We start from the raw sequence: 268292 nt of genomic DNA on the forward strand, positions 1-268292 counted from the left end.
AAAAAAACAATAGTAAAATAAAAAAAAGAAATTACAAAAACAAAAAAAAAATATAGACTACTTAATTTAAACAATTTAATTTAGGTATTTACCACCCACTGGAGCCCCGAGCACATGCACTTGTGCTTGAACCCAGTGCCCCAGAAGGGGACTATCCACCTTGTGGCTGAGCACGTTCAGGATGGTGTTGGCGCTCCCACGCGTACGAAACATTAGCGAAGCAATGCGTCGCCGCAGCACCGTGTGAAAACCGTCTGTGTGCGCATGCGCAAACATTGCAGAGGCACTACAATAGCGTGGGAGCCCCACCAGCACCCTGAACGCGTTGTTGTACTGTACCCGGAGAGCGTTGATGGCCCGCTGAGAGTAGCTGACCCACAGATTGCAGGTGTAGAGAGTTTGGCAGAACGCTTTAAACAAAGTGATTTTTACGTCTACACTACCTACACCGCGCAAATCTGCGTGCCAACATATTACAGCGGACCGCCATCGCCCTCCTTTCTCTCTCAATGTCCCTATCATCTCTTAAATCCTCGGTGACAACATGGCCGAGGTACCTAAACTCATACACTCTGCGAAGAGGTACAGCATTAAGCAGCACGGGAGCCACATACTCTAGTTTACGACCCCTGGCTTTAAATACCAGGAGCTCGCTTTTCTTAACATTATACAGGAGGCCGTGCACCTTCGCATACTCCTCACACACACCTAACAGCTTCCTAAGCGCGGCTATTGATGGGCTGAGCAACACCATATCATCTGCATAACTAATACTGTTGATGCAGTGACCATCAATCGAGCATCCTACTCCAATTCCGCTCAGCTCATCAATCAGCCCGTTCATGTACAAATTGAAGAGTGAAGGAGATGTTAACCCCCCCTGTCTCACCCCACACTCCAACCTATACTCGTCAGAAAATTCACCAAGCCATTTGACCCGATTAGTTTGATGTTCATACCAATATTTAAAAATATTAATCAGCTCACCTGGCATGCCAGTACTGCTCAATTTACGCCAGAGAATATCATACCTAACCAGGTCAAATGCCTTGGAGAGATCGAGGAAGGCTGCATACACGGGCGTGCTCCTATCTGTATAATACCTGACGGTCTGCTTGAGAGACATAATCGCACATTCTGTCGAAAGCCCTGGTCTAAAACCGAACTGTGCATCATTTAAATTTAGATGTTCTTTAAGCTGTCTCTCAAGCAGGCCATCAAGTATCTTAGCTGATGTTGTAGCTAATGATATCGGGCGGTAGTTACACTTGTCTGAGTTATCTCCAGTCTTATTTTTAATTATAGGCACTACCACCGTCTTCATCAATTCACTTGGCAGGTAAGAATGCCTAATACATAGCGTAAACAGCAGTCCCAAAAGCCTCGGGAGGTGTGGCCCCGCATGCCGAAAATGTTCGACGCTGAGGCCGTCATGTCCAGGCGACTTTCCTCGAGTCATGCCTTTTATTATTATAGAAACTTGTTTCGCTGTGACACGCTCAGGCACCGCAGACACGACGACCTCCGCATCCCTAGTCTGATCGCCTTTAAGCGGGGAGTCCACTTGAAAGTGACACCGAAACAAGTCAGCAATCGCTTTTGGTTCATTGACGCCGTCAACGCTCACAGGAACGCCAGGCCTTGGATTTAACTTTTTTGTTTGTTGCCAAAATCCTTTAAAATCTTTATTTTTGTGTTTGGTGGCCAAAATATTCATTTTTATCAATTCTTGATTTTTCTGACAATAGTGTAATTTGCTTTTAAAAGTTTTCCTTGATTCGGACATTTCTTTATAAATATTACCACTGCTAGGGCGACCAAAAGATACCCAGGTTAAAAATTTCTGCCTAGCTTCCCTGTGAGCGTCACGAACATACTTGTTCCAACCTACAATATGTCGAGCACGGTGCCGTCCGCCCCTGCCCCCATAGCTATTAACAGCAGCCTCCTGTAACGCTTTTACTATATCCCCATAAAGAGTGTCCATCGCTAACAAGTGGTCCTTGTCACTATTACTACACATACTATCACAACACTGGTGGAATTCATGAGGAAGGCCAAATTCTCTTAATTTATCATTACAAAATTTAGTATAGCTCTCTATTTGGCTTAAATCTCTGTCTCCCCATACAACTTTATTTGTTTTACTCAGCTGTGGCTTAATTATTCGACTTACTGATTTTAAGTTGCACTGAATATAATAATAATTTTAAGTCCATGGGAACCAAATAATTTATACTAATACAATAAAGAGGAACGATTTTTCAGTTTGTTTTTAAAGGTTTCGAAACAACTGAACTGATTTCACAAATTCTTTGACTGTTGGAAAACCACTTCACAGTATAATTATACTTAATTCATTTCTTTTTAACTTGAAGTTTCACTCAAACCGACATTGAGAAACTGATACAAAAAAAAAAACAGAATTTATAGATAGGTACTCTAGATTGAAAACTACACAAATATTTTCAAGCAGAAAATCTAAGAAAAACATAAACCTTTCGAAGAAAAAACTTGGCTTTCAACTCACTTTCAATTTCACTTATTTTACGGGTAATTTGTTTTCGAACTCCAAGTTGGCTCGCTTACAGCAACATTTCTGATTTAAATGTTTCGATTCTATTTGAATAACAAATCGATTACTGAACAGCTGATTCTATATCTTAAAGATTTTTGTAATGGATTAAAGTGCTGGTAGTTTAGTAGCTATCCTAAATAACGCATTAAATTAAAGTCACTAGGAATTTGTTTAAACTTACTGACAAAAAATACTTTCATGACTATATGCTGTTTCCAAGTATTTCTTTACTTACTTTTCTCAATCTGAAGGTTATCACATTATTTTTCATAGTCTATCGTTTAATGACTGAGTAAAGGCGACGACAAAATTTTGTGAAGACCTGGTCTTTAAAGTCAGAAATGGGCGATTTCTTCATCCGATCCGAGCTTACGTGTCTTCTGTGTTCTGCAGTGGGATAATAATAGAGGTGTGATTTTACGATGACTCTTAAGGTACATTTATAATGCTAGCTGCCAACTGCCCTTGCCGCGATTGGATAAAAACAATCGACATCTGGGTCGCTACTGCCGCTTCGATCCTAAACGGTTTCATGTAACTAAATACAAACCAGTGGTTCAACTGCTGCCGATTTCATGCAGTCGCAGCATGTGCGGTTGGCAGTTGCAGTAAACAGTTGTCATTCAAAACGTACCTTTAATACTTACATCGCGACATAATGTAACTTTCTGAATTTGCAACATGTAAACCAACTAATATGACATAACTAATTACAAAGAAAATCCCCGAAAAAATATTCATGAACCGGTCGACAATCTAGTAACACTTAATCCCAACTCGCTAACAAGATAAACTTTACAAAGCCTTGCAAAAATATTTGGTCGCAAAAATATATTCCGTGTAAAGGAATTAACAAAAAATACGCTCAGTAGTTTGTAGGCTACCGAATCTAGTATTCAGTGCAATATAAAAGATTCTTTTGTGCACCGAAAAACTGGGTCATCCTATTCCTCCATTACACTGTCCTGCATGAAATGGGGATAGGTATTAAAATATTTTTTTAATGAGATTAGTTTGCTATTTTTATAGGGGTTTTTTCTACAGTGATAAAATTTTCAATGCATAAGCTTTGTTTGCAATAAAGGAATAACTAAGTGACTTATTTGGTTAAATATTCTGTTTTACATATTTTAACTGTCTTGTGATAGTGAAGTTAGCAAATTGTATGTAAAGACCTCTGAAGATATTAGAAAGGATTTGTTTAAATTACTGTTTCAGAATAAATTGGAAACTTGTGGATTTTTTAGATTAGTATACCAACTTGTGAATGTGATGAAAAAAGGGGAAAACATAGAAAAATATTTTTTAATTGCCCGTTGTTCACCGCTGGACGAAGGCTACCCCAAGAGAGGAGGTTTGTCCAAACTCACTTCATGTATGCAGGTGCGCCGTTTTTTTACAGCGAATAAAGAAATCGTATCTTAGGAAATTATTATTTACCACTCGAAGTACGACCCCGAATATTAACGAGAACCTAAAACAAAATATAACTCGCTGGGTCATTATTTCTGCCGTCCACTGTATGTCACCCATGTTGACCATCCGTTTGGTGTTGCACAGTTTCCAATTAGAGCGGCGGCTTTGTGTCCAGCTTGATTGTCACCCTACATTCATGAATGGGTTACTACGTCCAGTTAGATCCAGTTTGTACCAGTGAATTGACTGCCCAGAAACTGTGACGTGACGAATAAATGTGGGTTGATGAAGTTGGGGGATAATTACTCTTCAATTTATGATCGGTGTACTGGTTATCAGATGTATAGGGTTAGACTGGAAGACGACCCCATTAAAGTGGGGAAAAGTCTAGGCAGATGATTATGAATTTACTATGGCTACTTAAGTTGTAAAAGTTATACATGACGTCACGTCTGTATCCCACTTCCTAATAATATTATAATTGTGCAAGTTTGTGGGAATGTATGGATGTATGTTTATTATTCTTTTGCGCAAAAACGATAGCACCGATTTTGTTGAAATTTGGTATGTATGATACCCTGCATTAGTACATAGGCTACTTTTTATCAACACACCACGACATAAAGGATTTTCATACGGATCTCACTAAATAGAGAGAATTAGAGAGAATAGAAAGAATGGTTTAGGCATATATATGAATTGTAAGTCTTTGCTAATAATAATAAATGACAAAAGTTTTTTTACTTCTTTAATATTTTTTCACAAGGAAAACGTCTGGATCAAATGAGATGTTTGGTGATAATAAATTTGTGATTATACCCTAGTAGACTAAGTTATTATCATGAAATACGTCTGTAGAATTTCGGCTTCCAGTTCTAATGTGTTAGTTTTTAAGCTCTCGGTTGCCATCCGCCGTACCGTTACGAGTATATGTTTTTTGTCAACTAGATAAGAAAAGCCAATGTAGTCTTTCTGTATTCATTAAAATTACCTTTTTTATTTGTGAGTGCAATTCAACAGATAACGCATCCTTAATAGTACAAATAGGACGTTACTACTGCATCTGTCTGCTATGCTATAAATAGGGTGAACTGGTTCCGACATAATTTGAAACCGACATTGTATGAAACCCCTGGGAATTATAATAATCCTTAAACTACAACATTATTTGCTGAGTTAAGATAAATATTATTTGCAACCGCCTAAATGAAGGTGGCCAAAAATACGATCCTTTTTCTTCGTCTAAACTTAGCATTATTATGTAAACATAACACCCATATGATAAGACTAAGGCCATAAACCCAGCAGGCTCCCGTGATTACAGCGATGCATGGATGATGACGTCATCCGGCCGTCACCGTCTAATGACGCCATAGCAATCTACATACATTATACTGTAAGCTTACCGTGTTAGCTAAGTTATGTTTAAGAAAAGTAATTAAAAATACGCATGCAGTATTTATTTGTTTATTTTTTCAATGTTCTAGGTTCACAATTAGGAGTAAAAGCAAGTGTCACTGCATCTGTCTGCTATGCTTAGGTATTAGAAAAACGGCTGCATCGATTCAGCCAAAATTGGTCACAGAAATTGTATTGAAAATATATAATGGAAATTTTCGATGCCGTGTACTTTTTGTCCAACTTGACTAAACTACTGCAAGGTGAGTTTAAAATTTAGATGGACACTAACTAAATCATGGAATTTTTCAATTAATTATGTAAACATAATCCCCATAAGCCCAGCAGGCCGTGATTACAGCGATGCATGGATGATGACATCATCAGGTCGACACTGTCTAATGACGCCATAATAATCTACATACATTATACTGTGAGCTTACCATGTTGGCTAAGTTACACATTACACAAGTTTGTAATTGGTTATTAAAGTATTAGTAGAAGTTATGTAGTTAGGTAATTATGACTTTCAGTACATTTTTTTGTGTTGGGATAAGTTCAGTAACTTAATAAGCCATAACCTAATAATAGTGTCCATAATTTAGGATAAACCTGCGATATGGCTTCAGCTTAATTCCTCATTACAATTTGGCATACTGCTTTCTTAAAATTACAATCGGTAAAATGGCATTGTATCGGTCTGTTATACTTACTATAAGACGGCTGCATCGATTCAGCTGAAACACAGACATTGTATTGAAACTTAGTTTGATCATAACATTTTCTGTTTAGCATACTGTTTTTATACAACTTGACTAACTTATCATAATGTTAATAAAGCCCCTATAAGACTAAGGCCATAAACCCAGCATACTCCCGTGATAACAGCGATACATGGATGATGACCGTCTAATGACGCCATAGTAATCTGCATACATTATACTGTGAGCTTACCGGTTAAGTTTGTAATTGGTTGTAGTAGAAATTAGGTATTTTACTAATCATGCACTTCTTTGCGTAGTATGTAGAGCTATAACTATTGGAACTGACAACTGTTTACGTTGATTTTTTTATTGTAAAAAAGGGGAATTAAAATCATTATAACAGATTTTTTACTGAATAACATTAGAGCCCTGCCTCATTAGGACGCCAATGGTGACGTCGCCGGCTATGTATCCAAGCAGTTAGTATTGAAATGTATGGAACCTAACTCACTTGGCGACGGTTTGGCAACGTCGTCAAATTGGAGGCGTGGCCACGAGCTACAGTTCCCTACGTGGCTTCTGGCTACCGTAGCAGCTTAGCGACGTGGCCCCAGTTGCCACTATAATGTACACGGTAAAGCGCACCTCCTTCACACAGTCGCCAATGTGGTCGCCAGTCAGCGTGCAATTTCTTCAGCGACGACGTAAACAATTGACTGTCGAGACGCGATGGCCACTCGACTTGGCAACATTTGGATGCCAGAAGTAGCCAGACCTGTGCCGCTGGAGACGTCGCCATGGCGTCCTAGTGAGGCAGAGCTCTTAGTGAACTAAGAAGCTCTAGAGGCAGAGCTTTCTTAAAACTGTTTGATGGCATCCCAATTATAAATTTTGACATCGACTGCTTTTAAAATAGAAATTGAAGACAGGGAAGGTCAAGATTGGAGTAGATGGCTGTAGGTATACACTGAATTCAGTTCGGCTTTAGTACCCGAGTTGACACTATTTATTAAAACACCTATGCTTTGTACCATGTTTTTACAAAATAAAGTATCTTTAATGATTTGTGAAGTATATGACGATTAACAAGGATGTAGGATTATTCGAAGGCGTTAACCTGGTCCTTGAAAACGAAGGGAAATTCATTGTATAATTATTTACAGTCTTACATGTTTAAAGAATCTGACATAACCCACTTTTCCATTCATAATGAAAGAAGTTATGTAAATTACAAAACCGGAACTATAACATACAACCCCTATTTTAAAAGTATAACAGGATCTTATCTCTACCTTATTACAAACAAAATCCTTTCATCTGCACACTTTATTCGCAAAAACCAAAAACTAAACAACAATTTAGCGAATACGATCATAAATTGTAAGCTCGTTTCATAGCAAAAATTCAGCGCAAACCCGAGCTAAGCTCAAGCTGCTGGTGGAAATTCATTCCGCTGTGAACGCTTGACCGCGCCGCCTAGATAACATGTTGTTACAGCGGGGTGCTGCGTTTAGTGCGGGCGAGTGGGCTAGTAGAGTGGGCTAGTAGAGTTGGCTAGTATGGCGGGCTAGTAGAGTGGGCTAGTCGAGTGGGCTTGTAGAGTGGTAGAGTAATGATTATTCGCAATCATTAATTACACTTTTGTTAGAAGCAGCATAATCATCGGCTTTGTGTCATCAAAGTTGTCACAAAAGGGCTTCAGCGTGTTGGTTTCAGTAACATGTTCGCAAACCCGAGCTAAGCTCAAGCTGCTGGTGGAAATTCATTCCGCTGTGAACGCTTGACCGCGCCGCCTAGATAACATGTTGTTACAGCGGGGTGCTGCGTTTAGTGCAGGCAAGTGGGCGAGTTTAGTGGGATAGAAGAGTGGGCTAGTGGAGTGGTAGAGTAATGATAAATTATGAAACCAGCATAATTGTCGGCTTTGTGTCATTAAAGTTGTCACAAAATAGCTGCGTTTCGTGGTCTGGCAGATTGGTTATCTGGGAGACATACATCGATTCTCAATCACAATAAAAACATCAAGTTCTTCTTCCTGGCCAGTCGATGACAATCGGGCTTAAATATAGGCCCAGATTTGACCATGACAGTATAGCCAGTTGCGGCAAGTAGGTCTTTCGTTGTGCATGTTGCGGTACATTGGGCATTTCAGAAAGCAAAATTCAATAATGATGAGGTTTATCTGACCACAGATGATGATGGTTGAAGTCTAAATGAAACTAAAAAGATACTGCTCCGATAAATTGACCGAGTTAAAGTAATTTCAAAGAAATTAAAATGCCCAGAAAGATGGGGATTTCATTTCTATTTTGGGGGACCATTTGAAAACGCTGCACATTTTCACTGAAAACCCTCAGTTACAACTCTAGAACTCGAATAGTAAGTCTTACCAAAAACTTCCTTATTCAAGTAAACTACCCAACACAAACGAGGCACGGGCGCAGGCCATATCATTGGGAATATCGGTCGACCCGCATGGCAGCGCCGAGCGATACCAAGCCCAATTCTGTTACCGAAATTACTACGAATTGGTACATACGCTCCTATTTTATTGGACTTGTTAAGTGACGCTAAATTTTAGCCTTTTGCTGGTTTATTTTTGGCCTAAATGTGTGTATTTTGGTGGTTTTATGACGAGATCTTGGTGGGATAGTGGTGTTAATGATATTCATATTTGGTATCAAATTGTGCAAGATATTGTAAATTCAGATGATGTCAATTGAGATGACTGAATTGTTAAATTGGACTGGATCGCGGAGGTCACTTTTACATCTTTGGCAGTCGTTATGGGTACTAATAATTCAGAAAGTCTGACCAGACTTAAGAATCGATCTATGAATGGGTTTGAAAATAGGCTTAGGCTCTAGGTTAGGCTGGACCCGACCCCGGGATGTTTGAGAAAAGGCTTAGCAGATGATATTAAAACTTGATGAATATTGTGTGTAATACTATCCAGTAAGGGAAATACTTTATGAACGCATGCAATTACTGCATGAACGATATACATTATACACCAATGAACGTATATTTTGGTACAAAAAGTAAATTGCCTGATTGTTGGCAATTTGTACCAATAATTACGTATATCCTCTATTTTTTACACTTTCTGTTTAAAGAAGAAGAATCCAGGGACCAAAACTAGTTCATAAATAACCTAAATGCATACATTACAAGCATTTTCTTGAGCATAAAAGTCTTTTATTCTTATAAAAGCTTTAGAGGGTAGAATAGGTTCGCTCGCCAGTTAGTAATTCCCTTTGTCTCAAAGAGATTGTCTGGGAATATCTAATTAATGTAGTTTATTCTTTATTATATTTATTCTGGTTTTTAATAATAGTCGGAATGATTGCAAAGGTGTTATTTGATGTTTATGGAATTTATACAGGAATGAATTTTATCCAGTGCGCAAACTTTGTCAAGTTATAGTTAAATAAGTTTTATAGATACGTATATTTTTATTTTGTCGTGTTTTAGTACAAAAAAGAAAAGTTATTGATATCGAAAAATGTTTATTTTGTAACCGATTGTACGGTCACAGCCGTCATAGTAGGCACGGCGGCAACGCGAAACCGGTTTACTGACGCGAGCGCTGCTCCAAGCGCGTAAGAATAGTTGGTATCCATATTTTGCTGATTTTAGGGCGGAAAAAAGAATTTTTTTTTTTTTTTTTTAACTGATGATGCAGATATTTATGTTCGGTTAATGATTCTGGACCACCAGTTTTTTTTTTTGTGCACTGCTTAAAATTTATTCCTGTATAAGATAGTGAGAGATAAGATAGAAGAGACTTGGACCCGGTTTCTCTGGTTATCGATATAGTGTCAGTTAGTTATCTGATAGTGATGCTATCTGCCAGATAAAGCTGCTGATAGTTTCCGCCAGAAATTGCCATTCGAGGCCTGTGGAAGATCTCGTGGCTAAGTCAAAGCCGCGGGGGTCGATCGATCATAAGGTAAAGCAGCGCTTGAAGCGGTCGGTCCTAGAATGGGTGACTGTCGTATCACAATGAGTTCTTCCATGTTTCAGAAAGCACGATAAACTGTAGGTCCCGGTTGTCATTCGAACATCTTCGGTAGTCTTTACGGGTTAGCGTCAGGAGCGCCGTCACAATTCTCCGATCCTCTCGAAATACATATAGAGAGTTGCTACCTAATTGCTACCAGCTACCATTAGTTGCTACCAATTGCTACCCTCGTGGTTTTGAAGATATTCAGCATCCAAAGGTGACAGCCATTCTGATATCAGGATGGCTGTCACTTTTCCCAGTGTGAAGAAACGGCGCAAAAGTATTGAGTTTTTTTTTCACCCAGAGTTGCTACCTAATTGCTACCCTCCAGAATAAAATTTTGGGCCACAAAGATTTCCTGGATAAAAAGATATTAAAAAAATGAGTTTTTACGCCCTGCCAAATTAAATTAGCAAGCTGTCAGTTAATACAAATGAGTACTTTTGACGTAGGCGCTATCTATTATAATCCGACAGCTGATATAAATGCGGCCGAAAAGTGAACTAAAGCAAGCCGCCATCTTTGAACATCATTTTTGATTAGGTGTATTTATAAATGTTACCTGTTAAATGAAATTTCCCGAAATGCATGAAAAAAGTATTTATTATAATTACCTCAGCCTTCGATTGTTAACACGAAAACATCCAGTAAGGCCAGTCGTGTAAAAATCATACCCAACTCTACGTAAAACATGAACTGATTTGGTCACAGTAAAACAATATTGATTTTATTAAAAAATATTTTTATTTCAGTCACTGACTTAAAATAGACTCTTTTGCAAAAAAAGCGGGCACCTATGCGAAATCTTAGTTTTAAGGACTAAAAAATTTTCAAAACACCGACGAACATTCTGCCAGCGATTAGTCCAAAACAAGGTTTACCATTTTTTTAGCAATTTTAAAATATTCAAATTTAGAATACACTCTCACGCATGCTTGGCTAACCTTTTTGATGCTAGAAACATACTACAATCATTAAAACCCTTTGAAACACACATAAAGTCCTTAAAACTAAGATATCGCATAGGTGCCCGCTTTTTTTGCAAAAGAGTGTATATCATACCCTGACATGATTTAATAAATTTTGAATTATTTCGTGTTAACAATCGAAGGCTGAGGTAATTATAATAAATACTTTTTCATGCATTTCGGGAAATTTCATTTAACAGGTAACATTTATAAATACACCTAATCAAAAATGATGTTCAAAGATGGCGGCTTGCTTTAGTTCACTTTTCGGCCGCATTTATATCTGCTGTCGGATTATAATAGATAGCGCCTACGTCAAAAGTACTCATTTGTATTAACTAACTGCTTGCTAATTTAATTTGGCAGGGCGTAAAAACTCATTTTTTAAATATCTTTTTATCCAGGGAATCGTTGTGGCCCAAAATTTAATTCCGGAGGGTAGCAATTAGGTAGCAACTCTGGGTGAAAAAAAAACTCAATACTTTTGCGCCGTTTCTTCACACTGGGAAAAGTGACAGCCATCCTGATATCAGAATGGCTGTCACCTTTGGATGCTGAATATCTTCAAAACCACGAGGGTAGCAATTGGTAGCAACTAATGGTAGCTGGTAGCAATTAGGTAGCAACTCTCTATATGTATTTCGAGAGGATCGGAGAATTGTGACGGCGGTCCTGACGCTAACCTTTACGGGTAGTTAAAAGCCAGAAAGTCTGACAATAAGTCTTATCAAACGAGAATAAGGTTGCTTGGGTGACTATGTTGAGGGGGTCAGAAAGGCATTCGTTCCTTGCAAAACACTGGTACTCAGCTGCATCAGATTAGACTGGAAGTCGACCCCATCATAGTCGGGAAATAGGCAAATAATGATGACCACTTTTTGCCCCACATACTCAAAGAAACCTTAGAACACCCCCTACTTATCCCCGTAAATACGTCATTCGCTGTGCCACTGAGTCGTATAAGACACACGTATTAGGTCGGACCGTAATGCCTCAGATGCGGCGAAACGCAGCTGCCCGCAATTTGCATGTATATATATGTATGTCACTTTTCTTTGTAATTTTATAACTAAGAACCTATATTATTTATTTATTATTTAACATACACACTATCAATACAGTATTACCCAATACAATAGTGGTATACAGCTCTCCTATCCAAACCAAATGTTTAGGCTTTGTCCGGACTATTTGGTAGATGGTTTATGTGAAGTTTTATGCAGTAGTTCCTACGGAACGCGGGTGAAACCACGGGAAAACTGCTAGTAATTCAGAGATAGATCTGCCTCGAAACACAAAAGCCATTATTATTAAGTGCAAATCACTGTAGGCAACAAAAAAACACATTCCTTTTTTCAAAATGATTTTTACTTGCACCACGTTTGGCCCCAAACTAGGGCTCATAAAAAGACTCGAAATTACATTCTTGTGTCATCTTTATGTTCCTAAGCTAATTAAATTACAAAAGAAAACATATTAATCAGGTGACAGTGTCTTAGTGCCCTTTCACACACATTTATTTACCTCAAAAATTAGCCTTAAATTATCAAAAAAACTGTCACAAATCTACTATACTTATCTCCTAAATACGTCCTACAACGTACACGTATTAGGTCGGCTCGTAATAGCTGCTCAGATGCGGCGAAACGCAGCTGCCCGCAATTTGCATGTATATAGGATTCCACTATGTATTGGGTAAGTGGTGTGTAATTTTAACGGAATTGAACGCAAGGCTTTGGAATGTAATTTAGGTTTGTATGTCTGTATGTATATGGGTTTTGAGGAAGAAATCATTATGGGATTATATCCATTTTGGCTCCGAATAATGAGAGATCAGGCATGGCAAGGCAGAGCATGGCTTGTTTCCGAAGTATTATTGAGTACATGTTTGCATTTATGTAAGTTTATTTCCTTTCAGTTCATCACCTTTTTGTTTTGATGTGGAATAATTTCTATTTGACATTTGACACTATAAGAAAAAATATATTTATGCAAAAAATCGGTGTTTACTTTTGAGTTTATGCAAAACAGGATAAGTTACTTTGAAGTAATTTAACAGGACGTACAAAATTGAGAAACGGCCAATTTTAACCACGACAATGAAGTATCTGAGGTGAAACTGTGGTTAACACCATGTTTGGCAGCCAATTTATCAAATATTATCATGAAACTACTACCAAAATGATCCTTTATATCCTCTCACAAAATTATCAAACCATTCTCCATACAGGATTACTCAAAAAATATTTCACAACGACTCATATTTTCAAACACAGACATACAATAAATTAAACCCCAAAACTAGACCAGCTTTGAACACCAAAAAACAGAAGCTTAAAAACATCACAAAAGGCTGAAATACATTATCCAAAACATAGCGAACATAACTCAAAAAAGGCGCATTAAAATTACTGAAAAAACGCACTCATATCAACAAATTTCGCCAACTAAACAACATCAGAAACAGCTTTTCATATCCCGGATTTTAAAACATGGTCTCACGGAATAAGGAAAGATGAACGGAGGTACCATAATGTAGGTAGGTCAAGCGCCTTCTTCTAGGTCAAACACGACAAAAATGAAGGTAACGAGTGAACTTATGAAGCGTTTGGCTTCTTTGGGACATCTATCAAAAATTTTTGGAGTTACAAAAAATGGTTGGGTCCAGAGAAGGCGTATAACAGTAATAACGTTCCTCGTCCCCCGCTCACCCGCGTTTTGGCGCGCTACATTCTAAGGAGATTTTGCATTATGGCAGAAAAACAATGTTGAAAGATTCTTCTAACCTAGAGACAGACATGTGTTGCTGGGGAGTTTGTTTCGCCACTTCTTCCCAGCAAAAACACATAAGAACTGGTGAAGGGTGGGCGTTTTGGGGGCTGTCTTTTGTAATATCTGACGTTTGCTCTTTTGCAGCCAAGTTTGAATAAATGATTTAATATTTTATTTGTGGCGCCTCCGCTAGTCATTTTATTCTCCATGCGTGGTCCTTTGAGCATGGGGATGCAAAAAGTGTTGAAAAAACTTAACAAATTAATTCGGGTAGGAATCGCCGGCCGTGACAGTCGGTGGCAAACAATATGAGCGGTGCACGGCGCATATGAATTTCAGTTTAGTCTGATGAGCGTTTGAATTGGGCAGTTGACTCGCTTGAGGTAATGGTGAATTAAAGGCAGGATTAGTTTGGTTTAGAAGTACAATGGAAGATTACGAAGATGAAACTCAACATAAAGTAAGTTTGTGGTGTTGAAAGTAACATTTTACTGTATAAACTTATTTTTGTAAAAATAATATTTTTACAATTATTGTCATAGCACGTCATTACGCTAAACCGACGCATTCGAGAATTATTCGCATTATTTCGTTGTGTCGTTCTTAATGCATAACAAGCATTCTTTAATTTGACCGCAACAGAACCAAACTTGGAATCAAATCAAATCACTTGATGCTTCCTTTACATAAATTTCCAAAAAAAAAGGAATTAGTGAGCCAACGATATTTAGGTACTAGTACAAATAACAAATCGACGCTAGCGCGAGTGGTGGCCTGTCGTATTGAGAGCAGTTGTGGGTTTGCGGGGACCAACATCACATGTGATTTTCAACTCAGGTTCAGTGCGCGTTTGATGGGGGAGTGCACTTGCTTAGGAAAGTTGAGTGTTTATGTGAAGTAATTGAGTGAATGGAGGTGTATTTAGGTATGAACAATGAGTTAAGAGCTACCTGATTTGTCAGTAAACCTATGTTTTAACATGGGATAGTAATCGTTTAAATCAACTAAAAAAATCTCGCCACTCTAGAATAAAAAGGTTATCCCTTTTTGTCACAAAATCTCGATTCAATTTAATTAAGTAAATACAACAACATTGAAAGAAAAAAATACATTGCTAGTTTGAACGCGTTAAACGCAGGACCGGAACAACTGGACCGATTTGTAATCTTTTTTATAGCGTTAGATAGCCTATTTTTTGAGAAATCCATTCGTTCAGATGCGCTAAATAGTTCTCATGAAATAAAAATAAATCCGGTGGCTTATAAAGTAATTTATTCCAGTCGAGTGACTCATTCCATCTAAACGCACCTTCACAGCATCAAATTTAGGACTCACTAGCTATCTACGGCGATGTTTCACGGATTGTCCTATGAAAATCAGTGCTCTACTCGAGTCTAGGTATGTTGTAGGCCTTAATAGGCCAGTTCGCTATGAAAAGAATTCCTGATGAAGGCTTTAGGAATTTAATAGAATCGGAGTAGAATTGAATAGAAGTAGGTCGGAATTTGAGATCTGTCTCTGTATGCTGTGATTTGAATTCGATTCTGTATTGTTTTTTTTTGTGACCCAATTGACAACTGACGTACGGTTGAATTTAAAGGTGGGTTGGTATTTGAGGGAACTGCGTCCCGTATTATCGGTAGCTTAACGCTAGAATAGACAATATACGATACAAAATTCAAACATTCACACCTGACCGATAATGCGTTAGTGTGTCGATCATACATTTACGATACGCTCGACGTTTTTTGTGTCTGATGTGAATCTTCCCTAAAATGTCTTGCTTGGGAAACCGATTGGAAAATACGCTAGTGTGAAAAGGCTATGTTAAGTTATCTGTAGTTTATACAAATATAAAAAGGTTTTTTTAGTTCATTGCTTTGTTTGTGCCTTTTATAAAGTCTTCAAAACTACTGGGCCTATTTTAAAAACTCTTTTGGGAAGCTAGACTATTTCCGAGTAACATAGGCTACATTTAATCAAAGTGTGGGAAGAAGTTTTTCCGGGGATGCGGTAGCAGCCACGGGAAAAGCAGCAAGTAAGGTATACAGTACCTAACTTTCAGCCATTTTCTGCTTGATTTTAATTTATGAATGTATAAATATAGCCTATCAACTTAAGAAATTATTACCGACAGCTATTACAAAAGCTCTTGTAAAAAGCCAAGATAATAATGCGGTCGTTAAACACGATTTCTTTTGATAAATACTTGAGTAATTTACTTTGGGAGCGGAAAATTTAAATTGGTTTTTAACCCTTGTTTGTTCAAACCTTCTGTAATTAAGGTGGAGGCTTACGGTTCCGAATTAAGTAATGTGACACTTAGTAGGGGATTAAGATACATATTTTTATTTAAATTTATTTGTTAAAGGATAATTGCCTTGATTTAGGGTTTAATAAAATGTGTTTTCAGGTCTTTATGTTTGCATTAAAATATGTTTAAATGTCATTGTTAAATGGCATGGGTACCTCTATTAATTTTCATTTATTAAAGAGAGAATGAGACATTGTTTGGTTTATATATCGAGCTGTCAATAAGAATAGCTGAAGTGTTAAGGTACATTTTGGAAGTGAGCTGCCAACTGCAACTACCGACCGCAAGTGAAATCGGTCGATATCTGAGGGCGACTGCACGTGCTGCTGCTGCTAATGCTCAATTCAAAATGATTTTATGTAAATACATACAAACGGTACCATCGGCAGTTGCAGTCAGCACCTCGCTTTAAAAACGTACCTTTAGAATTACTTTTACTACACATAAAAAAACAGAGGAGAGACTTTCATAGTGTCCTAAAAAATATTTGGGATACATAGACAGACATAACACAACTATAAAGATTCTTGTCAGAACTACGGAACCATAAAATAAAAATAAGTATTTTTATAATAACCCTCACCACCACTTCTCATAAACCAGTCACTCGATAAACAGAATCGATATTTTTTTATATAGGGTGACCACGCGACCACAATTAAACCGGACTTGGTGCAGCTGCAACAATTGCAAGAGCTCGGTGAGTGTTGGCGCTAACCCAAAGTGTGGTTACCGTGTCGATGTTCATAGTAAGGCACCTTGTGTGTTTAAATTGTTTTTAGTTTTGGCTGTTTGAAAGGAAAATTTAGAAGAAGACTGTTTTTTTCTGGTCTAAGATATAGTGATCCTGAGATGATTTTTACGATCTACAATTTTGTACGGTTTTCTGAATAATAGTTTAATGTTTGAATACTATAGCTGTCATTGAACATCCTTGGCAGTCGTTACGGGTAGTCAGAAGCCAGTAAGTCTGACACCAGTCTAACCAAGGGGTATTGGGTTGCCCGGGTAACCGGGTTGAGGGGTTCAGATAGGGAAGTCGCTCCTTCTAAAGCACTAGTACTCAGCTACATCCGGTTAGACTGGAAGCTGACCCCAACATAGTTTGGGAAAAAGGCTCGGAGAAAGAGGAAGAAAAGTTTGGATACTATAGCTCCTTGTGTCCGCCACTAAGCAATGCATTCTACTTAAATTAGTAACGCAAAAGCTTTGTATGTGACGATGTTTGTTCCCTTTTCACACAAAATCTACTGTATCGATTTTGTTTAAACTGGATTATGTATAAAAACAACATAATTTAATCAATATGCTGAAAGCGGTACCACCTTGATGTTTGTGAAAACGTTGGCAGAAGCTAGTTTATCAATACAGCATTTTTCTTTCTTTAGGTACTCATCATCCTCCGAGCCTTATTCCCAATCATGTTGGGGTCGGCTTCCAGTCTAACCGGATTCAGCTGAGTACCAGTGCTTTACAAGGAGCGACTGCTTATCTGACCTCCTCAACCCAGTTACCCTGGCAACCCGATACCCTTTGGTTAGACTGGTGTCAGACTTACTGGCTTCTGACTACCCGTAACGACTGCCAAGGATGTTCAATGACAGCCGGGACCTACAGTTCAACGTGCCATCCGAATCCGTGCATTTTTTCTTTACTATCGACAGTATTTCAGTCTGAACAGGGGTAAAGACGAGTGTAATTGAAATTGCAAATGCCAAATGTTAAGTTTGTGGTTTTTGAAGACACGGCTGCATTATCATTAAAAGCTCGAAAGAGTTGTATAATTCAAAGTTATTGAAGAATTTATTTCAGTATTTACGATCTTATAAAATAAAGAGTTATTTTTATATCTTTTATGTACAGATTTAAAGAAATAAGTAACAATGTTGTTTAATTTACAGTTTTTCATGTAAATACTCGTGGTTAGTTATATGGTCAAGATTTATTTATTTATTACATTTTACAGAAGGCTTACAGACTAACAAAAGAAAAGAATGATATATAACTATGGTATTATCAAATAGCTATTTACAAGCCTCCACACATATAAAAAAAAGAAAAAGAAAACCATTGCTAGAAAAGAAATTAATTACATATGTTACATAATATGTAACTTATTATTACTACTTAAAAATGCACTTAATTTCCTTCACTATGCCAATTACAGGGAATAATAATTTAATAATCCTATTTATGCTACAAAGAATTTTTGTGCCATTAGGCGTCGCAGTGTCACCACACTGGTACAGAACAAGTCGATGTCAAGGTCACTCGAGAGTCTATTGAAACTCCGTGCGCTCCTTATTGAAAAAACATTTCTAACATAATTCGTCAATGTGAAAGGTACACTTAATATAGGTCGCTGACGTAATCCCATTAGGTTCGTGCCTATATTTCCTTTATATTTCTTTTTTTTGAGGGCACAAGTGTAAACTATGTATGTATTTTTGTGTATAATATCAAATTATTTAAAAAAATAACTCCACGACATGCAACGTTGGGAGAGGTATTTACTGATAGCTCCGCAAGACATAACATACTATTTTTGTGATTATTGTTAATCATCATCCATCATTCTCCGCGCCTTTTTCCCAACTATGTTGGGGTCGGCTTCCAGTCTAACCGGATTCAGCTGGGTACTAGTGCTTTACAAGAAGCGACTGCCTGGGTCGAGGAGGTCAGATACCTCCTCAACCTAGTTACCCGGGCAACCCAATGCCAATTAGTTAGACTGGTGTCAGACTTACTTGCTTTTGACTAGCCGTAACGACTGTCAAGGATGTTCAATGACACCCGGGACCTACAGTTTAACGTGCCATCCGAAACACAGTCGTTGGTGTCTAAGATATACTTAGAAAGTACATACAAACTTAGAAAAGTTGCATTGGTACTTGCCTGACCTGGAATCGAATCGCCCTCATACTTGAGAGGTTGGTTCTTTAAATCTTTTCCCATTAGGCCACCACGACTTTTTTTGTTAATATGATATCTAAAAACTACCTTATCTGCTTATTGTCTATGTGCATAATTAACCTGGTAACTTACGAAGATACAAATACATTTTTATCCCGTTTGTTTTTTATTCAGTAAAAGTAGTATGCGTGGCAGGGAAAAATGAGATCTGTCAGAGATATCATTGTAGCCAGCATCCGTTCATTTCATTTCAATGTACACTTCATAAATATAGTACATATGTACATTCTACGTAGAATAAAATTGGATAAAACGATACAAATATGTATTATACCCAGGCTCATACAAGACTAGTTTACTGTAAAAAAGTATTTTATGTGTGCCACCCACAATCTACAATAAAGTTCCTAATTATGTTAGAGAGCTACTCTTGAAACTATTAAAAAAAAAACTTAGCGAACTGTTGATAAGTAAATGTTATTATTAAGAGATTTTAAATGTAGAAAGATCTATTTAACACCCGCGATTTTATAGTATAGTTAAGTTTACAGTAAAGTTTCATAATTCTAAGTAGCAGTTGGCAGAATGTACGATTGATGAACACCTTATTTAAATACCCAAATTCTTCGCAAATTTTCTATTTCTAAACAGTTTTATACATATTTATACATGAATGAAGTCTACTTCTATAAGAATATTCAATTTAACTTTACATAAACAAACGTATATCTTAAAATGGCTTTGTAAATCGTTCACTTTCATCTACTGAACCTGAGAAACGATTCCTTTGTACTATGTAGACCTTAATGAACTTCCGTCTGGTAAGACAAACGATTTTCCTCAAAGTTGAGGGGATCACATACTACCACGTCCCATAGTCCCATTTAATATGCAGCACTAAGGCATTTTGTTAAAAGTCATCATCATCGACCTATCCTTATCCACTTCTCACTGAGGGTTCGCTCTATGTAATTCATTATATTTTTTGTAATCATAATTAATTAAACTTTGTTTGTAAACTAATCAAACATACTGCAACAGCAAAGGTTGTCAAGGTTCGATTCCTAGTTCAGACTGAAGATATTAACAAAGCAGCCTGAAGTCTAGAAATTGGTATTAGCACACCGTGGCATCGGCCAGTATTTAAATGTCGGTAATACTTGTGATCTCTCTCCGGTGGTGTCGGATTGCCGTCCCATCGGGCTATGTGAGTGAAGGAATAGTGAGTGCACCTGTGTCTGCGCAAGTGCTCGTGCACTATAATATGTCCTGCGCAGCTGGCTGATATTCTTAGAGAGAGCAACCGCCTTAGTTAGAATCTGTTCGGGTGCAATTATGACATCCAGACGGATTTATCGATTACTTTAAAAATGCCAACCTCTCTAGCTCAAAGTAAAATATGCTTTTATATGTTTAGTGGTAATGTGAGACCCACCAATCGAAGAAGTAATTAAGACGTAACCTGAGACTTAACGCTAACTTAGCACGTAACTGCAGCGATCATTTAGTTATAATTCAGTTATAGTTTAACAGGTTTAAACTCATTGATAACTAGTTCAGTTTATCTCGAGTTTGGAGTTCTATTAGTGGGATCTTGATCGAGTTAGCGGTTGGTTTAAGTGATTTTGGGTAGGCAAATGTGTGCATCGTATATAAATTACAATTTATTTAATTAATTAAAAGTGAATAATGAAAATTATGATAATGAATCTGAATTAATGAAAACAATCAAAGCGAAGTTTGTATTTTCTTCGTCATATTTTCTGAGATACCAAATCAGTAGTTAATATTTTTTACCCCACTGTCAAAAAAGGCTATGTTTTTTTACGATTTTTTTATTTTTGAAGATATAATGAGACAGTGTCAAGTTACAAAGAAAATCTTAAGATTTTGATTTGGAAGACTAAGTTAATGCCATGTATTAAAAGTAGAATAACCTTCCCACTCAGAGACATTTAATGATTACTTAAGTCACTCCTTAGTGACGGAATGTCATACAAATTCTTCACTAAGGAATGGCTTAAGTAACCATTAAATGTCTCTGAGTGGGGAGGTAAGTCTTCTAGAAAGTTCTTTCTTTAACACTAAATAATTAACTAAATGTTAAACAAAATAACTTTCTTCAAATTAATACTGAATACCACTATTATATACGTGCTACGAATCAGAGCGTAACCAATCGACACTGCTACGCCGTAGCCGTGACGTCAGCGCTACGCCGTAGACACAACGTAGTCATTCATATTTCATGCTTCCTTGGTTACTAGACTGGTCTGTTATTTACGAGTTTAGTATTAGCTTTTCTAGGGTTCACTAATATAAATATCTTTTTTTAAGGCAAAATAACTTATTGCTACTGTTTTTGGTAATATGTAGATTTCGATTTGTTTCAAATATCTGTTTGATTTTTTGAGTATTTTGATTCTCACAGTTTCAGAAATATTGCCATTTGGTTACTGTAAATGACGTTTTAGTTTTTCCAGGACGTGTGGAACATTACCGATCTGCTACACTAATTTAGTGAATCTGGTTTCATTGCCATTTACGGCTTTGACCAATTCCCCACTACATATTAACTGAATTTTAGATCCAAGAAATAGATACACAGCTACCATTCAATACAGACAAATTACACAAAGTTGAAGACCAAATCGATTTGTAACGATCCGCGGAAGTGTCGAATCGAGTACTCGATTCCAAATCGTATTAATCGCCTTATTCACAGATGAGGAAACATGAGCGGAGATGCCATAACACAGATAGGTCAGGCGCCTTGTTGTAGGTCAAATACGTACGGTGGGCATGACCAAAATGGTCAGTTATGAGTGAATTAACCAGGAAGATTCTTTGAGACATATGTCGTAAATTTTTTGTATTACAAAAAAATATCGGGTCCAAAGAAGGCGGCTAAGAGCGAAGACAGTAACATTCCTCGTCCCCCGCACACCGGCATTTTGGCGCGCTATTTTCTTAGGAGATTTTCCGTTATGGCACCTCCGCTAGTCATTATGTCCTCCATGGCCTTATCGCAATGGAATCGATTACTTCTGTTGAGTGTAACGTAAATTGAATAAGTTTAGACAAGATGACAGCGTGATTTGATGGTTGGCGCCATTTCATGTTTACTTACTCAGATTGGAAAGTTTTTAGTAGCAAGAAGTTTTTTTTTTAGGGTCCCGTATACGGCTACGGGACAACGGGATTATTCGAAAGAATTACCGCGGCCATGGTACACAAAAGGCTTAAGAAGAAACATGGTAGATTTCAGTCAATAAGAGTCTGATACTCCCTCGCGCTTTACCCACAGCGAGTCATTTGATGATTTCCCACAAAAAGGGGGTTTCGTGTCCAATGTGGCGAGTAGGACCTAAATAAGAAGACTTCGCTCGTTGTCATCTGTCACCTAGTTAAATCTCATGAACCGTGATAGCAAGACAGTAAAAAAATCTAGGGATGATGTATTATTGTTGCCGCTGGAACAAACTATACAAAAAATAAGTATGTATGATATAAATACATTAGGGGGCTCTCATACACCAAACGTGTTCTTTAAGTCGTTTTATACATAATAATATACGGAATCCTTCATGCGCGAGAGTAACTCGATCTTGACCGGTTTTTTTGTTTTTTTCCATCTTGGTCCTTGGAGACGCAAATGGACTTCATACTTAAGCTAAGTAAGTATTGCTTAAGTAAAGAAATTGGGATTTTGGCAATAGTAGTATTTGCATAAATCAATTTGCGATTGGTTAAGACGAAAACAATTTTTTTTTTTGAAAGCGTAGGGTATTCTTCCTTACTTTGATTTTAAAGATAGTTAGTAGTTTTACGTTAAAAAGTACCCCATATATTCCTTTCTAACTCTAGTAGACCCTATTTACTATCAAACATTTAAATACATAGCTTCCGTAGTTTTGGCGTGAAAGTTGGACAGACAGACATATTTTACTTTCATATATATTTAAAAAACCGGCCAAGTGCAAGTCGGACTCACGCACGAAGGGTTCCGTACCATTATTTATAAAACGGACTAAAAAATCACGTTTGTTGTATAAAATATTTATTTAATTCTAGTCTTCAGTATTGTTGTTATAGCGGCAACAAATATACACCATTTGTGAAAATTTCAGCTCACAAACTATCACGATTCATGAGATACAGCCTGGTGACAGACGGACGGACAGAGGAGCGAAAACAATAGGGTTTTTACCCTTTGGGTACGGAACCCTAAAAAAGTTTTTTAGTAATAGTTTCTTTTTTCTTATATTTGTTTTTAAAGTTTGTTGTAATCTTTTGTAAATGTTTAAATATTTCTGTAAATAAATTAAATACTATGTTATAATTTCTTCACCTCCATAATTCCCTATAGCCAGCACTCTGCCACTAAGCCACAGGTCGCCTCTGAATCACGGAGCTCATAATGACCTATTTCCTAGCCTGTGCGTCTTCATGTGGAAACATATCCTTTATTATTCTCAATATGAGTTATTTTCGTATTTAATATATTTTAATGAGCTTGTCATTTTCCAAAAGTGAAATAATTTTTGGGTGTAAGCAAACAAAAACTGTTCGCTTCTGCCAACGGTTTCACCCGCATCCCGTGGGAACTTCTGCAGGAACCCGGATAAAAAGTAGCCTATAGCCTACCTCGATAAATGAGCTATCTATCACTGAAAGAATTTTTCAAATCAGTCTAGTAGTTCCCGAGATTAGCTCGTTCAAGCAAACAAACACAAACAAACTTTTTAGCTTTATAATATTAGTATAGATATAACTGTTTAGAAGCATTTATTTTTCTACCAGAAAAATCTAAAGCCACAGGTCGCCTCTGAATCACGGAGCTCATAATGACCTATTTCCTAGCCTGTGCGGCTTCATGCGGAAACATATCCTTCATTATTCTCAATATGACCTAGAATCGTTTCCTTCAATATGCCATTGGGAATACGCTATTTTTGGCACCGATTTTCTAAATTGTTGAATTTTGTAGCTAGAGAGTTTGGACTATTGAATTGGGAAAATGGTTTTTGAATTGAAAATTTGTTTTTATCTTAGAAACTGTTTTGGTAGGTACTCTTCTTAAATTCACATAAAAAAATAGTGGCATACATAAAACCCTGTTTCCCGTGGATTCACGAGTGATTTGGGAAGAACTTTCTACCGTATCCTAACAAAATATAGCCTATGTCACTCCGGAATAGTCTAGCTTCCTAATAATGAAAGAATTAGAAGTGACATTTTTGTATTGTCAGTGAATCTTTTTCCTTTTTTTTCTCTACTTTATTTTGATATTGCATGTCCGACTTGGATAGACTGTTGAGCTAATCTATTGTATTTAATAAACATCAATGGCCTTACTACAAAAACTTAAACCCCTGTTTCACACTTGTCTAAAAAAAATTTGACTGCAAAATGAACCATATGTCAACGTCATAATTTGTCATTTTTTTAGACAAGGCATAAACTGACGTTTAAAAGTTTTTGTGGTAAGACGGCAATAGTTTAGTGGTTTAGTGTACAAACAGATATTTCCTGTTTATTACATTACTAAAGATGTTCTTAGTATGTATTTAACGTCAGTTTAATTCGACAAACACATTAAACAAAGAACAATTCCGCAATTCACTTTATAACCTTTGAACGGTTGTCAAAAAACACTCACTTATCAAAAGACGACCTCGATGGCGCAATGGTCACCATGCCGGACTGCCGAACCTGAGGTCCCGGGTTCGATTCCCGGTTCGGTCGACATGTGTGTGATGAGCATGTTTGTTGGCCGTGGTCTGGGTGTTACAATATGTATATATGTAGCTATATGTAGTTTATCAGTTGTGTTAGCACCCATAACACAAGTTAATTAATAACTTACCATGGGGCTAACCGACCGTGTGTGAAAATGTGTCCAGACATATATATATATATTATATATATATTAAAAGGAAAAATATCAGAAGTGCCTTTTATACCTCACAATGGTCTGACCTTCAGAATACCGTTTAAGAACATTTTCCTTTTATACGGAACCAAAACAAAAATTATGTACAACAGAACATAACAAACCAATGACCTTATTTCTGAACGAGAAGAAAACAATTATGGTAAGTCCTACGTGAGTTGAGAAGCTGTGCTATTAATATTATTGACAGTTATAACAGGCCATGTGAAATTCATAGTGCAAGTGGTCCGATTTGTGGTTTGTGATCCGATTTTATCGCTGTTTTTAGCTTATGACCATCCGGCCACTCCCAATTCGCCACCACTGAGAGACACACTGCAGACTAAACAGCCAGCTGACAGTTGACTCGATGGTTGGCTTTTTTTTAACTACTGATTAATTCTTCTTCTTTCGTGACGATGTCATATAGTGAATCTACACTTTGTCATGCACAGCGATCGTAAGTTTCAGGGCACAGTGGACATGCGATGAGGAACATGGTCTGCACAGCACTACTGATTATACTGATTAATGAGCCCAAAACAAACTAGCGGTCGACTAAAAGTTTGTGTGCGGTTTCGGACCTTGCCTAGCACATTTACCTTTAACTGTCAACCACAAAATAAATAACAATTAACATTAACAATATCGCATCGCATCACCACATCGCCCCCCTGGGACAAAAGGTCAGAAGGAAATCGCGCGTTAAACAGAGGTTTTCGAGTGCTACCGGAAAATCGTGCAAAAACGCCCGGGTTATAATATAATATGGCATTATTTTTCCTTCCATTGGTCGGACAATACGGATCATAAAGTTTTATCGCGAGAGGCTGATTGCACAGTTAGATCAAACTTTGTTTAAACGTTAGTTAGAAACGTGTTTTGTTGGTTCTGTATTACGAAAATGGGAACAAATGATAAATTATAGAAGTTTTTAACTGTTGTGGCTGCAATGTATTTTGTGTTTTGATTCTAGCTCATTTAAATATAATTGTTTGAATTTAAGCTCACTTAATAACATTGAAAATTATACATTTAAAATGGGCACTAATTAATCCATTTATTTTATAGCACATGTTTTATATTTTTAAATATTAAATAGAGAAAATCATATGAAAAGTGAAAAATAATACTATGAGCCTTATGATTATTTTCCAACTCAAATGATAAGTTATCTGAAGCGAAAAATCACTAAAGTTTTTGTCCACGTCACTGTTAACTATTGTGAAACAAAAGACTGCATTGTACATTTGAATGACTGTCATTCTAACGAATTTTCAGAAAAAGATATGACATTTCCGGTGGCTTCAAAGGGGTTTTTATGCTTTTATATACGGGCACCTTTAATAGTACCAACACAGTATCATAGTATCATAGTTAGTTGGCGCTATATAACTTCATAATTCATTATACTGTCAGCGTTACTTAACTGAAGTTAGCTACAATTTCACAATTCTCAATAACAATAATTATTTATTTTCAGGCTACATTGTCCCATGAATATCTCAAAGACAAAAAATAGTCATCTATTAGCATATTATAATTTGTTAATACACAACACTACGCTCGTGTGAGGTGTCAAATGGCAATAGCATGAACCGTGTAATAACCATCGCCTGTCAAATCTTAGTTTACCTTCCCATAACCGATCCTCAGTTAACGGTACAATCGAGCATTGTTCGTTCCTTTTCTCGGATTAGCGACAGAAGCACTTAAGATTTTATTTTTCGTCGTCTCTTACGTCGTAAAACTTGTACGTGGCTCCTATATTCGGGAGAGACTGAAAATACATGCAAAATTTTCACTTATAATACCACAAGAGCTTCAAAATTATCGGGTATTTTCCGATAGGTTCGTTGCAAACAAATGAAGGAGTCAAGTTTTTCAGGTTAAAAAATAACGAGCGCGAAGCGCGAGTGATTTTTCCTGAAAAACTTGACGACTTTATTTGTTAGCAGGGAACCTTGAGGGAAATGCCAGATAATTATGAAGCTCGTGTGGTATTCGGGAGATTATTTTTCCGTCCCAAATGTCGGCCACAACCTGTCAGTTTGACGTAGCAACGACCAGAGAAAATATTCAAAAAATTTTCAGTATAATACCATGTAGGTTGTACCACGTGACGTCGAATGGTGCAATTCTATTGGTCGATATTTGGGTCGGAAAAATAATCAGATGAATTACGAATATTTTGTGGTAGAAAATGCCACTTAACGTAGGTATTTGAAATTGTAAAGAGATAAAATTAACGGAGCCTGAAGTTGATGTTATTATCGCTTATGAATTACATTTTGCCTGAAAAGTTGTACAATACCAATAAATGAGTTGTTATAAATATCAGGTATTTGTTCTTCAATCTATTTTGGAGAAAATATAATAATTATAGCTTCTAAAAGCTCATATACGCCACAATTACCTACTACACTAATATTATAATGGTGAAGGCTTTGTGTGTATATTCAGGTATGTATATTTGTTACTTCCTTACGGAATCGGCGGAACGTAATTGATTGTAACTTGACAATAATATGGCTTTATCGGAATAATACGAAAAGTAGCTCCTACAAAAAGCATGAGAAACAGTTTCTGCATTGTAGTACAAATTAAAAACAGAATAATAAAAACTGACCCATTTCTCCGCAATTACCAAAAACTGGTCCTTATTCCCAACTCCTAACGCTTATTACTTGCATATATTACTTGATAAAATCTCATATTGGCAGCTTAAAGTCGAACACTGTAGCGAAAAGCAATCACGACCGTATTACCAAACAGTTCTAAAGCTAAGTTTAGACTATGACAATATATCGGGTGTGTCGTTCATAATCACATTAAATGAAATGCGTTAATATACTGGTTAATGTCCATTAACACAAAGAAAAAAGAAAAATACGTAAAAATAAAAAAAAATGAATTTTTCAAGCAAAGTAAATAGAATAAAAATGTGAGAAAATTAGAACACCATATAAAAGTCAGTCATTACAAATAACTGTAATTCTCCCTTGAAAACTGACAGCTGTCAACTGATCAAAACATTCGATACTCCTAACTTTATCTCTGCTTTACACATGATGTTGTAAATTATAAAAACGAAAAATGACTCCTGTGGTTAAACCACTGAATGGATTAGGTTATTTTTTTTACAATTCGCCATAGAATATCATAAAGTATATGCGATAGAATTTAATGTGATTGTGAACGACACACCCGATATATGTAGTTTATATAGTACAGATAGGGTGACTAGAATATTTGTTAGAAGCAATGATGACTTTTTGATGTTTACCAGTAATAAACACTAGAAATTATAGATGTGAGGAGGTTGGCTATTCTATCACGCGAAAATTACTAAACAGATTTTGATGAAACTTTGCAATAATATAAACTTATAAGTCCTAGTAATACTGACATGTGTAGGTCACGTTACAAAGGGACATCACAGGAAAAGCTATAATACGAATCTGTACTAATATTATAAAACTTGTTTACAGTTTGTTTCTCGGAAACTACTGAACTGATTTGAAAAATATTTTTGTGTTACATAACCTATTTATTGAGGAAAGCTACGAGCTATTTTCCCACTAAATCTGGATGAAACTGCAGGAAACAGATAGAAAGTAACTAGCTGTTGCCCGCGACTTCGTCTGCGTGAGCAATATAGAATTTCCAATTTCGTTTATCTAATCATTCATTGCTCAACCCCCGTAGGTGATAGCGTGATAATGTATAGCCTATGTGTTGAACCGGCCCCCAGGTAATAGTCATGCAAAATTTGATTTAAATCCATGCAGTACTTTTTGAGTTTATCCGGGACAAACATACAGATAAACAGACATACAGACAAAAATTCTAAAAACTACATATTTGGGTTCAGAATCGATTATGGATCACCCCCCAAGTATTCTTTTTCAAAAATATTCAATGTACAGTTTTGACTTTCCTATCATTTTATTATATGTATAGATTTTACATTATAAAAATAATATAATAATAAAGCTACATTAAGTATGTATAATATAGTTTATTTGATGCAAACGTACCTTAATATCGTACGACGCAATTTATGTTATAGTTCGATAGCAATTTTCGAACTGATTTAACTTGAGCAAACAATGCACGTGATTCTGTATCTAGTGGCTTACTTCGGATCTGACTTCGAGTTCGATTCTAACAAGTTAGACTTCTATTTGCATTTTTAGGGAGGTGCATTTTTATTCTGTAAACTTTAAATTTATTATTCAAGCTTACTCTAGAGAACCAGTTTTTTTTTTATTAGTTATATCACCATTTTCCCGCTTTGTAATTTCCCAACTATGTTGGGGTCGGCTTCCAGTCTCACCGGATGTAGCTGAGTACCTGTGCTTTACAAGGAGCGACTGCCCTATCTGACCCTCTCAACCCCATTACCCGGGCAACCCAATACCCTTTGGTTAGACTGGTATCAGGCTTACTGGCTTCTGACTACCCGTTACTGCCAAGGATGTTCAAGACATCCGGGACCTACTGTTTAACGTGCCATTCGAAACACAGTCATTGTTGTCTAAGATATACTTAGAAGTACATAACAACCTTAGAAAAGTTGCATTGGTACTTGCCTGACTTGGAATTGAACCCGCGCCCTCATACTCGTTAGGTTGATTCTTTGCCCACTAGGCCACTACGAGTCACAAAGACTTCGTATTTGTTGTACTAGAGTTTAATTCGATGCAGTTAAAGCGTAGTAAATACAAAACGGTATTCCCCATTGCAGCTGTTTCTGCGAATATTCTAGGAACAGTTCTTTCTTAGTAGTCCAAATTGTCGTTTGGAGTTTTCATATTCATGATTATTTCTCAGAATTGCATATCATTTTGTAACTGTCTTACAGTAACACGGACTACTTTAAAGACCTGAGTAATATTGTTATTTTACTCGCTATTTAAATGGTTAAGTTAAAGGTTCATAGCTTAAGGACAGTTAAAGAGAGTTATTTTACTTATAAATCGGTGAGGACTTCTCACATAACGCATATTTTTAAAGGTCACGGAGTGGTCATTGCATAACAGAACCCTTAATGACTTGTTGATAAATCGTAAATAAATAATATTTAAGAAATTATTATTCCTTCATGCTTTATCAACAATTATAACAAGTTTAATGAACTAGCTGCAACCAGTTAGATTGAAAGCCGACCCAAATATAGTTGGGGAAAGGCTAGGCAGATGATGATATGAACTATGACCTAAAGGCCTCCAATGCATTAGCTAACGGTGAAAATAATATTTTTTTCCCTTATTATCCTTTGTTAACACTTTTTAGGGTTCCGTACCCAAAGGATAAAACGGGACCCTACTGTTTTCGCTCCTCTGTCCGTCCGTCCGTCTGTCACCAGGCCAGGTCTGTCTCATGAACCGTGATGATGTATTTTTGTTGCCGCTATAACATCAAATACTGAAAACAAGAATTGAATAAATATTTTGGGGGGCTCCCATACAACAAACGTGATTTTTTTGTCCGTTTTTAAATAATGGTGCGCGAGTCCGACTCGCACTTGGCCGGTTTTTTATATCAATTTAAGTAAATTAAAGTACTTTCCGCTTCAATGAATGTTAAACCTAATTCTCGCAAGTATGAGTAAAACGACAAGGGCGTAGAAGCCAGCACGAGGTCGCCAGCAATTTGTGAACCAATCTAAGCTGACGTGAAACAATGCAATCGATGCGCCAGCGAGAAGGAATCCGGTTTGTTCCCCGTATGGTACTATCCTTATTGTACCTGGATACTTTTTAATCTATACTTAATATGCTCATCATCATCTCCCAAGCCTTTTCCCAACAATGCTGTGATCGACTTCCAGATTAACCGGATGCAGCTGAGTAAAAGTGTTTTACAAGGAGCGACTGCCTATCTGACCTCCTCAACCTAGTTATCCGGGCAACCCAATAACCTGAAAAAGTTATGTTTGTTGTATATGATTAATGTAAGAATACTTTTAAGTTACAATGACAAATTATCCCAATTCTCGCAAGTATGAGTAAAACGAAAAGGGCGTAGAAGCCAGCACGAGGTCGCCAGCAATTTGTGAACTAATCTAAGCTGACGTGAAACAATGCAATCGATGCGCCAGCGAGAAGGAATCCGGTTTGTTCCCCATATGGTACTATCCTTATTGTACCTGGATACTTTTTAATCTATACTTAATATGCTCATCATCATCTCCCAAGCCTTTTCCCAACAATGTTGGGGTCGGCTTCTAGTCTAACCGGATGCGGCTGGGTACCAACATGGGTATGTTTTATCCGGGTACGGTACGTGAAGAAGTGGCCGGGACGCGGATGAAACCATGTGTAACAGCCAATATATTATTTTCTTAAATAAGCTTGTCTGTCTGTTTGTAGCTGAATTGAAACTGATAACTTTTTTGCTGGATCTCTGAGGAAAAGAATAAGGTAGTTTTTACCCCGACAATTTTATGGATAAAAATAGCAAACGAGATTTTTAAAAGAACATATTTAATATACTTAGAATAGGAAGTGTCTCTACTATAATTAAAAATACTCTCTCCGATGGATGTCATCCTTGCAGGCAATAAGCGTTACGAGGAAGAATTTAATTGATTTCGCATAAAACTTGTATCTCAAAGCTATTGAAAAATACTTCGAAAGCTGACAAAAGGTGTTCATAAAATAATACGAGCTTTTTCATTTTAAAGCGTTCAATTACACGTTATGATATTTTATATATAAGATATATCTTTTTATTTGTCACTATTTTATCTCTATACTGTAATGTATGTAAAAATACTCATTTACTCGCACATATTATTAAAATTTAGGTTAATTATTTACAGCTTTGACATAAAATAACGTATGTACTTGAAAATGAACGTGGGACCAAACGCTTGGTCATAACGGGAACACACCAAGTAATTCCCAGCTAGATAGCTATTCGATTGTACAAATACCTTTAGAAGGATTTGTCAAATGTTTGATCAAATAGTTGTCGAAGGAATCTTCGGAGGTTGTTTGGCAAACATTTGAAGCCAAGCTGTTAAAGTTTGATGGGAAAGTTCTGAACGATGCTTTAGGTATGTTCGGATACATTTAGTGATGTTTTGAGTTTGTTAAAAGTGTGAGTAGCGTTGGTTTGTTTTTTTGAAGTGTAATGGACTAGCCTCTCAAGTACGCTGGTAGTGGTAGTATGCTGGTTTGACTCCAGGTCAAGCAAGTAGCAATGTAACATTTCTAAAGTCAGATTAATATGTAATATTTTCTAAGAATGTATTGGACACCAGTAATGACCCAGATAATGTGAGAGCAAAACATATTCAGGGAATCTAAACTTTAAAGTCTGAAATTGCAATTTTTGTCTTACCTAGGGCTATTGGGCAGATAGGCAGTCGCTGCTTATATCGTAAAACACAGATACTCAGCTGCATCCGGTTAGACTGGAAGCCGATGGTTATCTTGACCAATATTTTAACCGTTCGTTCTTTAACACATGTTTTTGACAAAACAAAAGATATGCAATTGAAAGAAAGGTACCGTCAATCACCATACAAGATAGATTGATAGTCGAGTGTTGATCAATCAATATCTACAAGGCTTTAGGCTTTTCAGACTTTGATTGATTACGGGTTTCCCCGATAACCTGGAATTTATTTTTAGTTCCAAACGTGGAATTATTAGTGTTACCTACTGAAATTATAACGCACTTTTCTTGGAGAATGAAAATTTTTGTACCTGTTTGGTGGATCCCGACTGTCACTTGAACATCTTTGGCGCAGTCGTTACGGGTAATCATAAGCAAAAAAGTCTGACAACCAGTCTTACCAAGGGGTATTAGGTTGCCCAGGTAACTGGGTTGTGGAGGTCAGATAGGGAGTCGCTCCATGTAAAGCACTGGTTCTCAACGGCACTCGGTTAAACTGGAAGCCGACCCCAACATAGTTGGGAATACATAGTTGGCTAGACAGATGATGATGATGCCAAGCTACAAACATGAATAATATACGATTTTTCAATCAACATAAAGTGCTTCATTTCTATTTACAGCTGTAATCCAGTACGATCCCTCATATATCAAATTGCATAAAACCTTTTTTGCACAAATAAACCATTTTTCATATGTTGAGTGCTGATGTACAAAAAACTTGCTATCGGGTTACGGACAGTAATTTAGGTCACATTTTTAATCCTAAAAAAGAATTTTTTAAAAGCTTGAAATTGTGGACTTAAAACCTGCATTCTAAATCTTATCGCTACCGCTTACCGTGTCAGTTAGTACGTGGAAATTAGCTATCTCTACTGAATTACATGTACCACTCAATGTTGCGGGTAGACTCAGAATATGTATAGATGTAGAGCGCTTTTGAAATATTATTATCGAATTACAAGAAAAATATATTTGTTGTGATTTATTTGTTATCTAAAAGTAAATTATTATCAAATGATCAGTTTTCTTAAATTCTCATTATTCATATAATTCTCTTTTTCAGGTACCCTGTACAGCCTGCATAATCTTGGTGTGAGTATTTATTATATGTCAATGATGCTTCTGAAACCAACTTCATACTTATTACGAGCACTAAAAGCTTTTATTTTGAATTTTTAAGTTCGTTCTTTCCACAACAAACGACAAAAAAGCATTACTCATACACTTAAACCGTCTACAAATTTCCAGCCCATTATTTACCAAAAACAAACACCAACGTCTTATACATACTTTAACTACAAAACTCATTTTGCCAAGTAAACAGACTTGGCGCAATTTTCGTGTATGCATTTCGAGCTTAGGACCATTATTTGTTAAGGCAGGGCTTCTCAAACTTTTTGGAGTCACGGACCGCTTCCACAATTTAAATAAAACCACGGACTCCTGCCAAAAAAATATTTTTGGATCTGAACTTTTGTAGCTTTGCCTATCAACTACTACAATGTTTCTCGTCGATTTTACTACATACACAATTTCATAATATGTTATACATATAGTCTACAAACTGACATACTGCAGACCCCTAATACACATGCACCCTAAGGGGTTCGTTCACACTTTGAGAAACCTTGTCTTAAGGCATGGTTCCGAGGGAATGTATCCTTTCAACCCCCAATTTAAGGGTGGGTAGTGGACTAAGGTTGTGTCAAGTGGTTGTTATAGTAATTAAATGGGCTCGTGGCTTGGTTAAGGGTGGTTAGTTGGGCCTGGTAATGTTGGGTGGAGTTGCATTTTTGGTATGTTTCCTTATCTTTGCAATTGCCTCCAATTACCTCAGAAGGTTTCTACTCAAGAAAAAATTGCATTGTAAAATAAATTAAGGCAGTAATGTTCTATATTATGTACATCAGAATTACGCACAGGCTCCTTTTGATCCGGGTGTTGGAGGTTCCTTCAGTAGAAGAAGCGGATGATAACGGATAAGCGGATAAATTATTGCATTAAACATATTTACACAAGATTAAACTACATACAATATACACATAATTATTTATAAGTTTAACCTTTCTTCTTGAACTTAAACTGTATCATCACAAAAATAAACCTACACTAACCTAGAAAACTGGAAACAAATCCAATATACTCCACTACTCCATAAGTTCGCAATAGTATCCGAAAAGAAAACTATTTGCGCACAACATACGCGACCTACATATGGACGCTGCATGGAGTACTAAATGACTGTCGGAGATGTCATAACGGGAGTCAGCAAACCCCAGCGGGGCCCACCAGGGCTAAAGCTTGCCGGCTGCGGAATTGTGAGTTAAGAGAAGTACCAAGTAAAAGAGTTACCGCTGCCCTGGTACATAAAGGGCTTAAGAAGGAACGTGGTGGTTGAAGTCAGTAAGGGTCTGACACACTTCCTCATGCTGCACCCACAGCGAGAGGAGTCATTTATTGATGTCATCAAAATAGGACGTCATAATGGAAAATCTCCTAAGAAAGTAGCGTCTTCAAAATACGGGTTCTCAGGTGACGAGGAACGTTACTGCCTCCATCTTCATACACCTTCTTTGAAACCCGCGCATTTTTTTTAACAAAAATCTTCGAGATGTATCTCAAGGAACCCGAAGACTTAGTTAGTCAACTCGTACCTGATCGTTTTTATCAGGTTACACACGCATGTATTTGACCTATAAGTAGACACCGGACCTACCTGCCTTATGGCATCTCCGCTTATTCCTTCATCCGTGGGACGATGCAATATACGCAAATGAGTTACTAGAACACTGCGATGTGGGAGTCCATTTATTAGTTTTGTTGTATTATGTACTGTAGTGTGAAACGATTTAAATTTAACTGGCGTTACTAAAACGACTATGGAGCGGAATTAGTGAATTCGTCATGATTTTGTAAGTAGCGAAAGATTTTGACAGCAGCTCAGATAAACATGTCTGGAACTAATACAATAATACCCCTAGGTATAATTCAGTAACAATTTTTATAAATATGTGGTAAGAAGTGGTACCTACATAATTATAAACAGCTTTTAGTCAGTCTTTCGTGTAGAGATTTAATATCTCTATCTATCTATCTCTATCTATCTATCTGCCTAGGTATACCTTGCGTTACTATGGATTTTTTTACAGTTTTATACATTTTATTTCTATAATTGAATTAAGACTAATTGCATTCACCGAAATCCGGCAATCCTACACCCTTTCTCTATCGAAACTTACCCTTTCTCTTCCTCTAACAATATGCCCCCAATTCAAACGCCGCTAAAACAGGCACAAACTACAGAAAGTACACTAAATCAGTCCAATCCATTACTTCTGTGAAATATTTCAAACATTCCTTTACTAACCTGTACTTTCAGCAAGTTACGCCTGAGGGCGAACTTAGGTTCCCCCCGGACCTTGGAGGTCAAACAGCAATCGTCGTAAAATCAGAACCTCTGAGGAATAGACGGAACTGAGTAACTTTGTGATACAGATCTGGCCGTAAATAACTAAGATTGCTGAATACTGTTACCTGGGTTCTGGTAGAATAGTATAGTACCAACCTACGAATATAATTATGTAGTAGGTTATGAAGCTTACAAATTACACATTATCTATAATGTTCCGTGGCGAGGGTAACGTTGTGTTCTCAAAAACTAAAGAAGAGAAACTGCTCTGGAATGGCCAAATGAATGGAGACAGTATGGTCCATCATGGTCATGGACCATACCGGTCATGGACAGTCCGCATATATCCACTGCCCACCACCTTTTTCAAACTATGGTCGTTCAAGGACATAAAATGAATTAATAGTTTAAAAGATACTGGTAAAACATCATCTTATAAATGCATACTAATCGTGTTCAAAGTTCATTACAAGACTTTTCTAACAAGTTCAAACATAGCTTTAATACGATGTTCCATGATGAAGTTCCAGTTCATACCTTCCGATTCTATTATTAGAACCGTTCGACAGCACCATATTATATTATTGTCATCAGAACTAAATACAGCTGCAAGTTTAAATGACTATTATACACTTGAAAGATGGTTAAATTAGTTATTTTAGATTCCATTACGTTGTTGTTACATTTAGGCCAACCTAATAAAAACAAGTTAACTATTACAACCAGTCGTTGCAGAAAGGAGCTGCTTCTAAAACGAGTATATCTGAATAGGAATACTTTCATTATTGACCATTCTCATCTAGCATACACGAAAATAGCACATCACAAAATTTTTACTCCAACTAGATTATCTGCACCTGAGAGTAGGAAAATAAGGTTGAAAATACATCAATCCAATCCATTTATTTCACTGAAATATTCCAAGCGTTCCCTGCCTCACTGGCCCACTTTCACCGGGTTATTCCCCAGAGACAAAGAGAAAACTTTTATGAGAACAAACTTTTAAAATAATAAGCCTTTGAATCAAAAGTATCAGCAATATTGCTTCCATCATTTTTGGCGAATATAAGTCTTTGTGATAACGTAGTACGAATCTTCTTTGAATAAATTGGAATTCCATCATCATCATCATTATTATTATCCTCCTGCTCTTATCCCAAACTTATTCGTTTTCGGAGCAGCCTATTTTCTTTTTCCATATTCTTCTATCAGCTGTCATCTCACAAGTAACATGATTTCTAACAATATCGGTTACCACCTGATCCATCCATCGATTCTTTGATCATCCACTTCCACTATATAAGTCCACGTTCATGCCCAAAACTATCCTCACAACATGACTTTATTCCTCCTCATCACACGCCCATATCATGACATTCATCATCACCATCATCATGAGCCTTTTATCCTCTCACTGGGCAAAGGCCTCCTCTCACATATAGAAGGATTGAGCGTCAATTATCACGCTCGGCAATGCAGGTTGATGATTTCAGATTTTATAGTCCAGGTACTCTCGAGATGTTTTCCTTCATCCTTAATCAGTGATTGTTGTCTAAGATTTAATTAGAAAGTACATAAAAGCTTAGAAAAGTTAAAAAAGTACTTAAATGGCCTTACCTGATATCGAACCCACACTCATGCTCAGAGGTTGATGTTTTACCCACCGGGCCACCACGTTTAAATTGGAGTTCATAAAGAGTTTTTTTTTGGGAATGTTCAGGTTTTACGCAGTTTGCAAATTACTCAAAATGTGACGAGGATTAAGGATTATTTGGGTAACCCTTATTAAAATTCAAGAGGATCCTTCCACTTCTTTTGTTTTGAACGTGACATAGAGAATGTAAACAGGGTATTTTTTAAGTTACTTGTTTTTTATTACCTACTGTTTAAACTTTTTTTTTACAGTGACTAAAGCACCCACGGCTTTATGTATTACCTGCTATAAACCTTCTATTTACGGTATTACCTACGGCGAAAATCTTGAAAATCAATTTTGTAGAAATCAGATGCAAAATGACCAGGTTCAAAACGTATGCAAAGTTTGAATTTCAAAGGACCAAAATGCAAAGTATGACCACGTGACCCAAAGTTCTTTGATGTGCACGAAAAAAATCAGGTCACATCAGCAAATGGTAAAAGTCGTTAAAATGCGCATAAAATGCATTTCATTCTGGGCATTTACATACATTTTTGTAGTCGGGTTAAAACTTGGACCAGATTTAAAGGCGGTTTTTGGTCCTTTTGCTGTGTTACCAAATGTAATGTAACAACTTCCTTGGCAGTGTTCAAATCTCTGACATTATCTCAACAATACACGGAATGTTTTGTATAAACTTTGCAGCGCTTTTAGTACATTTAACGCGTATAATACAATATTGATAGCATTAAAATTCCCTGCGTTTTCTTTGGAACAGCCATTCGTACACAAATTACCGTGCATGTCCATATGAAGATATCGTTATATTGCCGAAATGTATCGCAAAATCATTCATGCAGTCACCAAACTTCGTTATCATTCGAAAATGATCCTTGCATCCTTGGAATAAGGATGGTGTGAAATCTCATTTGTGAATTTTGGCGAGTAAGTGTGATTTTGCAGTGGCTTGACAGGGATATTTCCCTTCAGTACGTTGCCGGACGCAGAACAGTGCAGACGTTTGTCGCGCTTCGCTGTCGCCGCGAAATAAAGTTCGATATTTAAAAAGTTTCGCTCGCGATGTCAAGCATATTGGATTTTTCGTGAAACTTTCGTGTGTTGACGTTGATTAGTTGCCTTTTTTGTTGGTTTGACTATGAAACTGTGGAAAATGTGATTCTGCCCACCGGATTTTCAGGTAAAGCTTTGACTAAGAGGATTTGAGGATTTGCTTGTTAAATGAATTTTCATAAAGCTGTTAAAATTTTTATTCGCGCTTAAAGTACATTTCTAAAAATGTACCTTAACTTTAATGTACTCGTGGTCTGCTGTAGCAAAACCGAGATTAACCTTATGTAGACTTGACTTAAAATTGTTTTATTTTTGAAGATATTTTTAATTTTCGAATAACTAATTATTTTTCCAAAGAGTACCTTAGTTTCTTATCAATTATGTTTAGCCGTTGCTATACATATAAAATTGCTAAGAAAAATGTATAAAAATATTACAATATTCTTGAGTAAATTGGCGCCCAGCAGGGATCATTATAAGTTAATTCAGAGTCCCAGTTGGGCGCCAATTTACTGGAGATTATTACTTATAGTGATTTTGTTAAAGAAAAGCTTTAATTAACCACAGTTATAATATTCTAGTATTTTCTACAACGATTTATATATACAATTACACACTTAAATTAGATGTTTTTGTGAAAATATGGATATGAAAATAGTTTCAAAATTTAATTTGATTTTGAAGTGTTTCGAACTGAGATTTTCTTGGAATAGATAAGGTTATACATAGATAATATATTAGACTTTCTGAATACGGTTTTAATGTGGTTAGAGATCGACGTATTCCAACTTACAAGCGGCTCGCTTAAAACGTAAAACATTAAAGTTACGTCATTAATGATGAGTTTTGATTGTAATAACAAAAAGTAATAAAAATTGTTATTTAAATTCTTCTAAAACTTTAACAAGCTTATAAGGTATTATGTTTTCCTTACTTTACAGATATTATTTTGGTTGACAGCAAGATAAACACGAAATCTTTTTATACGAATTTCTAAAACAATTATTAAAATCTTCCAGTTCATTACCATTTCAAATGTAACTTTTTCACAATAAACAAATTATCATTGAGAGTCGTAACAAGTTTGGTTAAAGCTTTTTCTGTTGTTGTTATTTATTTCCTACAGTTATACATCTTTTGCATATTGACTTATATCAAACTCATCATAAAGCTTTGGTTATCTTAGGAACTTCTGATCCAATTTGAAAAACACATACAGAATTATACAGGGTGTGTCGTACCTAATCACATTAAATCCTATCACATATACTTTATGATATTCTATGGCGAATTGTAATAAAAATAACCTAATCCATTCAGTGGTTTAGCCACAGGAGTCATTTTTCGTTTTCATAATTTACAACATCATGTGTAAAGCAGAGATAAAGTTAGGAGTATCGGCTGTTTTGATCAGTTGACAGCTGTCAGTTTTCAAGGGAGAATTTCAGTTGTTTGTAATGACTGACATGTATATGGTGTTCTAATTTTCGCACATTTTTATTCTATTTACTTTGTTCGAAAAAAATATTTTTTTATTTTTGTTTATTTTTATTTTTCCTTTGTGTTAATCGAAATATATTAACCAGTATATTAACGCATTTCATTTAATGTGATTATGAACGATACACCCGATATAGCCCATTTAAAGCTTTAGAGGTATTTTATCTAGATGCATGCAGTAGTTTTTACGGACACAGGTGAAACTGCTGGTATAAGCTAGTATATTAAAACTCATTACCTTTTCTCATAGACTTAAATTTTCAAAATAAAACAAACTTCATCACCGACATCTGTCGTAACATCCTAAATACGTTAGCCTCAGCTTTCAGTCCGACTGAGCGGTTGACTGTAAGCCTCAACAGAGGTAGATATTGTCGGCCGAACGCTGCAAACCAATTAATTGGTATATCAGTACCAATAGCTATCCCTGCTGACCTAGTTACGATAGTTTAGTTTTATTTGGGGATTCTGAATTGTTGATGGTTTGTAGATTTGTAACTAGTTTCCAGCCAGATTAGTCTTCTCTTCTTCTTCATTCTGCCTAGTCGACAGTAAACAACTTTATTGGATGCCCAGTATTTCGGCAAATGATTGCTTGAAATAAGCTACTTGGTTGTATCTTCATCATCTAGTTAAAGTGTTTTAATACGGGCCGACTACCCAACCTATCATACCCAGTTACCTAAACCACTCATGGAAAGACTTGTTTTCTGGAAGATGTCGAAATGATAAGTGGAACCGACAGTTTAAAATCCCTTCAGAAATTAGAAGAAACTCATTATGTGTAAAAGATCACCCATTCACCTACTGACCATGTCAATCGTAGCTTAACTTTATAATTGATCAACCCATGCGACCGCTACTTAGCCACGAAAATCGAATTATTTCCTCTGAGAGAATTTCAAGGTCAAAAAGTAATCTTTATTTGTCTTATTCCCCTGTGTAACACTGTGTTAATTATTCAAAATGAAAGGAAGGAAGCTTCAAATAACGACATGTTTATTCCCTGAACGAAATTGATGCAGAAAGTATTCAGTGTCAAAGAAACTTCAAGGTCGAAGAAACCTCAAATTGTAGCTTTTTGGAACCATGTGTAAATCTTTTGGGGCTTCAAGTTAAATATGGTCCTTTGTTTTACAATCTCTTGGGATTCTCCACAGAATTTTAAGATACGAATGGTATACTTAAAGCTATGTGAATTATAGGTATAAATATATGGACCAATACATAGAGAGAAAATGGTAGTTTACTCTATCAAATTACATTTATATCGAGTTGACTTTGTAACAGTCTAATACTGATCCAAAATACCTATCTTTCTGAAGTTATTACCAAAACAAATATAAGTGAAATTGTAATGATAAGAAATAGAATGGAAACCAATTTCACTATGCCGTGAACTTGTAAGACCGTTTCCGGGTATTTTTGTTAAAAAACCTTGTAAAACTCGACCGCAATGTCAAGGTCAATATAATTGCTTGTAAAATGAATATCATACTTATTCCTTCCTTACAAGGTTATTATTAATATAATTCCACAAACAACAGTCCCTGTTTGATGTGCATATATGTATATTTATTTCATATTATATACAGCTTTTTAGTCTACATCGTTAAATGAGTTACGTAATTTCGTATCAATAAATTCATTCTCTTCAAATTACTAGGGAGTAAACAAATTATTTTGCTCTTAATTTAATTGGTTACTTTAACGACCTTTGATGGAAACCCCAAAATCAATTTTAGATTCCAAGGCCAAAGTCTAGACATTTTGTTATAAAATTATCATAAAATGGAATGACGAGGAGAGACTTCCAAAGAATATGCTTAATTTGTAATCATGGGTGTTCTGTTAGTGATCTTAGAATATAATAACAAATTCACGTCAAATTACACATATATTTGGACACCTATTTATTTCTAATTTATTGGAATACTTTATGAATTGGCACGACAAGATAAAAATACATAATTCGTCACCTCGGTTGCGGAACTGGTCGAAAAAGTTAGAGCAACCCTGGTTCGAAAACGGCTCCAAAAAGAGAAAAGGTAAGTTTTAGTCAGTAAGACTAACACTCCCTCTTACTGCACTCACATGGTTAGGAACTGCATGCGTCTAATGATTTCCCGCCCATCCGTGTATTCACCTATTTCAAGTGCAATACCTTTTATCTGGCCACCCTTGAAAAACTCTCTGTCATACTTATAATTATCCAAATAGCTACATTAATTATTAGGACAAAAATCTCTTACCTAAAAGACTAAAGTTTTCGTTGTTTTAAAGCGTGAATAAACGAAAACTTTCAGTTTACTTAAAATATTTAACAGCTATATAATGAATGTAATTAGGTCATCTGTCGATTAAATACAGTCAAATGATTTAGAACTTTGTTATTAGAGATTTAAGGTCGAGGATTGTGTAACTAAAAATAAGTATTTTAAAAGTAAATAAATCTAAGAATACAAGTGAAATCAATGACAACAGTTAGTTATTCGCGTCACAAGGGTTTAAAAGAAATCCTTTCATTTCATAACCTTTACGCCCACTAAGAGTTTTTATCGTATTTACAAAGAAATATCACGTGTTTTCAAAGTGACTCTTTTAAGCTTTGTAAGAATCTCTTTATTGTAGGTGGGTGTAGGGACCTAAAATGTAACAAATCGTGGCTACGCCGGCCGTAAGGATAATCAGCTAAGCTAGACTCTATTTCAGTGTATGGATGGGTTAACTAGGACCATTGTTTACCGTATCGAGAACCATTCCTTAGAGTTTTATAAAGCTGTCAGTCTTGCGTCTGATCTTTCCCAACGCTTGTCGTCCCATCAGATTATGAGAGTGAGGTAAAGAATGCATTTTTCTCTGATAATTGTAATTGACCTAGTCATTTAATAGTACATATTTGGTTTTCTTGTTTTTGACGACCGTTAACTAAGGTAAATTCTATGGTAAATCGGGGTTCTGATTTAGATAATTATATATGTAGGATCAGGAGAGCCGAGCGGTATACCATCAGGGTTTGAGGTCCCCATTTTATTGGGATAGACAAGACTTTATAACAAAATAATAATGTTTAATTACACAAAATAATAATCCACACAGTATACACAGTTTAAAACAATAAATTAGGTAGACCACGAACAGACTTTACGGTCACAGTTCGTACAGCGGCGTAAGCCACCCACATACAAAGTATGTTTCTAAATAATATGGCGAAACGAACAGACCCTAGACTAGGGTCACAGTCCGTACAGCGGCGTAAGCCACCCAAGTACAAAGTGTATCGTATGCCAATACAGCTATGTGAATATACAGCGAGGCTGTACCAAGGAAACCGACAGTTTTGTCGGGAGCAGGAGCTCTATAATGAGTCTAATCCGAAGATAGACTGATTTCGTCATCAAATGCATGTCCTTTTATAGGACGTTCGAACAATGACCCCTCTCCACAACAACTCTGTCCAAAGCGCGCGAAAGCGCGCCATGTGTTTTCTTGATACAAAGTTATTAAAATTTAGCTTAATCTAACTAGATTCTTACAAGACTTTTACATTACAAAGTTGTTAAAATATCCAAGAATGATTATTGTAATTAGACAATCGCATTTAAACGTGAAAATAATCAAAATAACATGTTATTGTTGTTATTGACAAAATCCATATCCACATAAGTAGTCAAAAATTTAATTCACATGTACACTGAGTACTTAATAAATCTAGTTTTGATTTATTAGACAATAAATTGGCAAGATTACTTAATAATAATCGATAATAAAAGAATCAAAACTTTCATTTGGATATTAACTTTGATCATACACCAGGGCGCGAGCCATTTTGAATCTATAGTTGTACATTGTTGTTTTTTTTGTTTGGATACTGACAACGGTGATTGACATTGACATCTATCTGTCACATTTTTGTTCGGATATTCACAGTGGTAATTGATCTATCTCCGACATATATATAAAATGAAAATATGTGCAAAAGTCACTATGGATGATATAAAATATCTCGATTCTTTTAGGTTTACTAAATGGCAAGTTACCGCAAAAGTTATTTTCTTTATCAGCGATTGAAAGAAAATATATTTGGAAAACACATAGTTCCTATACAATCGAATAAAATAAAATACTATGGAAGGGTATTCCCTAGGGCGGGTCTCGATAATATTCCTTTTCCCTTGAATAAAATCTTATTGACAATATATTTCAAAAATAAAGATAAAGGCACCATATTTCCTAGAGCTTTTATTACTATATATATTTCCAAGAATCGGCAATCAATCTTTATAACTATAAATTACAACACAATAGTATTATTGGTTCGAAAGGATCAGCTGTGACAGATGGATAGACATTTAAACGAATTCCTGCCTCATTTGTTCCCAGTTTTGTTCTTTAAAGAAAATATGAGATACATTTTCATGCATTAAAATACACACAGTCTCAACTACGAAGGCAGGAAAGAAGACCAGACATGCCATAAGGCAGGTAGGTCAGGTGCCTTCTTCTAGGTCATATGACATCCTCCTAGCCATTTATCGGCTACTTCGGCTGTTCTCATGTAAGGAGATTAGCCAACTGCGCAGGACATATTATAGTGCTTAAGCATTTGCGCACACACAGGTGCAGTCACTATTTCTTCACTCTCATAGCCCGATGGACGGCAATCCTACACGACCGGAGAGAGATCAGGCACAGGACCGACATTTACGTACGTGTCAAATAACATTCGGTGCGTGTGACTCCGTTATGAGTGAACTAATGAGGCATTTGAGTACCATGACATATATCTGCCAAAGATTTTGGGTTTTCAAAAATAGGAGGGTTCTCAAGAAGGAGTATGAGGGCGTAGTCCCCGCGAACACCCTCATTTTGGTGACGCTACTCTTCGATTTTCCATTATAACATCTCCACTCGTCATTTTGGTTTCCATGGTTACAACAAACAATAGAGCCTTCCCCATAAAACCGAAATTAGCTTCAATGATAATAAAATTTAATTAAATTAAAATATGAAGCAATAAAATTTAATGGCGGCTTTAAACAGCTGTAACTTTGATGGGGACTAGTAAAATGGGGGATGTTATTTAGTTTTATTGTACCCCAAAGGTTTATTAGGGGTACGAGTTAAATATCAAGTTTGCGCATAAATACATTTTGTTTATTAAGATATTCCCTAGTTACTCATTCTATAAATAAGTTTTCCTATAATACTGGCAAAAAAAGTTGGTAGTTTTTTTCTCATACAACCTTTTTTGGTTGTATGAGATTTTTTTGATTTTTTTGTTGTAACACAAAGTTTTGCAGTGTACAAAATATATGTAACAGTGTGATAAAGTTTTACTCGTGTCTGGTGTAGTTTTTTGAATAGAACAGAAACAATTTTGATGTTGAAAATTAGGATCTGTGCTCCTTTGAGTTTGAGTTTATGTATAACGATATGACTTTTGAAACAGAAGTTAGCACATACTTTGTGATATCAAGTATTTTGTCTTCTTCTATATTACTCTGTCGTCAAAGCCTAAACATGTTCACTGCTGGACTACTGCCTTCCCAAAGTGGGGAAATTTGCCCATACTCACCTAGCTGGGAATGCGTGTATGTAAACACAGTGTGGGATATATTTTAGCTTCAGAGATGATGCTGCCCATCTCCGAACAAGACTTTTAATATAACACTAATTGATGCTGAATGATAGTCATACCATATACACATTAAACCTTTCGAAAAAAAAATGGATTTGGGTGCTTTGCAACCATTTTGCACAGTAAAAAAAACGAGTAAAAAAATCGATACCTACCTTTTGAAATCGATTAAAAACACTAACACACATAAGCATAAACTTCTTCAAAATATACAATAAAACCCCCCTTTATTCCCAAGCGTACTAAGAAAACCTATCTAATACAATCGCTACATTTACCACCGCATTCTAAATTCTATTGTGATTGAATTCACATCGCATTACATTGCGCGCTTAGTTCGTACGTGCCAGACTGAAACTCGTATTAAACGAGTGATGGACGCTTATAGCAGCGATAGAATCGAGGTACAGTCGTAAACACATATAAGGTACAATGTTTTAATGTTAAACAGTACGGAGAAAAGATTTTCTGAAGCTTTTTAGCTTTGCTTTTGGAGAAAAACACTTTTTTGTGTTTGGTGTTTTGTGAAAGTGATTTTCGATTTCCATTATTGATTTTAGATAATGGAAGGTTACTGTTTGCCATTGAAATATTATTCCTTAAAAGAAATTAAGGTACTTCTCGTTCATGTAGTTAGATACGAGGGCTGCCTTTTAAGTTGTGTCGTTTGAAATAAGTATAGATAATCCAATAGGTTATTACCGTTTATTATTTTTTTAAGAATACTTAGCGATATTTAATGCACTTTTGCATGCATTCAAATCAGTTTTTAAATATTTATTCCATTCCAAAGTGGGGGTAGTCAAAACGGCCGATTTGTATACGTCAACAGCTTCTTCAGGTGTGCTGAAAGGTAGTCCACGAAGAATTTTCTTAATTTTGGTTAATGTATTAAAATCATTAGTGCTTAAGTTACAGCTGTAAGGTGGATGATCCAATATTACAACATTTTGGGAACTCAAAAACATCGGTGTTTGGCGGGCGGTGCGCGAACTTGCATTGTCATGGTGCAGTATCATTCGAAGTCTTGGATAGTTTTTTCTAAATTCGGTGATGACTTTTGGCAAACAAACAATGGTATACGAGTCAGCGGTAACCATGTCGCGATATTTTAGTACAATAGTGGCGACACGATCACCCTTTGCCAAAAACGAGACAACCATTTTTTTTTTAAGTGCTTTGCGAGCGTACGACTTTGGTCGGTTTTGGCTCGTCTTGGAAGACCTAGACAGCTGACTGCTGCTTAGAATCCGGATCATAAGCGTATATCCAGGACTTGTTATCACTAACTATATCATAGACCTGCTTTGACTCTCCTCGGTCGAATCGCTGCAGAGTTTGACGTCACCAACTTACTAGGGCTGTTTCTTGGTCGTCGCTAAGAAAATGTGGTATCCATGGAGAGATCATCTATCTTACGCCAAGTTCTTCGTGTAGGATATTTTTGACTGTGGTCCCTGAAATGCCCACGGATGCCTCTATTTCACCATATGCTACATGTCCGTCTGCGAGGATTAGCTGCCGCACAGCCTCGATATAAACTTGCATCATGGCGGTTTTTGGATGACCTTCACGAGGCTTGTCACTGAAGCTAGAGTGCCCAGGTTGAAATTCTAAATATCAGCGTTCTGCGGTCCTAAGGAATGGTGCTACATCACTAAATACAGAATTAATCTCTTTCTAGTACTGAAGTCGCGACAATCCCCTTTTAAAGTTGTAGAAAATTATCGCACTCAAATTTTCCTTACACATTTCCATTTTTGCAACCGACCTGTCACCTTTGAATGGACGATACAATAAAACTATTCGACCTATTTAAAAACATTCTTTTGTTTTCGAATTCTAAATTCAAAAAGATTCAAATAGCATATATATATATTTTTAAAAATCGCGGGAGGTTACCAAACGACAGAACTTAAAAGGCAGCCTTACGTAGTATTATGTGTATAGAGTTTTTCTACTGATCGGCAAAAAGTTTTGATTGCAGCTTTTATAAAATAATTCTCCTTTTGAAAAATATGTGCCATCAAGTATTTATTGTCTGTCCCTAATTTGCCCTTTGTTATAATCTACTTTAGTTGTTAGGATTGCCAAAAATATCCTACTAATATTATAAACGCGAAAGTTTGTATGTATGGATGTATGGATGTTTGTTACTCTTTCACGCAAAAACTACTGAATGGATTTTAATGAAACTTTACAATAATATAGCTTATACATCAGAATAACACATAGGCTACAATTTGTAAACATATTGTTCAAAATACTAAACCTGCGCAGATGAAGTCGCGGGCACCAGCTAGTATTAATATATTCCTTTTAACTTAAATTCCAATATGCACACACAAGTAGGTCAACAGAACATTTAGAACACTACTTCATTGGAACAGACGTGAATGGGGCGATCTGTCCCAGCTATAACACATTACACGTTTAAATCCTTTTATCGTGAATGGGATTGCTGCACCGTTTTCCTTAAAGCCGGTTGAAGCTGAAAATATTATTGTTTTATGTATTAAAAATGTTTTATGTAATATGTGGATCTTTATATAACTTTTCTCTTGAGGCAAATACTTAAAGTTGATTAAGCAATCGGTTGGTTAAAAACTGTACTTTACTAAAGTAAGCCTTCTTTGACAACCTCGCTTTAATAATATAATCAATCATTTTAAATAACAAAAGTCCCAAATAATATGCCTTGGGAGCCACACTGGAGGTTTAATTTTATAAACAGCTGTTTAAATTAATCATTTTGTTGACAAAAATTTGTTACCAAACAATTTAATTTAATAAATAATAAAAAAGCACGTCCATCAGGTCTTAGGTATCCAAATAAAAAAATCTAACTTCATTAAAATCCCTACTTGCCTACAAATATTATAAATGCGGAAGTAGCTCTGTCTTTCTGTCTGTCTATTACGCGGTCACGTCTAAACCACTGAACTGATTTGAATAAAATTTTGTACAGAGATAGAGTTGACCTTAAGAAAGAACATAGGATAGTTTTTATCCGACAGGGTCCATAATTGTGACATAAATTACCTATAGAACAACAACTGTAAACATTATGGTATGCGTTAAAGAATTGAGTATTGAGTATATCCCGGACTTTTGAAGAATTCTCTTGGAAACGCAGTATAACCGAACGCTACGCGGGCGAAGCCGTGGGCGGCAGCTAGTAAATAATACAAAAGCACGTCCGTCAGGTGATAAGGTATCCAAATAAAAAAAAGATTTATAAATCTAATTTCATTAAAATACATTATATCGATGTTTTAGTGTTTTCAGCAATCTAGCAAACAAACCCTTAAGCATTGCTTATGTATAATAGTGTAAATGCAGAAATAGGAAAATTGCTAGAGAATTTTCCAGAAAAAGTAACTTGCAGTAGAAAAATCTTATATTATTATTTACAAAGAGGAGGCTAAGTGCTTTCGAAATAGTCTAGAATTAAATGTTCCGTTTAAAGTCTAGAAATGTGACGTTTAAATAAGTTTTCTAGTCTAATGTGAGTAAGCTACTTACATATCTTAGTAAATGATATACATAGTATGGTTTTGTTTCTCTGAGAAAAAACCTAGGTGACAATACTGTATTTAAATACTTGTGCAGTTTTCTGAAGCTAGTCCCTAATAACCATGAAAGATTGGTTTTCTGTCAGTTCTATTGTTTAAAAGTAAGAGGATTTATATGCCACAAGGTAACTGTTCTTATAGAAAAATCAGGTAGTTTACCAGGAATATAACAGGACTGAAACACACCAAATGTTCATGTATGTATTCAAATGGACAATACGAAAAAAGAGATAAAATATAGTAGTTACATATTTACCAAATTGGCCACTTCTAAAATCTTCCGAAGAAACTTCAAAGAGCATACACAAATTCCCAAAAACCACAACCCGATCACAAAGCTCAAATTCCCTTGCCAAATTTCGACACCACACATCACATCATCCACATAAAATCTAAAACCGTGCATGCAATTTTGACCCGAATTCCACCCTCCATACTCCATAGTTGATAAGGGAACGATCGAGACTCATTTGCATAGATGAAGTCCTTAATTAGCAGAATAAGGGGCTCAAGACGACATCCAGCGTCGGTTTCAGATTAAAGCCTGTAAAATCTACAATTCAAATACAGCAGTGGAATTCAAATGAAGAGAATTTAGAATAACTTCGCTTTGGTGTAAGTAGTAGGCAAAAGGTCTGGGATTTTGCTGTTGAGTTCTGAATAACTGGTATGTCAATTACTCTATTGAAGTTTGAATTTTAGCATAATAATGCTTAAAGCAATCTCTGCTACCTAAAGGTTTTTATCTAAAACACTTCAAGTCCAGATTTCGAAATATGTGTGTGACATAATGTTGCCTATCCCCTTAATTGCTCTTAATTATTTCCTGATAGGAAACAAGTATCGACAAAGAGACAGACATACACATAGGTTAGGGAGATGTTGTTAGATAGAAATGGAATAAATGAATTAACGAAAAAAATATGATTCTTACTACGGATGAATTTTTGAATAAGTCCAATAAACCAAATATAACAGGTACCTCAACAATATTTAGGTATACAAACACTGTTTTCGTTATCAATAATGAAAACTGAGTACACAGTATACCTACGTAGTACCGACAATACAAACCAAAGCGAAGGTACTGCGGTTGTCTAGGTACGAATCCGTTGTTGGATCTCGAACATTTAACCCAAAAGATACCGCAAGACGCTTGTATTCCATCTTCACGGCAGTCGGAGAAGTTCTAGCATAAGCTACCTATATAAATATAGGTACTATTAGATCGACTGTTACACCATATTGAATTGTTTATGTCATTATGTACATTCATGCCTGTATTTGTTAACGTATTTGAGAAGCAAATTACTTTCTACTCTCCCAATATGACATAGGTAGCTTACAAAGACCAGAATCTTATTTAAGTTACAACGTCATGACATATCCTTGCTTCGATTAACTTTTTGGAGTCTTTTTCTTGACTTCCAAGTAGCGTTTTTTCTTCATCATTTTATTCATTGTTTTAAATATCACATTTTCAACTTTTTTGCTTCATTCACAGGTTTACTCAGCCTAATACGCAAGCGAAAATATTACCAAACAACTAAGTCACGATTACATCCAAAATCCATCTTCACCAAGTCCTATTCAAATCTAAAGTAAAATTCAATACAAATCACCACTTTTGTCTTTCAATCTGAGTAACCGCAAGTCGATAAGAACATCTACTTAGACGAAACTCTTAATTAGCAGGCTAACAGCCACCGTTTGGGATCCAACGTCGGTTTTAGATTAAGGCCTGTAAAATCTCCAATTCAAATGCTGCCATGGAATTCAAATGACAAAGCCCTTACTAAGTGTTCTTCGAATTGGTTTGGAGAATTTTGGGGATTTTGTATGAGAGTGGAAATAAAAATTGGTGGTGGTAGAAAGGCAACTAGATTCCTAAAAAATGGGGATATTTGGTTGTACATATCTTTACATTGAAATTTTTCGGATCCACTCGTAGAAACTACATTGATGTTGCTGGTAATGATTTTATCTTTTAGGTAAAGTAAAATAGTGGTCAAACGCGAGCTTTTGATAAGAAAAAATAATGCACAAAAATCATTGTTGTCAGTTTTCTGACTTTCTTATGTCGTTATCTCTTTAATAAGATTTTTGGTCAAAAATATGGTTTTCTACTTAAGGGTTCACCCTTCCTGTATAAACCAAATTATTATAATTTCAAGGTCACATTGAAACCCTGCATGATGCATTCGAATTTCACAATAGCTTCACCAGTCACGTATCTAATGCACAATTTGGGATTGTGGGGTATTTGCCTAAGATTAGCATATTCCGGAGTTCGGCTGGCCCAGTGCCAAGGTCCGGCTTAGCTCAATCTTAGCTGTCCATACTATTTGGAACTATCCACCGCTTGAAGCTTAGTGTTCTCTTTTATTGGTCTGTTTTGTCTGTTGAATGTGCTCGTATTCTTCTTTGATGAGGTATTGTAAAATTTGGAAGAAGGGATGCTACATTTTCAAGTTCTGGGTCACAGTTTTCCCTCCAATGTATGTACGTAACTGGGGAGAGATCAGGCACACGGTCGTACTACCGACTTTCAGACTCCAGGCTACTTCGAAAGTTTACATTATTACATAGGGGTTAAATTTTGTGGGTTGCATAGAAAATTTTACAACCCGGTACAACCCGGGAATGGAACCCAAGATTTGTGTACAGCAGACTAGACCGTGCAAATTTTCTAATTACCTACTTATGTTACTGAAAGATTGCTTGTTCAAACGCATTTATGATAGAGAAGACAAAAGACAGTGGTGTAAATATATGCCTCAAGACATAGAATCAATTGTTTACCATTACTATAATCATTGATAATAAAGACAAACTTTATCATCAAGAAATCACCAGTCGTGAAAGTACTGATACCTGGAACACTAGATCCTGTTATCTTTGAGTAGAATCGTAAAACTTAGTCTGGCACCTCGTGAAAGATTAGGTGCGGATAAAGGTATTCACCGTACGTAAATATCTAGAGCTATCACTACGTTCCTGTAATTTGAACTCTATTTCGCACACCTTAAGGTCTTTTTTATGTTCATTTAATATCTTCGACAGAAATAAACACGATTCTTTCAGTTTTTATTTAGCAAAATAGTTTACAATCAAACAAATAAAACTTAATACTCAAGAAACTCGTAATCGTTTTTATGTTGCCATTTTAACTTCGAAACACGTTGCCTTTAAGATGTTTTAACGGCAATTCGTAAAAGTGTTCATTGAAACAGCCATTGATTTGGAATACAAGGCCATCAAACTTTGGACGACAAGAATGACCTAGAGTAAAAGCGGTCCCGTGAAGGGATGTTGGTATGACGGTTGACTAAGCGGAATAGTGACAAAACAAATGAGAATCTTCAGAAGAAGAACATTAAGATGCGTTGTTGAATGCTTACTGCCGACTGCACTTACAGCGTACAATTCGGTACTAATAATACCTGAAAGTGACTGCACATGCTGCTGCCGCTTCAATGCCATATAGTTTCATATAAGCACATAGATACAAACCAGTCAGATAGGCAGTCCCTCCTTGTAAAGCAATCAGTTGCATCTAGTTAGACTGGAAGCCAACCCCAGCATGGTTGGGAAACGGCTCGGAAGATGATGACAAACCAGTAGCGCAGCTGCAGCCGATTTCATGGAGTCGCAACCCGTACGGTTGGCGGTTGCAGTCGGCATTTGGCTTTCAAAACGCACCTTTAGAGTCATAAAATAATTCTTAGACGACATTGAAATCGAAAATACATTCATTGATACTTTACTATCAGCTGATGTATTTACAACCTCAATATCTAGACACCCATTAAGCCTCGTTAAGCCATTAGCCACACCAATAAAGCAGTTTAACGCGAAAAGCCTTCGAGAACAGTTAGTAGCCCCACAAATTTAGCCAGAGTAACGTTGGCGGTTGAATTTTAAGTGAGCCCCCTCGAATCCGTTCACCGTCTTGCTTCCAAAATTTATTTCTGGTTTTTGCATCAACCACTCGTTTGTAATCGGTTAGAAGATACCCAGTATTTATTGGGAACGTTTTTGTGTGAGTAGGTTAAATTTCTAGAATTTTCGACGGTAACTTAAGGTCTTAAAGTTTGGGGACTGTTATGCTAATTTTATGTGGTTTTTGGCTTTGTTGTGATTTAGTGAGTGTGAATTGTAATGTGCTTTCTGTTTTGCGGTCTTGTAAAGTTTCTCATCTAAACTAACATAATAAAGAGGAAAAGACTTTTTTGTTTGTAGCTCTGAAACTACTGAACCGATTTCAAAAATTATTTCATTGTTGGAAAGCTAAATCAAATCGTTTAATCGTGTTCATGACGCATGTAGGACACAAACAGAAGCGAAATACATTAAAAAAAAAAAAAAAAAAAAAAAAAACATAAAAAAGAGACAGGGTCGCGGCGCTGATTTTCTGCGGTGGCCAACCTTCCCGAGTAACATAAGCTATATTTAGACAGTCGTTACCACGGGACGCGGGTGAAACCGCGGGAAAACGGCTAGTGATAATATATGTCAAAGTCAAATGCTCGTGCACAATAATATGTCTTGTTGGCTGATCTCCTTACATGAAAACAGCCGCTTTGGCCGATAATCGGCTAGGAGGACATCATATGTCAAAGTATAAATACTTTGAAGAACTTTATTTTAGTCAGAGGTATTTTGATCTGTTCCGGTTTACTGCTAGATTTTGGACTAAAACTATTTCATACGTAAACAAAGCTGGATAGTTTCATGTGCACTAGTACCTATTCTACTTGAAACTGGGTCACAGGAACGTGGATTTTATTGGAGACAATAATGAGTGACGACTGAAGCTCTCTGCAAAATCTCTTTGAAAAGATTTTGGGTTTTGCTGGTGAAATCTTGCATCGTTTTTAGGGTTCCGTACCTAAAGGGTAAAACGGAACCCTATTATTTTTGCTCAGCTGTCTGTCTGTCCGTCCGTCGGTCATCAGGCTGTATCTCATGAACCGTGATGGTTAGAGAGTTGAAATTTTCACAGATGATATATTTCAGTATCAGTATAACAACACGATTTTTTTTTATTTGTGACGTTGTTAAACTATTGTTTTCGAAAGAATTCTTGCGGCCCCATCTCTCTTAAGGTTAACGAAAATACAGAACGATAAAAAATACATAGGAGAGGAAAACACATAGGTTTTTGAGAAGTTACAGCCGTGCATGGGAACTTCGGTTCTTGGAATGAGCTAAAACCCCTTTAAGAGATTTTAGGTTGTTGGTTTTATAACGTAGTGCCTTGGACGTAAAGCTGGTGACCCCGACTGTACCTAGTAGCAAAGATGGAATTTGATTCGCTCCATAGGTATTTTTAGATAATCTGCTTCCTTTAACATAAAATTACGAAGAACGGTTATATCTTCTTTTCTATTTACACAGTCTATCTGTATCTCTTTTTTATTCTAACTCTCCCATAACAGGCCTGCTGGAAGAAAGATGTATTATGAAATAAAGTGTGCTTTTGTACTATTTGTTCTATTTTTCTTGTTGTCTGTATTGTGTACACAAACTGTTAAATATATAAATAAGAACACGAGAACTCAATCAAGAAGGTTTTTGAGGATATCCCACCACAAAAAGAGCTTAAATTGGTCTCAAAAACAGGCCCCATAATTTTCCTCGTACAAAAATTAGTATGCAACCTTATCTCCTTCATGGAACAAAGCATTTTCCCATACAGTCCCAGAGTGGCGATTAAACCAATAAAAATACGATTTAAATGTTCTACTAAGATTTAAAGTTAATGTTCCGCCGATAATGTTATTATACCCTCAAGGAATCTTTATTGCTTTCTGTGAACAACGCTTTCTGATTTTATCTTACTGTTTTAGCCTACGCGCAAACTGTAGACGAAATAGTTGGCCGACTGTTGGCACGGTGGTTGTTTTTTTTACCAAATCGTTGATTCAATCAAAGTGTTCATTCGATACTCCTTACTTTATCTCTGCTATACACATGGTGTTGTAAATTATGAAAACGTATATTACTCCTGTGGCTACACCACTGAATGGATTAGTTTCTTTTTTACAATTTATCATAGTATATGTGATAGGATTTAATGTGATTAGGTACGACACACCCGATATATAGTGTGTACTGTACATAGGTATTTGTTTGAAATGAAATTGCGTATCAATGTTTTTAGTCGGTCTGATACCTGCAATATACCTGATCGTTGTTATATCGTGAGAACTTCTATTCAACTTCATACTGATTTACGAGCCCAAACCAACTATCGGCCGACTAAAAGTTTGTAGTGTGCGCCTACTTTTATGGTCAAAAGGGATTTCAAAGGGGCTACATGTATTTTGACACAGAAGATTTGCTTTAATTGTATTAATTAATTACTGAGTTAATTGCCTCGTTATTCTAATGGACATGAATAGGCGTGATTTGAGACGGTCTCATTTAGTGGTTGGCTTAAAAATTATCGGGTTTTCCAATGTGGAATTTTCCGGTAAGTGACACGAGGCTAGAGTGTCCAATTGAAGGCAATATAGTTGTCCCTTAATGCCTCTTGTAATATTCCTCTAAATCTCATTAACATCCTTGGCAGTCGCTACGGGTAGTCAAAAGCCAGTAAGTCCAACAGCACTCTTACCAGGGGTAACGGGTTGCCCGGGTAACTGGGTTGAGGAGGTCAGATAGGCAGTCGCTCCTTGTAAAGCACTGGTACTCAGCTGTATCCGGTGAGACTTGAAGCTGATCCAAAATATGTAGTTGCGAAAAGGCTCGGGAGATGATGATGATTCCACAAGCAAAAAATCTAAAATGCAAAAATCCGTCTTTTCATAGATATTGCTTAAATTGTTAAGTCTTAAGTTGACTCAAATTCGCTGCACTCTAGTGTAACCCTCGTGTAAGCATGGCCGTTATTCTTATTTACAGAACACACAAGACAGTCAAGATTTATTACTACCGAAAACATTCCCAAGAAAATCATTAAATCCCGTAATAAGAAGCTGAGCATTTTCTAATTTATAGCAGGTTAGCTACCGTTTCCAATATTCGATCTATCTGTTGATTTCCCTACAAGAGATAGAATTTTTACATTCTGTTACAGCCTTTTTTCGTCCCACTGCTGGACACAGGCCTCCTCTCACACAGAGAAGGATTGAGCGTTAATCACCACGCTTGCTCTGCGGATGGAATGCGGATTGGTGATTTCCCTTTACCTTTTTATACGCCATTGGTGTCTAAGGTATACTTAGAAAGTAAATACAAACTGAGGAAAGTTGCATTGGTACTTGCCTGACCTGGAATTGAACCATTACACTCATACATGAGAGGTTGGTGCTTTACCCACTAGGCCACCTTGATTTTGACATTAGCCCCATACAATTAAAGTAAAATTCCTAGCTCTAACAATAGATGGATTGAATTTTGGGATTGGCCACAAGGCATCGATTTGTGCCAAGTTTTTATTATTCAAACAGTTTGAGGATAAATAATACTTTGGGAGTCAATAAAAGAACTTATCTTTACCTTTTTATTATTTCTTTTCTTTACCTTTTATTTATTTTTCGTAGCCATGAATGGCTGGTTGTTCTTGTGATTATTATTCTTTTGTTTTCGTATTGCTCAGTGTTTTTGATTTAAGGTAGAATTTAACTTTGACGTATTTTATTTGAGTGCTTTCGAAGCTCTGTTTTTGAGTGATCGTTTTATGAGTTTGAGTATTCATTTAAATGTTTACGCTTTAAAATATTTCTAATCTAGCTTTTCATTAGTCGTTAGGTATAAATTGATTTGATAAATTAATGTGTATTTTTGATGCATTTAAGAACTAAAAAAAACCCATTCAACTTTTTTAATGATTATTTTAATTAAATGGAAGCTTAGCTGCCACCTTGTCATCATTATCATCCCACTGACAATTATCTCAAGTTTAATTAGGGGTCAGCTCAACATGTCTTCCTAATTCTAACTTTTCTTTCTGACATAACATTCTGTCCAGCCGTCTTTCTCACAACGCATCCATTGTTTCTTGACTCTAATGACGGAAAAGCATAAATAATTCTGGGTCTAAAGATCTTTTTAGTAGCTGTCTATTTCAGGTAATATATTTTCATTGTAAGGAACCTCCTATAGATTCGATCAATTAAATTGCACAATATAATGACCGTATATGAAGTTCATATTGAACAAGCCAGCCCTCTGGTCACCTGGGGCTGCGGGATTGTTCGAAAGAGTTACCGCGGCCCTGGTACATAAAAGGCCTACGACGGAACACGATGGGTTCTTAGTCAGTAAGAGTCTGACACTTCTAACCGCTGCTAACACACATCGGGAGGGGTCATTTGATGATTTTTGCCATCGTTCAAAAAAAAACCTCTAGTCACGTGAAATCGCGTCGACAAGCCTTTTCGCTATGTACTTAAAGAGTGACCGTGAACTCGGGCCCCATGGTCCAAGCGTTAAATTAATTTCACTGAAGTTTTAATCAGTGCCATTGTTATTTTCAAGTTGTAACTGGCATTTAAAACTTTGCGGAATTTGTTTTGATGAAAATGTTTTCTAGAAGTCTTTAGAACTCCTTTGAAAATGTTGTTCCAAAGGTCAAAATGTCAAATTGTTTTTGAGATTAGATTTCTGTTAGTTGATGTAGATGTGGTGTATTTTCTATTTAAGAGGATTATTTAATCCCCATTGTATGACGCCACATACGTAAGAAATAAGTTGGTTAGTGTTAATCAACCATGTGTAAGTTAAATGTAATATTATAAATGCGAAAGTAACTCTGTCTGTCTGTTACGCTTTCACGTCTAAACCACTGAACTTAATAAAACTTGGTACAGAGTTGACCTTGAGAAAGAACACAGGATAGTTTTTATCCCGGACTTTTGAAGAGGTCTCTTGGAAACGCGATGTAACCGAACTTGACGCGGGCGAGGCCGCGGGCGGCAGCTAGTATATATAAATAGTTTTGCTTATTTCTATCTCTTGATACGAATTCCACATGTCTATAAAACTTTCGAATTGCTTGCTCTTACAGTGTCATATCTTTCTCCGGCCACTGTTCAATTAAATACTTCAGTATACGGAACCACCAACATCACGAAAACCTTACCCATCTTACCTATTACACGAAGGATCTCCAAAAAAGGTCTCGGCTCAGGTGTATATAAAAGAAGTTTCGTTTCACTTAAAGCGTCAGTACGTTGCGTGGGTGAGCATCGATCTAAGAAAGGCCTAGAAACTTCCACGTGTGATGTTTATTTTAGAACTAGCTAGTGGACCCACCTGTAGGAACTACTGTGTGTACTCGGATAAAAAGGTAGCCTAAACGCCTTGTTATGTCAGTTACCTTGCCAATGAAAGTTCCGTATAAATTGGTCCGTATAAATTTCAGAAATTGGCCATTCCATGAGATGGATGGAAAAAATAATGTAAAAATTTATTTTTGACATATCAAAATAATTATAGATAAAAGTGTACACTGTCCGCTACTTATAGTCGATTGATGTTTGGAACGTGCAAAAATAACTAATAATCCTCTTTGCACGAGAAATATGTCGAAGAATTGTTTGTTTGTAGGAAAACGTATAAAAAGGTGTGGTTTTGGTAAGATAGCGAAGAGTTTAGGTGACATATTACAAGTCTCGTGGTTTTTTATTTACAAAATCATTTTTATAATAAGGCAAAGCGTATTTAAAGGTCAAATAGGCATTGTTTTTTAAGATAATACTAGGCATTAATCTAGTTAGACTGGAAACCAGCTCTAACCTTTTTGCAAAAGACTAGATCAAGATTTTGTTGGTAAAGAAAAATACATTAACAATTTTAATAAAAGTAAGGCGTAAACAACGCCTGAAGCCAAAGCTAGTGTTTCTTTTAATATAAAATGAAGTAAAATTATAACGACCTTTAATTAAAAATAATTAATAGCAAAACACAAAAAGCTACAAGAGTCAAATTATTACTAAATCTGAAAATATCGAGTTATTTTATTAAGTAAGGTTGAAATAAAATTTTAAAAGTTGTTGCTATCTATCATTTTCCAGTTTTTTCGAGATCTAGCGGTATGTTGCTGATTCATGTGTATCTCGTGAGAAACTCTTCTGGAATCTGGATAAAAACTATCTGAAGCAATTAAGTATGTATACTTTCAGCTCTATATACTAACAAATAACATTAGAGTACCTATCTGTTTGTAATATTAATTTAACCGCTATGTACTAAGGGAAAGTAGAACAACATTTTTTCATATTTTTCCTCTGTGTGCTAATCTCTGAAATGGCTGGACAATTTAAACAGAACTTTTCCTGGCAGAAGGCTAATATATAAAGAAGTAACTAAAGCTAATTTTTATCCAAATGAAGCAAGTAGGTACCTAGATTGTAAATGATTGACAAGAGATTTAGTGACTAGGTATAATGTTTTTTTATATTAATTGATTTCTTAAATAACTTGGCAAAATTACATTGTATTATGTTTGAGTTCAGCCTTAATATTTATGCTTAGTATTCAAATAAGCATTTCCATTTGTCACCAAATCACGCACCAGTTGCCATAAGTTTGTTCGTGATTACAATTTGGGACTTTTGACAAATCTCTCTGGTACATATAAAAGCAAATTATAAAAAGTCGTAATCGGAAACATGGAAATTTGTCTTCCTCTACAGTTTGTGGGAAAAAGAAATATTTTGTTGGAATTCTTTTTAGGATACTGTTTTTGTTTTTGCAAAGTTAGTTTATTTCTGGTTCAAGAAAGTTTTGTAGGTTTTTTCCTTATATAATATTTATAGCTTACCTTTCACCTACGCTAGCTTTATGATTTATAATAAGAAACAGACACAATAAGGAAACATTTTAAATTGAATATTTAAAATGTAAAGCTGCTTGCATGCTTTCGCCAACCCCATCGGACTTTCTCCCTGCATTCGTCTAAAAAGTCTACAGTCTATCGTCGTTCCTCTATTGAATGAATGACGACAAAAACACTAAAAAACAAAAAAAAAAACAAACTAATCTCAGGTGCATCGGCCTAGAAGTCGGTGTCTAATGGATGTTACTAAGTTAATTTCAGCCACCGACTTTTAGGCCGATGCACCTAAAATTAGTTTTTTTTTTTGTTTTTCAGTGTTTTTGGAAGTTGGTTTAATTTTTTGTGAAAAAGTTTTTTATTTACAGCTTTTGAGTGATACGAATAGTTGTCACTATCCATATAAGAGGAAAATTCTCATCAATACAAAGAATATAAGCCCAAATACGAGGTATTTTACATATTCAGTTGTCGAGTTCCCTCGACCTTCTCTCGTCTCCTTCATCAGGTCAGCTCCAAACCTCCAGTGTTGCAAACATCTCGTCAATACAAATAATATAAGCCCAAACACGAGGTAGTTTACATATTCAGTTGTCGAGTTCCCTCAACCTTCTCTGGTCTCCATCATCAGGTCAGCTCCAAACTTTCACTACTGAATAGTGCTTTCAGGCATACACCTGAGTGTCAAGTTTTTACCCTATGTATCCCTACAATTTTCGAAGGATTTCTCAGGGTTTTCATCATCAGATCCTAACCTGATGACTATGGGACTAACTGGCAGCCATTCCGCGTCGAACAAAAAAAGAATCACGTAAATCGGTTTATAAACCTCGGAGTAATCGATGTACATACATAGAAAAAAAAAAAAAACATACCGGCCGAATTGAGAACCTCCTCCTTTTTGGGAAGTCGGTTAATGATAAAATAATTTTTCAAATCAGGTCCAATAGTTGCTATGATTAGCACGTTCAAGCAAACTCTTCAGGTTAGTTAAGATAACTCTACATAATATAACTATTTTGTCCTTTTACATAAGAAAAATAATATATAACGTTACCATTATTTAGACTTGACCTATTCCTATACCTATTCATTGCGTTCCAAAGATTATTTTAACAAGTTTTTCGAAAGGTGATCAATCAAGCAGAAAACCCATTATATTGTAGCACGCACAAAATATTCAGAGAATTCTATTATACCTTGTAGAAAAGTTAATATAAACTCATATTGGGGACCGTTACCACTAGGGCTCAAGTTCACTGACTATCTAAACGTCAGATTTCTTAAAGCAACTGTTTACTGGGAATTTTTGCGTTCAGTTTTCATAGATAAAGTTGTTTAAGAAAAACTGACGTTTGTATTGTAGGTCAACTTAGGCCTAAGAGTCTCCGCACATAGCAAACTAAAGTATTGGTTGACAATTCATTTTAAGATAATCTTGAAACCAATCAGCGTTTTTGGACGGCTTTATACCGACCTGATGCCTGATCGTTGTAATGTGCGCACTCCCATTTATCTCTATACTGATTTATAAGCCTGATCAATCTATCGGCCGACTATTGGCGGCGATCAAAATATCGTCGTGCGTAAGCCAAAATATGTCGGCCGTAAGTTGGCCCGATGGTTGGTTGAAAGTTTATTTTAAAGGTGATTAGTGAATTTAATTTAAATTTTTGGTCGATATTTCACTAGCTAATCGTTGTTATACGAAAGAAATAAATGATTGAACTCCCAAAATGAAAAATTAATGTATAGTAATTAGACGGCTGTTTTTGTTGCTGTCTAAATATTAATACCTACTTAATTTGACGTTATTTTTCATGTGTAGTTAATTAGCCAATAGCAGGCTCAAGTCTATTTAGTTTTATTTCATTAGTAAAATAAATATGGACACATTTTTCAGTTCGGTAATTCACTCACCTCTATAAATATATTCCATAAAAATAAACGGTAACGTTAGCAAAAAAATCTGAACTATAGCTTACAAGCCAGCTTCCACTCGCGGTTTTGCCTTCATTCTGTAGGAGCTCAATTCTCGCACAGAGATAAAAAGGACCTATCGGCTTTCTTCAATAAGTTGGCCATCTACCACTGAAATATTTTAAAATCGGTACAATTGTTCCTGAGCACGTTCAAACAAAAACAAACAAACTCTTAAGCTTTATAATATTAATATACCTTTTATAATAAACCTGAAGTTTAACTTAGAAGCTTGTGTCGCAAAGCAAATCTCCGCTTAATTAGCTGACCAACATCCGCGTCAAGGTGGGTAAAGTAGGGTAACGAGTTTGTGAAACTTTTACATGCATTTGTAGGTCTTTTGTTGAATTCATCTGGTTGGGTAAAATTTTAGGTGTAGAGAGGGTTTTGTTTTGTATTTTACCAGAAGTTTTGGACACCTCTGAACCTGGATAAAAATTAGCTTATACGTCTTTCCTGACTAAATAGGCTATGTAACACTAAAAGTATTTTCCAATTCGGACTTCCTAAGATAAGTGCGTTGAATCTAACAAACTGTTCACCTTTTTATTACAGGTGCCTATATTATTTCCTATCACCAATGATACTTATCATCATCATCATCAAATCAACCGGACCGGTTGTGATGTAGAAGTTCATAAGCAGAAAGTCTTGTAAGAAAACAACTATGTGACCCATCATCCATCCTCCGAGCCTTTTCCCAATCATGTTGGGGTCGGCTTCCAGTCTAACCGGATTCAGCTGAGTACCAGTGCTTTACAAGAAGCGACTGCATATCTGACCTCCTCAACCCAGTTACCCGGGCAACCCGATACCCCTTGGTTAGACTGGTGTCAGACTTACTGGCTTCTGACTACCCGTAACGACTGCCAAGGATGTTCAATGACAGCCGGGACCTACAGTTTAACGTGCCATCCGAAACACAGTCAGTGGTGTCTAAGATATACTTAGAAAGTACATACAAATTTAGAAAAGTTGCATTGGTACTTGCCTGACCTGGGATCGAACCCGCGCCCTCATACTTGAGAGGTTGGTCCTTTACCCACTAGGCCACCACGACTTTTTATGTCCCTTACTACATTTTAACTATGTGACCCCTTATCTACATTTTTATTTTTTGCGTATGGGAATTATGGTGTAGATATTAGACATATGATTTTTTTTTTTTGATGACATAATTATTTCAGCTACAGCTACTTGAGCTTTATCTGAATAATTAAAAATTCCCCTTTACTGTGGTTGCGTTCTCATATTCTAACTCCAACCAACTTATGCTATCCTAGTACATGTCATGTTACCTACACATAACGATAAAGTTTTACGTCGCCTAATTAAGCGAGTAACATCGTCGCTTACGTCGTTACTTAGATCATGTAAACATCTGGAGACGCCATCAGCACAAACTATATATGCGAAAAAAGACACGCAGGAAGTAAAAATGAGCAAAGATGCCATAAGGCAACTTCTTCAAAGCCAAGTCCGTACGGTGGGCAAGATCAAATGCTCCATTATGAGTGAACTAACGAGGCGTTCGTGTTCCATAACACATCTGTTAAAAATCGGTCTCGATAGATTCATGGTTTGGTTTCACAAAAAATGGGCGGGTTCCAAAGAAGAAAATGAAAATGAAAATGAAATCTTTATTTGTAAACATAGGCTTAAGAGGACGTGCCTAGTAACGTTCCTCGTCCCCCTCACAGTCGCATGTGGGTGACTAATCCTAGTTTTTTTAAGAGGTTTTCCGTTGACATCTCCGTCGTCATTTTGTTCTCTTTTTGACACATACGAGTATAAACGGAGCTTTCTTACCTTCGTAAATAGTGGTAAATATTAAAGCACGACCATTTCGTCTCCAGTTGGTAACATTCTCTAAGTGTCGTTACCATATAAACTAGTACATACTTCGATAAAGTTATAAGACCCTGTCTATTTACTTGAAATATGTTACACAACTTAATGTTTGGTAGAAACCTAATTAAGCTTTAAGATGAGACGGAGGTTGATCAAAGCAGTCCAATTTCACTGACAACATAAACGACAGTTTTCTTAAAGAATTGTTTACCATAATATTTTTAAATATGGACGTTCATATTTTAGACACCAGTGACTGTGTTTCGGATGGCACGTTAAACTATAGGTCTCGCGGCTGTCGTATAACATCCTTGGCAGTCGTTACGGGTAGTCCACCAACCAAGGGGTATAAGTAGGGGGGTCAGATAGGGCAGTCACTCCTTGTAAAGCACTGGTACTCAGCTACATCCGGTTAGACTGGAAGCCAACCCCAACATAGTTGGGAAAAGGCTCGGAGGATGATATTTTCAATGAACTTGGGTCTAAACAGATAGATATTTTTTGTAGTTTAGCCAGTTCCACCTTATTTGAAACTATATTCATCATTATCATCTGTTCAGATCGTAATAGGCTGAATTACTCTTTAGTCTGATCTTAACCAACATTAAAAAGTCTGAACAGAGTTTCTGCTAGCATGAACACGTTTATCTCCGGAACTATAGGACTGATTTGAGAAAATATCTCAGTGGTACATATCCCATTTGACGAGGAAAGCTATAGGCTATAGTTTTTGTCTAGCTACATACGCTGAGAAGTAGTGGTGGAAGTGGAAGCTACTGTTCTATAAAATAATCTGTCACGTAACAAAATAGTGTAGTAAGTAGTTCCATCCCAGCATAACACTTGAAACTAACACTCCCATCAAACATTTTACCGTCACCTGCGAATCTCAACAAACTGTAAACTTTCTTAATTAGACTAGTAACAATATTTACGTCAACGCTGGACTGAACTCGGCTAATGAGTTCACGAGTTTCTCAGATTTCGTGCAAAGGACTTGACGTAGGAGATACAAGTAGGTATGTAGATTTTAGAAACTGATTAAAGTGTAAGATGGGAAGATGAAAGTATTTATTCTTGAAAAACTTTTAAAGCAATTTTTATGGGAGCCGAAAATATTTTGATGCTTTTTATAGCATTGCAATGCGCTATTTATTGCAAGTAGGTATAAAAAAGACTTATGGCCATTGCAATGTCAACTTTTTCTTCAAACATAAGCACTAACTTAAGCAAAGTAGGTAATTTTGAATGATATTTTTAATATCTAATACGGTATACGATTCTTCAGACAGAATTGTGTTGCTGGGGAGTTTGTTCTGTGGTGGAACAAACTCCCCAGCAACACAATTCTTCTTCTTCCCAGCAAAAACACATAGGAAGTGGTGAAGGGCGGGCGTTTTGGGGGCTGTATTTTGTAGGTAAATTTGACGTTCAAAAAGTGCTGATTTGCAGCCTACTTTGAATAAATGACTTTTGACTTGGATTCATTATATACACATCCAAAATATCCATAAGTTATGTTTAATTCTTTCTGTCGCAGCAATTTACGTGAATATAATAGTACAGTGAAAATATAATGTTGTTTGAGCAGCTATTAAAACACAAATTACATAACGTTACACGTCAAACTACTAAGCTAAACCAGTTCAAACAAAGAAACAAAATAAAATAAATCTAAACCAAATTCAATTTCGCAGAAATAAAGAATACTTACGCACTAAAACAAAAAACCCATTAAAATTCAAACTTTAAAGACCAAAACGCTTAAAACAAACTTCTTCAAACTCCGCATAAACTGATGGCACTGGTTTCAGGTAATATTCTGAGCCAAGAAACTTTCAGTACACCTGCTGAAGTTCAGTAGTTTTGTTAACCAACAAAAACTTATTTACCTTTAGATGTCGTGGTTAAACCGACCTTTAGAAATGTTGGTCTTTATGGTCAGTTTTTGTGGTTCCGTAGTTGTGAGAGTTTTAAATAAATAGGTACTAATAAAAACTCTTTGTAGAAATAGCTTGTCTGTTATTTTAGAGGTACTAGTTGTGAAAATTATTGATTGCTGATTTAACAAAACACGTCAAACAAGTCGTGGTGGTCTAGTTGTATATAAGCACTTCCCTGCTAAATACGTATGTACATATATACAAGAGATGGGATTAATTATATCTACAGTAAAACTTGCGTCGAGCTAGTAGCTTTCGAGTTATTATTTTTAAGTTTTACGTTGCGTTGGAGAACAATGATTTACAAATGGTGAAAGAGAAAATCGTGATGAACCTGGATTTAGGCAAAACTGGTGTCTTACAGTGGGGCTAAAGAAAAGGCTGGTGATGATATAAATAGATTCATTGTAACGCGAATTAATAGACTGATCGGGCTAAAACTGGTGTGGAGATTAATGATAATGCGCATATTACAACCAACAACACCGTACATACAACGGTATCCGACCGGTGTCAGACTAATAAAAAAGTTTGAAGAGACTCACAATTACCTTCAAAATAAACTGTCAGCCGACCATCGGTCGACCGTTTAGTCTACAGTGTGTGAGGGCTCTACTAGTAAATAAATCCTACCAAATATAATTAGTCCCACCGATCCCTTGATGATTACCTAAAACCATACAACACATCCTTGCTAAGAGTCTTAATTAATGACGATGTAAAATTAACACCCACTGATGTAATAGAACACTGTATTATCAAGTTTCTGAATAGCAGGTTTTACTGATTAGAATTTCCAAATTAGTTCTTCTACTGTGGGTGGGCCTTAAAAAGGAAGCGGATGACCTATGCTTGTGTTTTAAATGTACAATTGTACATGCACATTGTATGCGACAACTCGGGAGCGGTCTATAGTGACCGAGCTTGTAAAAGGCAAATCTTTGAATTCTATGGCTGATTTGGTTTTGTTTTAGTTATAGTGTTTTTTTTACTAGTATAGTTTTTTATATGTATTATAAATATCTGATGATGATGATGATGTCCTAGCCGATTATCGGCTACGGCGGCTGTTCTCATGTAAGGAGATTAGCCAACTGCGCAGGACATATTATAGTGCACAAGCATTTGCGCAGACACAGGTGCACTCCCTATTCCTTCACTCTCATAGCCCGATGGGACGGCAATCCGACACGACCGGAAAGAGATCAGGCGCAGGACCGACATTTTCGTGCTCTCCGATGCACGGGTGAATCAATCACCAACTTCCAGGCTTCGGGCTGCTTTGTGAAAGTCTTCTAAAACCCACATAGCGATTTCGGCCCGACTCGGGAATCGAACCCGAGACCTCGTGCTCAGCAGCCACACTTGCGACAACTAGACCAACGAGGCAGTTATATCTATGCAAATATCCATGTAAATATCCATGTAAATAAAAATCTATTACGCGAGCGGTAGAATTATGGCTGATTGTTTGATTGAATACAAAATATTCCCTACTTTTCAATCACTCCTGTATTAGAAAGCACGTTAAATTGGTGGGAAAAACCTGTCACTTGAACACCTACGGGAGTTATTACGGGTAGTCAGAGCTAGGAAGTCTGAACAGCAGTATTACCGACGTGGATCGGGTCAAAAATAACTGGCTGATTAGATCAAATAACGTTACTGTTACAGCCTTTTTATCGTCCCACTGCTGGACACAGGGCTCCTCTCACGCGGAGAAAGTTTGAGCACTAATACAGCAGCAAATAATATTGACAATTAACCTAATGAACATTAATTACACCATGATAAATGGTCGTAAGACTGGATGCAAACCTAAACATAGTTTTGTAAAAAGGGTAGACAGATGATGAGTTTTTACTCATACGAATAGTTACCTAAAAAGAAACCATAACACGGCTAACCAAACAAATAAATCCAAAATAACCAGCTGTAGACACCAAACTATTAGTCGCAGATGCGAGAGATGGCACAGAGTTGGCTAATTAAGGAACTTTGATCCGAATATCGTGAACGCCTAACTCTCAACTTGTAACTATGCAAATGAATACCGTGCGCCGTATAGTTTGTGGCTACGATTTATTATTGTGAAGTTTTGAGTTTTGTGTGGTTTTCGTTTTGAAAGCTAACTAGCGTAAGCTATAGACAAAAATTGATGTGCATTGTTTGCAGTTTTTTTTTTTTATTTAGAAGAAAATTGTGGGTATCCTGAAAAGTCCTATAGAGTAAGTAGGTATTCAGAATCATTTAAATACATAGATATATTCGTTTGTAATATAGATCGGTGCCGGGGACAGCACATAAACCTACCTCAATATGTACATACGAGTAAGTTTGTGTGTTCAGGTGGAATTTTACAACTCATTTTTTTTCAATAGATTTTCAACCTTTTCTTAATAGTAGAAGGTTAATTTTCAATTGGTTTTGACAGGTTCGGATAGGTTGACGTGCTGGTGTCTATACTAGGCAGGTGACTAATATTATGTCACACAAATATATTTTCTTAAAACACAGTATTTCTTCTAAATAGAGTATAAAATGGGCTGTAAAAAATCTAATGTTTTTGTTTTGTTCAATATATGTAGACAGATATTTATATACATGTAAAAGTAAAAAAAGGTAAGGAAAAAAGTAGAGAGCAGGGACAGCACTTGTATCTCTGCTTTATTGATCTGGAAAAAGCCTTTGACTGCGTCCCTCGCGAGGCCCTCTGGAAGGTACTGAGAAAGTTGGGGTGTACAGAGAAGTTCATAAGACTCCTGCGACTCCTGCACGATGACATGCAATGTTGTGTAGCGGTTGAAGATGACCAATCGAGCTTCTTCTCCGTCACCTGTGGAGTGAAGCAAGGTTGTGTCCTGGCTCCCACATTATTTGCATTATATTTCGCAGTTGTAGTCCGGGAAGTATTGAATTCTTCTCCTGAAGGAGTTCGTATTCGTTATCGGACTGACGGCAAACTTTTCAACCTGAATAGACTCAAGGCGACCACAAAGGTGTCCTATGCACATATACAGGACATTATGTATGCAGATGACCTCTGTTTCGTGGCTGAATCCCCTGAAGTCCTGCAACAGCTAGTCACGAACCTTCACAAGCAGTGCTGTACATTTGGTCTAAAAATCAGCATCAAAAAGACAGAAGTAATGTCTTCAGACAATCACGGACGTCAAGAACTGACCATTATGCTTGGTGAAGATGTCCTGAAGCAGGTCGATAAATTTCGATATTTGGGGAGCACTATAACAGCAAAGTGCGACCTTGACGCCGAAATCAATAGCAGAATTGGTGCTGCAGCCGCTGCTTTCGGCAAATTCGACAAGAAGGTCTTCAGCTCCCATGACCTAAAGATATCCACAAAGGTTTCTGTGTATATGGCAGTTGTGTTGCCTTGTATACTCTACTCAGCGGAAACATGGACACCGTACCGACGCCACATCAAGCAACTAGACCGCTTCCACCTCAAATGTCTGCGCAAAATATTAAATATCCGTTGGTTTGATCGTGTGCGTAACACAGAAGTGTTGAGGAAAGCCAATGTAGGTGGCATTGAAGCATACCTCATGAGGAGACAGCTTCGTTGGTGCGGGCATGTACTGCGCATGCCGGATACTAGAGTGGCCAAGCGCATCCTCTACTCCGAGTTGCAGGAGGGCAAGCGGAAACGTGGCGGACAGCTGCTGCGATACAAGGATGTGCTGAAGCGTCACATTAAAAGCTGTTCCATTGACCCGTCTCAGTGGGAGAATCTGGCATCCAACCGCAGAGACTGGAGAAGCCGCGTTAAAGCCAAAGTCTTTGACTTTGAAGCACGCCGACTTTCTGAGTTGGATGCCAAACGAGATGAGTTGAAAGCTCGACCACCTGTAGCTATCAACTACAACTTTGTGGCTGGTACCCTGACATGTCCGCAATGTGCGCGGACTTTCACGCACAAAATTGGATACTCCAGCCACATGAGAGCACACGCACGCCATTAGGGTCGAAGTGGTCGCCGTTGCCGAAATCGGCGTGGAAGATTATTATTATTATTTAAATGTATGTCTCTTCCAGACCTCGGGACTATAGAGTCCCGGATTTTTGGGAGGCGAACGTGGGGCCGAAGCCAACACGCTGAAGCCCTTTTGAGACAACTTTAATGAAATGGTGACACAAAACCGACGATTATCCCTGTATACACTATAGAAATGTACCCAAGGACAATCCCCGGTTCTGTGCTAAACTATTGCTAACTATGGATGAAAACTACTTAGGCTATTGTGATGGGATGCTAATGGACTAGGAATGGTGAAACTACGGGAACTATGGCACCTGCCGATGACAATGTATTAAATACATGTTAAAATGGCAGGTGGAGACTCGCCAACTCACTTACTGGGCCCCCGGGAATCAGTCACTGAAAAGCAACAAGAGGGCAACAGGGACATGAGTGGCTGAGAAGGGTGAGGATACCTCGGCGGACTTTAAACGCAGATCACGCGCTCCCTGTGGGTCCAGCATCACCGGCCCACTCGCCACTTACCACGAGGCACCTGCCCTCCGAGCAGGACTAACCTTGCTCTAGCGACTCCACTCTGACCGGCCGATGAAGGCAAGCCAATATTATTACATGTAAAAGTAGGTATATAAACTAGGTCAGCAAGTCTACATAATTAGGCCACAGTTACATAACTGTATCCCAAATAAAAGTTAGTAGTAAACACTTGAGCCACTCAAGCAACTTGTCTACTTACTTCGAACTTAGTTCTAACTTAACACATTCTCTATACATGAACGAGAACTTAGATATCACTTCAAGTCTAATTAATAAAGTTTTATTCGATGTTAAGAATTTGTAACTTGTTAGGTACAAGTTTGGAAAACCTAAAATGACATGTTATAAGTGAGGTTCATAATATAATATTAACAGCTTTTATAGTCTTTAAACTGCATCACATATTGCGCAGTCATCATCTGCCTAGCCTTTTCAAAACTATGTTGGGATGGGCTCCCAGTGACGTTGGATGTAGCTGAGTTCTAGTTTCTACATGTCATACATGTGTAAGTGTGTCTACATGATTGTTTTTCTATCTGATCTACACTCTCCAGTTACCCAGGCAACCCGACATTCTTAGATAAGACTGGCTCTCAGATTTTGTGGTTTTTTACTAGCTGTAACGCCTATCCAATGGTACTTATGATGGCATTCTAAACCACAAATATTCTGCATAGTAAATACGCATCTCATATTAAGTTTTACAATTATTTTTTTATATGAAGAAGATGTCAACGGACATAAATCATATTTCCCAAAATTTAAAAAATGATGGCGATCCAAAATCACTGACCCAAAAATACAGGCGACGACGCTATCTGAAACTACTCTACAAAAAAACAGTTGACAACGCGATATTTTCGAGAAAAACAATTTCAATCACATTTCACCGAAAAGCATTTTCGTCGAAATATTTCGATAAATCCAATCACACATGGGAACATCGTTAACACATTTTTGCGTGACAAAAAAAGTCATCAGCGAAAAAAAGGGTGAAAAAATAATGTTCAGAGTTCCGTACATATTCAGATTACTAACCCGTACACTGAAGATTAAACAGTTGGCCGACAGTCGTCCAAACTCTTTTAATTAAAGACATTCTTGATTCCAATCATCGGTCTGAAGGCCTATTCAGACCTAAGTGGTATTCGCTACCGTCTGCGGCAGAGAAAACCCTGTGGGTATGCGGTAATATTACTGTTCAGACCTAAGCGGTATTCGCTACCACCTGCGGCAGAGAAAACCCAGTGGGTATGCGATAATATTACTATTCATGCTCGGGATGCATGCCGCTGCTCCCGCGCGGTATGTACTTCTACCCACAGCGGCAGCGAATATCGCTCAGGTTTGAATAGGCCTTGATACCGGCTAAATACCTGATCCTTGTAATGTGCGTACTACCATTCATCTTCATACTGATTTATGAGCCCAAAAACACTGTCGGGCGACTAAAAGATTGCAGTGTGCTCTTAACATAATACGAACATGGTTTCGCGTAACCCTTTGGGGATAGTGCGTATTAATTTTCCTAAGTACAGCGATAATGTGTCCCGAAGTCGTAGAATATGTATGTCATTAATACTCAGGGGATGGGATCGCTTCAGAAATATTTTTCTTTAGAAAATGTTGTATTGTTTCGTTGATATAGAGATTGCAAATACAAATGTTGTAAATTCTGACTATGCACTACCATTCGGGAAAATATCGCTTTTTTATTTTAGATAATTTTGCTAAAAAGAGTCTAATTCTATATTGCGGCTTGTCTTTATAGAGCTAGAAGTTGTTTGTACAATTTTATTTTAGGTTTTGCACTAAGGATAGACTGTTAGAAATATATAAAAAAATATAAAAGAACACACCTATACAAGATACCTTTTACTAATTAATTTAACACCGATACTATCTGAAGTAATGCACGGCTTCCTGTAATCAAATATAATTAAAGACATCATTGTGAAGTATTTACTCATGCTCACGCTGGTGAGTAGGTATATACCTATTTGATTTAAGTCACAATGTTTTACTCGGAGGGTAAGATATTATAACCGAAAGTTATTACATACTTTGTTTAAGCAAAACAAATTATTTATACAAACCAACCCAATAACAAAATCATCTACATAAAAATCCATTTGGCTACCAACTACTCTAGAAGCGCAAGTCGTGGCAAGCTAACACTAAGCTAAAGTGGTAGAACCAAGTGGGTCGTATCTAACGCTAATCGCTATCCATTGACAACACGGAGTAAGCAAAGAGCGGAGATACCATAAAGCAGGTAGGTCAGGTGCCTTCTTCTAGGTCAAATTCATACGGTGGCCATCACCAAAACGATCAGTTACCAGTGAACTAAGGTTTGGGTTCTGTCAACGACTTTTGGTATTACAACAAATTCTCAGGTCCAAAGAAGTCGTATAAGTGCAAAACAGTAACGTTCTTCATACCCCGCACAACCGCATTTTGGTGAGCTATTTTAAGAAGCGATGTAATGTGTGGTGCCGGTAACAGAAAAACCGTGGAAACCGTCTGTCATGGTATGAGCATGTGATGCGGAGGAATGAGCGTCATGCCGTGACGAAGGTTTTGAGTATGAATGTGGACGGATATGGGGGAAGAGGACGACCAAAGAAACATATAAATACGGTAAGAAAGAATGTTACTTGCGAGATGACGGCAGATAGAAGAGTAAGGAAGGAGAAAACATGCTGCGCCGACCAAGTATGATATAGGTGATTATGATGATGACTTTGAAGCGATGTTTCTGGTACCTCTGCTAGTAATTTAGTACTCCATGTGGCAAGCCAGTGTAGAAACAAGCGCGCCGCTTCTAGTGCTAATCGGTATCCGTTGACAACGTTATTGATGAGAGGGCAATTAATCATGATCACTTGTCCAAAGGGGTGCAGTTTCACTTATCGCCCTGTTTGGTTTTTACGAGTAATTTTGTTGCTTTTTTTTTGCTCTGGGAGTTGGTTTCTGTTGTTAGGTGTAGGTTTGTGTAAATGTGTAGCGGAGAAATCCTAACTAATGTTAGGTGTAAACGAGTAACGTAACTGAACTGATTTGGATGGAATTTTGCATTAGAATAATTTGATCTGAACTTTTCGAATGGTTAATTAATAAGGTTGTAGCGTATTCCTTACAAAGTTTATGAAGCTAAAATGGGACAGGTAAATAGTATAAAAACTAGATAAAGGTGTTATGCAAACCGGCAGATGTTCATTATATATTCTTTAAAGGCGAATGGCAGGCTTGTATGGGACTTTCGTACCGCTAATAAAATTTCGTTTTTTGGGATATTTTTTGTTTTAATTGATGGGTAATATGATAGACAAGCCCTTTGTAAATTCTTAGATTTTTAGAACTTGGGAAGCAAAAGTTATGACCAGTTTTGTTTTTTAAGGTTATGTACTACAGTGTACCCATGTAGGTTGTTTTACCTAGCTACATAAACATATTGAACATTGTTATGGTAATAAAATAAATGTTCTACCTAGCTTGTCTCTTAATCAACAGCAAATAACTGAACAGATACAGACTGAAAGATTTTCGTTACCTGTCAATAAAATAATTGCCAATACAAAAAAATATTGATGTTGAAAATAATTTATTTGATTAAATTGTTAATTATTAAGAGAGTATGCAATAATTATTTATTTTAAGATATAATATGTAATTGGTTAATAATATTTACTGTTATTTCTATTTTTGAATAATTATATTTATCATTTCGAGCCTCGAATTACTTGAATCTTTTATTTGGTATAATTAATTAATCCGGAGTTCTAAAAATACTACACTAACATGAAAATAAATGGCTTAGTAGCCTTAATAATTGGTATAAATTCTATAACTGAACAACAAAAAAAAATAATTATGCGGTACGAATCTGCCGTTCGCCTTTAAATATTTTTAAACATAAATTGTATTTTTTAACCAACGATGTTTCAAAAGCGCTGAAGATATTATAAAGTTCCTGGATTTATGAAAACAATATTTAAGCCTGCAGACACGTTAACTTAAAACAAAAGAGAAAACTACATGAACAAATTCTTGGAACCAGTTATTAAATAAAATAAGATCGCCGAACAACCTTCTTACATAAATATGATAAAGAGGTAGGTAACAATGAATAATATATGATACACATACATTATATACACTTTGGTGTAGATCATCTTTATAATATTCTTGAAGTAAATATTAGCTGTCTTTTTCGGTTTCTACCGCTTAAAGGTAGTTTTGAACTATGGAATGGTCTCTATGTGCCCCAGAAAGCAGTTGATGCTGATCAGAATTATAACATTTTCAGCAGTCGTCACGGGTAGTCAGAAACCGGAAATTTTGACAACCATAGTTTTATTTAAAGAGCATAGTTTTATGTGCTATCAAGCATTACAATACCCGCACTATGCAGACTTTTTAGTCGGCCAACAGTTTGATCGGGTGCTTGAAAGTATGGAAATGAATGGTAGTACTCACATAACATCTTGTTTTTTCCGTGTAGTTTCCAATCTAAAACACAGCAAAATAAAAGTCACACCCAAAAACACACAGTCTAAAACTCATCTCAATAACATACTCTCCCAGTCATAGCTTCGCTTCACATAAAGACAAAAATTCATAGCAACATGAAAGTATAAGTATGACATCGTAAAATCAACCCGACTTGACTCGCCTTATATCATCTAGTTTTATTATATATCATAAAAGATATCAAACTATAACATGAGAGCATTTGAGATGGTTGCGGCGAAGGACACGAGGAAACGAGTACCTATTTCAAATTCAGAGGATATGGTGTTTTATATTAAAAAGTGTTTTTGAAAGTATCTACAAGGGGTGACATTAGAATGATTATAAATTCTAGCAACTAATACAGGTCATTCAAGTTCATACTATTTGTTACAGATATTACATCTAAAACCTTTAGGTTTAGAATTCATTCATTTAATACTTTACATGATACTAGCAACCCGCCCCGGCTTCGCACGGCTGCTGAATGTTATTATACATACATATAAATCTTCAGTCACTCTATCTATTGAAAAAAACCGCATCAAAATCCGTTGCATAGTTTTAAAGATTTCAGCATATATAGAGGTATATAGGGACAGAGAAAGCGACTTTATTTTAAATACTACGCAGTGAAGCGGATAGGTAAATAATATAAATTTTCTTTTTATCTTAAACCAAACCTCGTTTACACCGTTGAACAAGTAATGCGGGCACCAATTATTCAGATTACAAGTTAAAACTTTGTTTATTTACCTTATTACCGCATCGTTTTAATGAACATGCACTGATTATAAACATACATGATAACTCAATTCAAGCGTTTATCTTTTAAACCAATAAAGCAGAAAAATAAACAAACCATGTGGAATTCAGTGAAAAATCCATATTACACAAACAAGATACCCCAAAAATGTTAAGTGTTTACCGCCCGTTAAAATGATCCCAATTGGATTTTGTAAAATTAATAATTCAATAAACCAACATTTCATCATTCGAACCTCCAAACTTTGTGAATATAATATACATTTTTCTTTCAGAACACGAAACGTACAAAAGAATAACAATAAAACTTTCAGATAAGAAACTGGTCCGAAACATGAACCTTGTGACACCCCTACTAAAATTTCCAAAACTATTCATATTTTTGCAACTCGCAAAAGTTATTCGACTTTGTAATAGATATTCGGATGGAACCCTAAAAACTTAGACGGGGAGAGTTACCACTGAAATGCTGTATCCCACCATCCAATATAAGAAGATCTCTCAAACGCATAAGATGAAACGAGAAATGTTGAGACAGAAATGAAACGAAAGGGTCTAGTTGACTGGTCACATCCGCTCTTGAAACTTATATCTAGACGTAATGTTTTATTTGACGCAACAGCGGGTTGAGACATAAAACTAAGGAATTGGGTTGCTTGGTACGAGCGTAAAAGTACCAGACTTAGGACCACGTATGACGTAATCCTTGTGAAAAATCGTATAGAAAATTATATTTGTTCTCCTAAATCTGTCGGCTAGAATTTTGTTTTATGTTTGGTAATAATATTTGGGGTGAAAATTTTACTAGATAGGTAGGTTGATGAAAGAGCTCGTAATTAAACGTGCTACATGATTAAACTCTGTAATTAATTATTGCTTGTCGCTCAATATTGACGCTTCGGTAATCCGTCACTAATTATTTTGCCTTAGAACGGAATTTCTACTTGCGTGAGTGGCTAAATTACTACGTTTGTAACTTTGTATTTATCTAAGGCTCAGATTTAATGAAATTGCAATGCAAGCAATTTTAGAAAGATAAGAGTGGTACAATTATGTAGATATATATTCACAAAAGTATGTACGTAAGTATAATTATCAGTTATCTTGTTCCCGTAGTATAAGCTCTGCTTGGTTTGATACAATTTTATAATGAATATATAAGGAAAATACACATACAGTAAATAAATTACGTACAGATAAAGATGTAAACATACTGAAAACATATTTGGCATTACCGAGAAAATTATGATCTTAATTACACATACTTTCTAAAAGAAAGTATCCAATCATTAAATAAAGTGGCGGAAACATTTTTATTACATGTTTTTCCTTTTTATCATCCTATAATCACCAAAGTCCCAACACGTTTCCTTTTGTGTCAAAGTACGTCAGCCTCCTGATCAAAAAATTTTTAAGCCGAGAGAATTTCCTAGAATTTTTTTCCATCAGAGTAAAAAGTCCTGTTGCCATTAACTCAAGTTATATCAAGTGTTCTGCCAAGTTAGCGTGATGTCTTGCAAAAGCGACCCTTAAGTGCGTGTTAAGCATTACTTTAGGAGCTAAGACGTCCTCAAACTTTTTCAAGTACAAGATTTTTCAATGTAACATTTGTTTACTTTGATATTCAACGTTATATTGGAAAAGTTAAGCTTTTAGGATTTCGTATGGAGGTTTTGCGTTTTTGAAATTTCTGTGTTCTGTGAGAATTTGCAAATCTTGAATGGTTGAGTGTCATTTGAAGGTATTTGGAGTCGGTAATACTTGCTGACGGGCCGTCATAAAGGAAAGATTTTTGTTGTTATCTGTTCCTCGTTTAAGCAAATTCTTGAAGAGGGGATTTGCAATATTTTCAGAAAAGAAGAGGGTTTATGTACTGAGAAATTACTCTAAGAAGGATCATTGAACTCATGTTATACATATGTAAACTAGGTTTAATATAAATACTATTAATCCTAAAAAAACTACCTTAGTAAGTTAAAAAAACTACTTTTAGGGTTCCGTACCTCGAAAGGAAAAAACGGAACCCTTATAGGATCACTTTGTTGTCCGTCTGTCTGTCTGTCTGTCTGTCAAGACCCTTTATCTTAAGAACGCGTGGACGTATCAAGCTGAAATTCACATGAAATACTCGGGTCTATTGTCCCTTTAGGCTGTGAAAATATCAAGCTTCTAAGCCAAGCCAATCAAAAGATACAACCGATTATGTCGATATTTTCAACAAATTCTCGACACTAGCAAAGGAATCAAAACCTACAGGGTACTTCCCGTAAACTCAGAATCTTGAAATTTGGCATGAAGCATTGTTATATAATGCAAATATAGGAAAAATTGCGAAAATCTCATTTTTTTTGTTATATAATATAATAAAAATATTTTAATAAAATGAAACTTACTACCTTATTTCTCATGAACGAATAAAGGTACCAAATTGAAATTTATACCAAATACCTAGGTCTATTGTCCCTTTAAGCAATGAAAAAATCAAACTTCTAAGTTAACGCGATCAAAAGATACAGCAGTTTTACCGACACCTTAGACGAATTTCCGTCACACGCTAGGGAATCAAAACCTACAAGGTACTTCCCGTGAACTCAGAATCTTAAAATTCGGCACGAAGCAACGTTATACAGATAAAGGAAAAATTGCGAAAATGATAAATTTGAAGTTACATAAAATATTAAAATATTATTTTTGCTCACATGACATTAAATATTTTTTTAATAATAATAAACTTACAACCTACCCTTTTTCACATGAACGCGTAGAGATATTAAAGTTTCGAATAAAAAGTGAAATTCATATCAAACACTTCTTAAATATAATGGCCTCTAAACTGTGAAAAATTTTAAATCATTCAAAGGTCATTGGGCACCTTAGTATGAAAACCATACCCACGGCGGATACGAACGAAATATAGCACAGTATAATGATAAAGGCTCTGATTTACTATGGCATTAGTCGCATCAATGTGAACCATGGGAATCTAGAGAAAATCAGGTGTAAACATCAAATATTTTCCTCATTTCAATGGGGAATTTAAACGACCACGTTTGACGGATTTGAGAAATCATTTCTTTGTAGTGAAAGAGTATACTCGCCGTTTATTTCCATTGTCATCAGGTCAGGATCTGATGATGGAAATCCTGAGAAATCGAGGGCAACTATCAGAAATTGTAGGCATGCATAGGATTAAAACTTGATTCTCAGATGTATGTCTGGTGATACTATCAAATAGTGAAGGTTTAGAGCTTATCTGATGATGGAGACGTGAGAAAGTCGAGAGAACTCGGTATGTTTTAGTTACGTCGTGTTTGGGCTTATATTATTCGTATTGACGAGAACTTTTCACAAAAGTTAAAAATAAAAACTTTTTACAAAAAAAAAAAACAACTTCTAAAACAACAAGAAAACTGTTTATATGCATCGGTCTAGATCTCGGTGGTTAAATAAATATATGCATCCTCTAGTCACCGACTTCTAGACCGATGCACCTAACATCTTTTTAATTTCTTTCTTGCTTTTGTTTTCTTGTTGCTTTTTTATATGTTTGAAGTTGGATTTGTTTGTAAAATGCTACAAAATAAAATAATGCCGACTTTATAAAACAAAGAAAGGGACAGAATTACACTTTTGTCAAGGCTCTAGAAACGTAAAGCCAGCAGCCCCGAATCCTACTCTCTAGAAGTCGTTGTTACAATTCGACAGCTACAAGTCGTCAGGCAGTTTCGAAAAAAACCTGAAACTGGGGCTCTTTAGGTGATTAATCCCTCAAAAATAAAAGATCCCATTCCTGCAATGGCTGCTTTAACCCAAGTTAGTAGTGAATTCTCATCACCTAAAATAAAATAAGCTCCAACACAAGGTTACGTTATAAATTGTAAAGGAGTTCCCATAACTATATCTGATCTTAGCTGTCGATCCCACAATGGCAGTCAAACCTATCTTTGTGGAAAGTCTTCGCCAACACGAATAAAATAAGCCCAAACACGTGGTAGTTGCAACATACCGTTCGGGAGTTCCCTTGACTCTCTGTAGTCTCCATAATCAAATCAGCTCCAAACCTTCACTGTTTACCAGTACCCTCAAAAATACACTCACATGTCTGGTTATGACTCGATGCGTGCCTACAATATTCAAGAGTTGCCCTCGATTTCTCAGGGTTTCCAGATCCTCATCAGATCCTGGTCATCCGGATTGGCACCTTCCTTCTTTATGAAATGTCTTTAACAATAAAAACTAGCATTGCAACCTGTACAATCCTCTGAAACTGCTTGTCTTTTATATTTTTCAAACGATCCTGGACATTCGTCTCCATGGAATTTTAATAAAATATTTATATTCAAAGAAACGTCATACCATTCTCCACGATTTAAAACTACTTTGATTCATGTCCGCCACTTTTTACAAAGCGGGTCAGATATGCCCCATGACCTTTAAGACATAATTAGTTATTTACTATAAAATGTTGTATATAAATAACTTCAATAAAATAACTTTTACAAGGTACTGGCCTACTATTTTAGTTATATTATAAAATAAAAAATATTAACTATTTTGACTCTCACAAAATTACCATAACTATGATTGTTCTAAACTGAACGGTTGGCGCGAAACTCACTTTTTATCTATACAGCATTTGTACGGAACCCTCGGTGCGCGAGTCCGACTCGCACTTGGCCGGTTTATTTTAAGGTAAAGTTACTATTTTTATTATGTAACTTGTAAAAACCGGTACAAAATATTTCAGTCCACAATAACATAAAAGTAACAAGAATCTTGCTTGCATAACATTTATACTTCAAGAAGCAAAGTAGCAAGAAAAGTTATTTTCAATGCAAAAAGAACATAAAACATTTCCGTAACTTATGAATATCCATCCATCTGGGAAGTTAGGAAAACAAGGATTCTGTAAAATTCTTAAAGTTCAGAATTCCAATATTTATATTCTGTTTTTTTTTTTTTCTGTATTGTTTTAATCTGAAAACAGAACATCTTGTTTTCTGTCTCTTAAAGTTTATATGAAGTGTACACATAATAAAGGTACATTTTGGAAGTGTGCTGCCGACTGCATGAAAACGGTCGATATTCAGATATCGGAGGAGATTCTGTCATTGAAAATCAGTAAGTACCATTAGGTATTCAGATATTAGGTAGTCAGAATCCAATAAGTACTATTCTAACTAGTGTTGCCCAAATGCAAGAACAAGACGAGACTTAGCCAGTCTTGGTCTTGGTCTTGCGCCAATACATCTGGTCTTGGTCTTGGTCTTGGTCTTGCGCTCCCAGTCTTGGTCTTGGTCTTGGTCTTGCAGCAAGAGTCTTGCAAGTCTTGCAATTACCTATTATTCTATTACTATTTATTAAAGTTTACTTTAAATCTTAGAAAAACGTATTAGAATTGGAACATTGTGAGCTTGAATTAACATAGCCATAGTAAAGATCAAGCAGATTAATAAATAACTGAAGATTTGATAAGAAATTCGAAAAATCAACTGACCTATATGTCGTTTTCCATGGAAGTAACTGTTTCTTAATAAACATTTATGATTTATAAGCTTACATTTGCTAAAACATGTAAAAAATGTAAGAAATATAATGACTAAATGTACAATAATAGTACCTAAGTAATTAGTTTAAAACCATATAAGTAATCAATATTATAATATATACTTACTAGAATTTATTTTATTTTTTTATTATGTTTTGAATTAATATGACATCTACTACCTATCCTTACCATTTTATCCTAATCATAATACTACTTGTGTGATCAGTATAATGTATTCATTTTCATTCTAAGCACTCTGAAACTTATTTATTCTTTGGAACACCTGTAGGTACTCTACTAGGAAATTATTTTGCATGAGTATACCTACGCCCTATGGCGGCAATCAAATAGTGTCAAATGTTATGATTTCGGCGTGGCGGCAACGATTGTTGTAGATTTCAAAAGAAGCCGCCGGCGCGTGTATCATAACCATGTACTTCCGAAAAGCGGCAAATTTCTTTGAGAAGTAAGTACAAAACCTTTGATGCCGCATTATCAAAGTGCCGATGGTTAAAACATAACTATGCATGCACTCAGTTTGATTTTAATAGATATTTTTTTATTCGCTATGTTTATGGTATTAGTCGTAATGCGCATAGGTTCAGTTTTTCATATTCTTTGATACAGTTTTTTGCGTCTCATAGAATTCCTAAGCGTACCTACCTATACACCGAACTGTTACACCTAACTACTCAGTGAAATAGCGCTAAGTCCTAGCTGCAAGACGCAAGAGTCTTGCAGGCTATGTCTTGTTCTTGCTCAAGTCTTGCACGGTCAGTCTTGGTCTTGGTCTTGCTAAAAATACGCGGTCTTGTTCTTGGTCTTGGTCTTGCAAAAACGCAAGAACGAGACCAAGACTGCAAGACCAAGACTGAATTTGGGCAACACTAATTCTAACCAAAGGGTAGGTATTGGTAACTGGGTTGAGGGGGTCAGATAGGGCAGTCACTAAAAACTAAAGCACTGGTACTCAGCTACATCCGGTTAGACTGGAAGCCGACCCCAATATAGTTGGGAAAAAGGCACGGAGGATGATTCAGATATCGGAAGGGTTGCCCTAAGAATCGACCGATTTCATGCACATGCTGCTTCGAACCCACACGATTTCATGCTAATACATACAAACCAGTACTGCAGGGGCGGCACCTATGCTTGGCAGCCGCAGTCGCCAGCTCGCTTCCAAAACGTACCTTAAAGCTCTGTTACTGTTTCAGCCTTTTTATCGTCTCACTGCTGGGCTGCGGCCTCCTTTCACATGGAGAAGGATTAAGCATTAATCACCACGCTTGCTTAATGCGGGTTGGTGATTTGAGTCCAGGTTTCCTCAGGATATTTTCCTTCACCTTTCTATCAGCCATTGGTGTCTAAGATATACTTAGAAAGTACATACAAACTTAGAAAAGTTGCATTGGTACTTGCCTGACCTAGAATCGAACCCACACCCTCATACGTGAGAGGTTGGTTCTTTAACCACTAGGCCACCAGGACCTTAAAGCTCTATTAATAACCGAATGTTTTATTACAGTATTTAAACGTTGTAAGTACCGATCAATTTTACAATAAACCCATATTTGAAACTTCAATATAATTGTATGATCGGCATATAAACTATTGTTTAGTCCTGGTAGCTTTGTATATTGACAAATTCACAGCTATTTCCGTTTTGCGTGTTATATTGTGTATCTGGTAATAAGTATTCACTGATACTAATTCGATTGATCGACTAAATTGTTTTTTTTTTTTTTAACACTGGGGCATTAGATTAAGGAAACAGAAAGAAATTATAGATATTAACAACTATCGGCATAATACCTAATATGTTGAAAAATAATCTTGAAATGCAGAGTACATAGTAATACAGGTGCTAAGTTACTATATTTACAGCATATCTCACCGCTCAATCGGTATGCAATTTTTAAACTATAGGCATTTTTATGAACAATACTCCTTGATAGAAAATATTTATATCCTGTTTTGTTTTTGTTTCAGAATCATCCGCTATGGTCGGGAAGGTGTTGATATTCTTCGCATCTGTCACAGCTTTCAATATAGGTGAGTACCTAATATTTATATACCTAGGAGAAAAATAAATATTTAGGAGAGCTACTTACAGGAAAATGTTTTGCCTCAAGTACCATTTCAAAAAAACATACTGGCTCTTAAGATCTGCGGAGCTACTTGTAAATATTGGGCTATCAAAAACCTCTTTTCAGTCTCCAATCTCTCCCAATGTCCAATTTCTCTAACGTCTACGTCTAAAAGAGTCTCAAAATCTAAATAAAAACATCATCATCATTAGCCGTTTCTATTGTCCTTTCACATACAGAGAAGAAATAAGCGTCAATCTCTTACTCAAGGTGGATCGACGCTTTCAGAGTTTAAAGTCCAGGTTTTTCTCGATATGTTTTCCTTCACCTTTACTCAGTCATTTGTATCCATGATACACGATAATAATGTTCTGAGATCCTGAAGTTTTCCTTCACCTTTATTTAGCCATTGGGGTCAACGATACTCCTAAAAAATCGATATAACAATATATGAAAAGCTTAAAAAAAAAAAACTAAATTAAAAACCAATCTGCAGTTTTAAACTTTCCCAACAATGCACAGGTAAACATAGACGTACGAGTATTGTTAATATATATTCATAAAATAATATTTCCATAGCCCGTACTGGAATGACAGCGTTTCAATTTTGCAAGCCAGTTCAAAGTTTTAATTATGCCGCGAAATTAATTTGGGATTAAGTTTGCCTCTCTCATTTGTTTGGTGCCTTTCATAAGGCTTCATTTTAAATGATTTTTCGTACATGACGTCATCCGCAAATACCCGTACAGAATGGGTTTTTGGTTGGTTCTCGTTTGTTTTATTCAATTCGGTTTTTGAGAGTTCGTTCTTTACCTTGGAGGTATTTGTTTTTTTTTCTGTTGATTATATGTTGGTTTTAAGTGGGATTTTATGGAATCATTTTCTTTTGTATGTCATCGAAAATTTTGATTGGGTTTTTCATGTATTAAAGTTATCGAGAGTTTTTACGTGTTGTTCGTGTGTTGTGTTTTTTTCACATTACAAACTTAAGTGTAATTTGTGAGTAAGCTATAGGAAACTGAATGTCAAAATAAGTTCCAAACCTCAATGTCTCCAAACTAAACATAGTTAACCCAACTTTCAAACAAAATGACAATAACAATGAAAACAGAAATACACAAAAAGCCAAAAACAATAAAATTCTCACTTACAAATCAATACAGACTAGACAAAACTTCAACCCCAGTAGCACCATTCAACACAAAACTATCATGAAAACGAACAAACTACCCGCAAATCATAACGAACTCAATTAGAGAGACAGTAAGACAAACTGTTTCTCCAAAGCGAGACAAAAAAAGAAAATATTACGGCTTCAGCTAAAGACACAAAGGCTTAACCGCTTGTCATCTTGCACAAAATGCAAAGCTGAGTTTACGTTCTGACACAAATTGTAGAAGAGGGATTAATTCTAGACGTAAATGTTTCATATTATGGTCTTTGCACTGGAATACTTTTTAACTGCTTGTGTGTCGCTAATTATAAAACAAAAGAAAATCAATTGTGTTTCGCGTATGTCTGGTCTGCGACACAACGGATTAATCTATGAAACAAGTTGATGTAAGGAAAAAACGTCATCATTGTCGATGGATGGATTGTGTAAAAGAAAATGGCAAAAAATAATGTAACTAAAGTTTGGAAGACGAAAACATGGTACACCGACCCCAAAAATTAAGGCATGGGCAGGAGGATGATGCTAATGATGAAACTAGTTTGGTAATGCATAGTAAATGTATACATACAGTTGTCCTGGTTATTGAAGACTTCTTGGCTTTATAATAAAAAGATTCAATTTGAGGACGGTTTAACTGCATTATTTTTATTTATCACAAAATGACTTTTGGTTACTTTTGGGTGGGACAAAAGTGTCTGTCACATACAAAATTAATTTTGTTAAAAAATACATAAGGACAATAGGCCCCTCAAGAGTATAGTTTCCTCAAGACCAAACTACAAGGAAAAAAAAACTGTGTAATTTTACTAAACATAAGATAAACCAAATAATCCTTTAGTTTTGAACCACTAGAGAAATAAAATTCCTCCATAGTCCTATAAAAATACACTATTGCATTAGGTTCCCCTGTAATAATAGTTGTATTTTGTGGTAAATAAATAAATAAATTCTTCATAGTAAGGTACCAACACACACAGAGTATACAGTGTAAACACTACTAGTCTAAACTAAGCTTTACAGTTAACTGAAAGAATCTTTTATAAAGGTTCCCTAAGTGATGAGCTGAGAACGCTCTTACATTAGATCTTTGCTACATCAAAGGCGTGGAAAAAGAAATTTTAAATGATATTTGCTACAAAGAGATTAATACTGACTTTTACTTGCTATTTTATTATAATAAGCAAGCGTTTTTAATAACTAATTTGTACCTGCTTTTAGTTTTAGAATCGTCACTGCTTAAAACTGGATACAATTTTTCCAAAATTTAGGGAGATTTTCCCATACTTTCTGAGCTGAGAAAAATATACCACACGATGCTCTCCAACGCATGCATGTGGGATATTTTTATAAGCTTTAGAGACATTAATATTGGTACTTGGTTTCATCCGGTTAGACTGGAAGCCGAGTACCCCAACCCCAACATCGTTGAGAAAAGTCTACGCAGACTGGATGTCAGACTTACTAGCTTCTGATGTTCAATGACATGTTGAAACTGCATGTAGAATTTCTATATCCTTAATGATTCGCTTTGGTAAACTAGATGTTGAAGTTACTGAAATCATTTTCGATCCTATAAATGTCATTATATAGCTATCAATTGATAGCAACGAAAACGCCACTAAATCCGTCATTATCAAAATATCAGAGGCGGAGTTAATAATATATTATCATGCTTTTCCAAAGGCGGGTCTACGCTAGACGAACCGAGCACGAGCGGAACACGAGCCGAACACAATTCGTCTAGTGTGGACCAACTTACAAGCCTTTAACGAGCGCGCTGCGAGCATTTCGTTCGTGCTCGGCTGCGTTCCGCCTGTTGTCGGTTTTTGACGAACACAAAGGGATTTGCTAACAGTGATCGTTGTAGGTTCGTTGTACGTCCACACTTGACGCCGCGAACGACGCTTGTGCTTCGCTCGTGCTCGGTTCGTCTTTCGTAGACCCGCCTCAAGAGCAGAAGGGGTCTGATAACTACTAAAGGTACTTAGTTATTAAAATAATTGCGAATATCGTAATTGATAATGTAATTAAATATAACCTATGGTATATAATAATGTACCAAATTATTATTTACTAAAATAAATAACCATAATTTTTCACTAGTGCCTACTTCCGACGGTCATATCTAACAGCTCTTTTACATTGTCTCATTTTAGTTGCGCGTAACAAAACCGAGCATAATATATGTAAATGCGACACATTCTGAGTATACGAACCGAGTGATGTCGCTCAGAAAAACTGAGCGGAAAATCCGCTAGTGTGTATTTGTGTGTTGTATTTACAGTAGTTTACTGTAAATATAAACAAAAGTACTTGAACAAATTTTAGTGGAATCTCACCATTAAAAGGAACTATGAGGATTCTAATACTTACATGAGGGCTTTGTTCGATTTTCAGAAACGGAACGCCCATTATCACACGTGTATATTTTCTAGGTTCCCAGAATCGCTACAAAGTATCACAGTATGTGCTCGAAAATAAATAACTTTATGGAAGTAAAATAATCCTTTATTTTTACACGTGATTTTAATTAAACATATATCATTATAATTAATGTACTTTGAGTTTTATTTATTTATGGGAAGCTTTTTGGGTTCCGTACCCAAAGGATACCCCATTACTAAGACTTCGATGTCCGTCTGTCAGTTGGTTATATCTCAAGAACCGGGATAGCTAGACAGTTGAAATTCACAGATGATGTATAATTGTTGCCGCTATAATAAAAAATACTGACATTTATAACATTTAAAAAATTAACAACAAAAAATATTTATCTTTTCATCATTACTTTACTCTTCTATCCCCCGCACTCAGAGACATTTAATGGTTACTTAAATTGCTTAGTGAGGGATTTTGACAATCCGTCACTAAGGAGTGACTCAAGTATTCATTAAATATCTCTGATTGCGTCCATATGACCCTATTTTAAACATACTTAAAAATAATAAGTTCTCAGTTTGACCTATATGCATGTATATTTCTTATATAAAATCATTCTACACAAGTAAACTACAGAACGACTATTTCTCAAAACAACATTCTTCACAAATTGAATTTGGTTTTCAATTTAGAAACGTCCAGACTACAATTGTAGCTGATTTGTAGCGAGTAAGACAAATTGTTGCCAATCTTATAGAAATATTGTTACAAAAAAATGTGTTTACTTCTTCCCTTTTTATACAAAATAAATGTCGATTTTCTAGTCTTTTTGTTAGCGTAGAAATTAATCTACAATCAGCTAAAAATAACTTTGAGAAATGTAATAATTTCTGTCTCTTTAACGACTGTTTAACTTATTAAGAACTCGTTGAATAATTATTATGAAAATACATACTAATTAATGACAGAAAACAGCGCAATTGGTGTTTGATAACTTCTTCATTTTAAAATTGTGAAAACTTTACTTAAATCAAGACGGAAAAAACAAAACACTTAACACACAGTTAGAATCACAAAGACATTCAAAAACTCCACAGAAAAAAAAATAAGAATCACCAATCTCAAAAATCAGAAGCGAAAACATCGAAAATCATCATCTGTCTAGCCTTTTCCCAACTAAGTTGGGATCGGCTTCCAGTACAACTGAATGCAACTGAGTACCAGCATTTTACAAGAAGCGACTGCCTATCTAATCTCGTCAATCCGTCACAAACAAACGTACCAAAAACTCATTAAAAAAAAAATACAATATTAAAAAACGCCAATCGTCACTCCCAAAGCCATAATTCACCAACAAAACAGAACAAATTGTTGCCAACATAATGACGGATAGAAACATCAAAATGAGAACGAAAGAAAAATTCAGTGTTTTTTTTTTTAAACACAAACCCCAAGCTTTGTTTACAGGCGTACTTATAAACGCATCGGGCTGAACAAATTTTAATGAGACCGCTAGATGGCTGTATTTTTTTCCGTTTTCCCACAATATTATTTTGTACTGAAGATTATTATTGCAATTTGGTGCAGTCCCCTTTGAGACAGAATGCGTAGAATTAATGACACTCTTATAAGTTTGGTTTGTCGGAAATGTAGCTTTATCTTTGGGTTTTAATTAATGGGTTTTAAGCTCCATTATCAGTATTTAAATAATACGAGGAATTTTCTTGTTGTCGGATAATGTATAAATGAAATTCTTGCAATCGAACGCCTGTAATTATCAGGAAAATTATCATTAAGCACACAAAGATGAACTCATATTATGTTTAAATGATAAGTGACGGAGAAAAGTCCTAGATAGTCCATATTGTGTCCTGATTATAAAATGGAATGTTAATAAACAATAGGGTATTGAGTATACGTGGACAGAAATGTACTATTGAAACTATTTTCGTGTATTTTCTTTTAGAATGAAAGAAATCGAGTCTGAGATATTCTATCAAGATTTATTTTCGGATTTTATTGTCGACTTAAGGAAAACAATACTTCGATACCTTATGAATTGTGTGTAATGCAAAAACTGACGACCCCAAACCAAAAATCCCGTTAACATCAAAAATTAACGATAGAATTTCGAGAATTTTCAAAAAACAGGACTAACTTCTCATATCAGAATGTAATTAATTTTGTATAAGTATACGTGCTTATTATATTATCTCATAGCAACATCTCTTTGTACGAACATAATGTAGTAATAATCTTTCCACAAATCCTTTTGAGGTCCCAAAATTTGTCTTTGATAAGTTTTGACTTTGTTACACGATTATCAAGTTACGGAGAAATTTCTGTTATATTAAACATAATATATAATATGTATTATTATGGAATTATGTGAAATACGTCGCGTTCTTGCTTTTAAGCTGTTTACTTGTGTTGAAAATTACAAGACTATTGGTTCTGTTCGTGGATTTGCTTGTGTTTTTAACGCTACAATATTAGTTTAAATCAGAATTTTAAGGCTGTCACATCCCCTATTTTTCCTTTAAGTATATTCAGAGAGTTGCTACCTAATTGTTACCAGCTGCTATTAGTTGCTACCGATTACTACACTTCTGTTTTTAAAAATAATCTTCTGCCACTCTGATGTGCATCAAAATTGACAAAGTTTGTAAGCCGACGACAACGGTTGAGAAATCGCTATAAATTTCAAAAAGTATTCACAATCTTAGATAGACAGTGGACATATGTAGGAATGTTTAACACGTTCATCAATCCAATTAAACTAATTGATTGTATTATTCCAATAATCCTTGTAGCTGTGCGTACATATAGCTTGTTCAGTTTATATAATATAGATCTGATTGAAACGCTCTGTCGATTATCAGTACCTAACTACGAGTGATTATGATGAGCAAAGCAATAGGAACTGAATCGTATTACATTAATTTAATAATCATTTATTTTTGAAATTACGTAGTCAACGATTATAAAGTAGCGGTTGCTTATAATTTTATCGGCGATGAGAAAGAACTACTTTCCGCATATGGATATAAATAACCCGATACTATGTATTCTTATGTAAGTATATTATAAGCAACATCACTGTATAATATCAACAACTTCCGTATCACTTTGTACAAAAACAGTGTACAATATTTGTGGTGTCTCCGTTCTTAATTGTCTATCTAAAAAACCTAAGCATTCCTTGGCAAGTTTTCACACACCTTGTTATAAACCTACTAAACGCAATGAATCAAGTATTTAATTTTCTATTAAAACTTGCCAAGTAACATTATTAAAAAGTAACTATTTTTAACTGAGGTATGTGTATGGAACTTGGTACTTATTCAGATCTCACTTCTTTTATAGGCGAAGGATTTCCATATTATCGAACTTGGCAGCCTTTCACATTTTTGTTTTGGGTGAGATTTCATTTATTTTTGTAAGGTTGTTTATTTTATTTTTTCTTATGATTAAGTTAGTTAAGGAAATGTCTCATTTATACTATCTTTCAGATTTTTGAATATGCACTATGCTTCTTACAAAGAAATAAACTAGATTAACTAAATGGACTAGATTTACCAACTGACTAACATGACATGTTATCATATATTATGTTCGTGGATCAAAGTTACACATTCGTTATTTTCGAAAGTGACTCACACTTGGCCATTTTCAGATTTTTACTTTGACTAAATACAAACCTTTGTAACGAATTTCAGATCGGTACGACCATTCGAAGATATATTATATAAATATAGATAAATTTAGTTCGTTTTAGTTCCTTAGGGGTATAAATTTACTCTGAGTATTTTACACCTTCATTATTTTGAAACCGACTCACACTTGACAATTTTCAGATTTTTCCCTTTACCTTGACATAAAGACCTACCTCCATGCCAAATTTCAAGTCAATACGACCATTGGAAGTGGTCTAGGTTTTTGATGAGTGAGTCAGTGAATCAGTGAATCAGTCAGTCAGTCAGTGAGTGTATAGTAAAAATAGCGATTTTCTGACGTCAATATCTCAAGACCTACAATAGGTATATTAATGAAATTTTGTATTTTAGATAAGTGAGGGGGTCTCAACAGATACTAGAAATTTGATATGCGTAAATAAAATAGGTTTTGAGTTACAGGGGGGTCGAATTTGGCCCGAAATGGTTCGTGTAATATAACCCACGGCCGGTGTGTCGCTTTTTTTGCTCGAACTTGGCGGACACACTGCCGTGTGTCTAGACCATTATGTTATGTAAGTATTTTCAAGGCAAAAAAAACACTTCATGTTGCTTAAGCTTCTTTATTTACTAGCATACGTCAAAAATTCAACACAAATAGGTAACCAATAGCAACCGGTAACATACGAGAGCCCGTTAGTTCCCAACTCCCTACACACAGGTGGTTCAAAAAAACGCGTTATTATATTTCCCACGGAGCAAGGAAAGATAGTGGAGGTGCCATAAGGAAGGTAGGTCAGGCACCTTCTTGTAGGTCAAGCAACGTACAGCGTGATCATTTACTAGAAATAACGATGCTTTCGGGTTCTTGATGATTGGTTTTGATTTATTCATCATCATCATCTTCCTGCTCCTAATACATTTTTTTTTATCTCTTCTTACATAGTCTCCTGTCTGTCGTCATCTCTTAAGTAACGTCCTCTCTAGCCGTGTCGACTTTTACATAATCTACATAATTGGCATGATTGATTGCTGCTTTTATTTTGAAAAAAAAATGGCAAATTTTAAAGAAGGCGTGTAAATTCGGAGCTAGTGAAGTTTAACGCCCCCCGAACACCCGCATTTTGGTGCGCTACTTTCTTAGGAGATTTTGCATCTCCGCCAATAATTTTATTCTCCATGATATTTCCTTCTTATAATAAATGCTAGTCATTTTTCACGTCAATTCCTTCATACGTTTCTTGAGCGAATGACGCTGATATATGTTCGCTATATATTTCAGTAACACCCTGTATTTGGGCATTAATCGAATACAAATAGAAGGGGATTGGTTCCGGAATTTCCAATTGGGTGTGTGATTAACGAGGTAATGCCTTATTCTGTTTGTATTCGGTTTTGGGAAGGTGAATGGAATTCTTTGGATATCTTTAAGACTGGGAATAATGCGGTATAGGTATTACTAACACATTACTAGTAGGTATATTGGGGTTTTATGTTAACGGTCTGTAATCTTCATCCTCCAGTCTTCCAGTCGACTTCCAGTCTAATAAGATGCAGCTGAGTACCAGTGTTTTATATGGCATATCTGATCTCCACAACCCAATTACTCAAGTAACTAGTAACTACTTCTTCTTCTTCTTCTTCTTCTAGTTGTGAACTGACTACCCGTAGCGACTTTCAAATGACAGCTGAAAGTCAACAATTGAACGTGCCTTAAGGAACTCTTCATGACAAGATGGACTTATCATGCCAAGTGTTGCTTCACCTTATGATCAATGTGTGTGTGTGACTGTTACTTACATACACTCGAAAAAAAACATCGTATGTCCTTCATATTCGGGCTATGAAACACTGAAATATATTTTCAAATCAGACCAGTAATTCTTAAGATTAGAGGATTCAAACAGATAGTACAGTTCCATAATATTATACACATACTAGATTATATTTATATAATCTGTGTCCTATATAGAATTAAGATCTAATTAAGCAACGTGAAGTGGCCGTACTTAGAACAATCTAACAGCTTGTTATGTGGACCAATTAAACACGTTGAAAGCACTGTTATTAATTATTTCGTCTAATTGCTAGTGAACGCATGATTCTGACAATTTCATGGTTACTGGTATTGAATACCTTAAGCTTATAATCAGGTAGATTATAATTGGTTAATTTAAATATATATAGATATACATACATGTATATTAATGTAGATAGATCCTACTAATATTATAAACGCGAAAGTTTGTATGTATGGATGTATGGATGTTTGTTACTCTTTCACGCAAAAACTACTGAATGGATTTTAATGAAACTTTACAATAATATAGCTTATACATCAGAATAACACATAGGCTACAATTTGTAAACATATTGTTCGAAATACTAAACCTGCGCAGACGAAGTCGCGGGCACCAGCTAGTATGATATATTAGGTACACCAATTTTGCATTTTTGATCTTAGAATTAATTATAGAAGGTGACATCGGTGGTCTTATCATTAAGAGCTATATAGCAAATGAGAGTAGGTTTGTCTAAATGCGGTAATATCAGGAAGAATTGGGCCGAATTGAAACATTCTTTTAGTGTTAGATTTATCGAGCCCATTTATCCTCAAAGTTTACAGACTTTTCATCCAGATGCGGCTAAGTAGTTAAGCATAATCATAAGTACCAATGCAAGTTTGTTTACTTAACGGAATTTCGTCACAAAATGGGTGAAGACGATTTCTTATTTAAGAAAGATAGATCTAATGGAAAGTCAAAACACTTTAATCCTAACTAATATTATAAATGTGAAAGTAACTCTGTCTGTCTGTCTGTCTGTCTGTCTGTTTGTCTGTCTGTCTGTCTGTCTGTCTTTTCTTCACGCCTAAACTACTGAACCGATTTGTGTGAAATTTGGTACAGACATAGTTTGGAACTTGAGAAAGGACATAGGATAGTTTTTATTTAAAAAAAAATATAAAAATAAAAAATAAAATTTATTCCGGACATATAGCGCCATGTAATGGTCAAACCAAAAATATGCCGGAAGTCACAAAAGCTAGTCGAATATAATTTAAGCAGCTTTGAGCGTGCCTAGTCCATATAGGTGAACAATCTGAATTTTTACAAGAACATCTTACAAATACAACTTGAGTGAACAGGGTTATTCGGGATATGCCACTAACCAACAAACTCACATTTACATTATAAAAACTACGAAGAACGATGAACCACCCCCAAAAAGCGCTCAAAGCGCAAAAAGGAATTCCATTAACATTAATAGTGTTTTTTGCTTTTAAGCGGCCAAAAATACATATTGACACTCCCAGCCATCGCATTAAAATATTCTCATGCAGTCTCTTATATAAGATAGCATACGAAACCATTTGAACTTTAAAAACCTTCCAAGTGCGAGTCGGCCTCAAGCACGAAGGGTTCCGTACCATTATTTAAAATCACGTTTGTTGTATGGGAGCCCTCCAAAATATTTATTTTATTCTAGTTTCCAGTATTTGTTGTTATAGCGGCAACAGAAATACATCATCTGTGAAAATTTCAACTCTCTAACTATCACGGTTCATGGGATACAGCCTGGTGATCAGACTAACGGACGGACGGACGGAGGAGCGAAAACAATAAGGTCCCGTTTTACCCTTTGGGTACGGAACCCTAAAAAGAACTGTTTTTTGTAGTGCAACTTGTTTTTATTACACATCGTAAAAGAATCTCTCAGAGCGAGTGATAAAAGCACAGTTTCAAAGATTAGAGAGAGTGGAGGTGGCGAAGTTTTGTTTTAAGTGTGATTAGTTTTAAGTTACTTATGCGGTAAATGGGATGAAATTAAGAAAAACAGTTAACTTTAGGTAAGTTCAATTTTACAATTAAGAAGATTTATTTTGATTTGAACTTCTTTAACTGCGACAGAAGTGTGTATTTTTTATCAAACTGAAAGCAGACATCAATTAATAGCTTTGTATGTTAGTTTTCATTTGTGATATAAAAAACGTCTCTAGAGTAAGACTTTCAGGTGCAGTATTTTTAAAATCAATATGAAAGCAGATATTTCTTGACAGATTTGTGTGTTCGTTTTATATGTGTCACATAAATCGTCAAAACAACCATTCGTAAATAGAATGTCCCACATTACAAGAAATACAAAAGCAAACGCCGCCAGCGATCCACTCGAAACCCACAATAAAGAATGCAAAGAATAATAAATAGGCAATTACCAGCTTGTCTTCACCAAACACGGTCTCCCTACATACACAAATTTAGCACTCGACTGCCTCAGAGAGTCTAGCACACGTAGGCAAAATACAGCGCAACCACTACTCTTTGTCCACCGATGACGTCACTTCATGCATTTTAATGAACACAGAGCAACGTCCGTATGCAAACAGACTGAATACGTTGCCCTACTGTTTTGTGCAAGAACTTTTTTTGCTCTGCGTATGAAGTTTTTTTTGGCTAGTGTGTAGAATTTGCTTAGGGGAGATTCACACTGTTACAAGATGTCAGTTGCCAAGTAATGAGACCTCTTAGTGTGGACTCATTTTATTTGAATGATGAGTACGCAGCCTTAAGTTGTCCTAGTTTTCTTTCGCTGTCGTAATAATTATGTACTTAGAATATATTTTTCTATTCGGATGTTGGGAGGTTTTTGAAGTTACCTAGTGCCTGTTAGGATAAGAGGGTACTTGAATATTGTGGAAGAAGACCTCTGAAGATGTTATTTGCGTCTAGCTTTTCCTTCGATAAAATAATCTTACTAAAAATGAGTATCTTTCTTGAAGATGATTCGTCGATTTTTTTATAGTCAAGTACTACACTTAAGTCTTCTATAACTCACGTGCTGAAGCAATACTTTTAAGTATATTCAAGTCCACAAAAGTAGGTATATAGTATACCTATAGCAATATATATTTTTTGTATATAACCAAGCCGTCTTTTTTGTATATAAAAGACGTGGTGGAATAGTGGCTGTAGACCTACCTCTCGAGTATGAGGGTGTGGGTTCGATTCCAGATCAGCCAATGCAACTTTTCTAAGTTTGTATCTACCTACTTTCTAAGTATACTTGGAGACCAATGACTGTGTTTCGGATGGCACGTTAAACTGTAGGTCCCGACTGTCATTGAACATCCTTGGCAGTCGTTACGGGTAGTCAGAAGCCAGTAAGTCTGACAACCAGTCTCACCAAGGGGTATTGGGTTGCCCGGGCAACTGGGTTGAGGAGGTAAGATAGGCAGTCGCTCCTTGTAAAACACTGGCACTCAGCTGCATCCGGTTAGACTGGAAGCCAACCCGAACATACTTGGGAAAAGGCTCGGGAGATGGAGATTTATATAACCAAGCAAAAATCAATCCAACAAAAGTTGTTCCAACTTTTCTGAACAACAATGACTCAAGTAACTAAGTAAGAGCCTATAATTCGGATTATACCAACTTTGCTTGTTACGACTTGTCGGTTTTGAGGTACCTAATGAAATACTCTTGGCCTTCGAGCGAGATTTCAGAAAACCTATTGTACGACTTTTTTGTTTGAGACTTCAAAAAGTTAGAGATGTAATGAAATATGATATCTGATTACTGAGTAGGTTTAAATTTTGACTGTTAATAGATAAAAGTAAATAAATATCAAGAAGGCAGTACGTACTGCCTGATACGGCGCGTATTGTGAGGAGGTTTCTGTCTCTGGGACCCAAACTACCGGTACCTTTTTTTTTTTTTTTTTTTTTATAAAGCCTTACCGCAGACTTGAGGGTCCGCGCTTTTATTTACATTTTTTTTTATTTAATTATAATTTTTTGCCGTCTTGGCCTCACAAACTTATGTCTAGTCTTAAGACTATGTGAGTCCACCGCGTATTTACGTTTTTATTTTAATATTTATATATATATGTATACAGAAATTTTTTTTATTACTTACACAATACTTAACACTATATTCATGGACTTTGGCAACTTAGTTAAACACGATTTTGGGACAGGAACGGATTGGGGATTGGTCTCATTTCCCGCTAGCGACTAGGGACTTTGCGAGTGCTAGTAGGGCTAACATGACAGTGGAGTCTCGATGTTGCATGGCCGTCTTGAGGTTGTATTCGACGACCGTTTTTATTGGCGCGTCCATCGCTCGCTTTATGAAACGGCCAGTGGCATCGTCGGCGTCATCTGTGTAGTAGACGCAGCTAGCCGTATGTCTCGACACTGCCACTACCGCGTGGGAGACGCTGTCATGAATTTGGAGCTTCCTGGACTTAGTGTTTATGATGACGACGCTGTCGTATGTCAGTCCCTGAGCCTCGTGAATGGTTAAGGTACGCGACCCTTCACCGGACCCGTATCCCTGGCTAATAAGAGAAGATTTCTCTTCTTGCGTATGAACCAAGAATAAAGTGTTCTGGGCGGTGGTCGGTATTTGCGCTCCCGTAAAACCCTTGAAGCTCAGGGAATGAACATGAGACAGCGACGTTTTAGAGGAGTATATACCTGAGTATATCTCGCTGAGTGCGAAGGCCACATCCATCGGGTTACGGTGGGTGCAGAGCAGCTCCTGTGTGATGCCAGCCACCAGATATGGACGGGTATACTTTAATGGAAAAAGGTTATCCCTGTCCAAATATGGTAGCTGATTCACGTCTCCGATGAGGACCACCTCGCTTGCACCAGACAACTTTGCTGCCATGACTATGGCCCCGAAGTGGTTCATGAGAGCTTCGTCTACCGTCAAGCGGTGACATTTCTCATTTGGCTTGAACCCGTTGGCTAAAATTGAGGCCATAGTGCGCACCTTTGTCTTCGCCCTATCGCCCAATTGGTGCGCAAGCTTTCCTCTTAGATCTTTGGCCGCTTCAGCTGTCGTGGTGGCTACGACGTCCCTCCTCTCGTCGAAGTGTTTCACCACCCAGGTAGTTTTGCCGCACCCCGGCACCCCATTTACCCATCTGATATTGGGTACCGCCCAAGGTTCCGTCGATGCTGAGGTGTCTGAGGTCCCAGAAACGGTCTGTGCCATTTCAAGGATACTATCCTCCAGCATGATTTTGGTACATTTGGCGGTAACCACTATCGGGTCATCGTGTGGCGTCTGGAATTTTATTTTGCCAGTTCGCTCCGTTGCTTCTTCGTCCAGGGCCACGAAACCGTTCTTTGCGCTGTAGGCAGCCATGTACGACCCCGTCATTTCCCCCGCAATGACTTGGGAGTTGGCGTTGTCGTACACCGCCGCCTCTGCTTCCTTGAGCAATACCCGGAGCAGACCCTCATTTTCTCGACGGAAGGTCAGCATGATCTTGTTGCAAGTTCTAAGGTTTACCTCCTTTGTGGCCCTTACAACTGCAACGTACTCCAGGAAAGCGCTTTTGACATGGTCCGTGGTGCCCAAACTCATCGCGAGGGTCGGTGGGCTGACCTGCCCCTTGTCTGCTCTTGTAGGCTTAGGCTTTGGTGACTCGGGCTCTTTGGGCTTTTTTCGGAAAAACCGCTCCACTGCTGATTCCTGTTTCGCTGTTGGTGATTTGCGACTGACCGATGGGAGCATGGCGCTCAGGAAAGAACCGATAGCTTTAAGGCGATTCCGCGCACGAGCGTGCTCCTCTTTGCTGGTGGTATTCCTTTGCTCCTTTGCGGCTTTTTCAGCAGCTATCTTTTGCTGGGCTCTTTCAGACCCGCTTTGCGCAGTTGGACTTTTTGTGGGGCTCGTCGCGCCGGCTGTAGGGTTTCCGGGGACTTTAAGGAAACTCAAGGTTTCCCCTCTGTCCTCGTATACTACCACCTCATGGTGTTGCGAGGCTTTCAAGCAGCCGAAGCGGTCTGCGACGTCACCCCTTTTCCATCCAACTGCCATCGCGTCGACGCTTATGGTGCGAGCCGTGGCTGGCGTTTCTTCTTCATCCTCTGCGATCTTTTGCAGCAGTGAGCACGCCTGAGTGAATGGAGTCTCCTCTCTCCACTCGAGTATTACGATCGTCTTGCAATTGGTGGCCTAGTGGGTAAAAGACCAACCTCTCAAGTATGAGGGCGCGGGTTCGATCCCAGGTCAGGCAAGTACCAATGCAACTTTTCTAAGTTTGTATGTACTTTCTAAGTATATCTTAGACACCATTGACTGTGTTTCGGATGGCACGTTAAACTGTAGGTCCCGGCTGTCATTAAACATCCTTGGCAGTCGTTACGGGTAGTCAGAAGCCAGTAAGTCTGACACCAGTCTAACCAAGGGGTATCGGGTTGCCCGGGTAACTCGGTTGAGGAGGTCAGATAGGCAGTCGCTTCTTGTAAAGCACTGGTACTCAGCTGAATCCGGTTAGACTGGAAGCCGACCCCAACATGATTGGGAAAAGGCTCGGAGGATGATGATGATATGTCAGTCCCATCACACCTTTAACATTGATAGATAGGTCTACATCATCATATAGGTGATTAATTGCACAGTCTTTATGTCTATCATTCACATCAGCACATCTTTCTTACCAATAAATGCGAAAGTAACTCTGTTTGTCGAACTTGTAAGCCAAAACCAGTGAACCGATTTAAAATGAAAATTGACACACAGACATTGTAGAGCCTGAGAATGGACTTAGATAGGAATAAGATATGCAATGCAATGCATGGAAATATTCCTTCAATAAACCTCTACTATACGGCGCAGAAACTTTTCAGTATTAAAAAAAAGCAAAACTAAAATACACCTATTATCTTCAACTTCCTGAAAAATTCAGCATAAAAATATCTCCTTTCATAAAATTCCTATGAAATTCTGTATAACGAGCAGCAGATAATACCTATGTATACTCTACGTTTTTTTGTTCCAAGTTAAGCATACGAGTAAATCCATGGAGAACTAAATGAATAGCGGAGATGTCATAACGCAAAATCTTTTAAGTAGCGCGCCAAAATGCGGGTGTTCGAAGCACGAGGAACGTTACTAGCTCCGCTCTTATACGCCTTTGGGAAACGCACATTATTTTCAAAATTAAATCACTAATGAATCAAGACAAGGAACCCGAAGCCTCGTTAGGTCTATTAGATAGTTTTGGTCACGCCTACCGTATGTAACTTGACCTACAACAAGGCGCCTGACCTACCTTCCTTACCGTATCTCCGCTCATATTTCCTTCCGCCGTGTGTAAATCCCACTCTATATTATATAATAGAATGGTATATTGTTTGTTTCCAGATGCGTTGCTTGTCCCCAACACACATGACTTGGCCAATGTTGACACACCGGCGACAAAGTACCACATCAACACGTAAGTACAAATTTCAACCCTATTTCTAATAGCACAAAGCATAAATTTGGATAGCAAATTCCAAAAGCCAAGCCTTAGCTTCTCGTTTTCTTTGCAACAAACTTTCAATGGAATTTAAACTTTATCTATCAAAGTTTAACGTACTATTTTGTATGTGTAAAAATATAGTGGCCTGTTTTCTCCTGTCTGGTTATCGAAATGCGAAATTGAAAGTTAGTGCTGTTATTTTAAAGTCTATTTTTGTTTGATGTTTGGACACAGTAGTTTTAATATTATAACGAGAATGTGAAGTGAAATAAAAAGTAATGGGGTTTCATGTGAACGGTTTTGTATGAATTTTAAAACACATCCGATATTTTTTCCGGACCGAGGTGAATTATTTCGACTCTGAAGGGAATTTAATTATAGGATTGAAATGCATAATGCATTTTTAATTTTCAGTTTCAATTGAATTGAGGATCAATTGGGTGAGATAATATTGTTATTCTTTGTTAAAATGTGAGTGAGAATTTTATTTGTAATCTTTCATGTTTTTGAGTTGCGTTTAATAAATCTATCTAAGGAGATTGATCGATAAGATTAAGCAATGTTTGGCGCGTTCACTCCGTAGATGTGTCACCATCTATGACACGATGAGTTTCTCCTTGTTTCGAATGGCACGTTAGATGAACATAAAATCTTTAGTAGTATACAGAGAAATAGAGGTACTTTTAAATCCTAACATTATTTTACTCAGAAACTAAAGTCTATTGTATAGACCATAGGAGGTTGATGGATTATACTTAGATTCTAAAAGTTCAATTTGAAAAGTAGTAAAGGAGACAAAGACATGGTAACAATGGAGGTTCGACACTCGTCTATGTAAAGATTTAAACTGGACGTAAGAGCAGCTAGGGAACGGTGCAGAGTAACGTACAGTTAGAAACGTAAGCGTTTGTTAGTGACGGTAATCGTAAGTGTGTAATCGTAAGTTCCGTAATCGATAGTGTGTAATCGTAATGGTGCAACTTGAATTTTTTTATTTCCTTTATTTCTTTTGGTAAAATGACTGATTTTTATTCCTCAGTTGTAAGTTTCACCCGCGTCATAGGGGTAATTTCTTCCCGCACCCCGAGTTATATTACTCAGGGATCATTTTGACCTCGACTTAGCTAATATCCTAAAATACTAAAATTTCAATTTAAAAAGTAATAAAGTATACAAAGACATGGTAACAATGAAGGTTCGACACTCGTCTATGTGAAGATTTAAACTGGACGTAAGAGCAGCTAGGGAACGGTGCAGAGTCACGTACAGATAGAAACGTAAGCGTTTGTTAGTGCCGATAATCGTAAGTTCACATGTAATCGCAAGTTTGTAATCGTAGTGGTATTCGTAAATGTTGTTTTTTTTTTATTTGCTTTATTTAGCTTAGTAAAATTATGACTGTGATATTTATATTGTACTACCCTTTTTTTCATATTTCCCGTACCGGTACAAAATTATAATGGATACTCAGGGATAGTTTAGCTTTCCAAAAGTGAAATATTTTTTCAAATCAGTTATTTAGTATCTTTTGAGTACAAAAAATAAACAAAAAAATGCCGTAATATTATATTGGTATAGATGACCATTAGATGACATTACACTTAACGACAAAATTCCTAATCCCACGTTAGATAAAGAACAAAAAAATCAAAAGCATGAAATAGCTCCGATTTAATGTGAATAAAGCTGGAATGAGCCAGCATCGATTTAAAACCGTTGCAACTCCCCAAAAACACATTCTAAAGTAAATATTGGACTATAAAATAAAATCCTTTACGCTCGAACGGTAACAGTTTTCTGCTCAACAGTACTATCCGTAAGCCGATTGGAAAAAGTTGCAAACTCAACTTTGCCTGTAATAGGATTTACCTAGCGTCTAGATCAAATATTGCGATTGCTTACTCTTTGTTAGACTTTAAGTTATATTGACGTGTTTGATAATTGTGTATTTGATGGGTTCTAACTGGGTATTAAGAAAATGTGAGCACAAAATTCCTTTTATTATTAGTATTTGAGACCTCTGTCTTTTGAACATCTTTGGAAGTCGTTACGAGAGTCAGAAGCCAGTAAGTCTGACAACCAGACTAACCTAGGATAATTGGGTTGCCCGAATAACTGGGTTGAGGAGGTCAGACAGGCAGTCGCTTCTTGTAAAACACTGGTACTCAGCTGCATCTGGTTAGACTGGAAGCCGAACCCAACATAATATGTATGTAGTTTTGAAAAGGCTAGGCAGATAACGATGCTCTTTGCTAGACTTTAAGATACGTTGACGAGTTTTAATTTGTAATTGTGTTTTTGGTGGGGTCTAATTGGGTATTTAAGAAAATGCTAACTCAGAGTCTTCAGTAATTTTTACTGTTTATAATAAGAACTTCGATGCTCTAAATCTATTTAGTGCTGGTAACATCGGAACTTTTTGACTGTGACTGTACTTATCGATATTGTTTCTAATAAAGAACTTTTTTGTTTGCAGATTAAACAGCTGGAGACTAGATCAGAATGGTAAGTCTTTTATTATAATTATAATAATTAATTACACAAGATTTCTTGTGATTAATGATTTGTACTATAAATCAGTAATGATTACCGTCTTTCGGTATTAGTTACCGCGGTTGTGTAGTGCGACTATTTTACGTTATAATAATGCCGGGACAAATATAAATAATGCCGGGACACCTTTTCACACACGGTCGATAAGCCCCATGGTAAGTTATTAATTAACTTGTGTTATGGGTGCTAACACAACTGATAGCTACATATATACATATTTATAAATACATATTGTAACACCAAGACCACAGCCAACAAGCATGCTCATCACACAAATGTCGACCGAACCAGGAATCGAACCCGGGACCTCAGGTTTGGCTGTCCGGCATGGTGACCATTGCGTCATCGAGTCGTCGTATTTTTGACCTAACCTATAAGTAGTATAATAAAGGAAACACAAAGTAAAACAATAAACGGTATTTAAAACACACCATAAAAATACCGCGGGCTAAAGCCAACATTTTAATGAAAACAAAAACTCCCAAAGATTCCTAGCATTTGTTAGAAAAACACGAGAAAAAAAACTTCGCGTTTCAACTTAAAACTAGAACAGACTTCAAGTACCGAACAAAGGCAAAAAAAACCGGCCAAGTGCGAGTCGGACTCGCACACGAAGGGTATCGTACCATTATTTAGAAAATTTGCAAAAAAATCACGTGTTGTATGGGAGCCCCCAAAATATTTATTTTATTCTAGTTTTCAGTATTTGTTGTTATAGCGGCAACAGAAATACATCATCTGTGAAAATATCAACTGTCTAACTATCACGGTGCATGAGATACAGCCTGATGACAGACGGACGGACGGTCAGAGGGGCGAAAACAATAGGGTCTCGTTTTACCCTTTGGGTACGGAACCCTAAAAAAAACTTCTCAAGTATTCATAAAACACCCTTTGTCAAAAATTTTTGAGGATCTCATTCACTTGGTGTTGAATAAGCGAGTTTTGAAAAACTAGCCTTGAATTACTACGAACCATTGTTTTCCTGAAAACTTTTGATACCTAGTAAATAACCTTTTTTGTTTTGCTTTTTTCGTGTCAACTCTTTGAATAAAGTTTGCAGGAATAGGCACAGATATTTTTTGTCAAAATTCAAGGTGGCTTGTAAATGTGAGATCACTTCTAAAATAGAACATTGTCCATGATAAACCTCCTTGGGCCATGATTTTGTTTTGTTTCTATTTAAAGACTATTTTCTCGCAATACCTATAGACCATGACTTATCTTCTGGTAGATAGGCAGTCGCCCCATGTAAAACCCTGGTAAACAGCTTCATCTGGTTAGTTAGACTCTAGCCTAGCTAGCTGACCCCAACATAGTAGGGAAAAGGCTAGCTAGACAAACGATGGCAGAATGCTGCAAGACTTCATAATTGCTGATACATTTGAATTTGCTTGCGTGCTTTTTCGAGCACTTCGTCGCTTATCAAGTAAAATGATTGTATTAATGTAAAAATATGATCTTGTATTACTTGATACTTAAACATCACACTTCGAAATAATTCTGGTCCGAGTATTCTGTGACCCAGTCTTTTCTCTTGGGTCACAAGAAAGGATTTCATGCTAAGAGCTTATGACGTATATCTTTTCTAAACTTTACGTCACAGAAACAACAAATTATGTCATCGTTTCAACCTAGGCACCATTTCTAAAAATCTAACTATCGAATTTTAGGCACGTTCGCTTTTTCTATCTGCAATGAAAACCATTTGCGACGGCTGTACGAATTCAGTCTAAAAATTCTATGTATTCTACTCTGAACTAGGAAACTATTGTGATATCTAGGTACCAGGAATTAGTTCTGTACAATTGCATCAGAATAGGTCTAGGAAATAATATAACACACTAACTATTGTGTCTAATCACTTGAAATACTACACCCCGTAGTTCTTCGCAAGAACAACTTAATTAATTTTGATGAAACTTTTTAGTGTTAAGTTTATATATTAAAATAATTGGTTAGTAGTTCTTTGATTTTGTGAGAAATCATAAAGCGTATTACACTTTCTGATACTGTTAAGAAAATTCCCGTAACCATTTACTTAAATCGCAAAACGATTAGAAAATCACACTCTGGTAAATGGGGCGATGAAATGATTCATAAAATGTCTTGTTATTGGGTTCCATCTAGCTTAACTTCTAAAAAAATCAAAGTTTGGTCATTTTTAACGATATTCTACTAACATGACTGACTTTTATACATAGAGATAGGAGACGGTGCATAGAAGATGCTTGAGAAGTTACATTATGTATGTTGAGTCAAAATATCAAAAACCATTCTTTCTACAAGTAGAGAAAACCACAGAAAACATCTACTAGGTAATAAAAAAAATACCTAGCCACAAAAATCTTTAAGAGATCAACATAAAACTCGAACAATTCCGACGTTGATGTAGCTTTAAATCCGCATTTGCATTTGCCGTCTCAAGTCTGAAGCCGGTTTGAACTGCATAAATCTGGTTAGATCCAACAGGAGTCGGATTTCGGCGGTCGTTACTGAATCAACGTGGAAATGATGAAGTTATGGAGTTTGGAGGTTGATTTGTTATTGTTTATGGATTGATATATTAACACTACGACGTTATGTAGGTTTATTATTTTACATTTACATTCTGCCATATTTTTAGGTCGTTTCAACTGAAGGGATTTTTTTTGTTGATTCACTTGACTGGTAATCTTTGTTCATCGACGAGAAAACACACATATCATTTAACTGAGAAATTTTATAAAGAGTCTATCCCTCATCCTTAAAATGTAAATCACTTTTGAAAGCGTCTCAAAAAGGTTATTTTCTGAAAACCAAAAACAAGAAAAAGCAATTGACTTTCAAATCGTCCAAAGAATAAGCAAGAAAGGCATTTGACGCCCATTATTGTATTTCTCATACGTTCAAAACACAATTTCACGCCCAATAAAAGCCGTTATGAACCAATATTCATTATGAAAATAAAAAATAACAACAAAAATAAAAAACTAGAGCACATAAAAAGCAACAGTGTGTGAAAAACACGGTTCACAAAATATTCAGCGCTGCAGAACAATCGATACAGTTTTATATATGAAATTACAAACACGGCTAAATCTCAAATTTATGTAGAACTGCATATATCTGGATTAAACCGCTTCGGACCGGATTTCGGCGCTCGCTACCGGCAGCGGGCCAATCAGAGGACGCTAATCTCAGTTAGTTAGGATAATCCCTGTGTTATAGTCGGATACACTTATCATTTAATCAAACAGTACTAACGCTAGGATTACAATTAATTAACATTCGTTTTAATTACTTTTTTTGCTAATTTGGGTTAAGTATGTACTTGGAATGGCGTACGAAATTTAAAAACAGCCGCTTGAGTAATTAATGATTTATTTTGTTATGCTTAAGGCTGGATGCCTAATTTTCCTTCGCATTTTTGAGTGTAAAAGAAAATAAAAGCTGTTATAATGTTCGTGATATTATCGTTATTCTTTTTAAATTGGTATTTTGTCTGTTATTTAGATGCTTACGTACTTAATTATTACAGTACGATGTAATTAGTGTATTTACTCTCCTACGCGGTTTTCCGCTCTGAAGATTCAATACTACATTTCATCCTGTCCTTGTCCCAATTATTGTTTGCGGTCAGGAGCATGTTTTCTTATTGCATACTCTTTCGTCTGCCGTCATCTCACAAGTAACGTTCTTTCCAGCCATGTCGACTTTCACACAATCCATCAAACGTTTCTTATGCTCATCACCTTCCTCTCAACATGACTCTCATTCCTCCGCTTCACATGCCCATACCATGACAGCCAGTTTCCATATAGCTTTTCTGTTTTAGGTGCTACTTTCAAACTTCCTGTTATGTAACTCATTCCTCACTTTATCCATTCGCCTAACACCTCTTTCATCACACCGATACTACATTTGCTGGTGCAATTTTTAAGTAGTATAAGGTACATACTACACATATGTATGAACTGACGGTCTTTGCACTGTGGTCTCAAAATGTCTGTGTTGGTCTGTATCACAGAAAGTCAAAGTGGATTTCTACTGTTCCGGAGTTACGAAATTAACCCAAAGGAGAGCAATGTTATTGAGAAATAAGGTTTGAATCTTTATGTCTTATCGGAACCAATTAAGTGATGTATACGCAATGAGCCGATGACGCTTGATAATGAACTATATATTTTAACCAACAAGAAAATGAGGTTGTGAGATTGACTTTAATGCATGTCTGAATGTTTGAGCGTGATTATATCACGTTTTTGATACGGTTTTCACCATAATATTTTTTAGACTTTTTATTGATAACTTTTTATTAAGGTAGCTAAGTGCTGACGGTGATTATTGAAGTTGGTTATTTATTTACTAAAAAAAAAAACATTGTTTTCTTACTTCTAATTATTCGATTGTTTTCAGTATTTTGTTGTACAAAATTATGTGCCAAACACCAACCTACACAAATTCCTCAAAACAAATGACCGTCGAAATATTTACCGTGCACTGTTCTACAACAGTACAATACGCCAAGCCGGCAATACGCCACTACGACAGTCCAGTACGCTGTCTAATTTCGTTTGCGTAGTAATTGTGCCTACGCATAAATTTAGAACGCACTGACGTTTACAGAACAAATTGGTGGCACTTATTTATGCTAGGTGTCTGCTTTAAGCCTCTGGTTTAGTGTTTGATAGGCAGAAAGTGTTTTAGAAGTACGCTGGCTAGTTGATTTTTGGTTTACAACCGAATAGCACGTACTTTTAGATTCCAGTATTAAAAGGTTAGCAATAAATTACACTGAAAGAATTATTATTAAAAAAACAAAATACCCGACTGCACACTAAAAAAAGAGTAAAACAAGCCCCACAATAATATTTAATTTATAAATATTGATGGAAAGCATCGCAGGCGGGGACCAACAGAGGCTTATTTATAGTCATTTCGGTTGTGCACCATTTAGCAGAATTTTCGTTGGTGGCGGTCAAGGTGGTCCCCGCCTGCGATGCTTTCCATCAATATTTATAAATTAAATATTATTGTGGGGCTTGTTTTACTCTTTTTTTAGTGTGCAGTCGGGTATTTTGTTTTTTTAATAATAATTCTTTTATTTATAACTTTTTAGCTGTTTTTATTTAACGAAAATGTTGTAGATGTAGAAGACTATGTATATGTAAGTACCATTTTAAATTATTTCGACGACATTTGGCTTTAGATTACGAGTGATGTTACTCCGCAACATAAATTTACCGCCAATCTGGACTGTTGGTAGTGAAGAAGAAAAAGAATTAGGTGAGTCATTACTGCTGAAGACCGTCAACGACGTGTGCCCTTATGCGTGTGCCCGCATTCGGGCTGTATACTCGAGCATATCCCCCTCCGCACCGCGCCGCGCGCCGCATGCCAGGCCACGCCCTATCTTTTTGCTTGCTAACGCATGAGTTGCTTTGCGTTGACGCAGAATTAACATGTTCCCGTGGGAATTTTGAGAAAAAACGTATCCTATATTAATTATTACTCCCGTGATTGAAATGAATCTAATGATACCGCATACATATTTTTTTAAAGGGAAATTTAGAAAAAATATCCCGTGGGACTTTTAGGATAAAATGTATCCTATGACACTCCCGTAATCAAGACAAATCTAACGATACCTCATACATCAAAATCCATCAAGCCGTTTAGGCTACAGGAGGTCACAAAGGAACAGACATACATACATACATACTTACATACACTCGAAAAACATTACCCTCCTTCTTTGGCAGTCGGGTAAAAAAAAACAAAATACCCGACTGCACACTAAAAAAAGAGTAAAACAAGCCCCACAATAATATTTAATTTATAAATATTGATGGAAAGCATCGCAGGCGGGGACCAACAGAGGCTTATTTATAGTCATTTCGGTTGTGCACCATTTAGCAGAATTTTCGTTGGTGGCGGTCAAGGTGGTCCCCGCCTGCGATGCTTTCCATCAATATTTATAAATTAAATATTATTGTGGGGCTTGTTTTACTCTTTTTTTAGTGTGCAGTCGGGTATTTTGTTTTTTTAATAATAATTCTTTTATTTATAACTTTTTAGCTGTTTTTATTTAACGAAAATGTTGTAGATGTAGAAGACTATGTATATGTAAGTACCATTTTAAATTATTTCGACGACATTTGGCTTTAGATTACGAGTGATGTTACTCCGCAACATAAATTTACCGCCAATCTGGACTGTTGGTAGTGAAGAAGAAAAAGAATTAGGTGAGTCATTACTGCTGAAGACCGTCAACGACGTGTGCCCTTATGCGTGTGCCCGCATTCGGGCTGTACACTCGAGCATATCCCCCTCCGCACCGCGCCGCGCCGCATGCCAGGCCACGCCCTATCTTTTTGCTTGCTAACGCATGAGTTGCTTTGCGTTGACGCAGAATTAACATGTTCCCGTGGGAATTTTGAGAAAAAACGTATCCTATATTAATTATTACTCCCGTGATTGAAATGAATCTAATGATACCGCATACATATTTTTTTAAAGGGAAATTTAGAAAAAATATCCCGTGGGACTTTTAGGATAAAATGTATCCTATGACACTCCCGTAATCAAGACAAATCTAACGATACCTCATACATCAAAATCCATCAAGCCGTTTAGGCTACAGGAGGTCACAAAGGAACAGACATACATACATACTTACATACACTCGAAAAACATTACCCTCCTTCTTTGGCAGTCGGGTAAAAACAGGTACTTCTTTGTGGAAACCTTTTGCTTAAGTATAAAATAAATATTGGACGCAGATCGTATCCAATTGGTTCTTTTGGAAATTAAACAGGACGTCCTATGGCTGAGATGATGATCATACTAGTTTGATTGCAATTTTTTATAAAGATTTTATTTAACTTAAGGATATAATAACGTTAATGGTATTTTCCCGGGTAACTTTTTTGTGGAGGTCAGATATTCCTTCAAGACAATACTACATAATTGGGAAAAGGTCAGGCAGATAATGAACGGCAAAAGCATGAATATGAGTTACCAGTAACATTCAACTATGATGTTTTCAATTTAGATACAGTTGTATCTGATCTTGTTGTATAGTCCTAAAAACAAAAGAACAATAAATCCCCCTAAATCAGCATAGCACATACATACCACAATCACGGAGCCAGTCACAAAACACAATCTAGAGCATAAAGTTCGGAACGCAACGCGGAACATCGTAAATATTTGATCCAGCGATCGTCAGCAGCGATGTTGTTGCAAATAGTTCGTTGGGAAACCATCCAGTGTGGACGGCACGTGTTAGAACGCGTATAGACTAGCGTGTTTTACGCGTAAAGCTTGCTGTTGGGAAGAAAATGCTAACTCATCATCATCTGCCTAGCCTTTTTCCAACTAGGTATGTAGGGGTCGGCTTTCAGTCTAATGGGATGTAGCTGAGTACCAGTATTTTACAAGGAGCGACTGCCTATCTGACCTCCTCAATCAAGTGACCCGGGCAACCCAATAGAGCTCGGTACGACTGGTTACCAGACTTTCTGGCTTCTGCCAAAGATGTTCAACTGAAAGCGATATTGATAGCCACGAACAATAGCTCCCACAATAAGTCAGCATAAAGACCACATACACAAAATCTAGAGCATAAAGTTCGGAACGCAACGCGGAACATCGTAAATATTTGATCCAGCGATCGTCAGCAGCGATGCTGTTGTAAATAGTTCGTTGGGAAACCATCCAGTGCGGAAGCTATGTGTTAGAACGGGTACAGAATAGCGTGTTTTAAGCTTACTTTTAAGTTAGTTTTGATCCACCAAAAGGTAGTTTGATATTCTGACAAAAGTCAGGTAGGCAGGGTTAAATAATTTGTCCGTTATCAGCTCCATAAACTGATGTCTACTAACCATATACTATAACCGAATCATTTTCAGTTGTCAAGTTGGCAATTTGACCAATGAGCGGCAAGAACACGGCTGACGTTTGACGTCTGTCGGTGTGGACCGTGTGTCGTACTTTTTATAAACAATAAATTGAAAACTACGTTATCAGCTTAAATACTTACTTTATTGTGAACATAGTGCAAAGCTTAGTGACATACATTGAAGTCGGCAGTAAGTTTAGTGCATAAGGGCTTCAATTAAGCAAAACTGTATAGCCAGTGACTAGGCGCATTTAATTTCTACCCTCTATTTAAAAAGTGTTGTTGACATCGGGGATATTCACGTCACTCCAAACTTGACATTGACAGGAGGAAGATATTCTCGGTATTGCTATCGATCGATATTGGGCCAGTGGCGCCATCTAGCGATCCTGCACTGAGTTATCGGAGACGCCATCTAGCGATTTTGCAAGGAACTCTCTGTCTACTATAATGCCGGGTATCCAGTGCGCAGCTTGCAAGCTCTTTGCATCGGCGATAGAGGGCGTCAAGTGTGGTAGTAGCAAGTGTCGGCGACTATACCACCGAGGATGCGTTAATTTTAAGCCAGACGTAGCTATCCCACCTTCCTGGCGCTGCCCTGAATGTAAAAAGAACCTGGTCAGGGATAACAGGGCAGATACTCCAATCAGAGGTTCGGCTGGCTCCGCGGGAGGTCCTGCAAGCCAAACTAGCTCAGTGGCCCGCACGACTGGTGAGTTGGATGCCAGCTGCTCTAGCCCAGCACCCGTGGTCTGCGAGCAACAACGCGCTAGCCCGTCGTCTGCTTCTACGCCGCTACATAGGAGCGCCTCCACAGCTGTCACTGCGGCACGGGAAATCTCTCCTGTCGTAGGCTCTGGTTTGGGTTTGCTCATGGATGAGTTGAGAGCGATGCGTGGGGAGATTCAAGAGTTTCGCAAGGAGATGGAGTTGGAGATGGCGCAGCTGGTATCTGCAATGAGTCACTGCAATGGGCGCATCGATGGCCTCGAGGCCAGAATAAGCGCTTTGGAACAACAGGCTGCTACGGGTCGTTCATCGGCAGATGAGGTCGTGGAAGAGTTGAGGCGCGAGCTGAACGATAGGGATCAGGACCTATTGGCAAATGATGTGGAGATAACTAATATACCGGAGGCTCCTTCTGATCACCCTATCCACATCGCTAAAGTTGTAGGCCTTAAGTTAGGGGTACAGTTGGAGGAGCGCGACATCATCAGCGCGGAGCGGGTCGGCGGCAAGCAGCTCAACGCCACTAGCTCTGCCGGGCCGGCGGTGACGCGGCCGCGTGCCATAGTCGTGCGCCTGGCGCGCCGCGAGCTGCGCGACGAGCTGCTGGCGAGCGCGCGCGTGCGGCGCGGGGCGACCACCGCCGACCTCGACCTGCCCGGCCCGCCACAGCGCTTCTTCATCAACGAGCGCCTCACGAAGACAAATCGCCGGTTGTTTCGGATGGCCCGAGATGCTGCTCGCCTCCACAATTGGAGATTTGTGTGGACCAAGCGCGGGCGCATACTTGCCAGGAGGAGTCCGGGTGATTCCACTCAAAGAATCCGCACTGATGAGGATATTGTTAAGTTTTTTGGACCTGTTAATAATGAAACAACTTGATTATTCTTCTTTTTTTATATTATTGTTTGTTTGTAACTATTTACCTTGTATCAGTGGAAGGGAAAATATGCGTCTAAACTATAAATATCGGGGGATTTACACGCTGGCTGGCACGCATGTTAAGTCGCAATCGACACTTATTTATACATATTACATTCTACACAGTATTACTACATACACGAACTATATACCAAATAATTACATAATCAATTATTTTTTATTTTATTTTTTCATGCTTCCCACATCAATCACAGTACCTTACACAATGTATTTGTCTACACTCATTACATACAACATCACACATTTTACACAAATAATATTCACATTATACACTTCAACTATTACATTATATACTACATTCTATAAATTACATTTACATCTTATACAACATTGTAACTTATTGACTACAAATGAATACAAGTAAACTTATTAGGTTTGGGCTATTGAATGCGGGCTCCCTGGGGACTAACCAGGACGAGTTTTTGGTCGCAATGGGCAATCATTCAGTGGACATAATGGCTGTCAACGAAACCTGGTTGCGCAAGGGTGAAGATGACCGGGCGCCTAGCGTACCTGGTTATAAACTCAAGCACATCCCGCGTCCATTGTCTATACGTGGGGGGCGAGGCGGAGGGGTCGCCTTCTACATCAGAAATGGAATACCTGCACGTGTCAGAGCCCACCCTGAACACCCTAATGTCGAACAGCTTTGGTTAACCCTTACCGTGAATAAAATCAAACTACTCATTGGCACTGCATATCGCCCACCATGGTTGGAACTGGAGACTTTCCTCGACGGACTGACATCAAGCATAGGTAGCCTGGCCCCCTTCGATAATCTAATACTGTTAGGGGACTTCAATGTCAACATGGTGGACGTTAACAACTCGAAATCCAGACAACTTGCAGATTTTGTCAGCTATCTCAACTTGACTCAAGTGGTCACAACTCCCACGCACTTTATAGGTAATAGTAGCTCGCTCATTGACGTAATCTGCACTGATGCTCCAATCCGCAATGTTGAGGTGAATCATATTAGTGAGCTTAGCCATCACGCATTTATCACCTGCGAGACGGTCTTCAAGAAACCTAAATGCCAACCTAGGTCAGTGGTATATCGCCCTCTCAAAGACATTCTGGAGGATTACTTCGACAGGGATTTAAAAAGTATACCTTGGTCTATGGTGGGTGACATGAATGATGTTGATTCAATGGTGCAAACATTCAACTCATTTGTTATCCAATTGTTCGACCTCCACGCTCCCATTAGATGTAAAACTTTTAGATCCCGTCCCACTCCATGGATCACTGATAACATCAGACTAATATCGAAACTGAGAGATGAGGCCAGGGACAAATTTCGTAAATCTAAGCTACCAGAACATAAGAGTAATTACCTAGACCTTAAGCATCTAGCCACCACGGCACTGGCTAATGAGAAGGCCGCTTATTTCGCTAGTAGTATTAATAATAACATCAGGGACCCTAAATTATTATGGCGCAATTTAAAAGCAGATGTTTTGCCTGACCACAAACAAAGACTTCTGCCGGAACACTTTGATAACCCTGACGAAATCAATGCGGCTTTCCTAGACGTTCCCGGTGATTGTAGTCATAATGATTCGCAGTCATCTTTCTTTGAGTCGCACAGGTTTAGCGATGCTACTTTCACTCTGACAACAACCAATTCCGAAGTAATCCTCAAGATAATTAGAAGCCTAGAGTCTAACGCACAGGGTGTCGATGGCATCAGTCTCGACATGATAAACCTCACTTTACCAACTACCTTGCAAGCCATCACAGACATCATAAATTGTTCAATAATCACACATACATTCCCTGAACTCTGGCGATGCGCTATTGTGCGACCGATCCCTAAAATTAACAGTCCAACCAACACAAAGGACCTAAGGCCAATCAGTATACTGCCCTGCCTATCAAAGATCTTGGAACGCGTAGTGCACTCGCAGGTCATTGAATACCTTGAAGCAAATAACATTCTTCCTGACCTACAATCGGGCTTTAGGCAGGGCAGAGGTACTGCAACGGCTTTGGCCGACGTAGTGGGGAATATTCTTGAGGCACGGGACAGGGGGGAGGGCACAATTTTGGCTCTGCTAGATTTCTCCCGCGCTTTTGATGCAATTAACACCACTCTACTTCTGTCAAAGTTAGCTTTTTATGGTTTTGATAAGAACACGGTAAAGTGGTTTAAAAGCTATCTTTCGGGCCGATCTCAATTTGTAGAGATGCAAAGAGAGGATGGGTCAAGAGTGTTATCCTCCCCCCTCAGCGTGTCCAGGGGCGTTCCCCAGGGATCGATTTTGGGGCCCTTGCTTTATATCCTATATAGCGCGGATATTGTAAAGTCTTTTGCCCATTGTAAATATCATATGTATGCTGACGACATCCAGCTGTATTTGTCGTTCAAGGTCAATGAAACATCTGAGGCAGTGCAGAAAATCAATGAGGATTTGCATAGGGTGGTTGTTTGGTCAGATTTGAATTCACTGGTCCTTAACCCGCTCAAATCGAAATTTATGGTTCTGGGCTCTAGAAACCAAGTACAAACTATTGAGTCAGCTAACCCTGAGATAGTGATCATGGGAGAGAAAATCGAGAGGGTTAAGCAAGCATGCAATCTGGGCCTAATTATGGACCCGGAGCTGCGATTTGAGGCACATATAACTAGAATGTTAGGAAATTGTTTCTATAGGCTAAAGGTATTATACGGAATACGGAAATATCTGAGCATTCCTTTGCGCAAACAACTTGTCGACAGCCTCATCCTATCAAAGTTAAACTATTGTGATGTAGTGTATGGACCATGCCTTCTCTCTAGAACCGAGCGCGTTATCCAACGTATACAAAATGCCTGTGTCCGCTTTTGTGTAAATATTCCACGTAGAAGTCATGTTACACCATACATAAATGAACTAAAACTATTAAAGATGGCTGCCAGGAGAAAGCTTCATTTAGCTAATTTGTTGTTTGGCACTGTTAGGACACAAACACCGGAATATCTTTTCAAAAAGCTGACCTGGAAACAAAGCCAGATAAAGCATGGTCTTCGCTCCATAGTGTGTCCGCTGACCGTTCCCATGCATCGCACTACGGCTTTCAGAGGATGCTTCAAGTTTGCAGCCACGCGCTGCTGGAATGATCTCCCTCCCCCACTTCGATGCCTGAAAACAAAACATACATTTAAAACAAAACTTAAAAAGCTACTGTTACATGAACAAATTAGCCTTAATTTGTAATATTGCTTCATACCTCAGGGGTCATGGCACACATGCTCTGGTTTGGGGATCACTTCCTGCAGTGTGGGCTGCTTTTGAATCATCCTCCTCGGCACGGTGGAGCATCTGCTTCGGTCAACCGTTCTTCTTCATCTCTCTGTCATTTGTCCCATATTGTCGTCTGTAATTTAATTCAATCCTTTAATTTTCTAATTACAATTTATATTTAATTCATCTATGTGCAATGCTCAATGGTAAGTCAATTTCTAAGTTAGTAATTAGGTATGTCTCAGTCCGACTTCAACTTATCAAATAATTAATATCTATATATATTTATAATTCCAGTAGTGACGTTCACAGGTATAAAAAATAAAATAATAATATCACTTACCGACGCCATCCTGGTAGCAGGAATACGATCGACCTACATACTCACATTTAATACATCCTTTACACAAATTCATGTTCGATTTTTCTTTTCTCAACACTATACACATTTATACACTCGTCTACATGATATCTACATGAGGCATTGCATAATAATTCTTGGTATGCCTCCGTCGCCATTACCTAATTCTCACACAAATTGTTTGTATATTGACTATTTGTGTTTGTGTAATGGTCGGCGGCATAGACCACAGATAAAATATAATTTTGCGAAGCGCGAGTGTCACTTCCAGTCGCATTCGTTCGGAATGCTGCGTAACTAGGTAGTTATTTTTCTCTATTTATATTTAGTTTGTTTTTATAGTAGTATTTTATATCCATAAATATATATAACACTTTTTATATTTTTTATATTTAGTTTAGCTTAAATGCACCGATTGACGTCACATGTTAGTGCTGGCCATCGCTGAAAACCAGCGCAGCGACTCTGTCTCGCATAGGGTCGCTGCATAATGCTGAGCGAGGGCCATTTCGCGTGCTTGTGACGCATATTCTTATTATTCTTGTGTTTTCTTTTTATTGATGTTTTTATTTTATTTTTGTGTTTTTTTTTTTTTTTTCATGATTATGTATGCTACTGTTTGTGTTCGATATGCGTCATGAACGCGAATAAATGCTTTGATTTGATTTGATGATTTGATTTGAACACAGCTGGTTATGGTTTGATTTTCGTAGAAACGATTGAATGGTGCTAATCACCCTTAAGAAATCAATAGGTATACGTTCAGCCATAGAGGTTCAAATGCTGAGATAATGATGATGATCATGCTCGATTTTGGACTTTATATCATCAACTTTACTCACTTATATCGGCTTGAGAGTATGCACTGAAATATACGCGACAAGTTTTATGAAGCGCGTGATACACGTTGATATATAACATCTAGCCTGGTGACCGAGGGATGGACGGACAGAAAAATAGCGAAGTTTTAGGGTCCCATTTACCCTTTGACTACGGAACCTAAAACGCAAGTTTGCAATCGACCTAACGTTTACACTAGAGGTGCGATATTGCATATTTCTGGCAAGGCAACCGGAATGAAACATTGTGCAACGAATGAGACATAGCTGCACTTGATGACATTTACTTACCAAAGTGAAATGCATTTTGGTAACGTGACATAAATGTAAGTTTTCATAGCATGTAGTACACTGTTAAGTGGGAGGAAAAGGCATGTGTTAGTAAAGAGAAAACGTAGGTTACCCAAAAAGGTTTTGGAATTAAAAAATTGCTGAAGGATATGGTTGAAACAAGGTTGAGTTTTGTTCAGTAATGGTTAATTTTCACTGTTTACTGCGCATGTGTGTAGATCTTTGCTACAGACAGTAGGTGAGTAACAATTTCATTGGAAGTTCGTTTCAATGCTCACTTGTTTTTGTGACTTTAGGGAATCTACAATGACCGTATGATTACCGAATTCTGATAGGTAGTCATTTTATATAAATAAGGGTGTTTCATTTTATCTTATGAATAAAATAACTTAAATCTTTATAAAATAAAATTGATAAGATGTCGCATTCAATCTATATATATAAAAATTAAACCCGCTTTCCGTTGTCACGACATAACATGAAAACGGCTTCACCGATTTGGCTGAAAATTAGAGGGGAGGTAACTTAGACCCGGGAGAAGGTTTTTGTCACCATCCGGCTACAGGACGCGGGTGAAACCGCGGGCGAAAGCTAGTTGTAAATAAAACCACCCATTTAATTTAAATTTTATTTTACTAATTCTTAGTCATAACAAGACCAGAATTCTAATCCTGGAACCAAAACCACTAAGACCTTCCTCTATCTTCCAGCAGAATTGGCAATACGCCACCTGGCGTGCACAGGGTGTTTATACTAGTTCCTCTACAGATTGTTCATTGTAATGGTTTGTGGAACACCCCTTATACAGCTGCGAACGTTGCGGAATGTTATGCAATGCTTGCATATGTTATAGAGGGTGTTCTTAGAAATTAAGTGGAGTTTGCAATTAAATTGTAATTAATGGACGCTGGGAATATTTGTTGAAGTTCATATAGGTATTATTGCTATAGGTAAACAATATAATGACAAATGAATGATTGTATTCTGCTTAGTATTACTATTGGACTTCATCATATTATCTCAGAAATCCTATTTTAGTTTTGGTCACAAAACACTTTCTTGTTATGAAAAAATGTCCACATTTTTAATATTTTTTCTAAAAAAAACTTCAAAATTCATCAAATTCAACTTCAAAATTTATCTTCAAACTATCTATCTGCATATGTTTCATTTAAATCGCCTAAGTAGCTTTCGTTTAAAAGCACGATATACAGGCTGACAGAGTTACATTCACATTGCTACTATTCTTATTGCTTATTATTCGTCACACTGTTCTCAAATGAAACAACCCAACATCCTCTAAGTTCGTCACGATAGCAATATAGTATGAGGTCTAATGGTTCCGTAGCGACAGGTATCCGTGTCAGTTTTCGCTCCACTAGCTTTGAGATATATACCGTTGTACCTGCTGAATCACACACAAATGTGCTAACGTTAGGTATTTGGCTGTAATATATTTTAGAGGATATAATTTGGATTTGTGTCTCATCGGCATTATTCGAAATTCAAATCTGAAATTGGTAAAAAATCATCATCCGCCGAGCCTTTTTTTCCAGACTATGTTGGGGTCGGCTTCCAGTCTAACCGAATGTAGCTGAGTACCAGTGCTTTACAAAGAGTGACTGCCCTATCTGACCTCCTCAACCCAGTTACCCGGGCAACCCAATACCCCATGGTTATACTGGTTAGACTTAATTGAAAAAAAAAAAATACAAAATATAAAAATAGCTAGTATGTTTCATGTTCTATGTTTTATGTCCTATTCGAGGGAATCACTTCCCGCAACCGGATAAAAAGCCAGTCTTTTTCAGACTGTAGACTATGTAAAATCAGTTCAGTACTTTTGGTGTGAAATTGCAACAGAGAGACAGAATTATTTTGGTCTTAATGATTTTAGTAGAGGCTTAAAAAAATATAGGTACAATACTGGTAATGGATCAGGTAGCGCATAAAACATATTTTCAGCTATAAACAAAAAACATATTTTATATACAACTATGTATGTATATAAAATATATTTAAGCCTGTCACTGTATAGCTGATGCCAAATGAACACGAGGCTTTACGTAATACGACAGCTTAACGTACTGAATAATTAATATTTACATAACATTAATTTATATAAAAATAATACAATTGGATCAGTCAATTTATAATAATGTAATTAAAAGTTCAAAAACACATCATATCGGTAATTTTAAAGTCAATCTCAGGATGTCTGGATGTCAGTTAGACGTAAACACAAAAACTACAGAACGTACTTATATGATGAATATTTACATCAAATGACTTATCTGAATGTTTTTTTTCCTTCAGATCGAAAAAAAAAACTGAATTCCGTAAAAGTTGCATTTGGCAGATATATAGAATGACATAAAACTCAAAGTCTAAAAAACAATTAAAAACCAAGTAACAAACAGTTTTTACACATAGTTTCTTTGGTCGTTCCCTTCCTTTATATTAATCCTCACTTATGCTCAGCACCTTTCTCATACATTATCACCATTTCTCCACATAATATGACTGCCAGTTATTTCCTTAAAAAATTCTCACCCACCCAAAAAAATCCTCAAACTAAGAAAACTTAATACCCAGCGAAGCATTTGTACAATGCAGCCATTAAGTAGCAGCCTGGGATTATTCTAAATCTGACTTGCAAGGCACTAAGCCCCGAATTTATTGTCTGAAAGCGACCTACCCGCAAACTGGTCTTATGTATTTCGGATTTTGTTTCTTGTTTTTTTGTCAAGAATTGTACAGTATTGGGAAAAGCTTTAGGTTATTTAAAGATCAGATTTATTGTATAGGTATATCAAAAATATAGCAAAATGTAAGTTCTAACTGAGTAAAGGTGAAAGAAAACATCTTGAGTAAACTTTTTTTTTTGATAGGAAATCATCAATTAATGACTCCCACTGTGGGTGCAGCGTGAGTGTCCGACTCTTACCGACTAAAACCCCCCAAATTCTTTCTTAAGCCCTTTTATGTACCAGGGCGGGGCGGTAACTCTTTCGAACAATCCCGCAGCCCCGACAGGATCAGGAAACCTGGACATTAAAGTCTGAAATCGCCTCCGCCTTGAGCAAGCGTGGTGATGACCGTTCATTCATTCTCGGTATATGAGAAGAGGCCGGTGCTCAGCAGTGGGACAGCAAAAAGAAAAAACCCTTTCGTAATTGTTGAAATCGTATCGACCACATATTTAAAACCCTAATTCATGTTGCTATCAAACGATATAACTCTGTTTTAACTTCATAAAATGAAAAATAATTGATCACCACCAAACTCTTACTACCATTCTTACTACCAAACAGCATCGTCATAATATTTCTCCTTCATGTATAAAATATATTTTTATGAGTGCAACACAAGTGCGACAATAAGACTTATGTTTCCTACTACATTATGAGGGCAAATAAACTTAATACACATCGCAAGTGGGTCGGCATGAAAGGAAATATACAGAAGGTTCAATGTACTATTATATAATTATCACCATCTGTCAGCGGATTCATCCGGAATTACTTAGCGCACCCAGATAAAAAACTGTGCTATCTAGCTAAGAATGTTTTTTGTAATCGATCCAATGTCCTGAGATTAGGGCTTTCAAGCAAACAAACTCATACCTCACACGTCTTATAATATCAGATTATTATGTTATCTACTATTTAAAACAGTATTAATTATTTAGATAGTTCAATTTATTACATGTAGTTTATTCTCAAGTTAAAAAAAAAACTGCTTGAAACTGTTTTTTCCCCTGTATATTTGTCCCACATAAGCAGTGGTGTTTATTCGTAAATTTGATGCCTCACATATGCACAGTTAATTATATAACGATTAATCTATTTGAGTTAGCGGCACAAAAAAATTTACGCAAACCATTGTGCGAGATGGTACTTCTACACAATCCATTTTATATTCAGTACGGAACTTCATATGACCTACAAACGGACGTCATAAACTTGTTTTTTGCTATTTTGTTGACAAATGAGAGGAAAAACTGGGTCTTATGAGTACCTCGGTATGTAGGGACGGACAAAAAGTAATTTTGCTTTATTTTTTACGGTTTTATTCAGCTTAATTTTGAGTAACTTCAAAGAGTAGCAAATTAAGGTCTAACCTTGACTTCTTGTTTGTAGGCATGAAAAAAAATGTGTGGGAATAAAGGGCTTGTCTTTTATTAGTACTAGGATTAGTGCCCCCAAGCAATGCAGACTAAACTGTATGCCGACGGTTGGCCCTATGGTTGGTTGATGACTTATTTAGAAGGTGATCGTGAATCCTATCAAACTTTTAAGTCTGTCTGATATCGGCCGGATATTTCAACATATATATGAAAGTATATAAATAAAATGTGAATCTAAATATAGAACATCTTTCATCCAAGTATAAAAAGTGGATGCCTAAGATAAAACTCATCGATCATTCACAAGATTATCCAAACAATCTCTTCACCTACATACATTAATACATATACAACAAACTTACATACAAAGAAACATACGTACTAAACCACAGATTAAGGAAAGAGGAGCGGAGATACCATACTGCAGGTAGGTCAGGCGCCTTCTTCTAGATTAAGCAAGTACGGTGGGCGTGACCAAAATGATCAGCTTGTAAAACTAACGAGGCGTTCGGATTCTTAGAAACATCCGTCAATGATTTATAGTATTACGTAAAATGGGTGGATCCAAAGAAGGTGTATATAGAGCGAAAACAGCAACGTTGCTCGTCCCCCGCACAACCGCATTTTGGCGCCAATGTAACTTTTCTAAGTTGAGTATATAATGTATTTGTCTATTTATATATTGGACAACAACGACTGTGTTTCGGATGGCACGTTAAACTGTAGGTCCCGGCTGTCATTGAACATCCTTGGCAGTCGTTACGGATCAGTCAGAAGCCAGTTAATCTAACTACAGTCTAACCAAGGGGTATTGGGTTGCCCGGGTAACTGGGTTGAGGAGGTCAGATAGGCAGTCGCTTCTTGTAAAGCACTGGTACTCAGCCGCATCCGGTTAGACTGGAAGCCGACCCCAACATAGTTGGGAAAAGGCTCGGGAGATGATGATGAGTTTCTTAGGAGATTTTCCGTTATGGCACCTCTGTTAGTCATTTTATTCTCCACGTCCTAAGCCTATATAACAGTTATATCCTACCTGCACAGCTGCAGCGCACAGATTTGCGAACTAAATCCGATTGCATTTGCCTAATTCCCTCTCTATACGTATATAGCGTTGTAGGTATTATAATATTAAATTGATGGCTCACGTTTGTATTGGGTTGAGAGATTTGTAGGTTTTTTCGCTGTGTAGTCACATTTGTATTATTTCTACAAGAGTTTATAAGTCTGTGTGTATGTTTGTTATTCTTCCAAATAAAAAGAAGTAAACTGAAAGAATTTCGATGAAAATTGCAAGTAGGAGAATAACATATGGGCTATTTGCGATTCGGGATTTTAATTGGGAAGTTTTTTTTTATTTATTTAAGTAATTGTTTATTTTATTTAACCAAACACTGTTTAATCACTTGAATAAGCCATTTGTATATTATATTTCATGATCTCTCTGCAAAATAAGGATCTGATAGAAGTTGCAGAGACGCCATATTTATTATTTGTGCCTGTAACTTAAAAAATTGAGCAAAAAATAAATAATTTTAAACAAAATGTAGTTTACATTTTCAGAAATCTACCTGTACCAAACCTTACTTTTTATTCTCATTTTTTTAATTAAAAAAATCGTTTCGTCTGAAAATCATTTTTCATAAAGTCTATCAGCTTAAAATATTTTTGTTGTCCTTTCAGCATACAAAAAAAATATCTATGAAATTCATTTAATTTAAGTGCCCAAAGCTTATCGTTCATACATTTATTTTATTTGCCGCATACTATTAATTGGGTTTCATTCGAATGATAAATTGGTAATGTTTTAATGTCCTTTTAGTTTATTAACAAATTATTTTTCATTGATTTTTCCATTCAATTATATTCAATTAACTGTTTATGTTTATTATTTATAAATCTATTAAAAAAAATGCCTTCTGAAATATATTTAAGACATCATCCTCCTCCGAGCCTTTTCCCAATCATGTTGGGGTCGGCTTCCAGTCTAACCGGATTCAACTGAGTACCAGTGCTTTACAAGAAGCGACTGCCTATCTGACCTCCTCAACCCAGTTACCCGGGCAACCCGATACCCCTTGGTTAGACTGGTGTCAGACTTACTGGCTTCTGACTACCCGTAACGACTGCCAAGGATGTTCAATGACAGCCGGGACCTACAGTTTAACGTGCCATCCGAAACAGAGTCCATGGTGTCTAAGATATACTTAGAAAGTACATACAAACTTAGAAAAGTTGCATTGGTACTTGCCTGACCTGGGATCGAACCCGCGCCCTCATACTTGAGAGGTTGGTCCTTTACCCACTAGGCCACCACGACTTTTAAATATATTTAAGACAATGTGACAATAAACTGCCCTGTGGGTTTAGGAGACTAAATCGCGACTGGTGCTCAAGGGATGCAGTTTGATTCCTAAGTCGCAACAAAATTCTTCTGTTGTTAGAAACAAGACTATAATTTAATATTACAAAGCTGAATAATTTTACCTATATTTTTTTTCCTTTAATGCTTTAGAATCTCAGAAGCCACTGTCGGTCTGATTTGTAAAAAATAACAGTGTAAATAGACTATTTATTGAACACAGGCTACTTTTTATCCGATTTTTGAAGTTATTCCGACGGGTATCAGGTGAAACCACTAGCTTCCGCTAGTTCATACATAAATTACCAGCCTTCCTTGAGTGAAGGCACACACAATGTTCTACGCGTGTTTATTACTATCCCAGTTCATTTAGCTAATTACTTTCATTAGGCAAGGCTCATTGTTGCTTCATGTTTTATTAAGAATTTGTTCCTAGTGCTGTAGAGAAGGATAAGGCTCTGTTTTGTGGAAAACTTGTAGCTTTACCTGAGAGTAATGTTTGTTTTTATATAGAGAGTATTTTATAGTAATTATAATCTAGTAATTAATTAATCAATACACCCATAATTTCAAAGATATAGAGGTTTGTGACAATGAGGTAAGTTATTGAAGTTTCATTCAAAGATTATCGTTTATTTTACAAAACTATATACGGGTATAAAATACTAATATAAAAAACTTGATAAGTGATTAACAAGTGTAAATTCAAAAGTCAACACAACTTTTTTTGGCACTCAAAATTAAAACATTATAAACTCAAAACTCCAAAATAAAATACAATACCATTCTCCCCACCAAAACTTGGTACATCTTAAACTTGCAGCATACCTCTAAAGGTAGAATTCCGTGGATCGCGACTGTCGCGGGCCTCGGCAGCGGTGCCATACATTTTCATAGGTTGACTATTGTCGCGCGCGGCCGACGACTGTCGTAGGCCGCGCGCGGCTGCGACAGCCGCGATCCACGGAATTCTACCTTAAGATCATAAACCGTCACTCCCATGGAGAACAAAATGACTAGCGGAGGTGCCATAACGGAAAATCTCCTAAGAAAGTAGCGCGCTAAAATGCGGGTGTGCGGGGGACGAGGAACGTTACTGTCTTCGCTCTTATATGCCTTCGTTGGACCGGATCATTTTTTGTAATACCAAATTGATACATGTCTCAAATAGATGGCTAATTAACAATCCTTTTTACTCTATAAAAGATATTTTTTTAAATATAAGTTTCCGAAATATAAATAGGTATCATGTGTGTTTCAACTAATTTGCATGTCATTATATTTTGACTGAATATCGAACACACTGAAATTTTGTAACACCTTATGAACCTACTGTATTCATGTGCAAATAAATACTTTGAGTTTGACAAAGCACCCGAATGCGTCGTTTGTTCACTCGTAACTGATTGTTTTGGTCATGCCCACCGTACAAATTTGACTTAAAAGAAGGCGCCTGACCTACCTGCATTATAGCATCTCCGCTCATCTTTCCTTACTCCGTGGTTACTTTGGCAAGACTTTGTCTTTTGTTGCACAACACATTGTGTTATCAGGCAGCTGTTTACACCAACTTCTCATTATCACAACTTGGTGACTGACATTCTTAGCGCAGTGTTTTGTTTAGATGGTGTAAGTTCTAAGATGGGGGACAGTTTGAAAATCTTGAATAATTAACTAGGTACATCCCGTAATATTTGTAAGGCGTGATTCCTATATTATAAAGGTGTTTTTTTTTTCTTGTTTTTGTATTTACTATTTTTAAAAAAGTCGTGGTAGCCTAGTGGGCAAAGAACCAACCTCTCGAGTATGAGAGCGCGGGTTCGATTCCAGGTCAGGCAAGTACCAATGCAACTTTTCTAAGTTTGTATGTACTTTCTAAGTATATCTTAGACACCACTGACTGTGTTTCGGATGGCACGTTAAACTGTAGGTCCCGGCTGTCATTGAACATCCTTGGCAGTCGTTACGGGTAGTCAGAAGCCAGTAAGTCTGACACCAGTCTAACCAAGGGGTATCGGGTTGCCCGGGTAACTGGGTTGAGGAGGTCAGATAGGCAGTCGCTTCTTGTAAAGCACTGGTACTCAGCTGAATCCGGTTAGACTGGTAGCCGACCCCAACATAGTTTGGGAAAAAGGCTCGGAGGATGGATGTATTTACTATTTTTGTACTTTAGTGTATGAAAATTTCCATCATGCAATTTCATTAAATACTTCAAATTGTATCATCATCATATCAGCCCTAGGAAATCCACTGCTGAACAGAAAAATAAATTAATGTAGATTTCCTTTGGACTGTATCTCTAGAACATTAAAACACCACTGTTTTTCTGCAAAATCTTAACCCTTCTGGCATTCGGATACAAACAAAATACACCTTTGTTTCTCACATAAACAAACATCCCAAAATAATTTTCCCGTTTATATCTAATTCACAACACGTAGAAACTATATCATTCACTATAACCTTGCACAGCTACAAGTCAAAAATAAACCAAAATATACCCTTTACCCCCACTAGTGGCCCCGCACCCGTAGTGTGTCGGGAGTCTTATAGAACACTCTGAAATCTAAGTAAAAGTCAGTTTTTAATATATTCTTACCATATTTTCAGTCAACTATATTGGGATCGGCTTCCAGTCTATATGCAGCTGAATGCCAGTACTTTACACGGAGTCACTGCCTATCGGACCTCTTCAATATATTTACCCATGCAACTCGACATCCCTTGGTAAGATTGGTTGTCAATCTCTCTTGCTTTAAACTACCCGCAACCACTGTATAAGATATTCAAATGACAACCACGACCACAAAACGTGGCTTTCTAACCAATTACCAATTCCTTACCCACAAAAACAAAACATAACCAAGCAATCAAACATACACTAACCACCAGAGACTCAAAGGTAAGCTAAACAATGAACTACTTACAAATATTAAGATGCTTTTACATGTATTGTGTACAAAACTAGAAAACCCGCGGGATCCTTTGCAAATCCCCTCTCAATCACAATCAGGAGGCTTGTTTTATTTACTGGGAAATAAACGTATATGTTATTCGCCATATGTAAAAGTCAGTGAGTGAAGTGTGGTCTAAGTTATAAGAAGTGAGTTGGAAGGGTTTAGTAAGGGAGATCTTCAGCAATGAGTGCAAATAATTTGGTTTCTGTAATATAAATGCGTTATAAATTCTGTCGCCCCTAGTACAAAGCCGTAAAAGGCAGATAGTTTGCTGAAAGTAAAATCGCGCCCTTAAAAAAGAACTCAGAGTCAACTTAACAGAAGTCATTTTACCATTTCCATCACAGTTTTAAACACATAGACAAAGAAAATTAGATAGATGAGTAAGAAGATCAATATTCTTGTAAGAATAGTAGAAACCTGCAGTGCACCAATAGGTGGAAGATTAACTAGTACACAGGGATTTAAAATATTTTCTAAATATTTGATAGCCTCCATGAATATGCATGGCTAGGCATGACTGAATGGAATTTGACAAAACTTGTCAGTACAACCGGTTAAAAATCAGAACAACAAGGGCTTCTTTTTATCAGGATTCGGGCATTAGTTTCTTAACAAATCAAGTAAAACCGCAGGCGAAAGACATAATATAACAAAGATGAGTAAAAACATTTTTTCATTAACTAAGATTACAAAGAATACTTGACTAGATTTTCCCCTATTCCTAGCTACATTTCCACAATAGGGCAACCCTACCGCTCTTCACGCGGGCCTCTAATACATAATTCAAGGGAAACGTCTACCGCCTAATGTATTAGAACCGTTGCTAAATATTTATATGCGATCCTACAATCTACTAATGAATTTTAGTGCACTGGAATAATTGCGGATCAAAACTAGACTTCATGATTTATTCAGAGCAATTTGTTGGAGTTATTCTGGCAAAGTGTTCTTGTATATTCTCTGTTTCTAAGTACAGTTTGGATGCCATCATCTGTCAAGCCTTTTCCAAGTATGTTGGGGTCGGCTTTCAATCTAACCGAATGCAGCTGAGTACCAGTGCTTTAGAAGGAGCAACTATCTGTCAACCCGGGCAACCCAATGTTCCTTGGTTAGACTGGTGTCAGACTTACTGGCTTCTGACTACCCGTAACGACTGCCAAGGATGTTCAATGACAGCCGGGACCAACAGTTTAACGTGCCATCCGAAACGAAGTCATTGGTGTCCAAGATATACTTACAAACAAACTAAGAAAAGTTGCATTGGTACTTACCTGACATGGAATCGAACCCACGCACTCGTACTTGAGAGGTTAGTTCTTTACCCGCGAGGCCACTTATAACTTTTTTCTAATGAAAATCATCAAATCCTCCAGCTGTGGAGCGTGAGGGAGTGTCAGACTCTTACTGACTAAAACTCACCATGTTCCTTTTGAAGCCTTATATGTACCAGGGCCACGGTAACTATCACGAACGGTCCCACAGTCCCGGCAGGCTTTGGTCTCTAGTGGATCCCACTGGGGTTTTCCAGCTAGTATGGGTAACCGTGATTTGAGCAGGAGTGAAGAATTGTGACCTTTGAAGGAGAGCCTTTTCTGTGATAACAAAAATAATAAAACTGTAGATCTTTTGTTTGTGTACTATTCTTTATTTTTCTTTAACCTACTACAATACTATAGGTAAAAACAGTTCACGTTTGGCAGTTTTGCAGCATAAGCCAATGTAAATAAAAAATAACATTTTACAAAATGGCCAATCTCTTTTTCATTAAACCTCACGATGTAATGAAAACTGACTCAAACAAGTTAGCAGTAAACTAGAAAATTAAATACAAGTAAAATTAAAAACTATCTCCACTATACTAAGGAATAAAATTAAGAATTTCCCTTTAAAATTATCTTCCAGACAACACGCTGCATCCCTAAAGTTTTACAAACATTTTCTTAAATAAATAACGTCTTCGTAGCGGCTACGAGGCTACGAGACTACGAAACTGCTACGACGCTACGCTTGCTACGTCGTAGGTCTTCGTAGCTAGCGCTCAAAATAGTGTTAGAAATGCATGAATATTTGAAAATATATTTAATATTCATATAAAATGAATTGAATGTCTGAATGATTGATCGTTTTTCAGATTTAGTTTTAGGATACACGTGTGAGAGATAAATCCTATCAATCATTTTGGAGGAGTTGGACTTCGTACGGGGTTTTCTTAGAAATTAATTTGTATTTTAATGTAATTTAACTTTCATTCAAAATATCCTCTTAGTTTTCACACAGAGAGGGCACGAGTGTCGATCATAAAGATGACTTGTTTTGGCAATTTCTGGAGACATCCAAAGTACTCTTTTCAAGGACACACATTATTAGTATCATTGTTTTAAAAAAAATATTTAGTTCTACGATATACAGTGAATAAGACAAAACTAAGGTATGCGTATAATATGAGCCTAAGGAAGGTCTACATGACGTGCGTCATGGTCAACGAATAGAAATTATTCTATTTACTTTTTTTGAAAAATGCATTTTTTTATTTCTACGTATTTTATGTTTTTCTTTGTGCTAATTGACATATATTAACCAGTATATTAATGAATTTAATTTAATGTGATTAGGTACGACATACCCCGTATGAGGAAGTATATAAGGGAGTTCATAAGAGGAGTACATAAGGGCAGTACATAATAAAGTATATAAGGAAGTAAAGGGGTGTACATAAAGGGAGTACATAATGGCAGTACATAATACAGTATAATAAAAGTTCTTAAGGTAAATACATAAGGGGTGTACATAAGCGGAGTACATAAGGGGAGTATATCAGGGGAATACATAAGGGGAGTACAAGAGGGGAATACATAACTAAGTATATAAGGAAGAAAATAAAGGGAGTACATAATAAAGTACATAAGGGCAGTACATAAAGAAGTACCTCTCAACTTCCTCCCTCAATGAAACGTGCAAAACCGTGGTTTTACAGTTCCTTGCAATAATATAATGAAGGGTAATATTTTCGTCTGTTGTAAGCCGGGATCACGTTCCGACATACCGACGTCAGACCCTTCTGACATGGGTACATGATGATATCCTGACAGATCTGGTGCTTGAGTTTCTAGGGAAAATAATTGGGGAGATTTTGTTTGTTGTAGTTCTGTAGTGATTTTGTTCTGTTCTGCTTTAAGATTTAGTTTTTTTTAAATAGTGTTAGATTAAGTAATATGGGTAAATAATTTGTCATTGTAATTGTTTGATTTATCGGCCTTTTTACTTGGACGACCGCAGTTGTCTTGTAAACAGAGCCAATTATTTTGATTAGTTTTGGTTATATTTACACTTGAATAATATTCTTATAGAGATTCGTTGTGAAAACACTTATGTTGACAGAAATCAAAGGTTCAGCGACCAAAGAACGATGGGTGGGTTTTGAGAAATATGATATAGCTACGGCATAGCTGAAGAAAAAGCCACTTCTGTCGTTAAGACGAAGTCAGAAGTAAGGAAGAAGATGAAAATTTTAATAAAGACAGATGGATGATGATAATGAAAAAGAGCAAATTAACACAAATCAGCAGTCCTTTTATTTAGTTTTTTTTTTTAATAATACATATTAGACTTACAAAAAATACCTTTCGCGAATAACACAAAAATAAAACAATATCCACCTCAAAAACAAGAAAACAAAACCCAACAAACAATTCATTCAACGAAACATTGTATTACACGAAAAAGAATTTTCCCGGAGAAAATTCCCGGGGGCATTAATCAGGCATACTTAGTCCCAATCCCGGGATAGCAATAAAACATATCGGTTTGTGGTATTGACAATATAATCGCGGTAATGCCGAAGCAATTCCGTAATTCCAATATATCTGTTTAGTTTGACAAACGGTTTAACCTGTCAGTTTGTGAGTGTTATGACAAGTGTCATATAGATTGTGACAAATATGATTGGGGATTATTGTTTTATGTTAGTCTTGTGTGTTAGCTTTTGCACATGGCTTGACTTATGTTTGTATAATACTTTATCTCATCTGTAGTAATAAAGTAAAGAGGAAACATTGTTTTTTTTATTTTATCCGGTTCACTTTGAATTTTTACTGTGTGAAATACTGTTGGTAAGTAGTTTACACAGTGAATGTGGATCGGAGTGGATCGGCTTCCAGTTTCATGTTGAATAGGACATCATCATCATCTTCGTGCCCTTATCCCGAATTTATTTGATGTCAGCGCAGCATGTGTTCTCCTTCCATATCTTCTATCTGCCGTCATCTCACGAGTAACATTCTTTGTAATCATATCGACTTTCACATAAGGACATATAACAATGAACATTTATTAGCAATTTTCCTGAGCTAGACTATTTAAAATCATCAACTATTTGCTAAATAGTTGTAGAATAGTCTAATATCCATTTAAACTTTATATTACAAACAGGGGTATTGTTGAAAAGCTTCTAACCCTATCCTCTTAACCTTTACGTGTAAATATTTCTATGTAAAGGTACTATTCTATTATCATTTATATATATATATTATTTATTATTTATTTTATTTATATATTATTTATTTGTAATTATTTTCTTTCTTTCTTTCTTTTTCTTTAACTAATTATATTAATATAAATTTGAGTTTGTTTGTAATGACAGTTGCAAATGCAGTACGATTACCTATTCGAGTTGAAACTTATGAAAAAGTCTCGAAATACGGGAGTATTTAGCCAACGATACCTTTTACTGCAGTTTCCCCACCTACAACAAAAGGTATTGCTGGAATTTGCCTACAGATGAGGCAGAACAGGGTGTTAGGCTTTTACTGACTTAAACATACCTTTGTTCCTTCTGGAGCCCTTGGTGTACCAGCACCACGGTAACTCTTTCGAACAATCCTGCAGCACCAAATACCCCGGGTCAGAATTTAAGGAAATCTTGATATTAGCGCTTTTCAGAAAAAAATCGTATGAGCCACACAAGAAGTAAACGAAAAAGACGTAATAAATAAACAAAAGTGGAAATAAAGAAAAAATCGGTTGAGGGCAAGTGTCTTAAAATTGAGTTGTAAAATTCCGCCCGAACACATAAACATACATACATTGCAAGTTAAATAAAAGCTCGTAAACATACATGTAATCATTATTATTAGAACGCGAGTGACACCACAGTAATAAGATAGTACTCCCCAAATTCAATACGAACTATTGTCAGCAAATACATGTACCTATATACTCTGTGACCTTTCGCTGAACTATTCACGAGGTCTAACGTGATAATATTACGGAGACAGATATCAGGCCTGATTGTCATTGAAACATCAATAAGTATCTCTGTCTTAGTTACAATGAGTTTCTGGAAACGAGGTATTCAGTGTTGTGACCTCATTAGATCATATTCAGTTTGTAGTCTATTCAGAATTGTGTATAATAGAAAATTGACGTGTCTGTCTGCCTTGTACTGGTAGATAGTTATTTGAAAATGACTTCATTATCATCCTCTTGCACGTACCTATCCCAACTTTATTTGAGAGAAATACTTGTGTATATGAATTTATAATAATCCAAATTAATCGCTATATTGTTGAAAATAATTCGTGAAGTAATTCGTATTCGTAATTATTTTTAAAATATGTCTTCGAGATACATAAGATGGAAAGAAAGGCATGCGGCAGCGGTAGTACCTATATAGATGTCTATTGTTAATTTTTTTTTATTGGTGCCACTTTGCATAGGAGCAAGCAAAAAAAAACCAATTCATTTCCTAGGTATTATGTCAGAACGCAACAAGTAGATAAAATCGCGAGCCAGAACCAGTTTGAAAACAAAAGTTCATGAAATATTTCTTCAAGGTCAAACTAAATGTAATTTTTCGAAGTTTCCCAAAAACATTTAGGCCTCATTTTCCTTTGAAGCTTTTTAAATCAAAAGATTGTTTGAACACAAAATAATAAAGTAATTCAATGAAACAGTTTTCTAATGTTTGAAGTTTCTTTGATGTTCGTGTTTATAGAAAATAATAAATAAATAAATAATGTCCGGACACTTTTCACACGCGGTCGGTTAGCCCCATGGTAAGTTATTAATTAACTTGTGTTATGGGTGCTAACACAACTGATAAACTACATATAGCTACATATATACATATTTATAAATACATATTGTAACACCCAGACCACGGCTAACAAGCATGCTCATCACACAATTGTCGACTCAACCGGGAATCGAACCCGGGACCTCAAGATCGACAGTCCGGCATGGCGACCATTGCGCCATCGAGGTCGAGGTCGAAAAAAGTTGTGTTTGTTGTATGTAAATTAAGTTTTGGCTTAGGTTGTGGTCTCGTTACTTAAGAACAGGAGTCTAGGTAGGTGTCGAACATTTGAAGACATTATAAAGTTCAGTTCTCGGTTTAAGAAAAAGGTCATTTACGGCCAGTTTCTTCATCAAAAGTTAAAGTTAAAGTTATGGCTAAAGTAAAAGTAACGGTCAAATTCGTTTTTTCAAGGCTAAAGTGACAGCAAAACTAATAGAAAAATTGAATTTAACCGTTACTTTTACTTTAGACATTACTTTAGCCATAACTTTAACTTTAACTTTTGATGAAGAAACTGGCCGTAAGTAACTAACAATTAAAATTATATGTACTAAATACCTGACCTCTCTCCGGTCGTGTCGGATTGCCGTCCCATCGGGCTATGAGAGTGAAGGAATAGTGAGTGCACCTGTGTCTGCGCAAATGCTCGTGCACTATAATATGTCCTGCGTGGCTAACCTCCTTACACGAGAACAGCCGCAGTAGCCGATAATCGGCTAGGAGGACATCATCATTCATTAATGTACTAAATGATATTAATAAAAAATCTTTTGTTTCAGGAACTTTTTCATCACACATTGAAGATGCTGTACTAAGTGCAATGCAACATATAGAGAAGTAAGTTCAATAACTTTAGTTTCATATTTTCGATTCCTATTCAAAAGCAGGTTCAAAATTATATAGTGCATAATTACTGTTGTGCAAAAGTAAAATAACACACACACACTATATTTCAAATTCATATCCTACGACATAATTTTATCATCACCTTACTTCAGCATCTGACACATCAAACATTAACGGCCAGTTTCTTCATCAAAAGTTAAAGTTAAAATAATGTCTAAAGTAAAAGTAACGGTCAAATTCGTTTTTTCAAGGCTAAAGTGACAGCAAAACTAATAGAAAAATTGAATTTAACCGTTACTTTTACTTTAGACATTACTTTAGCCATAACTTTAACTTTAACTTTTGATGAAGAAACTGGCCGTAAATATTGTGGTAAGCTAAGTAGTTACCACTTCGATCAAGCTACCACGATAAAGATAAAGATAAAGATAAAGATATTTATTATTGCAAATACGGGTTACAATGATGTTACATAAGGGTAAAAAGATCCGCCATATTTTACCAATTGGCATGCAATATAATATTAATAAATCAAAAATTATTGAACATAGGATTAAGAAGAAGAACAAGGAAAAATATAATTAGGAATAATAAAGTCTTTTTCATTTATGAAATCTAAAATATTATAATATACTTTGCTCGCTAAAAACTTATGCAGTACATTTTTAAAAAGTGGCAATGGCAGCGCTCTCCAGCTCTTTGGCAGTGTATTAAATATAGTTGGAGCCATACAGAACACACTCCTGCGCATAAGGGCTGTCCTTGCAGACTGAAGGCATATCCTTCCATTGTCTCGTCTGTTTCGGGGAATCAGTTCGTTTTGTAGCTTGAAACGACTGGGATTGCTTTTAACGAAGAGCGCCAGTTCTAAGATATAAAGACATGGCAAAGTAAGTATCTTATATTTTTCGAAGCAAGGAACGCAACTATCAGTAGGTTTGATTTTAAACATAGAACGTATGCATCTCTTTTGGGCCTTGAACACCATTTCCCGTTCTGTAGAGTTGCCCCAGAAAATGACTCCATAACGCAGATGGGACTCCGCTAGACCATAGTAGGCTGTCAACAATGCCTCAACACCTACTATAGACGACAAAGTGTGCAAGGCGTAAGCAGCTTTACTAAGTTTCTTGCATAAGATTTCGGTATGCGGTTTCCAATTCAGTTTTTTGTCTATGTGAAGCCCTAAAAATTTTATTGAATCTACTTCTGCTATTGGTTGGTCATGAAAATGTATATTTAAATTGCTCTTGGTGTTGATCCGTTGACTGAAGTGTATTAATTTAGTTTTAGCAAGGTTAATTTTTATGTTGTTCTCCTCTAGCCACTTAACTATTAAATGTATGGAATCATTAATTTCCTTTTCATATGTATCAGTATTTTTGCATGGAATCGTTATGGTGCTGTCATCGGCGAACAGTGTCATACTTTGTGGGATGTTTCTCGGAAGGTCATTTATATATAATAAAAATAAAAGAGGTCCTAATACACTCCCTTGTGGCACACCATACAAAACCTTGCGTTCAGTAGATTCAAAAACTGTTTCATGTTTACTTTTGTTGTTTATTTGATTTATATTAGTTATTTGAGTTCTGTTATTTAAGTAAGATTTAATGAGCTCATTGATATTGCCTCTAATTCCGTAATCTTCAAGCTTATTTATTAGTTTATCATGGTGTACATAGTCAAATGCTTGAGTCATGTCACAAAATACGCCGCAGATCGGTTTCCTTTTATCCATGTTACACGTTATATTATACAAAAAGTCGTAGATAGCCATATTAATCGTTTTACCAACTTGAAATCCTTTCTGTTCTTCACATATAATATAGTGTTTTTTAATAAATGAATTTAGTTCCTTATAAATGTACTTCTCAAAAATTTTAGATATTATGGGAATGAGTGATATAGGCCGATAGAATTCCATTAGCTCCTTGTCTTCTTTCTTAAATAGTGGCTTGACGATAGCAACTTTCAGAGCATCAGGATACACTCCAGCGCTAATACTGAGGTTAATTAAATGACTCAAGTGACAGCAGATTTCATCAGAAACATGTTTTATTATATGGGTTGCAATACCGTCATATCCCACACTACTCGTATTATTTAAGGACTTAATAATTCTTTTAATATCGTCTGGTATACTAGGAGTCATGAACATTGATTTGCTGCTGCTGCGGTCCAGAGTTCGCGTTTTGATAATACGATTGTTCATCAAATTTGGCTGTATTTTATCAATAAAATAATTATTAAAAGCTTCTGCAATAATTTTGGGATGAGATATAACGTTGTTACCTATTTTAATTCTACTTATATTAGATTTAGGTACATTATATTTATTACGGTTGATAATTTGCCACGCAGTTTTTGATTTATTTTTCGATGTGTTTATATTGTAATTATTTTGTGCTTTTTGTGTTAATTTAATAATTTTTTTGTACATTTTAGAATAATTTGTTAGTTTGGTTTTATTACTATTATTACGGTTATGTCTAAATTGCCATAGGAGTTCCCTTTTCTTTTTAGAGCATAATTTGATCCCTTTTGACAACCACTTAGTTTTTCTTATTGTATTTATTTTAATGATTTTCCATGGAAAGCAAAGATCATATAATAACTTGAAAATCTCAATAAAATTATTATAAGCTAGATTTGGGTCGTCAGTGTTATATATTTCAGAGAAGGTTAGATTTTTTAAGTGGTTTTTGAATTTTAATACATTCTCTGCACTATAGTCCCTTCTAGTTGCGTACCAATGCTTTATCCGACAAGTTTTTTGAACTGGACATTTAAATAACTGTGCCGTGTGATCCGACAATGCAAATTCAAATACCTCAGTCTTACAAGAGCTGACATTATGCGCAAAATTGTCAATGCATGACATGCTGGCCATGCGAGTTGGTTGTTTCAAAGCAAGTTTCAGATTGTAGCTCATTAATAGACATTCAAAGGTATTTGTTGTACTATTTTGCTTTAAGACATCTATGTTAAAATCTCCACAGATAACAATTTTCTTACTACGTATACTAAGAGTTTCCTGCAAGAGCCTTTCAAGTTTATCGAAACAATAATTTAAGTTATTTATGTTCGGTACTCTATATACACACACAATTATTATCTTATAATTAGTAAGCTCCACAGCGCAACATTCAAATATGCCGGGAGTTGATAGTTTTGTTATTTTTGGCAATTCTTTCCATTGTAGGCCATTCTTAACAAGAATACATGCACCTCCCCTTTTTTTATCATTTCTGCAATAGAAAGCCGCTAGGTTATAGTTAGGAATATACAATAAATGTTCATATCCTTCCATAATAAAGTGCTCAGTTATACACAAGATATCAATATTTGACCCTTTATTAGACAGCTCGTCTAAACATACTAGCAAGTCATCTGCTTTATTAATTAAACCTGCTATATTTTGATGTAGTATGTTAATGTAACTATTAGAGAAAAAACAATTCATTTTCATCGGTAACAATGCCTGGCATAGAATGGCCCAGATCTTCATCATAAGATACACAGGAAACTGGATTATCGTATTGAGTAAATTCATTAATCATTAAACTTAAATTATGGATAATATTAGCCATGCCTCGATTATTTACAGAACCGTTCCTTTTGGCAAACATGGAAATATCATAATCAAGATAAAAATTAGAATCAAACAGGTAGGCAAAATTGTATGTACACGCATCTAGATATATTAAACTATTAAATGTTTCTATTCTTGAATTAAACATTGCAGAGTATTCATTAAGCTTAAATGTAGGGGCACATAATATTATATTTGTATGCTGTAATTTTAACAGGGTTTCACGAATATTGATGGTCAATTCCACATAGTTACTGGTCTGACGAAAGTCTTCTTCTCCGATAAATATCACGCAGTAATCGTTAGTAGTATAGTCCTTTAGTTTAAGATCCAAGTTAAGGAGGAAATTCTTTATGCCAGAATTGGGTGTAAGATAGTGGCAGATTTCATAATTACAAAATTTTTCTTCTGAGATCTCTAATATTTTATTATTTTTATTGCTACTTAATATACACAGTTTACTTTTTCTAGTTTTTGCACATTTACTAGCTTCAGTAACTGAACTTTGCGTTGTTGGTAGGCTTTGCTTGTTAGTTATATTATTATCCGTTTGTGTTTCTATTTCTTTTAGATGATGCTTACTTTTCTTGCTTTTCTTTGGGGTTTTTTCTTTAGTCTTGGCTGGGCTACTGGCAATTGTTTTGTAAGTTTTATTTTTCTCTAGTAATTCTGTATAATTCTTCTTCAATGTACTATTTTCCGATAATAACATAATAATTGTCTTATCTGCGGTCTCTAGTTTAGTTTTGAGTATTTCTATCTCTTTCTTAAGTGCACATACTTCACTCTCGTCTTCATCTTCGGACAGTTCAGGCATAGAATTTATTCGACGTACAATCCATAGTTTGTGTCACTATATTGCTGCTATCATTTGATTCCGATTTACTACGAGGTGGTCTACGGATTGTGATATTCTCAAAAAAATTCATTGCTTGCCTTTAATACTATATTTTGAAATAAAAATAATCGCCCAAAAAAAAAAAAAGAAATAACACTTCGTGGGATGCGAACCTCTGTCGACAGTATGCGCGATAAGGCGTTAGCTACTCCGAGCTATCAACACTTTACAGCATTAAGCAAAAAACGTGACCTATTACGACTAATCTATCAACAGTGTTGTAGTTTTAGGTACTCTTTTTCATAGATGGCGCTGACTAATCAATAGTACCTAGCGCTTATGGATAGATGGAGTATGGTGTATGCTCAAATTATGCAAATCATTGTTTGTTTTTCAAAAATTTTAAATAACTTCTACGCGCTGAAAAATTACCTTCAAAATACCTTACTATCAAAAATCCTCCATCTACCTTGAAATCGACATACTAAATTATTCAAATTTATTTTAATCGTCGTGTTTAGAATATTTTTTACTTTATTTCGTTGCATTGTTTTGTTTTAATTTGTCTGTTACAATAATGCTAATTTTAATTGATTTTTGCAAAGTCTTTAAATAATTTCATATTGTTTTTTTTTTTGTATAATTATAATTTAATGCATGCTGTGATTTCCTATAATTAAGGAAACACAAGAAAAGTTAATATCTGTTCCTAAAACCTGTCTATAATGTGTATTTTCTTGTTTGAAATCCAAATAAATAAATAAATTCGTCCATAATGGTATATGGTCTCCTACTAATACTGAAAGAATTTTACTATAGTGCTAAATTCCACTACCACGCACCTACACCAGCTAATATATATTTAAAGTCTATCATAGTTCCCGCTAGTAGAACTCACGCTTCGGCACTTAGACGCCCTCAGATATTCCGTAAGGCGTATACCGTAAATGCATATTGACAATTCTGTCGCCAGCCTTGCAGCCAAATCTGTGAAGCACTCTATTTATTGAAGTTAAGGAGCTCAGTTATTTAGGGAATTCGATTTAAAGGCAAGTGGAGAAACAAAGGAAATATTTATCTTCTTTTGTTTTGAAGGTCATTTTGTCAGTAGTAAATTATCGTAGTGTGCTAGGATAAGACATGCGAACTCTCAGTCGCTCCGCCGTCTCCTTCTTGACCATGACTGCTTCGCAGAAGGGCAGAAGAAGGCGGCGGCATCCTATTCCCTGTCGCCCGGACCATGGCTTGAACCAGGGCCAGACGCGAGAGATCACCGCTGCCTATTGCCTCGACGAGGACACGGCGATGCCCTTCCCAGGCAGGACACCGTGTCCTCACAATTTCGGAGACATTAGGGTACAAACATGATTCAATAACTAATACCTTATCAAAAGGGTTAATGCACTACAAAATTACTTCTAAAACTTTATCAAAGCATCCAATATCCATACGACCTCTAGATATGAGTTTACGTACACACTAAAACCCTAATCAACACCTTACATGTTATCACGATGAACTAACTAAATCCCGACGCCTATTGAGACAGTTTTGAAAGACCCCCCTTTCAATAAAGAAAGACCCATGGAGAACAAAATGATGAGCGGAGATGTCATAACGCAATATCTCCTAAAAAAGCAGCGCGACAACATGCGGGTGTTCGGGGGACGAGGAATGTTACTAGCTCGACCCTTACACACCTTCTGCGACTCACCCATTATTTTCATAATTAAATGACCAATTCAAGACCCATTTTTGACAGATTGGTTTTGATATGACGCTGAACACTTAGTTCTAGTAACTGATTACACCCACTGGACCTACAAGAAGGCGCCTGACCTACTTTCCTGACATCTCCGCTATCTTTCCTTCTTCCGTGTAAAGACCTCTTTTCAATAAAGGGACCCCCTTAATTGATGAAGGGACAGTTCGTGATAGTGATCGCTTTTGTAAAGGTTGTTTTAGATCGAGGATTGAAAGCGTGTTGGCGATTAGTTGCCGAGCTGATAGTGGAATGGTCGCAAATAGGATGCTGTGAAGATAATTATGTGTTTGCTATAGTATGTAGGTATGTATGTGTGAAACTAAGGCCAAGCCAAACTTTATGTAGGATAAATACGAGGTAAGATTTTTTGTGGAACTTTCTGACTGACTTTTTGTTGAACGTATAAGCAATATTTTTTTACAGTGTGTTCTGTTTTCTCCTACAAAAAATCGGCTACGATTTATCGGACCTGAATATTAACAGAATTTCATAGACGCGAATTTCAGTTTGCTATTGAATTTTCATTCAGTCGAAACAAAGTTTGCAAACGATTTAATTATGCATAGTGTCAAGTCTTTATTCACAAATAAACCTTATGTTCTAGGCCGTTATTGACAGTATCAACGAGTCTCTGTTAGTGAGAAGGCAAACTGTTTTTGCTGTGTCAGTGACAGATTTTGATTGCTGAAGCACTGTTCTTTAGTGTTACATAGTCCAATTATCGAGGGAGGCTACTAGTAGTTCTCACGGGATGTGGGTGAAGCCGATGGTAGGACCAAGTCATAAAATATTTCTTAGAACAATACCACAATATCGATATATCTTCCACAATAAGTTCTCACTCAATATTCAAACTCCGACGAAAGTCAACAACACATACGGCGAATTCCTAAAACGATTATAGGGATCGATTTACAACGAATATTAGAACAAAACCACAATGTCGATATATAAGACACAATATCTCCCCATTCTCTAAAGTCCGACAAAAGTCAACAACACAACACGGTAAATTCCTAAAACGATTATAGGGATCGATTTAAAACGAATATTCGATAGAATCGAATGCTATCGAGCACGGCAGGACATGTTTACTGTCTCGATATGTTTACGTTTCGCTTCAGTGGGAGCCAAGTTATAAGATCGGTACAAGTTCTGTTTACAACGTTGTGTAACAATATTTTGATATTTAGGGTATGCTTCTCATCCGTGTTCTCATCTTAAAATCCCTCTTTTACGTTGATTTCAGGATTTGTATTGTCCCACAAGGCACAGATCTTTTCTCATATAGAGGAAGAATGAGCGATAAACACCACGCTTGCTCCAGAAGTATTGACGATTTTAAATTTCAAAGACCAGGTTAAAGATTTCCTAGAAAAAAATCTAAATTATAGGTAAACTGAATTACCAATGATATTGTTTTATTTGAAACATAAATCAGTTGATTTTTAGTAGAGTGTATTGGCGAAAAAGACGTACTTTAGTGGTATTTTTTGCTAATTAAGTTTAAAAAATATTTTTTAAAGATGTCTCTGAATCCAGATTTCGGATAACAAAAACATACTGATGTATTTATTTATACCTGCTGCAATGTTGACTTTCTAAGCTAAGGTTGTAAAACTAACACTTCTGACTTGCCAGGTATACTTACGAATAGATCAGCAAACAGCTTTCGAATGTTTTACAGATTACGCTACGGTGTAACACACAGCCAAAAAGTTTCATACTTTCAAAGAAGCCACATAAATTTTGTTCGTACCGTTTCGTAAAAGACAGTGTTTGTGTCCAATTCTAATATCTGTATTTCACATCGCCTTACAAGTTTGTGTTTTGTATACAAGACATTAGATACATATTGTCAGTAAACATAAAATATTATAGGTAAGTGTTTAAAATGTACATTTACCTTTTCTGCAGTATCGATATAATATGTTCCTGGAAAGGAGGAGAAAGTTTAAACCGATGAAATCTTTGCTGATATCATAAATGGAGAAAGTGGGTTTGTCTGTTATGCTTTCACGCTAAAACGTTTAAATCAAATGAGTTGAAATGCACAGGATAGATGGTGCCGCGGAAATGGACATGGATATTTTTTTACATAATCAGTTGTTTGTTATGTAATGAAATAAATCAAACTTAAAAAGAAATGCAGTTGCTTGGTGTCACAGAGTACAGTATGATGTGCACAGATACAAAGACAGAACGACAAATGTCATAGGGCGCGACATTCAAAAAACCAAACTCAAATAGAGCATTTTGTGTAGTTTATTAAGTGGTTTCCTCAACATGTGGTCCAAAATTGTATCCACATTAAACTAGTAAAAGATACAAGGTACTTAATATCCTACAGTATACCTACAACTGACTTTAATAACACACCACCACGCCTCTTTCCCAAGGGGAATAGTCAGAGATATAATTACAGAACACTCTCATTCGCCATATTTGTTCTAGTCCCGTGTAATCAGTGATCACGAAGGTACTGAATCCGGAGACTGGTCTTTTACTCAGGGGAAAACCTAGTTTTTTGGTGTATTTATTTTGTAAGACTTTAGAAAATTGTATACAGTCGAATACTGTACACAATTCTTACTCATATTGTAAATTGACGACCTCTGTGGCGCAAAGGTCACCAAGCCGGACTGCCGAACCTGAGGTCCCGGGTTCGATTCCCGGTTCGGTCGATATTTGTGTGATGAGCATGCTGGTTGGCCGTGGTCTGGGTGTTACTATATGTATTTATAAATATGTATATATGTAGCTATATGTAGTTTATCAGTTGTGTTAGCACCCATAACACAAGTTAATAAATAACTTACCATGGGGCTAACCGACCGTGTGTTAAAAGGTGTCGCGACATTATGTCGCGACATTAAATGTGATAGCAACTCCGTCTGTGTATTGGAGGCCTATTTTTATTCCATGAGAACTGAATCGAATTATATTACATTTGGTGCTCAGTTAGTCGAAACCATAAGACAAGTTATGCTACATTATACTCGATGAGGGCACAGCTAGTTTTGAAAATAAAAGTAGTGCCGCTGTGGCCTTGGAACACCAATGACAATTGATGGAACTAGAATAAGGTGAAGTGCTTGTTTGCCCAGAGCACACTCATTTTTTCCAATCCTTAAACTAGTGCAATGTAACACTAACACTAATACTTCAATACCTATAGTGAAAAGTTTGTATTGCGATGACAGTGTGTTGTAAAAAAAACAATCACCAATTAGTGGTTATTTTTTTAGGTATTTTTATTGTTTGTCCACGAAACAAAAAAAAAGTATTAGCTTTCAATTTTATTTGCGACACCCACCGCTCTCGTTTCATTTGAAATTCCTGAAAAACTATATTCGGATTTTCAATATAAATATAAGCTTTTCCGACTTGTTCTGAAAATGATTGAATTCAATATTATTTGTTACTAGCTGTTGCCCGCAACTTCGTCTGCGTGGGCAATATAGAATCGTCAAAATACTACTTATCCCGTAGGTGCATTCTTTCACGTGACAGTATAATTAGGATTAGCACTTAGCAGTCGCATAGATTCATTGATCAAGGTTGTGTTGTGGATGTGACCATTTATCTAAACAAAAGAAGTAAAGTTTGTGACGTTGTTCAGCCAATTTGGAAAATTATTACGTATGGTGCGTAAGTAATTTTCACAGGAAACAGCTATAATCTATGTCTACATGCTTTGAGTCTGACAAAGCTGTCATTTGTACATTTTCTGCAGCTGCTGCGACTAATCAGAAGCCAGAAAGTCTGTCAGTCTTACCATAATATGGATATCGTCTTGTGTAGTTGACTGGATTGTAGATAGGTAGTCGCTCCAAGCAAAATATCGGTACTAAAACAGATTCGGTGACTGGAAGCCAACACCAACATAGTTGGGGAATAGCTGGATGGATGATAAAATGAGTCATCATCATCAGCAGGCGCATAGGGTAGGATAGTTTCACTTACTCATGGTAAGGCTGACCACACATTAGGCGTGCGCGATCCTCGGGCGTGTGAGTAGCGCGGGCGTCGCTCACGCAACGCGCTCGCGACGCACGCGCGGCGCCCGCGCTACTCACACGCCCGAGGATCGCGCACGCCTAATGTGGGGGAGGCCTAAGCCGGGACTCCACCGAAATGTTTGCATTAGTTCACGAATAGGCAAAATGTACGTATCTGTGAGAGTCCACTTCATGTGTTCGTACTTGAAACCTGTAGTTTTGCCAAGATTTTCAGAATGTACGCTCGCAATTTGTCATTTCTTGGTGGAGCCAGCAAATCAAAAGAAACATAAGTGTTGTATACTGTGCGTCACTACCGCACACCGGGAAAATTTCGCTCTTGCGGAGGACGTTTATATACCATATTTTGTGTCACACGTAAACAGGACGACAGTAAGTATCCACCGAAACACTTTCAAAGATCTGATGAACGAACAAATCAGACCTGACTTGGTCACCTGGGGCCAATCAGAGCTCTATGAAGCGATAATACTCTTTGGCTCCTACTGTTATTGTGGTTTCTGAAAATTTATTCACCTCATTCAACGATGAATGTAATTCTGATGGTACTATTAAGAACACTTGCTTAGCGCAGAAGCTGACGTTGGCAGGTCAACTCTTTTGACTTCTCGAATAGGATACGATTGGTTTTTGTGCAATGCACACCTGCAATGCATTCTGGATTAGGAAAGGATATAGGTGGATAGGATTTGCAACAGAGAACAATTCTGTCTTTGTGATTAAATGACATCAAACGTAGTTTTATATAAAAGGTTTTTTTTAGGGTTTTTAGACTTGGCTCGGGTCTTACTGAGACTGTTCGTAATCGTGAACAGTGTATTTACGATCAGAAGTTGAAAGTAAGCATGTCTCTGGTATGCGGCGTGTAATTTGTACGTTTTCAGACGCATAAAGCATTTTACGTGTGTATGGTATTAAATAGAGAGAGCTCCCATTTCTTATCTGCACTTTGTATCTGGGCTTGTTTTTAAAGCTACAGAATCCTACATTACCTTCCTCACGCTTAGCAGCGCTTGCGAGAGATAGATCCTCATTTTTTCTAGGATTAAGTTTACATATTTTGCATCAGAAAAAATAATTAAGGTCTACTTAATACTACTCACTCAAAGTAATTTGTTTTAAGGTCACCACATTAGTGAAAGATAAGCTAAACTATGTTTATGAAAAAATCCTGATATGAACTCCATCTGTAACTTTAAATGATAATTAATTGTTCCACTAAAGTCATCATTTTTGACATAATGTTCAAAAAATAATTTAGATGGCACCGTTTTAAATTTGGCTGAGAACTATTAATTTTCTTTTCATCAAGGTAATAATTATAGTTGGATTTTGATGTGGCACGGCAAACTGACAAACACTATTGAAATGTCTATCGAAAAATTACACTATGTGTTAAAATATGGTGAATTACGGAAAATACACAACTCCATCTGTTGAAATAATAATCCTCTATAAAGAATGTATGGTAATATTGTCATTTACCACCTCGCTCCTTTGACAAATTGATGATGTATTTTATTTACCACAGATGGAGCTACTTTAACCTTGGCTAAACAAAATTTTCATTTTTTTTTTTCTTCCAAAGTTACTTATAAAGGTGTGATTTTCTGTGTAAAGATTAATAATAGGCCGATCAACTAATATAAGTACAACATTCAAATGTACAGTTTTAACAAATAGATTGCGTGTCGTAATATTTTACATCTTGAATTCACAAAATTAATCATATCTTTTGATAGAGTGAATCGATTTCGATGAAACAAAGACTAAGTAATACCCCAAGTTACGTAGAATTTTTGTATATAAGCATTGTCTGCATTTAATTCGTAGATGTTACGTGAATCCCGAACAAACAAACAGATAAACAGACAAACAGACAAACAGACAAACAGACAAACAGACAAAAATGACAAAAATGATGGAAATGGGTTCTGTTAGTTATCCTTTAACATGCTGGCTATTTTTTTTGTCAATTTCTTCAATGTACAAAAATTACTTTTCTACAGATTTATTATATGTATAGATATATTGATAAAAACTATTCTAATGGATTGGTAAGTTTTCAAGTCCCTTAAAACTAAATAGGTCATACTATAGGTTTCTTTCTACCATCATCAAATGGGAACTATTCCATGCACTAGATAAAAAGGGGACTATAACAGTAGTTGATAAAGAGGCTGTCTAGCCAAAAGACTTTTTTTTAATCAGTACAGTACTTCATGAGATTATCTCGTTCAAACGATCTCTACGTACAATATTTTTATTAGTATAGATATTTTCTATCTTCCATTGCTTATTGCGGAATTGCAACAACCTATCTATACATTGTTTTTCGATTAGAGATTGAAGTTTGATATTAGTTTCACAATTATGTCCAATTATTATTTCTATTATTAGACTAGCTGTTGCCCGCAACTTCGTCTGCGTGGGCAATATAGAATAGTCAAATTACTACTTATCCCGTAGGTGCGTTCTTTCACGTGACAGTATAATTAGGATTAGCACTTATAAGTCGCATAGATTCATTGATCAAGGTTGTGTTGTGGATGTGACCATTTATCTAAACAAAAGAAGTAAAGTTTGTGACGTTGTGAATATCTCTGGATCTAGTCAGCCAATTTGGAAAATTATTACGTATGGTGCGTAAGTAATTTTCACAGGAAACAGCTATAATCTATGTCTATATGCTTTGAGTCTGACAAAGCTGTCATTTGTACATTTTCTGCAGCTGCTGCGACTAATCAGAAGCCAGAAAGTCTGTCAGTCTTACCATGGATATCGTCTTGTGTAGTTGACTGGATTGAAGATAGGTAGATAGGTAGTCGCTCCAAGCAAAATATTGGTACTCAAACAGATTCGGTGACTGGAAGCCAACACCAACATAGTTGGGGAATAGCTGGATGGATGATAAAATGAGTCATCATCATCAGCAGGCGCATAGGGTAGGATAGTTTCACTACTGGGGAGAAACACTTGTATGACGGGGATTTTCTGTGCACTTACTCACTATGATAAGGCTGACCCCACATTAGGCGTGCGTGGTCCTCGGGCGTGTGAGTAGCGCGGGCGTCGCGAGCGCGCTGCGTGAACGTCGCGTTTTGCTGCCCTGCGGCCTGTGTGAAGAGTGCAAGCGACGCGCTCGCGGCGAGCACGCGGCGCTCGAGTTGCGTTCTTACCCCTTCGCCCGCTATCCCCGCCGCCCGCTAAACGCCTTAGCAGTTAAACGTCAAGGAGAGCGGCGCGTGCAAGCCGCGAGCGCGCTGCAAATGCCGCAGGGCAGCAAAACACGACGGTCACGCAACGCGCTCGCGACGCACGCGCGGCGCCCGCGCTACTCACACGCCCGAGGATCGCGCACGCCTAATGTGGTGGCCTAAGCCGGGACTCCACCGAAATGTTTGCATTAGTTCACGAATAGGCAAAATGTACGTATCTGTGCGAGTCCACTTCATGTGTTCGTACTTGAAACCTGCAGTTTTGCCAAGATTTTCAAAATGTACGCTCGCAATTTGCCATTTCTTGGTGGAGCCAGCAAATCAAAAGAAACATAAGTGTTGTATACTGTGCGTCACTACCGCACACCGGGAAAATGTCGCTATTGCGGAGGACGTTTATATACCATACTAGCTGTTGCCCGCAACTTCGTCTGCGTGGGCAATATAGAATCGTCAAAATACTACTTATCCCGTAGGTGCATTCTTTCACGTGACAGTATAATTAGGATTAGCACTTAGCAGTCGCATAGATTCATTGATCAAGGTTGTGTTGTGGATGTGACCATTTATCTAAACAAAAGAAGTAAAGTTTGTGACGTTGTTCAGCCAATTTGGAAAATTATTACGTATGGTGCGTAAGTAATTTTCACAGGAAACAGCTATAATCTATGTCTACATGCTTTGAGTCTGACAAAGCTGTCATTTGTACATTTTCTGCAGCTGCTGCGACTAATCAGAAGCCAGAAAGTCTGTCAGTCTTACCATAATATGGATATCGTCTTGTGTAGTTGACTGGATTGTAGATAGGTAGTCGCTCCAAGCAAAATATCGGTACTAAAACAGATTCGGTGACTGGAAGCCAACACCAACATAGTTGGGGAATAGCTGGATGGATGATAAAATGAGTCATCATCATCAGCAGGCGCATAGGGTAGGATAGTTTCACTTACTCATGGTAAGGCTGACCACACATTAGGCGTGCGCGATCCTCGGGCGTGTGAGTAGCGCGGGCGTCGCTCACGCAACGCGCTCGCGACGCACGCGCGGCGCCCGCGCTACTCACACGCCCGAGGATCGCGCACGCCTAATGTGGGGGAGGCCTAAGCCGGGACTCCACCGAAATGTTTGCATTAGTTCACGAATAGGCAAAATGTACGTATCTGTGAGAGTCCACTTCATGTGTTCGTACTTGAAACCTGTAGTTTTGCCAAGATTTTCAGAATGTACGCTCGCAATTTGTCATTTCTTGGTGGAGCCAGCAAATCAAAAGAAACATAAGTGTTGTATACTGTGCGTCACTACCGCACACCGGGAAAATTTCGCTCTTGCGGAGGACGTTTATATACCATATTTTGTGTCACACGTAAACAGGACGACAGTAAGTATCCACCGAAACACTTTCAAAGATCTGATGAACGAACAAATCAGACCTGACTTGGTCACCTGGGGCCAATCAGAGCTCTATGAAGCGATAATACTCTTTGGCTCCTACTGTTATTGTGGTTTCTGAAAATTTATTCACCTCATTCAACGATGAATGTAATTCTGATGGTACTATTAAGAACACTTGCTTAGCGCAGAAGCTGACGTTGGCAGGTCAACTCTTTTGACTTCTCGAATAGGATACGATTGGTTTTTGTGCAATGCACACCTGCAATGCATTCTGGATTAGGAAAGGATATAGGTGGATAGGATTTGCAACAGAGAACAATTCTGTCTTTGTGATTAAATGACATCAAACGTAGTTTTATATAAAAGGTTTTTTTTAGGGTTTTTAGACTTGGCTCGGGTCTTACTGAGACTGTTCGTAATCGTGAACAGTGTATTTACGATCAGAAGTTGAAAGTAAGCATGTCTCTGGTATGCGGCGTGTAATTTGTACGTTTTCAGACGCATAAAGCATTTTACGTGTGTATGGTATTAAATAGAGAGAGCTCCCATTTCTTATCTGCACTTTGTATCTGGGCTTGTTTTTAAAGCTACAGAATCCTACATTACCTTCCTCACGCTTAGCAGCGCTTGCGAGAGATAGATCCTCATTTTTTCTAGGATTAAGTTTACATATTTTGCATCAGAAAAAATAATTAAGGTCTACTTAATACTACTCACTCAAAGTAATTTGTTTTAAGGTCACCACATTAGTGAAAGATAAGCTAAACTATGTTTATGAAAAAATCCTGATATGAACTCCATCTGTAACTTTAAATGATAATTAATTGTTCCACTAAAGTCATCATTTTTGACATAATGTTCAAAAAATAATTTAGATGGCACCGTTTTAAATTTGGCTGAGAACTATTAATTTTCTTTTCATCAAGGTAATAATTATAGTTGGATTTTGATGTGGCACGGCAAACTGACAAACACTATTGAAATGTCTATCGAAAAATTACACTATGTGTTAAAATATGGTGAATTACGGAAAATACACAACTCCATCTGTTGAAATAATAATCCTCTATAAAGAATGTATGGTAATATTGTCATTTACCACCTCGCTCCTTTGACAAATTGATGATGTATTTTATTTACCACAGATGGAGCTACTTTAACCTTGGCTAAACAAAATTTTCATTTTTTTTTTTCTTCCAAAGTTACTTATAAAGGTGTGATTTTCTGTGTAAAGATTAATAATAGGCCGATCAACTAATATAAGTACAACATTCAAATGTACAGTTTTAACAAATAGATTGCGTGTCGTAATATTTTACATCTTGAATTCACAAAATTAATCATATCTTTTGATAGAGTGAATCGATTTCGATGAAACAAAGACTAAGTAATACCCCAAGTTACGTAGAATTTTTGTATATAAGCATTGTCTGCATTTAATTCGTAGATGTTACGTGAATCCCGAACAAACAAACAGATAAACAGACAAACAGACAAACAGACAAACAGACAAACAGACAAAAATGACAAAAATGATGGAAATGGGTTCTGTTAGTTATCCTTTAACATGCTGGCTATTTTTTTTGTCAATTTCTTCAATGTACAAAAATTACTTTTCTACAGATTTATTATTATTTATTTATTATTATTTTAAAATTGAGATTTATTGTGATGCGTGGGAGTGAAAAAGTAAATAGTGGTACGTGATTATGAGCTCGAGAAATATACATATATATCTCTTCATTATTTTGAATTTTTTTTTTACTGTTGGTGATGATAAACTAAAAACAAATGAAAGCAAACAAAACTACTTGAAGAAATGTGTACAGTTATTAAAGAAACATGTACAATACTTTACTATATACAAACTACTTAACATTTAAATGTTAAAATACAATAAAATAAATGAGTGTAAAATGCGAGTATGTACAAAAAAATATAATTCCTTATGAGACGTAGAAACAATTTTTAAGATCAATAAAAAACTCATATTATTTTCAAGATACATATAATTATTTATTTACAAATAACTTTTTACAATATCTTAATAATAAATATATATTATTATACTCACAAAACAGCAATAAAACGGATGCAAGGAGGCCATTACTATTCTATTACGACAGAAGATCATACAAACACTTTTGAATACCAATTTCAAATCAAGCAGCTCCTAAAACTTCAGTGCACTATAAACATTGCTTTTACGATCCCCACTAGTGGAAGAAAATAAAAAATAAACCGTCTTTTGTTTCTTGCAGATTCGAGTCCAGAGACCAGAGAAACAGCTCCTTGAGTAAGTACTAGTAGAGAATAAAATGACTAGCGGAGATGTCATAACGCAAAATCTCCTAAGAAAGGAGCGCGTTTCTAACTCCGCTCTTTCACGTGATTTATATGTAGAACCCCCCATTATTTTCAAAATAAAATCTCCGATCAATCAAGACCATGATTTGATTGGTTTTGTTTGACAAGGAACCAGAACGCTTCGTTAGTTCAAGAAACTGATCACGCCTTCCGTACGTTACTTTGACCTACAAGAAGGCCCCTGACCTTTTTTTTTACGACATCAAAAATCATCAAATGACCCCTCCCGCTGTGGGTTAGCAGCGGTGAGGGAGTGTCAGACTCTAACTGACTAAAAACCGTCGTGTTCCGTCGTAGGCCTTTTATGTACCAGGGTCGCGGTATCTTTTTTGGAACAATCCCGCAGCCCAAGGCCCTTGACCTACCTTCCTTATGGCATCTCCGCTATTTTTCAATCCTCCGTAGTAAGTGCTAGGCAATAGCTTCAAATATTCATATACACAAGAGTTTCAAGTTGCTTTTAGAACGATAAAATGAATTCTAGTGTCATATAAGCATTTCGAATAGCGTTTGTGCCTTTGAGTTTGAATATACTTGGAAAAGTATTGTCTTCAATGTATAATGCAGTGCCACTTTATTTGAGAACTTTAGATTTTTACGTGAAATGTCTGCCTATCTGACCTTCTCAAACCAGTTATATGGGCAACCTGGTGGCTCTTGGTATCGCTGGTTTTCGGAATTTCTGATTTTTAGTACCACTAACATTATGGCATCTGACAATAAGCATGATGAATGAAAAAAAAGTAATTAGTCCGTCTTTTAGGTAACAGAAAAAATTATGAGCACGTATTTTTTATTTTCTCTCACAAAGAAATAGCAACGAAGATATAACACGATTGAATTTTGGATTACGTCACTTCTGATTACAAATTTTACACACTCCCGATCTTTGTTGCATTATATTATAAAAAATATTTAATGTTTTTTTAAATAAAAATCATCATCCTCCGAGCCTTTTCCCAACCATGTTGGGGTCGGCTTCCAGTCTATCCGGATTCAGCTGAGTACCAGTGCTTTACAAGAAGCGACTGCCTATCTGACCTCCTCAACCCAGTTACCCGGGCAACCCGATACCCCTTGGTTAGACTGGTGTCAGACTTACTGGCTTCTGACTACCCGTAACGACTGCCAAGGATGTTCAATGACAGCCGGGACCTACAGTTTAACGTGCCATCCGAAACACAGTCCATGGTGTCTAAGCTATACTTAGAAAGTACATACAAACTTAGAAAAGTTGCATTGGTACTTGCCTGACCTGGGATCGAACCCGCGCCCTCATACTTGAGAGGTTGGTCCTTTACCCACTAGGCCACCACGACTTTTTTAAATAAAAATACGTGTCTAATATTTTTCACCAATCTTAGGTGGGAACTAATTAGAATTATTATTTCTTAACCCTGTTATCACGCCTTTTTCTTGTAGATAAAAGATAACATAGGATTTCAGACATATTTATCACTAGCTCAAAACCGATGAACCGAGAAATCCACACAAACAAACAAAACTCCCACATTAATAACAAAACAACATGATTAAACGTTAACACAGTTATCTTCCGAACATCGGAAAATCCTCTTATATCAAACCGAATTACACTTCAGAGGTTGTAAACTCCACTGGTCTGTTGTTCTTCAATTCTGTCGGTCGGCCATCTTGACGCGATCCAAAACCGATAGCCAGAAAGTAATTGTTTTCGAGATAAAGCAAACATCTTAGAATGTTCGAGAACTCAAGGAGTTGGGAACACTTTAGTGTTGTGTCCGTTTAGTTTTAGCTAAATTCGGTGTTGGTGGGTCTCACACTAGCGTAGGTTATATTTAGGTAAAGGAGTTTTTAAAAATTAAAAAAATATACATTATATAGATTGGCTTCCGAAAACACTACAAACCAAATAACAAGAATACTTCTAATGACTCTAAAAGTCGATGGACTCTATGGTTCGGTACAAGCCTGAAGCTCACAACACTGGATTTTAGAGAAATGGCAAAAACAAGCTATATCCCGACCGCTTGTAATGCAGTTGACAGTTGCTGTCAGTCAGTACAAACACGGATTTTTCCTTGAAAACTGCCAACTGCACAAAAGATTTGGTACAACTATAATTTTATGTTTTGATATGTGGAATCTAAAAGGGGTTTACCGGCGTTGCAGAGTTCAAAAAATTGCAAGGATTCAGGTGAGGTACACAGATGCATCGATTTGCCTCGTGGTAGTCTGTGATTCGTCTACTGCCCGTTTAGTTTTGCTAAATGCACTTTAGGTCCCAAACTTTAGTGCTGTCTGTCGATGTTTATTATTATTGTTGCCAGTTTACCGATAAACTTTTAGAAGATCGATTGTTCTAGCTATCTTTAGGGCCTCTTAAAATATGGACACTGTCTTACCTTTTTTTTTTAATTGTATTGGTAAACACTCTTTAAATTAGTGCCCAAGATACAGGCTTGATAAAAGTATAGTCCTGAAAAATTATTTATTATTTATCTTATATTCTTTACATTTAAAATGCCACTAATATTTTTTTTTACTATATTTAGTGCATCAAATACTTTTCAACAAGTTATTAAATTCTTACGCTTTTCCTTCCAATTTCAAATTCTTTTTAAAGAAACCAACATTTTCGAAAAATATAAAGCTGTACGAAAACAAGAAGATTTTCGCCACATAAATGAAAACTTCCAAGCAGACCGTTTATGAAGACAGAATAAAAATTAAACTGTTTCAAGACTCTGAGGAGCTCTCCGTGCTTATTGAATTAGTAAGAAACACGGATAAAACTTGGCTGAAACGGGAACGACATACAAGTAGAAAATTTTCAACAAGACATTATTTTTATTTTTCAGTTAAAGGATTTTTGAAGACTGAAAACATTAAGCGTAGAAGCACACTGCAAACTTTTAGTCGGCCGATAGTTGGTTTCGGCCCATAAATCAGTATGGATGGTGCGCACATACTAAAGATCAGGTATTTAGCTAGTATCAGATAGACTGAAATCCTTGATTGGAAAAAAGATTTTCTTAAAAAAAAATTGCCATCGATCGTCAACTGTCGCTCGAGTTTTTAGTCTGCAGTGTGAGGATACTGTAAAGCTTATGGCTCCCATTGTTTCAAAATGAAGAAATCCAGATAAATAATTACCCCCATAAATATCTCGTTCATCCAACTTGCATACACAAAACATTGTGTTCAGTACAAGTTCTCCGAGTCCCAATAAATTTTCATTTTCATCTAATAAACAGAACCCCCTTATCTTGTTATCGAACATTTTGTTAAACAACACAACAAGGGACGTCCAAATTCCCTAAATTTGCGAAATTCGAGACTCCCAACTTTTCTCACTGTATCCGAACAAATGAAAATTCGAGGAGGGTCCCAAAAACTTTACGGAACCCATTGTCACCTTTTGATACCTTTATCTTGATAGCGGAACAGAATCCGAGGAAATGATCAAAGGCCTTGAGGATAAAATTCTCAAAATACCTGCCCTTAAATGCCTTTGACATAAATCAGAGACACCTGTAAAAATTGTTCTCTTAAAGGTCGTTCATGGTTCGAAAAAATCTTTGGAATTTTGAAGCTCGATGAGTTAGCAAAAATTGGCGCAAAACTGTTAGTGGGTGTACAAGGGAATTTTTCGAATTTTCCAACCCTCTGAATTTCGTTCAAAACCTTAAAGTTTTTTCGTGGAATTTGTGCAGAAATTTTCTTGATTTTTAAATTGAAATTATGATGAGGAATTTTATGAATTAAGATGGTAATCTGCTTAAATATTACACTTTTAGTACCATTTATTTTATGTTGCATATTTTCAGAATGAATTTTCGAGCAACCTTCTTCCATCGGTATTCCTTTAACTCCTGTTTCAAGAATATTTTAAAGGATTTAATAATATCTGGGAATTTCTTTTAAAGTCAAAAGCAGACAGTTATGAGATTACTGGTATAATTTATCTGAATATTCCAGAAAAAAAATGGTAAACTGCTCGATATCTATATTTTCAAAGTACATTTAGACAGTACCTATGCTCACAAATAAATACATTGAATTGAATTGAACATTCCTAATAAATTGACAACAAGCAAAAAGTGTAAGGTTCAACCGCAAACTCATAACACGTCGCAAAACGCCCATTTTTGACATGTACACTTAGACTTTGTCCCATGAGAACAATTTATGCAGCGTGGCGATACAGAACTATACAAAAGTATGTTATTCAATTAAAAAATACAATAATAATCTAAAATATTGGTCGTCAATCCACACATATTTAGTAGGTACCTACAATTTCATTGTTTGTATTCAAAATATTATCACCTTATTATTCGTGTAGGATAGGCATCATTTATTAATAAGTAACAGATCGTAGGTACCCTAATATTTACAAACCCTGGTACAACCACTGCCTGGTGCAACCTGGTACACTGGAAAGCCTACCCAAACAGGCCACTAGACATCATCTCCCGAGCCTTTTCCTAACTATGTTGGGGTCGGCTTCCAGTCTAACCGGATGCAGCTGAGTACCAGTGCTTTACAAGGAGCGACTGCCTATCTGACCTCCTCAACCCAGTTACCCGAGCAACCCAATACCCCTTTGTTAAACTGGTGTCAGACTTACTGTCTTCTGACTACCCGTAACGACTGCCAAGGATGTTAAATGACAGCCGGGACCCACAGTTGAACGTGCCCTCCGAAACACAGTCATTGGTGTTCAAGATAAACTTAGAAAGAACATGTACTATTCACAGCTGCGCATCTTATAGCATCGCAAGATACCTCACCTAGGATAGCAAATAAAAGGATCATCCAAGAAAGTCTTTTGTTGTTCGTTCGCCATTTCGAAGTCAATTTGGTAGTTCAAACTTAGCTTATTTCCTATGGGAAATTTTCAGTACAATGTAGATACAGGTAAATTGATTCTGTGACACGGGACGGTATAGTATTATGTGACGGCTGACGTTGTTTTTTTTTATTATGTTTTTATCTATAAGATACTTTGTCTCTTCTGGGAATAGTTTTTAATATTTGAGTAAAGAGTTTGAGTGGTTAAGTTTGAACCTCGCACCGGGTTTTGTTGTTATAAACGTGCGTTTAAAATATGTCTGTCTATCTGCCTGTTAACTTTGAACCGATATTTTTTTTTTCGCTTTTTAATTTTCTTTTGAGAAATATAAAAGATTGTTTTATTCAATAGTTTTACAAAATGATCTTATTATAGGGAAACTAAGTATCAAAATATTCATCCGCATCGCTGTCAGCTGGGATCGTGCCCAAAAGGCTGGCTGCATTGCCACGCTGGATGGCAATGCATATCCTTTGACCGAAGTATAGGCCAGCCCTTTAGTCACGAGTGGACTCCACTAATCGCTTACTAATTTCTCGAAAGAGTCTGTGGGCACTTGGGCCCCATGGTCCCAGGGTTTCAACCCCAAACGGCTCAAAAATGCAATTGCCGGTGAGGTTTAAAAGATTTAAATATGTTTAAAAATAAATAGTTTCTTTACCGATTCCAAAAGATAGGGGTTCTCAGTTTAACCAGTACGTATGCATGTATGTGTGTGCGATTATCTCATGTTTGACTGAACCTATTTTAATGCTGTTTCCACAGCATGTATTTGTCAACATATCATAAATTATTTTACAGTAGAATGTGAGGTCATCATCTATACCTAAATAAAGTTATTTGAACTTACAGATTTATATCAAAAACACCTCAAACTGAAAACCCGTAGGTACCTCTAAAGTACTTATGAATGCTTTCTATAGAAGGTCTACCTATTTCTGTTTTCTGACCCTCCGTGAGATTAGGTGACCGCTGCCCAAAACTTTACTAATTAAGAGTACCCAACACCACTCAGTGTCTGTTAATTAACGTTACATACGTCCCTACAATATATTGTGAAACTTGTGTGGCCTTGTGTACATGGTTTTAGAGTTTTCGATAAATTAATTGCCTCTGAAGGTTGGGTAATGGCAAATATAGTGAAGATAGGTACTAATTATGTTTATGGGTCTTTGGAAACTTGTTAATTATATTAGTTTACATACTTCAAGACTACGTAAAAATATAACTTTAAACATTGTATACAAAAATAAAACTTTAAAATCATCATCAGCCTTTTTATCGTCCCACTGCTGGGCTGCGGCCTCCTCTCACACGGAGAAGGATTGAGCGTTAAACACCACGCTTGCTCAATGCTGGCTGATGATTTCAGTCTCTAGTCCAGGTTTCCTCGAGATGTTTTCCTTCACCTTTAATCAGTCATTGATGTCCAAGATATACTTAGAAAGTAAATACTAACTGGGAAATGTGGATTCGAACCCTTGCACTAATATTTAAGTACTTGGTGTTTTACCCACTTGGTTAAACATAAACATTGAAATAAATAAAATCAATAGCACAAGATAAAAGAATATTTAAAAGCAAAATAATAAAATAAATCCAAACCACGAGCTTCACCTGCGATATCAATTTTCATACATACAAAAAAGGATGGATAGCGGAAAATAAAAAAATAAAGTTGGTACCAGGTTGTATTGTTGAACAGTCAGAGTACAGCACACTGCAAACTTTTAGTCTGCCGATAGTTTGTGTAAAAAAAACACAACTCTTTCAGATTTAATGAATTTAAAGCTCCGTCGCCTTTTTAAAAATGTCTTCAATAATTGTAGTTCTGAAATAACACATTAAAGAAAAAATCTATCATGCAGAACTAAAACTTTGACAGCTTGTCACTGACATGATTTTCTTCATTGGCGAAGAGGATACATACATAGTTATTTGGACAATTTGTTTTTGCTTGACGCTTAATGGCACAAATTTGATAACCGTCGATCAACTATCGGCCGACTAAAAGTTGGCAGTCTACTGGTACGGTAATACGAGACTTTCGCCCCTATTACTGGTTCGTAACAAATTCAATAACGTCTTACGTTATGAATACTTATGGCGGGTTCCGTCCTCCAATTATTAAATCCCAACAAAACCTCGAGAGGAGAACTTATTTTCAGTCGAATCGTAATATAAAATCTTAGCATAAATATGGTAAGAGCGATTTCTCACTAGCGTATTTGTTTAAAGCAATCTTATTGAGCTGCTGGTTTAATCACCTAGCAAGCCCTGGTGTCAGACTTTTGTCAAATCTGACTGACGGCTTAACGTGGGATTGCAACAACGACTGTTACTGCAATAGTGCTACCGCCTACTGTTAGCATTTAGAGTATTTAAGAGCAATTACCAGTACATATTTGCGACATTACAAGTGACAAGAAACAATAATTATTGACTGCTACCAGCACAAACAATGACACCGGAAACCGTATTGAGTCTGCAAGATCGTTCGCGCGAGCGACCGAGGACAAATGGTCGTGAACATGGTGGGTTTTAGTCAGAGTCTGTCATTCCCTGACGCTGTGCGCACGGCGAGAGGAGTCATGTGATGATTCCTCAACAAAAAAAAACAGCCGTGACAGGGATTTTCCACACGAAATGTGTCGGGCGTTCACACTCGGCATCTGCGCAGCAAAAATCCGCTTGTGTAAAAGCGTTGTTACTTTAGGTTTATACGGATTAATGACTTCTGGGAAGATTATAGTTGGATACCGTATTTTGACGTTCACAATGTCTTATTGGAATTGAAACTAATGAGAATCTGCTTACTTTGGATTCCTGAACAAAGATCAGAAAAAATATACCTATATATTTTATTTGAGTTTTTCAGGCATTTACAGAGTTTTTTTGGGTAAAAGTCTACCCGATAAAAATAGGTATTTGTTCAATGGTCGTCAGTAAACTTTGAATGCCAAAATAAATTAAGATCGATTGCCAATTGTACAAAACTTTTGCACTCAAATCGATATAAAAGCATTTTCAAATGTTATTGGAGGAGTTTCCAAGAAAACTTAATAATGGGGTTTTAGTACTTGAATAATTTTGGAAATATTTAATAGCAAGGTATATTATTGAAAATTATATTTTTGAAAATTTAATGTACGTTCGTAAAAACATATCTAACTTTGTTTAAATGTCTGATGTCCATAGCATAAATACCAGGAATAAACATAATCTTGCTGTACACGCTACTCGCCTCCACAGAGTAAGCAACTCGTTCATGGGTCAATGTATACGCTTTTACAATAAACTACCCAAAGCGGTTCGTGATTTACCTATCAAGAAATTTAAAAATCATATAAAATCCAAACTTTTGAAAAAATGATATTACAAAATATCTGATTATTTAAATGATAAAGAAGCTTGGGAATGAGCTGCTCGCTTGGTGAGTGATATCTTTTTAAATGCCTGTGTATTGTTACTTTTGACATTTAAATATTATTATCATCAGATAACATGACATTCAGGGATCAGTCAGTTAGGAAATGCCGGCCTCAGTCGTGTAAAAGTGATGTAATGTGTCCAACTTGCTAAATAAACGATTTCATTTCATTATTAATGGAATTCTATACGTTAACAACCATTCAAAAGAACAATAAGCAGTCCGTTAAAGGTCATGGAACATATGAATGGCACGATACTAAGAATTTACACGGCAGCTAAGAACATAAAACATTTTATAACGTCAATATAAAAAGCCAACGGCAGGGTTACAGCGAGCTACCCCAGTAAGACCCACCAGGGCCAAAGCCTGCCTGGGCTGTTTGATTGTTCGAAAGAGTTACCGCGGCCCTGGTACATAAAGGGCTTCAGAAGGAACATGATCGATTTTACATGATGAAAGAACATGAGTAAGATACTGACACTCTCTCATGCTGCACTTACAACGGGAGGGGTCATTTGACCATTTCCCATAAAAAAGAGTAAAAAACAGCTGCGCCGTGCCGTTTCATTCGTGTATCTTAATTCCCAAAACATCTACTTACCTTATTTACAATTTACTGTATGTTAAATACAGTAATACAATCAAATTATTAGCGTCTTATGTAAAGCCGGGCTTAACCTTCATAGATTCACAGCCGTACCCCCGGGTATGTATTTGATTTTCAACAATATCTCCGGTATCTCTAAGTTTTGAGTAAACAGTACTTATAACTTTAATCCTGTAAGATCAGAATTAATTAATTTGAACTACTTAAGCTTCGTTGTAAACTAGGTGTTGCCCGCAGTTCCACTCGCGGCAGTTCTGCTTGTGTCTTGTAAAATAGATAATAGAGATAGTTTAAAAAACCGGCCAAGTGCAAGTCAGACTCGCGCACGAAGGGTTCCGTACCAGATCAGAAAAAATCACGTTTGTTGTATTGGAGCCCCCCAAAATATTAAATATTAATTTTATTCTAGCTTATTGTATTTTAATTTGTTGTTATAGCGGCAACAGAAATACATCATCTGTGAAAATTTCAACTCTCTAACTATCACGGTTCATGAGTGACAGGCGGACGGACGGACGGACAGAGAAAACAATAGGGTCCCGTTTTACCCTTTGGGTGCGGAGCCCTAAAAATGGACAAGATCTTTTTGTCGTAAATGGTTCAGATATTATATTTTAAAAGCATAGTTTAATTTTTTTCATATTCATATTGCAAAATCCGCTCAAAAATGATTTCCAAAAAAAAAAACAAAAATACAATACCAGATTTTCCGCAACAGAGCCTAGAAAAACACACAGTTTTTTAAAACAAACCTCAACTAAAACCGTGTTAGCTCATAAACTTTTATATTTTACTCCGAACACACAGAAAGTCTGTTCATTTGTTATTGAAAAAAACTTTTTAAATATGAACACGGAACAATACACTTTTGTACGAAAAACGCGACGAAACCTGGTTTTTCTGAAACACAATGGTACCACACAATATTCAGACGTGAATGGGATTGTCTACTTTTTTGAAAAGGCTGAAAATGGGTATATCAGGTGTCCGAAAAATTGGATGTCATAATGTAATAATCATCAGCCCAAGTAAATAAAAAGATGTAGGGTATGACATCTCCCATGGAATGAAATTAAACTTGATTTTTAACTGTTTCCTCTTAACGCAATCTTAGCAAACTTTCATATCATATCGTTTATTGCATTTCATAATGTATATTATTTTCTTAATAATATCATCGTCCTGCCTAGCTATTAGTGCTTTCCTGCATTAATATGTATTTCCTATTTATTCTTTTATTACTCACCAACACGCATGCTTATCTTGGTGAAGGCCTTTGTCCAGCAGTGGACCTTTCGATATTATTACTATAAAGTTTGGGAGAAAGTAGATTTAAAACCTGAGGGAACATGCTGGGTTCTATAAACAGGCATTATAAATGAAATAATATTTTTTTACATAAGCGGCACAGAATAAACGTCAAAAAAGTAGCATCCGTCTGAATGCAAAACGTATCGTAGGAACCAAGCAATAAAAGATTTCATTCTCTCAATCGTTTTCGGAGCTTCAGTTTTTCTAGACTCATTAGACATTCTAAAGCGCAGCTTAGTATTCATACCCCCAAAAACTGATCTCAGATTTATGAATGACCTTGAAATTCTTGCTCTCCCGTAAATCCTTTAATCCTTAACCTAAACTCGTGTAAGCGCAAACTATGTCAGTAAACCGACCTACATAAGCTGACTGTTAAACTTAGGCAATTATTAAGTCGCCAGAGTACTCAAACTTGTTATAACTGGCAATCCCAACAGATTTATTGGTGTGCCTTGATTATGTTTCGTTTTAATTGCTTTTGAGCGGTGTGAAGGATTTTGCTTTGTCTTTAATAGTCTAGTAAGCACATTAATAATCACCAAGTCTCTTTTTGACAATTAGGTAGAGGTTGTGAATACAGGATGGTTTGAAAGAGTTATCGGAGTACATAGAAAACTACTTAGACTCCTGAGCATGCTATTATTTTTTATTTAACCTTTTCCAAGAATCAAATATTTGCTCACAAACTAAGTATGATCAAAAGGTCATCTACCTAGAAAAGTCAATAAAAAACTAGATACCGCGAGATCAATATACCACACCTATTCATAGAACATCAAACACCATTCACAATTTCATAGAAATCACAAAAACCCATTCCAATTTCAATAGAGTCTGCTCTCGACACGCATGCTCATTATAAACGACAATACATAGACATTTTTTGTTCACTAATGATCGTCACACGTAGTCATTGTTCATAACTTTACCGTAACGAGGACCGCATTTTAGACTTTTATTATTGAAGGATATCTGGTGTGTTGAGTCAGCGATTCTTTGAAGATCCTTTTGGTGAATTAAAGGGTGTGCAGATTAAAGGGTTTTCTATGTTGTTAATACGGGTTTGATCGTATGGGATTTATGAGGTGAAGTGCGTGTGTCATGTTATACGTAGATGACTAGACTGGTTAAGAGAGTTCAGAAATCGCGCTTTACTTCATTACGGATGAGTACTATTGAATCAAAAAGTACAATTTTACCACTCGTATAGAACCCGTTATTTCTTATATTCTGTGTAAGTAACACAGCAATTACGATTTTGACAACATTTTGCTTATTTGAATGCCTACATATATCACAAACCTAATAAACCTGAGCTTTAAGTTAACCTTAAAATTATCATATTATACTATCGCAGTTTCCCAATTATTTACCCACAATAACCGAACATCAGCAACCAACAGCAAATAATTTCCATGCAAATAACTTTTTATAGAAAGGGAACTTAGCATTTCATTACACGGCTGTCATAGTCGTATTGAGCGTTTTTCAATTTCCGACCCATTTCCCTTCAGTTGTTCCAGTTAACGGCTATAGTTTGAAGTATAGCGTCTGTTATAATTGTACGTAGTTAGGTTTATTTTGAAGTCAATTTCTCGGTATTTTGAGATATCTTCTTTATTCTAAATAAAATCTTTTAATCGTGAGTGTCATCTATAAATATTATAGAGAGGATAACTTAATGTTTAAGTGTTCGTACCCCAATGGCTCCAAAGCTATATAACAGATATAAAAAATATTTCAGTATTTTGATGCTAGACTAAGCTTCAAAATACTGAAATATTTTTCCCCGAGTAAAAAAAGCAATATTTTAACCCAGTACGGGTAGTCGTTTTCAGGGAATCCGGGAGTTTTTCTTCTATAATTCTATGCTAATTTTATAAAGCGGTATATTTTTTTGTTGATTTGTTTGTACCTAGCACTACAACTACTGAATCTATTTTTCCACACTATGTGTGACATTACTATACATTACATTACCAGTAAGTCTGACACCAGTCTAACCAAGGGGTATCGGGTTGCCCGGGTAACTGGGTTGAGGAGGTCAGATAGGCAGTCGCTTCTTGTAAAGCACTGGTACTCAGCTGAATCCGGTTAGACTGGAAGCCGACCCCAACATGATTGGGAAAAAGGCTCGGAGGATGATGATGTGTGACATTACTATAGTTTCCACGGAATACGAGTGAATTCTCGGAAATAAACATGATAAAAACGTAACATAAAATTATCTCCGTTTTTAGGAGGTGCAATTAAAATCGCCTATATTGTACTGTAAGTACATTATTTTAATCCCAAATACAAAAATAACTAAGAAGTAAGATACATAATAAAAATAATTTTCAAGATAAAATTTTCCAGCTCATCTAGACCTTTTTACCAAAGTATGTAAACCTACCCATCATTTGTCTATCCATCTTTGTGTCCCTTAATCAGTAAAGACTCCTAATAATAGCGTATAGGGTTGTGACAAAGGCAAGTTAAATTGAGACCTCTAAGAAAAACGGGAACCCTCGTGTTTGCAGGGCTCTCCAGATGTAACGAGCCCATTACACTTTGGGACAAATTTAAGGAGGCAGGTGTTTTTTTTTGTTGAGTATTTATTTTTTAGATAGTTTTGGGATTTTTGGTAGAAAATTGTACGTTAGTTTGTTTCTGTATAATTGTATTTTTTTTTTAATTTTTGACTTGAAAAAAATTGGTCGTTATTTAATTTGTATTGTAACAAATCACGAGTTAGCTGATTTGATCGAGTAATAAATAAAAAAACCCTAACGGATAATGTAACATTTCACATATATGTAAGTATTACAAAAGTTGTTCTTATTCACATAAAATTCTTGAGTCTTCTAAAATTTTTCTTATATATTTTGATCAAAATATATGTCACAAGATTATTTGACAAAGGATTAGATAAAAAAAAAAACTGACCGCAATCACGTCATAATTGCTGGGTGGGGATTATAATTCCCTTGAGGCTGCTGATTGGAGACGGCGCACAGCTCGGCTTCAAGCCTTCAGAAAAGTAATGAAGATCCTGTAGAAGCTTTCATGTAACTAAGAATTGACCAGAAATTAATAAGAAATAGTGCAGTGTTAAAAAAATTCGGAAAATATATAGTAAATAACTTTTTTTCATATTGTATTTTGATTGTTCAAAAGTATATATAAAGATACCTATATACCCAATGAAGATTGACCTCAGTCATCATCCTCCGAGCCTTTTTTTCCAAATATGTTGAGGTCGGTTCCCAGTCTGACCGCATTCAATGGAGTACAGTATTTTACAAGGAGCGACTGTAAAAATATACTTTATATTAACCTCAGTATTATTAGTTAAAAACTCAGAAAGGTTAGAACCATACTTCTCGTTAAAGTTTTTAATACAAGTATACAAGCAATTTTGACGAAACACACAAACATAAATCTTAGTGAATTCTGTTTATTTTTCTTAACTAACCCTGTAAACACAGCCCTTAATTGCCTACACAATCCTAAACACAATAGAGCATGCAAAATTGATCAGCATCCTTAACAAACTCCATACATTTTCTAAAGACAAAACAAATAGGTGACCCGTTTTCTATGCACGCTATTGTACTAGCTTGTTAAGGTACAGTACGGTAAGTACAGTGACAATTTGCGAGATAAAAAATATTTTTTGTTTTCTTAATCAAAATTAGAAACTCATGCTACCTATTATATAGCCAAATAATTGATAGACAAAAACACAAGGTTTAAAATAAAATCATTTTTTTTTCATATCATAGCATACCAAAAAAATATTCCTTTTTTATTAATTGTAAATTTTTTTATACTTACATAGAAATAATTCCGAGTGAAATACTTTTTGTACAAAACCATACATTTCAATCATATTTTTTTTAAATAATTAAACAAAAAAATATATATATATTTATTATTGTGATTACAAAATTTGTTCGCCATTGAAGGCAAGACACACAGCTTTCTTTTTTGAATAAGCAAAAATATTTTATGCGAAAAAACAAATAGGCGACCCGTTTTCTATGCACGCTATTGTACTAGCTTGTTAAAGTACAGTTAGTAAAGTGACAATTTGCGAGAAATAGCGAATGGGCGGAATACTATAATAGAAAAAAAACAGTAAAAAATATATTTGATATTATCATTTACAATTTTATAGTTAGTTGCAGTTTATTTATTGTCCCACTGCTGGGCATAAACCTCCTCTCATACAAAGAAGGCTTGAGCGTTTTACAATTTTATAAATAGTGATTGATATTATTGTGAATAAAAATGTGAAACTGTCTAGTGATGCCTTTTAAAATACTCAATGAATCCCCAAATAGGTATTATTTTTGTCATGTTAAGGTAAGACGTAAATCCGAGTGTCAGTCATATATTTAAAAAAAACTATAAAAAAATAGGGCCCCGTTTTCTATGCACGCTATTGTACTAGCTTGTTAAGGTACAGTTGGTAAAGTGACAATTTGCGAGAAGTAGCGAATGGGCGGTCGTTTGGGACAAAGAGATGTAGCCATGCTTTAAGCAATATTGCTTTTTATTTTAGAACGAAACCTGCTTTAATGATGTCGTGTAAAAGTGCATTTTATGGTCTCATTTTTTTTATTAAAAAATGTTAGTGAAACTGTCTCATTATGTCTAACTAAAGTACTATAATAAATCTTTAAGTATTTTTTTTTCATCTCTTATAATTTCACTGCTTAATCGATTAAAATGAAATCTAATATATATTTCGAAAACCTAAGCTGTTTCTATTTCCATTCTCAATTATTCCGAATAAAAGCTTTTCTTCGGTTTCTGGATCAGTTTTTTTTCCTAATCCCAACTAACCCTTTTTTGTACCTAGAAACCATTTTTTAGAGACACCACTACTTCCGCACTTACTGCTAGGAGAATAAGATCGATTTTCTTATCTACATTACGAGGTAAGATTTTCAGAAAGAACCAACCACTTTTTCCTGTTTCTCCTTTGACATCAAATATTGATTATAACCGAGAATTCTAGTGCAAGATATTACTGACATCATCATCTCCCGAGCCTTTTCCCAACTAAGTTGGGGTCGGTTTCCGATCTAACCGGATGCAGCTGAGTACCAGTGTTTTACAAGGAGCGACTGTCTATCTGACCCAGTTACCCGGGCAACCCAACACCCCTAGGTAAGTCTGGTTGTCAGACTTACTGGCTTCTGACTACCAGTAACGACTGCCAAAGATGTTCAAATAACATCAAATATTGCATATAATATGAGGGAATATTACACTCAAAGACATTACTGACATACGCGACCAAATTTTAATTACACTCGCTTGCATAATTAACACAATAAAACCGGTCCAATCGAAGCGACCCTTCCTTACAAATATAGGTACGATATTAAATTTTACCTCAAAACGTTCTGACTGTCACACCGTAGTGTAATTTTGTTCGTAATGAAGAAAAGTTTTTTTGGTTGTTTCCTTTCAGTGAGTTTTTTTTGTTGCTTGAAAATAATTATTTAAGTTCAGATCCAGTAGTATCGCCATTTATTATGAGTATCTTATATCAACATGTACATAATTCAATGAATTACTTTATTTTTTTAAGTAGAGGGTAAATCCCGAAGAATAAATAAAATACATAACTTATGACTGTAAATCAATTTAAATTGATATTTTGGTGTCATATTAAACTAACCACAAAACGAACTAATCATCATCCTCCGAGCCTTTTTCCCAATTATGTTGAGGTCGGCTTCCAGTCTAACCGGATTTAACTGAGTACCAGTGACAGTTACAAGGAGCGACTGCTCTATCTGACCTCCGCAAATAGGCACTAATATATTCTCAAAAAAAGATAGAAACATTTCCATATCATCATTCTTACTCAAGTAAGTACGGTTCGATATTTGAAGCAATTCATAGAAAATTGGTGCCCCATCCCTAGGTCCACAGGAATATCATTCGTAGAAACAGAGAATAAATGACTAGCGGAGGTGCCATAACGGAAAATCTCCTAAGAAAGTAGCGCGCCACAATGCGGGTGTGCGGGGGACGAGGAACGTTACTGTCTTCGCCCTTATACGCCTTCCTTGGACCACCTATCATTTATTATAATACCAAAGATGTCTTAAGGAACCAAACGCCTTACTTCACTCGTAACTGATCGATTATGATATGCCCACCGTACGAATTTGACCGAGAAGAAGGCGCCTGACCTACTTGCATTATGGCATCTCCGCTCATTTAAATAAAACTACTTTTACGGATTTTATCGCGGTTATATTAATATTACGACGTTTCCGTGGACAGCATCCATGGTCACGGGCAGACTAAGATGTTGATCGTTTTGATATTTCAGTTATAAACAGTTACCCTACATTTTGTTGAATGTAATTGACAATCCGATTCATGGAAAACGAGCTCACTGTCAGATACAATAGGTTCTATGATGGATATATGTACGTTATAATATTAATATAACCGTGATAAACTTCGTATAATCATCATCTCCGCTCTTTCCTTACTCCGTGTTCGTAACTAAATTGGCCACAATATTGAAGCTCTCGATAGACTCTCGAACACCAATCGTGTCTTATATGACTCAGACATTCAGACTCGATTGAGAGGTTATCGATACTAAGAATCGAATGACAGTAGGTATGTAGTGGAAACTTAATTCGATTTCAGTCGGTTTTGTTTCAATTGAAGCTTATTTGATCTAAAATTGTGTGTAGTTTCAAAAAGATAATAATATGATAAGCCCATATTATATTTATACATTTTAGTGGAATATTATTTTAACGTTTTTAGCATCTTTTAATTTCACTTTTTCTAATTCTGACTTCCATCAAAATTGATTTATTTACTTGGATACCTACCTCTTACTACAAAAACTTAAACATCTGTTGAACACTTGTCTAAAAAAGTGTGGTTGCGAAACGGACTTTATTTCCATGATGAGACGCTTCAGGGACAGTCCCAACAGTATCCTTGCTACACTGGCAGACAAAATTGACGGACCGTTTATAAGACACTGGGCAAGTAGACATGTGCGTGCTGACGTCCATGTCAATAATTAATACATTTATAATTTGTGTTGTTTTTCTACTAACATTAGGATAAGGAATTACTAACACTTGTATGGATCTCTGGTCTGAAATAAATAATTCAATATTTATTATTATTATTTATTTGATTTTTGGAAGGCGAACGTGGGGCCGAAGCCAACACGCTGAAGCCCTTTTGAGACAACTTTAATGAAATGGTAACACAAAACCGACGATTATCCCTGTATACACTATAGAAATGTACCCAAGGACAATCCCCGGTTCTGTGCTAAACTATTGCTAACTATGGATGAAAACTACTTAGGCTATTGTGATGGGATGCTAATGGACTAGGAATGGGGAAACTACGGGAACTATGGCACCTGCCGATGACAATGTATTAAATACATGTTAAAATGGCAGGTGGAGACTCGCCAACTCACTTACTGGGCCCCCGGGAATCAGTCACTGAAAAGCAACAAGAGGGCAACAGGGACATGAGCGGCTGAGAAGGGTGAGGATTCCTCGGCGGACTTTAAACGCAGATCACGCGCTCCCTGTGGGTCCAGCATCACCGGCCCACTCGCCACTTACCACGAGGCACCTACCCTCCGAGCAGGACTAACCTTGCTCTAGCGACTCCACTCTGACCGGCCGATGAAGGCAAGCCAAGAGGCGGGAGACCTATCCCCCGTCATGCTTCACTCCGGCAAGCCGGAGATGGGGGACAGTATACTCTCCCTGGAGCACTCGGATATATATAGCCCCGCGGGGTCGCTACTCCCCGTCATCCGCCTCAGATGCCCTGCGGGGCTTATTATTATTATTATTTCAACGTCATAATCTGCCAATTTTTAGACAAGTGTTCAACAGACGTTTAAAAGTTTTTATAGTACCTAAGGCTATTATTGTTTTAAAAATATGCTAATCTCTAAAGCTAAGTTTCTAATTACATAAATAGAAAAGTATTCTTGTCGAAAATGTTTTCAGATATGTATATTTTAATTTTTTTATCATTTCTTTCAACAAATTTATATTACACTTCGGTGTAACAGTCAGCCTCATTCAAAGCAATTTGTTTATCTCGACCTGTTAAAATTCTCTATAGCCCATGACAAGGATCTTTAAATTTTATCGGCGCGACAAGGCGTTACATTTATCTCTAATAAATGTTTCGACTTACTAAGGTCTGTTATTATAAATACGATCCCAATATTCGATCTATCTCTTGATTTGCTTATAGAATTGTCAAAGTCAAAGGTTTTTATTTCATTTAAACCAATTACAACTGCTTAAACTGTAGGTCCCGGCTGTCACTGAACATCCTTGGCAGTCGTTACGGGTAGTCAGAAGCCATTAAGTCTGACACCAGTCTCACCAAGGGGTATCGGGTTGCCCGGGTTACTGGGTTGAGGAGGTCAGATAGGCAGTCGCTTCTTGTTAAGCACTGGTACTCAGCTGAATCCGGTTAGACTGGAAGCCGACCCCAAAATAGTTGGGAAGAAGGCTCGGAGGATGATGATGACAGCTGCTTAAGAAACGTCTTATGTAGAGAACCGGCAAGAAACTCCATAAACAATAAAAAATAAGTGTTTACAATATTATATGGATTGACTCTGAGAAAATTATACAATCCAAGTTGAACTAGGAAGTTATATGATATATACTGAGTTTACTTAGTAAATTAAACAAGTCATATAATGAAATTACATTAGCCCATACAAGTAATGTCATACCCCTATCTCTAGTAATCAAAACCATGGATAGATAAAATATTGAAACCTGTCGTTAGACGGTGTAAGTGCAGGCGATTGAGAGTAATAAAAATGAATTTCCCTCTCAAAGAGTCTTTTGGGATGTTCCTAATTGCATCTTGCAAAATGTATTTGCTGGGAAAAAAAAAAATTTAATGTACTGTTGAAGTGTCAAAGAATAATAGCTTTAAGAAGAGACAGGTATTTTTACTAGAAGAAACAAAAAATGCTAAGACTAGCGACCCGCTCCGGCTTCGTACGGGATAACCATATTTCCCCACTATTTAATATATAAACATTGATATAGAAACAATGCACATGAACCTTCCTCTTTAATCACTCTATTTAAAAAAACCGCATGAATATCGGTTGCGTAGTTTTCAAGATCTAAGCATACAAAGGGACAAAGGGATATAGGGACGTAGGGACAGGAAAAGCGATTTTTTATACTATGTAGTGATACCAACCCAGATCAAAATACACCTATTAAATACTAGCTTCTGCCAGCGGTTTCACCAGCATCCTGTGGGAACCTCTGCATGAACCGGATAAAAAGTAGCCTATAGCCTTCCTCGATAAATGGGCTATCTAACACAGAAATAATTGTTCAAATCGGACCAGTAGTTCCTGAGACTAGCTCGTTCAAACAAACAAACAAACTCTTCAGCTTTATAATATTAGTATAGATTAATGTAATAGTGAAAGCACGACACAGCAAAATTTATGCCAAAGCAGCAAAAACATCAAAGTAGCTAACCATACTCTAATTTACTAACACCATCCCATCAGTTATCTATAACCACATTAATCTCCCTACCACATCATTAACTTTCACATCAAACAAACTTCAATTTTGAATATAAAAATTGACATTAAAAAACCCGCGGCCATGTCTCCAATATTGTCGCATTGGAACTCCAAAAATGTCGTTCTGAAAATCAGTTTTAATTACGGGCCGCAACTGTCAGATGTCAGGTCGCGGAAGTTCGCGGGAAATTTCAATATTCAGGGCTGTGTTTGTCTCGGTAGTCGGTAGTTCTGCTGGATGGGGTCTTGTGGAAATTATTACTGTGGTTTCAATTCTTAGATAGATACTGGATAAAACTATAGGTCTTGTACAAGATTGGTACCTAGTTGTAACGGGTACGCAATAACCAGAAAGTTTAACAACCATTCTAACTATGGAGTACCAGGTTGCTCAAGTTACTGGGTTGAGGATATTAGCTGGGCATGGGCAGTCGTTCTATGTAAAAAACTAGTGCTCAGGTGCAACTGGTAGAAAGCCGACCCTAAAGAATTGGGAAAAGCTTAGGCAGATGAAGATAGTCCTGAAAGTTGCTGTAAACTTTAATGGCCTTACTACAAAAACTTTAAACCCTGTTTTACACTTGTCTAATAAAATTTTGGCTGCAAAATGAACCATATGTCAACGTCATAATTTGACATTTTTTTAGACAAGGCATAAACTGACGTTTAAAAGTTTTTGTGGTAAGACGGTAAATGTTGAAACAATTAAAACTACAAAATCTTGATCGTAATGGCTTAACTCGTTAAGGACAGAATATTTTTTTTGTGAAGTATGTACTTGTTTATTCAATGATAAAAATTAAGAAAGTCTAGTGATATACGGTATCAAACCTAGGCTAGGATAAAAAGCATCTTAAAAAATACTGCCTAAGTAAGTGATACAAAGAAGGGTCCCTGTTTTATATGCACGACACTTATTTTGCTAGCATCGATAAATAAGACAATCAAGTATTTTATGTAAGCAAAAACCGGCCCGAATTCCACATTGAGGGTTCCGTATCTAGCTCATCATTCCGTCCCTTTTTTGTAAGCAAAGTATATTGGTAGGCGACTGGCGAAAGACTTCAATGAAAGGATTTTTAGGGCTTGAAAATTAACTGAACTTTGTATTAGAAGAATAACCTTCGTTTTAGACCAAACGACCGTGCCATTTTTTTTAATTTAGTTTTTGAAATCTAAAATGCGTTTTCTTCTTTATGTGCCGTTAAAACTTCTTCTTAGTAACTCAATTACAATCTATTTTAAATAACAAAACACCTGTTCACAATAAAATGCCATAAGGTATAGTCGCAACTACGAAACAAAATAGCCTGTATACCAGAAATATACGAAATTCGTTAAACACGAGTATTTCAAAAGTATCTGTGCACTAGTATTCCTAAAGTCGCTGTACACCATCAATCCAAATGTCGCTGAACATCATTGTATCAAAAGTCACTATATATTTCCTTACCTACAGGATCTTTTTCACAAGATCCCCTCTATACCAAGAAAGTTAAAGTTCTATGGAATTTTATACAACGGTACCCTAAAATATATCTGAACAGAAGCTACATTTCTACCCGAAGCTGTAAAACCGTTTGTTTTGACAAAACAACCAGTCAACAGCTAGGAAGACATAAAACTCTTTACTGCCTCTTCCAGTTTTATTCAATATCTTGAACGCACTTCAGAACTGACTTCTATTGAAAGCCTTTAAAATCTTCGCGACATTAATTTTATGAATTAAACATTTTTCTAATTTATTTCCATCTTTTGAAAACCTCAGTCGGCTTAAGAAAAGCTTGTATAAGTTCGGAGAGCGATTTCTTAAGGAACATTCGCCTTCAATTCTGGAGAAGTTTCGACCGTTCGCGGTTCATGAAAATTAAGGGCTGACTTTCGAAGATTATGAAGTGAAAAGCTATTCAGATGACAATCTTTAATTTTCGGGGATATTTTCTGGTCCTAAGATTGAAGAATGTGTGCTTAACTTACTTATTCTGTCTTACTAGTCCATTAACTAACATTATTTAATGGTATATAACTCTGTATGTTTGTCACGCTTTCACGCCAACATTGACTCGATCAAAATAGGTACAAAGATGATATACATGGACCTTAGAAAGAAATAGATAGAATAAAAGGCCTACAACGGAACACGACGGTTTTTAGTCAGTAAGAGTCTGACACTCCCTCACCGCTGCTAACCCAAATCATCAAATAACCCCTAATTTGATGAGTTTTGATGTCGATAAAAAAAAAGTGGTGGGGTACAAATTATTACATTACATAAGGTCATCAGCTGATAATATTGACCGTGAACATTTTGAACATAATTAGTTTTCTAAAACTCAAACTTACGTTTAGATTTCCAAATACTTAGTTAGTTGTGATGGTGAATTGATAGTTATAAATGCTATATATTAGTCATTGGCCTCATTTCCTGGCTTACAATTATCATTATAACTGTAAAAACAATATAAAAGGCTTAAAAATACAATCCCAATTAAAATGCCATCCGCGTGTCTCAGCTACCGAATTCGGAAAAGTAGTCATTGCATATCAAAAACAAAAATAAAGTTGAATTTTCGTTAAAAGTTACAAAATTAATAATATTTCGTACGTTCGTTCTTGGTATTATTTTAACATGGAATCATTTTTCGTCGTCTTAGAATGAAAACCTCGGAAATGCATTTTTTCTCAATATTTTTTTATTGCACTTCTTGGAAGATAATCGTAAAAAATATCGAATACTAATCCTTATCCTGAAAATTTATCTCTTGCACTTACGAGGTTTTCACTCTAAGGCATCGTTTTGAGATAAAAATCGGGCCTGTCATTATTATTTTTAATACTCATTTTTTTCATAATATTGCGTCGTGGGGCTACATACCTTAAAAGTATACCTCTATTATGAAACTTTCTAAGTATTTTTGGTAGAATATTAAGCTCCAGAAATTGACCATGATCATGTGAAACACATAAATAGAGAACCAAATAGATACCAAAATTTCGCAAAAATAATCTACCTAAAATGGTCACCCATCCAAAACCCAACCTCACTTAGCTTAACTTCACACAAAGTAATTGCAAAGCCGCCACCATGAATTTCACACTACACTCCATGAAAAACAAATTGTTCACAACGCGAGTATATGAAGATTGGTTACAGCGCCATCTAGCGAGCGTTACAGGTGTACCGTTCCGTCTCGCGGTATGTCACACATTATCACTCACGCCGATGTTTGTAGGGTGGCTAGGAGTTTTGTATTTTAGGGATATTTTTAAGGTAGGATAATTTTATTTGTTAAACCCATTTTGAACATGCTGATATAACAGATAGTTTTTCAACCGTTTTCTCAAAAAGAAGGAGGTTCTTAATTTGCACGTTGTTGTTTTCTTAGTCCTTTTCGATGCACATCTGATTCAAAACAATGTTGGTATATCTAATCTATAAATTAAATTAAATAAAATTTTTAATCGATTTTAATTAAAGATCCTACTTATCGATTATATAAAATCAAAAAACTTACTTAGATTGTTGCTTGCGATTAACAATTATTTGCTTTGACTAAAAAAACATCAATCATGTTTTTATTTTATTTCTGTGAACAAACAAAAGCTCAAAATAAACACCAGTAATTTTCTCTCATAACTGCATAACCAAGTCTACACCAAGACATATGCACTATACGGCGGTGCACAAAAAGCACTTTGTCTGATTGCAACTTTGACATCTTCGATATGCCACTGAAACACCCTGTAGTTTGTAATGTGCGCGTGTGCACCTTTTATTGTTTTGTTTGTGGATTTGTAGTTGTGGGATGGGAATGAACAGAAATATCGATATACGCAGAATTTGCTAGATATTTGCGAGAGAAAAATCACAGAAAAATATATAACGAAGAATAGTTATATTTACCATACGTGAATAATCAATTATTGTCTAAAACGTTTCGATATATTTTAATTATTATTTTAGATATTTGGTATTTGGTTTGGCTATTTGGTAGGAATAAATAAGTATGATGTATGATTTTTATATACATATAACTTGACATAGCAATTATAATTTGTAAGACTAATTACTAATACTTACAGTCAAATGTAATTTACTTGTTCAAATAATTATAATTATTTTTAACCGTAACACGGTTAAAAATACGTAACCGTAATACGGTATAACGACATTATGTATAAGATTGTCAGTATCTACATAGCTGAATATGTTTTACTAAGAGTACGTTGCACTATAATCGAACTATGACCAGCTGTCTAATCGTCTCCCGTCGGTCAAAGCGGTGGTTTGACTTCTAGTTACGGTTTATTTATAGTTAAGTAAAAGATCAAAGCCATCACACATAATAATATGTTGAAACATAACACAACAAATTAGCCTACATTTACATTCAATCCCTCAAAATTCCGTCACCAACCCAAAGCAATTTTACACAAACAGATAATATCAAATTACAATTTCACGAGCATACATCGTCCGCCATATTGGATTTAGCGTGACGTCACACACTCCGTATAATGTCCGGAGTAATTACAAAATGTAATGTCGCCTCATTTGCGTAAATCGGTTGGAGCATTTAAGCTGTGAGTGACCTACATTTGGTCTAAGTTTGATACTTTTTGGCCGCGGTACGATCGCGATGGTAAGAATATAAATTAGTGATAATTATAGCCGGGCTTTTGTTTAATGAAGGCTTAGAATGCATGATGTACATTTTTATTACGTATGATGATGTTTATATTTCACTAGTTTCATTTGGGAAACCTAGCACTGAAATAATAAAATGGTTAAGTAGATGTTTAGATTTGCAATAAGCTAGGGACTAATTAAACAAACACTTCGGCTGTATAATATTGTTATTGAAATATTTGATATGAATAATGTCTAGGTAATTCATTATTATAATTAAAAATCAAATTACGTTATTAATGCAGAATCTTTCAAACATTTATGGTTCAGTCCTATGACATGAAATTACTATCATATACGGTAGCATATTCATTTATGACACTTAACGCGAATATAAGACATTTTAAATAATCAATGTAGTAGTTAATAATCATGCCCAAAGTAGTTTAATTTAAATATTTATTTATAAAAAAGTAAAATAATGCAAATTAATACAAACCTAACAAAGAAATAAAATTAATTCGTGACACATACTCAAAACATATAATATCATTTTAACACAAAACAAAACTTTCCCACACAATCTGAACGCATAGTCACACTACAAGGAGCACTTTGCTTGATTGCAACTTTGACCTCCCATCTTCGAAGCTACGAACTCTTAGTTTTTATAATACTGCATTATTACCTTAGAGAATGTTGCTGACTATCTAACTTATGTTTTTAGACGTTCTACAGGTTTCAAGATATTAGTTTCTATGTACTAAATCTTCCTAGTAGAGCATGAATGTGGATAGGTAATGGATATAATTGAAGTCGATATGGTTAGAAATAATATTACACGTGAGATAACTAAATTGGGATAATAGCTGGAGGATGACGATGATACAAAATATAATTGTCACTGTGTCTAAACCATTTTAGGTATCTCTATTATACCTGCCTAGTAGAGCATTAATGTAGATGTCGATAGGGCTAGAAATAATGTTACTTGCGAGATAACGACAGATAGAAGTATATGGAAGAAGAAAACATGCTGTGCCGATTACAAATAAAATTGGGATAGGATTAGGAGGATGATAATGATACTACAGCTAGTTGTCGTCAAACTTTTTGTCGTTACGGGAAGTCGTAGAGTTTATGGACTGACAAACAAAATATATTAAAAAAAAAAAAAAACGGAAAATATTATTCAATTCTAAATCCTAAAATTTTGATTACATCGTTATTTTTAATTTGTATTTTGCACTAAATACTGCGACACGCATATCCCAAAAAAATACATCTAATTATTTCATTCCTATCTGAACACTTGTACTCTTACGTTCCAATACAAAATTAACAAATCCTTAAGTTTCTCAGCCCACTTGTACAGCATAAACTTCAAAAAACTATCCACTCCAGTTTTCTCCAACAAAAAACCACGAGGAAAATCCTAGAAAATTTCGAGATTCTTCCAGTACTTTCTATCCAAGAAGCAAGTTTACGACAGCTGTGCCCATTCTGAGTATATACTGAAATATTCAGGCTGCTAAGTAGTCGCTGAAAATTTAACCGCACCCCGAAATTTTTCTTTGGTAAAATTAGGTGGTACCCATGGAGAACAAAATTACTAGCGGAGATGCCATAACGGTAAGTCGCCTGAGAAAGTAGCGCGACAAAATGTGTGTGTGCGGGGGACGAGGAACGTTACTGTTTTCGCCTTTATACGCCTTCTTTAGAACCGATCATTTTTGTAATGCCAAAAATCGTAGACAGATGTCTCAAAAAAACCCAAACGCCTCGTTAGTTCACACGTAACTGATCACTTCAGTCTTGCCTACCGTAGGTATTTTTTTTTTTTTTTTTTTTTTTTTTATCGACGTAAAATCATCAAATGACCCCTCCCGCTGTGGGTTAGCAGCGGTGAGGGAGTGTCAGACTCTTACTGACTAAAATCGTCGTGTTCCGTCATAGGCCTTTTATGTACCAGGGCCGCGGTATCTCTTTCGAACAACCCGCAGCCCCGGCAGGCCTTGGCCCTGCTGGGCCCCGCTGGGGTTGCTGACGTCTCTTTGAGGAGCGCGTGGAACAACGCGCGCCGTCGACACGGGTCTGTCGTCTAGGAAGACAGAGGGACGATGAGCCACCCGAACTCACCGCCCACAGACCCACGCCTACGGTGGCCGGGAGTCATCTCGCGACACCCGGCGCCCATGGTGTCTACCTGGTCCAGCGCGGCGGCCGGGATGAGAGGTGCGAACTCTCTGGCGTTCCGCCTCCTCCTTCTCGAGCATGACCGCTTCGCAGAAGGAGGCGACGGCATCCCATTCCCTCTCGCCCCGGACCATGGCCTGAACCAGGGCCGGACGCGAGAGGTCGCCGCCGCCCAAAGCCTCGACGAGGACCCGGCGGTGCCCCTCCCATGCGGGGCACACCTGGACTGTGTGGTCCACCGTGTCCTCGGGGCTGTCCGCACAATGGTGACACCCGGGCGCCTCCTCACGACCGATGCGGTGCAGGTACCTCCCGAAACAACCGTGTCCGGTGAGGACCTGCGTCATGCGGTACGTGAGGGCGCCGTGACTCCTCCCGAGCCACTCCTCAAAGAGGGGACTTACCGCCACGATGGTGGCGTGCCCTGCACTGGGTTGCGATAGTCGCTCCCTCCAGGCCACCATGAGATCGCGCCGGAGCTCCGCCCGCTGCGCGACAACTTGCCGCGGCAACGGGGTTTCTCCCCGGCGCTGAGCCTCCTCGCGCACCGTAGGTATTTGACCTAGAAGAAGGCGCCTGACCTACCTGCATTATGGCATCTCCGCTCATATTTCCTTGCTTACTCCGTGGTCTCGCCTTTGTGGGCCCATAATATATTTTTTTCTGTCTTAGAAAAAGGTGTTGTACTACCTTGCTTGTAAAATTTTCTCCGTGCTAATCTGTAAAAAGGTTCTGATATATTATGATGGTGATAATGTAGATGGAAGTGAGAAATATTTTTTCTTCACTGTACAGTTTTAGCGAGATTGGCTTAAGATACTGTCTGAAAATATTATTTTGAAAATTGGTAGTAAATATATAATCACTAGATGTACTTTAATTAAGTTTTGTAGCGATCATGGTATTGTAAAAATATTATAATATATTTACGGTCATAGTAATCGAGGCAGTTTGAATGTTAGCTGAAATGTGTTTTTTTTCTGTTATATCCCAAAAATTTTGGAATTCCGTATACGTACTATTTTGATGAACAACAAAAAAGTTCCGTGTATTGTTTTTTCATAAATTCTTGAAGGTTGCTGACTTGATTCATTAATCAGGTATACAGGCATCGTCAAAACACGAAAACACGTCTAGAGGGAAATTTAGATCTAATCATGTCATATTTCAGCGTTATAATAACAAAATTAGTTTTTTATTGTTTTATATAAAGCGGATGTATAAAATTAAGAATTATCTTTTTAATAAAAAAAAGATATTTTATTTAAGGATGGGGGAAATTGAAGTATCGATTATTTTTTTTTATTTTACCTAAGTTTACATGAATTTAAAAAGAGAAAGTAAATAATGTACAAAATAAGTAATGAAAAGCTAAGAAAGAAGGTATTACGTTTCTAATAAGGTTCAGAAATACTCATCCAATTCGGTCTCATATTTTTTAGATTCTAGTGAGAGTTCAAGACAGAAAATAGCTACATAATTTACTTAAACTATTTTTTAACACATAATAATCATACCTTTTACCATAGTCAAGCAAACTATCTCAAACCTTTTCTAGTTTATATTTTCCAAATTTTTCCATTAATATATCTCATGTCCTGTGCATAACCTCTCTCTCGTTGTAACCCCACAATAAGGAACGGGATGATGTCCCATTGAATTAAATTTACAACGCAACCTTAGACTGCTGATGGTATATTTGAAAGTTTATATTCACGGTAATGTTGTTTTTCTTAGGGTTGACAACAAAAAAAAAACAGTAATTATGTTTTACTTTATACTATGTAAAAAATATTTGAACGGGTTATTAGCGTCTTCCAAAGAAAACAAAGGCATTTAGTATTACACTAAAAATAACAAAAAACGTTTAAAATTACCTATCTGTATCCTTGGTTCAGATTTCACGAAACCATGAATACCTACATAACTCATAACTATGTGCTTAAAATTGAGGGCTTAAATTCTCCTCTCCTATTTGGAATTGCAACAGCACTGATCAAACTTTGGCTCCTTAGCCATCTCTGTTCACCTTCAGAAAAAATAACGAATCACGATGTATGTCACTTCCCATAAAAAAAACGTCAGCAAAACAAAAATCCGATAACCTCAATCAAACGTCGAAAACTGTCACCGAATTCACAAAGCGAAAATTATTGTTACTCACACCCTAACGCCTATTTACTATTTCCCCTCTCCCAGCCACTTTTCCACCGACAAAAAATAAAACAAAAAAAAATGTTGCCAGCCCTGAACACGCTACCGTATATTTGGGTAACAAACAACAGAGCTGTCGTCTCATATTTAGCTAGCAATATTTCTCCTACCCTTTGTGTACGGAACGAAATCTCGAAACAAAATTCACGTCAGACAGACTAAAACATCTTCTTACACAACACAGTGTAATTTCAACTTTATGTTGCAGGAAATAGAGTTAAAATTCTGTTAGGGATGTTCGTTAAAAATGGTGTGAGGGATATTAAACTTTATGTGGCAGAGATAGGAGTGGGTTTAGCGTGGTGTATAGTGCACGTAATGTGTTTACGGCAAATTGCAGTGGCCACTTGAAAGTTATAGCAAATCTGTCCGGAATTTGTCAGTGTTAATGCTCTTTGCTTTATTTCTATTCAGATCCACGTATTTATTTTAAAAGAAATTGTAGTTTTTAAGGCTTTAAAAAGTTCATTTACTGTTTAACGTGAAAGGCGATGCTTTTAAGTCGTTTGGAGCAATTATTTTCTTTTCATAAGTAGGTACCTACACTTTTCAGTTTTGTTCTTGTTTGGGGTGGTATTAGTCATTATTTGATGGCTTTGGCCAGTAGCTAATGAAATTGTTTCCTGTAGTATTCTTTAATATTAGGATAACTAAGTTAAAATAATCTAAAAAACGTATAGTTATCGGCACGGATATTGAGCCCTGACCTTCACCTGCGCAGAAGCGATTTACTGCCTTATTGCCTTATGCGTACGGTGCGCAAAGCGATCCCCACTCTTCCGCCGAGAGCTCAATATCCGTGCCGGTAACTATATGTTAGTTTTTATCCGGGTGCGGGAAGTAGGTCCATGGAGATGCGGGTTGTTGCGGGAATCAATAAATTAAACAAGAAATAGTAAAAGTATCTAAAAACATCAAACAATTTTAATCTGACACAACCAATTTCAAACAGATGGAAAAACCAGCACTATACCTGATAAATCCGAATACTTATCGCAAACAGCTATATTGACAGTTTACAAAGAAAGAATAGAACGGATGCCAATTAACCGGGGATTACGAACAAACAGTACAGAGAAATCCTTCTTAGTACGGATGAAAATAAAATCGTAATACAAGATAGAAAACACATAAGTCGTGGTGGCCTAGTGGGTAAAGAACCAACGTCTCAAGTATGAGTGTGGGTTTCATTCCAGGGCAAGAAAGTACCAATGCAACTTTTTAAAGTTTGTTTGTACTTTCTAAGTATATCTTCGACACCAATAATCGTGTTTAGGAGAGCACGATAAACTGTAGGTTCTGGCTGTAATAAAACATCTTTGGCAGTCGTTACGGGTGGTCAGAACCCAGTTAGTCTGACAACCAATCTAAACTATGGGTATTGAAGTTAAAAGATAACGCCTCGAAGAAACCTGGACTTGTAAATTCTGAAATCACCAACCCGCATTGAGCAAGCGTGGTGTTTAACGCTCAATCCTTCTCCGTGTGAGAGGAGGCCGCAGCCCAGCAGTGGGACGATAAAATTTCTGATGATGAGGATAATATAATACATACGGATAACTGAGAATAGCTTTTACACTTAAAGCCAGAGAATGCGGGTCAGTCACAAATTATTCATATCAACAAAACTATGAATATTATCTTTATGATGAATGTTCTAATAAAAACATGCTATCTGTGTATCCTAACTAATATTATAAATGTGGGTTTGTTTGTTACGCTTTCAATGGAATTTGATATGCAGATAAATTGAAATCTGGGCTGTGTTTTTATTTGTGTTGCTGAACCGAGTTTTAATAAAAAGTGATGAAAGTAATATTTTATCGTTATATATGTGTGGGAACGTCAGAAGGAGCCTCGCGGCGGTTCTGGCTGTCACCTTCCATCGTTTGCGTTGCAACTACCGGAATTCAAAAATAAAGGCACGCTTGTATAGTCCAATGTTCCATTATTTGGTTTCCTCGCCATTTTATTCACAATCGCACACAATCAGTAAGATGGAATGAGATTTCGAGCCAATAGGTTAGTATGTGCGCACTTCAGTTGGCACCTGTCACCAGAATGACCGCTGCCATTACTCGTCGTGACACTTACTACTCTATTCGGGGTTACCCGCTCATAATTTTAATGTTATAAACGCGCCGACATATGTATGTATACTAGCCAATCCACTCACGTACCGAAAACACTACTTCCTGAACATGGTTAGCCTTTTGACGCAACAGAACTGACCGTGTAAAACAAAGTTTATAAATAAAATTCACCCACATATACTCATAAAAAAAAACTGGGTCACCTAAAATCAGCGAACTTCAAAATTAAGCCCAAAAATAAATTAAAAGCCCACAGACATAAAGAAATTTGTCCAAAAAACTCCATCGAGATTCTAAATATTTATCAAACCGATACTTTACGAGATCTGTACACAAATAATGTTGCTTATTTATATCGGAATCCTGTCATTTGAGTAGATAAATAACATTATACGGCCCAGCGGAGCTGAAAATTGCTGTGTACACAACGTCCCCGGCGGTTTCATTTGCAAAATAATCTTTTCGGTGATATACGTTGCGTTGTATATAAATATGTTTATTTCTAAGAACTGAAAAAGATGGATTTTTTTTTTTGAAAGGGTATTCTCGTTATTTGTAATTTTCTGTGTGGGTTTTTTGAATAAAAATTCTGTTGTATTCGGTAATTAAAGTCCTCTGAATATACTCTTACTAAAATCCGAAAATAACTTAGCCTGTATCTCGGCAAGGCTTTCAGGCAAAAATATTGAACTTATAAATTAAAGGAACACATATAGTCTAGAGCCCGAAATAAAATAAGTTCCTTTTTCCCTTTTATAACGCTAAATGAGAACTAAATCGCAAACCAATATAGATAAAATTTTCAAATAAATGAATGGAACCCTACAAATTGGTGTCCTTTATCTACTTAAAGAAGTTAGAATATATCCCCCTGATTCACCGTATGTCGGCGAAAGTGCAAAAACAGTAGGATAAAATACTGACACAGATAAAGGTATTAAGTGCAAACGCGAATATAATTGGATGCAACAATTAACGGTTCCTCATTAATGAGATATCAACGAAGGGATCAACGGATCGAGTTCAATACAATTAAACATGCTTAATTACTTGAAGAGGCTTTATAGAATTTAATTAAACACATACTGGGAAGCAGGCAAACAACTGTAAAATCCGATTAACAAATATGTAAAACTAGATTTTGCCCGTGACTTCGTAATCCAGAAGGAGGTTCTATCATCATCCTCCGAGCCTTTTTCCCAACTATGTTGGGGTGGGCTTCCAGTCTAACCGGATTCAGCTGAGTACCAGTGCTTTACAAGAAGCGACTGCCTATCTGACCTCCTCAACCCAGTTACCCGGGCAACTCAATACCCCTTGGTTTGACTGGTGTCAGACTTACTGGCTTCTGACTACCCGTAACGACTGTCAAGGATGTTCAATAACAGCCGGGACCTACAATTTAACGTGCTATCCGAAACATCCCGAAGGAGGTTGAAGCTAGATAAAAAGTAGCAATGTACGTCTCTGAATACCTATTGTCTGTCTTCATGTCATAGCCATCAGCAGTTTTGGTGTGAAAGCGTGACAAACAAGCAGCTATTTGTGCAACTACAATTATATTAGTAAGGATCCTACCTCATAAAAAAAATTGGTATGTCTGAATTTGTATATTTGAGTTAACAAGACACTATCATTGTGTATTTATACATTTAAAAGTACCTGCAATTCACCCCTATGTAATTCTGTTAAAATCACACAAATCGATTCACTAAAGGCTTACTACCAAATCCCAATCAACGTGCTTATTACCGGTAAACTCGACAAATACGTGCCGTCAGCTGAAAACAACCTTTAGATTCTTGAAAATTCCATAAAACAATAAAGCTTAGCCTTCAATGGTTAACGAACCCCAACAAAATAGGGCTGCAACGAAAGCTGAAACGATAATTTACATCGATGATACAGCAATAGTGTTCACAATACAGGTTTTGAAAAGAAGGATCAGACCTCCCATACAGAGTTCCTTTTCACAATATTGGAGAGGGGACATCCCAACTTTATTATCCTTAATAACGCTGTAAATTATCTTATCTTACTTAAGTAAATGTGTAGGTATGTATTGTAGAGCGCGTTTCTAGGAGTATTACCGCAGACACAGGTGAACTCTCTATTCTTTCACTCTAACAACCCGATGGATTGGCAATCGGACATAACCGGAGATAGATTAGGCGCAAGACCGACATTTTTATTTACTTCACAAACTTTGACACTACATTTTTATTAAATTTACTTAGAACTGTCAAAGCGCTGGACCAGGAAAACAAGCCCGAGCCACCATGCACAGAAGTCGCACCATATAACTAACTAGCTTCCGTCCGCGGCTTCGCCCGCATAGAGTTCGGTTATATCGCGTTTCCAAGAGAATTCTTTAAAAGTCCGGGATAAAAACTATGCTATCTTCTTTCTCAAGATCAACTCTATCTCTGTACCAAATTTTATTAAAATCAGTTCAATGGTTTAGACGTGAAAGCGTAACAGACAGAGTTACTTTCGCATTTATACTATTAGTAGAGATATGTCAACGAAGGTCAACTGTATCTCTGTACCAAATTTTATTAAAATCAGTTCAATGTTTTAGATGTGAAAGCGTACACACAGACAGACAGACAGACAGAGTTACTTTCGCATTTATAACATTAGTAGGGATATAATATCAACGAAGCCGTGATAAAGTTATGGCCGCCGATGTCAAGTTGAGTAAGTTCTCATTTTCTCAATAGTTCAGTTGACGTGAACCTTTTGTTATTTTTGAAAGTGTGGCAATAACAACAACCGATGATTTATGAAGCATCTTTGTTTCAAGCCAACGCTGCTTGTCAATCAGTATTATTAACGAATTTGCAGAAGAAAAATTGATGGATGGTGATGAAACTAAATATTTAAGTGTTTTTCTCCTTTAGTATTTTTATTGACGGCTTCAAAATAAAGTGTTGATCTAGGCATTTTGCTTTTGCTTAGAAATACTAGCTAAAGTTCATACCTACATATTTGCACAGTCAGGTCGACAAGGTTGGTAAGGTTAGTAAATCTAAACCTTAAAGTGAATGATTCAACTGGTAGAAGGAACTGGTTACGATCACCAGTCTAGGTAAATCATTAAAATAAATGAATTTCCTGTTACCAATCGAACCATTCATCTTCAATACAAATCGGAAAAACAAACGGAAAATAAAATAAAATTATTTTTTCCACTCATCACCAGCGGTGCCTTCTGAATCAATCTAATATGTAACATTATATTGAAAATCATATTCTATACAGAAAGGACAAAATTATTATCCCACCCAAAACAAAAATGTGAAAGGTTGCCAAGTTCGATAATATGGGAATGCTTCGCCTATAAAAGAAGTGAGATCTGAATAAGTACCAAGTTCCATACAAATACCTCAGTTAAAAATAGTTACTTTTTAATGATGCTTCTTGGCAAGTTTTCACACACCTTGTTATAAACCTACTAAACGCAATGAATCAAGTATATATATTTTCTATTAAAACTTGCGAAGTAACATCATTAAAAAGTAACTATTTTTAACTGAGGTATTTGTATGGAACTTGGTACTTATTCAGATCTCACTTCTTTTATAGGCGAAGCATTCCCATATTATCGAACTTGGCAACCTTTCACATTTTTGTTTTGGGTGGGATTTCATTTATTTTTGTAAGGTTGTTTATTTTATTTTTTTCTTATGATTAAGTTAGTTAAGGAAATGTCTCATTTATACTATCTTTCAGATTTTTGAATATGCACTATGCTTCTTACAAAGAAATTAACTAGATTAACTAAATGGACTAGATTTACCAACTGACTGGCATGACATGTTATCATATATTATGTTCGTGGATCAAAGTTACACATTCGTTATTTTCGAAAGTGACTCACACTTGGCCGTTTTCAGATTTTTACTTTACTTTGACTAAATATAAACCTTTGTAACGAATTTCAGATCGGTACGACCATTCGAAGATATATTATATAAATATAGATAAATTTAGTTCGTTTTAGTTCCTTAGGGGACACCGGGTATAAAACACCTTCATTATTTGGAAACTGACTCACACTTGGCCATTTTCAGATTTTTCCCTTTACCTTGACATAAAGACCTAACTCCATGCCAAATTTCAAGTCAACACGACCATTGGAAGTGGTCTAGGTTTTTGATGAGTGAGTCAGTCAGTCAGTCAGTGAGTGTATAGTAAAAATAGCGATTTTCTGACGTCAATATCTCAAGACCTACAAAAGATATATTAATGAAATTTTGTATTTTAGACAAGTGAGGGGGTCTCAACAGATACTAGAAATTTTATATGCGTAAATAAAATAGATTTTGAGTTATAGGGGGGTAGAATTTGGCCCGAAATGGTTCGTGTAATATAACCCACGGCCGGTGTGTCGCTTTTTTTTGCTCGAACTTGGCGGACACACTGCCGTGTGTCTAGATCTTACTAGCTCTTCTCCGCGGTTCCACCCGCGTAGAGAGAGAACTACTTTCCACAATCGGATAAGAAGTAGCCTGAGTCCTTCATCAGGCTCTAGCTAGACTATCTGTATACCAAATTTAAATTAAATCGACAGTCTTGACCTGAAAGCATGACAGACAGACACACATTTACAAAATAAAGATTTTCCTCCACCTTTTAACACTAAACCACTCCTACACACTCAACCCCAAAATCGCCTTTCATTAATCCTAAACCATTTACATGACCCCATAAATATAAGCCAAAGGTACATAAATAAAGCGAATACAGGCCAGCTACTACTGAATACTTTATAACTTCATCCATCTGACCAAACGGAATACTAAATGTTGCTAATGAAACTGACAAAGTGATATTTGAAAGCCATTCCGGACTCCACGTGTTTGAATTTGGAAATTTTAATGTAAATGTGTGTTAATGGAACGGGTTAATGGGTTACAGGTAATTGATTGATATATGGTGGGTTTGTTTTAATTGAATATGATTGTTCACTTCTGTCCTGTGTTTTAAAGGGCACGTTAAACTGTAGGTAATAGCTGTCATTGAACATCTTTGGCAGTCTGGCAGAAGCCAGCAGTAAGTCTGACAACTAGTCTCATCAAGGGGTATAGGGTTGCCTGGGTAACTGGTTTGAGGAGGTCAGATAGGTAGTGGCTTCTTATAAAACACTGGTAGGTACTTTGCCGAATCCGGTTAGACTGAAATCCGACCCCAACATAGTTGGGAAAAGTCTAGGCAGATGATGACACGTAATACGAGTTTGTTTTAATTGAACATGATTGTTGACTTCTTCGGTTAAAAAATGTCTGTTGAGATTGATTTTTGCGTAGATTGTCAGCAGCCCCAACAGGTTTGGATCTCAAGGGTCCCTCCCTTGTTGACTTGGCTGGTATATTGGACTTATTGACTCGGCTCTGGTACTCTGAGGGTTTCAGAAGGTTATAAAGTGACCATCATAAATGCAAAAATTGGTTTTATGGCCTCGTAGGTCTAATTAGGAGCTTTAAAGTTACATACATACTGCCTTTCTCAAGAAAGAATTTTTTAAAGCGGTCCTGTAGTTCCTGAGATAAGCGCGTTCAAACAATTTACCTTTATAATATTAGTATAGATTGACGTGTTGTTATAACAACGATTATATTAGAAGTTGTTTAAGTAAATACATAACAGGAAGTGGTTAACACATGAACAAACTCAGAACTTACATAAGAGGTTAGGTACTACTCAAACTTTTACTACAAACATTCGACTTACAAAGTTAACGGTGAATGAGAAAACACTGATACTGTAGTTAACTTGTACATACAAAGATGTAATACTGATAAATGTAAGACTTTTTATTATATACTGGCATTAAATGCCCAATGCTGCTGTGTTCTAACAGAGTCCACAAATTGTCCTTAAGAATAAGCCTATTATAACACCTTGTGAAAAAACTTGTGGAACGCCAATAAATGATATGAATATGAATACTTTCATATGGGTTGAGATAGATCGTGTCTAAGTAACAGCGACGCTTGGTGTTATTGGTTCTCGGATGAACGACTATCTAAGGAGAAAGCTAGGCAGATGGTAATTACTTGAAATAGAAGTAGATATAATCCTAAACGATGGGTATTTGTAGTAAATACTACCTAGGAGTTTAAAATCTGGGAATTTAAAAATAATACAAGTGCTAACAACTTTAGAAATGAAAGCATTTTAAAAAACCAGAACACAAATAAAACACCCCTAGCAAAAAAAGAACATACCTAAAAATACCCCATAAAAAGCAAACGCGTTACGCTCCCCAAAACGCTAGTCAAACAAAATGAAACCAACTTTTATATTCCGAAAACACTTTAACTTCTAAAGTACTGTTTCAAACTTGGCTGTCAAAATAGGTGTTTTGAAATAATGAGGCGTGGACCACGGTGCGTCTATTAAAACTTTTCTTGTTAACCAGTGCATTGTGTACCCAGGATTGTTAAGGAACCTTTCGGGTGCTATGCTTTTGTCGCTATCGGCCGCATGGCGAGTTTGGTAGTGTGTAGTGTATGGTGTGACGACTGACGTCAGCTATCCCGTAGCGTTCCTAATGCATGGTGACAAACTGACGTCGCCGCGTCGGCTTCTTGCGACTTGGGTGTGTGTGTGTGTTCTTGGAACTGGCGCTACACTTATGTATTTTGCTAGGCAATCTGCGACACTTTTTCGCCTGCTCACTTGCAAATTATTTCGATTCTTCAGTGCTACCAAAAATAAAACGAAAGCCAGAGGGTGCTTGTATTTCTTAAGAAAAAGATTAAATGAACGTGATGGTTAGAAAGTAGTGTCCGCGATAGTATGTCCATCGCACGCATTAACCACGCACGTCAGTCAAATGCGGTTGATCGCAGTGACGCTCTACCTGACGTGGCTTGGAAAAGTACCCTAAAACTGTAGGATTCAGACGTCGAGGTAAGGTTTAAAGGTCATCGGCAGGAGTATGACAGTGGTCTGCGAGATTTTGTGCTCTCAAAAAATGTGGGGTGGTGTAATTTGTATGTTCATCTATGAGAGTAGTGTCTGGTAACAAGATGGGTACTCGTACTGGTGAAATGTTCTTCTTTTAATGTCTGTCCTAAGGTATAGATGTTTTATTTCATGATTGCGGGTGTGCCATTCTTGTGTGTGGTCATACAAATGATTCTATGGTGTCTGCCTATCCGTTTTACTTATAAAAATGTGTTTATTATAAGCAGTGTAGCTGTTTACAACTGGTCATATTAATCCGTTATCATGGTTTGAGTATAAATCTATGTAGTTAATTGGTAATGTTTAAATAAGGCGATATAAATCACAATTACCTAATTATATATTACAGAAAACGTGACCATCACCTCCAAAAAATTACTTTAAATTCACCGCCATACTTGACGGGCAAAACTCCTTCAAACCGCCTTCCATACTAAACAGCCCCAAATCTTTCAGCATCACAAACCGACATTGAATTCCCATTAAAATTCCATATTTATCGCGAAACATTTTTGTAACATTTTATTTCCACTCTCTCCATTTCAATTTGAGTCCGTTCATGTAAAAAATGCCAGTTATTTCCAAATAAAATTTAGGTCACGAAATGCTTAAGATATTTCTGTTAAGACATTTCAAACAAAATGTCGTGGTGGCCTAGTAAAATGTCGTGGTGGCCTAGTGGGTAAAGGATCAACCTCTCAAGTATGAGGGCGCAGGTTCGATCCCAGGTCAGGCAAGTACCAATGCAACTTTTCTAAGTTTGTATGTACTTTCTAAGTATATCTTAGACACCATTGACTGTGTTTCGGATGGCACGTTAAACTGTAGGTCCCGGCTGTCATTGAGCATCCTTGGCAGTCGTTACGGGTAGTCAGAAGCCAGTAAGTCTGACACCAGTCTAACCAAGGGGTATCGGGTTGCCCGGGTAACTGGGTTGAGGAGGTCAGATAGGCAGTCGCTTCTTGTAAAGCACTGGTACTCAGCTGAATCCGGTTAGACTGGAAGCCGACCCCAACATGATTGGGAAAAAGGCTCGGAGGATGATTTCTGTTAAGACATTTTGTTCGGTGACTGGAAAACGTACTTTGAGAATCGAACCTACTGGATACGCCATTGGCATACCTTTCCTTCCGCGCATCGGGCTATGAGAGTGAAGGTATGGGGAGTGCACCTGTGTCTGCTCAAATGCTTGTGCACTGCAATAAGCATGTCCTGTGCAGCTGGCTGATCTCCTTATATGCGAAAAATAACACTCGGCTAGGAAGACATTATTATAATTTCCCCTTACAAAAAGGAAAAAAGCGCTCTCTCATGAGCAATATTTGTTTGTCTATACCTGCATCAAGTTTATAATTGTTTTTCGCAATTAGAACCTAAAATGCATGAGTAATCTATTACTATTTGTTTACATTACCTCGTCCCTGCGCTCAAATTGGCAGACTTTTTCCCCTAAAGATTTTTGTTCATACATACCGTTGCCATTTAGTCACATACTCTTTGTGCTTATGGCGGTTCCGGTTCGTTCCATACTCTAAGAAAACGTCAGAGCAATTTTGCCGCACGTCTTGCGTTGCTCGCATTTGGTGGGAAAATACAGCAGAGATAATGTAAAAACAATTTTAAAGGAACACTCCTGAGTTTTTACCTCGCTGAGTTAATGAAGATGACTTTAAGTGTACCGGTGTGTTGAGTAATGTGTTGCAACATGTACCGTCTTACCACAAAAACTTTTAAACGTCAGTTTATGCCAAATTTTTAATGTCAAATTATGACGTTGACATATGGTTCATTTTGCAGCCAAAATTTTATTAGACAAGTGTAAAACAGGGTTTAAAGTTTTTGTAGTAAGGCCCGTAATGTTTTGCTTTGGATTTGTAACTGACTTTAAAAAAGGTGGACTTTTTAGTGAATGAATTTGGATGTACGATACGTTTTAATATGTTATTTTAGTATACTAATGTTTAATTTACAGGGAAATATGTACACTATATGTACAATGTACGTACGAGCTCAAACTACTTATCTTATTAAATAACACAATACTATATATAAAAATAAAAAAATAAACTTATATGTAGTATTTAATTATTATGTCTGATGAACTTGATATAAAATAAAGAGAAATAGGTAAAAAGTAATGCAAAATGAACCATATGTCAACGTCATAATTTGACATTTTTTTAGACAAGGCATAAACTGACGTTTAAAAGTTTTTGTGGTAAGACGGTAAGTGTTTAATGTTTTACTGTTCAATAAAACAGCAACAACAATAAATCGCGAAAATATAACGCGGATGTGTCTAGTGTTTTTATTTTTATGTATCTTTATTTTATTTCACAACTTATAAACACGAAGAAAACAGAAAATAATACTTAAAGCAAATAAAACTTCTTGTTTATTTCTAAAGAAACTTCCTCTTTCATAACAATAGAAATCCTTACTTTCTTAGTAAAATAATAAATACTGAAAAAACAATATAACTTTCTGTTGCCATGGGATCGTATTTATCCAAGTGCGTGAAAGAGGTAAGTGTTTCGGAAGGCACGATAAACTGTAGGTCTAGGCTGTCATTGAATATCTTTAGCAGGCGTTACGGGTAGTCAGAAGCCAGTAAGTCTGACAGCAAGCAAGTCTTATCTAGGGGTATTGGGTTGCCCGGGTAATTGGGTTGAGGAGGTTCCATAAGCAGTCGCTCCTTGTAAAACACTGGTACTCAGCTGCATCTGGTTAGACTGGAAGCCGACCCCAACATAGTTGGGAAAAGGCTAGTTAGATAATGATGTGAAGCTGGGTGAAACGGTAGTATATTTGTGTAGGTTGTCAACATGGATAAAGTTATAATCTAGCTGTCTTGCTCGCGATGATTATAATATGTTACACTTCACAAAGCATAATCCACTTCAGATTATATAATATGAGAGAGTATTTTGACAGCCTCATTGGTCTAGTGGTCGCAAGCGCGACTGATGTGCACGAGCGAGAGCGGGTTCGAGTCCGGGGGCGGGCCGAAATCGCTTTGCAGGTTTTAGAGTCCTTCACAAAGCAGCCCGTGCAAGTGACGACGACAACAAACAGTTTTCTTTAATTACAAGATTATTTAACATAATCATCAGCCTTTGTATTTATTATCAAGCCTCTTCTCATAAAAAGAAGGAATTGGCGTTTGACTCCAAGTTTTCAGTCAAGGAAAACATAGATTATTATTATTTAGACCGAATTCTCATCGATAACAATATGGGTTGGATCTGTCCTCATGAATTTCATTCTGCCACGCCTACTCTTTGCTTGTTAGGAGATTTTGGCTTTAATTGGTCATAAAATTGGTTCAATTTATTATTTTATCCATTACGGTATAACGGATTTAGGCTAGGTTTTATTTTCCAATTTAAAGAACATTTTAATTGGGTTTTTTCACCCAACCAACTTGTGGTGTTAATGAAATATGACAATTTTAGAGAGCATGTTTAGTTTATCAGTTGTGTTAGCACCCATAACACAAGTTAATAAATAACTTACCATGGGGCTAACCGACCGTGTGTGAAAAAGGTGTCCCGACATTATTATTATTATTATCTGAACATAAATTCTGTTCTTGTACGGGGCCAGCAACAAAACGTCTACGTTCCTCAAAGACCTTTAAAAAAAAAAATCAGTACATATGTTGAGTCTATATACTCATATACACATTGTGTCGGATTGCTTCACCTATGTTTGCGCGTACTGCATCCTAAACAGCTGAACTTCGAGAACAGCCCCAGTTGAAAAAATTGGTCAGACCTCATTGTCAGTAACCATACTACAATCTCTACACTAAATAAACTTGTTAGTCCATGACAACTCACCTCAAAAATTAGCTCAAACCAACCAAAGAGGTCATCCAATGAAAACTCTCATTCAAATACAAGCTTGATGCTTGCCTCGCTTACATAACCTTAAACAAGTTTGTTATGTTCTTAGATCATTTAACCAATAGGACATGCCATTGACGTATGTTCTCTTCTGAAAAAGATCCGAGGCTACCGGTCATAATGTTTGTTTGTCGATGTTTTCGTGTGTGTGCGAAACAATGTGATCGAAAATGCTTGAGTGAGCTATTACTATAATTGGTTGCGATGGTTGGCCCGATCCTAATAAATTAGCAGTCCTTTTCGCATAGATATTGAGGCTACATTGCAGACTGCAATGGTTGGAAAATATATTGTTTTTAAAAAACACTGCTGACTTCCATACATCCTCTAACTTATCAAGCGCACGATCAAACCGTCGGCGGACTAAACAGTCTGCAGTGTCTCTCATTCTCATGAGCCATGTTGTCATGGCGGTTCCGGTAATTTAAACAATCGAAGGTGATGTAGCAAAAATACATACCACCCAATTATTTCGTACTACATTCCACGACTCTGGTCTCTGAGAGTCGCAGAATTTCGTCCATCACTTTTTAGCGAGCTTTCGCTAGTTTTCGCCAACGAAATAACGTATGTTTTAAAACTGCACGTTTTCAGTAGAATTTGTTTTTGGTTTTTGGGTTTAAACTCCTCGGTTAAAGCTGTGTTTTAGTTTTAATGTTGGATTTGTATGAAGCTTTGATGCAAATGTTCTCTGACATTTGAGTTTTGTGAATGGGGGCTAGTGGCTCACTAGCACAAGGTACGAACAAGGCAGGCCGAGTAGTAATTTACCCACTGATATCTATTGAGATTTCGGCAGCCATTTTGTAAATGGTTAACTATTTGTTTCTAAGGATTTAAATTAGCGAAAAGACCGCCTATTGTGTCACCGACTTCTTTAGTTTTATTATTGTTGTATTTCAATTGGTGTACAATGTACATAATAAAGAGTACATCTCATTCATCATCATCCTCCGAGCCTTTTTCCCAATCATGTTGGGGTCGGCTTCCAGTCTAACCGGATTCAGCTGAGTACCAGTGCTTTACAAGAAGCGACTGCCTATCTGACCTCCTCAACCCAGTTACCCAGGCAACCCGATACCCCTTGGTTAGACTGGTGTCAGACTTACTGGCTTCTGACTACCCGTAACGACTGCCAAGGATGTTCAATGACAGCTGGGACCTACAGTTTAACGTGCCATCCGAAACACAGTCAATGGTGTCTAAGAAATACTTAGAAAGTACATACAAACTTAGAAAAGTTGCATTGGTACTTACAAAAGAGTATATCTATTCATCTGTCTAAATTAGTCTGATTAAATTACTGGGTCATGATAATTGAAAACACTCCTTCTCGAGATTTGGTTGGAAGCGGACTTAAAAACATATGTAGTTTTGAAGTTTTCAGAAAAAAATATTCGAACTAAGAGGAAACTCATACAGTCTTTAAAATTTTTGTTTTAGTTCTAAATCTAAGAATATAACAAGCTTAACACCTACAAAAACTATAATTTTCCACATGACATCATGAAAAGCAATATCAGAAAATAACAGGCATTCATATATTGATGCTCACATGTCGGTTATGAAACGGTCTAGTAGCCAGGAAGTGATATCCAATTTACAAGCCGGTCGAATCGTGTCGGACCATGGAGTAAGAAAAGATGAGCAGAGATCATGACCATGACCATGACCATGTAGGTAGGTCAGGCACCTTCTTGTAGGTCAAATTCGTTCGTTAGGCATGACTAAAACGATCAATATATAAAAATAAACTAAAAGAACTCTTATGCAAAAGAGCTTACTATAAGGTAGACCATTTCTTAAAAGATATATTTTTTTTTATTAAAATTGTAACTCTAGTCCGGATATTTTGATATTTGTTTAGCTTAAGCATCCGAATGTAGATTTTAAGTTTAATAAATGTATGTATATTTGTACGCCTGATATGGCAAAACGATATTGAAACTGTAAATAATTTTGTACCACCTTATACATATAACATATGTTTTTAACAAATATTTTTTTATCTTTATCAATTATCTACCAGTGACCTAACGAGGCCTTCGCATTGTTTATGGTATCTGTCAACGATTTTTGAAGAAATGGTCGGATCTAAAGAAGGCGCAGGTATTAAGCTAGTCCTCATTGCGCTACTTTCTTAGGAGATTTTCCGTTATGACACCTCCGCTAATCATTTTGTTCTCCATGTGTTGGACGGACAAACAGACAAGCCAGATATAAGAGGCGGTGATTCGGAAAATAACGTAGGGTCGTAATAACTATGTTTTTTTTCCTTTTACTTTTCTTATAATGTTGTTTTATCGTCTTCAGTTTTTGGTTGTTTTGGGCGGAATGAGAAATTGATATAAAATTATTCCAAGTTTTGTTTTAATAATGATATGAATTAGAATTTGTTGAATTATGCTTTCATCTCGTAATAACTGAACATATCTTTAAGTTACTTGTAGCTTCGGTGCGTTCCATTACCTCGTCATACCTAAAGTCTTAGTAAGAAAAACACAATTTATTAATCCTACAATTAAACGCCCCACATTTCCCATACCTCTACAATACACAACACAAACAAACACAAATACACACACAAAAACACAGAAAATGTGTTCATTATGCCATAAACCGCAACCCGTCTTAACCACGGTCGGTACTGTACGTAGTGCGGCTCCACGGAGGAAGGACGAGCAGAGATGCCATAAGGTTACTAGCTCAGGCGCCTTCTTGTAGGTCAACGTAACGTGCGATAAACGTGATCGGAAAGATCAGTTAGTATTCAACTAACGAGGCGTTCAGGTTCCTTGAGACATCTGTCAGAGATAGAACTTGAATGATTGGTGTCTTGGTTTTAAAAAAAATGGTCGCCTCAAGCCAGCACACGTTTATATCACGGTCATTCGGATGCACCAACCTTTACCGTGGGTAGTAAGTAACAAAAGTTTTCTAATGAAACGATATATGTACTTCAAAATAAAGAAGGCGTATGAAGGCAGAGACAATAACGTTCCTCGTCCCCTGAACACCCGCATTTTGGCGCGCTACTCTCTTAAGAGATTTTGCTTTATGACATCTCCGCTAGTCATTTTGTTCTCTATGGTAGGTAACTCGGTACTGAACGTAGAAGCAAGCTGTGGTAACATGTGCTTCGGAAACATACCGCTTTGGTGCTGCCTGATGTCATTTGTGACGTCAGTGTGGTAGTGAGTTTGTACGTCAAAAATACAAATTATAGAGTCACTGACTAAGCTGTGCAAGTTGGCCATAATAGGAAGTAAAGTTTGACTTATATTAAGGTTAATGCTACCAGATATAGGAATCCATTATAGGTTTTTCCTTAAAAGTACATAATAATATTGTAATCAAATCTAACTTGTTGCCATTTTAAGTTTATGGATGCATCATTACAATTTATCGTGATAATATTTGAAGATTAATTTCAAAATAAATCCCCGATTTTGAGCTCCCCTTTTTGGATAACATAAATGGTAACCAAAGTAGGTACAACTAATAAAATAAATAATACCTACTACTAAAATGATCAATTTGTTTTAAGGGCTTGGTGTATCGATCTATAAAAGCCACTCTACATTCAACACTTATTCTTTAGAAAAAATAATGAGCTATCCAATTAACTATCACCCACTCTAGCAATCATTTCTAAAAAATAATTAATAAAAAAATGCAACTGCAAATACCAAACAGCTCCTGAAAAAAAAAAATGAACATCCTTCTTCCCTCATTAAAATCATGTCACGTTGAAAAATCACGTGAAAAAAAAATATTTGATAAACATGAAGGAAAAAAAACGAGTCGATACAGCCAGGAGTTCTCGCTCCATTGAACCAGAAGCCCTCAGCTCATATCCGTGCCACGCGAACTGGGAATTCTATAACCCAGAATTTAATAAAATCTATTGGATTTTATATGTGGCCTCTTTTTTTTTAAATATAGTGTAGTAGTTTTTTTTATGTTCCCTACGCATAGCCTGATAGTTTTAATGAGAATTAAGTAAGCATTCATTCGTACATGAAAATGATTGAAAATATCACATAACATTAAAGTGAATCTAAGCATACATTCGATATGAAGCGTCAAAAAACCATTTACTATTTTTTAAATTAATGTTTCTAAGGATATCTTTAAAGTGTAACCCACCAGAAAAAAAAAAAACATTTTATTTTGAGATTTTTGCTACTTGTCAAAGCATTCACTTTAACCCTGTGTAATGTTTACAGCTGCGTAGTTTTTATGACCGTACTAATTTCAGGGTTTCCTGGAACGAATCTGAAACTTATTTCAATGATAGATAGCCCATTTATAAAGGTAGGCTATGCTCATAAGCTACTTCTTATCCGAGTTTGTGAAGTACTTCCCACGTGACGCAAGTAAAACCACGGTTACACCTAATATATGTATTAATAGAAAATATTTTTCCATATTTTCTTTATAACACCCACATTCCACTCAAACCAACTTACCCCGAGTTCAAAATACAAAAATTCCGACTTACCCTACCACTTTGACGGCAGTGTTGCACTTAAAGCTTGCATAAAGCCGAAGATGCGAGGAATTATGAATTATTCAGGCGAGCGCCAGCGCCCTCTTGCGGTGACTAGCGGAGCTCGCTGTAATTTTGTCCTTTCAGCTTTCAGTATATGAAATGGGTTATTTTCGAAATTTTCTTTAAGTATGTGATGGCATTTTCTAGTGATACTGTTACAATATAGTAAGATATTTTTTTTGTTCTCTTTTTATAGATGTTTCAATAATAATTCTTTATGCTTTACTCCGAATTAAAAATGTATAGATATAAAAGACCTGAATGTAATTAAAATATACTAAGAAATAAATGCTATTCTATTCTATTCTATTCTAATAAAAAAGGCGACAGGACAGAAATAATCTACAAAGGTAATGCTTATTTCTAAAGAAAACCCCTTTTTGGAAGTTATTCAATAATCATTACAATTACAAATTAAAATTAGAATATCATAAATTGTTGTGGTACATTATTGTGTGTACAAATATTTACTTATTCCATTATTTTATTAGCTGCACTATTGTACAGTTATATATACAATGTTAATCTGACAACTACATCTACTCTATACACTTCTGATCAAGTTTCCATATACAAAAAAAAACGATTATTTAAATAGAAGGAAAACGCTTTAGTATTCACAAAACGTAATCTATTCAGATACAAATCCCGCGTCCGTGCGAGCTGAGCATGACCGATTATGTGTTAATCGACCTTTATAATTCACGGGGTTTTGCAAATACCCCTTTTAGGCTACACAGATATACAAAAGGGGATTTTTATGTATGGGTCGAATGTTTGTGTTTTCAAACTTAGAAATCTGAGAATGAGAATCTTTTACGTCCTTTTAATCTAAAATAATAATATGATGAACATTTTTATATGATGTGGCAAAGAGTTTGATTTACCTACGAAGTTCTAAGTATGGGGAATTTACTTTTCACATTCTGTTAAACAATATTTTTTTTACGAGATGACCGCCGACTAATAAATAGTAGCCTATGGCATTTCTCAGGCTCTAGACCAGTGGTTCTTAACCTTTTTGACATGAGGGACCACTTTAACTAAATTTTGTCTTGCCGGGGACCACCTCATCGGTTTACCTAAATTAGCACTCATTTCTTTATTATTTATCAAAAAAAAAAAAAATTTTTGGGTCAGTTCTACTTAAAGATAAACGCATGTCGGCTGTTGTGTAGGTCAGCAAATGCAAATAAACAAAAAGTTGCCTATGTAGTTTCCAAATGCGCGAGCGAAGCGAGCGCGAAATTTTTATCGGACTTAAACCAAATATTACGTAAAATGTAGCCCAAACGTACTTAACTTTTTGTTTGTTGACAAATGCAAAAATAAGGGCATATAAGCAGTTGCTGAATACGCGAGCGAAGCGAGCGCAAAATTTTTATCGTACTTAAACCAAATATTATCTACGTAAAATTTTGCCCAAACTTTATCTTTATCTCTTATCTTTTATCTTTATCTCTTTAACTTTTTGTTTGTTGACAAATGCCAAAATAAGGGCATATAGTTTCTGAATCCGCGAGCGAAGCGAGTGCGAAATTTTTATCGGACTTTAACCAAATATTACGTAAAATGTAGGCCAAACGTACTTAGCTTTCTGTTTGTTGACAAATGCAAAAATAAGGGCATACAGTTTCTAAATACGCGAGCGAAGCGAGCTCGAAATTTTAATTATTTTTTAAGACTCAAAACCAAAATTACGTAAAATGTAGCCCAAACATACATTTTCATGAATGGGGAGACTAGGCACACCCGATATACGTCCATGCGAAAACCCCCGCTCACAATTATAAGTCGTTAAAAATTAAGTTAGATAAAGTATAGCAACGTTGCGAAGCTAAGCTTCGCGGACCACTTGGAATGCCTCCAGGGACCACCAGTGGTCCGCGGACCACCGGTTAAGAACCACTGCTCTAGACTATCTGTTCACCAAAACATTAAAATTGAATCAGTAGTTTTGGCGTTCAAGCCCGACAAAAAGACAGGGTTATTTTCGCAGTTAAAAAACAGGTTTAAAACATTTATGAGAATTTTGTGTCAGCGATAGTCAAAACGAAAACTAGTTCCAAATAAAGCCATCTTTTAATTAAATAACCCAGGTATTTAAAGTTTACACTCCATTTTTTTCAGATAGTATCAGGGAACTCAATATTCATTATTACAGCCCAGTGAATTGTCAAAACGCTGAAAATATGAAGGTTAAGGTCCAATTTATGTTGAACCCTGTTTGTATATAGCTGGAACTTAGTGAGAGGTCAACTTATACTGGATAGGAAAAATCTGAATACCTGTATCGGATAAGGTTGTAGTTTTTATATTCGTATTAAGGCCTATATTTTTTTCTTTAATAGTTTTGTAAAGAAAAAAGTTCTCCTTTATTAAAGATTTCAGGAGTAATGGATGTAGCTTCTAATCTTAAAATAATGTACCTAATGTACCTGTACTTCAATGAATTAATTCTATTATGTAAGTGAGTTTGTTTGTAAGTTACGCTTTCATGACAAACGGCTGAATCGATTTGAATGGACACAGAGTTATTTCTTATCTTGGCAACGGATATAGGCAATTTTTAAATCTGTTTTTTATTTATTTATTGGGTATTATAATCGGCCTAAAGTTATTATTTTACGCAGACGAAGTCGCAATCAAAACCAAGTATTTAAAACAAACAATGCTAAAACCATACCCTCTACATACACTCGAGCTTAAAAAAATAGTAATCCCCCCATATATCGGGGTGATTCATATCGCAGTATATTCCGAACATCCTGTATAGCCTGCAAACACAATATTCTCATATTTATGCGTCCGCCTGTACGTCGTGTGCAATCGGTTGAGAACCTATAAGCTTTGACATTTCTGTGAGGCCACTAAATAATGAAGAAAACTGGAAAATCTTTTTTTTTTCATCCAGATATATCTAGATATAAGATTTCCAGACAATCTAAAGTGCACTGTTGGTTTAAAATAGGTTGTAGGTCGAATAGAGTACATTTTTTTTTTATTTAATAAATTTTAGAAAAAAAAATATAAATTATGTAATTTATTATTACTTAGAGATCATTTTGTGTGTCAGTCTTTTTGTTTGTGACACCAGCATCTCTTAAATGTGTCAGCCAATATGGAGGTGGTTTTTTATGTGAAGTTAGCTTGCAAACACAATATTCTCATATTTATGCGTCCGCCTGTACGTCGTGTGCAATCGGTTGAGAACCTATGAGCTTTGACATTTCTGTGAGGCCTAAATAATGAAAAAAAAATTGAGATTTTCATATCTGGGAATAGGATGGATTCTGGGCTTAAAATAAGTCGTGGGTCTTTTAAATGATCGGTTTTCGAAAAAAAGGAAAAATTCTTAAATGTGTCTCGATGGTCTTTCAGCACATTTATTTTCTTTGTACTGTTCCCAAACTCTATTCTTCCATTTTTGGAATGTTTTTTATTATTTTGATATTAAATATTTTTAACTAGAAACTTCTTCACGCACTCGGATAAACTTATAGCCTTTTTTGAAAAATGGGCCATGTTGTAGCTCCCGAGATTAACGCGTTCTTCAGCTTAATAAAACACCCTTTTCATGGCCCCACAAGTCCTTTTGTCAAACGCAAAGAAAAAAACACGCACAGTTTCAATCCTCATATTACATATCTGACATATTCCTATATTTACATGATGGGTAAGAGATTCAATGGATACGCCAAGAAAATTGGATATTCATCAGAGCGGATCACGAGCATTTTTATTTATTTATCGCTCAACTGGAAATATTGGGTGGGAGTTTTTTTACTGTGATTTTGTTGGTTCTGTGTTTGTTCTAGGTGCTGTTTTAAACTTAAGTAATATTTGGAGTTTTTGGAAACAGGAATACCGATATTCTTTTTAAACGGTTTTATTTAGCTCACCCCGTTTGTTTTTTTATTTATTTATTATTTATTCTTGGGTCATTTATTGATTAAAACCCTGTTATAAATAAATCTAATATTGTATCCTTATTTTATTTATTATATCTTTTACATTATTACTCAATAAATCTTGTCGTAAATGGTGTGTATAAAATAAATTAGGAATATCATGTCCCATAAAAAAAAATTTATCAAAATCGGACTGGTAGCTACAGTTGGTTTCCCCTTAATACAATTTAAATGTTGAAAGTACAAAAAAATCTAAAATGTTAATTTTCGAAAATTGATGGAAAGTTGTCAAAATCTTGTTCCCTTTGACCAAATCTTTACAAATCATACCACAAGATTGACCATCCAAAAAAAATCTAAAGCGTCACCCACAAACCTTTCAAACCCATCATTATATAATCCCATACCGAACAAAACCAAGTGAATTACACAGCTCATGGAGGCGTCGGAGCGAGCCCCATGAATCATTACGGTTATACGTAAAACAAAACAAACGACCATCTACCGACCGACAACAAAAGGCGTTTCAATAAATAGAGCTGTGCGTTACACCGAAGTGTAATGCAGTTTTAGAATCTTACATTTTCTTAAATCTTTTTTTAACTATGTTTGGGTCTGTTTTCAGTCTAACCAGATGCAGCTGAGTTTCAGGGTTGTAAATCGAGCGTGCCTCTATGACCTCGTCAACCTAGTTGGGCAAAATAGGCAACCTGATACCCCTTGGTTAGTTGTCATCTGTAAATCTTTGGCAGGCTTAAAGGGTGGTCAGAAAGATGACCACCAGAGTTATCAAAGGAAATCGGAATTCCCGGGTAACTTTGTTGAGGAGGTCTGATTGAATTGGACTGGTCAGGTCAGATCTTTCTTTCCAATGCTACATGTCAAGCACAGTTACTTAGCTGCATCTAGTTGGATTGAAAACCGACCCCAAAATAGTTGTGAAAGTTTTTTTGTTTATTGTTGCTTTATATTCACAAGGGTATCATACTGGATGATATTAACAATGATGATAGTGACGCCTTAAAATAATACGATACCAAAAAAATCTCGGGTACGGTGTAACAACCGGCCACTCACAATCGGTGACGCGAAGTAAAGCCCTCTCCACACGGCCGGTGTCACAGCCAGATTATTTATTGCCATTATTTATCTCCGCAAGCCGACTCAAATGTCGGAATTGAGTGCGACGAACGTGTGTACCCCACCTAACTCCGTATAGTTTGTGCAATGATTTTTGTGCTGAATAGGTCCCTTTCTTTTTTTTTTGGGGATAAAGAGGTTTTATATATGGTATGTCTGGTTAGTGGATGTTTTGGTTAGAATTTATTATAATTGGTGAATTATAAAGCATTAGTTTTTCTTATGTGTGTGTAGGGCTCCAAAATGGAACTATTTCGAATATTTGTTTTTATTTTTTACCAAAACGTCAAAATTCTAGAAAACCATTAAAAGTAAGTAAATTCAAAAGTTTTATAGTTATTCGATTTCACTGACATTTGAGACACTGATGCTGTACCATGGTACAAAAACTCAATATCACATCTCAATAAGCATTACTTCGAAACCTTAATACAACGCCTTTAAACAAGCAAAATCGATAAAACTACAAACAGCCAGACCCCTACAAAATTCAAATATCGAAAATTCATAGCAAACACCTGGATTTTCGATTCCTAGAACCGACACGTCTATTTCCGACAGACGCATCATGGCATATGAGCTAGCGCTTAACTGAGACCGCAACATGGAGAACTAAATGACTACAGAGGTAAACCTGCGGGATTGTTCGAAAGAGTTACCGCGGTCCTGGTATAATAAAGGGAAAGAAGGACATGATGGTTTTCAGTTAGTAAGAAACTGACACTTCCTTTCGCTGCTAAACCACAGCGGAAGGGGATCATTTGATGGATTTTTGATGATTTTCCACAAAAAAGGTGCTATAATGGAAAATCTCCTAAGAAAGTAGCGCGCCCAAATGTTCGGGGGACGTAGAACTTTAACGTCTCCTCTCTTATATCTAATGCTCTCTCATAACTGATAGTAATGTCCTAACAGGGTTCTCAATTGTTCTTAGCTTTAAGCCAAATGTAACTCCTGAAAAAACTGTGGAAAGCAATATGAGTATAGTTCTGGCCATATCTACCGCACGTTTTTGACCCACAAGACTGCCTGACCTACCTGCATCAAGCCATCTCTCATCTTTCCATACTCCGTTGCCGCTTAGCCGTCAGACCGCAAACTTCAATTATCGTAAACGATTCGCGTCTACCTGAAGTATGACGTCACTAAATGCTAATGGCTGACCAGGATATGGTATCGGAGAATTTATCGGTTTTTCCGTCTAAGCGTGTTTTAGTTTTGTGTTGGTAGATGTTTTTAGCGTGGCTCGTGGCTAAGTGAAGAGTCTGTGGCTTGTGGCTAAGTGAGGAATTCATTTCTAGGGGGGGGGGGTAGGAGCTCGAAGCAGAATCAAAATCTGTAAAAATAGTTTTATTTAAGCTTAAAGTAGCGTCCTGGGGGATGCAGGTTAAAATGCTTGAAAAGCTAACGTATTATGACAATAAAAGTAACACTCATATTATTATATTCCCACCTAAGTCCTCCATAAAACTATACAACACAACACGGTATGTATATAACCTCTATGAATTTAGGCAATTAAACTGCCATCAATTGACAGTGCTCGGCGCCACGTCAAAGGCTTCAGGCATCTCATATTGCAAGCACTTATGAGTAGACAGCTTGATAGCTGTAGGTAGTAGTAACATGGAGAACAAATGACTAGCGGAGATGCCATATAGGACCCGGCCTGCGGGATTGTTCGAAAGAGTTACCGCAGCCCTGGTACATATAAGGCCTACGAAGCAACATGATGCGTTTAGTCAGTAAGACACTCCCTCACCGCTGCTAACCCACAGCGGGAGAAGTGATTAGATGATTTCCCATCAGAAAAAAAAGGTGCCATAGTAGAAAATCGCTTGAGAAAGTATCGCGCCAAAATGCAGGTGAGTGGGGGACGAGGAACGTTACTGTCTCCTACCTAATACGCCTTCTTTGGACCCGACCATTTTTTATAATATGTACCAAAAATCGTTGACAGTTGTCTCGAAGAACCCTAACGCCCCGTTAGTTTCACTCGTAACTCATCTTTTTGGCTATGCCCACCGTATTTATTTGACCTAGAAGAAGGCGCCTGACCTACCTGCATTATGATGTCTCCAGTCATCTTACTCTGTGTACGGTAATAACTGATTGAGGTAGTCAGTTAATAATTGAGTCGCTGTCATTGCTCGTGGCTAAGTCAAATCCGCGGTCGATCGTTCATAAGCTTATGCAGCGCATGGCACGGTCAATCCGTGGATGGGTGAAGAGTTTTTCAGTGTTTCGAAGGCACAATAAATTAAAATATTGCTGGGTCCCGGCTGTCATTTGAATATTTTTGGTAGTAGCAGAAAGTCTGACAACCAGTCTTACTAAGGAGTATTGGGTTGGCCAGAAAACTGGGTAGATTTAGATCAGACAATACAGATTAAAAAAGAGCGCTTGAAAATTAAAAAAAAAAAAAAAAAAAAAAAACAATATTTCGAAACTACCGGAAAACTTTCCATGTAATGTCTTTTCATACTATACAGCTTCATATTAATTTGTCACAGAAATAATGATTAAAACCAGAATTGTCGAAGTTGCAATTCTAATTAGTAAAATGGAAATGAATTGAAAAAAAGAATGGAAAATGAAAATACTTCATTTCTCGTCCATAAATAGAGTTTACTGGGTCAGTGCCAGGAAATCCTGCTATGTGACAACTTTTATTACTAGCATGGACAATTTCAATGTTTATTCTTTTATTTTTGTTTTATGATAATACTATGTGTTTACCGCGGTTCTACCAGCGTGCTGAGGGAATTACTTCCCGTGTGAATGGAAAATAGAAATAAAAAATACAAACATCCGAATTGACACACTCTTTCTTTTTGGGAAGTCGGTTAAAAAATACGTGTTTGACTGGTACATCTTCCCACGCTAACCGCAGAACGGATTTTAACGAAACTTAACAGTATCATAGTTTATACATCAGAATAACATAATAGCTACCGATTATTCTAGTATTAAGTCTAGTAGTAAATACATATAGCTGAAACCGCTATCGAAAATTCAAAATACTATTAAAACTATCTCTATACCTAGGATAGACAGGTAAATACTAAATCTAAATGTACCCTCATCTATCGCTGAAGGCAATAAGCTCAGACTGATTAGTCGAAGACACATTTGCTGCCAATTAATGATCCCGGAAACTATATTTAGTTACACTCGAGGTGCAAGTTATTGGGGCGACGGTGTCGATACAATTTGTGAAGAAAAAGGTTTTAATGATTTTTAAAATTGAAATGATTACCAATGAAATTCAAAGCATCTTTAAATAATTGTCACATTTCTATTTCTCAGAATGATTCCAGTTTTTTTCTTCTTCCTGTTCTTTATCAGATATAAGTAACTGTTGTATTAGGTAATAACTCTTAAATTGATATCCTTATTTACAGACATGTTATTTATTGACAGTTTAGTTAATACAAATAAAAGGTCCTCACTATTAGCTATCCGTAGATATTTATTTAATTTCATTAGGTATCAACAACTTTAACAAACTCTCGTAGTCCCCATTCAACTGCCCCAATATTTCTGTCCCGCAGTGTACTCACTAGCTAGACGAGAGCATCTATATAATCAACGTTTTACGCCCATCGTGTATATCAGTGCCATATTGATGACGTAACTGTTGCCTAGCAACCACTCAACTAGTACCAATTTATGAAAATTAACTAGTTCGCGTCGTGGGAAGGTTTTGAACGTATATATGGTTCTCCGCCTACGTCCGATAATCAGTAACCGATGTTTTGTCGAAGAAATGTAGGACTGACTGAAAGCAGTAGTGCAACACGTCCTACAAAAAGTCGGTTGGAAAATCCTGGTCCTATAAAAAAATTGACGTAGACGGATAGGCTAAATGTGGTCCACAAAACCGTTTATACTATTTATCTGCGGAAACGGAACATAGCATAGGTACTTTCGTGATTTAAAAATATTTTGTTTTAATTTGTTAACCTAAGTTTATTTCCCTAATAAAAATCTAATAAAAAATAACCGTTAATAAGATAATGTTTTATGTTTATTATGTCCAACGAATTCTTGATGCAGATACAACACGTTTCATCGGATTTAAGAGGCAATTTTTAATATTAATATTCTCTGTCTATTTCAGGTCTGGATAGAAGAAAAAGGCTAGCAGACATGCGTGTTGTCATCACACAACACTTTACTGAAAGAACTGTCACTCCGGGTGGCGACGTGAGTATTTATTTTTAACCAACTTTGCAAAACGGCGGTTCTAAACTCATGGGAATATTCTGTTATAAGTGTTTTAATGTTAAACAATAGAAATAAAATAATAATTTCAGCCATTAAAACGTCGACCGCTGATCTAAAGTCTCCCCCCATACATTCACAAAGATCGGTTGGAATCGGTCTGCGTCCATCGCCTACCTTTGTCAGGTCGTCTGAAAAACTCGTTTGTAAAACCCCTCCAAAAATAAAAACGTCATCAAAATTTTTCTTACTCATTCATTTGAAAAATGCTGTCAGTTTTAGTTAGCGCATTAGTAAAGTAAAGTAGGGAACCGCTGATGATTATGATCATCATCACGAGCCTTTTACCCGGGCAACCCCCCGCCTCGCCCCAGTTACCCCTTAGTTAGACTAGTGTCAGACTTACTGGCTTCTAACTACCCGTAACGACTGCCAAGGATGTTCAATGACGGCCGGGACCTACTGATGGAAGCTAGTTAATTATTTCAAAAATCCGAAATCAGAAATATTTTCATGCAGTTACAGTCATGTATTATTTTATACTTTTCAGATAAGCATGCAATGTGCAGCCACTGGAGATCGGCCTCCGCAGTTCGTGTGGGAGAGAGATGGTATCGTCGTGTCTAGTAACACGGATCCTAGGTAAGATGATACTGAAGTAGATTGCGCCAAAATGTATTATTTGTATGTATAGGTAAACCAAAACGGTTTTCCTTCAAATTTCAGTTTTTCTACTATCTACTATCTCAGCACAGGCTACAAGCCTTTTTTTTTTCTTACGCAGAGAAGGAGAGAGTTAATCACCACGCTTGATCAAGGCTGACATTTCAGTTAACAGCTTTCCTTAAGGAAGATGTTTTCCTTCACCTCTAATCAGTCATTTTGTTCAAGATTATGTATAAAAAAAGTACAGTAGTAAATGCCACGGTCCTAGAACCGAACCTGCAGTTGCTTGAGAGGATGATATTTATTTTAACCACTAAACTTCCACTAGTTTTTGTAAAATTCAGTATATAAAAATGTAAATTCTATGTAAAAAAAAAAGTTATATAAAATCTCTGGTTGCAAATATGACTACGGAAAACTCTAGTACGGAAACTTCATCAAGACCGTCTACTAACCACCTCTAACTCTATCCACAGATACGCCCTAGGCCAAGTGATGACATCAGATAACTCAGTAGTGACGCAGCTGAACATCACCAGAGTGAGAGTGGAAGACGGAGGACTGTACTCCTGCACCGCCAGGGAGGGAGACCATGTGGCTTCCCATGAGAACAGGCTTGATGTTTATGGTGAGTAAAGAGATTGAATAGCACTAGTTGAGTGTGCTGAGTATGAATGTTGAAGGATGGAAAGGCAGAGATAGACCGAGGAAAATATGGATTGATTGCCTGAAATAGGATATGAAGCAGAAGGGAGTGGATGTAAGTATGACGTCTGACAGAGAGGAATGGGAGAAAAAGAGATGTTGCGCCGACCCCAAATGTCTTGGGAACAGGGCAGGAAGATGATGACAGTGGTTGAATAGCAGAATTATGTAGTGACGCAGCTGAACATCACCAGAGTGAGAGTGGAAGACGGAGGACTGTACTCCTGCACCGCCAGGGAGAGAGACCATGTGGCTTCCCATGAGAACAGGCTTGACGTATATGGTGAGTTTAATGGTTATGCAGGAGAATTATGTAGACAATAGATACATAAAGACGCAACAAAGATACACAATAAGAAATAAAATAAAACAAAGGGTAGGCAAAAAGAGAAACATAAAATGCAAAAAGAAATTAACGGCGTGGTGCATTGTGTCTAAAGTTTGCACCGAATGGGAGTCCAGCTCAGAATGTGTCAGGTAAAATACCTGACGCTGGTATTCTGCTGGATCCCTGCAATGAGGTACGGACGTAGTGACGCAGCTGAACATCAGCAGAGTGAGAGTGGAAGACGGAGGTCTGTACTCCTGCACCGCCAGGGAGGGAGACCATGTGGCTTCCCATGAGAGCAGGCTTGATGTTTATGGTAGGTTTAATGTTAGAGCAATAAATAAGTGTAAGCATAGACTATGATGTAAGTGAGTAAGTGTTAAATATGAACTGGTAGGTGCTGACATACAGACTAATATTAGTCTATGGTACTGAGAAAAGGATTGTAAAAATGACTGCTTATTCTAGACTACATTCTAGACAAGGAATTAAAATCGAATACAGAAATGTAAACCTAGAAAGGCCTATTCATTTGTGAATCGTTTCTTATTCGACCCTTTCTGAATTAAATGCTAATAACCTACTTTATCCATAAATTCTTAGACTTATTTCGATGTATTTGTTTCAGGACCACCATACATCAGGTCTTTACCACCAGTCAAAGTACAAAGTGGAGAATCAGTTAATTTAAGATGCCCATTTTATGGATATCCGATAAGGTAACCTAAATATTTCATTCCAAATTTTCAAAAATGTTTATGCTTCTTCTTTAGCCATAGAAGTTAACTATGAGTCATGTAGTTCTGACACCAAAAATGCCCAGTTTCTTTTTTTACAGAACTCTTTCTTAGAATAGACTAGAATAGTCCATTTAAAAACATATTTTGTAAATTCCAGCAAAATCGACTGGGAATACCAAGGCAAGCTGTTAACATCAAACGCGATCTTCCAATCCCGCTACAAGAGATCCCATCAAAAACGCAAATTCAGACGTAACACCCCAAGCGTGAACATCAATGGAATTCTTTCCATACCAGAAATATCTAAGGAGTCCAACGGAGCTATATACACTTGCATAGTAACCAGTCCTTCTGGAGAAATGGCCAGAAGGGCTTTTGAAATTCAGGTCATAGAGGCACCGGTACTAGATGATCTGCTACTGGGGACGAATCTGCAAGAAGGACAAATTGTGAATATATATTGTAATGTAAGGACTGGGGATCTGCCGATACATTTTGAGTGGTTGAAGGACGGTAAAAGAATTTCTAGTGGGTTGAAGGTAAGTAGACCATTAGTCTAGTACCTTATTATAGTTTAGTATAGTAGTGTCACGAGTCACGAGTGAATGGATAAGTTTCAAGTTAACATTTCGATAACATCTTAATCGAACGAGTAGGTAAGAAGTAGTCCAAAGTACCAAGTTTTTGTTGTCCATAATACTGTTATTTTGGTCTTAGATCAAAACCTGAAACATTGTTACTATTAATATAAAGCAATAAATATAGTCTGAACAAACTGTCTTGTACCAAAAGACCACATAGTCTTCATACGTTAGAGGCACAATTAATTTGTACAAATTTTAGAAAACTAAATTATATTAATTTATCACTAAGATTTATTACTTTAGGTAGTAGAAAGAAACTCAGAGCTCTTCAGCGCGCTAGTCATCAAGAAAGTATCATTAGAACATTGTGGAACCTACACATGCGTAGCCTCCAACCATGTGGCGAAAGTCAACAGATCTACAGAACTTTATATAAAAGGTAACAAAGAAACTAAGTCTAGTATTACGAATCTAATACCGCCCATTTGTGACGACAGTCTGACATCTGACAAAATAGCAGTTTGTGAGATGTCACACTATCGGTGCAAATGGATGTTATGTTCCATAAAAAGGACGCATGTGGAAAAAGAATGAAAAGACTACAGTCTTTTGAAATCAAAATGTAAAGAACAAACTTTCTCTAATCTAAGTACAACTATACTATTACTACTATTATTAATTATTTATTATAATCCAGGAGAGTCCCGAAAATATTCTTTAGCCGTGACTAAATTGGCACCGTGATGTTTGATGTTCAATTCCAGTGGCTCCAAAATGGTTAGACGAGCCGAACAACTCTTCACTTCTCCTGGGCAGAAGAGGAACAGTGTCGTGCAGTGCCAGCGGCTACCCGCAGCCTCAAGTGCATTGGATGAAGAAAGATGGTAATTATGAAATTGACTTTCTGACACTGTAAAAAGTTGCAAATAAAAGAAGGAATTGATATCATTCTCACATATGTCACGTAACCTGACAAGATATTTGAACCACTAAACAGACGTGTTTTCTAAAATAAGAATTCAGAAGAATCTTTCTGTTTGGCTCTACTCTTTTCTTGACTATTCTTGCATCTTCACTGGATCACAATTTCATAATCACAATATAATTCAAAGAATACATTATAGCCTATAAAAACGTACTAGTTCTGACAACAACTCAATTCTAAGTTTCTCTCGACTCGCACAACAAAAAGTTTGGCGACAAAAAGTTTGGCGTGAACTATAATAACTTCTTTTTAATCCTAATTCCAGCTCTCCTCGGCACCTGGCAGCCAGTCCTAGAGCTGGCCGGTGGTGGGATCCTTAGCTTGCCTAACGGGACCCTCATTATTGAGGAGGTGTCTCTCACGGATGAAGGGTTGTACTCCTGTAACGTGGAGAATGGAGTTGGACAGCCGTTGAGCAAGACTGTTTGGATGAGTGTTAATAGTGAGTATCTATTTAAAGAAAATTAATAAAATTGATGAGACTAATTACAAATCAGACTTACATAGGTATATCAAATTGCAGGCTGACTTAGAAATACCTAGTAATTACCGATTTCGTCTACTGGCAATCGATTCTGTGAGGCATTATCTCATTTTTGTGTTTAAAAAAATATGTTTTTGAGCGATTCAGCTGAATCTATAAAAGGCCATATGGTTAAATGTTTGCCGCAAAAAACCGTTTATAGAGTCTGACTGTCTGGGTCTTTCCGTCTCTGATTTGCCAGTTGTTAAAAATAAAATTGAGGTTTCCTTGTTGTTAAAAATCAAATCCATATTTTCTTTATTTAATATACTTACTCAAATTTTACAAACTTTTCAGAACCAGTCCACTTTGAAGCCTCTTCATCAAACGTGACGTCACGACTCGGTCACCCAGTGACGCTAGAATGTCGCCCACTGGGTGACGAGCCCATCAGGGTTACCTGGACGCATGATGGAAATAATTTAGATTTTATTAATCAAAGGTTAGTATGGAAAAACTGCAAAGTACGCAATGTGAAAATCAAATCCACGACTTGATATATCGCTGAAACCATTAATTATATTGTTGCATATCAGAACCTAGTAACTACGTTTTACAACAGTAGCTTAAATTCCCGTCTAGGCCAAGATGTATTTGGATCTTCAAAATCACCAAAAACCTAATTTTAGCCTCGCACTGCAAACTATTTAGTTAGTTTAGTCTATTATTTTAATCATATAAATATATACTTAACATCATATTACTTTGTTTGTCCAATTGCGTCTTCCAGGGCAAAAATATCAGAAACCAAAACAGCTCTTGGAGTAGTCAGCACCATCAACCTTCAGTACTCAGAAACTGCTGATGCTGGTCTATATCAGTGCAGAGCCACCAATCCATATGGAACTGCCAGTTTTGGAGTACATCTTACTATTTTAGGTAAGGCATACATGGCAATTTTTTAACAAGCGTCATGTCTCGAGCCTTTTCATAATTATGTTGGGGTCGGCTTCCAGTCTATTAGGATGGAGCTGAGTACCAGTGTTTTGCAGGGAGCGACTGCCTATCCGACCTTCTCAATCCAGTTACACGGGAAAATGTTTAGCATGTTTAGTATCTGTAGAATACCTGAAACAATTAGGTTAGATTCGATTTGTATACAGTATACAGATATTTCACATTGCCAGATTTGCCTCTCAGTTTTTCTGCGTGACACCACTCTTTAGTGTGCCTCTACACGGTGCAAGTAGCTTGCTCATATTGAGGCACATGCGCAGGTTACATGCATTTCAAACTCACGAATCTAGCGACTCGAGCATGTACCAATGATACCCACCCGCGTACTCTGTTGCGTGCGCGCGGGTCGCTTGCGCATGCACTGTGTAGAAGACCCCTTATGTACGGTCGGTATCGTGTGGTTTTCCCGATCGGAAAATCCCGATAACGCAACTCAATTCACTCAAAAAATGAACACTGTCCTCTTTTCAACTAACCGACCAATCACGCGCTTCCAGAACCCCCCACTCCGCCATCAGACTTGCGCGTTGAAACGGTGCGGTCGCGCACCGCCGCAGTGTCATGGCGAGACACGTTGAGAGCGCACGCCCGACATTATACGCTGCAGTACTCGCATTTGCATTATAGCGATGCGGTTTGGGAACATGCTACTACTATGAATGTTACGAGGTATGTTTAGTGATCCGTATTTGATTTAATTTAAGAAAAAAATTACAGTCATGTTGATAGGTATTGGTACACATTTTAAAATCAAAAATATGTAGTAAGTATCTATTTATAATAGTACTCTATTATTAGACGAACCAGATAGATTAAGCGCCTCAGTTTCACTTTAAGCTCAATGAGGAAGGAAGCGATTAGATTATCTGCCTACTTTTAAAATGGACACTGAGGAAAAAATCCTGAAAAAAATCAGTATATTATTGTGAACCTGTTTTATACCGCTGGACTCCCGTTTCCCTACACATAAGGATAAAATATTTTATTTTATACCCTACTAGATTAAGTAAATAACTCTTCTTTATATTCCAGAAAAGAACAAGAAATCCGTCAAACAGTGGAACTCCAGAATCTTCGACCAGCCACGCCATACGCCGTCCGAGTTGCTACGGGCAACCAAGTCGGCGTGTCATTATATACGGCACCCGTACATTTTACTACGCATGAAGAAGGTATATTATTTTGTGTATATTTTATGAGGTAGGCATTCGTTGACATCTATAGTTTTGGCATTACTTTGGCCAACAACTCAAATATACGGTAGGATTACCACCAACAAGGTGGTCAGATAATCTTGGTCTGATCACAGGTCACTTCTTATCTTTACTTTCAAACGATTCTTCTTTGATTATGGCAAGTTTCTTAGTGTATCCAGGATTATTTACCGCTAGTAGCACCAAAAATCACTAGGAAAATTAAACATAGAGGTATTATGCATTTATGTACCTAAGTATTTAATAATACTCGAGAAACTGAATCTTAACTTACAGGTGAAGTTTAAGTCTACCAAATAAAAGTGAACAGGTTTAGTTCCAACTCGATGATTTACATACACCAATCGGAAACCGATTCTGAATTGTAAAGTGATATCATTCATTTGCTACAAATATTCTTCAAAAACCAGTTAAAACATAATAATAATAAGCCCTTTATTCCGAACTAAGATACAATACTTTCTACTTAAAACTATTCATGCAACACTCATAACATTTACAGTATGTCTCTTCGCTCGGTGTGCCTTTCGACATAGGCCTCCTCCAACTCCTTCCACTGTTTTCTATCCTCCGCCACTCTCATCCAAAGAGGACCCAGGGTATAAATACTAAAAAACCCTATAAAATCTATTCCAGCTCCATCATCAGCCCCCGTAAACGTGCAAGTGGAACAGACAGAGAACCCCGGCGAGTTGTACGTGTCCTGGTCTGCGCCACTACAGGACGCGCACAACGGAGTCATAGTGGGGTATCACGTGAAGGCCGTCGCTCAGAGCGTTGGCACTGGTAGGTTTGGTTTTTATTTTCTTCTTTACTTATAAGACCGGCTGATCACATAAAAGGTCAGCCAGCAGCGCAGGATATAATATAGTGCATAAGCATAAGATTGAACGAAAATCCGACACAACCGGAGAGGGATCAGGTGCAGGACCGACATTTACGTACTCGCACGGGTGAATCAATCACCAACTTCCAGACTACGGGCTACTTCTGTTGCGTCTGACATAAGACTAAGGAATATGAAAGGATTACAAAGTCCCATATTTCTAGGCATTGCAAAATCATAATATTCACTTTAGATCATTTAGTTTCAGAAGAAGCTGATACACGAACCATCAAAGTATCTCAACTGTCGGGCAAACAAGAAACATTGTTGAGCGGACTTATGAAGAACACCAGGTAACTTCTAAAATATAGCATACCATTTTAAATGTAGAATATGATCAATGTTGTTTAAAAGAAGTGTTGCTATTTGAAAACAAGCTATTTGTAGGAGATAAATAGAACACACTGATAGCAATAGTTCAACACACTGGTCCTACAAATGGTCTGTCAGAAGATCCTATTCAGACAGTCCTTCAAAAAATCGGCTCGATTATAGTCCCAACAAAAGCCTGACGAGGGCGGACAGCCTAAAATGTTATTCTTGGTGTAGCTTCTACTATCAGGCTAGATATGTAGACATACATATCTATTGTTGTATGTTGTTTAACATTGTATTATAGGAGTTTTCATCAACAACATTCCAGGTATGCCGTATCAGTGTCAGCCTTCACTAATGCCGGTTCTGGCCCATTCTCGCTACCCGTATTCCAAGACACTAGGGAAGGAGGTATGACAAATTCTATATTATATACCAGACAATAAGGTTTACTTTCAATTGCAGGTTATTGCATAGTCAAGCAAAGTGATCTGAACATTCTTTAAATCAAATATTTATAACTTACTTCTGATAGTTACCAAGAAATCAATTAATAAACCTCCTGATATCATAAAGCTTAATAGTTTGTTTGCTTGCTTGAACATGCTAATCTCGGGATTAATTCTCTCTTTCAGTGTAAGATAATCCTTTTCTTAAAGAAGGCTCGGGACTTCTTTTTTCCAATTGTGTGGACTAGTACCCACGTAGTAGTAGTGAAACGCGTGGAATAGCTGGTTAATAAATATAAGAAAACACTAGAAGATACTAAAATAAACTGTTTCTATCTTTCAGCTCCCGAACAAGCTCCATCATCAGTAGAATGTACAGCAGTGTCATCGACATCACTGAGGATCGGCTGGCAACCAATAGGGATGCCTGGACAAGGCAACTCACTTGTAGGATATACTGTGCTTTTTGCTACTGATGGTAAGCCATTATGAATCTTATTTGTATGGCCATAGAGTTGAGCATCATCTTCAGTAGAATGTACGGCAGTATCATCTAAATCACTCAGAATCGGCTGGCAACCAATAGGGATGCCTGGACAAGGCAACTCGCTAGTAGGATATACTGTGCTTTTTGCTACTGATGGTAAGACATTTTGAATCTCATTAGTATGATGATATGGTTGAAATTGGAATAATACTATAAGATTATTTGGGTCTTAAAACAAAACTATTATAGGTATTGTAGGACGAAAAACCAAGATAAGTGTATTCATACAAATATTGGTATAACTATGGTCCATTATCCCGAAGAGCGGCTTCATCTAGGTTTAACAGGCTACAGATTGGTGTAACCGGACATAAAATATGCGGTTAAACTTAGTTATGCCCCCTTCGAACCACAATTAGGGCTCAATACTTGAACAGTTATTATATTCACTCAAATTTTGTAACCACGTAATGAAAAATCGAACAGTACCTAGTAGATCCATAAATAAATTATCTTATACTTAAAGAAAATTTCAGAAGCGGCCTGGCAGAACCAGACGTCTTTACACACGGAGCTCTACTTACAAAGTCTGCTGAAATACACCAACTATACAGTGAAAGTTGCTGGATTCTCCAACTTTGGGGCCGGGCCTTATTCCTATCCTATTGTTTGTGCTACTTTGCAAGATGGTGAGTATTTTTTAAACATATTTTTTTATTTCTGCCCTTTGCCAATTTTTATTTCTGGTCCGCGTAATATGTCGGCTTGCATTCCTCTCTGTCAGTCGTTATTTTAACATCTACTCCCTTCTTCTCAGAGAATCTTTTCTGTGGTCTTTCTTCCTCTCTGCACACCATCATCCACATTTATATTTAATACACTTTTTGTGGTATGTATTTCATTCTTATATACACGATTGCCATGACAATCACTTGCCTCTCATTATTTCTATAACCAGAGGGATATACACTCTATATATCTCAATCATTATATAAAACAGTTTCAGAATTAATAGAAAAAAATAAAAATAGAAACGTATCATTCAAATAAAGTAATAATAATGTGTTCAAATAAAGTAGTCATAATAACTCTCTAATGTGAACAATACTTAATGTCGATAAAACCTTTCCAGTGCCTGGTCCACCAGCAGATATTAAAGTCCTGGTGCTGTCATCATCATCACTTCTCATCAGTTGGAAGAAACCACTGCATCCGAATGGAGAACTCCTACACTACACCGTTTATGTTAAACCTACGTCCAGGTCAGCATACATTAATTTTCGGAACAAAATGTTGAATTGTAAGGACTTTTTTATTGGTGCGCTAGATTTTAGTGCCGTTTCGCCGACTAATAGTCTGGACGAAAAACCCTCAAAAACCTCCATTCTAACCAACCATAATTTGCCTAGCCTTTTCCTATGTTTTACAAGGAGCGACTGCCTGTGTAACCTCTTCAACCCAGTTACCCGGGCAACCCAATATAACTTAGTAAGACTGATTGTCCGACTTTCTGGCTTCTAACCACCCGTAATTTTATCGAGCCTTCGGAAACTTGGAACCTCAATAACCTCTAATACGTACCACAGCAACGGGCCGGCACAGACGCTCCGCATAGAGGCGGGACGCAGCACCGCGGAGGTGACGGAACTTTCGGCCGGCAGGACGTACGAGGCGTGGGTCACGGCCAGCACTGCTGCAGGGGAGGGTGGTGCTACTAGACGGGTTTCTCATACTCCTACTCATAGAGGTAAGTTTTGGAATATGATTATGGCATTTATAAAAACACTAATTATTAAAAAAGGTACCTCTACAGTGCAGTATATCAATACAGAAATAAAATGCCCAGTATTAGAAGTTAAAAAAAAGTGTATGTAATTTTTTTCGCTACATAAAGCCCGCCTAATATAATTTACTGTTAACATCAAATAATAATGTAAAGCTATTGTCTAACAGTTAGGTTATCACAATTCTTATTTATTGAAATTAATAGATCACAGAGGGGTGCTTTGTAATACCTACTTTATAAAACTAGATAAAGACCTTGAATTCTTTACAATCCGTGAATAACACTTCCTAATCATTCTTCTTCATCGTTGCTGAATCGATATTCCCTTAATTCTCTAATCTCATCGTCTCTTATTCCAGTGGTAGCAGGAGTCGCCTCCCTCGGCGGCACAGTATCAGTAGGAGTCGGCAGTTCCCTACTCCTCGTGTGTCAATGTGTGGGCTCCCCGCCGCCGCGTACGGTGTGGTACCACAAGCACAACATCATCACACACCATCCGAGGTTCACGAGGAACCATGATGACAGTCTGCTTATTAACAGTAAGTATCAGTTGGAGTCGGCAGTTCCCTACTCCTCGTGTGTCAATGTGTGGGCTCCCCACCACCTCGCACCGTGTGGTACCACAAGCACAACATCATTACACATCATCCGAGGTTCACGAGGAACCATGATGATAGTCTGCTAATTAACAGTGAGTATCAGTATCATTTCCCGAGCCTTTTCTCAACTATGTTGGGGTCGGCTTCCAGTCTATTAGGATGCAGCTGAGTACCAGTGTTAACAAGGAGTGACTGCCTATCTGACCTCCTCAACCTAGTTACCCGAGCAACCTGATACCCCTTGGTTCGACTGGCGTCAGACTTACTGTCTTCTGACTACCCGTAACGACTGCCAAGGATGTTCAATGACAGCCGGGACCTAGAGTTTAACGTGCCATCACAAACACAACTGCTATAAATAAATAGTCGTTATGGTTGCCACAGAATACAAAAATATTGTCTAAATCATAATCCTCAGTTACTTCCACAACTTCAACCATTTACCACTCCTTACTTACTATTCTTCTTTCCACAGACATAGACCAGTCCCTAAGCGGCAACTACACGTGCCTAGCCAAGAACCTGTACGGTTCTGACTCAGTGGAGTACACTGTCATAGTACTACCACTGCCCGAAGCGCCGATACTCCGAGCCACGCCTTACAAGGACTCTATACTGGTGGAGTGGGAACAGCCTTATTATTCCGTCAATAGGACTGGGAGTCAGAAGATTAGTAAGTGGTTTCGTTGTGTTTTTTTTTTTTAAGTGTATTGTGTTCTTAGATAGAATATCTTGTACTTATGTAGAATCATCATCCTCCGAGCATTTATCCCAACTATGTTGGGGTCAGCTTGTACTTAGATGGAATGAAAATTCGAAAATATTCAACGACAATGGATCAACGATGGGCAAAAAGTTTGAAGTATTGTTGGTATCTGTGATTAATTATGGTGCCTTCGATAAAGCCTCAGAATAGTACCGATCTTTCTTAGTTAATTAAACTTGTGTATTTCTTTGATATTCGGTATGAGGGATAGAGTTTTACGAAACTAACAAAGCACCCCAGAGTCTCCAAATTAGAGAACTGCCACCAAGGGCGACAATTGAACTTTACAAATAAACATTCCAGGTTACAGCCTAACCTGGAAAGAAGCCAACAGTCCATGGAGAGAGGCATGGCCATCGAACAAGTTGCCCAACTTATCAGGAGTACAGAAACATGTCCTAACAGGTCTCAAGTGTGGGACGAAGTATTCGCTGCGGATCACTGCTACTAACAAGGTTGGGACCTCACAGCCTGCTTATTTGGATGTCAGTACTTTGGGGGGAGGTGAGTTACTTATGTTTTTAAGTAAATTTTATGCCTGCTATTGTTTGCAGTTCCATTTTAACCTAAGGTCTAAATTTCCTTTTGTGGGCCGTTATGTAGAACTAATTATGTATGTAAAGACGAGATTGGAATTCACCAGTGTGCGGCCTTACACAGCACTGAAAGGCACACAAATTTATTTTTCGGTCTACTCCATTCAGCAAACGGCAACATTAGCGTGTGAACTTTAAAATAAATACATCCCGCGAAATTGCAAACATTGTGCGAAAAATAATTAAATCTTTTTTTGCAGTTGCCTGAGCTGCTAGCTAAAAAAGCAATTGTAATATTTTTTTCAGTCATATATTCAGTTTATTAGTTGAAATCTTTCATGCAGGCGGAGATTACTGCGCTTGTCGTTTGATGCACTCTCATACCCCTGGGGTGTTTTCTTAATTTAGATCTACTGTTCTAAAATCTTTATCATTTGATTTCCAGTACCAATCCCACCATCCACAAACGAGTGGCTATGGAGTAACGCGTCACATATCTACGTGCAGCTCGCCGGCTGGGAGCACGGCGGCTGTGCGCTCAGGGTGCTAGATGTGGAATACAAGCAGCTCGGTGCTAGAGCTTGGATTAGGGCTCATAATAATATGGTGAGGGTTTTATGCTTCGTTGGACAAGAGACAAAAAATATTAAATAACGACTGAAACAACACCCATAAAAGAAGATACCTGTGTTGAGATACTTAAATAAGATAATCCATTTAAAAAGTCAATATTGAAGCACTACTTAAGCTGGTATACATGTGTTCAGCGTTTTTGGGACTATGCTGTGTTTGGCTTCCAGTCTGACTTGAAGTAGATGAATACCATTTTACACGAAGCGACTGCCTATCTGACCTCCTCAACCCAGTTACTCGGGAAGACCCTTATCACTTTGTTAAACTGGTGAACCGACTGAAAAAGACGTTTAAAAGACAGTCGGGACCCGCCAACTTAACGTGCTTTCCAAAACTCGAAAATGCTCGTCATGACAAAGATAATCATCCAATTACGAACCAACGCTAATTGATTGCTTAACCTTATGATGAACGATCCTGGCGTCTGTTACTTAAACGAGCACTAGTATACTAAAAATTTGTCTGTTCTTCTTCCAGCCATACTCAGACCTCTCTTCCTGGAGCCTCTCATCTCTCTACCAGTCGAAGATCCCAACATTCGCGATATCAGACCTCGCTCCCGGCACGTGGTACCAGTTGCGAGTCACCGCCACCAATGAGGCGGGCAGTGTTACTACCACTTACAGTTACGCCACTAAGAATGAGGATGGGAGTAAGTGAGATGACTTTTTTTAGTGATTAGAGTACGTTTTTTGACATCAAACATAAACTACAGTTCTTAATAAAATAAAGAAATAGCTGTTACTCGCGACACGAAAGAACTACTTCACAGGCCCGAATAAAAAGGTAGTCTATGTCCTTTTGTCAGGCTCTAGCTAGAAGACTGTACCTTTTAATTATTTTTTTTTTTTTCAGTAAACCCAGACAGTTTTTTATTGTACGAAAGTTTTGTATTGTCCTACTACATACTAACATGACTAATACAACATATAAAAAATAATTTTATTTTCGTCTTCTTTTTTTCATTCTAAATCATGCTTAGGTATGTTTATATCCTTATTTCCAGGTGAAGTGGGACCGCCGTCAGAGCTGTTTGATTTGAACATGTTGGTGATAATCTGCAGCTCAATCCTCCTCACTATCTGCCTGCTCAGTTGTATTTACATACTCGTCAAGAGACAGAGGTACTTCAAATATGACGTTTTTTTTTTCATCATCATCATCTCAGCCAGAGGACGTCCACTGCTGAACATAGGCCTCCCCCTTAAATCTCCACAGATACGTTTTTTTTTGATGACCAATAAATCAAAAACTTTGAAATATATTTACTTCTGCTCTGATTTAAATAAAGTTATACCTTCAAACAAAAAATCTGCGTATAAAAGGAACATTATTTTTTAATGAAACAAGTATTGGTCCTTGTTACGCCATAGAGATTGGATGTCAGAAATAAACCAAAATAAAACGTTTTTAATCGTAACGTTTTACATCCATATCAATTAAAGACATATATTTAATTATGGACTTAAAATTAAAATGTAAATATGTATTAAAAATGTCCAAAAACGTATTAAAAGAAATAAAACTTAGTGACGAACTTATTAAACTGTATTCCTCATCCTCCGAGCCTTTTTCCCAACATGTTGGGGTCGGCTTCCAATCTGACCGGATTCAGCTGAGTACCAGTGCTTTTACAAGAAGCGACTGCCTATCTGACCTCCTCAACCCAGTTACCCAGGCAACCTGATACCCCTTGGTTAGACTGGTGTCAGACTTACTGGCTTCTGACTACCCGTAACGACTGCCAAGGATGTTCAATGACAGCCGGGACCTAGAGTTTAACGTGCCATCCGAAACACAGTCAATGGTGTCTAAGATATACTTAGAAAGTACATACAAACTTAGAAAAGTTGCATTGGTACTTGCCTGACCTGGGATCGAACCCGCGCCCTCATACTTGAGAGGTTGATCCTTTACCCACTAGGCCACCACGACTTCTAACTTATTAAACTGTATTATGTGTCCAAAATTAATCTTCACTTTTCTTCCAGGGCCGGCAACCTAACAGAATACAGGGACTCAATAACAATAGACAACAAATCCGAGAGTGGCAACTTAACGGCTAACACTTCACATACAAACTTAGCCAACGTTAAAGAAAGTGCTATGAATGCGCAGAATAGAATCTACAGTGCACCCATACATATGAGGAATAATAGTAAACATGGTAAGCTTCGATACCTTATTTTAACCATTAATTTATGACAAACTAGCTTCTCCTTGCGGTATCTCCCGCGTCCCGGATGGTGACAAAACTATCCTATGTCCTTCTCCCGGGTATTAGCTGCCTCCTCTTTAATTTTTCAGCTTAATCGGGTCAGCCATCCGTGAGTTACAAAACGTGTAACTAACACGACTTTTTTTATATGATGGGTATACATAGGTATATGAAAATTAAAGAAGAAAATACCTACCTGCATACAGACAATGTGGCACACAAAATGTTTTCCGAGATTTTACCCGTGTCCCGTGAGGACTTCTTAGTATACCTGGATAAAATATAAAATCAAAATCAAAATCAAAAGTCATTTATTCAAACTTGGCTGCAAAACAGCACTTTTCGAACGTCAAAAAAAATAAATTTACAAAAGACAGCCCCCAAAACGCCCACCCTTCACCACTTCCTATGTGTTTTTGCTGGGAAGAAGAAGTGGCGCAACAAACTCCCCAGCAACACATGTCTGTCTGTTCGGTTAGAAGAACCTTAAACATTGTTTGATATGTACATTTGTATACAATTTAATTTGTATATTACAAAAGAGGACAATACAGTAAAAATAATTTATACACCACATGCTAGCTAGCACTCACCCTACATACCTTAACTAACTCAAGCATTGAATATGTTTGATGAACAGAAAATTATAGCCTCCAAATATTTACACTTAATAGAATATCAGGGAGTGCCCACCTACATGTGCTATTCTTTTGTAAACTAGTAAATTAGTAAATTAGACCGCTCAGCCAGAACATATGTAAAATAAAAAGAGTTTACAAATAAAAACAAAAAAACTAATATATAGTCAGTAAGACGACCTGGCACCACAAGCAGCACCCGTTCACGAGCATAACGCGAGGATCAGCCATGGACTGGTTCAGTAGTTTCGAATTTAAAATTCACACAAAAAAAACTTTTATATAAATAAACCACACAAAAATAAGCATCTCGCCATTAATCAAAAACGTACTGGCCCTTTTAGCTGGTTCGAAGAGGTCAGATAGGCAGTCGCTCCAACTAAAACAAGGGTACTCAGCGGCGTTGATTCGACTGGAAGCCGATCCTAATATAGCTGGGAAAATACTAAACATGATGTATACCTACAGCTATGAATCGCCAATAATTAAGTACACATTATTTATTATAATTTACTTGACCGTATTTGACGTCACACTTAATTGTTCACACCTTCTTACATCGGTTAATTCCTACTAAATTAATGTCGTCATGTATGATGTATTAGTTAAATCATTCAATGCTTAGGTAGTAACTCATCCTCCGAGCCTTTTCCCAATCATGTTGGGGTCGGCTTCCAGTCTAACCGGATTCAGCTAAGTACCAGTGCTTTACAAGAAGCGACTGCCTATCTGACCTCCTCAACCCAGTTACCCGGGCAATCCGATACCCCTTGGTTAGACTGATGTCAGACTTACTGGCTTCTGACTACCCGTAACGACTGCCAAGGATGTTCAATGACAGCCGGGACCTACAGTTTAACGTGCCATCCGAAACACAGTCCATGGTGTCTAAGATATACTTAGAAAGTACATACAAACTTAGAAAAGTTGCATTGGTACTTGCCTGACCTGGGATCGAACCCGCGCCCTCATACTTGAGAGGTTGGTCCTTTACCCACTAGGCCACCACGACTTTGCTTAGGTATTAACTAATATTATAAAATGAAGAAGTAACTTTGTGTGTTGCTTTTTCATATAAAAACGTCGAATAGTATAAACATTTAGTTGAAGCTAACTTGTCCCGGAGGAATAACTTCTCATACCCTAACAAAATATATCCTATCTTACTCTGGAAGCTTTTTAACAGTGAAAGAATGTTTTCAAATTGTTGTAGTGGTTTCGGGGCCTTTATGGTACAAACAAACAACATGTTTCCTCTATATTTTATTAGTATAGTTTAGAGTAGATTAAGATCAAAATTAGTGTCACCACCTCAAAACTTTAAGTACCTACAATCAAATAAGTCAATCATATCAGTCAATAATAATTCTCAATCCTTCTCCGTGTGAGAGGAGGCCTGTGCCCAGCAGTGGGACGATAAAAAGGCTGTAACAATATTAATCAAATAAGTAGGTACCAACAAAAACCTATTCAGGAAATCTTAGTTAATTACCTAGTAAAATAAATGGTTCAATAAACGACTCGATATGACGCCACCGAGTTATACACGAGTATAGTTAATAAAGGATAAATTATAACAACTATTAAATTAATTAATTTTGATAATGGATGACGTAGAACCGGATGTGTATGGTCGTATGTTACAGGTAATGTTTTGTTGCTAGGCAACTGCTTGACCATGCAGCTTTTAAGAAAATCTGGGCTGCAGTAGCCTCAATTTAAATGACCTTAAAAAGCCCCTAATTTCAGATTTCTAAGGCCAGTTTTACCGGTTACTGATAAAGTCCCTGATAGACTATCAGGAACGTATCTGACAAATAAACGATGACTTTAACTTTTGGTTTCACTGGTTTCGGATACCTGATCTGGCAGATATTATAAGTAGCAAGATAAAAATCTGATATATTAAATAGCATTAATTTTCAGATAACTAATTGATAGTTTGTAGTCATATTCTATGACTTACATTGCCAATGTAAAGTGTACGTAAAAGGCAATCCATACATTCGATATTTGAAGGAAACTTTTTTTACCGCATGACCAAAGTTGCTACGTATAAAATATCTCAAAATAGCCTGCAGATTATACCTCTTAATTGTTTTAAAGGAAAAAGAGATAAACACCAATTAAACATTACCTACTTATTAAAGAGTTGAACATTAATTTATTGTCGTTAAGGAAAACTAATTAAAGATAAAACAATCAATTAATAGGTTTTTAGTGACGTATTTTTATGATCCAGAAATAAATCATCTATATATAATACCTTATTAAACAGATTTCAAGGAATTGTAGGTATAGCGATATGTAGGCAGGTCTTGTTACCATGGTGATGATAATTATAACATACCTTTGTAATGATTAATTATTATTCAATTCTTATTACTCTATCATAATATGTAGGTAAGGGAATATTTTTACATAATAATAATATTATCCAGGTCAGTTTTCGATTATGGAAGCAGTTCCGTTTGTTGCCCGTGGTACTACCAATCCCAACAAACAAACTACTCTTATAAAATTATATGTTTAAGGTCTAATTTCTTATAGTTGCTTTAAAATCGCTTTCATTATGTCAATGTTCCTTATTATGGCACAATATAAGAAGATTTGGCTAATATTACCTTTACTCTTATAATTTGGTTGGGTTAACCATAACAAGTCCAAATTACATGATTATAATAAGGATTGAAAATGTGTTATTCTCATAAGCGCATTTACAATGCTTTTAAGCCTTATAATATTCAAAACCTTATAAAAGCTTTTCATTTGGCTAACTGTTCTTATAATAGTAATGCATAAGCTAACTATGATACTTTTAAACTCATAGGAGAATTTCATAAGATGTCTACCCAACAAACAATATTCTGCATTTTATATGGTCTTTACAAGAATGAACGCAATCCATAATCTCTTACATAGTCATTAAAAAGGTCTTATTCTCTAGATGGTCATATTAAAATATTCTTATACCACTTCTACTGCTTCGAGAATAATACTACAAAATGACAACCCGATGCCAACAAATCACTTGAGGGTTCCGTCAATGATTATATGGAAGATGACAATGAAGTACAGGAAACCAATCAAGAAGAATATAACGGTAGTGGTAGTGAAGAAGACATACATTTTCAACTAAATTTGAGTTGAATACGATGGATATCGGTGGTGATGTCAAAAACTGGGCAGTAAAAAATAATATTTCACAATGGCTTTGAGTGATCTATTAAAAATATTACAATCTATTTATTAATCTATTTATTAAAATATCTATTTATTTACATTTACCTAGTAATAATTATTTTCCATTGCTTGGTATTGAAATTTTTTATTACTACTGAGAAATGTGTAATAAAATTATGGATTACAATTTTCACATTCATCTTCAATAAAGATCATAAATCAAATACTCTTTACAATTTTGACAAAACAAGAAGGTGAATAGTAGCAAAACTTCTATTTTTTCACGACCAATCACAAAGTTTAGTGTGAAGGTATGTTTGACAAAGTCTGATATTTGCAATGAAAACATTTTCTTCGTACGATAAAATGTGTCAAATTCCATGGCCATCTCTTGTTTTGAACAGTGAAATCTCCGTAAATACGACCATTGTGAACAATTTGTGATAATACCTAAAATGTAATATAGCTAATATTAATACAGCTACGGAATGATGAAAGGAACCCTAACGGTAGATAAAATGGCGATAGCAGATGGAATAAATGTTGCCATTACAGAGCTTATAACCTTATAGACTTCTAATAGACGTTGTGAGAATCATATTACCCTTGTAAAAGCGTTATAAAAAACATGCCGTAATAATTATTCCCATTTTTACGTCAAAACTACTCAAATTCAAGGGCGCGTTGATATAATTACACTTTTTGTACCACATTTTATCATACGTTTGAATTCCCACAAAGTTTTCTCAATAAACAAGCACAATATACTCTCGGATTCAGGTACACTAAGAAAAATAAATGAAATTAATCATGGTTCTTGTTTTCTTTAAAATATTCGTTGACGCTGCCAAACTGTGAAAAATCACTCAACAAAACACTTGTTGCAGAATCCAAACACTGATTTTAAGGCGAATAGCTTTAAAATAGAATTTGTCTTGCTGCTATAAGTTTTACCCCCTTGTTGCTCGCCATTATAAAACATGTATAAGGTTGGTTGGCTTTTTAAGAGCAAATCCTTTAGCTTTTATTAGTTTGACTCCCTTATCGCTTGCTATAATAAAGTATATATAAGAAAAATAAGCTGACAATAAAGCAAATATAAGGGGGGTTTGAGGTTATTGTTCTTGTAATTTGTGCCCAAACGCACCCTTATTAGCGTTAATACGGCTCTTATAAGAAATTTATTTTTGGCATTTTTAGCCACTATGAGAGGATTTTTTGTTTGTTGGGATAGTACTACCAGTAGTACCACGGGTAAATTTTTCTTCCCGTAGTACTACCAAGCGGTCTGGTAGTACCACGGGCAAGAAAAAACTACCCGTGGTACTACTGTCAATATTTTTGTTTTTTTTCAACCCTTTAGTTGTCACAGTTGATATTGTCATCCTAGAAGTGTCCTAGAAAGAGAATTGATGGAGAATTGAAATATATATTTTTTTAATGTGGATATATTTTGGTACTATTTCGTAAATAGATCTGGTAATTGTGAAATTTTTCATTGCTCAAAATCGACAAGAGTCAAAAACACTTAGATTTTTTTTCACAAATTAGAATTGAATATCTACTTACGTTTTTCGTTTTATTTAAAATATTAGGTAGGTACGAGTAGTGTTATTCATTAAAATTATCGACCGCATTGAGTATTGATATGATCATGTAAGTTATGCTGACCTAGTACTTTACTTTTTTGGTTCAGCCGTATTCTGTTAATTAGTTTTTGACTAATCACCTCGTCCGGGGAAACGTCTTTCCGTACCCGGATAAAACGTACTTTGCTTTCAGCGTAGAGAGTGTAGCTTGCTAAAGCTGGGTACTCACTTAGCAGTGTAGCACGTAACGTACCAGATACGGTATCAACCTACAAGTGGGTACGGCTCGTCCACGGACCTTCACGTATCTAGCTACGAGCTGCCGGATCCGCAGTGCTCGCAACGACAACATGTATCAAATGTTGGCTAGTGCTGCTTTCATATTCATGTAAAATATTTTAGATAAATATAAAAGCCCTAATTATAAAAGCCATATTTTTTTCTTATTTTCATCAATCACCGGAGTTAAAAAGTGAACCTACCAATCTCAGCATTTCGATGCAACTACTCTCCCCGTGTACCAGGACAGCAAACTTACCTGAGTATTCTAATTTCCCGACGGAAATGCTAACCAAGTACAAGGATAGCATAAAATACATCAAATAGATCCCACGAGATCAAGGTATTCAATTCTTATTTGTGTGTAAAAAAAACTAAGTGTTTTTGACTCTTGTCGATTTTGAGCAATGAAAAATTTCACAACTACCAGATCTATTTACGAAATAGTAACAAAATATATCCACATTAAAAAAATATATATTTCAATTCTCTTTCTAGGATGACAATATCAACTGTGACAACAAAAGGGTTGAAAAAAACCTAAAATATTGACAGTAGTACCACGGGCAATTTTTTCTTCCCGTAGTACTACCAAGCGGTCTGGTAGTACCACGGGCAACGTGGTACTACCAATAGTACTGGCAGTACTATTGGTAGTACCACGGGCAACAAACGAGCAGTTCTCTCTAAGAAGGCTAGTCAGCTGCGCAGGACACAGTGCACAAGCATTTGCGCAGACACAAGTGCGCTCACTTTTCCTTCACTCTCATAGCCCGATGGGACGACAATCCGACACGACTGCAGAGAGATCAGGCGCAGGACCGACCCATTTACATGCTCTCCGATACGCGGGTGTATCATTAACCAACTACCGGGCTCCGGGCTGCCCCACAAGGCTAATAGAACCCATGTCCCCGTGCACAGCCTAAACTTAGACTAAAATACCAACGCGGCAATACTAAAGTGTTGCTAGACATAATATACACACTAAAAAAACCTTATATTGTTATTTTTTATTGTTTACAGAGTTGTACGAGATAAGTCCATATGCGCAGTTTGCAGTGGGCTTCAGGACGTTTGGTCACGTTGAGAACCAAGACCTGCCGAGTCGGCATACTAAACATAGATATGATACAGGTGAATACCTACATCCCTAGTAATACCTAACAGTTACATATGTTTTGCTAATTTATTGGCATTGATTTTTCAATAATTGACCCCTCCCGCTGTAAAAAAAAAGAATAAAAATATATTCAGAATAAATTCAGTTCAAAGGTTTAATGTGAAAAGACATGACCAAATTGATATATTTTTGTGGTTATTTTCATATTTCAGAAACCAGTTTCCAAGTGTGTTCAGAATCAGAGGACAGCGATAGCATATCAAAGTCTACTCTAAAAAGTGTTCCAAGAAGTAAGTTGTTTGATATCTACAAAAATCTATATTTAGAAAATACCTTGAAAATAAACCTTAGATAATGTAATCGAATGAAACAAACGATTTTTTTAATTTTTTCAGAAGTCTGCAGAACCCCTCACCATAGGTAACTAAATAAGGAAGAACTTTCTTTTTAACAGAAAACTCGTCTCAAAGGACCAGATTCCAAGGATTCAAAAAAGGTTATTACTCCACAACAATAGAAAAAAGCAACTCATGAACACTGCCAAAAAACATAGTGACAATAGTCTTAAATAATTATAAAGGGCTATATTTTTACATCTGGGTATCGCTTCAGTATTCATCTTTTTAGATATTTTATTAAGTCACCTTTAAAACGGCTGAGCCGATTTTGATGACATATGTTTCAGGATCATCGCCGGTACATCAGCTTCTATATAAGAAAATCCGCATTCAAATCGGTTGATTCGTTTAGGAGCTACAGTGCCAAAAACAGACACACGAAAAAGGCTTCTTTACTTTCTGGGTAAATTGGGTGGGTAAATAAGACTTCGAAGGTACTATTTTCTCTTATTTATTCTACCTACCTATTAACTATAATATGTAGGTACTTTACTACGTTTGCACTCAATACTATATGAGTTAAGTATAAATATTTAAGTTATGAGGTAACCAACGAATCGTGCGATTTTTGCAAACGTGCCACAAGACCATGCATCTACACGAGTACGAGTACGTGAACGCATTTTGATATTGTAAATACCTTTAACCAAATCACCTGATTCTTACCGTCAACCACTTCAGTGCAACTGTGGTTTCACACCTTTCGGATTTCTCGCTTGGCAACGCTATATTCGTACTGGCTGAGTTGTGTGTGCGAAAATAAACAATTGAAAACTACCAGGGGCCCGATTTTGATTTAGTTTTCAATCGGTCTGATACCGGCTAAATACCTGATCGTTGTAATGTGCGTACTACCATTCATCTTCATACTGATTTATGAGCTCAAACATACTATCGGCCGACTGAAAGTTTGTAATATGCGGTCACTCTTAGAGTATTGTAGTTTTAATGGTCGAAATATATTGTTTTTAATACAAACATGTTTTGTATCCTATATCTCTGATGACGTGAATAGAGTATGCATGAATAGTAGGTACCTACTTTCGCCATTATCAGTTTCATTGTTTGTCAAATGCCACTTCCAGTAATTCATATATATACTCAACTACACTTTATGTATTAGGACAGCGGCCTCTTTCGAACAATCCCACAGCAATTATTTATAAAACTTAGGCATTTTCAATAACCAGATAACTTTTATTTGAAGAACATGTTTGATGTTTTGACAGCTTTTGGATTGACAATCGGCGATGCAAAGATTACGCGCACGCCTCTAGTGGCGACATTTAGAAGCTGTCTAAGAACGACACTGACAGCCTTTTCTATACAATTTGTGTCACGATAAAAATTGACACATTTTTCTTTTTAATTTTTGACACAAGTAGGTATTTTGATACAAATTGTATGCATTTCTGTCAAAGTGTCATTCTTAGACAGCTTCACAAGTTTGACACTAGAGGCGCTAGTTAGAATCTTTGCATCGCTAATATGTCGTTATATTTATTCCTTACATAGAAGTTAACTTATACCTGAAGAATCAGTCCTTAGAATATTTTGTTTATTAAAAAATATTTCAAAGTAAAAAGTCAAGCTATCATGGTAATTAGGTATTATAGATCAGTTTTTAAATCCAACCTTAAATATTTACTTTGAGCAGTTAAAAAAAAGAAACGAGGTAATCATTTTGTTTTTTATCTAAAACCAATAGAATGACAATTGACGTATCTGTTGCGTCACACTGATTAATAAAATCGACTCTTTCATTAGCAGGATACTATTGTTGTCCGTTTATGCCAAATTAGCAAGTGCCTATGTTATTATTTTGTTTTTTTTTTTCAATACATTTTTGATCATTTCCTATGATGTTGTAAAACGGTTACAATAACAATATTTTTATGTTGGATTTTTTTACTGACGTACTAAAAAGAAGGTTATTACAATTCGGCTGTATATTTATCTCAATGCACTTCAACCCAGTTGTACCATTGATCTATAAATAACGTGAAGGCGTGTAAGGGCGGAGCTAGTAACGTTCCTCGTCCCCCGAACACCCGCATTTTGGCGCGCTACTTTTTTAGAAGATTTTGCGTTATGACATCTCCGCTAGTCATTTTGTTCTCCATGGTACAAAAATCAATCCTTTAATTTCCGATATGCAATTTACAGAAAATTACCGAAACCTAAAATGACAGATCAGTATGGATACGCCGGCGGGGCACGGGATTTTCTTTATGAATTAGTAACTACGCCCATACAACGTGTTACCTATATACCTATTTCAACCGCTGTGAGTGAATCACACTACATAGTGTTATGTAGGTACGTAGCAAATGTATGAATTGGATTTGACTACTAAAAACCCTTTTACAACAATTATCTATACTCATATAATACAGAGGAAACATTTTTTTGTTTGTTTGTTTGTACCCTGGTAGCTCCGAAACTACTGAACCGATTTGAAAAATCTTTTCACTGTTGGAAAGCTACACTCTTCCCGAGTAACATATTTTACGGGTAGTAGTTCCAAAGGATCGCGGGTGAAACTGCAACAAAACGGCTAGTCATAATGTATATCCTTACATTGAAATTCTTTCACTCAAAATTCCAAAAAAAAAATGTATAACCAAAAATAATTTTATTTGTAATTTTGCGGTTACGGAATACCTGTTGAATTTCCCAATATATATTATCCCAATATAACGTATATTATTTGTTAAATTCAATTTAACAAAGTTAATGTTTTTAAATATTTAATTTAAGTTACCTAAATGCAAATGTTATTTGAATTTTACCCACCATTACAAAAACATAAGATGTGCCAAAAAAAAAGTGAAAATATGTATTGAGTTTAAAAAATCACATTTGAAGTTTTTATCTACTACATAAGAAAAGTGAATCAATCTACAGTCTTATTAATTAAACCTAAATTGCTATCATAATTATTATTTTTTTATTTCAAAAGACATAATGATAGTTCCCTAATAATGTTACAATTTTACGATACAAATCATGGATTTTTGAAATAATAACTGTTACCTATTATCAAGTTTCTAAAATTGACAGTACATAAGGAAAAGTTTTTAAGCAGAATTCCTTCATTCATGGCCCAATAAATCGTCTAAATTGAATGTTAAAATGGAAATATTAACCAGACAAAATCTACCAGACACAATTGTTTTTTATCTTCATTCGCCAGCCAATATCGATAAAATAGCTTCTAGTTTAGTTTAGCTTAAAACGAATACATAGTTGACAACGAGCCATTTTCCTTACAAACTTTGGATATTGTAAATAATGACTGGATTTTGTAGAAAGTGTCTGGTAGATTTTGTCTGGATTTTTGCACATAACTACACACTTACACTTAAGCTTTAGAGTTTAATATCGACCTAAATGCTTGGAAAAATGAAATCTGTGCGATAATGTGCCAATAAGGACTTGGATTTTGTATAAGAGCGATTATGATACTTAAAAATGAGCTAGAACAATATAAAATATTAAGGCTTTTTTTTCTTAGTAAAAGTACAGGACAAACAAATAAATGATGATACAAATATCTTAAAAAAACAAAAAGGCTAAAATCTATCGCTTTTAAAAATATCCAAGTTCGAAACTCTGTAAATAATGTCTATAGTATCAATAAAAAACTGTATCTAGTCATGTATTTTAATATTTACGAATTTTCGCTTAAGAAGTGACTACAATTTAAATGTATTAAGGTACGTTTTGAACTGCCGACCGCACATGCTGCGACTGCATGAAATCGGACGCAGCTGCACTACTGGTTTGTATGTATTTACATGAAACCGTTTATCGGCCGATTTCATGCAGTCGGCAGCTAGCATTGAAAACGCACCTTTAATGACAAGTGACGTATTTACATTATGCGGTTAAAATCGTCATGTTTGCAAGAAATGCGAAAAATATGGTGTGTAAAGGAATATGTATTATATTGTTACTAATATAGTTTTCTAATTAGAGGCTTTTGGTATATATTTTTCCTATGGCTAAATTAAATGTTACACAAATATTTAACTTTTAAAGTTTTGACAAAATTTAATATAGGGCGAGTTTTTTAATCACCATGCAAGTTTTATCCAAAAAATAAGTTTAACGTTTTGAAAGTTTTTTGTATAAAAAACATGTCGAACCGCCATATTTTATTCCTCCTAGATAAAAGTTAACTGATGGGTAAAAATTCAGCCCATATTTTTTTTATTCATTTATAGATGAAAACCGAAAAAAAATGTAATTTTTTATTTTGAATTTCGTCATCTTGTATTATTATTTTATAAGGTACCTTATCAATTTAAATAATGTTTCCTTCAATTGTTTTACAAATAAGTACTACATATTATTAATAATTTTATTTCACAATATTATGACGACATAAATACCTTCCTGTACCTATCGAATTATTATTATGAAGTACCTATATAAGTTTTTTATTCATTTTTTTTATTTTTTTTTATTTACCTTTTAAAAAGTATTACATTTAATTATTTTAATAATGAAAATTAAAAACTATTCTAGTAAAAAAACACATATAATACCTATCTATATATTTACAAAAAAATAAAATAAAATAAAAACTACATACCTATGTATCAAAAAACTCATCCGCATGGCTGTCAGCGGGGATCGTGTTTTATGTTTTGATTATATTGCAAACCGTTCACTTGAAATAGGGTATTTTTTTGTTCCTGTATAAAAATTAATAAAGAATGTGAATTGTGAGATGATGGCAGATAGAAGACTAGGTAAAGAAGAAGAAAACATGCTGGGAGACAGATAAAATTGTGATAAGGGCAGGATGATGATGATTATGATACGATCATTCGTGTCCTAAATTTATCATTTTATGAGGCAACAAGATACCTTTATACATTGATAAATTTAGGACATGTTATAAAAAAATCAATTTCTTATACTCGAGTTTTTCAAATTCTGATATAGATAGTGGAACGTGATGATCATCTTTGAAAAAATTGGTCCTAAAGATCCGGTCTTTTGGTCCTAAGATCATAAAAAATTGCATTGTTAGTCACTTGCTAAGCGAACAGCCTCTACTTTTAGTCGAATTTTATATAATTGTAGCGTTAACTGCTAAAAAATATATCTACAAAAAGACTGATTATAATATTCATTTTAAAACAAAATGTTGTTCCGTTTCTATACAATTTTGATCTAGATATGAAACGAATAAATGTTAGATAAATATACTCGTGTTTTTTTTAATAAATATCCCACTATTTTTCTGTAATTTAAGGACTCCTTAGGAAATAATTTTCATAAAATCTTAAGAAACTGCTACACTTGTACTAATTATTTTCGCATATATCGTACACCTAAAGAGGGTTAACTCAAAAAATCACCTTTTCAGAAAAGACGAAAAAATGATTCTTTAACCCCAGTGTATGGTAGAAGTGTTCTGTAGAAAAATGATTTTTGTACGCGGCTAGGACATATTTTTAAAACCTGATCAACTAGGTCGATGTTTATTCGTGTAAGGAATTTGATGGTATGCATAATTAATTTTAAATACTAACAATTTTGTATAATAAAATATGTATGTTGTTAGTCTTTTAGGTATTTATCTATGGGTCAATGCAGCCTGAAAATAAAAGTATTTGATTTGATAATAAAAAAAAACAATATTTAAGCCTCTTTAGATCTAGATGTACGACATGCGTAGGTATGAATAAATTCTGTTTTAGGAAAATAAATCAAAATAAAATACTGTAATATTTTTAATAATAATTTATTCAATAAATAACTTAAATCTACGTACATTATAGGAACTACAAAGATGTATTTGGCACAAATACAAAATAATCGGTTAGTACAACAAAAAAATAGGAACATGATATTTAGATTTGCTTTTACAAAATACAATATTTGGCTAGTAGCTTGTCACAACGGTGGTTACTTAAGAACAGACAGTTTTTTCTTTCTTTCTAAGACATACACAAAACTGTCAGAAAAGCAATTCTTATCCTTAACTCTTAAAAACTTAAAAATAATATATTTTTTTATGTTAATGGCACTTTTTATCACTTTTTTCTTATTATTTTAAAGCTTTTTTACATTTTTGTATTTTTTTTATAAATCTATTTTTTCCTTTTTTTCAGACTTTTTTTACTTATAATACATCAAAGTCTACTCTAGGAGTATACTTATAATTCCCTGAAATAACATCTTTAACCCATTCTAAATGATCAGCTACATTCGTGTATAAACCTGGCGAGTTTTTAGTCCCACAATGACTATTCCCTGCACTGGTCACTCCCCACAACTCGGCGTTATTTTTGACCCAGACTAAGGGACCCCCGGAATCTCCTCTGCAAGTATCAATGCCTTCTTCACCACCAGCGCAGATAGTATTAATCGGGACTTTCCTAGCTCCGTAAGTAGCCTCGCATTTTTCTCGTGTCCACAAAGGTAAGGGTATGATTTTCTTGACGGTACTGTAGTATCCTTTTTGGGGTATTTCTCCCCAACCTGTAGCTGCGAAGACCGTGTTGGGTGGGAGATCTCCGGATGGGAGACAGATTGGGCGGATGAAGTCTGTAAAGAAAAAAATAACATGAGACAATCTGCGTCTGGTAAGGAGTTTGGTAAGACTCGAAGGACCAGATACTTTGCTTTAGGACCGGACATTTTCCTAATTTTATGACCAGACATTTTTCTAATTTTATGACCAGACGTTTTTCAAATTTTAGGACCAGACATTTTTCTAATTTTAGGACCTGATATTTTTCAATTTTTTTGGTTATGGACGTCTATTTACCTGTATAGGGGGCGTCTTCCGCCAGCTTCAAAACAGCAAGATCATGGTTTTTCCCATCATATCCTGGATGAACAATGGCGTCTTCTACTTCTAATCTGACGATAGGGTCAGCACAGACTCCATTGACACAATCTCCTTGGCTGGTCAAATCGTATTCACCAAGTCGTGCTACTAACCTAAAGAGAAAAATAATATAAAATAAATTACATATAAAATTAAATATTTTACCTGGTAACAAATAAAATCAGGTGTGTAAAATCCCATTATGATGTAAAATTTTAATTATATTTTTTTTCTCTCAACGCACCGTCATTTGAGTGCCAAGGAATTTCCGAAACCTATCCTGTTATAATTAGTACAGAGATATTGTATAAGAGTTGACCGCAAATACGTAATATTGCTATAAATACAAAACAGGGAATTCCTACTGATGTAATTTTATTACAATCGTTACGATTCTGACGTTTCAGATTGACGATCTTAGAAATACAAGTTGTTAACCCGGAACCTAAGTTTATGACAATTATTATGCAATTAAAATGCCTAAAGGACATCTTAAAATATTTGTTTACTAAGTTTCCATTTCTTAAGTTTCACTTATTTCTTGATAACTCAATCAAGGTTAAAAAGGTAAACAATGAAAAATCGTATCGCAAAATAGTAGGAATGGTAGGAAATATTTGAAATCCCGTAAGCTGTCTACCGTATTACCTCATGTTATCAATTTGAGGGTAATTCAAGTAATTTTGAGCTATCTACATTTTCCTTTTGGATATTCCCATGCCTGTTCATACCTGTTTATGCCTGACTGGTTTTATTTTAAAACTCAAAAACTAAATGACCAGATGAAAAATAACGTTTCTTAAATCTAAAAAAAACGTTTCACAATTTTTTCACCACCAACTTTTTTTTAATACCAATTGTAATTTCTTGGTTTGTCTTGTCAGGGGGTAGCAATTTTTTTTTTTATAATTGTAATTTCCTTTTTGGTTTTATCACGGTGTATCTGGTTGCCCGGGTAACTGGGTTGAGAAGGTCAGATAGGGCAGTCGCTCTTTGTAAAACCCTGGTACTCAGCACCCAGTTAGACTGGAAGCCGACCCCAACATAGTTGGGAAAAGGCTAGGCAGATGATAATTACCTGGTAAACTTAGGAGTTTTGATGCAATGAGCTGCCGTGAGGAGATGTCTACTGTTGATGAGGGAAGCAGCACATCTGATATCATTCCTGGTGTTCCCCCTCCAATATTCTATATACGTCAACCAGGGATTGTGATGAATCAGGTTAGAACTTGCTTCGGTGCCGCAAGTTGGTCCTGGGAACAAAACAAATAAAAATTTAATTAAGTGAAAGCTTCGATGAGTAATTCTATTGTTTGTGGTAGCCATATTAGAAATTATACCCAAACTTTATTCAAAAACTGCAATTAGGTTTGATTATAAAGTGCGTCAATATTGACTAATGTAAACGTCATTTCTAATTTGTTAATTGATATGAAATAATTTCTTGAAACATTAAATAAATAAAAATAATTGAGGGACAAAACTTAAAATAAGTTTTTTCGTTATTTTTGTTTTGGCATCATTTTATAATCTTCAAAGCAATTCTATTTAAATTTTTGTTAGAAATAATTTTACTTTCTATTGTAATTAAAAAAAATAGAAATGGAAATTAAAAAATAATTTACCTTTCATCAGCTTAAAAGTCCAAACGCCTTCGGCACATGATAACAACCACAACAAAACTAATTGATACATAGATGTTGTTAAAATCGCACCAAAATAAATTAATAATTCACAAAAAATATTCTGTTCATAACGTTATACTCTTTCTGGTTATCCTCAAATAATGATCCGGTCGTCCGTTTGTCGAGGAATATATATATACTAAACTTGGATATAGGGAAAACTTTGCTTGTTTCGTCCCATCACTAAAACCGCATATTATTATTGTATGACGATTCTATGACGACTGTGATGAAAGTACTTTTCATGCTATCACATCGTGATGTGATGAGAGTAAAAAATCCCCTTTTTGACAAAATATGTCTCGAAATGCCTATTGCCGACAAACTGAACCTAAGCTATATTCCTTCTATGTAATGTTTAAACTGAAAAACTACCGGGAGTGATGACCTGTAGGTAACATTTTACCCTGGTTCAGGACAAAACTTTCCTGGGACGCTGGCAACACAACAATAGCGAGAAACAGTAACAGTAAGTAACACTTAGGAGAAATTGAAGTCCAAACAATGATGATAATTTTGAAAATACATACAAAGTTAAAGAATTTCTGAGATCGCGTTGCCCGGGTAACTGGGTTGAGGAGGTCAATAGAAGATGGACAGATAGACAACACATTTATTCAGCACAAACAATAACAGATACAAAGCCAGGCACTTTTTGCCTAGGACCAACGGTTACTAGTACTGAAGGTCATTCTAAACATGGGCTCGGGCTCCTTGGTCCTAGGCAAAAAGTGCCCAGATGGTTTTTGTCATATTTTTAGGTATTCTATACGATGGAAATGAAAAACTAGGCATTTTCAGATTTTTTTTTTTATGAAAAAAATTCTGTCCCAAAAGCCTTGCACGCCCTCTGCTACACTCCAACCCCAGTCTGACCAAGGTAAGGTTGCCTGGACAACTGAGTTGAGGAGGTCAGATAGGGCAGTCGCTCCTTGTACAATTTGGTACTCAACTGCACCCGGATAGACTAGAAGCCGACCCCAACATATGTAGTTGGGAAAAGGCTCAGAAGAAGGAGTTCTGTGTTAGGGTGAATAATATTGACGAATTAAAATGTGTATTATACAAGCTTACATTTCTTTTTTTTTTTCTTTCAGACCCCTGCGAGTAAACCGGAATACGGCGATGAAACACCATCTCGTTAAGTACCTAAATATTATGGACATGTTAAGAAAGTCAAGCAAAAGTTCTTATGTAGGTAATGATAAAATATAATAGTGGAACAATGGGAATTTATCCCTGCAACGGAATAAGGGCAATCCCTAGGTTGCACGTTGCAAACTATTTTTAATCACGGAAAAATCATTTATGGAAGAACACAAGACACAAACTGCAAGCTTTTATTCTACCGATAATTTTATAGGGCCCCAGTTTAAAGATAATTGGTATATCAGGAGTCTGGTCTGCATCAGACCGACTAAAAAGTATCTAAACAGGAGGACGGCAAGTATCTAACAATTGCACTTATAAACACTGCTAGCATGTCTAAAAAGACAACGTAAAAAATATTTATTTTCTTCTAAGAAATGTTTATTACATGTTTGAACATCATGCAAAATGCTACCTACATTATCATCCTCCGAGCCTTTTTCCCAACTATGTTGGGGTCGGCTTCCAGTCTAACCGGATGCAGCTGAGTACCAGTGCTTTACAAGGAGCGACTGCCTATCTGACCTCCTCAACCCAGTTACCCGGGCAACCCGATACCCCTTGGCTAGACTGGTGTCAGATTTACTGGCTTCTGACTTCCCGTAACGACTGCCAAGGATGTTCAATGACAGCCGGGACCTACAGTTTAACGTGCCATCCGAAACACAGCCAATGGTGTCTAAGATATACTTAGAAAGTACATACAAACTTAGAAAAGCTACCTACATTACCACCACGTAATTTGATGTACCTGTACATTTGTACATACCTGTACAGACGTATGTGCGTAAAAGTTCATGAAAGAATATTACAAATGAGTGCATCGTTGACTCACAGTTAAGGTATTGCACTCAGGGGATTGACCTTACGAAACGTCATTTGACGCAAAAACGGGATATTCCACAACCTACCGCACTTTCTGATTCATTGCACAAAGGTAAATTTATTGAAGGGAAGGAATAAAACTTTGTATCGGAAAAACTTGTCTTGAGGTTTCTGAATTATAGAAATAGTCCTGGATAAACCCGGCTATTTATATTTCAGGAGGCACGTCAAATTGTGACGAATATCATTTGTATATTTAACAGTCATTATGATTAGTCAAATACCGGAAAATCTAACAACCAGCCTCACCACGATTTATACATCTTTGGCAGCATTTACTTGTAGTCAGAAGCCAGAAAGTCTGATAACCAGTCATAACAATTGGAATCGGTTTGCCCATGTAAATGGTATGAGGTAGCTTTATGTAAGACACTGGTACTCAAAATCCGATTAGACTGGATCCGTAGGCAGATGATGACGAAATTAAACTGGTCTCTAGAGTCTTATTAAGTACAAAATTCTGATATTGTTTGATAATATTACATCTTCATCATCAGAGAGTATCATAATCTGTCTAGCCCTTTCACAACTATGTTGGAGTCGGCTTCCAGTCTAGCTGGATGCAGCTGAGTATCAGTGTTTTACATGGAGCAACTGTAGATCTGTCTATGGCATCATTTGCCACCAATTTCAATCTTTCACAAAATACGTGCCAATTAATGTATGAAAACACACCTACCGAAATGCACTAGGATCTTCTTCCTCCAGCCCTGTTCCCAATTTTATTCGGAGTCGGCACAATGTGTCTCATCCTCTTCCATTTTTCCCTGTCACTCGTCATACTGACACTCACTCCCTTCCTATTCATGTCGTCTTTCAGGCAATCCATCTATCTTTTCTTAGGTCTTCCTCTTCCTCTCCATCCATCTAGGTACATTCATACTTAGCACACACTTTATTGTATCCGTATCATCCCTCCTCATTACATGCCCATACCATGACAACCTACTACTATTGGATACGAAATACACTATAGGATAAACGTATTAAAAACAATAACGTAATAAGCATTGCAACTTTGTCATCATCACGTCATTAATTAACCCAACTAGTTGCTAACCACAAATAGTTATTTGCACTTTGTACTCTGGACTTAGATCTTAAATGAATTGTGACATATGCATATTATTACAACTATACAACATGTAACGTAATTAACGCACACCCTCAATCACCCCAATTAGAATATTATGTTATAATCATAATACATACACTGAATTTTTAATTTAACATGTATATGCATTGTTATTTACTAAATTAGTTATACCAATTCTTGGGGAACTTTTTGGTCATACTACTACGCACGCAAATATCGCGCTGCGCGCCGCTCGACTCGACACAACATAACGAAACTACGGAAAAAGCCAGCTGAAAAAGTTAAGGTCTATTTGAATTTGTTTTGACTGTACAGGGTTAATATGACAATAATTTCCGTAGTTTTAATTATTTTTGGGATAAAAAATTACTTGTATTAAAAATGATATAAATCGATTCAGTAAACGATTCTGAACAAACTAATTTCAGGATGTGCGTTAATTAAGTTACATGTTGTATATATTATGTAACTGGATGTCTTAATTAGGTAGAGGAATATTCTAAAAACCACTAAACTAGCTTCCGCCCGCGGATTTGCTCGCGTCCTGAAAGTATTACTTACCACACGGACAGGGATAAAAATTCGCTTAATATGTTACTCCGATAATTATATTAACTTTATAAAAACCAAAAATTTCGTCAAAATGCATGCAATAGTTTTTGCGAGAAAGAGGAACAAACCGACCATAGATCCAACCCCGTCCGATCCGTGAAGATATTTTTACGTTTTTTAGTTTTTTTTTTTATTCGGATATTTTTTAATGTTTATTTTTTTTTGTAAATGTTTAAATATTTAAATAAATCAATTAAAAAAAAACACTATATCTAAAAATCGTCAAAAAATTCATCCCCATCGCTGTCAACTGGGAGCGTTTTACTAGGATAGTTTTTGTGTTCAAAATCACCATTAAACAAGCAATTTTTTAAGTTTGTTGTACAAAACTGCCCCATACATTTTTTTTTTCACCACGGTAGGTTAAACTAGTGATAAGAAAATAGTTATGTGCAAATTTAAACAAAAAAATGTATTTCTTGAAAACATTCTTGTTTTTGATAGAAAAGAGACTTATTAATGAGTAAAGTAACCATTTACGAATAATTTGATGTAAAAACAAGTACTAGAAAAGGATTTTTTCATTACGAGATGCTTAAAAATCTGTTTCAAGGTAGAGATTTTTCGGTATTTCGGAAAATTTTGTAAAACTGTAAATCCGTAAGATTTTGCTGAACATATATTGTGTTGTATTGATAGGTAGTGACCCAAGCTATCACCCCCTGCAGTATGTCGTGCTATTTACTGGACACCCTGTATATAGATAACGAGTAAAAATCCATTACCTGTGTGAATGAAGACCTTTGCCCAACAGTGAGAAGATAAAACTCTTGATGATAACGAGTGAAGAGGTCAAAAACCTGTATAATATTTATAAAAATATGACGAAAATCATAATATTATGAAAGACAGGGAGCAATGACTCGTAACGGTCATTAAACTTGCTCTCTTAAGTTCAAAATGCAGTTATTATTTATTTTCATATTTATGTTGTTTTTCTGAGATTTTTTTTTATTTCAATATTTCTTATAAAAAATGTTAAGTAACTTCAAAGGATAGGTAATAACTAACCTAACCTAACAACAGAATTTTTTACCTAATTTATTTTCCTGCATGACACATATACCAGGAATTTATGATATAATGTCATTAATTTAAAGCAACTTTAATAATGCATTCAATTATTACATAAGTATTTCTTTTCAAGTTCAGATAAAATAATTCACAATATATTCACATTATTAGGTATATATCATAATTCTATAAAAGGACAATTAATAGGAGGTATATGATATTTTAGATTTTATCTAAAATACCAATCCTCTCGAGGAATCCAAATGATCACAAGGTTAAGGTAGGTAGGTAAGTAACACCTGCTGCGGTCATTTTGTGGATGGGTGACCAATTTGTCATCACGAGTTCCTTCCTGATTCGGAAGATACATGATTCCCGGCTGCCATTTAAACATCTTTGCCAGAAGCCAGAAAGTAAGACAACCCGTGCTACCAAGGGGTATCGGGTTGCCCGGGTAACTGGGTAGAGGAGGTCAGATAGGCAGTCGCTCCTTGTGAAACACTGGTACTCAGCTACATCTAGTTAAGACTGGAAGCTGACCCCAACATAGTTTGAGAAAATCCTAGGCAGATATCTTCAATAAAAAAATCATTTATTTTTCGATATTAAAACTCAATTATTTTTTTGCTACCTAAAATAGATTTTCAGATCGAATTGACATCATTAAAATATTACCACATTCTGTAAACTGTAAAGGAATTTGACTCACGAGCATCTTTTCCTTAAAACGCGTTATAAAATCAGAATCATAACATTGTGCAATATTATGTAAAACGTATCTTTTTTACAATAGTATTTTAAATGGTTAAAATTGTCTTATGTCATCTTCCTGATTTTGATATATATGTATGCAAAATGACTTCATAATAAATCTAGCTATTTAATAGTTAAATAGGTTAAAAAGGTAGAAATACCGACAGATTGTTAGTGAATCATAAAAATCTTAATTATATTATTTGTTTGTCCGACCCCAGCGTTCTTAAAATGACGTGTAAAAGTAATGTAATGTCCACCTCGCAAAATAAACGATTTCACTTCATTTCATTATGGAATTTATTTATTTCTTTAATTCCAATTCAAACTAATATTGATAAATTACTTTATAACCAAACCTATATTGTAATTAAAAAGAAACGAATACCCATGAAAAAAAACACACGTGGTACCTATTTTTTCTCTATATGGGAGAGAAATTTTCGATAGCCATTTGTATAACCATAACCAACTGTGCTAAATTGTGACTAATAGTAAGTTTGTAGGCACTATAGTTACGAATATCAAATTACGTCAGAAAATATGAGCACCGTGTGCAGTGATTTCTCGTAATAAATATTTATCCTAACCATAACCAAAACTTTCTGAGTAATTATATTCATAAACCACATATTAATTAATTTATATAATTTAATTTACTTTAGTTATGTTGTTAACCTAACGTTTCATTAACACTTTTTCCTAAAAACTACTAAATGATATTAAAAACTGCATAATTATGACAGACTATCTGTTTCCCCGCGGTTTTACCTGCGTCCCGAGGGATCTTCGTCACTTAAACGGGCGAATATAGCTTATGTTACTCGGGGATAGTCTAGCTATCCAAAAGTGTAATAATTTTTCAAATAAGTTAGTTGCGAAGCCTTTAGAGTACAAATATTATAAGACTAACTGATATAGAAACTGGGTAAACTAGGCAAAGAATGAAATTTGGTACGATTCAAAAATCTAATGTTGTTTCTTATTTTTTGAACGACTACTACGAAGATATCTCTATATATTATAATCAATTCGTGACATAGATTAATACGATAACATGCCGAGAAGAAAGCTTAACCCTACTAATATTATAAATGCGAAAGTAACTCTGTCTGTCTGTCTCTTACGTTTTCACTTCTAAACTAATGAACTGATTTTAATAAAATTTGGTACAGATATAGAGTTGACCTTGAGAAAGAACATAAGATAGTTTTTATCCCGGACTTTTGAAGAATTCTCTTGGAAACGCGATATAACCGAACTCTACGCGGGCGAAGCTAGTTGAGAATAATTAAGCTAAAAGTTTAAGAAAATGTGCCAAGTAGGTCTGCTATATTTTTAATATATTATGCCTCTTTGGTATAGTAGTCGCTTAGCACAGGACCCAAAGTGGCCCATAATTGCTATGTGAGTTTAACAAACTTATTACAAGGCAGCCCGGAGTCTAGAGGGTTGCGATTACTCCCGTGCATTGGAGTCTCCGATTTACACGATTTAAATGTCGGTCCTGCGCCTGATCTCTCTCCGGTTGTGTCCGATTGCCGTTCCATCGGGCTATGAAAGTGAAGGAATAGTGAGTGCACCTGTGTCTGCGCAAATGCTTGTGCACTATAATTATGTCCTGCTCAGTTGGCTCACCCCTTATATGAGAAACAACATATTTTTTTAGCAACTTTACCTTCGGTTACCTGTAGCAGATACAGCGCATTCAGCGTTTTGGCAAACAAAGTAGCATTAAACTATGTGCTTGAAAATGCTTGATAACTTAATTTGTGATAGGAAAATAAAACATAAATATACTTTTTAAAGTTCGTTATTTTATTCTTTGTCGAACATAATTATTCCCATTTTTTTCACATTACATTTCTCTTAAATTAATCTAACTACTGTAAGGCACTTTACTTAACTGTCAACCATCTTCAAATACAAATATTATAAAATTGAGCCATTTTCAGATCTGAAATTGGCCGTACAATACCTAATTACTCAAACATTACTTAGGTTTAATAATATTATTTTTTTCACATCTGTCAACGTACTAAGTGGGTAGTCTTACGGTGCCTATGAATCTGTCAATATTGTTAAATCATTATTCTTATAACCAGGCCCGCCGCTAGCTGTTTGTTCGCCCGCGTGCAAAACTGATTATGCCGCCCTACGACTACATACGTTTTGTCAAAAAATATATAGGGGGGGGGGGCGGACCTAGGTGGCCCGGACCCCCCCCCCTCCGCCCATTCATAATCAATGCAGTGCAATCATTACCCCCCCATAGTGGCCTGGCCCCTATGTATTGAAAGATTGTGATTAACTTAAAGTAACGCTCTTAAATATCTATAACATTGTTTAAAGTCAGTAAAATATGTTATTTGGTGGGTTTCCCGTTGAAAAATCAACTTATAAGACACATGTCATATGTAAGGAAGCGCGAGCGGAGCGAGCGCGAAAATTTTTTAGTCTAAGGACACAAAACAAATAAAAACCACTGTAAATTAACAAAGCAAAGTCAAAAAGTAAGATATGCACAGAAGTGAAGTGCAAAAGTCGCGAGCGAAGCGAGCGCGATTTTTTCCTTAGAGTTTCCATGAAGTAAACATATCATAAAAAGCCATAACGGACGTGCGCGAAAAATTTTTTTTCGGAATTGAATGCCTCAACAATTAAACAAAGATAAAATGCGATATCTGACATGGAGCCGCGAGCGCAGCGAGCGCGAATTTTTTTGGGGATGCAAAGGGTGCAACAGTCAAAATTGATAGGAGACGACCAAAGCTAGGGCGGCTTTTTCCGAAAGGACCATGAGTCAAATTGGGCTCATTGTCCAACAGAGTTATAGCATATGCCGTTGTGAAGGTTTTTGTTTGTACTAAAATTGTTACTATGGGCACTACCTTCAATTCCATGGCAAAAAAAAAGATATACACCTAAATAGGTTTACATATTACGTAGGTATACATTCTGGTTAACAGAAACGAAATGGGTCGAGATGCCATCGCTCAGTATTACTGCTCGTGTCTAACAGGTAGACGCTCAGTAGGAAGTTGTGCTCATATCATTTCAATAATATGGTATCTAGGGTTAGGCAGGCACTCACAATTTAATCCACCGGCAGGATATTTAGACGACATTATTATTGATATTGATTGAAATGTTAACAAAAATAATTTTAACTGTTAGCAGCTGTTTTATTTTTTACTAGCTTCTGCCCGCGACTTCGTACGCGGATCCTGTCCCTTATGCCAGCGACTACGGGGTCAGCAAAATCAAAGATCTGAATAGTCTGATATTGAATTTTAAGGGCCCGTTGACTTGAAAACAACGGAATACGCATAACCATTAGAAACGTTCCATATATTTAATTTTTGTACTTTAACGGCAAAAGCACAGCAGACTAAACAAAACGCTGAGAACTGAACCGCAATAGACGTGACCATAGGGATAAAAGTAGTGATTCTAATTAGTCCGCATTTAAGTTGTGTGTGGCAAAAATATTACACGTATTATTACGTAAAAAAACATTAAATAGATGACAAAGTCGTGGTTATTTAGTGGAAGTCGTGGTGGTTTTGTGGGTAGAAAACCAATCTCTCAAGTATGAGCGTGCGTCTTTGATTCCAGGTCTGGCAAGTGCCTGCCAATGCAACTTTTCTAAGTTCGTATATACTTTCTACGTATATTTTGGATACCAATGACCGTTATTTGGAGGGGATGTTAAACTGTAGGTTCCGGCTGTCATTGAACATTCTTGGCAGTCGTTATGGGTAGTCAGAAGCCAGTAAGTCTTACCAAGGGGTGTTGGTTTGAGCGGGTAACCGGGTTGTGGAGGTCAGATAGGCAGTCGCTCCTTGTAAAACACTGGTACTCAGTTGCATCGTGACTGGAAGTCGACCCTAACATAATTGGGACAAAGGCTCTTGAGATAATAACGACAATAATAATGAGATATAGGCACCGCAGGACATCTGAGGCTGATGACGGGGAGTAGCGACCCCGCGGGGCTATACATACTGAGTTCTCCAGGGAGAGTATAATGTCCCCCATCTCCGGCCGGTCGGAGTGAACCATGACGGGGGTAGGTCTCACGCCTCTGGCTTGGCTTGGCCGTCCAGAGTGGAGTCGCTAGAGCAGGATTAGTAGCCCTGCTCGGAGGGTAGGTGCGTAATCTGCGTTTAAAGTCCGACGAGGTATCCTCACCCTTCAGCCGCTCATGTCCCTGTTGCCCTCTTGTTGCTATTCAGTGACTGGTTCCCGGGGGCCCAGTAAGTGAGGTGGCGAGTCTCCACCTGCCATTTTTACATGTACCTAATACATTGTCATCCACTAACATCCCATCACAATAGCCCAAGTAGTTTTCCTCCATAGTTAGCAATAGTTTGGCACAGAACCGGGGATTGTCTTTTTTTTAACGACGTCCACCGGGGATTGTCCTTGGGTTCATTTCTATAGTGTATAAAGGGATAATCGTCGGTGTTGTGTCACCATTTCATTAAAGTTGTCTCAAAAGGGCTTCAGCGTGTTGGCTTCGGCCCCACGTTTGCCTCCCAAAAATTCGGAACTCTGTAGTCCCGAGGTCTGAAGAGACATACAAAATAATAATGAGATATAATGCAACAAAGTCGGAGAGTGGGGGCTCGTGACGCCACGTCTAGGTATGTAAAATTTGTACTAAGTAGTGACTTAACACGAAATTCAAGCTTTGTTGTATCTTCGTTATTATTTGTTTGTGTGAGAGAGAAAAGAAAAATACGTGTCCATTATTTTAGGGTTATCTAAAAGACGGACTAATTACTTTTTTTGATTCACCATACCTATTTCATAACATTCATTTCTATACATTCCAAGTGTAGTATTGCTCTTGAAGTTCCACATCAGGTGTTCCAGATCTTCAATGTTTATACGTCAATAGAGAGTCCTTATCAGATAGAACCACTTTTGCTAAAACTTCATATCTTCATATGCTATAGTCTAGCTGGGCCCCTGGAGTTCCACATCAGTTGTTTTAGATCTTCAATTTGTATAAGTCAATAGAAAGTGCTTATCAAATTGAACAACTTTTGCTAAAACGTCATACCTGTATATGGTACAGAGAAGCTGGGCTCTTGGGGTTCCACATCAGGTGTTCCAGATCTTAAAATTTATTATCTCAGCTGAAAATGCTCATCACATGAAACAATTTTTGCTATGGCACCATTTTTGTATCTCTTATAGTTTTGTTGGTCTGTTGGAGTTCTGCATCAGGTCTTCAAGTTTCGAAGATAAATTATAGCCTATATGTTGACCAGGTTTAATACTGATACAACAAAGAAAAAATCATTGAAATCCGTTCAGTAGTTCGGAAGATTAGCGTGTACAAACAAACAGACATACAGACATACAGACAAACAGACAGAATTTTTTTTTTGGATTTGTGCTCCATTACTGTTTCTAAACCCCGCCCAATTATTATTTTTTTAATATATTCAATGTACAGACACAGTTTTTTTACAGATTTATTATATGTATAGATGTATACATTAAACCTGGAATTAAAACTAGTTAAAGGTGTTCAATAACAAAACCTACACTACCATAACAGCACTACTTTTTGCAGAATATTAGTTTATTTATGGTCGGAGAAAAATATTTATAGCAAAATAACCCCATGGATTCTTCGCAAAAATGAGTTTAAATCTTTATATTTAGTGCTTTACAAGTATATCCAAAGTGGTCTCATCTCTGTTGGTGGGTGAGCCCAGGCTTCATACATTTTTGCCCATGGTCCTTTTATTGGTTTAATTTTGCCGCCCCCCAAATAGCATTTGCCCCACGCTCCGCCACTGGTTGATCTTAAATCGTTTTTAAGAATCTTTAATTTTGAAAATGTCCTTTCAACAGATGTACTGAACTGAAACCGGCAGTGTAAGTAATATTCTTAGCGCTATTGCTGTGTTCGGAAATATTGAAATCAAATCATTAGTAAAAAATATTGTATTTTTTTAATATTACGTGATAAGTCGCTCGATTTGCCGCCCCCTAGGACGTGCCGCCCGCGTGCTGTGCACGCGCTGCACGCCCGCTTACGGCGGGCCTGCTTATAACTGACTATGGAGTATTTTTTCATTCACTTCTGGTAGTCTATTCTTCCTAAGAAATCATTTTACAAAGTATCCGTTTTAGAGTAAATTTTAATAGCACATATTTTGACATCTCACATTTGAGCTCTTAAATCATTTTAAAATAATAATAATAAAAAAAATCTGTTCCCTGTCAATAAATTACTATATTTGGCGTGGAATGTTTATTTTATACAAAAATAAATGCAAATATTTTACGTTATTTAAATTATAATTTTATTTTAATAATAATTTAAATTTAATTTAAATAAAAAAATATCCACTTTAAAATTAAGAGATCACATAATCAGTTTTTATTAAAAATTAAATCTTATTTTTTTTACATTTTATCTTTATCATAATCATATCACATTGCTGTCATAGAAGTTTTATTTACAAAAAAATCGTTTACATTTAACATAGCCGTTGTCGAATTCTATTGTGGATCCAAGACCGTAAGGATCCAATCCATGTGATCAGCTACGTTTGTATAGATGCCTGGTGAATCCTTGGTTCCGCACTGGACGTTTCCGTGGCTGGTGACTCCCCATAGCTCGATGGTGTCTCTTACCCGGGTGAGGGGACCACCGGAGTCTCCCCTGCAAGTATCGATACCATCTTCACCACCAGCGCAGATCACGTGATCAGGAATATGGTTGTACTTGTAAGCAGCCTTGCATTCAGCCTTGGTCCAAAGGGGCAGAGGAATAATCTTCTTTACGTGGCTATAGTAGCCCTTTCGGGGGATCTCTCCCCAACCAGCTGCAAAGAATTGCGTGTCTTGTTCTAGGTCTCCGGATGGTAGGCAGATGGGTCGGATGAAATCTGTAAATAAGGGACATTGAGATTAGAATAAGCTCAACAGGTTATATTTGAAAGATTGGATGTCTTTAACGGCCTTTCCCAATATTCTATCTATCTATTGTGTTGGATAGGAATTTGACATTTATACTTGTTTTCGGCCGTAAGCTAACGAGTTTTGTTGTTTAAACTGGGTAAATGCGTATGTTTTGACACTTTTTACTCTAGATTCGAGAACTTTTTATGGTGGTATCAAAGATTTGTTGATACATACCGGTATAAGGAGCGTCTTCAGCCAGCCTAAGAATAGCAATATCATGTTCCTTATTGCTGTAACCTGGGTGTACGATGATGTCAGCCACATCGATCCTGACGATGGGGTCAGCGCACACTCCTCGCACGCAGTCCTCCTTAGAATATAAGTCGTATTCGCCAAGACGGGCGACTAAACTGGAATTAGATAATGAAATCATTAATAACATGTTCTTAGTTAAAACTTATGTTAGTATTAAAAATCAGGGATAGAGAAATCGAATTTAATGGTGACATTTTTTCATAGTTGTCAATGTAAGATAGACCAAAATTACTAAATACTAAAAAAAGAGCAAAACTTCTAATCAACAATTACGTTCACGAGTATTTCCTATTTTTATTTTCACAAAAGTTTGAATACAAAACTCTATTAAGAAACTAAAAATTGAGCAATTTTATTTTTGCCAAAAAATATGCCTCATTAAAACTTGTCATTCAAAATTGATCCTTACCGACTGAACTTAAGAGTCCTAACGCAATGAGCGGCGGTGACAACATGGCGATTATCAATAAGGGTACCAGCACATCGGATCTCCGTGTCAGTGTCACCACGCCAGTACTCAATGTAGACCAGCCAGGGGTTGTGGTGGACGAGGTTCGTACTCGCTTCTACACCACACTTTTCTTGTTCTGTAACAAAGAAGATGTTTTATGAGTAAAGTTTAAAGAACTGCATACTTCTTTAGGCTATAGGCATATAGGTAGTAATATTCTCTGTCCGTTTTTGAAGTTGATGGAATCTTTCCAAAAAATGTTTTTACTTTTATTTACGATATGATGGAATACGAAATTGAATTGAGTAAAGAGACAATATGGAAATAATATTGTCCCTGAAATAAATTTTTCCTTATTTATTTATAAATTAGTTTAGAATACTATTTTTGCCCTGATAGTAAATTTAGGTTAAAGTTGAACATGAATGATTTAAATACCGAATATGTATTTCCTTTCGTTAGTTATAATATTTTAAACTTTAGTTTTTCGATTTTTTTTTTTACTTTAAGCTAGCGTTTCATGTACTGATTACACATATTTGGTGATATTTTTCACTGTATAATTCTAACCTTAGCTGTGTTATAACTTAATGTTATTCAAAGTTAAAATGATTTATACGTAGCTATAAATACTCTGCGTACATATTAATCAGCTGCATGCGTTTGTTATGACGAATAAACTGCAGGGTTTTACCAGTACTTTATGAATGAACGCAGGTTTTATTGAGTAAACAAACCAATCATCGAATGGGCGTTAATTTTACAACAAATATTAATTGTTAGTTCCTTCCTTCCTCTACATTTCGTTTGTGACGTAGTTTTGCTATTAGAACCTTGTCACAGTTAATTTGGTTGTTTTTTACTTTTAGCTCCTTTTTTAGTTTGAGGCATATTTTTAAGAATACTAAAATATTAAAGAATGGGTGCAAAATTTTAATACATTTTAAAATGAATAACCACCACTTTTAGGTACGTGAATTTATATTATTATACAAAAGCTATGACCTACATTATGATCTACTGCCTCAGTAGAATTACTCAGTGAGGTTTTTTCAAAACATATTGGCGCATACGCAATTAATTTGACCATATTAAGGAAAACGCGTGCCACACACACACACACACACACACCCATACATACATACATGACAATCGGCGGTTTAAACTACGTCAGTATTAAGGAAACCCTTTAGAAAAATCATTGTGGGAATTACAAGTGTATGCTATTTCCCTATATTACTGATTAGTATACTGCGCAAGAGTCTTAGCTATACAATCTTGAATGAAAAAAGTATGTTAAAATGACCAAAACATTGAAAAAATGTACAGTAATAAGTATATTGACTAAGTGATTACTCGACTTAAAAAAGTAGGTATGACGACATAGGGTGTGGTTTAACAATAGAGTTTGGCAGCCATTTTATCTGGCCGCTCTCTGATTGGTCGATACGGGCCAATCAGCGCCATCTTATTTTGTACTCCTAAAATAGGAGTGTTTGGTGAAAGATATGATATGAGTTACGTAGTTTCAGAATTTTATTTTGGTAGACATATAAAGCTTTTGAAGCTTTTTTTTAAAGTTGGTAGTTTTAGTGTCGCTTTTTGTTATATTAGTTAGGGTTTTTTTTTAATTTCTAGAATTATTTGCTTATGATTGATAGCATACTTGTTCTGTACTTTAAAAACTTTGTATTTTAAGATCTTTCTTTGGCAGTTATTTGTATTACAATTTAATAAACTTAATTTTGGCTAATGGTGTTGATTTTAAAGCTACGTTTTAAGCACGAATCAAATAATTAGATCATAAAAATAGTCACAAAAAGCAATTAGGTTATTTCTAAAGAGCCCTGTATTTTGTAGAATTTAAGTAAAAACAAACAAATCCGTGCAACTTACCATTTCTGAACCACTGAGCACTCCAAACTCCACTAACCAAGACACTTAGGGTAAGCACACACTGCACAATTGACGCCATCTCGTAGTTTTCATAAAAATTTCTACTTTTCAAGAAATGTAGGAACTTTTATAATCCTGACCTTAGAAAGGTTTTAGGATGAGATTGTCGGTACAACTCCAAGGAGGTCCTTGTATAGTTGACCGCACAATCCGTAGCGCGATGAGCGAATGAACGCTTTGCCCTATGTCAATGACATATATATGCCGCAGCACATAAAAGCACTGTTATTTCCTTGTAATTCAAATACGTACGCGTCAAACAAAACGCAGAATCTGATATTAATTAACAATTAAACTATCCGAAAAATTGTCCTCAATTTGTTTAATTCAATAAACAAAAAATACTGCCAATTTTTTGTCACAATTATTAAGACACAAAAAATATTTAATAAAAAAACTAAAATAAAAAAACGAACTTTCTAAAACACAAAAACTAAAAATTACTCAAAAGAGTTTTTGAGCACTTTTTACTTTCACAAAGAACTTTCATGAAACGCATCAAATGAGACAGTCGACTGAGTAGCGGTGTTTATGACATCCAAATATATACTATGGTTTTCAGAACCTCACCGTCCGTATGAAAACGTGGATAAAAACAACTCGAAACGCATTAATGAAATAGACCAATCGCATGCTCCCGGTGAAGTGTAGGTTTTATAAGTTAGAGCAAAACAGCAATAAAAACAATTAATATTAGTACCTACCTACTTATTTATTTTAAGTGTGATATAGAAGTGATGTAATCTCAGTCGGTTTTACTGGATAGCAGTGTTTTGATAGAAATCATAAACAACGTATTTTCCTCTTAGATTTATTAGATCTTCATTTAAATGCGACTTAATAATATTTAATATTTATTAAAAAAACAACAGAGTAATTACACCTTCTGAAACATGAAATAATCAGAACATATAATATATTATTTACATAGATATTTACAGAACTACAAACATATTTAAAATCTATCTACATAAATAAAAATGAATTGTTGTTCGTTAGTCTGATTAAAACTCGAGAACGGCTAGGCCGATTGAGCTAATTTTGGTTTTAAAATGTTTGTAGAGGTCCAGGGAAGGTTTAAACGATACGAAGTTCGCAGGATCAGCTAGTAAAAATTAAAACTATCCTTGTAAAAACATAAAACTAAAAAGCGTCAGTGTTTTAGAATTCTAAACTAATTAGTTTATTTACTTTTATGAGTGCGATCAAAAACTTATTTGAGAAATTGAACAATTTACAAAAAATGCATTGGGTTTATAAAAACTCTTTCGGAACATCATGGGCACTACTTGCACGGTGCCAATGAGTGGGTCTCATGGAGAAGAACCGGCAAGAAACCTTTCAAATGTTATATGTTATAGAAAAAATTTAGTACGTTATTGTGAAATTTGGAAAAAAATGCGTGGAAAGCCCCAGTACAATCAGCTGAAATAAAAATAAAGATTAAGTTAAATTGAGCTTTATGAGATAAAATTAATAATTCTGACGAGAATATCTTAATTCCTTCTCTCACGCTTTTCAAGCGATTTCAAAAATTATTATTTTCATTAAAGACTAGTAAAAAAGGTATCTATGTAGTAAACAAACTAATGCCAATACATAGTATGGATCGTCATTTGTTTACTTGTCATAATCGCCACGCAGTCTCCTGCATGTGGAACTTAGTGTATTTGCTAAAGTATTTTAGTCTTTATACTTATGGCTTCAAGGTATTTATTTGATTGAAAATTAATAGCGGCGTGTACCTAACTTTTAAAGATGACGATAGGATTTAATATATAAATGTATAAGTAGGTAGGTATGAAGTGACGTTTTTCAAACTATTTTCGTTCAATATAAACAAAGTTCTGATGTAAAAGACCAATAAGCTGACAACGACTTACTAAGCTTTCTTAGAAATTGTGTTAATGACGATTTTCTATTTGAAAACAATAACAAAAAACATTGCTTTACGGACGTTTGTCTATTTGAGGGGAATCCCTTGTTTATAAAAAGGAAAGCGTCATTGACCCTAAACCTAGCTAAGAACCCGTGTTTGATGACGGCAGATCCAGCCCTTGTAAAAGTTTGTAAGATATCTGATATATGTACGTAGTTGAAAATTCACATACATTCATGAGTACAAAAGGGTAGTACATACGAGATGACATAGAGAGAGAAAATAAGGAAGTAAATAGAGAGAGTATAGAGAAAGTACAAGAGGTGAGATCTAAGGTAGACTGGCAGAGAACGTCTGAGGCGTTAAGTCCGCCGCTCTGTACAGTGCACATTGTGTGAAAAGTATAAATAAATAAATAAAAGAGTTGAGTACATAGGGCAAACACATAAGAAAGTTCGAACAGAGGGAGAGTACATGAAAAGAAGAAATAGTAATGTCACAAGGGCTTGCACGGTAAGGAGTGGGTATTTTGGGGTCTATCTTTTATCTGCCTAATTTGAATAAATGTTTTTGAGTTAGAGTTTATACGTAAATATCACATATGGTACCCGTGGTAAATAGCTTAATAACTTTCACTGGTACCAACGTAAGCACTTAGTGACGTCTAGCATAAACTCGAAGAATGTAACACCTAGATATTTATACCACAACCAGTTTCAAGAAACTAGTTACTGACGTAGATATCAAGATTGCAATACTTAAGGTAATCAATGTATGGCGTAGATCGCTAGACACGTTATTTATTTTTAGTGCTACTAACGGGGAAAAAAGTTGTGAGGAAACCTGTTTATAAGTAAGCCCTAGTGGTAGTTTTCTCAAATCCCCTTAACAACCTCTTTTTGTGCAAAATCATCAAATGAATCATTATCACTCTATGGGTGCAGCGTGAGAGAGTGTAAGACTCACACTGACTAAAACCACCATGTTTCTTCTTAAGCCCTTTATCAAATCAAATCTCTTTATTTTCAGGCTGCATAGGCCCATAATTATATGCCTTAAAGACTAACATACATAATACATTATACAAACATTGTTAGTACATAAAAAACTTAAATCTATGTTAGTAACACTTCACCACGCACTATGTCACTCCGTGCGGTTCTGTGGCACTTGTCCGCGGAAGCGACGGAACACCACGCCCTGTGGCCAGAAGTTCTCGTCCAACACGAGGTGCAGGAAACACGTCGGCACTCGCACCACAAACGCCTTGAAGTTGGCGTTATAGCGCGACTCCAGCAGCTGCACTCTCGGGGCGTACCGCAGCTTCTGGCGTACGTACTCCACGATGTCCTCCGCCTTAGTGGTGTATTATTTATGTACCAGGGCCTGACAACCTCCGACGGGGAATTGTAACACCGGCAACTTCCAGCCTCCAGGCTGCATCGTGAAAGTTTCTTAAACCCCAAAATGATTACGGCAAGACCCGAGCATTGAACCCTTGATCAAGCACAGCAGTCACGGATATATTATAGAGAATTCGCTAATATCCTAATTCTATGAAGTTGGTCGCAAGACGTAGAAAATAACGAGCTTAGAATGATTACGTTTACTAGCAAAACTAAGTAATATGACGTAGTCATCTTGAAGTCAATAATATTTACTTCTCCTGTTTTGTGTCTCCCCTAGTCACCACTAGGGTTTTTTACTGTTTGTAAACAACGAGCACATACTTTCTTTTGAAGAAATATTTATCTATACATATACTTGAAACCCTGCCTTATCCACAATTACCTACTCCACAAAAATATTGTTAAAATTACTTGCTTGACTAATCTTCGATACTGACAAATTATTGTAAAAAAGTGTGAGTCCCTTTCAAACCGTAATCAGCCGTTAGCTTTTCCAGTACCTATTGACGTTGTAAAATGTTTTATATTACGAGATATGATCAAATTGAAATGACAAGTTAATTGCTGAATTTGAACTGTTTCGTCGATGTGTACCTTAAGGGTTCAGTTTAGTTGTAATGAACAGGCTAAAATAAATTAACAATCATCATCATTATCATCTCAGCCATAGGACGTCCATTGCTGAACATAGGCCTCCCCCTTAGATCTCCACATATGCCTGTTGGAAGCGACCTGCATCCAGCGTCTTAGGGCGACCTTTATAAGGTCGTTCTGTTCACCTTATTGGTGAACGTCCAATTTACAATACGCTTTGTAAAATTGTGGTAACCCATTAATTCTGCGTAAAAAGATGTTTTTAGCAAGAATTTGCTCTTCGACGTAAAATTGACCTTTGATTGCGGTTTTGTTATATTTTTCGGCTTTTCCTATTATAATAGTATCTAATGCATTTCTATTTAATTGCGTTATTATTGAATAAGCATTATCACTTGAATTGTACGTAATTTTCTCAGAATACGTATTTGTGGTTTACCAAATATTTAACAAACTATTATTTGCACCATTTTCTTTTCAGGGGCAAAGATCGTTGCCAACTTGTGTAATTTGGGACCATTTTATATTATTATTTTAAAACTTTTCAAGCCTATATCAACTAAAACTTTGGAAAGTGGTAAAAATTTTGAGTATAGATTTTGCAGACAATCTCCGGCGTGAAGTACCTAAGATCCCAAATTCCGAAAATGCAGAAAGTTTTTCATTTCATTATAGGAACGTGGAGTTTAAGACGCAGGAAACAGCCAGCAAATTTAACAGAAACTTGATAAAAACAATGCAACAAGCATAAAATCTTAAAATTTTTCAAATCATAAAAGCCTTACAAAATACATGAAATTAAAAAATCTGATGTACTATAAATACATACTCCTTAATAGCCATTTATCATAAAACTCTAATATAAATTACACTGGGTTTTTCCCAACCTTCTATAATACCTAAGTAAGGCGTCAACCTGTCTCGCTAGAAACGATGAGACACATCGACTTAAACTGGGAAAACCAGACACTTTTGCAGTACAATATACAGTCACCATTCAGTGCATTATGTGCATTCAAAAGCAAATATTTTATCAATGATCTATTTTTAGTCGCGTTGCTGTTTCATCAATTCATTCACCTGCTTAGCCTTTTCCCAACTATGTTGGGGTCGGCTTCCAGTCTAACCGTATGCAGCTGAGTACCAGTGTTTTACATAGAGCGTCTTCCTATCTGACTTCCTCAGCCCAGTTATCCGGGGAACCAGAGACCCCATGGTAAAACTGGTTGTCAGACTTTCTGGCTTTTGACTACCCGTGACGACTGCCAAAGATGTTCAAATGATAGCTACGACCTACCATTTTATCGTGCTTTTCGAAATACAAACCTTATGATCGATGAAGCCGACCCCAACATAGGGAAAGGCAAAGTCAAAATCAAAGTTCAAGGTTAGGCAGATACTGACATGGATAAATAATCAACTCTATAGAAATTCCATAATAATGTTACAATACCATTTTCCCTATCTACCTGCATAATAGATGAGATAATCAAATTATTATCCCTATTAGTTCTTGGAATTTTAACTGTAATAAATATGACATATATTTACCGTTAATTAATTACATTATAGGCCACAGTTCATTCAGGTACGGAAAGTACCTGCGAACGTGGGCAAGCGAGCATTTAAAATATGATTATAGTTTTTGGATTCTACTACCGTTTGATAGATTGGCTAATCGTGACTAGGGGCCTGTATTTTTCAAGCGCAATTTTCAACAAAAAACCCGCGATAAAAAAAAAGATTTTTGTGTTCTATAATCAAAATTAAGAAACACCACAAATACCGATATCGTAGTTGAGAAAAGCAGTGCATACTCGTATAAAAACTCACACATACGGAGGACACTACCACCTATGGTCAGGCGTTAAATAAACAATACGTACCTATTAGGAATGCTTTCTTAGAAGATAAAATCTATAAAGAGTTGTGTTTGAATAGCGGCGTAGGATTTTAAACCATTCACCATCAGGCGGACAAGTCCGCGGTAGTACCCATTTCAGTTCTGGCTTCACTGAAGTCACTAATTAAGTGACTTTAGGGAAGCCAGCCGATCTATCTACCAACTACATCTATAAATAAGATACTTTTGCAAAAGTTCTAAAGTTGACAGTAAGGTTGTGAATGAACTTCAACTGTTACATAATAAATTCTCTCACTAAAAACGGGTACGTCATACAATGGGTTTGTCCGGATAGTATGGACAGGCGCACGTGCGCTTACTCGCGCCTCTAATACAATTATTGAGAAGGCGCTTTACATAACACATTCAGAACAATGCTACGGAAATTCAAATTAATTAAACCCATCAGGGAATTTGTTTGGCCATTTCTTTGAAGCTTATAAAACGTAGAGGTGAAATCCAAAAAGTTATATGCAGTATTTCATGAAAATGTACGAGCTAGCTACTTAAGCCAATTTCTTGTAATTGATCCGCTAAGAATCTCAAAGATCATTCATCGTCACAATAAATAGTGTCCAGTCTACTGCTGGCCTCCCCCAAGTTTGATTTGCCCACACTGTGCTGGGCATGCATATTTTTGGCGTGAAAACAGAATTACTTTTGCATTAAATAATATTAGTAAGAATGATTAATCTCTAACTTGTACTTATTTGTGGTACAAATGCAAACTTATTTTAAATTCGGTTCCATATTATCCATATACCTCTAAAATAAATAGGTAGTAAATATATTGTGATACATAATTATTTGTTTACTTAATGCAAAAGGAAAACTTGCTTCACAACAATGTAGGCACCTACAGGATAATTTTTATTTACCCATTGTAAGGTTTATCTAAATCATTGATTTGTTTTTTTTAGGTAAGAAAACTTTACTACGGCTCTATTTGTAAAGGTGAGAAAGGTAGTCGCTCTAGCTAGATCAAGTTAGACTTTAAGACAACCCCAACATAGAAGAGAAAAGGTTAAAAAGATAATTAACAATCTGATGATGTCCTCCTAGCCGATTATCGGCTACGGTGGCTGTTTTCATAGACGGATATCAGCCAGCTGCGCAGGACATATTATAGTGCACGAGCATTTGCGCAGACACAGGTGCACTCACTATTCCTTCACTATCATAGCCAGATGGGACGGCAATCCAACACCACTAGAGAGAGATCAAGCGCCCGACATTAACGTGCTTAAACTGATATAATAGTTTTTAAAATAGGTATTTAGTAGTAGTTCTAATATATGTTTTAAATACCTACTCATCTTGCATTTCCTGTGATGTCACAATAACAGACAAGAAATGGGAAATCCAGCGCAACAATTTATAGTAAATAGTAACAATAGTGTACGTAATACGTAGACGGAACTTTAATCCCCTAACACTCTATGACCACGTGCTGTAAGTGCAATTGCTCTTACGGTGCACTTACATTGTAAAGCGTCATTCTCATCTACAATACAGGGTGTTTTGTGGCAGACATCGCCAAAACAGTTTTTACATATGTACGTAATATAGTTATCGGCACGAATCTTGAGCTCTGACCTACATCTGCGCAGAAGTGATTTATTAGCAAAGAACCAATCCCGAGTGACGGCTATGACGCGATGCACTGCGGGCCAATCACCGCTTTAGCCCGCCCCCGCGCCTCACTTTATACCACAAAAGGGACCCAATAAATTACTTCTGCGCAGGTGAAGGTCAGAGCTCAAGATTCGTGCCGATAACTATATTTTTTGTCACTTCAGCCAACTTATCAGCCAATGAGCACTATCTTTTACAGCAATAATAACTTTGTTATAAACACAATCATACTAATTATCCGGTAAGAACGGACGCCGTTAGGCGAATACAATAACAGGAAACAAGTAAGTAGGTGCAAGATGTCAATCTCTGCTGAAATATTTGTTTCTTCTCTTTGACACTCTAATCCCAGGATCTACTGATCCAATTTGGATAATTCTTGGATAGATATTTAGATATTTAAGATAATATATAATATATATAATAGAAGATATTAGATATTTAGTGCATTTATCGAGAGAGTGCGTAAAGTAAAACCAGTGAAACTGCTAGCGAAAGGTAAAATCTAGGTAAAGTGGCTCGTATGTGTGTATATGAAGGAGCCTTTACAGGAACATTACAGTAGGAGTATCTATTCCCTTCCCTATGTATTAATTACTTACCTACGTCACAGTTTTGAGTCGCACGTGCGCTTAAACCAATATACTATTTGTGACGTTATTAATTGGCTTTTTGCCTGGGCTTTGCCCTCGTGAGAAATATTTCTCGTTAGTTTCACACTTATGTAGCCTATGACAATATTCATACCAGCATTAACTTGTAACCCGCGTGGTGTGTTGATTAAATGTAGCATATGTGTTAAGACGCCACCGTGATTTTGATAGCCGTTTGCCATGCCAAATTATAGGACTACCCGCTTACCAATGGATCTGAAATTTTGATATAGGTAAATTGATATCTTTATCTAGATTCTGCCAGAACGAAAACACGATACTGATAATTTTACTCGATCATAATTAATTCCGAAAACACGTCTAAAAAAGTACTATTTTTGAAATTACAAGGAAGTTACACTATCTTTATGTTTCAAAATTACTCTAATATATTCTTAACATCAATATTAACGTTCTGTCAAAGTCATTTTTCCATAACTATTACCAAACATTTTTAATTAAAGTTTTAAGATATTGGATTTTTTGAGCGGCAGCGATCATGATAGACGCTACGCAATTCTGAACCTTATGTCCGTGCTCTAGCGATTGATACACAATATGTACGGAGACGAGCCAGTCCGGCGATAGCCCTCGTCGAGGTCGGACCTGCGCATGTTGTCGCTCCGGCCGTAGGTATAATAATTTGTGACGATAACTCAGATTTGCGCGCGGCCCTATGTGTGCGTCGGCTTGTAAATATACAACTTTCGCTCGTGTGACAGTGACGTCGTCCGAGCATGACGTGTTCTTATCGCTTTTTGTTATGGGTACAGTCGTTTACAAAAATGTCTAGTTGTTCACGAAGAAAATGTTTAAGGAGTCAGGTAGCGTTTCAAAAAATGAAACAACATCCAAAGCTTTTTATTATTACATCTTACAGTTTTTCATTATTTTCTCATAAGTTTTTTTCAAATTGACATTGACAGTATCTAAGAAATAAATGAGGTGAAATATCTAAGATGAATTAAATACTCCTTACATATTTTCTAGCTCGGGGTACGAGGACAATAAATAAAAGTGTGGACTTGATTTTTCAAGTAGCGATTCAGAATCATTATAAATAAAGAAATATTTTTATTGGGTATTAAACAAATCAAAAACTAACTTAATAATTTCAATAGATATTTACACAGATAAATAAACATTAAATTACGTAATAACTGTTTTTCCTTAAACAGCCGTAACCCCTAAATAACTGTATTTGTACCCGACTGTACCTCTTGTCACGCACACAAAGTCACAGTATATGTACAAGGGTTACCCACACATAACCGCGCACAAGACTGAGTTGAACTTACTATAAGCACTCTGAGAACAAAAAATCTATGGAGACCGTGTTATACTATAAATTCTTTTTTTTTACATTATATTATTATTTATATTTCAGTTTTAATAAATATGTTTAAAAATGAATTACTTAGCTTCATTACTTCTTTGATACCTTACAGCTTCACTACATACATTTATAGCATACATAACACACAAGATCTGCGACGCTTTTATTCCTTAACCACTTAATTTTTACTAGCTGTTTAACGCGATTTTAGCCGCATTCCCGGGGAACTTCTTCCTGTGCCCGGATAAAATATGGCCTACATTCACTGGGGATAGTGTAAATCTCTAATTGTGAAAGCAAATCAAATCAGTTAAGCAGTTTCAGAGCTTATACAATCCACAGAAACAAACAATCAAATCTTCCCTCTTTATAACATTAGTATAAATTATTTAACACTGGTCAAACGCTTTCATTTGATACCCATATTGAGAGAGCTATAAAAAAACAATGCAATTCAGCATTTTCTGGCGGTGGCTATCTTGGACTTTAAATAATATTATACATGATTCTACATACTAATCAAGCCCTTTCATTTGATATCCATACTGAAGGAATTGTAAAAAAAATATGTTATTCGCCATTTTGTGGCGGCGGCCATCTTGGGCCGATATTCACCAAATAAAGCTAGGAACACTCCCGATTAATTTCATTTCAAACAAAAAAACCTAAATACATATCGATTCATCCGTTCTGGATATACAAACACACATACACGACACACCACACATACATACACACAACCATACGCGTCCAAATTATCATATTACTCTTCATAAAAAGTTTTCATTACAAATAATTTTTGTAAGTACAACAAAAAAAAAATCCGATCAAAAAATAAAAAACTTAGGTAAGTTGCGGCTCCCTATCTTCCCTGTTCGGTTCTCCTGACCCCGCGCTGACCTCGGCGTGTGCGATTGGCGCGAAATTCAAATTTTACACATTGAGTGAAGAGTATAGCTTGCGCGACGCGATAGACGCGGAAGTGTAGTGGGCGGAGCTATCTAAAATCAAAAAATCCGCGGTGCGGTCTTAATCCTATATACATATCACGACCGTAAAGAGATCAGGCGCAGGACCGACATTTACGTGCTCTCCGATGCACGGGTGAATCAATCACCAACTTCCAGACTACGGGCTGCTTTATGATAGTTTAAGAAAACCCACAAAGCGATTTCGGCCCGACCCGGGAATCGAACCCGAGACCTCGAACACAGCAGCCGCGCTTGCGACCACTAGACCAACGAGGCAGACAAATACATATACATACCTACCAGAACACAGAACAATGTCAGACGTCCATAGTAACTTAGGCTCAATAAAAATATTTCATGTACAGTGAAAATTCTTACAGTTTTTTGTGTAGTTTAATGTCAGAAGCTTTTCTATGTTTTCCACCTTTGCATTGAACTTCTCAAAACCAAATTATTCTAAATTATTAAAACGAAAAACCTGAACTCGATAAACAAAATAATTACTTATTAACATGATTTTTTTTTTTGGAATAGTTCTAGATAACAATTAAATATTTTATAAGAAGTTAGTATTTTATATTTAAATTTTTGTAGTAAAGAACTTTGTGTCCGTGAGAATTTAGTTTTAAAAGTTGATTGGGTGGGCCGAAACCTGACATTGTTCTTTCGTCCAAATCGGACCAGCCGTTTTTGCGTGAAAGAATAACAGCCATACATCCATACATTTTCACAAACTTTCACATTTATAATATTAGTAGAATAGTGAAGTCAATGAAAGTTTTTAATCGCACTAATACCGGCAAAATCATTGCAATTTACGTTCTTCCATTCATTTCCATAGCTTTGTACTAGCTAATCCGCACACCCGAAAAAGTAGCTTTTCAAATAACTCGTAAATTCATTGGAACGTGGTGTCAGTAATTCGGTAGGTATAAGCCTATCATTGCAATGGCTTTACATTGAAACGGACGCTCGTACTTAGATACCTAATAGCTTTCTGCTATACGAACTGTAGAAGTTATGGAATTTCGGAAAAACGAAATTCGATGGAATGATTTCGAGGAAGTCTCAACAAGCCTAAAGTTAGCTATTCTATTAAGAACAAAATTGATTTAAAAAAAATATATAATTGTTATACTATTCCTATAAGTGAAGACTTGTCTTTGGCTCCCTGTTAACTAAACTTGTGTTATTCTCAGTTATTTTAGCTGTGAGTCTTCCATGTTACATAAATAAATAAATAAACTATATGACTTTCAGTTTAATTTAATATATTTTAGTTTTTAATATATTTATATATATAATATTAGTTAAAATGTGCTAGCTTTTTAATTATTACGCGAATTTTGACGTCATTATTAAGTCCTTACCTACCAGATTAGTTAACTTACCTTAATGTAAAAGAAACATTCCAGTTATACAAAGTGTAACTTATAAATAGTTAACTGGTTTAGCATTTCCAATACATGCACATAATTTTAATCGCAGTCTGCTAGAAGTCGTAGTGGTCTAGTGAGTGAAAAACCAACCTCTTAAGAGAGGGTTTGATTTCCATTCAGGCAAGTACCTACCCATGCAACTTTTAAAAGTTGTATGTATGTATTTCTAAATATATTTTGGATAAAAATGAATGTGTTTCAGATAACACGATACGATTATAGGTTCCGTCTGTCATTCAACATATTTGACAGTCGTTACGGGTAGTCAGAAGCCAGTAAGTCTGGTTGTCACTGTGGTATTGGGTTGCCAAGGTACCGAGCTGGGTTTACGAGGTCAGATAGATAGTCACTCCTTGTAAAACACTGGTACTCAGCTGCATCCAGTTAGATTGGAAGCCGACCCCAACATAGTTTGGAAAAGGCTCGTCAGATGATGCATGATGATGAATGATGACGACTTACGTCAACAGTTACCTGAGGTCAGCTTTGTCTTCAATTAAACCGAATGAGTTAAGTTTTCCTTAAGGTTTTCAGATTATTACATTACCATTGTTACGTAAATTAGCACGAAACTTAAACCGCGATAGGTACTTAGGTAATTAAATATTAATACATAATTAATATACGGCCTATGTTCAGCAGTGGACGTCCTATGGCTGAGATGATGATGATGATGATGATGATGACATAATTAATATACATAATATTCGCACATTCATATAACGTTATCAAGACCGTAATAACTGTAAGCTGAAATCCTGTTATTACAGTTTTTTGTTTTATAAGCGTTCCGTGTAAACTTCATCGTATTCGTAACGGGATAAAATATGGCCTGTGTTACTAGGGAAAAGTGTAGCTTTCTAACAGTGTAAAAATTATCAATTCGGTTGTGTAGTTTTGGAACCTTTCGAGAACAAACTATTATTCGAAACAATGTTTCCTCTCTATTATATTAGTACTAGCTTCCACCCGCGGCTTCGCCCGCGTAGAGTTCGGTTATATCGCGTTTCCAAGAGAATTCTTCAAAAGTCCGGGATAAAAACTATCCTATGTTGTTTCTCAAGGTCAACTTTATCTCTGTGCCAAATTTTATTAAAATCAGTTCAGTGGTTTAGACGTGAAAGCGTAACAGACAGACAGAAATACTTTCGCATTTATAATATTAGTAGGGATAGATACCTGTAGATGTGTGTGTTCCTTAATTATTAAAAAATCTGTAGTGTGACGTTAAACTATTTTCTAAAAAAACTACCGCTAAAAGAAAAGAGGTGATTCCCCTACATAAAGTATAAGTAGCACAATTTCTTTGATTTCCTTGCAATGAATCAGTTTGATACACGTCTAAAGAACTGTTTTAATAGGGGATTTTCCCGATGACTAAGTAATTATATTCTTTATGCTTTATTATAGGAGTAATATTGGTGCAGGTATCATCCCGTTATCTTAATAAATGCTATGAGTCGGTTGACGTGGCTGCGGTAATTGTTAAGGAATTTGTCCCTAAAATTAATATAACCACAGAGTTTTAGTTTGCCCAGTTACAATTGACAACCGCATGGTCCGAATTGCGCGATTGGTCCGTGGATGGTCCACTGGATGGACCGTGAAGGCCGTGTTTTTGAAGGTTCGATAAAATTGTGGGTACCTGCTGTCATTTGAACACCTTTGGCAGTCGTTACGGGTAATCAGAAGCTAGAAAGTCGGGTATCGGGTTGAATGGCTTGAGAAGGTCAAATAGGCAGTCGCTCCTTGTAAAACACTGGTACTCAGCTGCATCCGGTAAGACTGGAAGTCGATCCCAGCATTGGTGGGAAAAGGCTCGGCCGATGTTAAAGGTAAACCAATTCAAGCGCCTAGTAACGTCAGCATACCTAACAGGAATTCACTAGGTTAATGACAACATACATTCGTACCTATGTGTTGTTTTTCAGGCCTATGACATAATGGTTACTCGTGCAGTGTAGTTACAATGTCACATTTGTATAGAAAGTCCATTTTACATAGTAACTATTTAGTAATCTGTGCCTTTGGTAATAAAAACATAGCTTCTATAAGTTGAGTAAACTATTAAATATTTGAAATCGACAACAAGGTACTACAAAAAACAAAATTATATTATAAGTAACATAAAAAGTCGTGGTGGCCTAGTGGGTAAAGGACCAATCTCTCAAGTATGAGGGCGCGGGTTCGATCCCAGGTCAGGCAAGTACCAATGAAACTTTTCTAAGTCTGTATGTACTTTCTAAGTATATCTTAGACACCATTGGCTGTGTTTCGGATGGCACGTTAAACTGTAGGTCCCGGCTGTCATTGAACATCCTTGGCAGTCGTTACGGGTAGTCAGAAGCCAGTAAGTCTGACACCAGTCTAACCAAGGGGTATCGGGTTGCCCGGGTAACTGGGTTGAGGAGGTCAGATAGGCAGTCGCTTCTTGTAAAGCACTGGTACTCAGCTGAATCCGGTTAGACTGGAAGCCGACCCCAACATGATTGGGAAAAAGGCTCGGAGGATGATTATAAGTAACATATGAATTGATCTCTCTAGGCGGCTGGTTGACGCTTCTCGTGACCAGAAGGCTAGGATAGAAAATACCTCAACGATAAAATCTCCCATGCCACACATTTGGTAAATAAATAAATAAATGTAAATAAATAATGCCGGGACATTTTTCACACACGGTCGGTTAGCCCCACGGTAAGTTATTAATTAACTTGTGTTATTGGTGCTAACACAACTGATAAACTACATATAGCTACATATTATATGTATACATATTTATAAATACATATCATAACACCCAGACCACGGCCAACAAGCATGCTCATCACACAAATGTCGACCGAACCAGGAATCGAACCCGGGACCTCAGGTACGGCAGTCCGGCATGGTGACCATTGCGTCATCGAGGTCGTCAAGTTGTGTGTGTGTCAAATGTTACAAAAGTCACTAAACACAGCTTTTGCATTTCAGATTTCAGTGTTGAATTCATTACAATAGGCATGATGACAAATTTTTAAATTCCTTTGTGGGTGAATTTCCCGGGACCAAAAATTGCGTGGCATCGATGAAATCGGTACTAAAAATCATTGTTATAATATTCTAATATTTTTTTCTAAGTAGGTGAAATAGTAATCTATGTGTAGCACTAAATATTTTGTTAATAGGATTAATTGGTTCTCCAAAAAAAAAAAATAAACCTCAAAATCTTTCATTGCCGTGTTTGTCCACACGTCACCTTGATGTGTACTAGACCTTATTGATAAAAATGTATTAGTTATTTATATTAAAACCTACTTTTATTTGATTCGTGAATAGTTAAAGTATTATTACGGACTACATTTGTTGAAATATTTAAACAATACAACAAATGGTAAATAAAAAATAGTTTGTCCCAGAACCACCATTCATCGCCATGTCCTAAACATATTTAAGAATATTCCTTTTTCTAACGGTTTGCGTCCCTCCCGCTGTGCGCTAAATGTTGCATATTAGTGGACATCAAGTGTTCGACGTGGAATGACGTGTGCACGTGCCTGCGTTTTCGCGCCATAAATGCAAGTATGCAATTTTTTTATCACTGGACATTTTTTCTATCATCGCCGTGGATAGGTCTTACTTCTGTTTGAATAAGTTTGTCCTCTTAATTGATCATTCGGTACAATGCCATCTATCTTATGTTTATTTGTGACGTGTTAATTACTGTGAATTATTAACAGATTTTTAGTTTTTTGATGTTTTTGCCTTGATATTCATTGCCGTGCTCTCATTTCCGTGGTTTCCGTGGTCAAAATTTGCTATGGAAATGAAAAAAAATACACAGCAATGAAAAAATTTTCATTGCCATGCCTTGTAAAACAATTTCGTTTCATTGCCGTGGCCGCATGTTTCATTACCGTGACTTATGTTTTCATCGCCACGGCATCATTAAGAAAAAAAAACAATTTGTACTATATAGTCAACTACAAAAAGATATTTCCACGTTCACCTCACTAAATGATAAACTTACACACACCACTTCAGGTTCAGGTTCACTTAGGTTGTTTTACTAGAGGAGTATTTAAGAAAAGAAAGAGAAAGATATGTCAAAACGATGGCTGCAGGAATAGTTTTCATTGCCATGGACGCATGTTTCATTGCCGTGCATGCATGTTTCACCGCCGTGGCATGAAAATTTTAGTCTTGTATATCTCGTTAGTTTTTTAAGCTATCTACTAGATATTAAGGAAGAATACATATCTTATCAAAAACTTTAGTAAACACTATTTTTTCTTGTTCTAAAGTTGAAGTATAAAAAATCCACGGAAATGAAGATTTTATTGGACCTGTTGAAATTCACCCTTGTATGATGTAGGTATACGTCTATTTTATATGAAAAATTATTAATTTTAAGAAAATGCGAAGTTTTTTTATCA

At 36.4% G+C, this 268292-nt stretch overlaps 4 protein-coding genes across 4 annotated transcripts; 2 read left to right on the forward strand and 2 right to left on the reverse strand.

Annotated features, from left to right (window-relative positions):
• The first annotated feature begins 110245 nt into the window (after positions 1-110245).
• On the forward strand, positions 110246-112008 carry LOC124642275. The gene has a single exon (XM_047180629.1). It carries the CDS (start codon positions 110638-110640, stop codon positions 111793-111795), a length of 1158 nt encoding a protein of 385 aa, XP_047036585.1. The 5' UTR covers positions 110246-110637; the 3' UTR covers positions 111796-112008.
• Positions 112009-112286: 278 nt separating this feature from the next.
• On the forward strand, positions 112287-228395 carry LOC124642186 (Down syndrome cell adhesion molecule-like protein Dscam2). Its single transcript, XM_047180497.1, has 31 exons — positions 112287-114518; positions 201031-201217; positions 205669-205754; positions 206323-206414; positions 206915-207066; positions 208100-208190; positions 208369-208750; positions 209099-209234; positions 209560-209679; positions 210046-210222; positions 210601-210745; positions 211034-211182; positions 211758-211929; positions 212293-212432; positions 213111-213269; positions 213569-213653; positions 214004-214086; positions 214468-214602; positions 215148-215300; positions 215744-215873; positions 216198-216358; positions 216757-216936; positions 217472-217669; positions 218066-218266; positions 218744-218904; positions 219409-219583; positions 219938-220055; positions 220923-221098; positions 227865-227975; positions 228174-228251; positions 228357-228395. Exons 1-31 carry the CDS (start codon positions 112287-112289, stop codon positions 228383-228385), a joined length of 6594 nt encoding a protein of 2197 aa, XP_047036453.1. The 3' UTR covers positions 228386-228395.
• Positions 228396-234268: 5873 nt separating this feature from the next.
• Positions 234269-236844, reverse strand: LOC124642187 (serine protease 7-like). Its single transcript, XM_047180498.1, has 4 exons — positions 236838-236844; positions 236291-236465; positions 235150-235325; positions 234269-234926 (listed from the first exon to the last, which is right to left on the reverse strand). Exons 1-4 carry the CDS (start codon positions 236842-236844, stop codon positions 234502-234504), a joined length of 783 nt encoding a protein of 260 aa, XP_047036454.1. The 3' UTR covers positions 234269-234501.
• An 11938-nt stretch (positions 236845-248782) lies between these two features.
• LOC124642296 (CLIP domain-containing serine protease B9-like) lies at positions 248783-252195 on the reverse strand. Its single transcript, XM_047180659.1, has 4 exons — positions 252002-252195; positions 250064-250241; positions 249574-249749; positions 248783-249323 (listed from the first exon to the last, which is right to left on the reverse strand). Exons 1-4 carry the CDS (start codon positions 252078-252080, stop codon positions 248935-248937), a joined length of 822 nt encoding a protein of 273 aa, XP_047036615.1. The 5' UTR covers positions 252081-252195; the 3' UTR covers positions 248783-248934.
• Positions 252196-268292: the final 16097 nt, after the last annotated feature.

The sequence above is a fragment of the Helicoverpa zea genome, chromosome 24 (genome assembly GCF_022581195.2).
Source record: "Helicoverpa zea isolate HzStark_Cry1AcR chromosome 24, ilHelZeax1.1, whole genome shotgun sequence".
NCBI lineage: Eukaryota > Metazoa > Arthropoda > Insecta > Lepidoptera > Noctuidae > Helicoverpa > Helicoverpa zea.

Coding starts and splice junctions, on each gene's coding strand:
- LOC124642275 (XM_047180629.1), top strand. CDS start 110,638: ATGCCGGGTATCCAGTGCGCAGCTTGCAAGCTCTTTGCATCGGCGATA.
- LOC124642186 (XM_047180497.1), top strand. CDS start 112,287: ATGGGCAATCATTCAGTGGACATAATGGCTGTCAACGAAACCTGGTTG. Junction 205,755..206,322: donor CTGTCACTCCGGGTGGCGAC/GTGAGTATTTAT, acceptor TATACTTTTCAG/ATAAGCATGCAATGTGCAGC. Junction 213,654..214,003: donor GGACTTATGAAGAACACCAG/GTAACTTCTAAA, acceptor ACAACATTCCAG/GTATGCCGTATCAGTGTCAG.
- LOC124642187 (XM_047180498.1), bottom strand. Junction 235,326..236,290: donor AAAACTCCTAAGTTTACCAG/GTAATTATCATC, acceptor TTTTCTCTTTAG/GTTAGTAGCACGACTTGGTG. Junction 234,927..235,149: donor GGAAGACGCCCCCTATACAG/GTAAATAGACGT, acceptor TTTTCTTTACAG/ACTTCATCCGCCCAATCTGT.
- LOC124642296 (XM_047180659.1), bottom strand. CDS start 252,080: ATGGCGTCAATTGTGCAGTGTGTGCTTACCCTAAGTGTCTTGGTTAGT. Junction 249,750..250,063: donor AGGACTCTTAAGTTCAGTCG/GTAAGGATCAAT, acceptor ATCTAATTCCAG/TTTAGTCGCCCGTCTTGGCG. Junction 249,324..249,573: donor TGAAGACGCTCCTTATACCG/GTATGTATCAAC, acceptor CCTTATTTACAG/ATTTCATCCGACCCATCTGC.